This window comes from Haematobia irritans, chromosome 2 (genome assembly GCF_050003625.1).
Source record: "Haematobia irritans isolate KBUSLIRL chromosome 2, ASM5000362v1, whole genome shotgun sequence".
Taxonomy (NCBI): Eukaryota; Metazoa; Arthropoda; class Insecta; order Diptera; family Muscidae; genus Haematobia; species Haematobia irritans.
The window spans coordinates 49,659,960-49,923,825 of record NC_134398.1 but is presented as its reverse complement, the minus strand read 5'-3'; the positions used below and the strand labels follow the sequence as shown (position 1 = coordinate 49,923,825).

The window sequence follows — 263,866 nt, the reverse complement described above, 5'->3', positions numbered from 1 at the left end:
GATAGAGTTCTGGCTAATGTAGATTTTCTTATTAATATTCCCTATACGGAAAGACATATAAATGTTTAAACCTAAGGCAGACCATTATGGATATACTTTTTCGACATTTGTAATTAGAATAACTAATAAATAAATTATAAAGTAGATTAACTACTTGCATCATAGTAAATATTTGAAATTTTTTTCTACATTTTTATTTGTAAAATATATTCGTATATTGCAATATATTTTAAACAGTTTCGCTACAGAATTGTACGCTATGTTGTGGCTCTATGTAATAGGTTCGTAAATGGAAATGTTTCTCATTAAAAAAGTTATGAAATACAGTGACACACAAAAGTATTGGCACGCCAAACAATTTTGTTTAAAAACCACATGTTAAAAGTGATATGTAGCTTTTTTTAATTAAAAAATATTTTAATATGGATTGTAACTGGGTTAAGTATATAGATAATTTTTTATTTTAGAAGAGTTGTAAGGACTCTTCTGCACTGTTAAAAAAATATGTTTTTCATATGTTCCGATATAAACAAAATGTGTTTCGGGCACAATTTTAAAACACAATTTTAAAACACAATATTAAGATGATAGCCTTTGTAGCTAGTGCTTTAATGTTTATTATAGTTTTTAGAATTGTAATAAATAAATAAATAAATAAATAAAACACAATATATTTAAGTGCAAACATGTAATGTTCCTAAACTAACACTAAATGTTTGGGACATCTATGTTAATATGTTAGAATATATTATGTTTGGGGCATGAATGTTTCATAAAAATCATGTGTGTGAATGAAAACATATATAAATTTACAAATTTCGACTAAACATACATATGTTGTGATATTTTATTCAAAGCGACAGAGAGAGTATAGAGATGAAAACCGGTAGAGTTGACGAAAGATATCAACATAACACAGCGAAAGAATCAAAAGAGAACAATTTCTGTGAAACCGCTTGTATGTTGTTTCGGAAAACTGTTTTATGATAAGGCCAAAAATTTGATATACTTAAGTCTACACGGATGAAAAAGACTGTTTTTCATATGTTTGGCTATAAACATTATATGTTTGGAACACAAATTTTTAAACACAATATTTTTGAATGCAAGCATATAATGTTCATAAACTAGCATAACATGTTTGGGACATATATGTTAATATGTTAGAACATATTATGTCTGGGACATAAAATGTTTGTAAATATAATATGCTTGGATGCAAACATATATTAATTTAGAAATAGCCTATAAACATATATGTGTTTAGTAGCTTGGAGCGCTATTTAACAGGGAGCGATATTGAATTAAGTTGGTGGTTGTTGCTTGTTATTACAAAATTAACATTTCATTTTTCCTTGGGCAATTGATCAGCTACTTCTTTGATCCTTACAAACTGTGTGGTCCGCTGTTCGAATCCCCGTCCGGCAAAAGGTAAAATTAAAATAAAAAAAAATCACATCCGTGTGGGTACAATTTTTTTTCTTGGTTCGTTAAAAGAAATCAGGGTCTTCATAAAAATAACGAAAGGGGACTATACTCTTTTAAGAGTTGGGACAGTAAAATGAAATAAGGAGGAAATAGTGAAAAATTACACTGTAAAATGTATAAAAACAAAGGAGTTGACGGACACCTTCAAATATAAAAGCGGGCATTAAGTTCGAGTTTTGCAGTTAAAACAATTTAAAAAGTTTATTTTCTTTAAAATAAATTATTAAAGAAAAATAAATGGCATTTTAGAGCGATGGTGTTAAATGCTAGTAAAAAACTGTTCACGCCTAAATAAATTTATGTTTATATTATAAAATTATTTATGTATGTTTATACTCGACTCCACGTTCTTCTTTTGTTAGAGTTTTTGAATTCCTTCCAAATTTTAAAGTTTTGTACCAAAAACAGTTTTTTGTTACAAAGTTGTTGTTTTGGCAATAAAAAAAAATAATATTTTATCCAAAAATCAGTCAATTTCGTTTATATCAAGCCCTGTTACTGACTATAAATCTTTAATAAAGCACATTTCGAAGTTTCATTATAAAAACTTAATATAGTATAAATATAAATGTGTAAATTAAAAAAAAAAGTGTTCGGTCGGAGCAGGGATTGAACCCACGACCCTTTGCATGCAAGGCAGACATGCTAACCACTGCTCCACGTGGCAAACAAATGTATGTTTCTGTTAAATAATGTTATGTTTGCATGGGGTCGTGGGCGCTGCAAACTATGCTATATAAATGTAACTTATAACGATAATTATCTACTGGTGACTATAACAGCTACGTAGTCCAGTGGATAGTGTGTTGGCTTACAAACTGTATGGCCCTCGGTTCGATTCTCCGTGCAGGCGAAAGGTAAAAATTTATAAAAGTGAATAATTTCTTCAACATTATTTGTATTACAGAAAAAGGTCCCAAGAACTAAAATATTTCAAGGAAGTGAAAATTACGAGTATGTAAGGCAATGAGAACAATCGTCTTTGGGAAAAATTCTTCCAAGCATATAATATTTTCGGACTCAAAATGCTTCCAAACATATACTATGTTCACATAAAACAAACATATTAATGTTTCGGCAGTATGCAATAATATATGTGCTTCCTGTAAAATATGTTTGGAACATATGGTAAAGAAGCGATTTTTTTTAGGGTGTGGGAATCCCCAGATATTAAAGCATCGCTTGAGTGCAATTATTGCACAAAAAAATTTTTTTCTGGTTCAATCACGAAATTAATTGATCCAATTAATTTTTTAATTTAAACGTCTTCAATCACAGAAATGATAGTATCAATTAAAAAATTAATTGAAGGCCAATTAAAAAATTAATTGATCCAATTAAAAAATTAATTGATACTATTAATTTTTGTTTCAATTAAAAAATTTGTTGAATCAATTAAATTTTTAATTGAATATTTTTTAAAACTCAATTAAAATTTTAATTGGAAAAATTTTCGTGAAATTTTTTTCTGTGTATAGATAAATTTAGAATGAAGCCAATAAAATCAACTTCAAACTTTTAGACAAAGTGCATTTTACGAGAATTGTAAAAGAAGTAAAACACGATTGTTTTCATGGTTTGAATAAACATATGTTTTTACTTTGAATAAACATATATAAATTCTTTCAAGAAGGAAGTTTATACGAATAAAATCACATTGAAAATAATGTTTAGTAATGTTTTGCATTATTAAAGGAATGTTGTTGAGATACAAGTTATATCCTGCTGATGTCCCAGCGTCTCTCACCCAGTGTGTTTTACCTTGATTTCACTTTATTCTATTTGGAATGATTACTATTTTTATACCCTCCACCATAGGATGGGGGTATATTAACTTTGTCATTCCGTTTGTAACACATCGAAATTTTGCTCTTAAACCCCATAAAGTATATATATATTCTGGGTCGTGGTGAAATTCTGAGTCGATCTAAGCATGCCCGTCCGTCCATCTGTTTAAATCACACTAACTTCCGAATGAAACAAGCTATCGAGTTAAAACTTGGCACAAGTAGTTGTTATTGATGTAGGACGGATGATATTGCAAATGGGCCATCGGTCCACTTTTACGTATAGCCCCCATATAAACGGACCCTCAGATTTGGCTTGCGGAGCATCTAACAGACTCATATTTCATCCGATCCGGATGAAATTTGGTACAGGGTGTTGGTATATGGTCTCTAACAACCATGCAACAATTGGTCCACATCGGTCCATAACTATATACAGTCCCCATATACACCGATCCCCAGATTTGGCTTGCGGAACCTCAAATAGAAGCAAGTTTCATCCGATCCGGCTGAAATTTGGTACATGGTGTAAGTATATGGTATCTAATAACTACGCAAAAATTGGTCCACATCGGTCCATAATTATATATAGCCCCCATATAAACCGTTCCCCCGATTTGGCTTGCGGAGCCTCTAGGAGGAGCAAATTTCATCCGATCCGGCTGAAATTTGGTACGTGGTGTTAGTATATGGTCTCTAACAACCATGCAAAAATTGGTCCACATCGGTCCATAATTATATGTAGCCGGAGCTCTTGGAGGAGCAAAATTCATCCGATCCGGTTGAAATTTTGTACGTGGTGAAATTTGGTATAATGCGCTAGAGTATGGCCGCTAACAACCATGCCAAAATTGGTCCATATTATAGTTATATATAGCCGATCCCCAAAAATAATCTACCAAAATTTTATTTGTATAGAAATTTTTGTAAAATTTTTATTACTATAGAAAATTTCGTCAAAATTTTAAATCTATAGAAAATTTTGTCAAAATTTTATTACTATAGAAAATTTTGTCAAAATTTTATTACTATACAAAATTTTGTCAAGTTTAATTTCTTAGAAAATTTTGTCCAAATTTTTTTTCATTCGTTTTGTTATTGTTTGTTTTGTTCTTTAAGCATTGTTTTTGTTGTTTTTTTTTCAGATTAAGACCATACATTGACTAACTACAAGTGTAGCTTAACCAACAGAGGAAAAGACTGTTTGTCAAATTTATTTGGGCAAAGCCCTATAGACTGCAAGATGGTTGGACGCACGTTTCGGAATTACCACATTCCTCATCAGCATCCTTTTTTCTATAGAAAATTTTGTCAACATTTTATCAAAATTTGTGAAAATTTTATTTCTATAGAAAATTTTGTCAAACTGAATTGTATATGTATTTAATCGGCCTTTTTTTGAGAAGACGGTCGGAAAAAATTTTGAAGCAATACAACATTCCATATAGAATCACAAATTTAAGCGTAATGTCAATATTTTCTGTGCTGCTATTTTTTTTTTCTTCAAATAATTTATAAGACGCCATTAACTCTTCATAAAAGTATGAAAACAGTTTCGCCAATTTCTATTTCCATTCTCTATATCACTTTATTCCATATTGCATTTCGAAAAGTTTTCACCAATATACGGGTGTGTTTTTATATATTTGAGAAGTTTTTATGTTGGCCAAGAGCGATCGGAACTCAATTGTTTGCTCCAAACTTATCTTAAGTCAAAAGAAATCATTAGCTCATTATGTTAAAATCATAATGTTCACCGTGAATTGAAGAGTGTCCCAATGTTTACTTTTTATACACCCATAGAAAAATAGTTAGCCAACCCCGTATAGTACAATATCAATACCGAATGGTACAGGCGGTACGCAAAGCATGAAAGTACCATTCGGTATTATGAAAGTACCAATATGGTATTGAAAATAATACCTTAGCGGTACTATTATTTATACCATAAAGGTATTGATGTATAAACAGTGCGGTATTATCAAATAATACCTAAATGGTATTGGTTTAATAATATTTCGTTTAATAAAACACACGTAAAATGTCTTTGTTACGTACTTTATTTAATACATAACATACATACAAAAACCTAATCATTTCTCCATGCAATTTTTTTCTCCCAATTCAGCTCCATGTCGCAATTCAGGCACGGCATCCCTCAAGACATTTCTCCATGCAAAGTTTTTCTCCCAATTCAGCTCCATGTCGCAATTCAGGCACTGCGTCCCTCAAGTCGTCTTTTGTTGTATTTGGAAGGTTTTTGTATGTCTGTTGGGCATCTAATTAAAGGATGATCGAATTAGAAACATAAATAATGCTAACAAATATTATACTTCCTATACTTCGCTATGTTCACTGAATTCATTTAATTTTCGTCATCTTATCCCAAACTATTGTTATTTACAAGCCGCATGAAAAAAAAACTAAACTACCAAGACGACCAATTACAATTGGTCGCAACGTCTACATATCATGTGTTACGGCGTTGTGATAGTTAATACCACAATAATACCGGATATAAATGATTTGATATAAAGTGGTACCAAAATTAAGAGGTAACGTGAATCAATTTATTAATACCAAACGGTAATGGCCACATACCACCATTTTTCTGCCAGTGTACTTGTAAACATGGTAAAATAATTCCCAGGTAGTTACAGTGTTACAAAAAAATTCAAGTACATAGTAAACAAAAGATATTAAATATTTTCAATTTGTTTTGTTTATATTTTAATGTTAGTTACCAATAGTAACCTATGTCAAAGACAATAAACTCTAGGAAGATAGGAAATTGGCTACTGAGGAGATCAAACCATTTACCGTGTTAGTTTCATACTCGAACCAAACGCGAATACGACAAGTATTGACATAGCATTAAAATGCAAATAAAAATAAATTAAGTGCACGAAATAAATTTCCATAAAGGGGAAAATGTAATTTTTTTGTTGTAGCCTAAAATTTAACATTGTTTCATTAAGAAAATTAAGTTTTTCATTTAAAAAATAAAAACGAAAAATAAATAAAAAAATTACAAACATGTATGGAACTAACATGGTAAATGCAACATTTGGTATGACGCAAGCCAATTCCCTATCTTCCTCAAGTTTATTGTCTTTGACCTATGTAACCAATAGTTACCTATGCGATCAATAGTAATCATACTTTTTCGTCTGCAAATGTGATTTGTGATTTTTTAATTTATCTTTAATTTGTTTTCTTTCCTTTGTTCTTTTGATGAAACATCAAACATTGTAAAAGTACATAAAATTCTGTACATCCATACCCTTTTTGTAACGCAAATTGACTGATTTGTACGGTAATTCCCGTTTTTCAAAAAGAAATTCAATCACTAGATTGCGCAATTTAGTGCGATGACTGCACACGGCAAATAAACAAAATCATTGTGAGTTGTCAAAAGACGTCTATGTTCAAATCAACGAAACCTCGTTATTTTGCCAATCCGAACACTTCAGATTTGTAAAGAGATTTTAGTTCGATTTCATGCCTAGTCCGAACGTAGTATACACCCAGAGAAATGGTTGGTTGCAATTCGATCATTACAATAAGGAGATAATAACAGTAACTTATTTTTTGTTACAAGAACAATATTTTGATTATTTCCCCCATTATATATCCAACACAACTGTAAAACAGTAAAATCAAATATGAATTCCCATAACCATTTACTTAGTTACAATAACTAATGCAGATCAATTTAGTTTTATGTTTCACAAAATTGTGGAGCTAACCACCAACATAGTGAGACCTACAGCATGAGAATCCACAAATTGTTAGTATAACCAAAAGTTTAGTATACTAAAAGAATTTTAGTTCATGGGACGCACGAAAGGTAGTTGTTGCAACAAGTAAATAGTAATATCAACATTTACAATGTAGATGGTATGACGTTTCAAAATTTGCAAAATGGGGAACAATGTCACTAAATTTACTTATTTATAGTCCGCAATAAATTGAATAAAATTTTTCGCATTAACAAGTACACGCACAGAAAAACCATGTTTGGACATGGTTGCCGCATCCATGTAATGCTTATCTAGAGCATGTAATTGCGGCGAAAACTATGTATTTTGTCTTTGTAAAAATAGTTTTCGAGCGGAGAAAAATGTATGGTTGCAATAAGCATTTGAATGGTTATCAAATACCGCAAACATGTTCTATCATTTAAATGATAGAATTTGAGACTATTAAATGGTCGGGAAAAGCATGTACCTGACCATTCAATTTTTTTTTTTACTTTTTTACAGGGAAAAAAGTATTTTTATAAGTTAAGTATAGATATGTCTAGAACCATTACATGGCCATAAAAACCATTTACATTTTTTTCGTGACCATTTAATTTTTTAACTTTTTTGCAGCGAAAAGAATTTTATAAAATCATTGAGCAGGTACACACGATTTTCATTTTGCACGTCAGTCGTGTGTTGATTGGTTCTTGGAATGGACGGAGATACGGATTTACTGTGTTTTGTGTTAATTTATTTATTCATAAGTGGCACGTGGTTTTATGTGTAAACAAAAAAGGAAAATGTAATTGAAAAATATACCTGTTTTTTGTTCTGCATTTTGCTATATGGATCATTTATTTTTATTTGCAGTTACATGATGTCTGCGTTTGTACATTTGATGGGCACACGATGTAAATATGGAATGATTACTTATTGTTGAAATTGAAATAAAATAGTGTGTGTAAAAATATGTGATGTTTGACATTATAAATACAAACAAACAATGAATTAGTTTATAAATAAATAAAAACAAATAAATAAAGTTAATTTTGTGTTTTCTTTTCTCAAGTGGCGTCCTTTTTTCGACGATGAAAAAAGTTTTTTCATAAAGATCAAAACATTTTAGGTTGTGACCATGTTCTTTTAACTAGAAGAAATACATTTTGAATGAATACCATAACATTTTAAATCGTGACCATTGTCTTTTCATTCAAACAAAATTTTAGATAAGGACAATTATATTTTTCTTAGAACCATGTTCATTGATCCAACATGGTTGCAGGTTAAAATGTTACATGGTCGCCGCAAAAATAGTTCCTATCATATTATTTTGCTCTTCGAATATGATTGTGACAATCATATTTCTTCTCTGCGTGTATAAACTAGAATTTGTGTTAAGGTAAGTATCGTACCGATTTAGTAAAAACAGAACTTTATAAAAGTTTCCATAAAATTTCCAGGCTTCATAGACCAACAAACACAAGTACGTTTTATGGCAATCGAGCTTTTTTATTGTATTAAGCACATAAAATTATAGAACGAATCAACGGCGGTTCTAAGTCGATCTGTATTTTTACCTAGAGGTTTATGGAGGAAATTTCTGGTAAGTATATATTGAATTAGGTTTTGTAGTTTGACCACATAATAAAAACCTAATAACCATCTGCCATTGGTGTAGAAAAATAGACAAACATAATTTCATCCCTTTGTAAATTGATCTCACATATAGGTGAAAAGCCTTTGTTGTTAGCACCTAATCTTATTTTGTATTTATTTTCGTAATTTATTATGATTGTAAATCTTGTAATAAATAAATAAAATCTCAATATAATCTGCACTTTCCATTTAATATTTCAATTTGGTAAGTATATCTAACAATTGGTTAGGGTAATAATAAATAACAACGAGGGCGGTTGCAACAACAAACCAAATAATTAATATGAGATTGCGACAACCAATGCAAAGTTGGTCCAACATACTACCATGCAGTTAGAATTGCCAAATGTTAGTTGTGCTGACATATATCATTGATAGTTGATGGAACCACCCTCTTTCGATTGGCAAATAATTCGGTTGAGGCAACGAATTCGTTTTCTGGGTGTAAGTAATAGTAAAACACTTCCAACATTTTGTGGTAGATTTCCCATCATAGTTGATAGGAAATGGTATAGTGTTACTTAAGATAAAATCAAACTTTGAAATGATGGCTATTAACTTTAAACTTTGTTTTTTTAATATGACCCAGCAAAAACTCTCATTACCCGGTAATTTTGTAGGTAAGCCTATTTAGAAATTAATAACCACTTATTAATTGGCATCGCTTCGGATTACATTTACATACGCATGTCCTAGAAGGAAAGTACTTCTCCCCAGGCATACTTTCGGCCATAAAATAAGTAGTGCATTTATAGCATATAATCACCTAATATATAATGACTTATTCGTAGATACACCAAAGTTTGCAAAACAGACACTTATTGTATCAGCCAACCAAATCTCGAAAATATTGATTTCTATCGCCGATTACAATGGATCAAAATATGGCGAGTGATGCTGTAATAGGAGAACTACTTGAATAGAAACGAATATTGTATAAATAGACAAAAAATCTAATAAATAATCTAAATAAGATTATACGCAAATTAATTTCACACTTAAAATATAAATAAATGTAGGTTGTGTTTAAGGGAGTTGGATTCGTGAATTACGTTATAATATATCCAATAGCCAATTCACATAAGGTTCGAAATCTACTAAAAGTGGATTTTAAGTATCTTTTTTATAAGGCAAATAACATTTTAAATTTAGTTTAAGCTCATTTTGGAAGTGTAATTTGAATGAGGTATAAAAAAGCATTTATTTAAAACATAATATGATAATGTCATTAAACACAATTATTATGAAATATTTGTGATGAAAATTTCTTAACGGAAAATTTTCCAGAATTACCGTTACATTAAATATTCTTTTTGATTTTTTATGTATGTGCTCGATTATGTTAATAATCATACCTAATGGTACCATCATTTATTCTATTTTATTAATTCGTTAACTACAACTGCCTAAAAATTTGAAAATAACAATTCGAAAATTACCGAGAAGTATTTATTTTTGTCATTACAATTTAGTCATTATAACTCACGTAATGTAATGCAACGTGTAATGACAGCTTTACTCCTGGTAATGTCAATTGTAATGAGATGTGGTTACCTAGTTTTTGCTGGGGAAATAAGATTTGCGCTGTTTTGTCAAAAATCTTCAGAATTGTAATATGAACAACGCCATCTGCGGTGTGCAGACAAACTGCAGCGCTGTGAATGGACATGAGACGTAGATTCTTTTCTTTGGAAATCCCATCTCTGAATTATGTTATTGTGAATTATGTGATTAATACAAATGTCAAATAAGAGACGTTAAACATTTTATATTTGAACTGTTTGGTTATTAATTGATCTTATTTATTAATAATGTTAGAGCTCTATAATATTCGTATATGTGTCTGCTATGTTATCACTACATGTTTAATCAGTGTTTTTGTGTATTCGCAAATTTCCAACAACATACAAAATACGAGAAAAATCGAACGATTACGGGAGGATGTTGATGAAATCGCTGTAAGTTTAATTTGTTAGTATCAAAGTTTTTCCTACTTACATTCTTGTAAAGCATTTAGTTTTACGCACACCAGCCTCTGGAAGGGACTCTTATTATCATATTTCAGATATGGTCGATAACATGCTGAAGAAACGTTTAACTGGAATTTGGGAAGATTTATATTCTCTTAAAAAGATGCTTAAAGGTGGAAATCAGGCTCAAAATGAAAACACAGCGAAAATAGTCGATGAAAGGATAAATTATGCTTCTGCAGAATTAGGAGCAAAGATTTTGCAATTTAAAGCAGAACCACCATTCACAACGAATTTTTTCAAAACATGGATGGGAATGGGCTTCTCAACAAATCCTCCTATAAAAATGTTAAGATCTGGCATGGAGCCGGGAAATTGTTTTGCCTTTAAAAACGATAAAGCTGATGTAACAATTCAACTAGCCTATGGGGTATAATCATAACCATCAATAATCTATGATTTTCGGAGAAAATAATGTTATCGTTTTTTTATAGATATATGTAGATCAAATTGTACTGGCACATATCTCACGGAACCAAACACCCACTCTGGATACATCGTCTGCCCCAATGGATTTTAGAATTTATGTATGTATAAACCCAGAGAAAAATTTCACATTTCAAATTAATACCATTTGGTATATGTAATAAATCAACCTTATATGGTATGAGAATGATACCGCATGGTATTGTATTTAATTAAAATTGTACTTTTTCAATTAAAATTTTATTGAAAAATTTGTTTCCATATTCATATACAAAAAAAAAAATATATCACAAAAATAATTCCAATTAAAAATTTGATTGAGGTTCAAAATGTAATCAATTAAAAAATAAGTGATAAAATTAACTTTTTAATTAAATTAAAAAAAATAATTATATCAATTAAAATTTAAATTCAATTAAAAAATATTTCCAAATAAAAACACGTGTAATTAGAGATTCTGGTTAGTTTCTATATGCATACTAGAATCGTTAAATATTGGCTCAATTCCAAAGAAAAATAAAGAAAGATTTACAAGAAATTTACTTCATCTACAGGTAAAATAATTACGAATATATAAATCATTGAGATTTGTTGCAAAAATTAATTAAATCTTAATTGTACCAATTAAATAATTAATTGAAAGAGTCATTAATTTTTTAATCAAAAATATTTTTAAATTTATATTCAATTGGGGGATTGATTTTCGTGATTAAAACTATTTCAATTAAAAAAAATAAATGGATTAATTAATTTCGTAATTGAATTAGAAAATTTTGTTTGTGTACTTTCCGTTATTTTATTTAAGCCTTTCATGCTAGTTTTGAACATTTATTTCAGGGCATATATGGTGACTTCTATGAATTCTCTTTGGGAAAATACAGATTTCATAACAATCCCGATGAACTTAGCCAACGTTACACAGTTATAACAAATGATCGAATAGAATATTTACGATTTGAGTTTGAATCAAATCATGGACATCCGAATTACACCTGTATTTATAGGTAAGTTTATTATAAGGTTTCTTTAGTCCGTCTTTTTTGTCTTTATAATGATAAATCAATATATATTAAACATAATAATTTGCTTCACTTGTTAAAGAAAATTTCGTAGTTTAAAGAAATAAATTGTAGTTCGAAATTGCAAAACTGTTTTTAGCCCCATACCAAGTTCCAGATGGGCGCAATTGTTGTAATATTTAAGAATTTTAAGAAATTCTAAATTATTTTGTGGGAAATACGAAGTTATGTTATGCTTCATTTTTGCCTCCGACCATTTTTTGCTAGTCGACAGCTCCGCGGAATATGTCTACTCATTTCGACTCAAACTTAGCCGCTCAATCACTCAATATCAAGCTACTGCAACAATTGTACAATTTGGGGAGCCACCGTGGTGCAATGGTTAGCATGCCCGCCTTGCATACACAAGGTCGTGGGTTCGATTCCTGCTTCGACCGAACACCAAAAAGTTTTTCAGCGGTGGATTATTCCACCTCAGTAATGCTGGTGTATTTCTGAGGGTTTCAAAGCTTCTCTAAGTGGATTCACTGCAATGTGGATCGCCGTTCGGACTCGGTTATAAAAAGGAGGTCCCTTGTCATTGAGCTTAACATGGAATCGGGTAGCACTCAGTGATAAGAGAGAAGTTCACCAATGTGGTATCACAATGGGCTGAATAGTCAAAGTGAGCCTCATACATCGGGCTGCCGCCTACACTCAAAAGAAAAAAATTGAACTCTCTATTCTCTCTCTCACTAAAGTCAATTTAACTTTACTTTAGTTCATGGAATTATTATGTTTGGAGAAAGTTGCCTTTACTTTAATAATTTTTTGTTTACGTTAGTTAAATTAACAAAAACCGAAAAAAATGTACTCAAATGAAGCATAAAGATTAACTAAATTCGTGTATTCCACAAAATAGTTCAGAATTTCTTTAAATTTGTAAATTTTACCAAAAATGCGTCCATCATGAACTTCGTATGTCACTAAAGACATTCTTGCCGTTTTGAACTCCAATTCTTTGCTTTAAACTACAAAATTTTCTTTAATATGTTAAAAAAACTTAGTTATGTTTAATAAATGTTCTTGTATTTGTCGAAAAATATTTACTTATTTTTGTGATATCGCCGTGATGCCAGCGTTTGTAATACTGTTTAGTTAAAATTTTCTAAAAATATTCAACATTTTCTAAAATTAACCACAAGTTTTCTTCCTGGTGGATTCGCTGTTTTTTCAGTGTAACCTAACTTAACCTAACAATTGTACAATATTCTAGCTAAGAAGATTTTAATGGAATGTTAACTTCATTGTAAGATTGGTTGCAGACAATCATAAGCGTATGAAGTGAATTATTTATTATAAGTTAATGTTTGAAGTCTGATATTTATGAAATAAAACTTTGGTTGAACTTATGATTTAAGTTCTTAAATTTATGTTTAGTTTAATAACTAAAGCACCTTTATTGATTTGTTTAGTCAGAGTTTTAGTCGATTTAATTACAAAAATTGTAATTGATATTAAAACTATTCTTTTATAAATGAATAACGGTGCAAAAAAACCAGAATCGCCAAAAAAGTTATGAAACTGTTCTTTATGTGTCCGGAAGTGATGCAAAATTGGCGTAGAAGCGATGAATTTAAGATGGACATGTCATAGGACGGATGCCCACCATTTCAACAACCGTTGCACTGAATTTGCATCACTTCTTAAGGTGTGATCCGAATTCAGTATTTTGAATGTGAATTAAAAAATTCATATTGATATTTTCCCAAATAAATAATGGGAAATGGGAACGTTTGACCTAAAATATTTTCAAAACTTCGCAATTTTTCTAGAATGGAAGTAGATTTTTTTCGACATCATTTAAATAATTTTTGTCATTTTATTAATTCTTACTTTTTTATCCTATTTGAAACAAAAAATACCCATTAAGAATATAAAAAACGAGTTATAAAAATTGTGTTAAAATAATGAACTTCTTTGTGAGGACATTTTTGGAAGTGCTTTTAAAGTTATGCCTTTATAACAACTCCCAATTTTCTTGCTGGGAAAAAGTGTGGAACTACTTTTAGTTGCTTTATTATAAATTAGCTGTCTAGTTATGATAAAGTCTGATTTTTATTTAGTTTAGGCTATAGCCCCCCCCTAGGAAAATTGTCTAGCTACGCTAATGCAGACAATGAAGCCGCCGAGTCGTGCCGCCGACCATTTTTTGCCAGTCGACGCCTCCGCCGAATATGTCGACTCATCTCGACTCAAATTCAGCCGCCAATGGATCGGCTTCATTCTCTGATTGGTTGTCTCGTAACCAGAGAATGAAGCCGCCGCCGAATATGTCGACTCGTCTCGACTCAAATTTAGCCGCCAATTAATCAAAAATATGGGTTTAATTCAGAAAAATGTTTAATAATTGTCGTAATTTTTGCCAAAATGTTGAGCCTTTCACCCACAATCAATCTATTTTAAAGTGTTATAATAATTTTGCAAAAATTTACCTTAGAAAATCTGAATGAAATGTAAATTTAAGATTGGTTGTAAAACTTATCTCATTACCATTCGAATAACTTCAAATTGATTTTAGAATGGATAATTGTTCGCCGCCGAATAGTCAAATTTATATCGGCTCAGCCGCCGCCGCCGGAGACAAAAATTTAGTGTCAGCCTCCGCCGACAAAAATGAACTTCATTCTCTGCTCCCAGCCATTCGTATAACCTCAATTTGATTTTAATGAATAATTGTCCGTCGCCGAACAGACAAATGTATATGGGCATAGCCATCAATCTGCCGCCGCCGGAGGCAAAAATTTAGGTCAGCCGACGACGTTTATCATGTCCATAAGGTAAATTAGTCATAAAATTATTCGTGAGTCACGACATTTCGTGCGTGAGTACAAATTTTCATTTCGTGAGAGTGCGTGAGTCCTACCAAACAATATCTTGAGTGATGGTACGTGAGTAAGATTTTTCCGTCGTGAGTGTGCTTGAGTAAAATATTACTCACATTCACACCTCTAAGATGAACCGCCAGCCGTCACACAAACGATGTTCGCCATCCGCCAATCGATATGGTTGTGTTGACATCCGCCAGTCGCCATAGTTGTGTTGACAATCCTGAAATCAAAATCTATAGATTTATATTTATTGAACACATTAAATAAAAGCCTACAGAATTTAATTTCGTATTTTTTTATTTATTTACAGAATTGCTGTTTTTGGAAAATTATAAAGTATTTTGGGAGCAAACCCTTCCATGTAGTTCAATCATATATTTTATTTGTTGTACTATTTATTAAACAATATATAATGTATCTTTATTTTTCTTGATAAACTGTTTATAAACATTTTGTTTAGAATTGAGAGGATGGGTGAGAGAAGTAATCGAAATATGCTTTCTCTTCATACTTTCTTTTAATGAAATCTCTTTTCTCACTTATAAACACAATATGTCTGGTTATTACTAAATGCAGTGTTGCCAATTTGTTGCTTTTAGCACCAAATTTAGTGCTTTTTGATTTCTAAAAAGCACCAAATTGCCTTTTTGGTGCCTTTTCAAAAAAAGCACCAACTTGGTGCTTTCTGGCATTTTCATTTAGTGCTTTTTTATTTTGAACAGTATTAAGTTTAATTGATACAAAAATTTTGATTAGACTTTCAAGAGCCGAAAAAACTCAAATTTATTGCCAAATATAGAATTTGATTGTTATGAAGATGGTATTGATTATTTTTTAATTAATATTGTTATTTAGGGTATTCTGTAGGAAAGTCGAGCGATGAGTGTCGAATTTTTGAATTTGGTAAAGATGTCATTAAAAACGTTTGTATTAGATTCAGAAAAGCACGCACAACTGAAATAAGCAATAGACTCCTTCCATATATTAATATTTTGAAAGTTGAAAAACATCACTGATCAAAATGAATTGGACGAAAGCATTAAAACTGATTTTTTTTTTTTTTTTAGTAGAGCGTTTAATTTTCGATTTTGTGGTGGAAGGTGGTATGTTAGAATTTATAACATATTTTTGGTGCTTTTTGGCCTTGGGGAGTTGGCAACACTGACTAAATGCTTCTTCTATGCTTTTATCAACAATGCCGGACATGGTAGGGTGTTGTTGTTGTTGTTGGCTTGTCTGTCGCTATGCTCATCTTATCTGTTGTTTTATGCGCTGTGTTAAACGGAAGAGAAGGTCACAATGAAAAAGAGATAAAACGAAAATAGATACAATGTCAGTTGGCCTAATGTTCATATTCACTGTAATCAGATTTAAAAGATGCTTCCAGATAAATAAGCATTAAAAAAATCAAAAAATTAAAACATTGTTAATAAGATAAACACTATTTTTGTAATCGCAAGTCAATACAACATTTCTATAAAATTTTAAATTTTCCTCAAAAAAGATATGAATACACCTATAGCAAAAATCATGAGCAGCGTAGCGTGTAGTTTTCAAAATGATGCGTTCATTAAAGTTAATCAACACACATGTTGTGTCAAACAGAGAACAGACGATATCAATCTGATAACGATAAAATGATACCATGATCTGAAAACGTATTGGTAACGCTACCGTGACTCAAATCTTAATTGTCTGCTCCATTGCATCTCCGATGGAGTTGTCATAAGAACGTCTAACGAATACTTTAAGACTTTTCATGGCCACATATAAACGAAAGCCGTTCAAGAAAACGTGAACGCCCGTGGCCGAAATCGTGAACATTCAGTTTTGATTCTTCGTGAACGTTTCTGTTTCATTTTGATCGCATATACACCAACTCCGAGATTTGATTTCAGCAGTCTCTTGAAAGAGTAAATTTAATCCGATCCTGTTGAAATTTGCTACGTGATGTTAGTATATGCCCTCTAATAATCATGCAAAAATTGATCCATATCGGTCCACAACTATATATAGCCCCCTTATAAAGCGAACCGACCCGTTCAAATTCGTGGAACACCAAATTTCATCCGATAATGTTGAAATTATGTACATGATCAGTATATGCTTTCCGCTAATCATTAAAACAATGGTCCATATCGGTTCATAATTCTATATAACCCCATATAAACTGACTCTCAATATTTGTCTTTTGAAGTCTCATGGCGGAACCAATCGAACCGATTAAAATTGGTCCTCTAATTATCATGCGAAAATTAGAAATATTGCTTCATAATTATAGGGAACCACCGTGGTTCCACGGCGAGCATGCTAACCAATGCCACTAGAGATGGTCTGTATCAAACTATTTTAGGTTTACGACTGTCACAAAGTTGTAAACGTCACACGTCGTAAATGTAGAAAAAGAAACATAAGTCGCAAACTCAAAATACTTCAGTCGCGTGAACTAGGCAGAGAATTCGATGATATCTAAGATGATGATATGTGACTTATTAGAGCCACTTTTTGACTTATTAGAGCCAATTTCCATAGTAATTGCAAATTGTCAAAACTCCAGCTAGTCATTTGCTGATACAACAAAGGTTTGAATAGACATTACGGACCACGCAAACCCATAATAGTTTGAAGTTGTAAATAAGATATGTAAAACTATTTAAGTTTACAATAAATTGGTACAATATGTTATTTTGTGCATCGCTTTTATCGGAGAACTAAACTAATTTAAACAAGTATATGCAGCAAGTTCGGCCGGGCTGAATCTTAAATAACCACCACACCCAGAAAACAAATTCGTTGCCTCAACCAAATTATTTGCCAACCGAAAGCAGGAGGTTCCATCAACTATCAATGGTATCTGTCAGCACAACTAACCTTTGGCCATTGTACCTGCATGGTAGTATGTTGGACCAACTTTGCATTGGTTGTCGCAATCTCATATTAATTGTTTGGTTTGCAACCGTCCTCGATGTTATTTATTACCATAACCAAAATCCAATATTAAATGAAAGGGCAGATTATATTGAGATTTTATTAATTTATTACAAGATTTACAATCATAATAAACTAAGAAAATAATTACGAAAGGTGCTAACAACAAAGGCTTTTGATCTGTAGGTGAAATGGATTTACCAAGGGATGAAATAATGTTTGTCTATTTTTATAGGGGTATTTTTGTACACCAATGGCAGATGGTTATTATGTGGTCAGACTACAAAACCTAATTCAATAAAAAATACGAATTCTAGAAGCCCAAGAAGTAAAATCGGGAGATCAGTCTATTTGGGGCTATACCAAAACATGGACCGATACGGACCATTTTCGACACAATTCTTTATGGACCTAAGGTACCTCTCGATTTCTAATTTCAGGCAAATTGGATAAAAACTACGGATTCGAGAAGCCCAATAAGTAAAGTCGGGAGATCTGTCTATATGGGGGCTACACCAAACCATAGACCGATACACCCCATTTGCGACACACCTATTTGTGATCTTAAAATACCTCTAGATTTTAAACTTCAAGCAAATCGGATAGTTAATACAGTTTCTAGGAGCCCAAAAAGTAAAATCGGGTGGTCGGTCTATATGGGGTCTAACAAAGAAAGACACATTTTTTTGTCAAAATTCGTTTTTATTATTCATAGGGAGCCACCGTGGTGCAATGGTTAGCATGCCCGCCTTGCATACACAAGGTCGTGGGTTCGATTCCTGTTTCGACCGAACACCAAAAAGTCTTTCAGCGGTGAATTATCCCACCTCAGTAATGCTGGTGACATTTCTGAGGGTTTCAAAGCTTCTCTAAGTGGTTTCACTCTAATGTGGAACGCCGTTCGGACTCGGCTATAAAAAGGAGGTCCATTGTCATTGAGCTTAACATGGAATCGGGCGGCACTCAGTGATAAGAGAGAAGTTCACCAATGTGGTATCACAATGGACTGAATAGTCTAAGTGAGCCTGATACATCGGGCTGCCACCTAACCTACCTACCTACCCATTATTCAACATAGTTCCCTTCAAGAGCGATACAACGATTATAACGACCTTCCAATTTTTTGATACCATTTTGGTAGTACTCCTTCGGTTTTGCCTCAAAATAGGCCTCAGTTTCGGCGATCACCTCTTCATTGCAGCTAAATTTTTTCCCTGCGAGCATCCTTTTGAGGTCTGAGAACAAGAAAAAGTCGCTGGGGGCCAGATCTGGAGAATGCGGTGGGTGGGGAAGCAATTCGAAGCCCAATTCATGAATTTTTGCCATCGTTCTCAATGACTTGTGGCACGGTGCGTTGTCTTGGTGGAACAACACTTTTTTCTTCTTCATATGGGGCCGTTTTGCCGCGATTTCGACCTTCAAACGCTCCAATAACGCCATATAATAGTCACTGTTGATGGTTTTTCCCTTCTCAAGATAATCGATAAAAATTATTCCATGCGCATCCCAAAAAACAGAGGCCATTACTTTGCCAGCGGACTTTTGAGTCTTTCCACGCTTCGGAGACGGTTCACCGGTCGCTGTCCACTCAGCCGACTGTCGGTTGGACTCAGGAGTGTAGTGATGGAGCCATGTTTCATCCACTGTCACATATCGACGGAAAAACTCGGGTGTATTACGAGTTAACAGCTGCAAACAACGCTCAGAATCATCAACACGTTGTTGTTTTTGGTCAAATGTGAGCTCGCGCGGCACCCATTTTGCACAGAGCTTCGGCATATCCAAATATAGACGAATGATATGACCAACACGTTCCTTTGATATCTTTAAGGCCTCTGCTGTCTCGATCAACTTCATTTTACGGTCATTCAAAATCATTTTGTGGATGTCATCGGTAACCACCTCTTTCGGGCGTCCACTGCGTTCACCGTCCTCCGTGCTCATTTCACCACCTTTGAATTTTGCATACCAATCAATTATTGTTGATTTCCCTTGGGCAGAGTCCGGAAACTCATTATCAAGCCAAGTTTTTGCTTCCACCGTATTTTTCCCTTCAGAAAACAGTATTTTATCAAAACACGAAATTTCTTTGTTTTGATTCATAAAAGACGCTCTATCTCACAAACTAATTGACTTACAGATGTCAAATTTTGACACGAATCATTTGAAGGTTGGTACTATATAAAAATAATATGCATTTAATACTAGCGACGCCAACTATGTGTCAGACCGGGGATTTATCAGCCAACCTGTTATTTATACCCTGTTTAAACCCTAGATTTTTCGCACGAAAAAATAGGCAGGCACTTTATTTCGCATAAATAAGTTTACATCCCTGCATTTGAGACCCTATTTACGGAGATAGATGAAGATATTCGTTTTTCGCAGAAACGAACTCCTCATCAGTGCACATTCCTCATCAGCATCCTCCACTTGCAGCGAAACTATCAAATAGTTGCTAAATTTAACTGCAAAATGCTAACATGGTCACACTGCTCTTTGCCCAATTGTAGCTCTCTCTTACTTGTTCGAAGTAATTTCACACACACGATTGTACGATTGTGTGGACAACTGGGGTGAGTCAATGCAAACATCCACTCAAACTATGTATAGAACCCAGAAATTGTATGAGAATATTATTCGAGTGTAGAGTGAAGAGCGCGCAGTTACATTTTAACAGTGCTCATTGACGGTTGACAAGCACGGAAGCGTAGTCGAGTGTAAACGTAAAAGAAAAATTATAGTAAAACGGGGAATTTAGTTCTATGCTAACAAATTACAAAGTATACAATAAACAACGGCCCATATACATATTCATTCATTGTTGGGGGTGGAGTGTAAAATAATTATGCTAAGTAGAAAATTGTTGTTTTCTTAAAAAGACGTTGTTTATTCATCTCAATAGATATTTTGCAAAATATTTCGTTTTTGCATTCTGTCCATGGCCAAGGGGTAAATGTGTAGAGAAGAGAGTTTACAAAAACAAAACCACAGTGTATAATAAAGAAGAAAAAGTGAATGAAATATATAATGTCGTGAAACATAATTTGGTAGTGTAAATCACCATTTAACAGTTTAGTGGTAAAACCAAAAAGAAAGTGGATAAAAGGAAGTTGAGAAAAAGAAGAGGATTGAAACCAAAAAATAAAACAATAATAGTACCAAACAAACCCACAAACAACCTTTTCGTATGAGAATCTAACGAAACTTGTATCGTTGCAATTGTTCGTGTGTATAAGTATTTTTCGTTTTATTCGGTCGTTGAATTGTCTGTTGCCCGAGGGCTTGGCGTTGTTGTTTTTGTTTTCAGCAGCTGAGCAGCAAACTAATTTCGATTATATTGATTATATTCGAAAAAGTTTTAAATCCTTTTATTTTTTTCCAGCTAGTTATATTTCACTTCAGTGTGAGTGAGTTCTATCAAAATACTATCTAAGCCTGGTGTCATTTACACCTGGTGCATTTAAATCGAATCGAAGAAAAAAATAAATATTACATTATAACTGTTGATAATTGTTACATTCTAAGCCACTCTTTGGAATATCCCGATCCATCAAACATGGTTCAAAAATTTCAATCTCCCGTTAGGGTATATAAACACCCCTTTGAATTGGTAATGATGGTAAGTTTGATTATAAAATATTAATAAATTAAAAGAATTACACTTTATCTTTTGTATTATTATTACAATTTTTCTGTTAGTAAGCAAATACAGCTAAGTAAATTAAAACATTTTATCATACATATACACATTGAAAAAAAAAATATTTGGTTCAAAGGATAAAAAAAAATTAGTTGGATTCAAAGATTTCACTTTGGATTCCGGCTTTTTTACAACAAAGTCATCTGTAAAATTTGGAAAACTAAATTTTCAAATTACCACAGATATTTCAACAAATATCCTGTGTTCTTGCACTCAAAAAAAAAATGAAACCGACCAGAAAAGAAAAAAAGTTTTATTTTAGAAATTTTGAACTAAACCAAACCAATTTGAGTTGAGGAACAATGTTTAATTGGAAAAATCAAAATACAAGTCGAATACAATAAAACATGTTTATAACATAACAAGTATATACAGCACTAAGTTCGGCCGGGCCGAATCTTAAATACTCACCACCATGAACCAAATATTAGGGTTTCTTTGAAATTTCAGGAGGGCTTGAGGACTTGAGAACACTTTCCGAAGATAAATTTAAAGATTTCACCTATGAGGACTATATCAGATTCTGGATTCATAAGAACCATTTTTGTTTGAGGTTTAGAGGAATCATTAACATCTCTTGTAAGGGTGCAAGAAAATTATAAAATGATGTCTTGATTTGAAATCTTTAATCTGTAGAAGTAAAATCTGGAAATTTTACATCGAATTTCAAGCAATTTTCATGATCAGTGCGCCTTCTACACCCTCAAGAAGTGAAGTCGGTCTATATGTAGGCATTACCAAATGGACCGATAAAAGCTTAATCCGATACACGTTTTTGTGAGCCTACAACACCAGAATACTTACAATTTCAGGCAAATCAGATAAAAACTACTAAAATATGGACCGATACTCACCGTTTTCGGCACACATCTTTATGACCCGAAAATACCTCTAGATTTCAAATTTCAGGCAAATAGTATAAAAACTTCGGATTCTAGAAGCCCAAGAAGTAAAATCGGGAAATCGGTCTATATGGGCGCTATACCAAAATATGGACCGATACTCACCATTTTCAGCACACCTCTTTATGGTCCTAAAATACCTCTAGATTTCCAATTTCAGACAAATTGGATAAAAACTACGGTTTCTATAAGCCCAAGACCCCAAATCGGGAGGTCGTTTTATATGGAGACCATACCAAAACATGGACCGATACTCACAATTTTTGGCACACGTATTTGTGGTCCTACAATACCTCTAGATTTCCAGTTTCAGGTAAATTGAATAAAAACTACGGTTTCTAGAAGCCCAAGAAGTAAAATCGGGAGATCGGTCTATATGGGGGCTATACCAAAACATGGACCGATACCCACAATTTTTGGCACACGTATTTGTGGTCCTATAATACCTCTAGATTTCCAATTTCAGGTAAATTGAATAAAAACTACGGTTTCTATAAGCCCAATAAATAAAATCGGGAGATCGGTCTATATGGGGGCTATACCAAAACATGGACCGATACTCACCATTTTTGGCACACCTCTTTATGGTCATAAAATACCTCTAGATTTCAAATTTCAGGCAAATTGGATAAAAACTACGATTTCTATAAGCCCAAGACCCCAAATCGGAAGGTCGGTTTATATGGGGACTATATCAAAACCTGGACCGATATAGCCCATCTTCGAACTTGACCTGCCTGCAGACAAAAGAGGAGTTTGTGCAAAATTTCAGCTCGATTGCTTCATTATTGAAGACTGTAGCGTGATTACAACAGACAGACAGACAGACGGACAGACGGACATCGTTATATCGTCTTAGAATTTCTCCCTGATCAAGAATATATATACTTTATATAGTCGGAAATCGATATTTCGATGTGTTACAAACGGAATGACAAACTTATACCCCCGTCACCATTCTATGGTGGTGGGTATAAAAATAAATGAAAAAAGTAAACTTTTTTGTAATTGGCCTTTACAGAAAACTTTATGGTTTAAAGTTATATCCCAGCAAAAAATACTTCAGCAGTAAGAGTGTAATTGCGCTTCTTGGTATACAATAAAGTAGGCAGTGCATCCACACTGATTGAATAGGTTGCAATAACGTAAACGAGTAATCAAACTATGATCAAACTATGATCATTCGTTTACGTTATTGCAACCAATTCATGCAGTATAGATGCATGAAAGGTAGTGCTGTTTTCCTTCACCCCAACAATGCTATACTCAAGATGTTATATCACTTCTAAGCAATAAAGGGTGATACGGTCAAAATTTGGTCAATATAAACTTGACGTATTTCTTTCAATTTTGCTTTTAAAAAACCTGAACACCCCTCATTTGTGAGTGTAGAATGTTGCTCCTATTTTGATTTTGGAATTCACTCATCAGTTGTCAAAATGCCGTCCAAGCAAGAAGAGCAGCGTATCAACATTTTGCTCGCACATCGTGAAAATCCGAGCTACTCGCACGCAAAGCTGGCAAAATCGCTAAAAGTTGTCAAATCAACCGTTACAAATGTAATTAAAGTGTTTGGGTAACGTTTGTCGACAGCCAGGAAGTCTGGATCGGGGGGAAATCGAAAACCGGAAGCCGCTGGGACGACAAAGAGAGTTGCCGGTAGTTTCAAGCGAAACCCTAACCTCTCTCTCAGAGATGCCGTAGTGACTCCAAATCGCGATGATAAACAAAATACGACGGCCAAAGCGCGATCCCGGAGGGTGTACACGACGATGCTGACGAAGTTTGACTGCGTGGTAATGGACGACGAAACCTACGTCAAAGCCGACTACAAGCAGCTTCCGGGACAGGAGTTTTATACGTCAAAAGGAAGGGGAAAGGTAGCAGATATTTTCAAGCACATAAAACTGTCAAAGTTCGCAAAGAAATATCTGGCTTGGCAAGCCATCTGTACCTGTGGCTTGAAAAGCAGCATTTTCATAGCTTCCGGGACTGTCAACCAAGAAATTTACGTGAAAGAGTGTTTGAATAAACGTCTGCTGCCTTTCCTGAAGAAACGCGGTTGTTCCGTACTGTTTTGGCCGGATTTGGCATCTTGCCATTACGGTAAAAAGGCCATGGAGTGGTCCGCCGCCAACAACGTGCAGGTGGTTCCCAAGGACAAGAACCCTGCCAGAGCTCCGCCCAATTGAGAAATACTGGGCTATTGTCAAGCGGAACCTAAAGAAGACCAAAAAACTGCTAAGGACGAGCAGCAGTTCAAGGCAAATTGGCTTTCTGCGGCGAAGAAGGTGGGCAAGGTGGCTGTACAAAATCTGATGGCAGGTGTCAAGCGTGAGGCCCGGCAATTAGGATTTGGAAAAGCGAAAGCCTAACTGAATATTTTTCCCGAATTTTTTACTAATTGAACTTGAAAAAGAAATTTAATTTGATTTTTTAAATAAACGATTTCACCGATTTACACGCGTTTTCCCTTGACCAAATTTTGACCGTATCACCCTTTATTTCTATTAAAATGGACAATTATATCAGCGCTATGTAGAAGGTGCTCTAAATCGGGACATCGCCCACAAAAATCAGCGCTGATTCGGTTGTTTTGTAAGCAGTTGGTAGTGCCTCTCTCCCTTACAATCCTGCTGAAATAGTGCTCCATTTTTTGTGGTAAAATTTACAACTTTTAAGGAATTCTGAGCTATTATGTTGTAAATACGAATTTAGTAAATCTTTATGATTCATTTGTGTAAAATTTGTTGATCAATTTCTATACCCACCACCATAGAATGGTGATGAGAGTATAATAAGTTTGTCATTTCTTTACACAGAAAAAAATTTCCGTAGTTAAATTAACGCTAAATTTAACTTATTTTTTTTGGAAAAAAAATTATTTGCTAGTGGTTAAATTTTATTATTATTTTCGAAATTTTCTATAGCTTAATGAAATTTTACTTTTTTTAAGTATGTCTCAAAAATTTTATGAACTAAACGTGGGTATAAAGTTCAATGACCGTACACATAAGTTCAATATGAACTAAAGCAAACGAAGATATCCGTACGATTCCCAAAAATAGTTCATTCTTCCTATAAAACAGTTCACGGTGACCGTCTGTCTGTTGTAATTACGCTGCAATAATGGCGATATCGTCCTGAATTTTGGCACAGATTCGTTTTTTGTTTCCAGGAAGGTCATGCTCGAAGATGGGCTATATCGGTCCAGATTTTGATATAGTCCCATATAAATCGATTTCACGATTTGAGGTCTTGGGCTTATAGAAACTGTAGTTTTTTACCTAGTTTGCCTGAAATTGGAAACCTAGAGGTATTTTAGGACCATAAAAAGTTGTACCGACAATGTTATGCATCGGTCAATGTTTTGGTATAGCCCCCATATAGACTTATCTCCGGAATTCACTTCTTGGGCATCTAGAATCTATATTTTTTATCTAATTTGTCTTGAATTGGAAATACAGAGGTATTTTAGGGCCACAAAGATGTGAGCCGAATATGGTGTGTATCGGCCCATGTATTGGTATAGCTCCCATACCCTGCCAACATTTTTTGAATTTGACACCACTTCTGAGACTCCCCACCACGTCGAAAACAGTCGTATACGATATCGATATCGCGTCGCAAAAATGAAATGTAGAGGTATTTTAGGACCATAAAAAAGTGTGTCGAAAATGTTGAGTAGTGGCTCATTGTTTGGTATAGACCCTATAAGGACCTATTTACTTTTTGCTTCTAGAATCAATAGTTTTTATCAAATTTTCCTGAAATTAGAAATCGAGAGATATTTTAGGGCCACAAAAAGGTGAGCCGAATATGGTGTGTATCGGCCCATGTTTTGGTATAGCCCCCATATAGACCAATATCCCGACATCACATCTTGGGCTTCTGGAAACCATAGTTTTTATCCGATTCGCCTGAATCTGGATATCTAGAATTATTTAAGGACCACAAGGTGTGCTAAATATGGGGTTTATCGGTCCATGTTTTTGTTATAGTCCCCATATAGACCGATCTTCCGGTTTTACTTCATTGGTTTTCCTGAACTCCTCGTAGTTTGCCCATTAGCGTAGCTAGAAAATTTCCCTAGGGGGGGCTATAGCCCCCCTAGCTAAAAATTAATAGTTATAGGTTATATTATTGGTTTATTTGATAAAAATGAATAAAAAATTAGATTGCAATATAACTAGACAATTAATTTATAATAAAGCAACTAAAAGCAGTTCCAAACTTTTTCCCTACTTCCAAAAATGTGCTCAGAAAGAATTTAACAGTAAATGTTTTTAATTACATTTTTTATAACTTGTTTTTTCATATTTTTTTTTGCAGCATTGTTAAGATATTCGTTTATTAAAGAATAATTTTAATATCAATTACTATTTTTAATTACATCGACTAAAAATGAGGCTAAACAAAAAATCCGACTAAACAAAATAAAATTGTGAATGAAAGTCTTTAGCGGAACTTGGTGCGGTTGTATTTACATGTTTAATATTATAATACAATATATATTAATAATATATATTATAACAACAATGGAAAATCCTAAATCGGTTTTCAAATTCTGGGGGGGGGCTAAAATTTTTCTAAGCCCCCTCCCCAGAGGCCTTCCTACGCTTATGAGTTTGCTTGAAATTGTAAACATAAACCTGTATCGGATTTACTATATATCGGTCCATTTGAAAAGGCCTCCATATAGAACGATTTCACTTCTTGAAGGTAGAGCAGACGCACGATCACTTGAAATTGAAAGTAGAATTTCCTGATTTTACTTTTCCTAATCATTTAAATAATGACGATAAAAATCTCAATCATCATTTTCTTGCACAATTACACCAGATGTTTACGATTCCTCTAAAACTCAAGCAAAATTTGTTCTTATAAATCCTGAATCTGATCTATTCTTCAAAGGTAGAATCATTATATTTATCTTCGGGAAGCTTACTGGTTGAACTGACCTGCTTGGGAGAATAATTTCCCGATTTGACTTCTCGTAATCATTTGAATAATGCCGGTAAAAATCTAAAGAATCAAGCAAAATTGATTCTTATAAATCCAGAATCTGTTCTATTCTTCAAAGGTAGAATCTTTATATTTATCTTCGGGAAGCTTACTGAACTGATCTGCTTGGGAGAATATCTGTCATCAAACCCACTTGAAATTTTATATATTATCAAGTATCCAGCTACGACGAAGAGTTTTCAAAGGAAACTATTATATTTGATTCACTTAAGATTCGGCCCGGCTGAACTTACTGATGTATATATTTGTTTTTAGTTCAGTGAACTAACGTACATAAAAAATCATGAAAAGTTTCTCAAAGTATAATAGTTCCATAAACTAAAATTCATATAAAAACGAAACACTTTGTTTCAGCAACCCTTTAGGGTAGGTACTATGTTCGGTTTTCGAGTTGAAAACCACTTTATTTTCGCGATTACTTTTCCTTAAATAATCAAAATTATAAATGAAACCAAACTTATTCCTGTAAAGTCTTGCCGAAATCTAGTGGAACAAGAAACTAAGCATCAATTGAGTCAATTTGTCTGCTTTATATTGAACTGTTTTAATAAAGTAACCACGAAAATTTCAACGCGAAAAGCGAACATAGTACTTACCTTTATGTAGAAACAAGCCTTTCTGAAAAACGAATAGTTTTAGTTTATTATACTGTAGTTTTGAAGGTGGTGAATGGAAGTGTACTTTGGTACACCTCCCCTTGTTATTGCAAATAGTTCTTTAATGTCACCAAAAGGTTTTATTAACATTTACTTATTCGTATTGTGGTTGATATTGATTACATTGTAAGCGTTTTTTTTTCAATTTCAATATTTTCATGTCTACCAATTGCACAGTGTTGTGAATTGTAATGCAAACTATATGGATTGCCAATATAATGAACAATTTTTGTTAACGCCAAAGACAAATACCTTGGATAAAGTTTTGAAGTACAGATCCCCACACGCAAAAAAATAATTCTTTCCTCCCAAACGAAATTTTAGACAAACAAAGTTCGTTTCTCATTTGCTTTTCGTTGAAAGGAAGTGTATTTGGAAGAAAAGTATATTTTTTTTGTGATAAACGTTTATTCTTTTCCAGGATGTAAAAACAATTTCATAAAGACTAACTCAAAAAAATTTTTTTCTGGCTAATTGCATTTTCCCTCACATCTTTCCCACTTTCACGAAGTTTTTTAGTTCTTAGCACCTTTTTCTGTAACACAAACAATGTAGAAGAAATTATACGATTTTATAAATTTTAAATTTTTTTTTTACCTTTCGCCTGGACGGAGAATCGAACCGCGGACCATGCAATTTGTAAGCCAATACACTATCCACTGAGCCATGTAGCCGTTATTGTCATCATATAACTAAGTTATATATAACTAAGTTATATTTATATAGCATAGTATACTCTTTTTTTCACCAAAAAATTCGTTTGTTACAAAATTTTTATTTTTTCAGTAAAAAAAAGTTATTTTTGAACAAACAACACAGTCCATTTCGTTTATATCAAACACTGTTCTTTTCTAAATTTAGGTCTTTAATAAGACACATTTGAAAATTTTTTCGGAATCTTCCGATCATATCTGGAATATATGTAAAAAAAAAAACTTTGGTCAAAGCAGGGATCGAACCCACGACCCTTGGCATGCAAAGCAGACGTAGCAACTACTGCTCCACGGTGCCCAACTAAATGTATATTTCTGTTAAATAAAGTTTGTTTAATGGGTTCATGGGCGCCGCAAGCTATGCTATATAAATATAACATATATGGATAATTGTCTATTGATGACAATAACAGCTACATAGCTCAGAGGATAGTGTGTTAGCTTACAAATTGCATGGTCCACGGTTCGATACTCCGTCCAGGCGAAAGGTAAAATTTAAAAAAAATTATAAAATTGAATAATTTCTTCCACATTGTTTGTATTACAGAAAAAGGTGATAAAAACTAAAAAACCTCGTGGAAGTGAGAAAGATGTCAGAAAATGCAATTAGTCAGAAAATATTTTTTTGAGTTAGTCTTTTTGAAATTATTTTCACATGCTGGAAAAGAATAAACGTTTATCACAAAAAATATATACTTTTCTTCCAAATAAACTTCCTTACAGCGAAAGGCAAACGAGAAACGATCTTTATTTGTCTAAAATTTCGTTTGGGAGGAAAAAATTATTTTTTTGCGTGTAAACATTCAATATTTCAATTCACTTTAAGGATGATTTCTTTAAATCAAAAATATGTTTCTTTACTTTAAGGAACATTTGCATTAGTTCAAAAACATACGGCTTTAACGGAGGGACGCAAATTTTCTAAATTTAATAAAAACTTAATTTTAATTAATATTTAATTATTTTAAAGAAATTTGTTGTTAATATTTTGTAAATTGCGCATCTCAACATTTTAAATATTTTTTAAGTGTATGTTTACGTTAGCCCAAATTACCATAAACCTAACCTAAATCTTGTCACATTAAAAGCCACTATATCGATATAATTACTACACAGAAAAAAAAGTGTCTTGTAAATTTAAGGACCATTTTGACTTACACATAGTTCAACAAATTTACTGTAATATAGTTCATTTTTCGTAACCACAACGAAAATTAACTTAGCTAAAGCAAAACTTATAAAAATTCAGTAAATGTTTTTTAGTTCACTAACTACGAAATGGGAAGGATTTTTCCTTAAATAAATTTCCAACACAGTAGTTAATGCATCGTTGATTCTATTATAAAAATACATGGGCAATATAAAAATCTTACTACGAAATGTGGACAATTTACTAAGACAAAATTTTGTATGGAAAAAAATTTTTGTAGTAAAAATTAACTTAACGGCATTACCGATTCGTACGATGACTACCTACAGATTATTTCCCTTTTTATTATATGTTGGAGTGTTTTTACTCACATTGAAAATTTTAGTTAAAATAGAATAAAAATTAGTTAATATAATCCTTGACAGGTGTATATAATTTTTATAGATTCTTCATAGATTTGGTATATATTTTACCTTAAATTATAGATAGAATTCCTACTAATCAATAAACGTGCTACTGGAAAATGTGAGTGCATCATGCGAGGGAGTTTTTAGAGACATTTTGTGTATATCTCGTATGATTGTTTGTGTTTGTTATTGCGTCATTTATGCTGTTGTTGGTTGTTTTGATTCTAGAGACAATGGAATGTTCCTTGTGTGTTGTTGGTATCCTTTGTGGTGAGAGTTGTTTTTTTGCAATAGCAAGATAAGAAAGGGAACGTGTGAGTGTGTGGAGTTGTTTTTCTTTACGGCAGGTATGTATCCCTTATGACTATTTGTGTCTTTCAGTTTTATTGTTGCATTCAGTTATGTTGATGCATTTATGAAGTGCACACGTGGATTTAATTTTGCAAAATTGTACGTGCGGTATTGGTGTTTATTAATGAAAATACATTTATTTCGAAACATTTTAGAAACTGAGAAGTGAATGATGTGATGTTAGAGGAATCAAAAACGCTTTTTATTGATAAAAAACAAATAACAGATTAAGGAACTGTATATTTCTGTTAATATGTTAGTTTAAAATTAGTGCGGATTTTAAATTGATTTACATAAAAAATATACAACATGAGTGGTAATAGGATGATTTATATTTATTCTACATCTGGATCACAGGTTGAGAAGCAACCCTTTTTTTGAATCTATATTTTTTATGTTACAGCAATTCCTACAGGTGAGTACTAAGTTCGAGTTTAGCCGCTAAAATTAAAAATAAATCACTAAGCAAAGTATAAAATTATACGTCTTCGATACAAATTTAAATATAACTTGATGGAGAATAGCCCAAATCAAGTTTTTTTATAAAGATTATTTTTTATAATGGATTATTAAAGAAAACTTATCATGGAAATTGCAATTTTAGCCGCTAAACTCGAATTTAATATCCACCTTAAATACTAAATGCTATACTGACAAGTGGAAATTATGTCTAATTTTATAATATTTTTTATTTCAATTATATTCTGAGAATAATTTCAATAACGTCCCATTTGTCCATGGATATGATTCCAATAATGTACCTACTGGATGGATTTTTCAATGTGGTAAGTTTTTCTGTAAACGGTATTTTGTCCGTTTTTAATAAAACCAAAATTTCAATTTATTAAAAATTATTTTTTTCACTTGCAGGTAGACAGGTCTCGTAATGGTAATTTTTTGAATATTCTTACTGTTTAATACTAATTAAGCTGATATCCTTATTGGCTCTAGGAAATACTCTTGAAAATCGTAAGTTAAAGATCAATATGAACGATAGAATTAATTAATTAATAATATTTTTCTTATATTTTGTATAACTTCAGATGCCTCTAAGCCAAATCCGCCCAACAAAAGTTAGCCAAAATCGATGAAATTGGACAATTCAATTGAATATAGCAACTTATGCCACATATATCTTTCATATGGATAGAAAACATGGACATTTAAATTAATTAGTTTAGTCCTAATAACATAGAATATTAATCTTTTGAAGAAGCAATTACTAACTACCGACAAGTAAATGCGTCCAACGTACTAATAAAAATATTTCCTTTATTGTATATCATAAGCCATAGTTTTGTGTAATATAATAATAATTCTTTGAAATAAAATACTGGTGGTTATAGAAAATTGACTTGTTTTGTACGAAAAATTTCTTAGTTGTATACAGGCTTTTTGTACTTTTGATTCCTCAATTTCTCTACTTTTTTGAAAATTATACCGACAAACAGTTTATTTCAAACCAATTTCTTAATACAGGTTTCCCAAAAAATTGTTAATTTTTCCGGATAGCAGGAATATTTTGAATGAGTTTAACTATATTCTTCCCACAGCATAGTAATAATGAACTAAAATACGATGTAATACATAAACTAATTTATAAGAAAATCATGAACTTATCTAGATGAAAAAAATCTTTGGCGCCAAATCATGGTCATTCTTACTATGGGTTAGTTCATTTTTCATAAAAAATAGTAAACTTTTTTTTCGGTGTATCATAAGTGGTATGTGGGAAGTGCTGTGCCATGTATGCAACAATTTTCAACGGATATAAAAAAAGCGATAATAACATTTAATAAATGTTAAAAGCATCGGCTTAGATGTACAAATATATAGTGCTGCTGCATTTTTCATATCGAATGAGGAAGATACCAAAGACCATATGCCGCAGTTACTTATCACTTGTTTTTTCGGATTGCAAGTTCAAATAACATTCAGGAAATGGCCTACAATGTTAATTTATGATAAATTTATTATGTTTGTTAATCAAAATTGGCACATTTCCAATGATGATTTTTTCTTCGAAAATTGTAATAAACAATTAACATCATCATTAAGAAGATTGAAATATTAATTTATCGGGTATATGAATTCTAAAGCGGTCTTGTATGAGTTAATTTAACCAGAGCATTATACTCAAAACTGCTCAAATGTAATAAGGAACATAGTTTCATATTAGGTATATCACATAATCTTTAATTATTTGCTTTTTAAATCGGTTTTCTTAGTATTTTTTTGAACACAAAAGATCGATTAAAAAACAAAATTACCCCTTAAAATCTTTTACCTCTACCCAAAAACACTGTGCAATGTGCGCAACCGCCATTGCTATGACTTGGTCATACATTTTGAATGTCATTCCGCCTTAAATGCCATTCAAAACTGTAAACGCGGCATTAACAACAACAAAATATAATAAAACAACAACGAATTGACAACAACCTAGAGCATAGAAACAATATGGGGAGCAATTTGTGTGGCTCATAATAGCGGAAGAATTTTAAAATGTTGTCATATCAACCGCTTAAACAGACAATAACATCACTCACTACAAATAATTTTCGGTTTAACATTACGGAATTGTGTAATTGCAAAAGAATTAATTTTCAAGGCAAATGAGAGTGATTTCGTTAGAAATTGTGACAGTGGTCAGAGTGAATGTTGATATGTCGATTTCTCTCTCTCAATGCCAATGTCGATAAACAGCTGATTGCATATAAAAAATTTACTGATCAAAGGTTCAAGTATCTTACGATTCAGTACTCTAAAAAACCCTCTATTTCACTAAAGCCAACTTAACTTTATTTTAGTTCATGGAATTACTGTTTGGAGAATGTTTCCTTTACTCCAATAATTTTTGCGTATGTTAGTTAAATGAACTAAAAACGGAATTTTATTTTCCCAAAATTAACTAAAATTTTGTTTTTATTTTCAGTGTAGAAATATTTATATTTTTTATAATTTTTTTAAGAACGTCATTTTTAAATTAAATCAAATGAAATAAATTAAATGATTTATACACAAAAAGAAAAAAAATCTCATTGTAGAGAATAAATAAAATTGTATTACAGTAGTTTTCGCTTATAGTGCATATCATATATATGAGATTTTCACATACAGTTTCTTAGATCCAAAGATTTTGACCATCCTTTAATGGTATCGGTATTGATTGCGAATAAAATATGGTGCTTCTCCTGTTTATGGTTTCAAATCTATGATTCATAAAATTATAATTAGGATACAGATTTAATTTATCAAAATTTTAACTTGGTCATTTTTCTGTCGTTTTTCTTCTAGTTGGTCTTATTACTTACGTATGAGTATAGTCTATACGACCATGAAGAAATTTTTTTTAATGGTTTATACTTTTCTGGCGGAAAAGGTCCATTGTAAAATAAAACAATTTTGATTTTTTGAACCACTTAACGTATCACAGATCCAATTACACACGATTATTCGTCATCTTATTATTTTTCATTTAAGTACCAACAACGTTATAATCGGACATTTCTAACTCGAGATATATTGTGTTTAGTGAAAAAAGAGCAAAAATTTAAAAATAACGGGATATCTCAAAAATTGTTCCATAAAAAATTTTTAAACATTTTTTTTTCGAATTCAGCAGCTCAAAATACAAAAGTTGATTTTCATCAAGTGTACATTTTGAGTGTAAACTAGTGTAATTATTAATATAAAATCCAAATTATAACATATATGGCAAAGTAAAAACTGTTTAAAGTTTTTTGTTTGGAGTTAAGAACCAAAGATACAAAATCCTCAAAGTAAGTCTTAGCCTATATTTGAAGCGTTTTTATCTTAAATTGAAATCTTCTTTAAATTTAAAATGTTTTTTTTTAACTTTAAGGAATATTTTCCTTAGTTCAAAGACATGCGATTTCAATAAAAGGATGCAAATTTCCAAAATTTGTGTTCTAAATTTAATAAATGTTTTTTTGAAACAATGATTATAAAATTTCTTTTAATTAAAATTTCATTATTTTAAGAAAATTTAACCTTAGGTTACGTATGTGTGTGAAGATAAATTCGAATTTAAAATTGCGGCAGAGGCCTTAGCCGAGACACAAACCAGCACCTTCAATGCAATTTTAAATTCGAATTTAATTTTTTAAATTCGAATTTAATTTTACAAATATTTCATTTTTTTGAAAACGCTAAGAATTTTTAAATGGAATTTGATAGAATTCGTTAAAGTCGACCCTGAGTATCCTTAATTTGAACAAATTTCATCACGAAAATAACTTAGAAACCGGCAAAATTAAAATTTTGTTTAACAAAAAAGGGACCATTGTGCGAAAACCGTTCGGGGTTCCAAAACGAGACTACCACCATTGGATAGGGGTTAGTGCGTACTATTCAAATTCGAAATAATTTCATTAGAAAAGTATTTCAGAAAGCGGAAAATTGGAAATTATTTTCCGGGTGAATTTACATCAACGAGGCCACTGTGCGAAAACGGTTCGGGGTTCCAAAACGAAACTACCACCATTGAATAAGGGTTAGTGCGTACTATTCAAATTCGAAATAATTTCATTAGAAAAGTATTTCAGAAAGCGGAAAATTGGAAAATATTTTTCGGGTGAATTTACACAGGTGAGGCCACTGTGCGAAAACCGTTCGGGGTTCCAAAACGAGACTACCACCATTGGATAGGGGTTATTGCGTACTATTCAAATTCGAAATAATTTCATTAGAAAAGTATTTCAGAAAGCGGAAATTTGAAAAATATTTTCCGGGTCAATTTTCACAGGTGAGGCCACTGTGCGAAAACCGTTCGGGGTTCCAAAACGAGACTACCACCATTGGATAGGGGTTAGTGCGTACTATTCAAATTCGAAATAATTTCATTAGAAAAGTATTTCAGAAAGCGGAAATTTGAAAAATATTTTCCGGGTCAATTTTCACAGGTGAGGCCACTGTGCGAAAACCGTTCGGGGTTCCAAAACGAGACTACCACCATTGGATAGGGGTTAGTGCGTACTATTCAAATTCGAAATAATTTCATTAGAAAAGTATTTCAGAAAGCGGAAAATTGGAAAATATTTTTCGGGTGAATTTACACAGGTGAGGCCACTGTGCGAAAACCGTTCGGGGTTCCAAAACGAGACTACCACCATTGGATAGGGGTTAGTGCGTACTATTCAAATTCGAAATAATTTCATTAGAAAAGTATTTCAGAAAGCGGGAAATTGGAAATTATTTTCCGAGTCAATTTTCACAAATGAGGCCACTGTGCGAAAACCCTTCGGGGTTCCAAAACGAAACTACCACCATTGGATAGGTCTTAGTGCGCACTAGTCAAATTCGAAATAATTTCATTAGAAAAGTATTTCAGAAAGCGGGAAATTGGAAATTATTTTCCGAGTCAATTTTCACAAATGAGGCCACTGTGCGAAAACCCTTCGGGGTTCCAAAACGAGACTACCACCATTGGATAGGGGTTATTGCGTACTATTCAAATTCGAAATAATTTCATTAGAAAAGTATTTCAGAAAGCGGAAATTTGAAAAATATTTTCCGGGTCAATTTTCACAGGTGAGGCCACTGTGCGAAAACCGTTCGGGGTTCCAAAACGAGACTACCACCATTGGATAGGGGTTAGTGCGTACTATTCAAATTCGAAATAATTTCATTAGAAAAGTATTTCAGAAAGCGGAAAATTGGAAATTATTTTCCGGGTGAATTTACATCAACGAGGCCACTGTGCGAAAACGGTTCGGGGTTCCAAAACGAAACTACCACCATTGGATAAGGGTTAGTGCGTACTATTCAAATTCGAAATAATTTCATTAGAAAAGTATTTCAGAAAGCGGAAAATTGGAAAATATTTTTCGGGTGAATTTACACAGGTGAGGCCACTGTGCGAAAACCGTTCGGGGTTCCAAAACGAGACTACCACCATTGGATAGGGGTTAGTGCGTACTATTCAAATTCGAAATAATTTCATTAGAAAAGTATTTCAGAAAGCGGGAAATTGGAAATTATTTTCCGAGTCAATTTTCACAAATGAGGCCACTGTGCGAAAACCCTTCGGGGTTCCAAAACGAAACTACCACCATTGGATAGGTCTTAGTGCGTACTATTCAAATTCGAAATAATTTCATTAGAAAAGTATTTCAGAAAGCGGGAAATTGGAAATTATTTTCCGGGTGAATACAATAGTTTAAAGAAAAAAATTAATAACTTAATTCTTAAAATAAAAATAATTTACAAAATTTTTCTATGAATGAATGATTTATCTCTCCGATAAAATCGTTTCAATGTTGCAAATTTTAACGTCAATAGACAAAATTAAAAAAAATCGATTTGTCGCTTAGACTCCTCTTACACTTCCTCTTCTTTCAAATCCTGTTCTTGTATTTCATTTATTACCAAAAATTAATGGAAATGCATTGCATTGTTGCCGTTAAAATACGTTTTCTCTATGAGAAGTTATTATATCCGTTACCTAATACTTTTCACTCTAATGTCCGTATGCAAAGCAATTTATTGTCAGTTTTTCGAATGAATTTATATGACAAAAGTAGGCTGGAAAAAATTTTTTAGTTTTTTTTTTTGTATATGGGGGTACATTTTTATAAAATTACATACAAGGCCATAAGCAAAGGCTGTTTTATCAACCCAATCCATTCGACGATAAGCCTCAATAAGTAAAATTTAACAAACGGCTAATATTAAAAAAGTAAAAAATAATTATTGCTGTAAAAAACGTGTTTTTTAGTTTGGAAAACATTTTCAAAAAGTCTGAAGCCGACGATAAAAATCTTTTGGCTAACATGTGAAAATTCGACCCACTCTAACTTAGAAGATCCTTGACCGATTTCGCCAAAATTCTGAGTGTAAACAATTATTCATAGGATTAATCTCGGTTCATGTTTAATCCAGATCGGAAGACATCGGTGTTACAATTTGAGCCACTTGAAATGAAATGACCCAAAATTTGCAAAACTTCCTGGTTCTTTTGGTCAAGTACCGACCAGAAAACAATGGTGGAGTGCATACTATAGTTTAAAAGCTTGTAAGTAAGCGTACAACTAACGGAGCTTCTTGAAAATGGCTTGTCAAATAAATCATTTTCTTATACCATTTAAGTTGAGTAATAAGTTCGAGTTTAGCCACTAAAATCAAAATTAAATCAGTAAAACAAGTATAAAAGTATACATCTTTGACACATATTTCAATATATATTGATGGGGAATAGCTCAAAGCAATTCTTTATAAAGTTTATATTCTTTAAAATGGATATAGAAATGTAATCGTGAAAAATGGTGATTTTAGCGATTAAACTCGATCGTAATATCCACCTTTAATGAAAAATTCATAATTTGAATTTTTTCATATACTTACGACACTTTTAAACCGGGAAATGGCTTTTCTCCGATTACGCAAATTATCAGCAATTATTTTGCCATGAAATGTTTGTCGGCAGCTATTCATAGTTTGAAAAAATTTTCCGTATAATATATTTAATTTATAATTTGATAGAGTTTTAAGAGAAATGTTCTCTTTTTCTTTCAATTTTAGAAAATATAATTTTGTCACATAGGCGATAAATTTTGCACGTTCTTCCATTTTAATTGTGATTTATGTATGATTTTTGCGAACTCTAAGTATGATTTTTGTAAACTCTTATAAATGAGATATATGCCTTTAAGCGTCCTAACTGTGTTGTGTGCCATAATTAAGAACAAGCAAATAACGGTACTCTAAATAGAGATCGTTTTCTCCACTTAGTTTATATATTTGTCCCTTTCTCTCAATTCGCGTTTCGCGTTTGTTAGAGAAGTACAAATAGCTGTGAGTGATCATGTACCAATTATGGACAAGTACTCGGTACACAAATTACAAGTGGGTAAAAGCGTTCGCGCTTGAAACCCGGTACTAAGTTCGAGTTTCATATGTGAAAATCGAAATTAAATCTCCACAAAATGAATGAAAATAAAAGTTCATAAAACTCTTTAATACTCCGTGATTTGATGTTAGTTAGAAGCTCGAAAGCACTGCAAAGTCTGTGTTTCACAAGTGGAATCCAAAATTGGAAGTACAAAATAACAAAAATGACACAGAATTTCTTTAAAACTTCTAAAATTCCTCCATGGTCCCAATAATTCATTAAATTTTCTCTTCTGTAAAAGTAAAGAAATGTAATAGAAAAATTCTTGATTTTCAACTGGCCTCTATCTATTTCCAGAATGCAACTGCTAAATAATATGAAGTAGGAATTTGCAATGAGACGTAGTTTTCATCCGATAAGAAGCACGTATGTCGAAAAATGCATGCTAACCTTCTTAAGCCTTAAGCACCGAAGATACCCCAAATTTAAAATACGATTTGTAATTTCTAAATACTTATTAAATAAAATCGTGAGATAAGGGAGTAAAAAAAACTTTTTTTTTTGGCAAAATGAGTGATTTTTGTTGTGAAAAATAATAAGGACAGTTTTGATGTTTTTCATTTCATTTATTTCACACAGTAATATAAAAAGTCCAACGGGCCAACAAACTATATTACAAAGTTATCAATAGTTGATATAATAATAATAATAAAAGTACGATTTTTATAATAAATATATTATTATATATAACAGTATATATAGAAATAGCTTTTTTGTAAAAACCGATACTAGAAATTAAAAACCCTTTTCTGTTTGTAACTAAAAGCCTAAAATATAATCATAGCTTCACATTAATTCCTAAATAAGTTGCACTACTGCTCAATACTCAGCGCTACAAAATTACAATATATTCAAAATAGTATTAAAATATTAATTAAAAGCATGTATTCGTCCAGAAACGCTAGAAAAGTTCTCCGTAAATCTAAAACAATGGCGAAAATGCCAATGAGAGTCAAACCCGTGACAGAAAACGTGAAATTAAACTTACTATGAGGGGAAATATCAATAAAAAAGATCCACTTATAGTATCTAAATAAATAAGAAATGATCTATATAATGACGTTGATGCACCAACCCATTCAGGGGCCAAATGTTTGCAATGACCGATCGTCTTCAGATTGCAAAACTAATTTATCAAAGTTATCGTCTGTAAATTCAATGACGTCATATTTGTCATTATCTCCACCAGATGAGATACCACTGCTGCCACCCCCAAAAGCAGCTTGAACTTTTTTCTTAGCTTCAGCCAAAGCCGGCTCCGCAGTAGCTTTTGCCGTACTTGTCCATTGTAGTCTGTGGGCGAGTGTTTTTTTGCACCAAATATCTTGATTGTAGGGAAACCACGTACACCATATTGACTGCTGTGTTCATCAGCATCCACAATTTTTACTTTGTTGACACCCTTCAAAGCATTGTCCAATTGTTTGTATTCTGAGGCTAGAGACACACCACACAAGTTTGCATAGAATTCAATGGCCCAAATGGCATAATCTTGAACCACAAGCCGATCAAAATTGCAAGGAGTTAGCGTCACCGGACGAGTACATGCCCCAAACAGTGGGCATCGCTGGATACAGAAATTCCAAAAATATTGCACGCAGTTGAATATTTTTCACTCTCTATGTATTTCGATACCAATAAGAAACACAAAATCAAAACAAACATTTTTGTATTTGTTTATAGGTATGTGCATCGAGCGAGACAGTTATACAACATATCATATACACAATTATAGCTAGTGAATAAGATCGAGTGAATAAGATATATACATCATTCCAAATGTATTGTGTCAGTACTGCCAAGTTGTTGCATTTTAAGTTTTACAAGGAGTGCGCAAAACACTTCATACCCATTAAACAAGATATAATGAAATTTGACAAAATTGATATTTGTTTCAGATACCTGGAATCACAAAACTGTTATTTAATTGAATATTATTTCTAATGCGCCGTTCTTTTATCAGTATTTACGTACGGAATGTTAGATTGTGTGCTAACGTTAAGAATTGTCGGCGACCAGTAAAAAATCTATAATGTGTAATCGATCACGATGTGGCCATTATAATGTGACTAATATCTAGGATAATAAATAAATGATAGTGTGAACGGCGCTATTCTACGAATTAAAATTTGTTTGCACTAGTAACTACGTTGAATTTTTTCATCAAATCCTTACCAACTAATATTAATACGAATTTGAATAGTGCGCACTAAGACCTATCCAATGGTGGTAGTTTCGTTTTGGAACCCCGAAGGGTTTTCGCACAGTGGCCTCATTTGTGAAAATTGACTCGGAAAATAATTTCCAATTTCCCGCTTTCTGAAATACTTTTCTAATGAAATTATTTCGAATTTGAATAGTATGCACTAAGACCTATCCAATGGTGGTAGTTTCGTTTTGGAACCCCGAACCGTTTTCGCACAGTGGTCTCACCTGTGTAATTTCACCCGGAAAATAATTTCCAATTTTCCGCTTTCTGAAATACTTTTCTAATGAAATTATTTCGAATTTGAATAGTGCGCACTAAGACCTATCCAATGGTGGTAGTCTCGTTTTGGAACTCCGAACGGTTTTCGCACAGTGGCCTCACCTGTGTATATTCACCCGGAAAATAATTTCCAATTTCCCGCTTTCTGAAATACTTTTCTAATGAAATTATTTCGAATTTGAATAGTACGCACTAAGACCTATCCAATGGTGGTAGTTTCGTTTTGGAACCCCGAAGGGTTTTCGCACAGTGGCCTCATTTGTGAAAATTGACTCGGAAAATAATTTCCAATTTCCCGCTTTCTGAAATACTTTTCTAATGAAATTATTTCGAATTTGAATAGTACGCACTAAGACCTATCCAATGGTGGTAGTTTCGTTTTGGAACCCCGAACCGTTTTCGCACAGTGGTCTCACCTGTGTAATTTCACCCGGAAAATAATTTCCAATTTTCCGCTTTCTGAAATACTTTTCTAATGAAATTATTTCGAATTTGAATAGTACGCACTAACCCTTATCCAATGGTGGTAGTTTCGTTTTGGAACCCCGAACCGTTTTCGCACAGTGGCCTCGTTGATGTAAATTCACCCGGAAAATAATTTCCAATTTTCCGCTTTCTGAAATACTTTTCTAATGAAATTATATCGAATTTGAATAGTGCGCACTAAGACCTATTCAATGATGGTAGTTTCGTTTTGGAACCCCGAAGGGTTTTCGCACAGTGGCCTCACCTGTGTATATTCACCCGGAAAATATTTTCCAATTTCCCGCTTTCTGAAATACTTTTCTAATGAAATTATTTCGAATTTGAATAGTACGCACTAAGACCTATCCAATATTGGTAGTTTCGTTTTGGAACCCCGAAGGGTTTTCGCACAGTGGCCTCATTTGTGAAAATTGACTCGGAAAATAATTTCCAATTTCCCGCTTTCTGAAATACTTTTCTAATGAAATTATTTCGAATTTCAATAGTACGCACTAAGACCTATCCAATGGTGGTAGTTTCGTTTTGGAACCCCGAACCGTTTTCGCACAGTGGCCTCACCTGTGTATATTCACCCGGAAAATAATTTCCAATTTCCCGCTTTCTGAAATACTTTTCTAATGAAATTATTTCGAATTTCAATAGTACGCACTAAGACCTATCCAATGGTGGTAGTTTCGTTTTGGAACCCCGAACCGTTTTCGCACAGTGGCCTCACCTGTGTATATTCACCCGGAAAATAATTTCCAATTTCCCGCTTTCTGAAATACTTTTCTAATGAAATTATTTCGAATTTCAATAGTACGCACTAAGACCTATCCAATGGTGGTAGTTTCGTTTTGGAACCCCGAACCGTTTTCGCACAGTGGCCTCACCTGTGTATATTCACCCGGAAAATAATTTCCAATTTCCCGCTTTCTGAAATACTTTTCTAATGAAATTATTTCGAATTTGAATAGCATGTACTAAGACCTATCCAATGGTGGTAGTTTCGTTTTGGAACCCCGAAGGGTTTTCGCACAGTGGTCTCACCTGTGTAATTTCACCCGGAAAATAATTTCCAATTTTCCGCTTTCTGAAATACTTTTCTAACGAAATTATTTCGAATTTGAATAGTGCGCACTAAGACCTATCCAATGGTGGTAGTTTCGTTTTGGAACCCCGAACCGTTTTCGCACAGTGGCCTCACCTGTGTATATTCACCCGGAAAATATTTTCCAATTTTCCGCTTTCTGAAATACTTTTCTAATGAAATAATTTCGAATTTGAATAGTACGCACTAACCCCTATCCAATGGTGGTAGTTTCGTTTTGGAACCCCGAACGGTTTTCGCACAGTGGCCTCATTTGTGTAAATTCACCCGAAAAATAATTTCCAATTTCCCGCTTTCTGAAATACTTTTCTAATGAAATTATTTCGAATTTGAATAGTACGCACTAACCCTTATCCAATGGTGGTAGTTTCGTTTTGGAACCCCGAACCGTTTTCGCACAGTGGCCTCGTTGATGTAAATTCACCCGGAAAATAATTTCCAATTTTCCGCTTTCTGAAATACTTTTCTAATGAAATTATTTCGAATTTGAATAGTGCGCACTAAGACCTATTCAATGGTGGTAGTTTCGTTTTGGAACCCCGAAGGGTTTTCGCACAGTGGCCTCACCTGTGTATATTCACCCGGAAAATATTTTCCAATTTCCCGCTTTCTGAAATACTTTTCTAATGAAATTATTTCGAATTTGAATAGTACGCACTAAGACCTATCCAATATTGGTAGTTTCGTTTTGGAACCCCGAAGGGTTTTCGCACAGTGGCCTCATTTGTGAAAATTGACTCGGAAAATAATTTCCAATTTCCCGCTTTCTGAAATACTTTTCTAATGAAATTATTTCGAATTTCAATAGTACGCACTAAGACCTATCCAATGGTGGTAGTTTCGTTTTGGAACCCCGAACCGTTTTCGCACAGTGGCCTCACCTGTGTATATTCACCCGGAAAATAATTTCCAATTTCCCGCTTTCTGAAATACTTTTCTAATGAAATTATTTCGAATTTCAATAGTACGCACTAAGACCTATCCAATGGTGGTAGTTTCGTTTTGGAACCCCGAACCGTTTTCGCACAGTGGCCTCACCTGTGTATATTCACCCGGAAAATAATTTCCAATTTCCCGCTTTCTGAAATACTTTTCTAATGAAATTATTTCGAATTTGAATAGCATGTACTAAGACCTATCCAATGGTGGTAGTTTCGTTTTGGAACCCCGAAGGGTTTTCGCACAGTGGTCTCACCTGTGTAATTTCACCCGGAAAATAATTTCCAATTTTCCGCTTTCTGAAATACTTTTCTAACGAAATTATTTCGAATTTGAATAGTGCGCACTAAGACCTATCCAATGGTGGTAGTTTCGTTTTGGAACCCCGAACCGTTTTCGCACAGTGGCCTCACCTGTGTATATTCACCCGGAAAATATTTTCCAATTTCCCGCTTTCTGAAATACTTTTCTAATGAAATAATTTCGAATTTGAATAGTACGCACTAACCCCTATCCAATGGTGGTAGTTTCGTTTTGGAACCCCGAACGGTTTTCGCACAATGGTCCCTTTTTTGTTAAACAAAATTTTAATTTTGCCGGTTTCTAAGTTATTTTTGTGATGAAATTTGTTTGAATTAAAGATACATACAGCCTTCTTTAACGAATTCTATCAAATTCCATTAAAAAATTCTTAGCGTTTTCAAAAAAATGATATATTTGTAAAATTAAATTCGAATTTAAAAAATTAAATTCGAATTTAAAATTGCTCTGAAGGTGCTGGTTTGTGTCTCGGCTAAGGCCTCTGCCGCAATTTTAAATTCGAATTTATCTTCACACACATAGGTTACGTTAGGTTATAATAATAATTTTTCACTGAAATAATTTTTCACTGAAAGCTCTTTGTCCTTAGAGTTAGGCGATTCGGCTTTCTTAAATTATATTGCACTGAGTACACTGAAAAATAGTGAACTGTTTTATAGGAAGAATGAACTACCTCACACGAAAATTGAACTAAATTTTATCCACATTTTGAGATTTCCACAAAGCTTTGTTAAAACCAGGAAATTTTAATGCCCTGTTGTACTTTTTAACTGCAGTTTACGAAATTACATCATCTCATAGAAGAAAAAATTAACTAAAAACAAAGAAGAAAATCATTGGCCCCAAATCATGACAATTTATTTATTTAAGTCTATGGAAATACAACATTCCTTACAGACTACTTAGAACTAAAAAAATATTAAATCCAGAATATAAACAAATTTATCAAATATATCAATATCCTCATTGGAGATATTATTAAATTCAGCCAATGCACGACTCATTGGTTCATTGGAACCATAATTAGTCCTATGACGGGGTATATGAAACAACTCACCAGAAATAAGTTTATAAATGAATTTTAAAGACAAATAACAACGCCTATTAGCCAAAGTTTTCATATGAATTAATCGACATTTCGCCTCATAAGTGGGATACGGTACAGAAAAGTTAAGCGGGTAGAGTGCAAAATTAATAAATTTCCTCTGAATCCTTTCAAGTCTTTGGGAATGAATTCTATAATAAGGACTCCAAACAGAAACACCATATTCCAATTTAGACCTAACTAAAGCAGTATAAACTAAGTTAACCGAATAAGGATCCTTGAAATCTCTACAATTTCTCTTAATGAAGGCAAGCAATGAATATGCCCTTGGAACAATATAATCAATATGGCGGGTAAAAGTGAATTTCGAATCATGAATTACACCAAGATCCTTTATCTCCTCAACCCTATTTAAAACAAGTCCATTTAACGTATAGTTATAAAAGATAGGATTCCTGCACTTATAGTAAGAAATAACATTACATTTTTGAATGTTGATTTCTAGGAGATTCATATTGCACCAATCAGCTATATTTCTCAAATCCTCTTGAAGACGGAACAAATCTCTAACCAAAGATATGCGCAAAAATAGCTTGAGATCATCAGCATAAAGAAGAATACATGACTACTTTACATACGAACTTATATCATTAATGAATATAATAAATAGTAAGGGTCCCAGCACACTACCTTGTGGAATCCCAGAACTAGTAGTTTATACATATGTAGGACTTAAAGCCATCTACTGAGACATAGTATATACGGTTTCTCAGATAAGAGGCCATCCATTCTAAAAAATTGGAATGAAATCCAAATGAATACAATTTACTAATACGCAATGAAGTTGAAACTTTATCAAACGCCTTAGACATATCTAAATATGCAGCATCTACTTGAAATCCAGATTCAAAACTTGAAATGCAATTACTGTTGAACGATTACGAACAAACCCAAAAATACGAACAAATACCAAAAAATAAATTTTCTCGAAAACAATGTGCTCAAAAATCTTACTAATATTAGACAATTTTGATATCGGTCTATAATTACAAATGCCATCTTTCGCTCCCTTTTTAAAAATTGGATTAAGCGATGCTAACTTCCAATCATCTATGAAATAGCCTAACTGAAGAGATTTGTTAAACAACAATAATAAGCTAAAGCCCCAGAACAGTTCCTAATAAAAAAACCACAAAAACCATCAACATCCATTTTATAGGAAGATTTCAGTTTAGAGATCCCAAAGAGAATATCTTCAATACTTAGCACAAGATTCCCAAAATTCGCGATATAAGTAGGAAATTCATTGCGTCCATCATTACAGACATCAGGGATAAACTTTGATCTGAAAAAGTCCGCAAATAGGTCCACAGACTGCATAATAGAGTTAGAAACCCTGTCATGTAAATGCATACGCAACGGATATTCAGAACTCTTACGTTTAGAGTTAACGAACGACCAGAAGCATTTTGGATTATACTTAATATCACTTTCAATTTTCATAATATACTGCCTGTATAGAAATTTATTCAGAAAATTAAATTCTCTTCAGCAACGTTCATAATTTTGTCTATTAAAGGGTGATTTGTTAAGAGCTTGATAACTTTTTTAAAAAAAAAAACGCATAAAATTTGCAAAATCTCATCGGTTCTTTATTTGAAACGTTAGATTGGTCCATGACATTTACTTTTTGAAGATAATTTCATTTAAATGTTGACCGCGGCTGCGTCTTAGGTGGTCCATTCGGAAAGTCCAATTTTGGGCAACTTTTTCGAGCATTTCGGCCGGAATAGCCCGAATTTCTTCGGAAATGTTGTCTTCCAAAGCTGGAATAGTTGCTGGCTTATTTCTGTAGACTTTAGACTTGACGTAGCCCCACAAAAAATAGTCTAAAGGCGTCAAATCGCATGATCTTGGTGGCCAACTTACCGGTCCATTTCTTGAGATGAATTGTTCTCCGAAGTTTTCCCTCAAAATGGCCATAGAATCGCGAGCTGTGTGGCATGTAGCGCCATCTTGTTGAAACCACATGTCAACCAAGTTCAGTTCTTCCATTTTTGGCAACAAAAAGTTTGTTAGCATCGAACGATAGCGATCGCCATTCACCGTAACGTTGCGTCCAACAGCATCTTTGAAAAAATACGGTCCAATGATTCCACCAGCGTACAAACCACACCAAACAGTGCATTTTTCGGGATGCATGGGCAGTTCTTGAACGGCTTCTGGTTGCTCTTCACTCCAAATGCGGCAATTTTGCTTATTTACGTAGCCATTCAACCAGAAATGAGCCTCATCGCTGAACAAAATTTGTCGATAAAAAAGCGGATTTTCTGCCAACTTTTCTAGGGCCCATTCACTGAAAATTCGACGTTGTGGCTCGTTAGTAAGTCTATTCATGATGAAATGTCAAAGCATACTGAGCATCTTTCCCTTTGACACCATGTCTGAAATCCCACGTGATCTGTCAAATACTAATGCATGAAAATCCTAACCTCAAAAGAATCACCCTTTAAAAAGAGAGTTATTACATTTGAAAATCTTATACAATTTATTGCGTATATTTTTCAATTTCTTCAAACCTACTGTATACCATGGTAACTTATGCACATACGGCTTAACAGAAGGCTTATTATCAGTAATAATTTCCATTATTGTAGAGGTAAATTTATCGAAACATTCATCTAAATTACAATCCTGAAAAAGCAAAGGCAAATTTATAGCTCCAATAAGGCTATTAATACATTCAAAATTACATTTTTTTGAAATTAAGATTCTTATGGGAAGCTTTAATTCCAGAATATGTATAAAAACTTACATTAACTTCTAAAGGTACATGGTGCATGTCACTACTACATAAAGCGTTCAATGACTCATTGATTTCATATTTCAAATCACAACTAATAAAAATGAGAAGATTTTATTCAAGCGGTTAAAATACTTATTTATCTGAATTAGATTTAAGCCAAAAAAACTATCGATCACTTCTATTTCAAATAACTTACTTATATACTTATACTTGTATATACTTATTTAACTGAATTAGATTTAAGCCAAAAAAAAAACTATCGATCACTTCTATTTCAAATAACTTATTGACATTTTAACCATACAGTAGTTCATTCTTACTATTTTTGGGAATCCTACGAAAATCTTCCTTTACTTTAGTTCATATTGAACTTATGTGCACAGTTCAATGAACTTTATACTCACGTTTAGTTCATAAAATTTTTGAGACATACTTAAAAAAGTAAGATTTCATTAAGCTGTGAAAAATTTCGATAAAAATAATAAAATTTAGCTACAAGCAAATAAATTTTTTCGAATAAAAATATGTTAAATTTAGTGTTAGTTTAACTACGGAAATTTTTTTCTGTGTATAAATTATACTAAAACAATTAGAAACAAATTTTCAATATTATTGAAATGGTCCTTAAATTCGATCTTTTTTTCAGTGTATCTAATAGCAAAGCGAAAAAAATTTGCTTTCGTTTATGATGTACACAGTTTTTTTTTATCTTAATGGCATTATCATTTGAAAGCTTGTGTATCTATTTCCGAATATATTATGATCATCTGGTTTTTTGATAATGAAAAATCTTAACAAAATATTGTGCGGAGCTGTTATCTTTATTATCTCTTTTCATATTAATTATCCAATTAATTTTCTATCTCTGGCGAGTCATTTCATCAACTCCCTACTAATTTGTTATTAATTGCATTTCAGCAAATTTTAACCCAAATAACTGTTGTGATCCGATAACACTTTACTGAAAATGACAACATTAAGAAAGTTTTTCGAAAGAAATTACCAAACAGATGGTTTGTCCCAAGGGAATGCATCTCATATGTAGAGTTTTCCCCTCTCAACTGTTGGCTACCATTAGGTTAGGTGCATGTCGAAGACGATGAAGATGTTCTATGCTTTCAAAAAGTTAACCCCATAAGCCGTGAGACCGTGTAACCTACAAATTACGTGCCAAGCATATCCACATGTTGGTTATATCAAAAAGGGAGAACAACGAATATGACAAATGAGAAAGCTAAAAACATAAAAAAGACAAGACGAGAAAACTTAAAGAAATTCGTATTAAATTTTGTTTTAATTTCCCCAGATAGATTTGGGGGTAGATAAGAAGATTACAAAAAAAAAAAAAAAACGCCAAACTATTGAGCAAACAAGCGCCGCAAGCATAATAAATCAAAGTTTTGGTTTGTTTTGGAAGAAACCCAAAGAGGATGCGGTATAATCATGGAAAGTTTGAACTTTAAATAAGTACAATTTGAACTGTAAAAAATATTTAGAAACATATTATAAAAAGTTTTTTTCGTGTACACTTTTGAAAATATGTATGCAAGTTACAGTTGTCGAAATCTCCTTTTGCTTTTCTGAAACTTTGTACAAACTTTTTCAGTTACCATAATTATATCAAATACCAGCACAGCAAATAAACCGATCATTTATATCGGGAATATATATCATTACGGACCGATATACACCAATTTTTGCATAGTTGTGGGGCCATATAGTGACATCACGTACCAAATTTCAACAGGATCGGATGAATTTTGAACCTCCTGAAATCAAATCTGAAGATCGGTTTATATGGGGGCAATATATAATTGCGAATCGATATGACACAAATTCGCACCTCCAAGAGGTTCCGCAAGCTAAACCTGGTGATCGGTTTATATGAGGGCTATATACAGTAGAATTCGGTTAAGAGTATGCGGTATAATCATGGAAAGTTTGAAAGTACAATTTGAACTGTAAACAAGTATATACGGCCGTAAGTTCGGCCAGGCCGAAGCTTATGTACCCTCCATCATGGATTGCGTAGAAACTTCATCTAAACACTGCCATCCACAATCGAATTACTTAAGTTGCGGTAACGCTTGCCGATGGCAAGGTATCTTAAAAACTCCTAACACCATCTTCTAAATTGTATGTAAGTCCATACGTGGTATATATTAAATCAAAAAAGATCGATCCAATGCGTATATAATTCAGTTTGACAAAGTAGACATAAAATTTTGACAAAATTTTCTACAGAAATAAAATTTTAACAAAATTTTTTATAGAAATAAAATTTTCAGAAAATTTTCTATAGAAATAAAAATTTTGACAAAATTTTCTATAGAAAGAATATTTTGACAAAAATTTCTACAGAAATAAAATTTTAACAAAATTTTCTATAGAAATACATTTTTGTCAAAATTTTGTATAGAAATAAAATCTTGGTAGATTATTTTTGGCTCGAGTGGCAACCATGATTATGAACCGAATAAAATTTGAACAAAATTTTCTATAGAAATAAAATTTTGACAAAATTTTCTATAGAAATAAAATTTTGACAATGATGAAAATTTTATTATGAACCGAATAAAATTTTAACAAAATTTTCTCTAGAAATAAAATGTTGACAACATTTTCTCTAGAAGTAAAATGTTGACAAAATTTTCTATAGAAATAAAATTTTGACAAAATTTTCTATAGAAATAAAATTTTGGTAGATTATTTTTGGCTCCAGTGGCAACCATGATTATGAACCGATATGGACCAATTTTTGTGTGATTGGACCAATTTTGGTATGGTTGTTAGCGACCATATACTAACACTACGTGCCTAATTTGAACCGGATCGGATGAATTTTGCTCCTCCAAGAGGCTCCGGACGTCAAATCTGGAGAATGTTTTATATGGGGGCTATATATAATTATGGACCGATATGGACCAATTCTGGCACGGTTGTTAAAGATCATATACTAACACCATGTTCCAAATTACAACCGGATTGGATGAAATTTGCTTCTCTTGGAGACTTCGCAAGCCAAATATGTGGATCGGTTTATATGGGGGCTATATATAATTATGGACCGATGTGGACCAATTTTTGCATGGTTGTTAGAGACCATATACCAACATCATGTACCAAATTTCAGCCGGATCGGATGAAATTTGCTTCTCTTTGAGGCTCCGCAAGCCAAATCTGGGGATCGGTTTATATGGGGGCTATATATAATTATGGACCGATGTGGACCAATTTTTGCATGGTTGTTAGAGACCATATACCAACACCATATACCAAATTTCAGCCGGATCGGATGAAATATGCTTCTGTTAGAGGCTCCACAAGCCAAATCTGAGGGTCCCTTTATATGGGGGCTATACGTAAAAGTGAACCGATATGGCCCATTTTCAATACCGTCCGACCTACATCGATAACAACTAAAGGGTGATTCTTTTGAGGTTAGGATTTTCATGCATTAGTATTTGACAGATCACGTGGGATTTCAGACATGGTGTCAAAGAGAAAGATGCTCAGTATGCTTTGACATTTCATCATGAATAGACTTACGATCTGCCACAACGTCGAATTTTCAGTGAATGGGCCCTAGAAAAGTTGGCAGAAAATCCGCTTTTTTATCGACAAATTTTGTTCAGCGATGAGGCTCATTTCTGGTTGAATGGCTACGTAAATAAGCAAAATTGCCGCATTTGGAGTGAAGAGCAACCAGAAGCCGTTCAAGAACTGCCCATGCATCCCGAAAAATGCACTGTTTGGTGTGGTTTGTACGCTGGTGGAATCATTGGACCGTATTTTTTCAAAGATGCTGTTGGACGCAACGTTACGGTGAATGGCGATCGCTATCGTTCGATGCTAACAAACTTTTTGTTGCCAAAAATGGAAGAACTGAACTTGGTTGACATGTGGTTTCAACAAGATGGCGCTACATGCCACACAGCTCGCGATTCTATGGCCATTTTGAGGGAAAACTTCGGAGAACAATTCATCTCAAGAAATGGACCGGTAAGTTGGCCACCAAGATCATGCGATTTGACGCCTTTAGACTATTTTTTGTGAGGCTACGTCAAGTCTAAAGTCTACAGAAATAAGCCAGCAACTATTCCAGCTTTGGAAGACAACATTTCCGAAGAAATTCGGGCTATTCCGGCCGAAATGCTCGAAAAAGTTGCCCAAAATTGGACTTTCCGAATGGACCACCTAAGACGCAGCCGCGGTCAACATTTAAATGAAATTATCTTCAAAAAGTAAATGTCATGGACCAATCTAACGTTTCAAATAAAGAACCGATGAGATTTTGCAAATTTTATGCGTTTTTTTTTTAAAAAAAGTTATCAAGCTCTTAACAAATCACCCTTTACTTGTGCCAAGTTTCAAGTCGATAGCTTGTTTCGTTCGGAAGTTAGCGTGATTTCAACAGACGGACGGACGGACGGACATGCTTAGATCGACTCAGAATTTCACCACGACCCAGAATATATATACTTTATGGGGTCTTAGAGCAATATTTCGATGTGTTACAAACGGAATGACAAAGTTAGTATACCCCCATCCTATGATGGAGGGTATAAAAATATTTAGAAACGTATTATATTATTTTTTTTCGTGTACACTTCTGAAAATATGTATGCAAGTTACAGTTGTCGAAATCTCCTTTTGCTTTTCTGAAACTTTGTACAAACTTTTTCGGTTACCATAATTATATCAAATACCAGCACAGCAAATAAACCGATCATTTATATCGGGAATATATATCGTTACGGACCGATATGCATCAATTTTTGCATAGTTGTGGGGTCATATAGTGACATCACGTACCAAATTTCAACAGGATCGGATGAATTTTGAACCTCCCAGCAAAAATAAAAATAAAAAAGCACTTCCAGAAGATGCACTCCCAATGATGTTCTTTATTTTAACTACCAAGGAAGTTCTTTTAATTCAATTTTTTATAACTTGGTTTTTTCATACTTTTAATGGATAATTTTAACTTTTTTGGTTTCAAATAGGTTAAAAACAGAGTAAGAATTCATAAAATGGTACAAAATATTTGAATTTTGTCGAAAAAATGCTAAAACCAATCTGAAAAAATTGTGAATTTTCGAAAATATTTGAGGTAAAACGTTTCCGAGAAGCGTTAGAATCCATTAAAAATTATAAAAAATTATAAAAATTATTTATTTGACAAAATATCACAGAATTTTTTAATTGGCATTCAAAACATTGAATTCGGATCACACCTAAAGAAGTGATGCAAATTCAGTGCAACGGCTGTTGAAATGGAGGACTTCCGTCCTATGACAAGCCCATGTTAAATTCATCGCTTCTGCGTCAATTTTGCACCACTTCCGGATCCAAAAAGAACATTTTCATTACTTTTTTGGCGACGCTTTTTTTACTGGGCTCCTGAAATCAAATCTGGGGATCGGTTTATATGGGGGCAATATATTATTGTTAATCGATATGACCCTAATTCGCACCTCAAAGAGCTTCCGCAAGCTAAACCTGGGGATCGGTTTATATGAGGGCTATATATAATTAAGGACCAATTTTTACATGGTTGTTAGAAGCCATATATTTACCAAGTATACCGGTCGTCAAGTGACAAATGTCTCCATATGGAACATTTGTTGTGAACGAGCCCTTATTTTTTTGTTTGTTTGCTATGACATCAGTGAAAAACATTTAGTATACATCAAGTCATTGAAGAGACAACATCATATTTTTTCATCGTGTCGAATTTTGTACTAGAACGTGATGATTTGCGAAAAGCATTATTTTGTTGTTTCCATTTGAAGAAAAGTGTTGCAGCGTCGCATCGAATGCTTTTCGAGGCATATGGTGATCATGCTCTATCAGAAGCAACAAGCAAAATATGCATGACGCTTCAGAAATAATGATTTTTATGTGAGAAATGAAGAACGTGGATAACCACCAAAAAAGTTTGGAGATGACACTTTGAATCAAAAGCAAAGGCAGCAATGTTAAATGTTGGACAACAAACAATTTCTGACTATTGAAAATCTATCGGAAAGATCCAAAAGTGTGGAAAATGGGTGCCACATGAAATAGAAACGCTCATTTAATACCGGTATACCTGGTACTGACAATACGGACGGACGGACATCGCTCGATCAACTGAGGATTTCACCATGATCCGATATACTTTATGGAGTCTGAGACCAATATTTCGATGTGTTACAAACGGAACGACAAAATTTGAGAGATTTGAGATGAAATCAAAAATTTTGATCTACAAAGTGGTGAAGGGTATTATATGGTCAGCACCGCCCCACTTTAGACTTTCCTAACTTCTTCTTACAATAATAATAAAGGGTGATTCTTTTGAGGTTAGGATTTTCATGCATTAGTATTTGACAGATCACGTGGGATTTCAGACATGGTGTCAAAGAGAAAGATGCTCAGTATGCTTTGACATTTTATCATGAATAGACTTACTAACGAGCAACGCTTGCAAATCATTGAATTTTATTACCAAAATCAGTGGCAAAAAATCCGCTTTTTTATCGACAAATTTTGTTCAGCGATGAGGCTCATTTCTGGTTGAATGGCTACGTAAATAAGCAAAATTGCCGCATTTGGAGTGAAGAGCAACCAGAAGCCGTTCAAGAACTGCCCATGCATCCCGAAAAATGCACTGTTTGGTGTGGTTTGTACGCTGGTGGAATCATTGGACCGTATTTTTTCAAAGATGCTGTTGGACGCAACGTTACGGTGAATGGCGATCGCTATCGTTCGATGCTAACAAACTTTTTGTTGCCAAAAATGGAAGAACTGAACTTGGTTGACATGTGGTTTCAACAAGATGGCGCTACATGCCACACAGCTCGCGATTCTATGGCCATTTTGAGGGAAAACTTCGGAGAACAATTCATCTCAAGAAATGGACCGGTAAGTTGGCCACCAAGATCATGCGATTTGACGCCTTTAGACTATTTTTTGTGGGGCTACGTCAAGTCTAAAGTCTACAGAAATAAGCCAGCAACTATTCCAGCTTTGGAAGACAACATTTCCGAAGAAATTCGGGCTATTCCGGCCGAAATGCTCGAAAAAGTTGCCCAAAATTGGACTTTCCGAATGGACCACCTAAGACGCAGCCGCGGTCAACATTTAAATGAAATTATCTTCAAAAAGTAAATGTCATGGACCAATCTAACGTTTCAAATAAAGAACCGATGAGATTTTGCAAATTTTATGCGTTTTTTTTTTTAAAAAGTTATCAAGCTCTTAACAAATCACCCTTTATTTCCTACCAAAGTAACAAGAAGCTACGGTGTTTCACTAAACATTTTTATACCCTCCACCATAGGATGGGGGTATATTAACTTTGTCATTCCGTTTGTAACACATCGAAATATTGCTCTAAGACCCCATAAAGTATATATATTCTGGGTCGTGGTGAAATTCTGAGTCGATCTAAGCATGTCCGTCCGTCCGTCCGTCTGTGGAAATCACGCTAACTAACGAACGAAACTAGCTATCGACTTGAAACTTGGCACAAGTAGTTGTTATTGATGTAGGTCGGATGGTATTGAAAATGGGCCATATCGGCCCACGTTTACGTATAGCCCCCATATAAACCGATCCCCAAATTTGGCTTGCGGAGCCTTCCGGAGCAGCAAAATTCATCCGATCCGGTTGAAATTTGGTACGTGGTCTAAGTATACGGTCTCTAACAACAATGCAAAAATTGGTCCATATCGGTCCATAATTATATATAGCCCCCATATAAACCGATCCCCAGATTTGACCTCCGGAGCCTCTTGGAGGGGCAAACTTCTTCCTACCCGATTGAAATTTGGTACGTGGCGTTAGTATATGGTCTCTAACAACCATGCAAAAACTGGTCCATATCGGTCCATAATTATATATAGCTCCCATATAAACCGATCCCCAGATTTGACCTCCGGAGCCTCTTGGAGGGGCAAAATTCATCCGATCCGTTTGAAATTGGGTACCTGATGTTAGTATACGGTCTCTAACAAGCATGCAAAAATTGGTCCATATCGGTCCATAATTATATATAGCTCCCATATAAACCGATCCCCAGATTTGAACTCTGGAGCCTCTTGGATGAGCAAAATTCATCCGACCCAATTGAAATTTAGTACGTGGTGTTAGTATATGGTCTCTAACAACCATGCAAAAATTGGTCCATATCGGTCCATAATTATATATAGCTCCCATATAAACCGATCCCCAGATTTGACCTCCGGAGCCTCTTGGAGGAGCAAAAGTCATCCGATGTTCAACCGCATCGGTACATTTCGTTAGTATATGGCCTCTAACAGCCATGTAAAAATTGTCAAATTTTATTACTATAGAAAGTTTTGTCAAAATTTCATTTCTATAGAAAGTTTTGTAAAAAGTTTATTTCTATAGCAATGTTTGTCAACATTTTATTTCCATAGAAAATTTTGTCAAAATTTTATTTCTATAGAAAATTTTGTAAAAAATTTATTTCTGTAGAAAATTTTGTCAACATTTTATTTCTATAGAACATTTTGTCAACATTTTATTTCTATAGAAAATTTTGTCAACATTTTATTTCTATAGAAAATTTTGTCAAAATTGTATTGCTATAGAAAATTTTGTCAACATTTTACTTCCATAGAAAATTTTGTCAACATTTTATTTCTATAGAAAATTTTGTCAAGTTTTTATTTCTATAGAAAATTTTGTCAAAATTTTATTTCTATAGAAAATTTTGTCAAACTAGATTATATACGTATTTAATCGGCCTTTTTTTGTTTAATATATACCCCGTATGGGCTAACTTACAATTTAGAAGACAGTGTTAAAAAGTTTTACGATACCTTGCCATCGGCAAGTGTTATCGCAACCCAAGTAATTCGATTGTGGATGACATCCTTTAGTAGAAGTTCCTACGCAATCCATGGTGGAGGGTACATAAGATTCGGCCTGGCCGAACTTACGGCCGTATTTACTTGTTATATGTTTGCATGCTTATATTCGCCACCTTCTCCATAGTATTGCACAATCAAATTTTCTTATAGGAAATATATTTGTAATGTGATCGTCTGGTGTAAATATTAAAAGGTCTTTTATCAGATGCGTTGTTTTCATAAACTTTCTTATGTGCGTTTTTTTTTCTTATATGCGTTAACTACTGAAGTCACATTTCTTGTAAAGCAAACGAGGCCGCTTTCCCTATTTCGGCATTCAAAACCCACTAACGCTTTGCAGTTATTACTAACTTTTCCTTTTGAGTGTAGATTAGGTTTGATTATCCAACGTGGCGAAATGGTTAGCATGAAATGGTTTTGAGTTAATCAAAATATGCCAAGCCATGTGATGTCGTAAATGTCAAGAATTTTCAGCAAATGTGAAATTTCTTACTAGATCCCGGGGTTAGTGAAATTATACTCACCTCGTTTTACGTCAAATCTTTAGCAATTCTAATAAAAAGGTATCTAACCTAACTTAGGTTTGCTTATATGAAAATACATACGAATATAAATATTTTTCATCAGCGCCATCTATAGAGAACTGGATAAGTAATCGGAAAATAGGGCTCTATAATAACGGTGCGGTCGTGCTGGGCAAATATTTGACAGAAATCGAAAAAGAATTCGTTGCCACAGACAAACCACAGCAAACTTTTTAGCTCATATTGGAGGGAGCCACCTGGTGCAATGGTTAGCATGCCCGCCTTGCATACACAAGGTCGGGGGTTCGATTCCTGCTTCGATCGAACACCATAAAGTTTTTCAGCGGTGGATTATCCCACCTCAGTAATGGTGACATTTCTGAGGGTTTCAAAGCTTCTCTAATTCTTTTCACTGCAATGTGGAACGCCGTTCGGACTCGGCTATAAAAAGGAGTCCCTTGTCATTGAGCTTAACATGGAATCGGGCAGCACTCAGTGATAAGAGAAAAGTTCACCAATGTGGTATCACAATGGATTGAACAGTCTAAGTGAGCCTGATACATCGGGCTTCCACCTAACCTAACCCAGCTCATATTGGATGTACTACATCACGATAAGAGTATTTTCCAAAAAACGGGATACAGATATTTTTGAAAGTGCTCCTGGAAAAATGTTTGACACTCATTTTCGGCAAATATTTGCCTAGTGGGACCATACCCTTAGTCGAACAATAGGTTTCGAGTCCTCTATAAAATGGTATAAAGAGGTTCCAAATTGTGGAGGAAGGACCGTTGTCATGTCAACTTTTTTGTAATCTTTCGCTGCATATGCGGTTTCATTTTGGCATCAAAGAGCAGCCGTTTGAATTCCTCTAGCCTATGACAAGGCAAAACAAACTCACTTTATTATATTTATAAACTAATTGGCTAAAGTTTGATTTACGGCCCTATAATGAGTATGTAGATGACAACATTTCTTTGTGATCCAAACATGACACAGTGTTGTCTTTACACCTATAAAAATAAATATTAATTTTATACAAAAATAATTATCATATTCTCAGTTTGTAATGGCGTATTTTTGGAGGGGAGCAATGAATTGTCAATGTTGAATCATTAGATTAATGTCGATTTTACTAAAGTCTATACGATTACATGCTACTAGATAAGACCAGGGATATAACCCAAATGACATTTCGAGTCTATTCGTTACTTAGAGAAACTGAGAAACGAACGAAAGAACCAAATTAAATAGTTAATAAACGAAAAATCTACTTGTCGTGATCAAATTTCTAAAATACCAAAATTTTCTGGTTACGAAAAGCATCTGTCAATTCCAAAGATTATTGAGGGTTTTCGAATTTTCATTATACATTTCTGTTATTATTTTTTTCAAACAAGAAATTACTTAATTTAATTAATGTTTTACAGCCTGTTTCGGTATGTCGAGCTCTATAGATCGACTAAAGTGGGGACAAACAGCTGAATTTATAACCAAAAATCAGCTGTTTCTATCCATTTCAGTCGATCGATGGAGTTCGTTCGACATACAGTTAAATATGATCTCCTTATACCCTTCACCACTACTGTGGTACAGGGAATAATAAGTTTGTGCATTTGTATGTAACGCCAAGAAGGAGTAATCATAGACCAACATTTTAGTATACGGATCGGCTTAGAATTAAATTCTGAGTCGATTTAGCGATGTCCGTCTGTCTGTCTGTTGATGTATTTTTATGTGCAAAGTACAGCTCGCAGTTTTAGTCCGATTGTCCTAAAATTTGGTATAGGGTCCTGTTTCGGCTCAAAGACGATCCCTATTGATTTTGGAGAAAATCAGTTCAGATTTAGATATGGCTGCCATATATATTTTTCACCGATCTGGTCATAATTGGCGTGTATATCAACCTATCTTCATCAAATTCCGTACATCCGAATATTTTATGAGTCTCGAAAAACTTGCAAAATATCAGCCAAATCGGTTCAGATTTGGATATATCTCCCATATATAGCTTTCGCCCGATTTACACTCATATGACCACGGAGGCCAATTTTTAACTCCGATTTAGTTGAAATTTTGCACAGGGTGTAGAATTAGCATTGTAGCTATGCGTGCCAAATTTGGTTGACATCGGTTCAGATTTAGATATAGCTCCCATATATATGTTTTTCTGATTTCGACCAAAATGGTCAAAATACCAACATTTTCCTTGTTAAATCGCCACTGCTTAGTCGAAAAGTTGTAAAAATGACTCTAATTTTCCTAAACTTCTAATACATATATATCGAGCGATAAAAAAAAAATTGTGTTCCACCCTAGTGCATTAGCCAACTTAAATGTTGAGTCTATAGATTTTGTAAAAGTCTATCAAATTCTGTCCAAATCGAGTGATATTTAAATGTATGTATTTGGGACACACCTTTATATATAGCACCCAACACATTTGACGGATGTGATTTGGTATCGAAAATTTAGATCTACAAAGTGGTGCAGGGTATAATATAGTCGGCCCCGCCCGACTTTAGATTTTCCTTACTTGTTTTTTTTTTTTTCAATTAATTTTTGATTGACTCAATTAAACAATTAATCATTTCACCTCTCGATGAAATATTTGCTTGTAATTTTATAAAAGTAATGAAGATGTGGAAATTCGAAACAGAAGGGAAGATCTCCATTTTGGACAACATTTCTTTCCATAACACAAACATATAAAAAATCAACAATGATAATTAATAAATAAGTAATAATATGATTTCTTTGGTAACATATTGGTCTCTGACCTCATTTTCTGGGTCGTGGTCAAATTCTGAGTCGATCAAGCTATGTCCGTACGTCCGTCTGTTGAAATTCCGCTATTCGAACGAAACAAGCTTTCGATCTTTCTATAGCGGTGGATGCTGAATGCTTCACGAAGTACATCACCGCAATGTGAGACGCCAGAACTCGGCTATAAAAAGAGTTCACTTTTCAATGACAAGTTGTCATTGAGCTAAACATAGAAGTACTCATTACTAGGTTAGGTTAGATTGTAGAGGATGACATCAATTCTGTATTAATTGATGTCCACTTAGACCAGTATAGATTTCAGGCTCACTTCGACTATTCAGTCAATTGTGATACCACAGTGATAGACTTCTCTCTTATCATCTTATAGACCAGTATAGGCCCATTGTGATTCTTCGATGTGATCTTTCCATCTTCTTCCTCCCGATGCGGTCCGCCTTGTCCCAGAACTTCCACCTGTTCGTTTTCTTTAAAAGAAATCTCAGAACAACCAACCAGAGGCCCTGATGAATGCAAGTATATTATTTAAGCTGCACTCCCGCAGATTAGTGCCTGAAAGAAAAAGGAGCCCAGAGTCTTGTTTCTTCTAAAGGATCAAGCTGGACACTGGCACAGGAAGTGGTACGAGTCCTCCGTAACTTCCGGGTCCAGGCACCATCTACTGATATCATTGCCTTTAAGTCCTATTCTTACCATGTGTTTCCCAAGTGTGTTATGTCCTGTTATGATACCAATCAATGGTCGAAATTCTTCTCTGTTCACCGACATCAAAATTTCACAGTTCCTAAGTTTCTTTTCGTCCCATATCAACTAGGTTTGCTCGCAACCATCCGACGAGACCCAGTGTCTTCGCCATAGTTAATCATATTTGACCTCTATCCTGTAATGATGAGAAGATGGCGGAGGCAAAACGTCCGCTAGGACATTATTCGTTCCACGAGCGCCCTCCTTAGCCAGTACTTCCGCTTCCTCATTTCCTATTATCCCATAGTGCCCAGGTACCCTGCACAGAGTTATATTATGCTGTTCAGTGAGAACCTTGAGTTCTCTACGACAGCGGCTGAACACCTTAGACCTTATGTCAGCACTGCACAATGCTTATATAGCTGCCTGACTGTCGATGAAGAAGTTGATAGCGCTTCTGAATAACGGCCTCATAAACATCGACTCAGCAGCCTTTGTGATCGCAGAGATCTCAGCCTGAAAAATACTGCAATCATATCCAGCGTGTAAGACTCCCTTATCCCCAGTTCACTACAATAGATTCAGCTGCACGTTCCTTCCTCCATCTTTGATCCGTCCGTATACATGTTCAGGGTTCCGAAGGGTATCCTCCTGTCTTCCCACTTCTCTATACTTGGTATAATGTATGTCGGTTTGTGATGGTACACATGCTCCGTGGCCATATGGTCCGTCTTTCTATACTGTCCGGTCAGAATTTCAGAATTTCCTCTTCAGCGTGTTAAAGCTCTTAAGTCTCAGAAGTGTCAGTTATGCCGTCTTCCTTATGTGTAAATCGAGTGGGATAACTCTCATCAGGACCTCCAAAGCGGCAGTGGCTGTGGAGTCATAGCGCCTGTCATATAGATAAGTGCAGTCCTATTTATTCTCGACATATGATTTTGGTGTCTCACGATTGTCCACCAAACATGACAACCATAAGTGGCCACAGGTCTTACAACCGCGGTATAAAACCAGCCAAAAAGAGAAGGCCTTATTCCCCATCCCTGCCCGACCAATTTCTGACACAAGTATATTGTCGCATAGGCCCTCTTTATGCGATTCGCAGTATTCTCCATCCAGTTCAGTTTGGAATCCAAAAGAACTCTTAGGTACCTTGCTGATTTCGAGAGGGTCAACTTTGTGCCTTGGAAATCAGGAGACTTGTAACCTATAACCTTTCTCCTCCTGGTGAACAGTACCAACTCCGTCTTTCCAGGGTTCACCCCTAAGCCGCATCCTCGTGTCCACTCCGAAAGATTGCAAAGACCCGCTCAGCAAATCCGAAATAGAATACCATTATCACAATGTCATCCGCTTATGCCATTACCTTGATGACCTTACTGGTCAGCGCAATTCATACCTCGTTCACCACTCACTCATTACTAAGAGAGAAGTAAATCACGTGTAGTATCACTATGAACACCTAACTTACGATACCTAACCTGGTTCTGGTTTGTTAAGTCGATGTTTTATTGCATTCCATTTCAACCACTAGCTCCGTTCGAGTACCCACTAATTTTTTATAATTATCACAAATTTTTACTGGAGCCAAAAATCCAGCAAAAGAGAGCCACAGTGAGATCAAATTTGACATTTGAGAAATAGATAAGTTGCAAATTTTTGCTAGGACTTTTTTTCCAGTGAAATCTTGCAAGAGTTAGCCATAAACAAATAATACGTGCAATATACTTCACAGAGTCAATTAGAAGTGTAGTATAAAAAATAAATATTTTTGTTATTTTAATTGATTTAAATTCTTTTAATTGGCTGATGGTAAATTGGCACAGGATGGTAGGGTTTTCTTTTTCCATTCCCATGAAAGCGGGAATTATTTTCGAATTTCCCGGAATCCCATTCCCGGGAAAAAACCCCTACTGGATAGCGTTCTCGTACATTTCTGCTAATTTTAGGAAGGAGAAAAAATCCATTTTTACTTTATTTACGTTTTACTGGATTTTATGATACAATAAGTTCCTAAAATATCTCTTTATGTTAAAGGGAATGTTCCTTTATTGTCTAGAAAAAAAAAATTGGCACAACTTTAAAAGAACTTCCAAAAATGCCTGATGTCCTTTGTTTTATCTGCACAGGAAGTTCATTTGAGTAAATTTTTGTTTTATAATCCGCTTTTCCATATTTTTAATGGGAAGTTTATTTTTTTTTTTGTTTCCAATAAGTTAAAAACATATTAAGAAGGAATAAAATGGTACAAATTATTTATATTTAGCCGAAAAAAAAATGTTAAATCCTTTCTAGAAAAATTGCGAATTTTTGAAAATAGTTGATGACAAACGTTTCATGCATTAAAAATCATAAAAAATTTTAAAAATTATTTATTTGTCAAAATTTCACAAAAATTCTTAATTCACATCCAAAACACTGAATTCACCTCACACCTTAAGAAGTGATGCAAATTCAGTGCAACGGCTGTTAGAGCGGTGGACATCCTTCCTATGACAAGCCCATGTTAAATTCATTGCTTCTGCGTCAATTTGGCTCCACTTTCGGATCCAAAAAGAACATTTTCACTACTTTTTTGGCTACGTTTTTTTGGTGCGTGTTTTGTGTTGATTTATACAACATTTTTTGTAATAAAATTACATCACAAATGTATGCGACTTTTTTGTGCGACCTTTTTTTTTTTGAGTATGCGACTTTTTCAAAATTTCCAATGGTAACACTGGCCCCCATATAAGCCGGTCACCAGATATCGCTTGCAGATATTTTTTTCATTAAAAATCCCCAAAAAAATTAAAAATTATCGTAAATTGCCAAACCTTCTCAAAAGAACTTCCATGGAAGTGAAAAGGTCGAACGGCACAAATCCCAGGGGGATGAAATTATTTTTTTTATTATTTTTTACTTTTTTATTGATTTTCTATTTTATTTTTTTGTGAAATGTAATTATCCAAAACTTAAATTTTCACTTAAAATAGCTTAATTGCGTACTTTTTGTGGAAGTGGGAAAAAACCGATGGGGGATCCTGGGAAGTACTTTAAAAGAAATGTTTGTGAACTCGGTCCAGAAACACTGCATCGGTATTTATAATAAAATCTAAATTTTCACTCACATTTTTATTCGCATTTCTTATGACATATCATATCCCTTTATTACTATTTGCCTACCACGCCAATGGTACGTTCCCACTTTGTTTTCTTTTTTTTTAACATACCGCTAAATTGATATTGTCATGTGTTCACATGAACAATTGTGAGAGGGGGTTTTTATCTTCTTTGATTACATTTTGCCGCAGCTGTTGACTGGTTACACTTAATCAGGAAATTCTCTTTATTCAATTGAATTTAAAACATTTATTTAGAATTAGAATTTTCAATACAAACAAAGCACTTTGATCTCATAGATTTGTATGTGGTTACATAGGTCTATATAAAAAACGATATAGCACATTTGCAAATTCACAACGTATAATGTTAGTTGGTATTTTATAAATAAGGTACGAGAAAAAATATTTACGATATAATAAACAATATTATTTTTCATTTTGATATGGTTTTCGCTTTGAAATTGTTGTACGTTTTGGAATTATTTTTTGAAACCCCATTATCCTATAATTTTTTAAATTAAAATTGCATGATTAACGAAAAAGATACAATCAATCACAAAATTAATTACACATAAAAGTATACTTGATTTCGAATTTAATTGCTTCGTTGACACTTTTATGTGAAAAATTAATTGATTTTGATCGACATCTGGGTGTACATCAACTGTGGGCACCTGTATGTGATGCACTACCAGTAATAGTTTCATCATTGGTAGAACACTCCTTAAAATAAGCATGATAGAATTATTAAAGATCAAGGCACATTACAAAAGATCAATACATGATCAGCAAAATCATCAATTTTTCTTCACTTTTTTTTGCAGGGAAAAGAGTTAAAGAGTTGTTAAATTTTTTTTCTCTAGAAAATTTTGTCAAAATGTTAATTCTATGAACAATTTTGTGAAAATTTTATTTCTCTAGAAAATTTTGTCAAAATTTTATTTCTATAGGAAATTTTGTCAAAATATTATTTCTAAAGAAACTTTTTTCAAAATGTTAGTTTTATAGAAAATTTGGTAAACAATTTATTTGTATTGAAGAAAATTTGGTCAAAGTTTTATTTCTATTGAAAATTTTTGTCAAAATTTTATTTCTATAAAAAATTTTATAAAAATTTTATTTATATTAAAAACTTTGTAAGAATTTTATTTCTATTAAAAATTTTGTCAAAATTTTACTTCTATAGAAAATTTTGTCTAAATTTTATTTCTATAGAAATTTTTGTCTAAATTTTATTTCTATAGAAAATTTTGTCAAAAGTTTATTTCTCTAGAATATTTTGTCAGAAGTTTATTTCTCTAAAAAATTTTGTCAAAAGTTTATTTCTCTAAAAAATTTTGTCAAAATTTTATTTCTATAGAAATTTTAGTCAAAATTTTATTTCTATAGAAATTTTAGTCAAAATTTTATTTCTATAGAACATTTTGTCAAAATTTTATTTCTAAAGAAAATTTTGTCAAAATGTTAGTTATATAGAAAATTTGGTAAAAAATTTATTTCTAAAGAAAAATTTGTCAAAATTTTTTTTTCTATAGAAAATTTTGTCAAAATCTTATTTCTATAGAAAATTTTGTCAAAATGTTAGTTCTATACAAAATTTGGTAAAAAAAATTATTTCTATTGAAGAAAATTTGATCAAAATTTTATTTCTATTAAAAATGTGATCAAAATTTTATTTCTATTAAAAATTTTGTGAAAATTTTATTTCTATTAAAAATTTTGTCAAAATTCAATTTCTAAAGAAAATATTGTCAAAATTGTATTTCTATTAAAAATTTTGTCAAAAATTCATTTCTATAGAAAATTTTGTCAAAATTTTATACTATAGTAAATTTTGTCAAAAGTTTATTTCCCGAGAAAATTTTACTTCTATTGAAAATGTTGTCAAAATTTTATTTGTATAGAAAATTTTGCCAAAATTTTATTTCTATATAAAATTTTATCAAAATTTTATTTCTATAGAAAATTTTGTAAAAATTTTATTTCTATACAAAATTTTGTCAAAGCTGTTTTTCTATAGAAAATTTTGTCAAAACTGTTTTTCTATAGAGAATTTTGCCAAAATTTTATTTATTGTGTTTTCATTTCAGATTAAAACTATGTGTTGACTAAACTACAAGGTTAGATCTTATCCAAGTGTGTTTGTCAAATTTATTTGGGCAAATAATCACACGTTGACCTAACATTACATTTTTAGATGCGTTAATAGGACTTTACCTGTTGCTTAAAATGACCGAAATATTAGAATAGATCTCTTTTTGCCATTTTATGGTTTCATCTTCAATCATTTCGTTTGATTTCAGTTTGTTGTACTTATATGGAGTTTTTATTATTATGAGACCGAACAGCGTATGGCAGTAGCAAATAGCATACTGTGCCTCAATCATATGATTTTCATATGAGAATATAGAATCGTCATAATTGTTAATGAAGTTACTAATTGTTTTATATTAATATTTTCCTCCACGAGAAATAAAGATATAATAAAATTTATTGGTTAAAGATAAAAGCTTTACGGCCGTTTTCTTGTAGCTCCGTTAGGCTTTAACTGCCAGTTAACAGAAATTAAATTGCAAATATCTTCTCTCCGGTTAACTTTAACAGAAAAATTTTCAACAGTTAAGCTCCTAACTGGCATACGGAATATATACGCAAGATGACAGATATGTTCATAATGCGGTTCAAAAGTTCGTTAGCTAACGTAGCACTAACGGAGCTTCATGAAAATGGGGATTAGTGTTATTTATATGCCGCTAATTAATAAAAAACGTCAATATTGATAAATATTTGTACCACAAATTTATTAATTATAACATTTACATTGACAACCTTAGGGGCGAACTTCACACAATGCCGATTATTCTTACACACAAAGAAAGTTGTTAGTAGATACAGCAGAAGAATCTGCTAAAACAGAAAAAAAGTCTGCTGAAAAAGTGAAAGCCATCGCCATTATTCGTTGATTGCAAAAATTCATTTTTCTATAATGCTTCTCGAAAAAAAGTTTTACACCAAGTTTGGTCAAATATTTGTATACACTGGAAAAAGCATGCTACTTACACTGAAAAAATAGGTCGAAAAAATTGAATTTTCCAAATGTTAGGTTATGTGTAGTGGCAGCCGGATATTTCAGGCTCATTTACATTGACAACCTTAGGGGCCAACTTCGCACAATGCCGATTATTCTTACACACAAAGAAAGTTGTTAGTAGATACAGCAGAAGAATCTGCTAAAACAGAAAAAAAGTCTGCTGAAAAAGTGAAAGCCATCGCCATTATTCGTTGATTGCAAAAATTCACTTTTCTATAATGCTTCTCGAAAAAAAGTTTTACACTAAGTTTGGTCAAATATTTGTATACACTGGAAAAAGCATGCTACTTACACTGAAAAAATAGGTCGAAAAAATTGAATTTTCCAAATGTTAGGTTATGTGTAGTGGCAGCCGGATATTTCAGGCTCATTTACATTGACAACCTTAGGGGCCAACTTCGCACAATGCCGATTATTCTTACACACAAAGAAAGTTGTTAGTAGATACAGCAGAAGAATCTGCTAAAACAGAAAAAAGTCTGCTGAAAAAGTGAAAGCCATCGCCATTATTCGTTGATTGCAAAAATTCATTTTTCTATAATGCTTTTCGAAAAAAAGTTTTACACTAAGTTTGGTCAAATATTTGTATACACTGGAAAAAGCATGCTACTTACACTGAAAAAATAGGTCGAAAAAATTGAATTTTCCAAATGTTAGGTTATGTGTAGTGGCAGCCGGATATTTCAGGCTCATTTACATTGACAACCTTAGGGGCCAACTTCGCACAATGCCGATTATTCTTACACACAAAGAAAGTTGTTAGTAGATACAGCAGAAGAATCTGCTAAAACAGAAAAAAAAGTCTGCTGAAAAAGTGAAAGCCATCGCCATCATTCGTTGATGGCAAAAATTCATTTTTCTATAATGCTTCTCGAAAAAAAGTTTTACACTAAGTTTGGTCAAATATTTGTCTACACTAAAAAAATCATGCTGCTTGCACTGAAAAAATAGGTCGAAAAAATTGAATTTTCCAAATGTTAGGTTATGTGTAGTGGCAGCCGGATATTTCAGGCTCACTTAGACTATTCAGTTCATTGTGATGCGACAGTGGTGCACTTTCAAAGAATTCCAATAACACGATAAGTAGCCTAAATTTAAAATAATCGAAAGGTAGGTCGAAATTTTTGAAAAAGTGAAATATCGGCTTTTTCCCAAGTTTCAAAAAGTCGAAAATTCGAATTTTCCAAATATTAACCATAGAAAGCTTATCCTACTGAAAGTCACGGACGTATCAAAATTTGTCATCATGTGGACAAAATTTGTGGATTTTTGTTTTAAATTTCTGTACTTACACCGATTCTATATACAAATCTCTATTATTTAAACACGATTTTTGTTAAACTTTTATTTATTGTGTAACAGAAAAATAACAAAAAAAATAACATGAATACCATTTTTGTGAGGGAGAGCGAAAAACTAAAACACGCATACGTCTCTCAGACGTAAATAGATAATCTGTCTACACACCAAAAAATTTCACGAAAATTTTTCCAATTAAAATTTTAATTGAGTTTTAAAAAATATTCAATTAAAAATTTAATTGATTCAAAAATTTTTTTAATTGAAACAAAAATCAATCACAAAAATAATATTATCAATTAATTTTTTGATTGGATTAATTAACTTTTTAATTGACCTTCAATTAATTTTTTAATTGATACTATCATTTCTGTGATTGAAGACATTTCAATTAAAAGTTAATTGGATCAATTAATTTCGTGATTGAATCAGAAAAAAATTTTTTGTGTGTAGGGTTAAGAAAAATGTAAAGTTTAAAAAATCGACTATTTTATTTTGCTTCCAATCCAAAATTGTGTCTCCATTTTCTGAGGGTTTTCGAGGATTGGATAAAAATTCTGATTCTAGTAAAGTTTTTATGGGATCTGATTTTGAAAAACTTTCGCAACTGCACTCCTATATTCCACACGAAAAATATTTTCCTTCCATATATAACTTGATTGGTATTGAATAATCTATCGAATAATCAAAAGTGAAAATTCTATTAAAGCAATTTATTTAGGCATCTGAACATCGAATTCTATTGCTTATGAGACATACAAAAAGTTCAAGGTCAAGTGATTTTGTTTTTGCAAATAAATATATTGTATAGAAATTTAAATTTTTGGCAATAAAACGAGCATTCATACACTTAGTTTATTATAACAAAAAAAAAAGCAAAAAACAGCAACAAAGATCACACAACAGAAATAAAAATTGATATTTCTTCATGTATGTTAGATTTTTTTGTTTTGGTGAATGAATTCGCCACCACATACTTAGATTTAAGTGATATTTAATTTTTGTTCTCATTTTGGACGCAAAATTTTCAATTCAACACCTTAGATTTGTGACACAGTTGTCGTTGCTATGTTAGAGCAAAAATAAAAGAATATAAGCACATTGCAAACAATGAGCAACATGTTATTAACCCAATTTTTATTTGACACTGTGACAATTTTTTGAACCTTGACAATAACGAAAACGGAATCGTTTCAATATAATATGCGTTCCCTCCCTCCCTCTCTGGTCATGAGCTAGTTCAGTTCATACAGATAAATGATAACAAATTTAGCGTATTAAAGAAATTGTTTAATTTACATTAATAAAATCACAGAGAGAGAGGAGAAAAATGTGGGTTCATGATATATAATCAAGTGTAATAATATAATAGTAAGGCATAAATAATTTTAATATAGTTTTAATTGCATTTCGATTTGCTACGATGAGGGTCCCAAATCAGATTAAAATCTCCAAATATGTTATTTACTACTTGGAATTTATTTGTGAGAGTGACACTTTTTTGTATCGGTGCCAATTTTGTACCACAAATTTGTTGTGCAAATAAATACCATAAATTTTTCATTTTTATGCCACCTTTTTATCATGTTGCTCCATTTTACCTTTATTTCTATTTATGCTGTAATATAAAATGCCCATCCAATGCCCATACCCCCGTAAAAAAATTATATGTGCAACGTGTGAATTTATGTTCTAGTCTTATAAAGAACTTTTATTGAAAACATTTATTTCTTATTTTATTTACACTTTTGTGCTTATATGCAAAACAATTTATTGAGAGTTTATCGAATGAATTTATATGGTAAAAGTAGGCTTGAAGTTTTCTTTAGCTTTTTTGCATATGGGGGTTGTACGTTACTAAAATACATACAACTAAATCTTTACTTAACGTTTGCTTTGACAGGAAATACATACTTAAATTTTTAGTCATAGAAAATATTTATTTGTGAAAAATTATATTTTAGCATGTAAGGGAAAATAAATACGTATATGAAAATTCGTTTCAGCGCCACCTATATGTGAAAAAATGAGTTATATACGAATAAAATTTTTTTTTGCGATATAATCCTCCGTAGAAATTGGCATAAATTGGCCAAACGGGAAGAGATAGAAAAGCCAAATTTTAACCAAAGATAAACTGAAACGATAGCTTTCGATTGGAATGAAAACCTTTTGCCAGAAATCTTCCGAATCGGAGTAATGTTGCATATACGAAACAGAGAGAAAAGTGACCACTGTGGCCAAATGGAAAAAGATGGGGTTCCAGATGTATATGTGAAAGATAGATCTTTTAGTGCTCTATCCGATGGTAAAAACGGATACAGCTAAATGTGTTTGGGAGTCTCAATATATGGCTTGGAAAAAAGTGGACGCACTTCACCTCAAGAGAAAGTGACCACTGTGGCCAAATGGAAAAAGATGGGGTTCCAGATTTATATGTGAAAGATAGATCTTTTAGTGCTCTATCCGATGGTAAAAACGGATATTGCGAAATGTGTTTGGGAGTCTCAATATATGGCTTGGAAAAAAGTGGACGCACTGCTCCTGGAGAGAAAAGTGACCACTGTGGCCAAATGGAAAAAGATGGGGTTCCAGATTTATATGTGAAAGATAGATCTTTTAGTGCTCTATCCGATGGTAAAAACGGATATTGCGAAATGTGTTTGGGAGTCTCAATATATGGCTTGGAAAAAAGTGGACGCACTTCGCCTCAAGAGAAAAGTGACCACTGTGGCCAAATGGAAAAAGATGGGGTTCCAGATTTATATGTGAAAGATAGATCTTTTAGTGCTCTATCCGATGGTAAAAACGGATATTGCGAAATGTGTTTGGGAGTCTCAATATATGGCTTGGAAAAAAGTGGACGCACTTCGCCTCAAGAGAAAAGTGACCACTGTGGCCAAATGGAAAAAGATGGGGTTCCAGATTTATATGTGAAAGATAGATCTTATAGTGCTCTATCCGATGGTAAAAACGGATATTGCGAAATGTGTTTGGGAGTCTCAATATATGGCTTGGAAAAAAGTGGACGCACTGCTCCTGGAGAGAAAAGTGACCACTGTGGCCAAATGGAAAAAGATGGGGTTCCAGATTTATATGTGAAAGATAGATCTTTTAGTGCTCTATCCGATGGTAAAAACGGATACAGCTAAATGTGTTTGGGAGTCTCAATATATGGCTTGGAAAAAAGTGGACGCACTGCTCCTGGAGAGAAAAGTGACCACTGTGGCCAAATGGAAAAAGATGGGGTTCCAGATTTATATGTGAAAGATAGATCTCTTAGTGCTCTATCCGATGGTAAAAACGGATATTGCGAAATGTGTTTGGGAGTCTCAATATATGGCTTGGAAAAAAGTGGACGCACTGCTCCTGGAGAGAAAAGTGACCACTGTGGCCAAATGGAAAAAGATGGGGTTCCAGATTTATATGTGAAAGATAGATCTTTTAGTGCTCTATCCGATGGTAAAAACGGATACAGCTAAATGTGTTTGGGAGTCACAATATATGGCTTTGAATAACGGTTTATATGGGGGCTAATATATAATTATGATATGATACTGATATGGACTAATTTGTTCATGATGGTTGGGGACCACACACTAATTTCTCGTACTAAATTTTAACCGTATCTGAAATTTGGTGTTTCACAAGGCTGCGGAAATCAAATCTGGGCATCGGTTTATATAATGGCTATACCTAAATGTGGTCAGATATGGCCCATTTGCAATACCATCCGGCCTACATGAATAACAACTACTTACGCCAAGTTTCAAGTCGATAACTTGTTTTGTTCAGAAGTTAGTGTGATTTCACCATACGGAGATAGGTAGATCGACCGCACATTTCACGACGACCTAGAATATATAGACTTTATAGGGTCTGAAACCAATATTTCGATGTGTTAAAACCGGAATAACGAAGTAATGGCGAAAGGTATAAAAACACAAATTATTTGAATTACTTGATTTCTTCGGAACTTGTTAATTAATATTCTATTTGAATTAAAAATTTTACAGATTTTGGTCGAAATATTCTAGACCTCGCTTTACGTGGCAGATACGTTAAGTTTTAAGTTTTTAATTGAGGAAATTATTTGTTTTTTGTTCCAATTTTAATTTATTTATAATTAATTGTCGGTTAGATGAATTAATATTCTTATAATCTTACAAAAGTTTAAATTTTTCATAAATTTGCGATTTTAATTATAGTTTGATTTTTCTTTAGATTTGCGTCAAAATTTTATTAAAAAATATGTAGTACGCTGAAAAAAATATTTGCGATTTTAATTATAGTTTGACTTTCCTTTAGATTTACGTCAAAGTTTTAGTAAAAAATGTGTAGTACACTTAAAAAAAATATTTACGTGATATTAAAGGTTACGCAACCTAAATTTTCCATTTGGCCACAGTGGTCACTTTTCTCTCCAGGAGCAGTGCGTCCACTTTTTTCCAAGCCATATATTGAGACTCCCAAACACATTTCGCAATATCCGTTTTTACCATCGGATAGATCACTAAAAGATCTATCTTTCACATATAAATCTGGAACCCCATCTTTTTCCATTTGGCCACAGTGGTCACTTTTCTCTTGAGGTGAAGTGCGTCCACTTTTTTCCAAGCCATATATTGAGACTCCCAAACACATTTAGCTGTATCCGTTTTTACCATCGGATAGAGCACTAAAAGATCTATCTTTCACATATAAATCTGGAACCCCATCTTTTTCCATTTGGCCACAGTGGTCACTTTTCTCTCCAGGAGCAGTGCGTCCACTTTTTTCCAAGCCATATATTGAGACTCCCAAACACATTTCGCAATATCCGTTTTTACCATCGGATAGAGCACTAAAAGATCTATCTTTCACATATAAATCTGGAACCCCATCTTTTTCCATTTGGCCACAGTGGTCACTTTTCTCTCTGTTTCGTATATGCAACATTACTCCGATTCGGAAGATTTCTGGCAAAAGGTTTTAATTCCAATCGAAAGCTATCGTTTCAGTTTATCTTTGGTTAAAATTTGGCTTTTCTATCTCTTCCCGTTTGGCCAATTTGTGCCAATTTCTACGGAGGATTATATCGCAAAAAAAAAATTTATTCGTATATAACTCATTTTTTCACATATAGGTGGCGCTGAAACGAATTTTCATATACGGATTTATTTTCCCTTACATTATTTTAGCTATATGTCAAAATAAAATTAAGATAGTTTGATTAACTAATACAATATAGTATTGCCTTTGTTTATTAGAACATGCTGTAGTCGGTGAGGCATAGAACATACCAAAGTTGTCATATCGAATTTTTTCCCATTCTGCCGTAATATCAGACTACAGTTCTTTGGGTGTTGTATATTGCTTGGACTTCGCAAATACCTTAGCGGATAATATGCCCCAGAGATCTTGTATGCGATTTAGATCGGGACTTAGCGCTGGCCAGTTCAGTAAAGGTATATCACAAGACTTAAAAAAGTTTTTTGTGAGGCGTTCAACAAGGATGGGAGCATTATCTAGTTGGAAAGTCCAAACTTCACCATATGACTCATCTGCAAAATCTTTTAAATTGTTCTCCAATAAATCGACATATATCTCTGCGTTCACTTTAGTGGGGACAAGACATATTTTAGATTTTCCTCGTGCTACAAAAGCTACCCATACCATAAGAGCTCCACCCCCGTGGGAGCGTTTATAGCAAGTTTGACGGGGGTATTGAGAATCTTGCCAATATTTGTGATGACCATCAGGACCATCCAAATTGAATTTCTTTTCGTCGCTAAATATAACCGTTTCGAACTCTTCGTATCAAAACTTGTATTTTTCAGCAAAAAAATACGAGCATTTTTATAGTATTGTGTTAACCGCGGTTTTGGAATTTTATTTTCGTATTTTAGTCCTATATCGTGCTTGATAATTTGCTGAATTCGTTGTCTAGTCACATTCAGACACAATTCTACTTTTATTTCTCTGCAGCTCATATTGTCATTGGCGGCAAGTTGGCGAATATGTCTTTGATCAACGGTTGGAATGCGCCCATTGCGTTTAGCAGAACCATAGTTTGTGGGATTAAAAAAAAATTGCTAATTGTATTGCGGTGTCGATTTGTCGCCGATGCAATTTCTCCAATTTGTTTGCCAGCTAGGTCCATTCCGATAATTTTTCCGCGTTCTTCTTCTGAAAGTTCACTTCCTCGAGGCATTTTTCACTAAATATTAAAAATTTGCACTAAATTTCTTCTGAATACATAAAAAGAACATAAATGTCACTCACCCACAATCTATATTTATTATTCACAACGAAACTGTAATGAGCCTGTAATGAGCCTCTTCAGCGAAAAAAATGTAAATGATGTACAATGCACATATAACTATTTGCTATTGAACTTCTAACTTTCATTACCAATTTCATATAACGGTACATCGAATTGGTGTCTAGCAACAAAATCTCTAATGATAATCATAGCATAGAGGGTGATAAACATCGTTAAAAATAAAAATTTTAAGAAATGAAACAATTTTTGCCCATATATTTATTTGACAGAGGTAGTAGCAAAATTGTATCGATCATTTAATAAATTATCGAATTATTTTTCTATTTTTATGTTATCCTGATAACAATGCAGTCTGGTTCTTCGTCTAAATTAATTACTCTATATATTATTACAATTTCAATACGAGCTTATTGGACACGATTTTTCGTTGATTGTTTATGATCAGAAAATTAGAAAACTAGGCTTTTTAAAACTACACTCATTATCAAAAATTGGTTATTCCAATTTGAAAGAATACTTTTCCCCTTTTTCACAAAAAGTCGAGCAGTTAAAAACTCGATTATCAATTTTTATATCACTATCATCGTCTGACTTAAACTCGCGGTTTGTGGTCTTGGAAGCTATTCACCACTGTTACCATTCTTAGTATGACGTGTTTTATAAATAATAATAATTCTCAGTCCACACAAAACGATCTAGTGATTGTAAGAATAGTATAACATTGTAATCTATTTTAATTGAACTTGCTTAGTAATCGTGAATATCATATATACCCGTCTGGTTGTCATTGCTTTGATATGCTAATCATTGCTCAATAAAATTTTATGTCTATTTTGAAGACGTTGTTCGATTGGAAAATAATCCTTGAACCAACGTTGACTGATAATGAAGTGATTACATTACATCAACAGAATAGTTCATTCCACCCCAAAAAAATAGGCAAATGTAAAACTTAGATTATTATTATTACATTTATTTAAAATCATACTAATTTTAAAAAATATATAAATAGAGAGAGAGAGTTATTAGGTATTAACAACAAAGACCTGACCTGAAATTATAAACGATGACATGAATTCTATTCAATAAATGAAAAGAATTAAACCATAGGGATTGTAATAAAAATCATAAAGTCGATTTTTATACCCTCCACCATAGGATGGGGGTATATTAACTTTGTCATTCCGTTTGTAACATATCGAAATATTGCTCTAAGACCCCATAAAGTATATATATTATGAGTAGTGGTGAAATTCTGAGTCGATCTGAGCATGTCCGTCCGTCTGTTGAAATCACGCTAACTTCCGAACGAAACAAGCTATCGACTTGAAACTTGGCACAAGTAGTTGTTATTGATGTAGGTCGGATGGTATTGCAAATGGGCCATATCGGTCCACTTTTACGTTAAGCCCCCATATAAACGGACACCCAAATTTGGCTTGCCGATCCTCTAAGAGAAGTAAATTTCATCCGATCCGGCTGAAATTTTGTACATGGTGTAAGTATATGGTCTCTAACAATCATGCAAAAATTGGTCCACATCGGTCCATAATTATATATAGCCCCCATATAAACCGATCCCCCGATTTGGCTTGCGGAGCCTCTAAGAGAAGCAAATTTCATCCGATCCGGCTGAAATTTGGTATATGGTCTCTAACAATCATGCAAAAATTGGTCCACATCGGTCCATAATTATATATAGCCCCCATATAAACCGATCCCCCGATTTGGCTTGCGGAGCCTCTAAGAGAAGCAAATTTCACCCGATCCGGCTGAAATTTGGTACATGGTGTTAATATATGGTATCTAACAACTATGCAAAAATTGGTCCACATCGATCAATAATTATATATAGCCCCCATATAAACCGATCACCAGATTTGACCTCCGGAGCCTCTTGGAAGACCAAAATTCATCTGATTCAGTTGAAATTTGGTACGTGGTGTTAATATATGGCCTCAAACATCAATGCAAAAATTGGTCGAAATCGGTCCGTAATTATATATAGCCCCCATATATAGCGATCCCCAGATTTTACCTCCGGTACCTTTTGGAGAAGCAAGGCACCGGAGGTCTGGTTGAAATTTTGTACGTGGTGGTATTTAACAACCATGCCAAAAGTGGTCCATATCAGTCCATAATAATATATAGCCCCAATATAAACTGTTCCCGAGATTTGGTTTTGGAGACACTTGGAGGAGCAAATTTCATCCGAGTCAGTTGAAATTTGGTACATTGTGCTAGTATATGGCCGTTAACAACCATGCCTATCTAGGTCCATATCGGTCTATAGTTACATATAGCCCTCAGATAAATCGATCCCCAATCACACAAAAATTGGTCCATATCAAGTTCATAATTGTATATAGCCCCCACATAAGCGGCCCCATATTTCAATTCTGGCTCTCTACGTACCGTGCAAAAGTCCATATCGATCCGTAATTATTTGTACACTTACCTATACATACTAGAAGTGTGCACGTGAGTAATATTGTGCTCACGCTCACACACACTCACGCACGATATTTTTTGGTAGGACTCACGGTCACGCACGCTCACGAAAAGAAAATTTATACTCACGCACGAAAATCTTTTAAATGTCGTGACTCACGAAAAATATCGTGACTAACGAAAAATGTCGTGACTCACGAATAATTTGATGAGTGATTTACCTATAGAACCTGACCAAAAACATGAGTATTGTTAAAATCGAGTGTGTTATAAAACTCTTACCACCTAGGATGTCACTAAAATTATAAATGAATTCAACTCGTAAGCATTTTATGTTCGTTATTTTCGTGAGCGTGTTTTTCCGAAATTCGTTACTCACTCACACTCACGAAGATATTATTTTCGTGACTCTCGATCACGCACGACATTTTGTTGGTTAATCACGCTCACGCACACTCACTCCGTTGCCGTCAGCGTGACTCACGCGTGAGTCACGACAATTTCGTGTCACGTGCACACCTCTAATACATACCTTTTTTGTCTAATATATACCACGTGTGGACTAACTCACAATTTAGAAAACGATGTTAATAAGTTTTAAGATACCACAACCCAATTAATTCGATTGTTGATGACTGTCTTTCGTAGAAGTTTCTACGCAATCCATGGGGGAGGGTACATAAGATTCGGCCTGGCCGAACTTACGGCCGTATATACTTGTTCCTAATTAATTTTGTGATTGAAACCAAAAAAAAAAATATTATTTCCTTGCACTACTATTTATAAGGCATTCTTCGATGCACGTGAAAACAAGACCCATGCAACTCATTTTCACTAATTTTTTAATTTTTCATTCTTTTTTCGGTTTTAATCGGGTTTCGAATAAGGCTAAAGCCACTTAAAAAACGGAGTTTGAATACTCTAACTTCAAACCCATATCATTTCGTGCAAATGACTTGTCTAAATAACGCCAGTTTTTTTAAATGTCATCCGATGACTTTTATACCTGGAGATTTCTGTTTATATCAATATTTTGCTTTGGTTTGCGACAAAAATAAATTCTTTGCATTATACAAATACTTGAGATTATTGTTGACTTGTGTTAGATTCCAAATTCCAACAACATGCAATTCTGCTTGGCGACGTTGAACATGCAACAATCACATTAATTACAGTCTTAAGTGATTTTGTATTTTCATTCCATTGCACCAGGTGCTCCTCTTCACCCCTTACCCTAAATATGAAACCCTATTGATTTTTCTTCTATTTTCCCTGGTCATAGTTAGTTGGAAAAAAAAAACTTCATTCTGGTAGAACATGCGAATATGTTTATACATGTACATGGGAATTGGAAAGTATATTATATAGTACATTCCTGGACAGGATATGTATATATACGAGTATATATATAAACCACTAACCATGGCAGTAGATTTTCTTCTTTGGCTGATTGCCAAGAAATATAGCAACAATGAAGGTTCATAAGCCTGTGATTAATGCGAAACATTAAGTAGAAGGTCATTGTTGACCGCAGCTACCAAATTAAACATGTCCTTATTCATTGTTGTGATTTTTGTTTCTTGTTAATTTTCTGGAAAAAGAAAATTGACTTAATTGCGAATACATATTCAAGATTTTGTTGTAAGAAATAATGACATCAATTAAATCTGTGAGAAATCTTAAAAAAAAAAAAAAAGTTTTCCATGAATATATATTGTAATACAATTCGAAATTGTTTTCAGTATTTCCTTAATGCCTTTTTGGAACCATTTGCGTGTTTTTTTGTTAATTTATTTGAATATTTTTCTTTAAATTATATATGTATATTATATATATAATAAATACATATTGTTACATATTAAAACAAAATTCAATTTAAATTTATTATAATTTTATTTACTTTACTTTAATTGCATTCAGTTTAATTTAATATAGTTTGGTTTGATGCATTTTTATTTCAAATAATTATATAAATTATCACTTTAAATTAAATTTAAATAAATTTAACGTTTTATTTCATTATGATATGACCTGCTATGACTCCCACGTACCTTCTGACTGTCCTCGTACTCTCTTCCAGCAGTTCTCCAGACTTTTGCTTGTTTCGGTCACCCCATAGAATTTCTGTGGGTTTTCCATCGACTTTTTGTCTTACACGCAAAAAAATTATTCTTATCTCCCGAACGAAATTTTAGACAAACGAACTTCGTTCTCCATTTGATTTTCAGTGTAAAATTTTGTTAACAAAAAAACATGTTTGTGAAAAAAATTATAATGGATCTCGTTATAAAATCTCAAGAAGAGCGCCACCTATTTGTCAATTTTGAAATTTCTTTTGTCAAAATTTATTTCTATGTAAAATTTTGTTAAAATTTTATTTTTATAGAAAATTTTGTCAAACTTTTATTTCCATAGAAAATTTTGTCAAAATTTCATTTCTATATAAAATTTTGTCAAAATTTTATTTCTATAGAAAATTTTGTCAGAATTGTATTTCTATAGAAAATGGTGTCCGAATTTTATTTCTATAGAAAATTTTGTCAAAATTTTATTTCTATTGAAAATTTTGTCAAAATTTCATTTCTATAAAAAAATTTTGTCAAAATTTTATTTCTATAGACAATTTTGTCAACATTTTATCTTTATAGAAAATTTTGTCCATAAGCGTAGGAAGGCCTCTGGGGAGGGGGCTTAGACCCCCCCAGAAAAATTTTAGCCCCCCCCAGAATTTGAAACTCTATTTATGATTTTCCATTTTTCTATAATTGTCAATAGTTTTTTTAATTTTTATAAAAATTAAACAAGTAAATACAATCGCACAAAGTTCCGCTAAAGACTTTCATGAACAATCGAATTACTTGGGTTGTGGTAGCAGTTGCCGATGGCAATGTTTGAAGTCAGATATTTATGAAATAAAGCTGTGGTTGAACTTATGATTGATTTAGTTTAGTCAATTTAATTTAAAAAATAGTAATTGATATTAAAACTGTTCTTTCATAAATTAATGTCTTAATAATGCTGCGAAAAAGCGTCGCCAAAAAAGTAGTGAAAATGTTCTTTTTGGGTCTAGAAGTGGTGCAACATTGGCGGAGAAGCAGTGAATGTAATATGAGCTTGTCATAGGACAAATGTCCACCGTTTCAACAGCCGTTGCAATGGATTTGCATCACTTCTTAAGGTGAGATCCGAATTCAGTGTTTTGAATGTGAATTAAAAAATTTTGTGATATTTTCCCAAATAAATAATTTGTATATTTTTTATGATTTTTAATTCATTCTGACGCTTGTTTGAAACGTTTTTCCTCGAATAATTTCCAAAATTATCGATTTTTCTATAATGGATTTAGCAGTTTTGTGGCAAAATTTGAATAATTTGTACCAATTTATTTATTCTTACTCTTTTTTTTAAACTATTTGAAAAAAAAGAAACAAAAAATTACACATTAAAATGTGAAAAAAATGAAGTAAAAAACTTCCTGTGTAGTTAAAATAATTGAGGACATTTTTGGAAGTACTTTTAAAGTTGTGCCTTTAGAACAACTCACAATTTTTTTGCTGGGAAAAGTGTGGAACTACTTTTAGTTGCTTTATTATAAATTAATTGTCGAGTTATTTTGATGTCTAATTTTTTATTCAATTTTATGAAATAAAACATTAATTGAACCTATAAGTTCAGTCTATAAATTTTTAGCTAGGGGGGCTATAGCCCCCCCCCCCCCCCCTAGGAAAATTGTCTAGCTACGCTAATGATTTTGTCAAACTTTTATTTCCATAAAAAATTTTGTCAAAATTTTATTTCATTAGAAAATGTTGTCAAAATTTCTACAGAAAATTTTTTTAAAATTTTATTTCCATAGAAAATTCTGTTAAAATTTTATTTCAATAGCCAATTTGGTCAAAATTTTATTTTTATAGACAATGTTGTCAAAATTTTATTTTTATAGAAAATTTTGTCAAAATTTTATTTCTATAGAAAAATTTTGTTAAAATTTTATTTCTTTAGAAAATATTGTCAAAATTTTATTTCTATAGAAAATTTTTTCAAAATTTTATTTATAAAAAATTTATAAATAAATTGTATTTCTATAGAAAATGGTGTCCGAATTTTATTTCTTTAGAAAATTTTGTCAAAATTTTATTTCTCTAGAAAATTTTGTCAAAATTTTATTTCTATAGTAAATGTGTCAAAATTTTATTTCTATAGAAAATTTTGTCAAAATATTATTTCTATAGAAAATGTTGTCAAAATTTTATTTCTACTGAAAATTTTGTCAAAATTTTATTTCTCTAAAAAATTTTGTCAAAATTTTATTTCTATAGTAAATTTGTCAAAATTTTATTTCTATAGAAAATTTTGTCAAAATATTATTTCTATAGAAAATTTTTTCAAAATTTCATTTCTATAAAAAATGTTGTCAAAATTTTATTTCTATAGACAATTTTGTCAACATTTTATCTTTATAGAAAATTTTGTCAAACTTTTATTTCCATAGAAAATTTTGTTGTCAAAATTTCTACAGAAAATTTTTTTAAAATTTTATTTCCATAAAAAATTTTGTTAAAATTTTATTTCAATAGCCAAATTTTATTTCTTTAGAAAATTTTGTCACAATTATATTTTTATAGAAAATTTTGTCAAAATTTTATTTCTATAGAAAAATTTTGTTAAAATTTTATTTCTTTAGAAAATTTAGTCAAAATTTTATTTCTATAGAAAATTTTGTCAAAATTTTATTTCTATGGAAAATTTTATCAAAATTTTATTGCTATAGAAAATTTTGTCAAAATTTTATTTCTATAGAAAATGTGTGAAGTACCTCTTAGTTGAAGATCAAGATAGAATTATTTTCTATAGAAATAACATTTGGACAAAATGTTCTATAGAAATAAAATTTATAAATAAATTGTATTTCTATAGAAAATGGTGTCCGAATTTTATTTCTTTAGAAAATTTTGTCAAAATTTTATTTCTCTAGAAAATTTTGTCAAAATTTTATTTCTATAGTAAATTTGTCAAAATTTTATTTCTATAGAAAATTTTGTAAAAATATAATTTCTATAGAAAATTCTGTCAAAATTTTATTTCTATTGAAAATTTTGTCAAAATTTTATTTTCATAGAAAATTTTTTGCCAAAATTTTATTTCTATAGAATATTTTGTAAAAATGTTATTTCAATAGAAAATTTTGTCAAAATTTAATTTCTATAGACAATTTTGTCAACATTTTATCTTTATAGAAACTTTTGTCAAACTTTTATTTCCATAGAAAATTTTGTCAAAATTTTATTTCTATAGGAAATGTTGTCAAAATTTCTACAGAATTTTTTTTTTTAAATTTTATTTCCATAGAAAATTTTGTTAAAATTTTATTTCAATAGCCAATTTTGTCAAAATTTTATTTTTATAGACAATGTTGTTGAAATTTTATTTCTTTAGAAAATGTTGTCACAATTATATTTTTATAGAAAATTTTGTCAAAATTTTATTTCTTTAGAAAATTTTGTCACAATTTTATTTTTATAGAAAATTTTGTCAAAATTTTATTTCTATAGAAAAATTTTGTTAAAAGTTTATTTCTTTAGAAAATTTTGTCAAAATTTTATTTCTATAGAAAATTTTGTCAAAATTTTATTTCTATGGACAATTTTATCAAAATTTTATTTCTATAGAAAATTTTGTCAAAATTTTATTTCTATAGAAAATGTTTCACACATTTTCCTCTTAGTTGAAGATCAAGATAGAATTATTTTCTATAGAAATAACATTTGGACAAAATGTTCTATAGAAATAAAATTTTGACTTCTCGACAAAAAAATTTTGATACATAGTTCTATTATAATTTATTTTCACACACATTATAAATTTTTCCTATTGTCCAGACAGAGAATAGAATTCGGACTCTATGTTTCAAACAGATTCAAAGGAACGCCAAAGATATCATGTCGAGTCGATTAAGGAGATAAAAGCTAAAGCGAAGAAGGCGCCGATGGATATACCGGAATGGACTATTTGGCATGGTTTGAGGTTTAACAAAGCCTTGATATGCGTGTATTTTATAGGGAGCTGATTTAGTAGATAAATAAAGACTTTTAATTTTGTAAACAAAATTCAGTAGTAGTAGTATTCATTAAATTTGCGAACTTATCATCCAGAAAAAAGCCGTATTTTTATGGTTGAATGAGTTTAAGAAAAAATATCTTACAAGACATCTTACAATTCACTTACTCATGCAACTACCAAAAGAAAGAAATCAACAAAAATAATCGTACCGTATACTATGTTACACCCCATGAGGGATCTATCTTCCATATCCCTTGAGAATGTTATCTACAATTCTTCACTGTGCTTCATTTTTCACTATTTCATAGCATTTACATATTGAGTAGTCCCACAGGACACGGGTTTATTGTTAGTGTAATATTTTTCTAACTTCAACAAACCTTATTTCATGGAATAGTTATTTTATTGTTCAAATAAAAACTGAAAGTCTATTTTTACTGAAATAAGCCTTGAACTTTGTCTGAGCACACGATTCTATAAATGTACAAGTATTTGCACACTAACACAAGTGAAAGGCGACTATTTGCAAGGTTTTTTTTTAAAGATGGTTAAAAAGTTGCAAGATTTGTAATACATATTACACAGAAAAAAAATTGATTAAATAAAACAAGTATATACGGTAAAAAGTTCGGCCAGACCCATTCTTATGTTATATATCCCCACCATGGATTGTGTACCTACAAGTGAAATGATTAAATTATTTACTTACAAAAATCGTCCACTGCTACTGGAGAACACTTAGAAAGTTTATCATTAGGAGATTTTTTCACAAATTTGGAAGCCCATTTTGTACATATTTGCATACCTAAAATTTTTTTGAGGGTTTTTGAAAAAAAAATTTCGAATGATTTGGGAGTTTTGTTCTTAATATTTGGGGGAGAGATTCCAAAATCACCTGATAAAACTGACCGATATGGACTAATTTATGCATGGTACTTATGTTAGACTCCATATACTGAAATAGTAAACCAATGTTAACCGAATAGGATTGTCCCTGCATGAGGCTCACGAAGTTAAATCTGGGGATCGGATTTTATGGGGTCTATATATAATTATGGACCATGGGGGCTATACATAATTGTTGAACGATATGAAGCAAGGGTCTTATAACACATGTACTAACGTCACGTACCAAATTTCAGCCGTATCGGATGAAATTCGCCCCTTCGAAAGGCTTTGGAAATCAAATATGTACACGGACGAAAAAAGACTGTTTTTCATATGTTGGGTGTAAAAATCATATGTTTGGAACTCAAATTTTTTAACACAATATTTTTAAGTTCAAGCATACATTATTCATAAACTAGCATAACATGTTTGAGGCATATATGTTAATATGTTAGAACATATTATGTTTGGGACATAAAATGTTTGTAAATATAATATGCTTGGATGCAAACATATATTAATTTAGAAATAGCCTATAAACATATATGTGTTTAGAAAGAAATATATGTGTTTACTCTCTAATGCTTCAAGTAAAATAATGTAAGTAACCAATTGGTGCCTTAAAAATATATATACACAAAGAAAATGTAATTAAAATTGCGGATATTTTTTCGTGAATGGGGACGAAATTTCTGAGTTGGGGACTTGGGGATTTGTTGGGGAATTTCCATAAATTTGGGGATTTTTGTGGGTATTTTTTTCGAGAAATCGATTTAATCTTTTTTAACAAAATTTTATTTCTATAGAAAATTTTCTACAAATTTTATTTCTATAGAAAATTTTCTCAAAATAGAAAATTTTCTAAAAAATTTATTTCTATAGAAAATTTTGCCAAAAATTTATTTCTATAGAAAATTTTGTTAAATTTTTATTTCTATAGAAAATTGTGTCAAAATTTTATTTCCATAGAAAATTTTGTCAAAATTTTATTTCTATAGAAAATTTTGTCAAAATTTTATTTCCATAGAAAATTTTGTCAAAATTTTATTTCTATGTAGAACATTTTCTCAAAATTTTCTTTCTATATAGAAAATTTTGTCAGAAGTTTATTTCTATAGAAAATGTATGAAATACCTCTTTGCAAAACTACCAAAACATCAAAATCCAATCTACCAAACAATAAAAAATCTACAATTTCTGGTAGAATTCTTCCAACTTTGGCAAAGTGTTACCACCCAATTTTACTACTTGAATATTTAGAAGTAAATTTTCGTTCATAAATACAAGGTGACCGAACTCCCATTTTGATATCTCCAGCAGTCGGAAGACAAAACTGTCAAAATTGTATTGGGGATTTTTGTGAGGAATTTAAGTTTAAATTGGGTATTTTTGGGGACGAAAACATCATAACGTGGGGACAAGAGCCAGGAAAATACTGGCAACACTGCTCACATAGACTACAGAGAGTATTAAGAAAACAAGAGAATGAAATTGTCAAGCGAAACTGCGACAGTAGGTGGCAGTCATGAGAAAATGTATCTAAAGTCATGCAGTTTTTGTCGGCGCTTCTCTCAAATATCATACAGTTTGCGTCGGCGTCACCCAGTTCAGTTCTCTGCCGGCCTTATGAAACGTAAGAAAAATAGGATTTAGAACCTACTTTGAGTAACAAATGTTCTTTTATATAAATCTTTTCATTCTTTTAAATTTTTTGGCAGACAATTTGAAATTATAACCGCCGATTCCTTAATAAAGAATTTATCAAAACAGCCCTCCGACCGCAACGTCGGTTATACAAAAGCTGCAGGCATTGTGCGACATCTATAGGTTGACATTTGTTTTCTTAATACTCTCTGTAGATTATTCAGTCCATTGTGATACCAAAAATGGTGAACTTCTCTCTTATCAATGAATGCTGCCCGATTCTATGTTAAGCTCACTGACGAGGGTCCTCCTTCCTATAGCCGAATCCGAACGGCATCTCACATTATGATGAAACCACATATAGAGAAGTTTGATACACTCGGAAATGTCACCAGCCTTACTGAGAGACGATAAACGACCGGTGAAAACCTTTTTGGTGTACGGTCGAAACTGAACCCAACCCTTTGTATGCAAGGCAATGATTCAAGGTGTATGCTAAAATCACGTATCAAATTTTAACGGGAACGTATGAAATATGCCTCTCCAAGATTCTCTGGAAGACAAATCTTTGGGTCGGTTTAAACGGATCCTATACCTAAAAGGGGACCGATATGACCCAATCGTAATACCATCCCATATTCATCAATAACAACTACTTCTGCCAAGTTTCGTGTCGATAGATTCTTCGCTAGGATGTTAGCGTGATTTTAAAAGACTGACAGACATCGCTAGATCGTCTCAAAATTTTACCATGACCCAGAATATATACTTTATGGGGTCTTAGACCTATATTTCGATGTGTTACAAACGGAACAAAGTTAGTATAAAAACCCGGGTTTTTTGAAAGTCGGTTTTTAAAAAACCGACATAACCTGTTCAACCGGTTTTCTTAAAAACATGTAATTTTGAAAGGAAAATCTAATTTTAATGTTTTAAATTCATTCATTTAATTCATGAATTTATTAAAAATTGGACACAATTTGTTTTAATTCAAGCGTACGTTTTTTTCTAATTGAAAATTTTTTTTTATTTTAAACTTGCAATTTTATAATGAAAATCAAAAACCGAAATCCGGTTGTTGAGGCTTGAAAACACCGGTTCTACCAGTCCACCGAACCGAAAATTGGTGTAAAAAGATAAACCGGACCACCGGTTTTTATCCACTGGTTTTGATCGCTCTAATCATCAATTTCATTATATCTCACTTTCCCATCGTAACTGATATTACTTTCACATGAATTACGACAATAGACGAGATTTGACAATGTTGAATATTGAAACACATTTGCAATATTTTTTATCTGTGTCTTCAATGAACAAATGTGAGAATCTTTTTGGTTTGTAATGTCCTTGACTTTTCTTTCTTTGAAGTTTTGTCCTATAAATGCTGTGTATGTCTGTGAGTGAATGTGCAAAACAAATCTTAACTATCTGAGATACAAAACCAAGACATATGTATATATGTTAGTATCTAATATATCCATGTACTTTATTGTCTTTTCACAATTATTGTTGTTGCACAGAATAAGGATTAAATGTGTTCATTGTCATCTCAAGGACACATATAACGCTTCTCCATATGTACCCATTAAAATGTTACTAACTATCGTTGGTGACGGTAATGGTGAAATCGTTTGCGCTGTGGGAGTGCAAACATGAAAATCCCCAAAATAGCAAGTACACAACGCGCTTCTTTGCCCACGCAAATCAAGCATTACTTTCCTGTACATACATACATATTTACAAGTTTGTATATGACAAATTTTATTCACGAGTTCATTTTATAGGGCTATGTTTGCATATCGGTACACTGGTTCACAGTAACATTGAGACATTCTCTTTTCTGCCAGAGAAGCACATTTTTCTGGTAAATATATTAGTTTGTCAATAGTTTTCAAATTTCGCGTTACTTATCAGTATCATCACTAAGTTGAAAATTTACGTAGAGTATAACAACATTTTTGATTTAAATCGCTGTCACGCTTTCACAAAAATTTCAGAATCATGAGTATATTCAAATAATAATCGCTGAGATCCACTGTAACCTCATGTTTATGCCTCTAAGGGCCCATGAGACAGAAAGTGCCAAATTGAATCTTTACATAAAAAATCCCAATGAAAATACTTGAAAAAAAAATATCAAAGCAAGCCCCATTAATGAAATTTCGTTAAACTGACAATTTGGGCACAAATGGATAGAGCTTTTAAAGTAAAGATAATTTAAATTTTTTTAACATATTTTGTTTGATTTTATATGGGAAATAAATCCATATATGAATATTCGCCACCGATATGTGAAAAAAGTAGTTATATACTAATACAAAAAAATTGTGATAAAAAACCTACATGAATTTAAATCAATTGATCTATCTTTTACATATGAATCTGATTGCCCATCTTTTTCCACATTCCTCATATCTTTCTCACCTCCTCGTGGTTTATTAAGTTCTCAGCATTTTTTCTGTAATACAAGCAATGCAGAAACAAATATTAAATTTTATACATTTTTCACATTTTACCTTACGTTCAGACGGAGAATCGAACACAATTTGTAAGCAAACACAACCATAAATGCACAAGCAACGTCAATCAGTTATATTTATAGACCATACTGTTGGGAACACACAAGAATATTTAAAGGAACTTTATTAAAAAAAAAAAAAGTATATACGGCCGTAAGTTCGGCCAGGCCGAAGCTTATGTACCCTCCACCATGGATTGCGTAGAAACTTCTAAACACTGCCATCCACCATCGAATTGAACCGGATCGGATGAATTTTGCTCCTCCAAGAGGCTCCGGAGGTCAAATCTGGAGAATGGCTTATATGGGGGCTATATATAAATATGCACCGAAATGGCACGGTTGTTAGAGACAATATACTAACACCATGTTCCAAATTTCAACCGGATCGGATGAAATATGCTTCTCTTAGGGGCTCCGCAAGCCAAATCTGGGGATCGGTTTATATGGGGGATCTATATATTGTTGTGAACCGATGTGGACCAATTTTTGCATGAATGTTAGAGACCATATACTAACACCACGTTCCACATTTGAACCGGTTCGGATGAATTTTGCTCCTCCAAGAGGCTCCGGAGGTCAAATCTGGAGAACGGTTTATATGGGGGCTATATATAATTATAGACCGATATGGACCAATTTTTGCATGGTTGTTAGAGACACCAACACCATGTACCAAATTTCAGCCGGATCGGATGAAATTTGCTTCTCTTTGAGGCTCCGCAAGCCAAATCTGGGGATCGGTTTATATAGGGGCTATATATAATTATGGACCGATGTGGACCAATTTTTGCATGGTTGTTAGAGACCATATACCAACACCATGTACCAAATTTCAGCAAGATCGGACGAAATTTGATTCTCTTTGAGGCTCCGTAAGCCAAATCTGGGGATCGGTTTATATGGGGGCTATATATAATTATGGACCGATGTGGACCAATTTTTGCATGGTTATTAGAGACCATATACCAAATTTCAGCCGGACCTATATGGCCCATTTGCAATACCATCCGAACTACATCAATAACAACTACTTGTGCCAAGTTTCAAGTCGATAGCTTGTTTCGTTCGGAAGTTAGCGTGATTTCAACAGTTTATAAATACTTTAAAGTGAAAAATGTTTTTTAATTCCAAAAATTTTTCAACTTAAAGTGCTAAATCCTCCAAATAAGTCTTAGAATATAACAGGTTGGCTGATAAGTCCCCGGTCTGACACATAGATGGCGTAGCTAGTATTAAATGCATATTATTTTTATATAGTACCAACCCTCAAATGATTCGTGTCAAAATTTGACGTCTGTAAGTCAATTAGTTTGTGAGATAGAGCGTCTTTTGTGACGCAACTTTTATTATTGTGAAAAAAATGGAAAAAAGAATTTCGTGTTTTGATAAAAATACTGTTTTCTGAAGGGAAAAAATACGGTGGAAGCAAAAACTTGGCTTGATAATGAGTTTCCGGACTCCGCCCCATGGAAATCAACAATAATTGATTGGTATGCAAAATTCAAGCATGGTGAAATGAGCACGGAGGTCGGTGAACGCAGTGGACGCCCGAAAGAGGTGGTTACCGACGGAAACATCAAAAAAATCTACAAAATGATTTTGAATGATCGTAAAATGAAGTTGCTCGAGATAGCAGAGGCCATATCATTCATCAATATTTGGATATGCGGAAGCTCTGTGCAAAATGGGTGCCGCCCGAGCTCACATTTGACCAAAAACAACAACGTGTTGATGATTCTGAGCGCTGTTTGCAGCTGTTAGCTCGTAATACACCCGAGTTTTTCCGTCGATATGTGACAATGGATGAAACATGGCTCCATCACTACACTCCTGAGTCCAATCGACAGTCGGCTGAGTGGACAGCGATCGGTGAACTCAAAGTCCGCTGGCAAAGTAATGGCCTCTGTTTTTTGGGATGCGCATGGAATAATTTTTATCGATTATCTTGAGAAGGGAAAAACCATCAACAGTGACTATTATATGGCGTTATTAGAGCGTTTGAAGGTCGAAATCGCGGCAAAACGGCCCCATATGAAGAAGAAAAAAGTGTTGTTCCACCAAGACAACGCACCGTGCCACAAGTCATTAAGTACGATGGCAAAAATTCATGAATTGGGGTTCAAATTGCTTCCCCACACACCGTATTCTCCAGATCTGGCCCCAGCGACTTTTTCTTGTTCTCAGACCTCAAAAGGATGCTCGCAGGGAAACAATTTGGCTGCAATGAAGAGGTGATCGCCGAAACTGAGGCCTATTTTGAGGCAAAACCGAAGGAGTACTACCAAAATGGTATCAAAAAATTGGAATATCGTTATAATCGTTGTATCGCTCTTGAAGGGAACTAACATATGTTGAATAATAAAAACGAATTTTGACAAAAAAACAAGTGTTTTTCTTTGTTAGACCGGGGACTTATCAGCCAACCTGTTATATTAGACGCGTTTTATCTTAAATTTTTGTTTGTCAACAAATAAAGTGTAAATGAAATACATTTTGTGGCAATTGAACTCAATAAACGTTTTTTGTTAAGCAACTAAAGCATACTCTTAAGTGATAAACATGCACTCAGTTTTGCTCCCCACTGTATATATGGGAGCTATATCTAAATCTGAACTGATTTTGATGATTCTTTGTAGGTATAGTTAGTACTCTAGAAGATTAGATTTTGCCAACCTTGAGTCAGATCGGTTAATAAATAAGGGTTTTATGGAAAAATTCGGGAAAATCTGGTGATACATATATATGGGAGCTATATGGAAATCTGAACCGATTTAGATGAAAGTTTTTACGTTCGTTTAGTAAAGAAAAACAATCTGAGCCCATTTATCGCTATATTTAAATTTGATCCGATTTTCCAAATTGAACACGGACTTAAATTCGGCCGGGCCGAATCTTAAATACCCACCACCATGGATTTCAAAATACAAATGTTTTCTTAGAAAACTCTTCGTCAGGTTAGTTGAAAATCCATATATATAGAATTTTAGGTGGATTTGATGACAGATACTCTGCGAAGCAAACATATATTCCAGCATAGAAAGCGGGAGACTTAACACGTGGGAGCTATACAAAAACATGGATCGATCCGCAACATATTCGCTACAACTATTTACGGACCGAAAATTCCTCTAAATTTTGAATTTCCGGCAAATCGCAGGAAAATTTGGATGTCCACACACTTAAAATGTCAAATCTGGAGATCGGTCTATATGAGGTAAATACGAAAACATGAACCGATACACACCATATTCAGCGTACTTATGCGTAGATCCAAAATATCTCCAGATTTTCAATTTCAGGTAGTTTGGATAAAAATTGGGGTATCTAGAAGCCTAAGAAGTCAAATCGGGGGATCGGTATATATGGAGCCTATACCAAACGTGGACCGATACACATCATATTCGGCATACTTATTTGTGAACCCTAAATACCTCTCGACTTTGAATTTCAGGCAGATTGGATAAAAATTCCGATGTCTAAACGCCCAAGAAGTCAAATCGGGAGATCGATCTATATGGGGGCTATACCAAAGCATGGAACGGTAGACACCATTTTCGAAACGTATATTTGTGTTCCTAAAATACCTTTGTATTTCCAATTTCAGACAAATTGGATAAAAACTACGGTTTCTAGAAGCCCAAGAAGCAACATCGGTAGATCGGTCCATATGGGGACTATACCAAAATATGGACCGATACATACCATTTTCGACACACCTATTTGTGGTCCTTAAATACTTGTAGATTTCGAATTTCAGACAAATCGGATAAAAACTACGGTTTCTAGAAGCCTAAGAAGTAAAATCAGGATACCGGTCTAAATGGGGGCTATACCAAAACATGGACTGATAGACACGATTTTCGACAAACTTGTTTGCGATCCTAAAATACCTCTAAATTTCCAATTTCAGAAAAATTTGATAAAAACTACTGTTTCTAGAAGTCCAAGAAGTAAAATCGGGAGATCGGTCTATATTGGGGAGCCACCGTGGTGCAATGATTAGCATGCCCGCCTTGCATACACAAGGTCGTGGTTTCGATTCATGCTTCGACCGAACACCAAAAAGTTTTTCAGCGGTGGATTATCCCACCTCAGAAATGCGGGTGACATTTCTGAGTGTTTCAAAACTTCTCTAAGTGGTTTCACTGCAATGTGGAACGCCGTTCGGACTCGGCTATAAAAAGGAGGTCCCTTGTCATTGAGCTTAACTTGGAATCGGGCAGCTCTCAGTGATAAGAGAGAAGTTCACCAATGTAGTATCACAATGGACTGAATAGTCTAAAGGGTGATACGGTCAAAATTTGGTCAAGGGAAAACGCGTGTAAATCGGTGAAATCGTGTATTTAAAAAATCAAATTAAATTTCTTTTTCAAGTTCAATTAGTATCAAATTCAGGAAAAATATTCAGTTAGGCTTTCGCTTTTCCAAATCAAAATTGCCGGGCCTCACGCTTGACACCTGCCATCAGATTTTGTACAGCCACTTTGTCCACCTTCTTCGCCGCAGAAAGCCAGTTTGCCTTGAACTGCTGCTCGTTCTTAGCAGTTTTTTGGTCTTCTTTAGGTCCCGCTTGACAATAGCCCAGTATTTCTCAATTGGGCGGAGCTCTGGCGTGTTGGGAGGGTTCTTGTCCTTGGGAACCACCTGCACGTTGTTGGCGGCGTACCACTCCATGGCCTTTTTACCGTAATGGCAAGATGCCAAATCCGGCCAAAACAGTACGGAACAACCGTGTTTCTTCAGGAAAGGCAGCAGACGTTTATTCAAACACTCTTTCACGTAAATTTCTTGGTTGACAGTCCCGGAAGCTATGAAAATGCTGCTTTTCAAGCCACAGATGGCTTGCAAACCCAGATATTTCTTTGCGAACTTTGACAGTTTTATGTGCTTGAAAATATCTGCTACCTTTCCCCTTCCTTTTGCCGTATAAAACTCCTGTCCCGGAAGCTGCTTGTAGTCGGCTTTGACGTAGGTTTCGTCGTCCATTACCACGCAGTCAAACTTCGTCAGCATCGTCGTGTACAGCCTCCGGGATCGCGCTTTGGCCGTCGTATTTTGTTTATCATCGCGATTTGGAGTCACTACCTTCTTGTAAGTCGATAGTCCGGCTCGTTTTTTGGCTCGATGCACGGTTGTAGACGATACGCCCAGCTTATTTGCGGCATCTCGGAGAGAGAGGTTAGGGTTTCGCTTGAAACTACCGGCAACTCTCTTTGTCGTCTCAGCGGCTTCCGGTTTTCGATTTCCCCCCGATCCAGACTTCCTGGCTGTCGACAAACGTTCCCCAAACACTTTAATTACATTTGTAACGGTTGATTTGGCAACTTTTAGCGATTTTGCCAGCTTTGCGTGCGAGTAGCTCGGATTTTCGCGATGCGCGAACAAAATTTTGATACGCTGCTCTTCTTGCTTGGACGGCATTTTGACAACTGAAGAGTGAATTCCAAAATCAAAATAGGAGCAACATTCTACACACACACACCTTCACAATGAAGGGGTGTTCAGGTTTTTTAAATGCAAAATTGAAAGAAATACGTCAAGTTTATATTGACCAAATTTTGACCGTATCACCCTTTAAGTGAGCCTGATACATCGGGCTGCCACCTAACCTAACCTAACCTATGGGGGATATACCAAAACATGGACCGATCCACACCATTTTCGACACACTTGTTTGCGGTCCTAAAATACTTACCTCTAGATTTCCAATTTTAGGCAAATCGAATAAAAACTACGGTTTCTAGAAGCCCAAGACCCCAAATCGGGGGATCGGTTTATATGGGAGCTATATCAAAACCTGGACCGATATAGCCCATCTTCGAACTTGGCCTGCCTGCAGACAAAAGACGAATCTGTGCCAAATTTCAGGACCATAGCGCCATTATTGAAGACTGTAGCGTGATTACAACAGACAGACGGACATGCCTATATCGTCTTGGAATTTCTCCCTGATCATGAATATACTATATATATTATATGGTCGAGAATCGATATTTGGATTTGTTACAAACGGAATAACAAACTTATATCACCATTCTATGGTGGTGGGTATAAAAACGCCATGTACGAAATTTTATCAAAATCGGTTAATAATTGTGACGGAAATCCTACGAACAACAAATACATGGACAGACGGAACGACCAAGGGCTTGATCGACTCAGGAGGTGGTTCGGTAAAATATATATTGGCTCTAAAATTAATATTTTTTGGCAGATCAAAGTTATTATACACTATGACACTATGTGGTTTAGCGTATAAAAAAATCTGAGATCCAATGTAACCTCATGTTTATGCCTATAAGGACCCATGAGACAGAAAGTGGAAAATGTAAGCATAAAAATCCCAATGGAAATACTTGAAAAAAAAAATCAAAGCAAATCCAATTGATAAAATTTTGTTAGAGTGTTAATCTGGGCAAAAAATACAAAATTAATCCTCCATAGAAATTGGCATTAATTGGAAAAATTTCCATCAGTTTCATATATACTGGATTACTGCGATTTCGGCCCATTTTTAGGAAGCAATCAATAATTTTTTATGGTAAGCGTAGACGTCTTTTACAGGATGTTAAAAATTTATTTTTTTCTGGCTATTTGCATCTTCCTTCATATCATTCTCACTTCCAAAAAATTTGTTAAGTTCTCCGCCCTTTTTTCTATAATTCAAACAATGTGCAAACAAATATTCGACTTTATAAAATTTTCAAAATTTACCTTTCGTCCAGACGGATAATGGAACCGCGGATCATACGGTTTGTAAGCAAACACATTATCTACTATCCATCCCAGCAAAAACTCTCATTACCCGGTAATCTTGTAGGTAAGCCTATTTAAAAATTAATAACCACTTATTAATTGGCATCCCTTCGAATTACATTTACATACACATGTCCTAGAAGGAAAGTACTTCTCCCCAGGCATACTTTCGGCCATAAAATAAGTAGTGCATTTAAAGCATATAATCACCTAATATGTAATGACTTATTCGTAGATACACCAAAGCTTGCAAAATAGCCACTTATTGTCTCAGGCAACCAAATCTCGAAAATATTGATTTCTATCGCCGATTACAATGGATCAAAATATGGCGAGTGATGCTGTAATAGGAGAACTACTTGAATAGAAACGAATATTGTATAAATAAACAAAAAAATTAATAAATAATCTAAATAAGATGCAAATTAATTTCACACTTAAAATAGAAATAAATGTAGGTTGTTTAAGGGAGTTGGATTCGTGAATTACGTTATAATATATCCAATAGCCAATTCACATAAGGTTCAAAATCTACTAAAAGTGGATTTTAAGTCTCTTTTTTATAAGGCAAATGGCATTTGAAATTTAGTTTAAGCGCATTTTGGAAATGTAATGTAAATGAGGTATAAGAAAGCATTTATTTAAAACATAATATGATAATGTCATTAAACACAATTATTATGAAATTTTTGTGATAATGGAAAAATTTTCAGAATTATCGTTACATTACATATTCTTTTTGATTTTTTATGTAAGTGCTCGATTATGTGAATAATTATACCTAATGGTACCATCATTTATTCTATTTTATTAATTCGTTAACTACAACTGCATAAAATTTGAGAATAACAATTCGAAAATTACCGAAAAGTATTTATTTTCGTCATTACAAGTTAGTCATTATAACTCGCCGCAATGTAATGCAACGTGTAATGACAGCTTTACTCCTGGTAATGTCAATTGTAATGAGATGTGGTTACCTAATTTTTGCTGGGATGTAGCTCTTATTGTCATCAACATACAAGTATCGCTATAGCCATCAACGCACAAGCAACGCATTATGTCGAGCAGTTCTATTTATAGACCAGACTGTTGGTCACACACAAGCCAATTTAAATAAGCATATTGCAACAATAACCAAACAATTTTGGGGGATGAAAATTTGAACATTTCGAAGATTTCGAAGAAGAAGTTTAGAATATCCGATTTCCAAATGCTTTTTTCTTTACGTGTACCACCGTGTCATGCATCATGTCTACTTTTAAGTGTCTTCTTTATAATTTTAAACTGGCATTTAACTTTTCTTGAATAGCTATCTTGTAAATAAAATGTTTTAGTTTAAAGCATCAAAAAGAAAATGTCAATAAAATTTAGCCAATAAAAATTTTTATTACCGTAATAGAAAATCTTCATGAACATAATGAAAATGTTCATTTATAGTATGTAATCTTTCGTTATTAAATAGACAATTCATTATAATAACGTAAAATGTCATTGTCATTTTGAAGCTTTTTCTATCAGTGTACTATTTGTCGTTTTTCTTTAATAATTTATTTCATTATAATTTATTTTTTTTACTTATAACCATTGTGATTGAATTTAGAGGTGAAATAATAAATAATATAATAAAAGTGAACTTTTCCAAAGTTCTATTCAATATGGGTGCAAATGAATAAAACGTTTGCAACGTACGCTAACAGATAATGTTCAGCGATATTTGAAATCTAATATTAGAGGTATAATCAAAGCAAAAAAATATATCATAGTCAACGGAAGTTTTTTGAAAATGGCAACATCGCTTTCAAACAATAATTTATTATACGTCAGGATAACTCCTTGATTTATATCCTCGCTGACAGTATTTGTCGTCTATAAACCGTAATTTATATGTATTTTTATACACATACACATAATTTACGTCATTAAATTATAATAACGTAAATCTTTTGAACTGTATCCTGACACGTGTATAAATAAATGTACGTGAAATATTCTAACACAAAATATTCTTGGTCCATTCAATCAACTCCCACTGCTATATCAGCATCTGCATGGAATGTGTTGTTAGGCAGCTACCTAACACATCCTTTAGTATTAAAGTCAGTATTAAATCAGTTTGTTTTAATAGCTTCGATATTCTATTACCGAGGGCGATGTCATGAAGTTGTTCATTAGAATTTGTTGAATTTTCATGGAATACAAATTAAGGTGAGGTAATGTGGCACTACATAAAACTAAGTAGTAGAAATTTATTGTACTTTATCAAATAATGTCCACAGAAGTGTTTAGAAATCTATAAGCATTTAATCTTGTATTGAAAATTGGACAATCTTTGATTTTCCACTGAAAATTGGATAGATACTATTTTTTTAATTCATTCATTTATTACGATATTAATTGTCTATCTGTTGATGCATTTGTTATTTGCAAAATACAGGTCGCACTTATGAAACGATTTTGATGGAATGTGACACAGGATGGTTTTTTGGTACAAAGACGAACGTTATTGAAGTTTTGGCGATTTCGATTCTAAAAAACTGCAACATTTTCGAAATTTTTATAGCGATTTCAATTGCAATATGAAGTGCATCGTTTTCATAATTGCTTGCAAAATATAAATGACTGTGTTGTAGCTTTTGGAGTAAGAATCCATTTTGAATTAGCACCCTCTTTAGGATGACATTATAATTTTGCCATAAGGCAAATAAAGGAAGAAGTTGTGCAACCTTAGGGTTACACCTTTTCACCGAAACGAAATCGCCTTTAGAAAATATAAACGACTATGTTGTAGTTTTTGCACATAGGATTACGGTTGCCATTCCAAATTTGAAGAAAATTTTACAAAAAAAAAAACTATTAAATACAAAAAAATCCTATTTTCAGTTTTTTAATGTTTGTGCTTATTATGAAAAAAAAAACAAGTTTCTTCAAATGAAATAATGAAATGACTTTATAGAAGAAATTTAGTCGGAATTTTATTTTTATAGAAAATTTTGTAAAAATTTCATTTCCATAGAATTTTCTTTTTATAGAAAATTTTATTAAAATTTACTTTCTAGAGAAAATTTTATTTCTATAGAAAATTTTGTCAAAATTGTATTTCTATAAAAAAATTATGAAGTACCTCTTAGGTGGACAGGAATATTTTGCAAAATCTACCAAAACATCAAGAATTCTACCAATCTACTAAACAGTCAAGAAACTACCATCTTTGGTAGAATTCTGCCAACTGTGGCATCCGTGCTTAGGAAGCCTCACCACGTAACAAATTAGCAATAACTGTAGAGTAACACTATCGTTCCTGTGGAAAAACGTGATGCGGGAGAGGGTAGAAGTCGAAATTGCCCTTGGATACATGCAGAGAATGTTTGGACTCGAATCTTTGACATTTGCGTTCCTCCGTTAAAGTCGTATATCTTTGAAGTAAGGCAAATTTCCCTTACAGTAAAGAAACTCATGTTTGATGTAAAGAAATAATTTTTAAATTAGTTGAGATACTTAATCTTAGGATTGAAAACAAACAAGTATATACGGCCGTAAGTTCGGCCAAGTCGAAGCTTATATACCCTCCACCATGGATTGCGTAGAAACTTCTTCTAAACGCTGTCATCCATAATCGAATTACTTCGGTTGCGGTGACGCTTGCCGATGGCAAGGTATCTTACAACCTCCTAACACCGTGGACCGATTAAATACGTACATATATAATTCAGTTTGACAAACTGTTCTATAGAAATAAAATTTTAACAAAAATTTTTATAGAAATAAAATTTTTACAAAATTTTCTATAGAAATAAAATTTTGACAAAATTTTCTATAGAAATAAAATTTTGACAGAATTTTCTATAGAAATGAAATTTTAACAATAAATGAAGAAATGAAATTTTAACAATTTTCTATAGAAATGAAATTTTAACAATAAAAAAATAAAATTTTAACAAAATTTTCTATAGAAATAAAATTTTGACAAAATTTTGTATTGAAATAAAATTTTGGTAGATTTTTTTTGGGTCGAGTGGCAACCATGATTATGAACCGATGTGGACCAATTTTTGTGTGATTGGGGATCGACTATATATAGGTTAGGTTAGGTTAGGTGGCAGCCCGATGTATCAGGCTCACTTAGACTATTCAGTCCATTGTGATACCACAGTGGTGAACTTCTCTCTTATCACTGAGTGCTGCCCGATTCCATGTTAAGCTCAATGATAAGGGACCTCCTTTTTATAGCCGAGTCCGAACGGCGTTCCACATTGCAGTGAAACCACTTAGAGAAGCTTTGAAACCCTCAGAAATGTCACCAGCATTACTGAGGTGGGATAATCCACCGCTGAAAAACTTTTTGGTGTTCGGTCGAACCAGGAATCGAACCCACGACCTTGTGTATGCAAGGCGGGCATGCTAACCATTGCACCACGGTGGCTCCCTATATAACTATAGACCGATATGGACCAATTTTGGTATGGTTGTTAGCGGCCATATACTAACACCACGTTCCAAAGTTGAACCAGATCGGATGAATTTTGCTCCTCTAAGAGGCTCCGTAGGTCAAAACTGGGAATCGGTTCATATGGGGGTTATATATAATTATGAACCGATGTGGACCAATTTTTGCATGGATGTTAGAGACCATATACTAACACCACGTACCAAATTTCAACCGGATCAGATGCATTTTGCTGCTCCAAGAGGTTCCGGAGATCAAATCTGAGGATCGATTTATATGGGGGCTATATATAATTATTGACCGATATGGACCAATTCTGGCACGGTTGTTAGAGACCATATACTAACGCCATGTTCCAAATTTCGGCCGGATCGTATGAAATTTGCTTCTCTTTGAGGCTCCGCAAGCCAAATCTGGGGATCGGTTTATATGGGGGCTATATATAATTATGGACCGATGTGGACCAATTTTTGCGTGGTTGTTAGAGACCATATACCAACATCATGTACCAAATCATATCTGAGGGTCCGTTTATATGGGGGCTATACGTAAAAGTGGACTGATATGGCCCATTTGCAATACCATCCGACCTACATCAATAACAACTACTTGTGCCAAGTTTCAAGTCGATAGTTTGTTTCGTTCGGGGTCTTAGAGCAATATTTCGATGTGTTACAAACGGAATGACAAAGTTAATATACTATGGTGGAGGGTATAAAAAGCTTGAAATATAGGCAGATACTTGTTTTTAAGATTTTGCATCTTTGGTTTAAAGTTTTTTTTTGAAATTAAGAAAAAAATACTTTGCTTTTCAAAATGACATTTATGATATTTTTGTTGATAACATATATCACAAATAGAAATCGAAAATTCGATAAATGGGATCTGTACCATAATTTTTAATTTATATAATGTAGATTTAAAGTTAAAACCTTTTAATACAAGTAAGCTCTTGTTTGGAGTTTGCACTCAAAAAAATTTAACTTGGGTCCAAAGATTTTGGCCTTGCTTTGAGGATTTTGGTATCGATTCTGAGCCAAAAATGCGGCTTCTTTAAAATAAAGATTTTGTTTAGCGACCTGTCGGGCTTTAAATCTAGGATCAATAAAAAAATAGGATACAGATCTCATTTATTGATATTTCATTCTCTTTTCGAGGTATAAAGCATTCACGTAAAGGTATAAAGCCATTCAAGTACAAACAAATGCCCGTTTAAAAATCCAAATTATAACGGATACTTCAAAGAGAAAAATGTTTTCATAATTCCAAAAAAAAAAAAAAATTAAATGAATGATGTCAAATTGTCGAAATAAGCGTTTTTATCTTAAATCTAAAGATTCAATATTTCAGTTAATTTAAGGTCGATTTCTTTAAATCAAAAATTGTGTTCTTTACATTAATAAAAATTTGACTTAGTATCATGTAAATATGTTTTTCAGTGTGTGGTTACTAAAATGTTATGATCTTTAAGAAACTAATTTTTTCTCAAATATTATCAACGCCGTGAAAATATATTTTTCGTCGGCAAAAAAGGAAGCCATTTAAGAAAAATATAATTTCGAAAATTTATTTCCTAACTAATTCCTTGTTCATTTGCTTTTAAAGTTTTTACCACACTTATATAACGAAATAAGCAAAAAAAGGCTGTAGTAAACAAGTGCAACCATCTTTTTTCTGACAAATTCAATTGAATGTTAGGCAACAAATTGCAATAAAGCGATCCACTATAACTATATCTCGATATTTGGCGTAATCGTTCATTTTGCTTTGGTTGTAAACTTGTAATACATCTTTCAATTGTAAGAAAAATCCATAAAATTGTCATGGTAAACATGAACCATTCACCTACGTATTTATATTGTTTTTTGTTAGTACATTTCCTACTGTGCTTTTTCCCACAAATCCTAAACCACTTGACCTGACCTATGAATAATTCCCCACCAACTTGGGAAGAAAAAATTAGTTGAATGAACAAAAAATAGAAGGTGATATTAAAATAACACATTTTTCCAGAAGTTTGAGAAAAGTTCATCAGGTTACTGAATGCTAGAGTTCAGGAAACCTTTACATCTGTTTGTCTAAATTCCCAGACAGTTTACCCATCGACGTGGTTAATAGATTTTGCTTATTTAATTATTAAAAAAAAAAACATGATGGTAGGAATATTTGCTTCTTTTAATTAACATTTATTCATTTGTTGTAAGGTTTTTGTCCTTGTTTCCGATACAATTACTCAACCTATAAAAATTTTCTGTGGCCCTGACTATTGCTCCAGGCCATGACAAGGGCTTCTTCTTCGAGTGTTTCTTGGTATTAACATGTGGACAACCATCACACATGGTTTTTTAATGGCATTTTAATTTATATGAAGAATTATTCTTAAATAGATTAATCAGCGTTTTTCTAATGAGTAGGGTTGATTGAAACTAATGAAATACCATTTTTATTTCAAACAATTAAATCGAGAATAATTAATAAGTTGGTTGATTTTGAAACGTTTTCATTTAGTAAAAACGTTATTTATTACCGTATTCTATGAGGAACATAAGCTATTTACGCAGTATCTCCATCTTACTCTAATGTTTTTGGAGCAATCTGGTTGGTTCCACAAAAGTAAATAATAGAGATGGTTCAGTGGTTAAGACTAGAAGTGCCCATATGTAATAGGTACTTTTGGTTAAATGTGGTATCACAATGGACATGGACTGAATAGTTTAAGTGAGCCTGAAATTTAATCGGGCTGCCACTTTAACCGAACCTACTCTATCCGAAACAATATATCTTAACTCGTTAAAACTTTTTCCAGTTTCATTAAGAATAGTTCTTCTCCATGTGGTTTTTGGTCGTCCTCTGCTACGCGTACCCTGAGGATTCCAACTCAGTGTTTCATGGCATATATCGTCAAAAGGTTTAAGGAGTGTGTGACCGATCCATTTGTATTTTCTTCTTTATTTGAGTATTGATATCATCTTGCTGGACCAGTTGCAAAAGATCTTTATTTGAGATTGTCCTTGCCCACCAAATTTTTAAAATATTCCTCAAGCACCGATTGGTGAAAACTTGCAGTTTATTATTGATATTCTCGTTTACTAAACACGTCTCTGACCCATATAATAAAACTGACTTAGCACAGGCGTTATAAATCTGAAGTTTTGTCTTCGGAGAAATCGCACCAGAGTTCCAAATATTTGTTAAGTTGCAGTATGCGCTTTTGGCTTTTTGAATGCGCATATCCACATCATCAGTCGCTCCGCCACTTTGATTGATTTTGCTGCCCAAATAACAAATGTTGGTGACATTTTCAATAGGTCTCCCACTTAGATAAAAAGTAGTAGTAGGGTTAGATTTGATTTAACAAGCATACTCTTCGTTTTATCAGCATTTATGCGTAGGCCAAATTTTGCTGCGTGCTTAGATAATTCGTTGATTTTGCATTGCATGTTTTCTGTATTTGTTGCGAGTAATACGATGTCATCGGCATATTCTAGATCTTCAAGATTGTGGTGCAGTCTCCCTGGGATGCCTTTGTTTTGATTTGTTGAGTTTATTTAACAATATTTCGTCGCGTGTGGTTATACAAAGGATTGGGGGAAGCAGGCATCCTTTACTCCACTGATTTTTGAAGGGTTCGCTAATTTTGCCCTTATGAAAAACTCTCATTGATTAATCGGTGTATTGAGCCTTTATAGGGTTAATTATTTTTTCCGGCACGGTTTTGTTCGGGAGGGCTTCCCAGATCTTGTTTCTATTTACGGCATCGAACGCCTTTTCAAAATCGATAAATGTTAGATATAACGCTGAGTTGAACTCATTACACTGTTCTATTACTAATCGTAGACTATTTATCTGATCGTCACAAGACCGGTTAGATCTGAACCCGGCCTGTTCTTAGCGGAGGCATTTGTCTAATGGATCAAGGTTGCGTGAAAGTATAATCCTGTTAAAGATTTTACATATTGATGGTATTAAAGCTATGCCTCTCCAGTTGTGGCATAGTTTAAGGTCCCCCTTCTTGGCTATTTTTACTATCAGACTTTCTTTCCATTCTGAGGGGATCGATTCTGTACGCCATATCTTGTTTATCAGTGGACTAAGTATTTCTGCGAAATATTCTGGGTCGCAATTATAAAACTCTGCTGGTAGATTGTCGATGCCTGCTGCTCTACGGTTCTTCAATTGATTAAAGGTTGAATTACACACCATGCGTTAATCCGTGCATTGATTGAAGGGTTGATTGTTTCTATTTACGGCAGCCTATTCGAGCTATTGATTTCAAAGAGAAATTTCAAATCTTCAATCATCGGACGCATTAAACGCATGGTATGTAATTCAACCTTTATTGCTAGCTTTATTTCATTCTTCGTTGGTGTGTCCTGTGGCTATATTTTCAATAGATCGGATATTGGGAGGGTGTTGAATGGCGTTGTCGTCTAAACCACTATCAGGTTCCGTAGTGTAATTTAGAATACTTTCGAAATGTTCCTTCTATCTCATGAGTTGAGCATCTACGTCTGTAAGAATGACTCCGTTTTTGTCTTTTATTGGCATGTCACTGTATTGCCTTTTCCCCGAAAGTTTTCTGGTAAAGTCCCTACGGTTTGGTGCTGCCTCGGCTTCGTCAGCCATTGAGTTTATAAAACTGCGTTTATTATTTCTGGCTTGCTTCTTCACTCTTTTAATAAGTTCTTTTAATTTAATTTGCATATCAAATTGTTTTAAGGGATCTCTTTCAGACAGATATTTTATATTGATATTACGCCGCCACTCCACTAGACTCCAAAATTCTATTTATTTCTATTATTTATATTCTTTTCGGGATATGTTGACTATTTCGAATGCTGTCTCAGATAGTGCGTCTTTAATGTTCATCCATTCTGCATCTATATTGAAATTTGACGAATGAGTTTGAGAGTATTTGTTAGAAGAGTTAGATACAGCCATTGAGTTTATAAAACTGCGTTTATTATTTCTGGCTTGCTTCTTCACTCTTTTAATAAGTTCTTTTAATTTAATTTGCATATCAAATTGTTTTAAGGGATCTCTTTCAGACAGATATTTTATATTGATATTACGCCGCTACTCCACTAGACTCCAAAATTCTATTTATTTCTATTATTTATATTCTTTTCGGGATATGTTGACTATTTCGAATGCTGTCTCAGATAGTGCGTCTTTAATGTTCATCCATTCTGCATCTATATTGAAATTTGACGAATGAGTTTGAGAGTATTTGTTAGAAGAGTTAGATACAAAATTTCGTTTGGTGCCTTCAGATTGAAGTTTATTGGTAATGGCTTATAATACCGTCGTTTCGGTGCCGTGACCGGTAATTGGCATTTGTGTCTACGCAGCATGATTTTTAGTTCAGCTAATAGGAGAAAGAAAAAGGAAAATTAGAAAGGCTAATATGTTTCAAATTTGTCAAGTCATTGTGAACTTCTCTCTTATCACTGAGTGCTGCCCGATTCCATGTTAAGCTCAATGACAAGGGACCTCCTTTTTATAGCCGAGTCCGAACGGCGTTCCACATTGCAGTGAAACCACTTAGAGAAGCTTTGAAACCCTCAGGAATGTTACCAGCATTTCTGAGGTGGGATAATCCACCGCTGAAAAACTTTTTGGTGTTCGGTCGAAGCAGGAATCGAACCCACGACCTTGTGTATGCAAGGCGGGCATGCAACCCATTGCACCACGGTGGCTCCCAAGTCCTCACTGTACTAAACGCAGAGAAGAAACATTGTTGTCCGGATCATATTCGAAGGACAAAATATTATAATTGGCGAATATGCGTTATTTTCATCGCACCTATGAACATAGTACTAGCAAGTAAAAAAGTGGGGGGATTTCATAACAGGTTGGCTGATAAGTCCCCGGTCTGACAAAGAAAAACACATTTTTTTTGTCAAAATTCGTTTTTATTATTCAACATAGTTCCCTACAAGAGCGATACAACGATTATAACGACCTTCCAATTTTTTGATACCATTTTGGTAGTACTACTTCGGTTTTGCGTCAAAAAAACCTCAGTTTTGGCGATCACCTCTTCATTGCAGCCAAATTGTTTCCCTGCGAGCCAGATCTGGAGAATACGGTGGGTGGGGAAGCAATTCGAAGCCCAATTCATGATTTTTTGCCATCGTTCTCAATGACTTGTGGCACGGTGCGTTGTCTTGGTGGAACAACACTTTTTTCTTTTTCATATGGGGCCGTTTTGCCGCGATTTCGACCTTCAAACGCTCCAATAACGCCATGTAATAGTCACTGTTTATGGTTTTCCCCTTCTCAAGATAATCGATAAAAATTATTCCATGCGCATCCCAAAAAACAGAGGCCATTACTTTGCCAGCGGACTTTTGAGTCTTTCCACGCTTCGGAGACGGTTCGCCGGTCGCTGTCCACTCAGCCGACTGTCGATTGGACTCAGGAGTGTAGTGATGGAACCATGTTTCATCCATTGTCACATATCGACGGAAAAACTGGGGTGTATTACGAGTTAACAGCTGCAAACACCGCTCAGAATCATCAACGCGTTGTTGTTTTTGGTCAAATGTGAGCTCGCGCGGCACCCATTTTGCAGAGCTTCCGCATATCCAAATATTGATGGATGATATGACCAACACGTTCCTTTGATATCTTTAAGGCCTCTGCTATCTCGATCAACTTCATTTTACGGTCATTTAAAATCATTTTGTGGATTTTTTTGATGTTTTCGTCGGTAACCACCTCTTTCGGCAATCCACTGCGTTCACCGTCCTCCGTGCTCATTTCACCACGCTTGAATTTTGCATACCAATCAATTATTGTTGATTTCCCTGGGGCAGAGTCCGGAAACTCATTATCAAGCCAAGTTTTTGCTTCCACCGTATGTTTCCCCTTCAGAAAACAATATTTTATCAAAACGCGAAATTCCTGTTTTCCATTTTTTTTTTTCACAATTACAAAAGTTGCTTCACAGAAGACGCTCTATCTCACAAACTAATTGACTTACAGACGTAAAATTTTGACACGAATCATTTGAAGGTTGGTACTATATAAAAATAATATGCATTTAATACTAGCGACGCCATCTATGTGTCAGACCGGGGACTTATCAGCCAACCTGTTATAACTATGAACCGGTATGGACCAATGTTTGCGTGATTAGTACCAAAGTTTAACAGGATCATGGTTGCTAGAGATCATATACAAGCACTAAATTTCCCATTTGCAATACCATCCGACCTACATCAATAACAACTACTTATACTTTCAAGTCGATAGCTTGTTTCGTTCGGAAGTTAGCGTGATTTCAACAGACGATCGGACGGACGGACATCGCTAGATCGACTCAGAATTTCACCACGGGATATACTTTATGGGGCCTTAGACCAATATTTCGATGTGTTAAAAACGGAATGACAAGGTTAACCCCCATCCTACACGCTCACAAAAAATCGCTTCTGTAACATATACTCCCAAACATATTTTGCTTCAAGCATATACATTTTTGGGTATTGCCCAAACATTTATATGTTTGATCTCTTCCAATATATAATATGTTTGAAAGCATATTGGTCTAAACAATATATGTTTGGGTAGTCTAAGTTCCAAACATTTTGTATTTTTGCATCCAAATTCAATAATGTTGTCTTCCAAAAAACAATATGTTATTATGTGAACATATAATATGTTTGGAAGCATTTAGCACCCAAAAATATTATATGCTTAAAAAAAATTCTCCCAAACAATATTGTGCTCAAAATTTTATTTATTTATTTATATATTTACAATCATAATGAATTATGAAAATAAACAGGTAATATAGGTGCTAACAACATAGGTTTTCGACCTGAATGCTCAAAATTTTGTTTCTGCCCAATTGTATATTCCCCCACATCTTTCTCACTTCCACGAGATTTTTTAGTTCTTAGCACCTTTTTCTGTAATACAAACATTGTAGAAGAAATTATTCAATTGTATGATTTTTTTTTTTTATTTTAATTTTACCTTTTGCCGGACGGGGATTTGAACAGCGAACCACACAGTTTGTAAGGATCAAAGAAGTAGCTGATCAATTGCCCAAGGAAAAATAAAATGTTAATTTTGTAATAACAAGCAACAACCACCAACTTAATTCAATATCGCTCCCTGTTAAATAGCGCTCCAAGCTACTAAACACATATATGTTTATAGGCTATTTCTAAATTAATATATGTTTGCATCCAAGCATATTATATTTACAAACATTTTATGTCCCAAACATAATATGTTCTAACATATTAACATATATGTCCCAAACATGTTATGCTAGTTTATGAACATTATATGCTTGCACTCAAAAATATTGTGTTTAAAAATTTGTGTTCCAAACATATAATGTTTATAGCCAAACATATGAAAAACAGTCTTTTTCATCCGTGTATGGTGGAGATTATAAAAAATGTTATGGTCTGAAAGTGTTTAACATCAATCTAATATTCGACAGAAGACATACGAACATATTTCAAATTTTTATTGAATTCAAAATGAATACAAATGATTCTACAATCATATCAATTAATTTTGTAATTGGATCAGTTAATCAGTTTTTTAATTGAAATTGGTGATTGGTACTATAATTTCTGTGATTAAAGAAATTTCAATCAAAAACCAATTGAATTAATTAATTGATCTCGAGCCAACACAACAGATCCCACCTTCTTAACTTACTGAAGAGGGTCAAAGAGATTCGGCCTGGAAAACTCTCAAACTTGGACACTGCGAAAATCGCACATCTCTCAAAAGTGGACAATTTTTATGAATTTCTGTAAATCAAAAATGTGTCTTTACTTTAAGAAGATTTGCCTTGGTTCAAAGACATAAGACTTCAACGAAGGGACGCAAATTTCTAAAATTTGTGTCCTAAATTTAATAAAAAAAAAGTTTTTGAAGAAAAGATAATAAACATTATTTTAATTCAAATTTTATTATTCTAAAGATATTCGTACTTAATATTTTGTAAATTACACATCCTAAAATTTAGATTGCGTATTCTTTAATATCACGTAAATATTTTTTTCAGTGTACGCAATATATGATATTAAGATCTTATGACGTTGCAATAATTTATTACAATGTATTGTATACACTAAAAAATTCTTCTTCAAAATTCCATCGATGATTGTTAGTAATGACCTTAATTTGTTATCTTTCTATTTGTTGAAATAAACACGGGAATTACAAGCAGGATGAAAACAAAAATAAGAAAATACAATGAAAACATACCATTTGATTGATTTGTATATACAACAGCTTAGGGTGTTAACAATATCTATCGAAAATATTAGTCACATAATGTGTACAGTGAAACCTCTGAGAAGTGGATACTCACAGTTGCCTAAATTTGTATTCCATATTTGGAAGATATCCACTTATGAGAGGTTTCTTTTAATATGATAACATCGGAAATGTCAAACAGTTTTTTCTTTGAAGCATCCGTTATAATTTGGATTTTTAAACTGGCATTTGTTTGTACGTGAATATCTTTTTTAATCTACCGGGAAAGGACTAATCTATAAATGAGATAGATATGTATCCTAATTTTAATTTTATTGATCCCAGATAGGTCGCTATAAAATTTCTTTATTTTAATGAAGCCGTATATTTGGCTCGGACTCAATACCAAAAACTTACGGGAAGGTCAAAATCTTTGGATCAAAGTAAATTTTTGTTTAGTACTAAAAAATAAGCCTAATATTTCTTTGGACACAATGTCCTATTTTCTTTATTTCATTTATTTCACATAATTTTATTTTTATTTAAATTCTATCATGAACTCGTTTTCTTGCTTTATTTGCAGGCCTATGAGAAGCGCTTTCCAAAATGTCCCCAAATGCCCATTGTACTCGATTGCGAAATTGTCAGTGACGAAGTACTTGAGAATGGCGCCCAACGCAACACAAGTCGACGTTGCAAATTAGCCGTAGAAGCTCCATACATTTTTAAAAAATTGATTGGTGTGGAACATGTTTTTTTCATTCAACATAACTATCTAGATATGGCAAATCGTACACTCAATATCGAGGCGGTGAATGAGAGCTTTTCATCACGTATTGAAATTTTCGAAAGATGTCGCTACTATGCCCATCCGGATAATCCCGATTGGACATGTTTTGATCAAACAGCAACGCTGGATATAAAGAATTTCTTTGGCTTTGAACATTCCATGGAGAAAATGGGAATGAAACAATATACCCAGACCACATTGAAGGGCAAGGAAATTATAGAGTATTTCATTGATGAACTCAAGCAAGAGGGTATAACCGAAGTGCCTCGCTGGCAACCACCACCTGATGCCCCACTTTCACCGAAGGTAAGGGAAATCGAGGAAAATGGCAATGAAGTAAATGGTGGAAGTGAGAAAAGACCTTCATCACATGACATTTTATTGGATGGAGATTTTATAGCCAAACATTTGGGTCAATTGACTCCCATGCAGGAATCAAAACTACTGGAATTAAGAAAACTTTTAGATACCCAAGAAGATGTGGATAAAATACCCGATTATCTGACAATTTTACGTTTTCTGAGAGCACGCGATTGGCATGTCAATCAGGCGCTAACCATGCTCAAGGAATCATTGCAGTGGCGTAAGCAAGAGAGAATTGATGATTTGCTCAATGAATATACAATGCCTACAGTAGTATCAGATCATTTTCCTGGAGGCTGGCATCACCATGATAAAGATGGTCGTCCAATTTATATACTAAGGCTGGGTCATATGGACGTTAAAGGTTTGCTGAAGTCAATAGGAACAGATGGTTTCCTCAAATTGGTGAGTTACTATAGTTTCGACATCGATCGGTATTAAATATTCGCTTTGCTTCGCATTGCTGCTACACTGAAAAAAAAAATATTGAACTAATATGAGAAAGTATGAAAACTAAATTTTAGTTATTTAGAATTTAGTAAATTCTCCTTAATGTAAAAACATTTTGGTTTAAAAGAAATATAACCATATTCAAAACAATTTATTGACAGTTTATCGAAGGATTTTACGTGGTAAATATAGCCTTACAGATTTTTTAACTCCTTTGAATGTGGGGGTTAATCTTGAAATTAACTGAGATGTGAAATATCTTTCCGAAATCCTTAAGGGAAAGTATATTTGAATACAAGTTAATATTTTTTTGAGTGCATGATGCGATTATCATATCCACATCTAGTACGGTTATAGTCTATCCAAATATCGACCGATAAGGACCATTTTTTGTGGGCTACCGAAGAGTGCATAGCGACATCAATTTCTGGCGAATCGTTTGAAAAATAATGGTCAGAACGGTCAAGAAATCAAATCTGGGGATCGGTCTACATAGGACACTCAAGTAGTCAAATCAGGGAATCGGTCTATATAGAGTCTACCATACTGGGCCACCCCATAGTTACATATATACCTATAAAAAGGGTGCTTTTTTAGATTGGTATCTATTTTGGCAATATTGTTTTAAAACAGGCCTCTGTTACTCAACGACGTCGACAATTTTGCGGAAGGATTTATGTGTGAAGCCTTTCAAAATAAAGGTGGTACAGGAATTGAAGCCGAACGAACTACCGCTACGCAGAATTTTGGGAGAATGGGTTCTTGGAGAGTTGGCTGAAGATCATCTTTTTTTTTATCGAAAATTGTGTTAAGAGACGAAGCTCAGTTTTGGCTCAATGTATATGTAAATAAGCAGAATTGTAGATTTTGAAGTGAAAATCAGCCAGAAGCATTGCAAAAACTACCAATGCATACAGAAAATGTTACAGTTTGGTGCGGCTTATGGGCTAGTGGCACACGCAGAGAAGGTTTATGGTCACCTCAAACCTGTTTCAAGAGCAAAATGTTATTTTTGGATGGGGAACGAGGAACATGTTTGCCGCAAAAATTTTGCTTTCTCGCGAAAAAATAAAATGGTTGCAGAAATCCGATATATAATTTTCGAGAAAATAACATGGTTGCGACAAACATGCTACATATTCCCATCTAAATATATAATTTTGCTCTTGAAGCATATATGGTCATATTCTTTCTCTGGGTGCATCATTTTTTCAAGGGTGGTGCGAATCGTAACGAAACTGTGAATAATGAGCGCTACCGTAAGAGATGATATCCAACTCGCCCGAAATGCAAGTGTATTGACTTGGCCGAAATGCAAGTGTCTTGACGGTGCACGTGCGGTGCCTAGAGTTTTCTTTTTTCCGGACTTTTTGCATTCCCGGGAAAGCGGGAATTTTTTTTTCGGATTTCCCGGGATCCCGGTCAAAGGGAAACCTTCTTTGGTGTGGAATACATTTAGACATTTGAATAAATTAGAAATCGCCTAAAGCTACGGTTATAAGGCGCTCTCTGGACAACTAACAATATATATTATGTTGTTCTATAAAATCAGTCATAAATCATACTAAAATACGAAATATTTTATAATACAAAATATTTTGAGAATGGTTAAAGGCAGTCTCTTTCGGTATAGTTTTCGGAAGAACACTATTAAAATAGTGGGATTTTTTGTAACATTAAAAAACTGTTTGGAAATGAAAGAAATTTATTTCGATTTCAACATCGTTGCATATGTTCAGTCAATATTCCCAAAAGGGAAACACTACCATGTAATACGACATTCACATTACACTTCCAAAATCCACTTTAACTAGATTGCAATTGCCGTATGTCCTATAAATAAGGGCTTTAAAACCCAATTTTAATAGATTTCAAGCCTAATGTGTATAAGGTATATATTTGAAATTAATGTACCTATCTTAAAAAAGGTTGGAACTTTCTTATTTCATAAAAAACATCCTTGCAATAATTATGAAATTACGCAATTGCCAACGTGGGTTTACTCAGTCTACCAGTCCATCGGAATGTCGGGTTACAGAAATATGACAATCATAAATTAGGAAGTGCAAACTTCTTGTTAACACACTGAAAAAAATATTGTCGTGAGGTCAAAGATGTCATGTCTTTAAAATACGAATACAAATTTTGCTTAGCATAGAAGACGCATTTATCTAAAATGAAGTTATTTTCCTTGCCCAAAAGTCGATAAACTTTTCAATGAAGTCGTATTGTCCTTATAATTAAGTGATTTGACTTAAAAATGGGTATCTTAACATGAAAGAAAAAATTTATAGGCTAAGGTCAACTTGACTTTAATAATTCAGAAAAATTCTTTAAATTTAATGAAATTGTCTTTAAATTTGTTGTCTTTTTGCATCTTGACTACAAAGCAAAAAATCGTTCAAATATAGAACATGTTTTTCAAAACTTTATTTTAAAGAAGTTTTTTACTTCAAACATAGCATAATTTCTACTGGAAGTCGAGTCCTAATTTGGAAAATAAAGTTGCCGTTAACTCGTTTTTAAAGGACTTTGATAACATATGAAGAAAAAAGCTGAGAAAGCGAAAAATTAAAATTTGCTTCCTAGAAGCAAGTACACAAAACCTAAATTTAAAAGAGAATTGTGTCTTAAAAGTATCCTTACTTGTATTCTCCGCTTCTTTGGCTCGGAATCAATACCAATTTTTTTAAAGTAAAGACAAAATCTTTGGAACCGAGTATGCTTTTTTTTCAGTGCAATTGGAACCCGTTGGAATCTGGATTAGAACCCACGACTATGTATGTTCCACAAGGCAACTACTACGACTTGGTACCATAGTTATTCACATTCAGCGTTGCCAGAATTGTTTCACCAAAAACCGCTAGATTTGTCCAAAAAACTAGCCAAAAAAAGCTAAAAAATGTTAAAAAATAGCTAGAAAAAAAGCTAAATTTTTTGTATAAAAATTCACATTTTTGATTGAAATTTAACAAACTTAATGGTTTTATTTCACTTAAAATGCATATTATTTTAATTGTATTCATTTTATTTCCATTTCTGTGAGACTGTAAGAAAATCTATGTCATATTATTTAAAACCCATTCTAACTGTCTTGCAAGTTTATACTGAATAACTTTTATTCGAAAATTTCCCATACAAACCTATTGTCCAATTTTCGTAAATGTAAATCCATTCCATTAATAAATAGCAGATTTGTTTTGATCCTATCACTACGAATTTTTATTGCATTTTTTTGATGTTAAAAAAAATAATACCACATTCAAAACTTTATTTCCTTAATTATTTCTATGTTCGGTTCCAAAGATTTTGTACACTAATGATTTTGGTATTGTTTCAGAGTAAAATTTGAATTTATTCGTTTTTTTTCAGCTTTTTCTTCATGAGCTATCACAGTGCTTTAAAAACGTGCTAACGACAACTTAAATTTCCAAATTCAGACTCGACTTTAAGTAGAAATTATTCTGTGTATGTATACGTTTTTAAAATAAAATGTTGAAAAACCTCTTCTATTTTTGAACGCTATTTTGGTTTGTGGTCAAGATACAAAAACTCCACAAATTTAAAGACTACTTAATTAATTTTAAGAATTTCTTAGAATTGACCCTAGCCTTATTTCATGAAAAGATACCCATTTTTAAGTTGAATCACTTAACTAGAAGGACAAAACGACTTTATCGGCTTTTGGACAAGGAAAACTGTTTATATAAGAGAAATTCACAAATGCTATTATAACCAAAATTCGCGTTCGTATTTTAAAGACATGAAATCTTTGGCCTCATGACAATATTTTTTCAGTGTACAAAGCAATTCACATCTACTATTTTAATTTAGTAATATAATAATAACTTTAGAATACGTATTAAAATAACATAAAAAGGATAACGAGTCAAATGCTATTATTCCTAATAATTTACTGACAGTTTATATAAGGAATTTGTATGGTAATAGTAGATTTAAAGTTTACGATAACTTTTATGAATACGAGGAAATAACTTTACAACAAGGTGTATTTGCAGCAAAAATGCCCGCATAATGGCTGGAATAATTATTAAGGATTCAATTGAGCTTTGAAATATACGGAAAACCTTATTCTGGCAGCAAGACTTAGATAAAAACGAAGTTTTATCCATATTTCAATAGGAACATGTCGAAAATAAAAAAAGCCAAAAATAGCTAAAAGGGTCATGAAAAAAAGCCAGAAAAAAAGCTAAAAGCTAAATGCATTTTTTTCCCGCTAAACGTCTTCAAAAAAAGCCAAATCTAGCGGGAAAAAAGCTAAATTGGCAACGCTGTTCACATTACACTTACAAAAATCCACTTTAACTAGATTTCAACTGTCATTTGCCATATAAAAACCTCTATTATACATAAAATATTGTAAAGAAAATTTCCCGGGAATTCCCGCACTTCATTCCCGGGAAAACGAAAGCGAAAAAATAGCAATTCCCGGGAATTCCCGGGATCCCGTTCCCGGAAAAAACCCTAGCTGTGCCACATGCCACACCGTACGCATATCAATGGAGTTATTGGGAGGAGAGTTCGGTGAACATTTAATTTATTTATTTCGTATATCGAATTGAGGACCATTTTTAATAGTATATTCCGTTTACGATTCTTGCACTAATCCATCTACACTCAAAAAAAGTGAACCATCTATTTCACTAAAGCCAATTTAACGTTATTTTAGTTCATGGAATTATTACGTTTGGAGAAGGTTAGGTTAGGTTATGTGGCAGCCCGATGTATCAGGCTCACTTAGACTATTCAGTCCATTGTGATACCACAGTGGTGAACTTCTCTCTTATCACTGAGTGCTGCCCGATTCCATGTTAAGCTCAATGACAAGGGACCTCCTTTTTATAGCCGAGTCCGAACGGCGTTCCACATTCCAGTGAAACCACTTAGAGAAGCTTTGAAACCCTCAGAAATGTCACCAGCATTACTGAGGTGGGATAATCCACCGCTGAAAAATTTCTTGGTGTTCGGTCGTAGCAGGAATCGAACCCACGACCTTGTGTATGCAAGGCGGGCATGCTAACCATTGCACCACGGTGGCTCCCCACGTTTGGAGAAAGTTTCCTTTACTATAATCATTTTTTGGGTACGCTAATTAAATTAACTAAAAAACTGGTAAAAAGTATACACAAATGGTAGCATAAAGATTTACTAAATTCGTACTCCTCAAAAAATAGTGCAAATTTTTAAATTTTACTACAAATGCGCCCATCTTGAACTTCGTATGACACTAAAGACATTCTTGCAATTTTGAACTCTAAGTTTTTTCCTTCAAACTAAAACATTTTCTTTAACAAGCGAAAAAAAAAATAATTATATCTAATAAATTTTCTTGAATTTGTCAAAAAATATTATTTAAAAAGTAATTTATTGTTGCATATAGTGCTTTTATTAAAAAATAAAGTAAGCCAGAAAGAGCTATTACGATTTATCTGGTATTCGAGTATACACAGAAAAACTATCACGAAAATTTTTTCAATTAATTTAATTGAGTTTTAAAAAATATTCAATTAAAAACAAGTAAGAAAAGTCTAAAGTTGGGCGAGACCGACTCTATTATACCCTTCACCACTATGTATACCAACATTTTTGATACCATCTAACACCTTCAAATTTATTAGGAGCTATATAAAGGTTTATATTCCCATATACAAATATTTTAATTTGAACCGATTTGGACAACATTTTTTAAATTTTCATAAAATGTCTAGAATCAAAATTTAAATTGTTTAATGACCGGGACGGGCCACAATGTTAGTAAACAAATATTGGATATATTTAAATTGTAAAAATTTCGCAAATCGCATATAGGTCGATATATGCGAAGTTATGCGAGTTTTCGACTTAACAGTGACTTGCCATTACGGTAAAAAGGCCATGGAGGGGTACGCCGCCAACAACGTGCAGGTGGTTCCCAAGGACAAGAACCCTCCCAACACGCCAAAGCTCCGCCCAATTGAGAAATATTGGGCTATTGTCAAGCGGAACCTAAAGAAGACCAAAAAAACTGCTAAGGACGAGCAGCAGTTCAAGGCAAACTGGCTTTCTGCGGCGGAGAAGGTGGACAAGGTGGCTGTACAAAATCTGATGGCAGGTGTCAAGCGTGAGGCCCGGCAATTCGGATTTGGAAAAGCGAAAGCCTAACTGAATATTTTTCCTGAATTTTATACTAATTGAACTTGAAAAAGAAATTTAATTTGATATTTTAAATAAACGATTTCACCGATTTACACGCGTTTTCCCTTGACCAAATGTTGACCGTATCACCCTTTATGAATCCAAATCGGGCGAAAGGTATATGCCAAATTTGGTCAAATTCGGTTCAGATTTAGATATAACTCCCATATCTAAATCTGAACCGAATTTGACCAAATTTGGCATATGTATGTTAGTCCTACTCTCTGTGCAAAACTTCAAGTAAATCGGAGTGAAATTTTGACCTCTGGGGCCATATAAGTGCGTATATCGGACGAAATATATATAACATATGGCAGCTATATCACACCCTGCACCACAGTAGTGGTGAAGGGTATAATAAAAACATTTTGTTTTTTAATTGAAACAAAAGTCTATCACAAAAATTATTTGTATCAATTAATTTTTAATTGACTTTGGTGATTGATACTATCGCTTCTCTGATTGAAGACATTTCAATTAAAAATTAATTGGATCAATTAATTTCGTGATTGAAGTCAAAAAAATATATATTTTTTAATTTTAATAGTAGTTCCTTATTCATCAATGCGTACTTGCCGAATCAGCAACTTTTTGTTGCCGAAACTGAAAACCAAAGTTTGCTCAAATAATAATATTTTTTGCTGCTAATTACTACTAATTAATTACTATGTTTTATTTTATGTTTATAATTCAAATTCGTTCTCTTTTTTATAGGCTCTAAACATATGTGAAGAAGGTATAGAGAAAATCAAAGAGTCAGCGGAAAATTTGGGTAAACCCGTTTTAGATTGGTGTTTATTGGTGGATTTGGAAGGTCTATCTATGCGACACTTATGGCGTCCTGGTGTTAAAGCTTTACTAAATATAATAGAAAATGTGGAACGTAACTATCCCGAAACAATGGGAAGAGTTTTGGTAGTGAGAGCTCCCAGAGTTTTTCCAATTGCCTGGACTATAGTTTCAGCTTTTATAGGTAAGTAGAGTATCGAATTATGATTTGAAAATGAGTTTTGATCAAAAGCATTATTATTTCTTTTTAGATGAAAATACTCGTTCGAAGTTTTTATTCTATGGTGTTACAGATTGCGAGCAAATGAAAGAGAGTCTAGAACAATATATAGATACTGAGATTATACCAGATTTCTTGGGTGGGCCATGCAAGGTATATAGAGACTAAAATGTCAATTGAAAAACTTGATAACATATTTTTTTTTATAACATAAATTTTATTTTCACTAAAAACTTAATTTAACCAAAAAATTTTTAATATAATTTGTTTCTTTTGTTAAATATTCTTTAACCTACCATAAAGCCATCTCTGGTTCCATTGTTGTATGTGGATCAGATAACCCCTATATACTTTACGCATTGCTATTTAGCTAGTTGCGATTGTGTAAGAGCTAGCTATATTTTCATATCGTTTCCACTGAGTGTTTGTAGGATGTATCAATATATTATAAAGTCCTTGTTGAATGTCCTGGTAAATATTTAAAGCTAAATTGTTATCCCTTGTCAACATATTTTCGTCTAACTCTGGTGTCCAATTGAAATATTACAGTTATTATGTCCCGAAATATGTCCATGTTTTCTAAGGAAAATGTCCATCTATACCATATATAGGGAAATGCATATGTTTAGAACTAAAATAATACTTCTTCATTCACACACTTATATGTTACTTTACATGTCATAAGCTTAATAATATTGTCAATTTTTTTTAATTTTTGTCAATATATATAAAATAAGTCTAGTCAAATAAGATATAAGAAGTTTATTTAGAAAACCATAGCTATTTATCGCTATTGAATTATAGGCGTTTCATTTTCTTTCTTGCATTTCCATTCTGACTTTTAACCTAAGTATAGAAATAACCATTCACACAGTGATCAGATGTCATTAAGTTAAATTTGGTTAGGTATTAGATCTCATTGTTGTTACATACACAATTCCAACTAAGTGGTTGTGAACTTCTCATTTATCAATGAGTGCTACCCACGGTTGCCACTCGAGCCATAAATAATCAACCAAAATTTGAAGAAACTTTTCCCACAAATATTACCAAACAAAAATTTGTCAAAATTTTATTTGTATAGAAAATTTTGTCCAAATTTTATTTGTTTAGAAAATTTTGTCAAAATTTTATTTCTATAGAAAATTTTGTCAAAATTTTATTTCTATAGAAAATTTTGTCAAAATTTTATTTCTATAGAAAATTTTGTCAAAATTTTATTTCTATAGAAAATTTTGTCAAAATTTTATTTCTATAGAAAATTTTGTCAAAATTTTATTTCTATAGAAAATTTTGTCAAAATTTTATTTCTATAGAAAATTTTGTCAAAATTTTATTTCTATAGAAAATTTTGTCAAAATTTTATTTCTATAGAAAATTTTGTCAAAATTTTATTTCTATAGAAAATTTTGTCAAAATTTTATTTCTATAGAAAATTTTGTCAAAATTTTATTTCTATAGAAAATTTTGTCAAATTCTTATTTCTATACAAAATTTTGTCAAAATTTTATTTCTATAGAAAATTTTGTCAAAATTTTATTTCTATAACAAATGGTGTCAAAAAGTTATTTTTAAAGAAAAATTTGTCAAAATTTTATTTCTATAGAAAATTTAGTCAAAATCTCATTTCTATAGAAAAATTTGTCAACATTTTATTTCTATAGAAAATTTTGTCAAAATTTTATTTATATAGAAAATTTTGTCAAAATTTCAATTCTCTAGAAAATTTTGTCAAAATTTTATTTCTATAGAGAATTTTGTCAAAATTTATTTTTATAGAAGATTTTGTCAAAATTTTATTTCTATAGAAAATTTTGTCAACATTTTATTTCTATAGAAAAGTTTGTCAAAATTTTATTTCTATAGAAAATTTTGTCAACATTTTATTTCTATAGAAAATTTTGTCAAAATTTTATTTCTATAGAAAATTTTGTTAAAATTTTATTTCTATAGAACATTTTGCCAAAATTTTATTTATATAGAAAATGTTCTAAAAATGTTATTTATATAGAAAATATTCTCAAAATTTTATTCCTGTACACTCATAGAAAAAAGTCTGCTAAAAACAGCAGTCGATGTCTGCTGTTATATTTTTGTACTTCAGGGCCAAATGAACAACAATTTATAAAATGTTTAGGTTATAAATTTTTCCCCAAAGCATATTTAAGAACCAAAAGTAGTTTTTGGTATATTTTTGCACCGTAATATACTTACAAGCTCCTAAATACGATCAGCAAACATTTTGTTTGCTGTTATGCCTCAATTCGATAAATATTCAGATTTTTGGTCACATACTATAGATATTCATAAAATATTGTTTTAATTATGTTAGGATAGCTCCTAAGTTGACATTTTTATTTGTTTTAGCCAAAATAAAACATGTTTTAGAGTAATCGAGCTTCCAAAATAGCAGGAAATGTTTGATATTTCAGCAAACAGTGACTGCTGTCCCTTTTTCAGCAGACTTTCTGCTGTTTTAGCAGACTTTTCTGCTGTCCTAACAAATTTCTTTGAGTGTAGAACATTTTGTCAAAATTTTATTTCTGTAGAAAATTTTATTTCTATAGAAAATTTTTAAAAATTTTATTTCTATAGAAAATTTTTACAAATTTTATTTCTATAGAAAATTTTGTCAAATTTTTATTTCTATTGAAAATTTTGTCAAAATTTTATTTCTATAGAAAATTTTGTCAAAATTTTATTTCTATTGAAAATTTTGTCAAAATTTTATTTCTATAGAAAATTTTGTCAAAATTTCATTGCTATAGAAAATTTCGTCAAAATTTTATTTCTATAGAAAATTTTGTCAAAATTTTATTTCTCAAAATTTTATTTCTTAAGAAAATTTCGTCAAAATTTTATTTCTATAGGAAATTTTGTCAAAATTTTATTTCTATGGAAAATTTTGCCAAAATTTTATTTCTATAGAAAATATTCTCAAAATTTTATTTCTATAGGAAATTTTGTCAAAATTTTATTTCTATAGGAAATTTTGTCAAAATTTTATTTCTATAGGAAATTTTGTCAAAATTTTATTTCTATAGGAAATTTTGTCAAAATTTTATTTCTATAGGAAATTTTGTCAAAATTTTATTTCTATAGGAAATTTTGTCAAAATTTTATTTCTATAGGAAATTTTGTCAAAATTTTATTTCTATAGGAAATTTTGTCAAAATTTTATGTCTATAGGAAATTTGTCAAAATTTTATTTCTATAGAAAATTTTGTCAAAATTTTATTTCTATAGGAAATTTTGTCAAAATCTTATTTCTATAGAAAATTTTGTCAAAAGTTTATTTTTATAGAAAAATTTTTCAAACTTTTATTTCCATAGAAATAAAAGAAAAAGAACAAAAAGAAATAAAAGTTTGACAAAAGTTGAAAAGTTTGAAGGAGTTCATTTGATTGTCCCCAAATATGTTTTTAGTGATTTTACCGAGAGTTATAGTGCTGCAAAATCATCTTGTTCTACCATTCAAAATATTGTAGTCGTGTATCAAGTAATGCTCGGAACAAGTGCATCAAATGTTGGTCTTTGAAAAAAAATGTATAGCCAATTTCCACTTCACCTACTTTAATTGAATATTTAGCAAAGTGAAAGTTCCTGTACTCACTTGTCCTTTCCTGGGAATATAGAATTAAAAATGTAATTCAACATTTATTTTGTCTTTGAATTAACATACATGTACTTTGTCTAATAGTATTGCTTAAGTTACAGTATATAAAGCTCAAATTCAAGCTTAGCTGCACCTCATCTTATTAATTGAATTTTTTTTAACATATTGCCCAATTTGTGTATCCCATTTCCAAAACTAGACACTCATCCATGAAGGAAGCTTGGTGCCAAAAAATCTTTATAAAATGAGTTCTCTTGATGAAGATGACAATGTAGATAATCAAAAGAATGCTGTTAGTAACTCTTCTGGAGGCATGGGAGGAAGTTTGGCCCAACAGAATCACCAAAACCTATACAAAACCGTAGAATTACGTACTGGCTACTCTCATGAAGTAATAATACGAAATTCCGATCCCAAGAGTGTTTTAACATGGGATTTTGATGTTTTGCGTAGTGATTTGCATTTCAGTTTATTTAGAGTCACCAAAGATTTGCCAGAAAAACAGGGTTTGTACATGACATTTTAACTCAAATGCATTTTATGGAATGTCTTAATATTTTTACTTACAGATTTAGCTGTTTCATTTTTTGATATGAGTGATTTTACAGAAGGGGTCAACTATTTTAAAGAAGAGCCCACCCTCATTTGTCACAACAAGGAAAGTGTTCAGGTAAGTTGACCTGTTTTTGGGAACAAATCTCATAACTATAGCCAAGTGAAATTTTGCAAAATGGATTAAAGTGAATCCCAAAAATTGATTACACAGGGGAACAAAATTGAACTTTTTTGTGTTGATTTAGAATTTATAGCAAATTTTTAGTAATAATAATATTAAAAAAAAATCTCCCAAACAATATTCTCTTTTAGTCGTGCTTACATTGTTTTTCAATTTTCCAAGTAGTTTTTGAGATATCGTTCAAGTTTTGAAAAAAAATTTAAATTTTAACAAAGATTTTTTTATTTATTTATTTTATTTATTTATTTATTTATTTATTTCATAAAGAGTCAAGTCGCTAGACCATATATGACCCAAAAACTACACAATTCTTTGAATAATTGACTTAATTTATAACATTAATTAGAATAAACCAGTAAGGAAAGTCTAAAGTCGGGCGGGGGCCGACTATATTATACCCTGCACCACTTTGTAGATCTAAATTTTCGATACCATATCACATCCGTCAAATGTGTTGGGGCTATATATAAAGGTTTGTCCCAAATACATAAATTTAAATATCACTCGATCAGGAAGAATTTGATAGACTTCTACAAAATCTATAGACTCAAAATTTAAGTCGGCTAATGCACTAGGGTGGAACACAATGTTAGTAAAAAAATATGGGAAAAGTTTAAATCTGAAGCAATTTTAAGGAAACTTCGAAAAAGTTTATTTATGATTTATCGCTCGATATATATGTATTAGAAGTTTAGGAAAATTAGAGTCATTTTTACAACTTTTCGACTAAGCAGTGGCGATTTTACAAGGAAAATGTTGGTATTTTGACCATTTTTGTCGAAATCAGAAAAACATATATATGGGAGCTATATCTAAATTTGAACCGATTTCAACCAAATTTGGCACGCATAGCTACAATGCTAATTCTACTCCCTGTGCAAAATTTCAACTAAATCGGAGTTAAAAATTGGCCTCTGTGGTCATATGAGTGTAAATCGGGCGAAAGCTTTATATGGGAGATATATCCAAATCTGAACCGATTTCAAACAAATTTGGCACGCATAGTTACAACGCTAATTATACTCCCTATGCAAAATTTCAACTAAATTGGAGCAAAAAATTGGCCTCTGTGGGCAAATGAGTGTAAATCGGGCGAAAGCTATATATGGGAGCTATATCTAAATCTGAACCGATTTTGCTGATATTTTGCAAGTTTTTCTAGACTCATAAAATATTCGGATGTACGGAATTTGAGGAAGATCGGTTGATATACACGCCAATTATGACCAGATCGGTGAAAAATATATATGGCAGCTATATCTAAATCTGAACCGATTTTTTTTTTGTGTACTTTGCACACAAAAATACATCAACAGACAGACAGACAGACGGACATCGCTAAATCGACTCAGAATTTAATTCTAAGCCGATCCGTATACTAAAAGGTTGGTCTATGATTACTCCTTCTTGGCGTTACATACAAATGCACAAACTTATTATACCCTGTACCACAGTAGTGGTGAAGGGTATAAATATGGGAAAAGTTTAAATCTGAAGCAATTTTAAGGAAACTTCGAAAAAGTTTATTTATGATTTATCGCTCGATATATACAGTTTGTCAAGAAAGTGTTTTGACAATGGGATAAAAATTATGTTTTGTTCCAAAATTAAATATAATGAAATTGTAAAAAAATATTTTATTATGTATTTTGCAAAGTATACATACGTACACAGAATTAAAAATTTAATAAAATATTTAATATTTCAATTATTTTTAGAATTTGAAATATTTGGCAATGTCAAAAGACTTTCTTGACATACTGTATGTATTAGAAGTTTAGGAAAATTAGAGTCATTTTTACAACTTTTCGACTAAGCAGTGGCGATTTTACAAGGAAAATGTTGGTATTTTGACCATTTTTGTCGAAATCAGAAAAACATATATATGGGAGCTATATCTAAATTTGAACCGATTTCAACCAAATTTGGCACGCATAGCTACAATGCTAATTCTACTCCCTGTGCAAAATTTCAACTAAATCGGAGTTAAAAATTGGCCTCTGTGGTCATATGAGTGTAAATCGGGCGAAAGCTTTATATGGGAGATATATCCAAATCTGAACCGATTTCAAACAAATTTGGCACGCATAGTTACAACGCTAATTCTACTCCCTATGCAAAATTTCAACTAAATCGGAGCAAAAAATTGGTCTCTGTGGGCATGTATGTAACGCCTCTTGGCGTTACATACAAATGCACAAACTTATTATACCCTGTACCACAGTAGTGGTGAAGGGTATAAAAATATAATAAAAAGAATCACCGGCTACTCTATAGTCTCGATTAATTGATATTACAAACAAATTTACTAAAATAATAGAATATAAATAGAATTACAATGATATAAAAAAAGTAATAAAATAATGACAATAATAACCATTCAACATTACCTAGCTTATAGTCTAGAAATGAGAATATAGGATTAAATGATTATAAATTTGTGTAAATGAGCATTAAATAAATAATAGGAAAACTAATACTGGGAAATTACTTACAAAAATGTATAATACAGAAAAGAACTAAAGAGTTATAGAATTATATCTACTTCTTTAAAAATTCCTAAAAAATAAAAATGGGACAAAAATAACAGTTTTTGTCCAGAAACAGTTAGTTAAATGTATTTCGAATAAAATGAGCTTAAATTCATTACAATCAGTGCACAACTTTTGATTTTGTTCACGATTTACTGAAGTGATATAAATCGCGATTTCCATTAAAAAAATAACATTTTCTAATGTGTAAGTGTTTGTATGTAATAAGTTAGTTTTTTATGATTCTAAGAATTAAAAAAAAATTAAGTAATAAAAAACAGATTCATTTATTTTTATGGTTGCGGTAGCAAACTCATAGCGCGTATAAATTGTATTGTTCCTCGATGAAAATACTTACTTCCATTCTTTTCCGAAGACGATGAATTTGTTTATTGTTCAGATGTTCCGTTGGAACTTGAAAAAATTTAAAAACAATGTAAGCACGACTTAAAGAGAATATTGTTTGCGAGTTTCGGATTTTTTTTTAATTTAATAAATTTTTCAAAATTTTATTTCTATAAAAGTTGTTTTCAAAATTTTATTTCTATAGAAATTTTTTTTCAAAATTTTATTTTACAGAAAATTTTGTCAAAATTTTATTTCTATAGAAAATTTTGTCAAAATTGTATTTTCATAGAATTTTTCAAAATTTTAGATATATAGAAAATTTTTTCAACATTTTATTTCTATAGAAAATTTTGTCAAAATTGTATTTCTATAGAAAATTTTGTCAAAATTTTATTTCTGTAGAAAATTTTGTCAAAATTTTATTTCTATAGAAAATTTTGTCAAAATTTTATTTCTATAGAAAATTTTGTCAAAATTTTATTTCTATAGAAAATTTTGTCAAATTTTTTTTTTTCTATAGAAAATTTTGTCAACTTTTTATTGCTATAGAAAATTTTGTCAAAATTGTATATCTATAGAAAGTTTTGTCACAATTTTATTTATAGAAAATTTTGTCAAAATTTTATGTCTATTGGAATTTTTGTCAAAATTTTATGTCTATAGAAAATTTTGTCAAAATTTTATTTCTATAGAAAGTTTTGTCACAATTTTATTTATAGAAAATTTTGTCAAAATTTTAGTTTTTTAGAAAATTTTGTCAAAATTTTATTTCTTTAAAAAATTTTGTCAAAATTTTATTTCTATAGATTTTTTTTTTAATTTTATTTCTATAGAAATTTTTTTCAAAATTTTATTTCAATAGAAAATTTTGTCAAAATTTTATTTCTATAGAAAATTTTGTCACAATTTTATTTCTATAGAAAATTTACTCAAAATTTTATTTCTATAGAAAATTTTGTCACAATTTTACTTCTTTAGAAAATTTTGTCAAAATTTTATTTATAGAAAATTTTGTCAAAATTTTATTTCTGTAGAAAATTTTGTCAAAATTTTATTTCTATAGAAAATTTTGTCAAAATTTTATTTCTATAGAAAATTTTGTCAAAATTTTTTTCTATAGAAAAATTGGTCAAAATTTTATTTCCATAGAAAATTTTGTCAAAATTTTATTATTATAGAAAATTTTGTCAAACTTTCATTTCTTTAGAAAATTTTGTCAAAATTTTATTTCTATAGAAAATTTTGTCAAAATTTTATAGAAATAAAATTTTGACAAAATTTTGTCAAAATTTTATTTCTATAGAACATTTTGTCAAAATTTAATTCTATAAAAAATTTTGTCAAAATTTTATTTCTATAGAAATGTTTGTGAAAATTTTATTTCTATTGGAAATTTCGTCAAAATTTTATTCCTATAGAAAATTTTGTCAAAATTGTATTATTATAGAAAATTTTGTCAAATCTTCATTTCTTTAGAAAATTTTGTCAAATTTTTATTTCTATAGAAAATTTTGTCAAAATTTTATTTCTATGGATTTTTCCAAAATTAATTTAATTAGTTTGACTACACTCCCTCATCGATTTTAGAAGGGAAAATATACGGAAGTATATATCCATACATCTTTCCACAATTGACTGTGCTAGGTTTGCATGACGACGGTACCGGGTTCCATTACTACTGGCAAAAATAATTTACATGCGTAAGTCATTGAATTCATCACTTGTTCGAGTAAATATCTGCTGATACATTTACAACCGGTTGCACCTTCGTTATATAAATAAAATCAAGACTAAAAAGAGGGAAGATAAACCGTTTTACAGACTCAACAAAGAGCTATAAAAAAGCCAGCAGTGCCTCTAATGGAGAATAGTAGCGAAACTCAACCACCGCTCATTAACAAAACATCCGTTAATCTATATAAAAAAGAGGCTCCCACGGTAATAGGGTTCTTTGAAGCCGGAACGAGATCTTCAAAAACAACAACAAATGCCCGCTCGGACTAGAAGCATTTCCCCCTACACGATACAAACTTTCATACTACAAATTCAAGAGATTTATATAAAACGCATGTATTCTTACAATATATTCAAATTTAAATTCTTTTTGTTTTCCTTCCAGGGTTCCCATGTTATGAATCACAAAGATAACTATGTGATGCATTGGTTTAGTCCCTCTTGTGGTTCAGAAGGCCCAGCGCAACTCAACTACTTTTATGAAGTTTTAAGTTCAGCAAACTACAAAGGATCTATGACCAGTTTACAATCGGCATTCTCGTCAAATTCTGCTTCAAGTTCATGCCAAAGCCGATGATATGAGGCTGCCGGTACAAAGGATGGAGAAAATTTAATAAGAATGACAGAAAATCAAGAGCTCTTAATGGGTACATTAATGGAGAAGAGTCTTGATTAAGAGAAGCAAAAGCTTCGATTTGTATAGAAAGAAAAAATCCCACTGTATATGTACGTATATAAAATCAGACGACAACAAAATGTTTAGAAAGACCATAATCCAGGAAATAGTTATTACAAGCCACCTCTATGAATAATAGATAAATTTGTAGCATAATTTTAAATATGTTTTAAATGGTTTTATATACAAAAATGTATATAATTTTAATAATATAGAAATATGCCAATGTTATGTAGACCTACAATTATAATGAAAATGAAGCCATTGTTTATGAGATGTCGAGTGAAAAATTAAAAAAAAAAATAATAATAATATGCTTCTCCATAACAATGACCGCTTTTCACGAGTTAAATCCAACCTTATAATGTTAGACATTGAATTAAAAAGTGATATAATTATATTTTTTTTTATTATTTTTAATATTTTTGTGGAATGGAACTTTATTGTTCACCATAATAACGTTTCCATTCACTGTATATTCCATTTTTTAAACTTCGTCGCTCGTGGAAACCGTTAATCGTAGCCAATTTAAAACTAGAATATATGAAAGTATAAACATGAAACTCCATCTATCCACCACTCACAAACTCCATCCAAAGAAATTTCGTAGCAGTAGTAGCAAAATAAAATGGTTTTACCATAAATCTGCTAAAACGTTAAAGCATTCATTAAATTTTAAGAGAATTTCGGCTATTGGTGACTCGATAGCAAAATCGAAAACCGAACTATTGTTTCAGCGAAATTCGCGAAACAGTCACTAAATCTGCAAAAGCCTCTCTGGTTTCTAGAAAGCCGTTCTAGTATCTTGTGCATAAAATATTGAGGAAATATTAACCGTTTCCATTAAGCCGAAGTAAACTTATGCTACCAAAGGGCATTAGTTGCAAAAAAAAAAATAAATACATTTTAGCATAAGCTTGACCATAACCAAAAGAATACAAAAGGGTCCTTGTATCATTAACATTCTTCTAGGATGCACCCATGGCCGTCACAGAGTTATTTGGGTTTGTTATATATTCCCCTTTTTGCTACGTGGTATACTTCGATTCGTCTTCGTTTGAATGCACCCATGTCGTCCATGATAACTATCACATAATTATTTGGGTACCGCAAACCCATTGCAAGGTGCCTAGATTCGACTCGTCTTCGCTTAAGAACCAATACTTCTCAGAAAATAAATCGTATGAAGATAAAGTTCACCAGATCATCAAGTGTGGATTGCTCGGACACGCCTAGCTCGAATCCAAGGTAAATTCACGTTACGTTCTTCTTATCTGACCTCCGGTTTGCCATCCTCCGCCGTATCGCAGACTTCTGTTTTATTTACTTCTCAGAAAATAAATCGATTATTGTATTGCGTAATCAAACTAAGGTTAGGTTAGGTTAAAGTGGCAGCCCGATTTATTGTCAGGCTCACTTAGAATATTCAGTACATTGTGATACACTAAGAACCCAGTTCACGAGAGCATCAAACACAATCCTCTAGGAGACAATCGGACGCGTCCAGTTCCAATGTAAGGTTATTAACATATCGATCTCTGGCCTTCGTTTTGGCATCCTCCGACATATCATAGACTGACTCCTCTGCAGCTTCTACTGCATGCTGTTGTTCGTGCAATTTTTCATCAGCCGTTTAGGAATAGAATCTGCTCCCTCATCATTACAGTAAGATCTGTGTGAAGAAAGTTGTACACCAACAGAGCTATTCCACAAGCCTGTGCCAGTTAAAAATTATTGATGATGTTCGTGCAACGTGGTTAATTCCGCTTCGTAATAGCTATGCGTCTTTTTTTTCTGTATCGCGTCCCTTGTTCAAGTGATATTTTTAATCTGCCGGTTAGTTTCAGCGCTATGATATGAACAGTCCACAAAGGCTGCTCCTTCATCATTAGAATACGCCCTGTGTGTCGGCCGGACACATGCTTATTTGAATGCTTTCACTTTAAAGAACATCATACTGTGACAACATCGTCTAGAGCCATCACAACACTTTTTTTTATAGTTAGTCAGTAGGAAACTCCTGTGGAAGTTCCAAAATTTATTGTTAATTGCTAGGGAAAAGGAATTTCCGACGACCACATTAAAGTATAGCGAAAAACTTCCACAATTGCTTACATTGGTTAGGTTATGTATAGTGACATTGGTGAACATCTCTCTTATGACTGAGTGTTGCCCGATTCCATGTTAATCTCATTCACATGGAACCTTTTAGACGAGGAACTGATTCTGACACTCCTAATAACGAAGTTAAGGATTTAAGAATAGGTACCTATTGCGAATTTTGAGTATGGTGGGGCAAAGCCGCAATCCACTACAAGGCTAAGGAGTTTAATTCTAAAATCTGGCTATCTGGTTTTAATAGGCTGTTAAAATTAGCAAATTAATGTTTGAACAAATATGACAATTTCGTTTATAATAATTTTTAAACAAGAATGCTATTCAAAATATTTGAAAATCCTATATTGGATATAGTCAAAACACAACAACAACAAAAACATGGTTGTATTCTCAAAAACAAAATATATATCTACTGTAAAGAAAACAATAAACAGCTTACGCAACATTTTTTATAAAAAATAATTTTCAGTTTATATACAAAATACTTTTAAGGTCAATTATAAAAAAAAACATAAAAAACGTACAAATACGCAAATGCTTGTAAAGAAACAAATGCAAAATATAGCGCCCACAAAAATTTTACATATAAAAAATTAACGAATTTTTTCGCTTGCAATTTTATAATTATTTTACAAGCTTTTTATATAGATAATACAAATAGAAGTTTTAGCAATAAAAGAAGCTAATAAAAAATAGGTAATAGTAATTAAAATAGAATTAATAAAATTGCTGAAAATATTTGCTATAAATTCAGATGGGTATTGAGTTCAATTCTATCAAAAGAAAATCTCACAATATATAAAGAAAGATAGGAATGAATGTTATTTTTTTTTTTCTAATAATGTATGAATTTATATTCTCTTAGATCTATTACTGCCCACATAATGAGCTTAATATCTAACATAATAAATGCCAAATTTTTTCCAACCTTATTTGCTATGGAAAATTACGTGGTAAAATTTATTCCTTAATGCCGGTGTTACAATCGCATTATTACGCTAAAACAGTTTTTTTTCAAGATTACTTTTCATTATTAATTCAATTTAAAAAAAATCACTATTTTAATGTAGCTTTTGTTCATTCCCTCCAAACTCGAACTTAGTACCCATTTTTAATCTCAAAAATCTCAACATTTATAAAATCCTCTATGATATACATCTATTCTACCTATTTAAATTATAATACATAAATTAATTTTAGTATTTAAGTGCTACACTAAATTATATCTCAATTTATAGAGTAAAACTTCAAATCTTATTGACAAAGCATACATTTTAATATAAAATATATGATATAATATTACATTGTAGCAAAATTATGATTATGCAATTTCGAAGTAAGTGTTTCATGTTATTTAAGTGCATAAGAAAATAAATTATTACACAAAGTTTTATGGTCTTTTTTTATTGTAGTCATTACCGTAGACCTTGTAGTCATTAGCGTAGCTAGAAAATTTTCATTGGGGGGGGGGGAGGTGGGCTACAGCCCCCTAGCTAAAAATTAAAAAAAAAAACAATTAAAAATCAGATTCCAATATAACCACACTTTTTCCCTGCAAACAAGTTGCGAGTTGTTCTAAAGGCACAAAGCACTTCCAAAAATGTCCTCACAAAGAAGTTAATTATTTTAACTACACAGTAAAAGTTTTTAATTCAATTTTTTATTACTCGTTTCTCATATTTTTAATGGATAATTTTTTTGTTTTTTTTTTCAAATAGATTAAAAAAGAGTAAGAATTAATAAAATTGTACAAATTACTCGAATTTTGCCGCCAACAATGTTAAAGCCATTCTAAAAAAATCCATCAGATCAGGCTAGCGTTATTATTCATTAAAATTCGTAAAAAATTATAAAAATTATTTATTTGGGAAAATATCACAAAATTTTTTAATTCACATTCAAAACACTGAATTCGGATCACACATTAAGAAGTGATGCAAATTAAGTTATCGGCTGTTGGAATGGAGACATCCGCCCTATGACATGTCCATGTTAAATTCATCGCTTCTGCGCTACTTCCAGACCCAAAAAGATTTCACTACTTTTTTGGCGACGCTTTTTTTGCAGCATTATTAAGATATTCATTTATTAAAGAATAGTTTTAATATCAATTACTATTTTTTTAATTAAATCGACTAAAAGTCAGACTAAACAAAATAAAATTGTTCATTTGTATTTATTTGTTTAATATTATATAAAAACAATGGAAAATCGTAAATAGGTTTTCAAATTCTGGGGGGAGTTAAAATTTTTCTGGGGGGTCTAAGCCCCCTCCCCGGAGGCCTTCCTATGTTTATGCTCGTAGTCATATGCTCCTGACTTATATGATGCCGTAAGTATGGTAAGGTAAGTATTGAAGAAAGGGCGAGAAAAGCAACGGTAGCTTTGTACTCGTGCAAAAAGGCAATAGGAAAAAAGTGGGGACTAAAACCAAAAATTGGGCTATACACGGCAGTGGTTAGACCTATAATGCTATATGGTGTTGTAGTCTGGTGGCCGGCACTTCACCAGCCGACAAGTTTAAACAAAGTTCAGCGTATGGCGTGCTTGTGTATCTCAGGCGCATTCAGCAAGATAGGAACAAATTTCCTTAATGTCATGCTGCATCTATTGCCTTTAGACATTTTGGCCAAACAGTCAGCTGCAACAACGGCTGTGCTGTTTCGCGAGCTATCGCTGTGGTCGGAAAAAAGTTACGGTCACAGTTCGGTCCTCAAAATAATGCCAGATGTGCCTAACGTAGTGGATTACCCTTTGGCGAGTCCACTTTTCGACAAAAAGTTTGAGACTCTAATCACCAACAGTGAGGCGTGGTGCACACAGACCCCGGGGAATAAAGAATATATAGATTTCTACACTGATGGCTCCAAATTGGATGGACAATTGGGTTTCGGAGCATATTCTAATGATCTGGAACTTCGAATAGCGAAAAGATTACCTAGTCACTGTAGTGTTTTTCAGGCTGAAATATTAGCAATAAGAGATGTGGCGAATTGGCTGAGAAGTAATGTTCCAAAAAATGTGGGCATTAATATATACTCAGACAGTCAACCTGCAATAAAATCCTTGGACTCTGTGTTCCTCAACTCGAAAACGGCCATCGACTGCCGCAAATCTCTCAATGAGCTGGCTGAGCAGTACAATATTCACCTAATATGGGTTCCTGGCCATAGGAACATACCGGGGAACTGCGAAGCGGATGAGTTGGCAAGGCTAGGGACTAGCTTACATATTCCAGGGGAACTAGAATCTGTTGGTATGCCCCTGGCTACCTGTAAGCTCATGCTGCGTGAGAAGGCTGTTATGATGGCGAATTGGCGCGAAGTATAATGACTATTGTATGAGCTGTCATGATGCGGAGGAAAAGGAATCAATTAAACACCTCTTGTGTGAGTGTCCTGCATTTTGTGTAAAGCGCAAGCAACTTTTAGGAGCATATAGCTTCAGATTACTGGCGGATCTGGAAAACGTTAGCTTAAGCAGTCTGCTAATGTTTTTGAAACAATCTGGTTGGTTCAACAAAGAAAAATAATCAAGAAGGTTCAGCGGTTAAAACTAGAAGTAATAGGTACTTTTAGTTAATGGGGTATCACAATGGACTGAATAGTCTAAGTGAGCCTGAATCTTAATCGGGCTGTCACTTTAACCTTACCTAACCTAAGTATGGTAAGGCGAACACAAATTTAAATATATTTTTCTGAAGATATTCCCTTTTTCATTTAAGGTTCGAATTTAGGAGATCTACGAATTACGTAGGTATCTACAATTTCATACTGGAGAATTTATAGGCAATCATCGTTTCCGCATGTGAAAGCACTGTCCTTTTTATTACCCTCATTATATCGTCTACTTATGTTATTTAAAAATTTAAAATTTATGTTTTAATGCCTCAAACGCTTTTGTACTTTCTTCACTCCATACGAGCTCTTTCGAATTTGTTTTAGAAGCCTTGGTGCTCATTGCATGGGGTGGCGACGGGTATATTGCTATTATTGGTCTATATCTGTGATAATAGTTCACCATTTCAATGCATTTGTGCAATTTCGTCAAAGTCTTCGGTTTTTAGTATGATGTTATTTATAACTTTAACGTGTTCTTCTGAAGGGTTGATTCCTGCTGGATATATTTGGTACCCTAAAAACTCTAAACGATTAAAACGTCGTCAAAGTCTTCGGTTTTTCGTGTGATGTTATAACTTTAACGCGTTCTTCTACAGGTTTAATCCCTGCTGGAGATATTTGGTACACTTAAAACTCTAAACTTGAGACCCTGAATACACATTTTCGGTTTTTATGCTAGGACCGTATTTCTCTAAACTCTCAAACACAGTTCTTAAATTACTTATATTTTGACTTTAGCTTACGATTAAAACGACGCCGACATATGCGAAAGAGAAATCGATTCCGATGAGTACTTCGTTAATGAATCTTTGGAATGTTTGTGAACTGTTTCTCTGTCCAAAGGACATTCGTAAGAATTCGAATATAGCGAATGGTGTAGTAATTGCCGTTTTGGGATGTCTTCCTCGGCTATAGGAATTTGATGGTATGTATTGGTTATGTCGAGTTTCGAAAATATATGTTTTCCCCGGAATTCTATTGCGAGATCCTGTATGTGGGGTATTGGGTATATATCTGGTACTACAATGCAATTTAATCTGCGATAATCCCCATACGGTCTCCAGTCATTATGTTGTTTCTTGGGCACTAGATGAAGGGGGACGAAATAGACGATTTAGAGGGTCTGCAGATTCCTTTCTCTAGGAATTTAAATTGAGTTTTAGCTACGTCTAATTTGACAGGTTCTAGCCGTCGTGGTTTAGAAAATGGGGCATTTCCCTTCAGTTTTATGTTTCGCTATAGATAGATTCGGAATTTAAAAAAAAAAAAAAAATAGTACTATCCCTGCCAGCATTTCAAAGTTCCATTTCATCCTCATCGCTACCACAGACTCGTAAGTGACACTGCACCAATCGCCAACTATGATGGGGGAAGCGTATGAAAAAGTATGAAATGTACATGAACGTATTTTGCCATCACTATTGTTACAAGAGCCATTTTATATTTTGTGAAACACCAAGCGCAACTAGCTTCTTATAATTTATTTAAATAAAATCGATAATGAAATGCTGAAAACATAGTTATTTCGCTTAAAATTGTAAAAGGTATATTGGTGAACAATTTTTAAATTTCCAAATGGAATAAAGTGATTGTTTTTCAGATATTTTACAGACACGCTGCCTCCATCGAGAATAAAAACACTGGCTGATAGACGCTGCAACATGTAACTTGCCACTTGTAAATCAATATCATTTTATTATTAAGGTGGGTACTAAGTTCGAGTTTAGCCGCTAAAATCGCTAAAGTAAAGCGGCTAAACTCGAACTTAATACCCACCTTTAATGAAAAAATTATGTTAAATGTGTTGTGATAGTGGTATAAATGTTATATTTAAATAAATGTTTAATCACATTAATAAACATCTAAACAATCGTGTTTTACTTGACCACAATGACGCTTTTACAACTATCTTAAAATTCACTTTTTCTGATTGAAGGGGCTCTTATTGGCGTCGTTCTAAATTTATTAAAAAAGCTACCTAATAATTGCAATCATGCGATACTCTTTTGTAGTAACTTGGCGTGGTACAACTACTCAATAGTGACGGCGCTTTTCCGACGAGTTTTGGATGTCGTATACGACTGTTTTCGAAATGTTGGCAGGGATGGGATCGATAACACATTTACCGATTATTTAGTCATCTCCGACAATTCGAAACGATTGACCACTCTGTAAGATTCTTTACAAACGCAGACATTTCGTCCGTTAAAACTTATAGTCTGTTCCCTGCCAGCATTTCAAAGTTCCATTTCATCCTCATCGCTACCACAGACTCGTAAATGTCACCACAACCATCGCGAACTGTGATGGGGGAAGCATATCAAAAAGTACAAAATGTACATGAAAGTATTTTGCCATCACTACTGTTAAAAGAGCCATTTTATTTTTTGTGAAACGCCAAGCGCAACCAGCTTGTTATATTTTATTTAAATAAAAACGAAAATAAAGTTCTGAAAACATAGATATTACGCTTAAAATTGTGAAAGGTATATGGTGAACAATTTTCGACTTTCCAAATAGAATAAAGTGATCGTTTTTCAAATATTTTTCCAGGCACGCTGTATCCATCGAAAATAAACAAACTGGCTGATAGACGCTGCAATATGTAACTTGCTACTTAAAACTCAACATCATTCTTAAATTAAATTATGTTAAATTTGATGAGATAAACCGAAAAATTTTATATTTATAAGAAATTATAAATGTTTAATCAAATCAATAAACATCTACCCAATCGTGTTTTACTTGACCACAATGATTCTTCTACAATTATCTTAAAATGCACTTTTTCTGATAGTTTGCAGGGGTTCTTATTGGCGTCCTTCGAAATTGATCTAAATAGGCACCTAATAATTGCACTGATGAGAAACTTTTTCGTAGTAACTTGGCGTGGTACAACTTCTCAATAGTGACGGCGCTTTTCCGACGAGTTTTGATGTCGTATATGATTGTTTTCGATGTAGTGGGGATTCTCAGAAGCGCCCCCAAATTCAAAAAATGTTGGCAGGGTTATGCGCTTTACAGACTATCAGTTATTCCGGACGAAATGTCGGTGTTTGTAAAGAATCTTACAGTGTGTCGGTTCGATACGACTTTTCGGTGACTAAATAATCGGTAAATGTGTTATCGATCCCATAAACATGCAGCAGTATCGATTATGCCTTCGAACTTAACGTATAATGTGCACAATATATGGGATATGTTCGACACGAGCACTGTCGTCCAGAATAACTGATAGTCTGTAAAGCGCATAACAGACGGAATGCCTATGTTTGTAATGCGCTTTACAGACTATCAGTTATTCCGGACGGAATGTCGGTGTTTGTAAAGAATCTTACAGTGTGTCGGATCGATACGACTTGTTGGCGATGACTAAATAATCGGTAAATGTTATCGATCGCATAAACATGCAGCAGTATCGATTATGCCTTCGGACTTAACTGATAATGTGCACAATATATGGGATATGTTCGACGCGAGCACTGTTGTCCGGAATAACTGATAGTCTGTAAAGCGCATAAAGAAAAAATTATAGTCTGTAAGACGCATAATAATTGCACTCATGCGAAGTTTTTTTTATAGTAACAAGTTTTATTTGAAATGAAATACGGCTTTCCCACCAAGCAGTGTTGGGCTTTGAAATCGGCGTGCACTTATAAGGAGAAGAAAGGTTCCTTAGAAATGTAAAACTTTGAATTTGGTGATTTAATACTCTTGCATTTTGTTATTGCAGAAGAGATTCTACCTCGAAGTTGCAGTATTGCTATACATCCAATATTACCTTCCCTGTAGGAAGTCTGGGGTCATGTGTCTCTATGTCACCACTTTTGTCAACTATTATGGTGACATTGTCGATACCCTGCCAACATTTGTTGAATTTGGGGGCGCTTCTGAGAATCCCCACTACGTCGAAAACAGTCGTATAGGATATCCAAAACTCATCGGAAAAGCGCCGTCACTATTGAGAAGTTGTACCACGCCAAGTTACTACAAAAAAGTATCGCATGAGTGCAATTATTAGGTGCCCTTCTGGATACATTTAGAAAGACGCCAATAAGAGCCCCTTCAAACAATCAGAGAAAGTGCATTTTAAGATAGTTGTAAAAGAATCATTGTGGTCAAGTAAAACACGATTGTTTAGATGATTATTAATTTTATTAAACATTTATAAATTCTCATAAATATAACATTTATACGACTATCACATCACATTTAACATATTTTTATGCTTTAATAAAAGATTGAAGTTGAGTTTCAAGTTGCAAGTTACATGTTGTAGCGTCTATCAGCCAGTGCTTTTATTCCCAATGGAGGCAGGCAGCGTGTCTGGAAACTAAAAACTGAAAAACTATCACTTTATTCCATTTGGAAAGTCAAAAAATGTTAGCAATATACCTTTCACAATTTTAAGCGAAATAACTATGTTTTCAGCACTTCATTATCGTTTTTATTTAAATAAATTATAAGAAGCTAGTTGTGCTTGGTGTTTCACAAAATATAAAATGGCTCTTGTAACAATAGTGATGGCAAAATACTTTCATGCGATTAGTGATGGCAAAATACTATCACAGTTGGCGATTGTTGCAGTGTCACATACGAGTCTGTGGTAGCGATGAGGATGAAATGGAACTTTGAAATGCTGGCAGGGTAATTTGTTTACAGCTTGTCTACAAATATTTCTCTGGCTTTAATGTGTAGAGAAATTTATGACAAATGAGAGTCAATGCTTCTTCTTCCTTTTCATTGTTTCGCTTTTTTTGGTTGTGAAAACACGTGGCATCGCAATAATTGGACAATAGTTTAAAAAGAAAAGTGAGGTTTATAAGTGAATTAAAAAATGAATAAAATAAATTAAAACAGACTTGTGAAAAAGCAATTAAAATTGTACAAGGATAGAGCAAATGCTGAAGAGGAGTTAATTTCTAGAGAGAGCACTTTCAGTAATTTTGTGCTGCAAGAAGAAAATTGTGAAACTTTTGAAGATTTTGAGTTAGCTGATTTGCCTACTCCAACTCTGAATTTGAGGGAAAAACTGAAGCAGTGGTACATCGAAACATTGCCTTCCAGAAAGTGTTTGGAGAAGCTGCTCAGTATATTGCAGGAGGAAGGCCTAAGCGTTTAATTTATTTAATTAAATATATATAATTAATTTAATTTAATTAAATATACATACTAAATAAGATTTTAATTTCTAATTTTACGTCTTTTTATTTGGTAAAAAAGTGTTGACAAAATGGTGACAATGGACTACTGATTCTGTGGTTCCAATGTCTCCATATGGTTCCAAAAGTACCACCTAGTCAGTAGTTCTTGTGTGAGTTGTTTATTCTCAATGACAAGTACATGTTAAATGTCAATAGAATTTTACATTGTCTGGGGTATATTTGGTCAGTAGTACTGGCGACACAGTCAATAGTAAGTCAGTACTGTTTCACTATTGACATTTCCTACAGGGTTATTACACATTTGCCAGTCCCAAGTATAGGTGAGTATTAAGTTCGAGTTTAGCCGCTAAAAACGTCATTTTTTCACGATTACTTTTCTTAATCATCCATTTTAAGGAATACAAACTTTGTGAAAATTTGCTTTGGGATATTCCCCATCAAGTTATAATGAAATCTGCAACAAATATGTATAATTTCATGCATTTTTCTTACTGATTTAGTTTTCACTTTAGCTATTTTAGCGGCTAAACTCGAACTTAATACCCACCTTATTTCGAAAAACTTCCCGCAACAAAATATTTGCTAATTATTTTAAATACTGGCAACACTGCACACTTCTGTCTGCGTTGAAAACAATAACAAAAGAACCACGAATAGTTATAACAAAACAAATTAAAAAAGTATCGCACAGATACATTTGACACAATGGTCAGGGTTCAATGGTAACAAAAACAATATCAGTGAAGGAGCTAAGTACCATAAACTCGTTAGTCTGCGGGCCAACGTTGTGGAGAACGTTGTGAAAAATTACGGAGTGATTGATGATAAATCGGGCATAGAAAAATTGATAATAAGTGAATAAAGTTGTTTGACCAATATTATCAATAGATTAACGATAAGATTTTAAATAGCAAAAGTAATCGAAGATAATACAAAATCCATACCAACCAAAGTAGTTAGAATTATTGTTTAAAGTTCAAATTTGCAATAACAGTTATTGCGGAATCATCGACGTGGACGGTTGCTAAATACTAAAAAAAGTAGTCAATTGAATTTATCGCTTAAACATGGTCACTGTAACGGAAATTGATATGTAAGTTTTATGTTTTCCGAATTTAAGATATAAAAAAATCAAAATTGTGTACTAGCTTTCGCTCTCGGTTTTAAACTCTCCAAATTCTCTTGATCTCAATTGTAAATAGCAATGAATTGACACAGTTGTTATTCGTAGCATTGTTGTGCTTGTTTACTTCACATAGAAGCTTGGATTAATTCCTAAACGCTACGATTTATTTTATACAAGATATAAAAAAAATATTATTTGATCTTTAAATTTCTGTGTGTGTGCATTTATGTGAATATGTCAACTGCTAATTTTTTAATGTTATGGCTCGAAAAATCTTATTCCAGCGAGGGTTCACATGTAGCTGAACCCCAGCCGAAAAATATTTTGGAAGATAAATCCATATTTCCTGATTTCAAATCAGGCCCTCTGAAGGCCTATCGTGAGAAAAGTTCATTTTGCCACAAACGCATGAATGTATTGTTGGAAGGTGAAGATCATATACGTCTAAAGGTAAGTCTTCTAACACAAAAATCACTGAAACAAAGTTCAAAGGGCCCTTTGATAAACACTAGAAACCAATTTTCGCAATTCATCAACAATATCAATTCCCACTTCATCAAATTTAGACCAAAGTCCACACTTTCCAATTTTATTAATATATACAGTGCTGGGCAAAATTCTTGACACAGTGAAAATTTTCGAATAAAACAACACATGTTATGGAAAACGAAAACAAATGGGTTATAATTTTAAATCCAAACTAATTACTTGTTGGTACAAAAACGAAAGATTCTTTTTGAGAAATTAAGGAAAAAAGTAAGCAATTCCTATAGTCGATTCTTTTTATTTTGCTTCATGAAATCTATTCTGCTATCTTAATTATTTTTGCATACACACAAAAAAATATCAATTAATTTGATTGTCAATAAAATTAAAATAATGTTTAAATTTGAGCTAACAACATATATTGTAAATACAATTACGATTTTAGTCACTTTAGAAACTAATTTTGTTATATCAACAAACATTTTGTTATATCAACAAAAATTTAGTTGAACTTCAAAATTTTCTGTAACAACAATTTATTGTTAGCTCGAAAATTATAATATTATTTTGTGTGTACTTTAAAATAAAAAAACAAACATTTATACAAATAAAGTACACACTATTTTACTAAGTTCGAAATCCATATTTTCTTAAAATTGTAAACTTTTTAACTTTTTATACTCTCACCATAGGATGGGGGTATATTAACTTTGTCATTCCGTTTGTAACACATCAAAATATTGGTCTAAGGCCCCATAAAGTATATATATTCAGGGTCTTGATGAAATTCAAATGCAAATGGGCCATATCGAACCACGTTTACGTATAGACCCGATTCTCTGATTTTGCTCTTAGAGTAGAAAATTTCATCCGATCCGGTTGAAATTTAGTACGTGGTGTTACTAAATGGTGTCTAACATTCATGTAAAAATTGGTCAATATCGGTCCAAGTTTTAAGATACCTTGACATCGGCAAGTGTTACAACAACCCAAGCCGCCCTCGTTGCAGTCGGGTCTACGGCCGGGGGCGGACACAGAGTTTTCAACCCTGTCCAAGGACTGCAAACCCCCATTTGGAGTATACTTATTTCCCGAAAAACTCGAAAATACCAACTCCAAAGGGCTACAACAACAACAACAACCCAAGTAATTCCATTGTTGATTACAGCCTTTAGTAGAAGTTTCTACGCAATCCATGCATAAGATTCGGCCTTGCCGAACTTGCGCCCGTACATACTTAGCTTTTTTAATGACAAGAAATCGTTGGACTCACGGCAAATTTTGGCTGAACTCTAGTTTAGCTATACCTCTCAGATTTCTGCCAAAACTTTTTTCCTTTTTCCAGTTACTTCCGAGGAAGAATTATTTGGCCAGTGGATTCAAAAACTTCATAGATGGTAGAACTCTAAAAGTAGATAGCAACAATTTTTTTCCCTGGCAGCTGTAACCGGGTAACCGGTTATTCGGTTCTAAAGTCTAAGTTAATAATCGTATATAAAACCGGTTCTGGTGAACCGATTACTTAGAAATATACAGTATGTCAAGAAAGTGTTTTGACAATAGGAAAAAAAATTATGTTTTATTCCAAAATTAAATATAATTTAATTTTAAAAAATATTTTATTATGTATTTTGCAAAGTATACATATTTTATTTTTCTCAAAACGAATTAACAACTCGATTTTTACTTCAATTATTTCTGGAATTTGAAATATTTGGCAATGTCAAAAGACTTTCTTGACATACTGTACATCTCTATCAGGCTAATGATAATCCCTTTCAAATTGTGCATAAATAGATCTATTCAATATATCCGTTCTGTATATACAGATGAAAGCGTGTTTTTTGGATCCGGGTTTTTTACAAAACAGCCCAAAACTCAAAAACTGCTCGATATAAAAGTGCTAAATAACTGATTCCATTTTGTAGCAAACATTTGTTTCTATCCGTCATAGTTAAATTTAGGCGGATATCACCAAATTAACCGGTTTATATTCATATTCGGTTTACAAAGAAAATTTAAAAAAAAAATTGCATTTTTTTCAAAAAATATGACTGCGGTCCGTACTTTAAGATTAATTTTGATTTTTCGTACGATTTTTGTCTCCTCTTTAGAATTAGGTGTTCATGTTCGATCAGTGTGTTCAAGTCTTGATTAACATAATTTTTCTCTCTTTTGTTTACTCCAAATTGTAAACCGACTGTGTATTCTCCATTAATTTCCCGATTTGCACCAAAATAAATCGGGCTTATATACAATTTAGCACAAGTTGTTCGATTGGCCCAATCTACTTTAGCATAAGTTGTCAATTGGGCAAACTTTTGGTCAGGGAATAGATTTTTTTTTCAATTTGGAACACGTAACCCTTGGCTCGGAGTTTTGCCAGAGGTCCCGTAAGCCCACTAAAGCTAGTATTTTCTGGCATCTCATTATCTTTTTAAGATTATTAAATCTAATAAAAAAATCAAATATATTTACCAAAAATATAAAAGGAAAATACCAATGTTTTTTTTTGGGTATGCCAATAATTATGTCCTTACCAAAACCGATTCATTTGTAGCTTCTCTTTTTCATAATTTTGTTCGACACTGTATTTCGGACAAACATTCATTATAATATAGCGTCGAAAAGAGCGGACTGTGGTGTACATAGTGTTCGCGCCAATTAGATTTGTTTTGCATTTATGTTTTGTATGATGAATAATTTATAGCGCCCTTTATCATTATAATGCTACAATTATGTTAACTAGTAGTTTGCTGCTTCTTAAATAAATCGTTGTAGCTAATTATCGATGGCAAACTGACCGTAGCTACAACAGGGTGACAACTAAATAAGGGAAATTAATTTTTACTTGATGAGTAAATACATCATAGCGATTGTCGGTAGGCGATAATTTTTTGCGAGTAGGTGTGCAAATACAACCATAGCGATAGTCGAACACTTGTTTATGTGTATTTCTTATGGGAAGCCCAGAATCCGTGACGAACCGCGACGGTTAGCGGCGTGCCGCCAAATTAAAATCTATTCTAATTCCTTGGCTGGAAATGGTATAGTGTTGTCATTAATTACATAAGGGAACAAAATTAATTTTTTTGTATTGATTAGAAAGTTATAGCAAATTTTTACTAATTTGAGGTCGCTGAATCCAAATACGAACTATGTAAGGGAAAATAAATCCGTATATGAAAATTCGTTTCAGCGCCACCTATATGTGAAAAATGAGTTATATACGAATAATATCGATATAATCCTCCGTAGAAATTGGCACAAATTGGCCAAAACGTTTCAAATATAGGCTAAGACTTATTTTAAGTACGTGAGTACTTAAAATAACGTGAGTACTTTTATTAATAAACCGCGAAAAGAAAATGAAAATTTGATAAATGAGATTTCTTTATTTTAAAGAAACCGCATCTTTGGCTCGGAATCAACACCAAAATACTTAAGGGAAGGTCAAAATCTTTGGATCCAAGTAATCTTTTTTTGAGTGTATGTATGTTTATTTCCGAGAAAAATTTTGTTTATTGAATTAAAGTGTTAAAAAACATTCACTCATTTTGTTTACAATATTTTTGAATTTTATTAAAAAGTTAATTTTTTAAATGATTGCGTTTTCAATTTAAAATATTTTAGTGATATTTTTGTGAATGGAACCCCATCTTTTCTATTTTTCTCTATGAGCAGTGCGTCCACTTTTTTCCAAGCCATATATTGAGACTCCCAAACACATTTAGCTGTATCCGTTTTTACCATCGGATAGAGCACTAAAATATCTATCTTTCACATATAAATCTGGAACCCCATCTTTTTCCATTTGGCCACAGTGGTCACTTTTCTCTCCAGGAGCAGTGCGTCCACTTTTTTCCAAGCCATATATTGAGACTCCCAAACACATTTCGCAATATCCGTTTTTACCATCGGATAGAGCACTAAAAGATCTATCTTTCACATATAAATCTGGGACCCCATCTTTTTCCATTTGGCCACAGTGGTCACTTTTCTCTCCAGGAGCAGTGCGTCCACTTTTTTCCAAGCCATATATTGAGACTCCCAAACACATTTCGCAATATCCGTTTTTACCATCGGATAGAGCACTAAAAGATCTATCTTTCACATATAAATCTGGAACCCCATCTTTTTCCATTTGGCCACAGTGGTCACTTTTCTCTCTGTTTCGTATATGCAACATTACTCCGATTCGAAAGATTTCTGGCAAAAGGTTTTCACTCCAATCGAAAGCTATCGTTTCAGTTTATCTTTGGTTAAAATTTGGCTTTTCTATCTCTTCCCGTTTGGCCAATTTGTGCCAATTTCTACGGAGGATTATATCGCAAAAAAAATATTCGTATATAACTCATTTTTTCACATATAGGTGGCGCTGAAATGAATTTTCATATACGGATTTATTTTCCCTTACATATACGAACTTGGGTTTTTTCTATCAGCTCGAGATATAACGTTATGTTCAAAATTAAGGCACTTCCGCTACATATATTGGAATAACTTGAAAACGGTACACCATATTAAAATAAAAAAATCCGAAACTTCCAAATAATCTCTTTAAACCGTGCTTACAATGTTTTTCAATTTTCCAAGTAGTTTTAGAGATATCGTTCAAGTTTTGAAAAAAAAAATCTAAAAAATAAATATGGAACAAAAATCAAAGTTTTGGTCTAGAAACACTTAAATAAATATATTTCGAATAAAATGAGCTTTATTTCATTACCATCGGTGCACAACTTATGATTGTATTCACGATTTACTGAATTGATATATATCGCGATTTCCATACAAAAATAACATTTTCTAATGTGTAAGTGTTTGTCGTCGCGAAAAAATGTTTCGGCTACCGCCCATCGCTATGGTCATATTTACGCCCTAAGGGCCTGTTCGAAACCGAAACTTTTCACTAGCATTGGTAAAAATTTGACGTAAATCGAGGTGAGTATAATTTCACTAGCCTAGGAGGGCTAGTATGAAATTTGACATTCGTTGGTTATATCAAAACGAACATAAATTAGTTTTATGAGTAATGAGTACTCCAAAGAAGAAATTGTTTTTCACCATAGTAAATTGATATATCACCATAGTAAAAACACTTGTTTACGTGTATTTCTTATGGGAAGCCCAAAATCCGCAACGGAATACCATGACGGCTGGCGGAAAATGGGATCGCATAACAAATTTTTGAACTTACCACTGGGCATTTGTTTTTTTGGTTGTCCACGTGGAAATTATTTTATCTTCAACAATATCACAACAAATAAAAATGCATTACCTATTTTTATTCAACCTCAAAGTTGAATATTAGAAAATCAAGTTATATTGGCATTCATTCCTTAAAATAATGCAGTATAGTAACTTTGAATAATTTAGATTACCCCTGTGAAACACGAACTTTTTGCCGGCCTTACTGCCTGTTCGTGGAAGACGAACGAAACGTCGAAAATCACTCGTTGATATCTCGAGAACTAGAGTCTGTCGAATCACAATTGTTTGGAAAATCATAAATCATTAGTTCATGGCGATTTTGTAGCAAATATATCTAAGGTTATTTTAGATTCATTCTAGACGAACCATTGGTCTCGGGACGATTTGAATTTGGTGTTCACGAGTGAAATACGAACTTAATACTGGCTTTTAGTCTTAAACCTCATACACATTATAGCTCATCCACATTAGGCTCGAAATCTACTAAAAGTAAATTTGAAATCCCTTTTTTATAAGGCAAATGACAGTTGATATCTAGTTAACGTAGATTTTCGAAGTGTAATGTGAATGCGGTATTACACTTTCAAAATCCACTTTAACTAGATTTCAACTGTCATTTGCCTTATAAAAAAAGGATTTCAAATCCACTTTTAGTAGATTTCGAGCCTAATGTGAATGAGCTATTAGGTTAGTTTAGGTTGTAGAGGTTGACATCAATTTGGTGTTGAATTGATGTCCACTTAGACCAATATAGGTCCATTGTGATTCCTGGATGTAATCTTTCCATCTACTTTTTTCCGATGTAGTCCCCTTTGAAATAGTCTCAGAATTTCCACTTGTCCGTCTTCTTTAAAAGAAATCTTAGAACAACCAACCAGAGGCCCAGATGAAGGTAAGTACGTTCCTTAAGCTGCACTCCAGCAGATCAGTGAGAGCCTGAAAGTAAAGGAGCCCAGTATATTGTTTCTTCTAAAGGATATTGCTGGACACCATCTATTTATTCTTACCATTTTTTTAGTTTTAAGGGTTGAATATGGGTCTCCATATTTACATTTTCTCTCAGCTGATAATTCTGAGTTATTCAAAACTTCTCTAAACCCGAATCGTTAGAAAACAGAAGCCCCTTGTCATAAACTCAACAAAACTTGTACTGTATATGTTAAGAGGGAATATCTGAGAAAATGGCTAAATAGTCTCAGTGAGCCTAAAATAACGGACTGTCACTAAATCTAACTTATTTTAGATACGTGGTGAAATTCTGAGCCGAACTAGCTATGTCCGTCCGTCTGTCCATCTCTTCCGGCTGTCTCTCCGTCTGTGGAAATCACGCTAACTTCCGAACGAAACAAGCTATCGACTTGAAACTTGGCACAAGTAGTTGTTATTGATGTAGTATAGCCCCCATATAAACCGATCCCCAGATTTAGTTTTGGAGCCTCTTGGAGGAGCAAATTTCATCCGAGTTAGTTGAAATTTGGTACATTGTGCGAGTATATGGCCGTTAACAACCATGCCTAACTAGATCCATATCGGTCTATAGTAATATATAGCCCTCAGATAAATCGATCCCCAATCACACAAAAATTGGTCCATATCAAGTTCAAAATTTTATATAGCCCCCATATAAGCGACCCCCATATTTAAATTCTGGCTCTCTACTTACCGCGCAAAAGTTCATATCGGATTGTAAATATTTGTAGACTCCCCTATATATACCGGCCAAGAATTGAATTATATACGTATTTAACCCTTTCACTACCGAAATAAACCTAATGTTTAAAACTTTAATTTTTCTTCTGTTTCTACTTGTACTAACGGCATGTAGAACAAAAATTGTAATTTTGAGAACCTACCTCAATTACTTCAAGAGCTATATGAGCTTGTTCTGAAAACTTGATTCTTGAATTGTGACCAACTGGCCTTGCGAAAATAAGCGCTATTTGGCCTATAATATCTTTCAAAGTGTGAGAAAAAATACAAAAAAGAACCCGAAGTAGTATCAGCTATAGTTTTTGTATGAATGTCCATTTACTAGAAACATATAATAGAAAAATTGTCTCAAATTTTCGTATTGTTCGTTTATTGTAAAATCACTTTATAAAAATGTATTTTAGTACTCACCAATATGGAAAATATTTATAGCTTATTTAGGTTAAAGCCTCTACTTTAAAATAACATCGAGAAATAAATAGAAACTAAGTGGGAAAATAGAATTTGTTGACTTTTTCGAATGTCCTTCTAAGTGGACATCGGTTGTGAAAGGGTTAATCTGTTTTTTTGGCCTAATATTTACCACGTATGGACTAACCCTTGCTATCGGCAAGTATTGCCACAACCCAAGTAATTCGATTGTTGATAACAGTCTTTAGTAGAAGTTTCTACGCGTACATAAGATTCGGCCTGACCAAACTTACAGCCGTATATACTTGTTCACATTGCATTCCAATGTTCACTCGACAGGAAATTGTTTGGAGTGTATTGCTTACGTGCTACAAGTACTTAGTTATCTATAATTATTTTAATACTATTTTCTTCTTGTTGTTTATTTAATCGCTGTTATTCTGTAATCTGATAGCGTATAGGCTAAATTTGATTTATTATACTGATTATTATGTTTAGAAAGTGGTGTATTAACTTGTTCATATATTTCAGCATCGCATCTGGAAGTTTATGGAACGACATGCCGATTTCCAGCGTGAGCCCGAAACCCCTTCCCTGGAACGCCAACGTCAATTGGCAAATAAGCGTCAGCATATTTTGTATCACCAGAATTTTTATGGCCTCGCTGAATACATTTCAAATCCACGTTTATCCTTGGCTGCTGCTCAAGCCATGTTCAGTTATGAATTTAGTTTTTCGGTAAAATACTCCCTCTCCAATGGCATGTTCCCTAGTACGCTATTAACTTTGGGTACAGAACGCTTGAGTCAATACGCTGGAAAAATTCAAAATGGTGAAATTGTTGGAGCTTTTGCATTGACGGAAATATCTCATGGCACGAATGCTCGTGGCATGCGTACCAGGGCAACATATGACAATAAAACCAAAGAGTTCATTATACATACACCCGATTTTGAAGCTGCCAAATGTTGGGTGGGTAATTTGGGCAAAACTTGCACACATGCGATTGTCTACGCTCAACTGTATGTTCCCGATGATACGTATGTGGGTTTAAGTGCCTTCTTGGTTCCCATACGTGATGATAGAACATTGTTGGCCTTCCCTGGTGTTACAGTTGGTGATTTAGGAGAGAAAGTGGGTCTGAATGGCATCGATAATGGGTAAGTTGGAAAATTTAAAGTTTCATGTCGAAACTTTTTGTCGACGCTGAGAGTTCAAAAGCAAACGTTACAAAATTGCATTAAGCGTATATATATGCTACGAAGCAAGAGGATGAAATTGTTTGAAAATTTTCAGGAATTACAGGATTTTAATACCACATATTATTTTGAATCATCCCTCAAACTCAAATTCTGTGTTTCTAAGTTGCTTCTCCCACCACCAAGGGAGCCACCGTGGTGCAATGGTTAGCATGCCCGCCTTGCATATACAAGGTCGTGGGTTAGATTCCTGGTTCGACCGAACACCAAAAAGTTTTTCAGCGGTGGATTATCCCACCTCAGTAATGCTGGTGACATTTCTGAGGGTTTCAAAGCTTCTCTAAGTGGTTTCACTGCAATGTGGAACGCCGTTCGTACTCGGCTATAAAAAGGAAGTCCCTTGTCATTGAGCTTAACATGGAATCGGGCAGCACTCAGTGATAAGAGAGAAGTTCTCCAATGTGGTACCACAATGGACTGAATAGTCTAAGTGAGCCTGATACATCGGGCTGCCACTATGCCTAACCTAACCTAACCTTCTCCCACCACCAAATGCCGCCTTGAAATGGTTTTAGTTGAAAGATACCAACAGTTAAATATCCTTAGATTTTTGGTGTGATATTCGATAGTCTTTTCCTTTTTAGCTACCTTTCGAAATTAGTCGCAATGAATAGTATAGAGGGAAAAGTCTTCGGACACTACCCAGTCAGAAAAAAACCATCGGAAAAGCGTTGTAAAAGTGTTGTGAACGGTTGATACACGGTGGGAAAAAGCGTTGTTACAACCCCAAAATGATAACATCATTCCACGGTGTATCGATTGTATTTAACAACGTTTTCAAAGCGTCATGAAAACAATATTTTATACGCTTTTCCGATGGTTTAACGAACGCTTTGACAACCCCAAAATGATAACATCGTTATACGGTGTATCGATGGTTTTTACAATCATTAAAAATCACTGAAAAACAAAATTTCATACGTCTTTCCAATTGTTTCTAGAAGATTTTGTCAAAATTTTATTTCTATAGAAAATATTGTCAAAATGTTATTTCTGCCCGCCTTGCATACACAGGGCCTTGGGTTCCAAACCAGATTCGACCAAACACCAAAATGTTTTTTTTTTCAGCGTTGGATAATCCCAACTCGGTAATGCTGGTGACATTTCCGAGTGTTTCAAAACTTCTCTAAGTGGTTTCACTGCAATGTGTAACGCCGTTCGGACTCGGCTATAAAAAGGAGGTCCCTTGTCGTTGAGCCTAACATAGAATTGAGCAGCACTCAGTGATAAGAGAGAAGTTCCCCACTGTGGTAACACAATGAACTGAATAGTCTAAGTGAGCCTGATACATCGGGCTGCCACCTAAGATAACCTAACCTAGAATTAGATTGAATCGATTTTGCAATGTCCGTCTCCCTGTCTCACACTGGTGTATTTGGAACACGGTTGCCACAATTGGTAGAATTCCAGCAAAAATGGTAAATTTTTGACTGCTTGATAGACTTGTAGGATGTTCAATGTTTTGGTAGATTTTGCAAAATATTCCTCTCCAACTAAGAGGTAATTTATAAATAGAAATAAAATTTTCACAAAATTTTCCATAGAAATAAAATGTTGACAAAATTGTCTATAGAAATAAAATCTTGACAAAATTTTCTATAGAAATAAAATTTGGACAAAATTTTCTATAGAGATAGGATTTTGACAAAATTTTTGTGAAAAAAAGTAATTATGTCTAACAAAATTTCTTCAATTAGTCGATAAATAAGTACTTATATTTGGGTTTTGGCGTGATGTCAGCGTTTAGTTTAGTTAAAACTTTCTACAATTGCCTCATTTGTAAAATTAACCAAAATTGTTGTTCCTAGTTGTTTCACTGTTAATGTACATATTCACTTTATATGATAAAGGAACATTATCCTATTATAAATCAATTCATATCAACAATAATACATCCATTACTCATTAAAAACCATTGGACATTGATGGAACATGCATTTTCAACGACAATTTTATGGAAAATTTACTATGTAAAAACCGTCAATTAATTTGTTTAGCAAGCGTTGTTTCAACGTTGGCTTCCATCGCTGTTACAACGCTCAATATTTATAACCATCGTAAATTTCTGACTGGGTATATTCACATATTGGACAAAAAAGGTAAATGTGGATCTCGAAATCCACATTTGTGACGTTCGATTGCCTTTTACTGTTTGGAAAAAAAAGCGGAAATGGCTGCCAATTGATATTACTGACGTCAGTAATACGCAATGGAGACCTGCAGGCGGTCCAAAACCTTGTCACATGTAGCTTACGCCATTGTGATGGATACTATGTGCTGCGTAAAGATCATAAAGGAAATGGAGGCCTAGCTTCCATATTTCCGTGCAGTATAGACCTATCTCTCTCATGGCAGATACTAGTGACCCCTAAACATAATGTATAGGGGTAGTAGTAGTCTGGTCCTGTTTAGATTTCGATATACAATGTGTATATACCGCGGGTAGCTGTTCTGTGCACCTGGTTATGGTATATTGAGTGGTATTGTGCGAGTAGAACCCATGAACTCAGATAAAAATACGTGTCCTCGAAATTCTCTCCATTGCCAGACCCTTCGATTTCATAACCTCTACGCCGGACGTTTATCAACCAAAAGCAAGATGACTGGGAGCGGTTCAGAGAACGTCGCATCTGTGGGCTTCCGACTCCTCCCAAGTTGCCTAGAGTGTGTTCGGTGTCGGGCCCAATTTCCCTGTAGAAGCGGCGGGACATGCAGACGAACGTGATGAGCGCTATCGTAATAACCCTGCTGATACTAAAATCAGGGAACTGAATTTAGAGATTAGTAAGATAGTCGACGAGCAGGAGCGGAACACATGGGTAGATCCGTAGAAACAATATAACCTAGACACAGTCACATGTAGATGTTTAATCGATAGCAGATGTCATAAACATGGCACTCAAGATTATAGTTTACAATCATGGCTTCTAGGCCACATGTTGATGACATCTGCGATCGGTTAAACATCTTCCATTCCATTGATAGAAATTCGAAATAAATAAATAAATAAATATCACTGAGGATATACGCCTCCAAATCCACAGACAATCTATTCACTATATGACAGCAGAATTCCTATAGAGTAGATATGTTACCAAACCTGGAGTATTTCTCAGTACACCATAAAACGGAGACATTAAATTCTCTTCTTATAAGGCGACGAAAGCTCAACATCTCATTTCACCATAACCTATTAAACTTATAACACAACTCGTTTTTCTTTCTCTTTTAGTTTTGTCATGTTCAATAACTACCGTATCCCCAAGGATAATTTATTATCTAAAACTGGTGATATTGACGAACAGGGTAACTATAGCAGTCCCATCAAGGATAGCCGGAAGCGTTTGGGTGCATCTTTAGGTGCTCTATCTGCTGGTCGTGTCAACATTTGCAATTTAGCCAATGTGGCATTGGGCAAAGCCATAACAATCGCTACCAGATACTCAGCGGCTCGTAAACAATTTGGACCGGATGAAACTTCTGAAGAATGGGCTGTTATTGAATATCAATCACAGGTAAGTTTATCATATACGAGAGAATGTTTGGAAGATTGGATCTACCAAAGTTCGGAATTCGTGAATGGGTTTGTCAAAATTCTAAATCCGCGCTTTCGTTTTTTTATTTCCAGCAATATCGCCTCTTTCCTCATTTGGCCACAGCTTATGCTATACATGTCTTTAGTATGTGGTTGGGTATAGAAAATGTTGAGATGACTACCCGCTCGTTTATGGGTGAAGATACCTCATCAGTTGGTATGGAAATTCATGCTGTGAGTTCGGCAGGTAAACCCACTTGTACATGGGCGGCCCGTGATGGTATCCAGGAGTGTAGAGAGGCATGCGGCGGACATGGTTATTTAAAGTCAACTGGTCTGGGCGATTTGCGAAATGATAACGATGCTAATTGCACTTATGAGGGAGAGAACAATACTTTAATCCAACAAGCCTCCAATTGGTTAGTTGGTCTAAAACGGGGAAAGGCCAATTTTGAAGAAGTGTCTCCTTTAAAAACAGTTGCTTTCCTAAAAGATATGGACCAAATATTGAAACAAAAAGCTGAAGAGAAGAACGCCAAGGAAGTTGCTTGTCCACATAGTAAGTCAAAATGGAATTAGATTCAATTTTTTAGCGACTTCACCATAGGATGGGCGTATACTAAATCTAGTTAGTTAGTTAGTTAATCTTTTTAAACTCTGAAAAAAAATTAAATTCAACTTTTCCAATGTCGAAAAATAAATTTTGACATATTACTAGGCATGAACCAGGGGCATGCAAGTTAACCCGGTGAAGGTTAAATTTCAAGTCCTTGGGTCTTGTAATGTCTAAGGAGTAACCTTAGACCAGAAACTGAATTGGAGAAGTCACATGAAAGAGAGGACTGAAAAAGCCTACAGATGTTCGGCACTGTACAGAAGAGCGGTAGGCTATAATGGGGGTATAAATGGTACGCGTCGATAGTCCGGTAGGCATCAATGGAAATGAAGTGCATCAAAGAAATTTTCCAACGGGTCTTGACATAACTGGGGCATGAAGACTACGTCAATCGCAGCTCTGGTACTAGACTTTAGACCTAAGGGCTTCAGATCAAAATCGTAGCCGCCATGACTACAATACTGAAACACGAAACATAACGAACCATCAAAGGATAATAGGTTAGGCGTGTGTGAAATGGCAGATAGTACAACAATCCATCATCCGTATACCTAAGTTGGTTATGGCTGCCGAGTGTGGCATTCTGACGCCATTAAGATGGTTCTGCGAGAGTGGGACCCCAGAACAGATAACAGAGGGAAATAACTGTTACACCGATGGATCGAAGATGGGTGAGAGAATGGGACTGGGAGTATATGTGGAGGACCCAGACACCGAGATCCTATTCCTATCCTAAAAGCGGAATATGTTAAATGGCTCGGAAATAACAAGATCTCACAAAATGTGAACATTTTCACAGAGGACAATGTAGGCAATAGCGAATTAATGATTTACGAATACTCGGAATACGGCAGAATACGCACCATATGGATGCCAGGACTTGCCGGTATAAGAAGAAACGTAAAGGCAAATAAACTGGCGATGAACAGAGCTAGGACACATAGGGAAGTGGGCATAGTTGGATGAATGGGCACGGGAGACACATACAGCAAAGTGGACCAATGCAACGATCGAAAGGACAGCGAAAATACTATTGGGTGACTCCGATAAGAAAGAGGCTGGAGGTGTAATAAATGGACGACGGTCAGGAGGACCGTGGATAATAATAATGAACTGGCACCATGAATTGAGAGAACATCTGTGTCGGTTAGAAACAGCAAAGGATGCTGCATGTAGGGCATATTTTGAGGACGATGATGCATTGGAACACTACCTTTGTCACTGCCCTATCTTCACTAGGCAAAGAGTTAACCATATTGGTGAAGAGGTGATTCGGAACATGGCCCAGCTGGGAAACAGGGACTGAAAACAAATTATGGGAAATCGTTAAAGGCTGTGTCTCTTCGTGGAACAAGGTTGCGATGGAAAGAAAAGTTAGAACGCACTACAAGCTAAATATTGGTTTAGTTGTATATCAGCCGACATGACACAGGGTAACCTAAATCCTCTTATGAATTTAATGAACCTTAAAATATCGTTATTATCTTGAGGTGGAACAGTATACAAGATCCATGGTGAAGGCTATAAGAGATACAGCCCGGCGGAACTTTGGATTTGGTTTTCTTAATACTAATTAATTTTCTTTCAGGTCTCTTGAAGGCTCTAAATTGGTTGGTAGCCTATCAATTGGATGTTACAGTCAAACGCGTGGAAGATCTAAAACGCCAAGGTTTGGATGGCTTTGAGACACGCAACAATATGCAAGTTTTCAATGCTCAAACTTTGTCCATTGTCTATGCACAGCGAACAATTTACGCAGTCTTTTACAATTTTGTAATGAATTTACCACAAAGTAACGAGAAAAATGCTTTGCTGAAATTATTGTCAATGTACGGTTGTCATATGGTGACCAAAAATGCTGCAATTTTCTATCAGGGAGGATATTTCCGTCAAAATTCCCAATTGGAATTGTATCAACAAGCAATTTTGGATTTGTTACCCATATTAAAGAATGAAGCAATTAGCTTGGTTGATGCTATTGCCCCACCAGATTTCATTTTGAATTCTCCTCTGGGTATGAGTGATGGCAATGTAAGTTTTTCCTAGCGAGGACGTTTTTTGGTTTGTGTCATGTTTTTTAATGATTTTTTCATAGGTCTATTTGCATTTACAACGTGCTGTTATGTCTGCTCCTGGTGTCTTTGAAAGACCCGATTGGTGGCGTGAAGTTACCTATAAAGACTACATTCCAAAGGCCAGAATGTAATGATGCTGTGACATATATAGAAATAGTTTTTGTTTTTTGTATTGAGATTAAAACAAATTTGCCAAAATATGTGATTTTCTTTCAAAGGTGTTATTGTGCATTGTATTTATGCTTTCATGTAATTTTTTGTATATTTTATTCTCTTTATAGATCAATAAATAAATTAACTAACATTTTTTTTTACATTTGTACATACAAACAAATTGTAATCTTGTGCAATTCATATTGTTTATCGTCAGGGACCTTAATCGAAAGGTGTCATTATTATCTATTAGAAACTAAAAAAATAGATTATTCAGAAAGTGTCTAATAAATCTAAAAATAAAATAAAGATATAACTTTGTTATGGTATCTTAAATTAGGCTGGTATATAGATTTTTGGTTTTTGTTTTGCTTTGCACGCTATTTACACATTTGTGGTTTGTTAAAGAGAAATTTAATCACAGTAAGTTTTATAAAACGTCTTAATATCATGTGGAAAATAAAGAGAACTATAAATCGCTGCTAGGAAATTTCTCCAGAGCCGGAATCGAAGAAATCACCTTCTACAGCATTGATGTTTTTATTGTTTGACCTATTGCTGGATGGACTTGTGGTGGCTGGTGAGTTGTCATTCGATGTCCCTGAGGCACTTGGCGTTAGGAGTTTATCGATATTAGCCAGAGTATTTTCGGTTTGTTCCAACATTGGTATTTGTTGGGGCAAATCACTGGTAGCCCATAGATATAAGTCGAGTGTTTTTTCCGTACAATCGGCTATGAATCGTACGAATGGTCTTATGTCACCTTCATTGGCAATTTGGAGATATTGATAGTATTTATGTCTGAAAAACAAGAAAAAAAAAACATTTATTTTACAATTAGCTTTATACACTAAAAGAAATTTTGTTACTAAGCATAAAAACCAAATTTACCAATGTGGTATCAAAATGGACTGAATATTTTAAGTGAGCCTGAAATAAAGTGTTGCCACTATACCTACCCTAAGTGCAAGAACAAAATCTTCTAAAAAGAGCTAAAAAGCAAATGAGTACATCTTTCCTGCTATTATTAAAAAAATTTTCCCACTTAATAAACATGAAATTAGATTAGGAATAGAGTGATAAAAAACAGATTGCTTGAAAATCGGGGGAACTCTGTTTAAAAAAGGGACTATTTTCCAAAACCGAACGTTTTTTGTTTTTGTTAAATTATAAAGGTTGAGTTAAATACCATGCGTTAATGCGTCCGTTGATTGAAGAGTTGAATTTTCTCTTTGAAAGAGTGCTTCAAACTGAAAAATATCAACCCTTCCATTAACGCCCGGATTATGTAACTCAACCCTAACAAATTTTGGTGTAATTTTTTTCTGTTTTGGCAGACTTTTTTGTTGTGTTTACTAACCAATTTCTTTCGGTGTACATATGACATTATATTGGCAATTTTACATTGAAATTATAAATACGAAAAGCTGAACACCACATTTACCGGTCCACGAAAACAGGATAAAAGATGATAGAACCCTATACCTGTTTTGATCAGAGGTAATAAAAAAATGGCTTCCTGAGATGGGGATTGCGATCGAAATTAGAAAATAGTCACTTTCAATTTTCAAAATTTGGGAAATCAATTTTTGTGAAACGAGGACTTTCGACTTTGAACACTCAGAAATGTCACCAGAATTACTAAGAAGGAATAATCCACCGTTGAAAATTGTTGGGTGTTTTGTCGAAACTGGGATTGAAACCATGACCTTCCGTATACAAGACGGGCACTTCAATCATTGCACCAAGAAATTTTGAAAAGTTGATTTTCATCATTCAGACTTTTTAAAATTTTGAAAAAGTAGATTTTCGACTTTTCGGAGTTTTCAAGTAAACTTTCAATTTTCGGGTGCATTTTAAGCATAAAGAGAGAGAGAGAGAGGGAACATTACCTTCTCATTTCAATGCAAAAACAAACTTAAAAAAATCAAAATTCGATTTTGAGGTAGACTTCTACTTTTCGGTAATTTTGCCATGAAATCGACTGGTTGTAAGTTAGATTGGTTGAAAGTTAGACTGGTTGAAAGTTAGATTTTTATACTCCTGTAGCGATGCTAGGTTCGAACAACTCCGAAAGTGACCCGTGGTAGTGTGTACGATTTGTATATACGGGTTACATTGAATGATTGTGTTTCTGTTTTAAAATCTTGCCAAATTTTTCTATAGAAATAAAATTTTGACAAAATTTTCTATAAAAATAAAATTTTGACAAAATTTTCTATAGAAATAAAATTTTGACAAAATTATCTATAGAAATAACATTTCGACAAAATTTTCTATAAAAATTAAATTTTTGATAACATTTTCTATAGAAATAAAAGTTTGACAAAATTTTCTATAGAAATAAAATTTTGACAAAATTTTCTATAGAAATAAAATTTTGACAAAATTTTCTATAGAAATAAAATTTTGACAAGATTTTCTATAGAAATAAACTTTTGAAAACATTTTCTATAGAAATAAAATTTTGAAAAAATTTTCTATAGAAATAAAATTTTGAAAAAATTTTCTACAGAAAATAAATTGATAAAATCGTCTATAGAAATCAAATTTTGACAAAATTTTCTATAGAAATAAAATTGTGACAAAATTTTCTATAGAAATAAAATTTTGAGAAAATTTTCTATAGAAATAAAATTGTGACCAAATTTTCTATAGAAATAAAATTTTGACAAAATTTTCTATAGAAATAACATTTTGACAAAATTTTCTATAGAAATAAAATTGTGACAAAATTTTCTATAGAAATAAAATTGTGACAAAATTGTCTATAGAAATAAAATTTTGATAAAATTTTCTATAGAAAAAAAATTGATAAAATTGTCTATAGACAAAATTTTCTATAGAAATAAAATTTTGACAAAATTATCTATAGAAATAAAATTTTGACAAAATTTTCTATAGAAATAAAATCTTGACAAAATTTTCTATAGAAATAAAATTTTGACAAAATTTTCTATAGAAATAAAATTTTGACAAAATTATTCTGTAGAAATAAAATGTTGACAAAGTCTCTATAAATACAATTTTGAGAAAATTTTCTATAGAAATAAAATTTTGACAAAACTTTCTATAGAAATAAAATTTTGACAAAATTTTCTATAGAAATAAAATTTTGACAAAACTTTCTATAGAAATAAAATTTTGACCAATTTTCTATAGAAATAAAATTTTGACAAAATTTTCTATAGAAATAAAATTTTGACAAATTTTTTTTAGAAATAAAATTTTGACAAAATTTTGATAGAAATAAAATTTTGACAAAATTTTCTATAGAAATAAAATTTTGACAAAATTTTCTATAGAAATAAAATGTTGACAAAATTTTCCATAGAAACAAAATTTTGACAAAATTTTCCATAGAGATAAAATTTTGACAAATTTTTCGATAGAAATAAAATTTGGATAAAATAAGTTGTTTGGATTTTTTTTTGTAAAATGTTCTCAAAATTTTGGTAGATTATTTTTGGCTCGAATGGCAATCGTGCATCCAATCCAATCTTAAGTGAAGACCAGTACTTTAGATTGGATGGGATGCACGATTGCCACTCGAGCCAAAAATAATCTACCAAAATTTAGAGAACATTTTACAAAAAAAAATCCAAACAACTTATTTTATCCAAATTTTATTTCTATCGAAAAATTTGTCAAAATTTTATTTCTATGGAAAATTTTGTCAAAATTTTGTTTCTATGGAAAATTTTGTCAACATTTTATTTCTATAGAAAATTTTGTCAAAATTTTATTTCTATCAAAATTTTTTCAAAATTTTATTTCTAAAAAAATTGCTTAAGAATGTTGAGTTATGTCATCGCTACTATTATTATTTTCCCTTGCCAAACCTCAAAGCACCCAAGATTGACTAAACTACCCACATCTTCCCTATTAATTCTTAAAGAAAAATTACCTTTGTTGTTTTGGTATAATTACTGGTGGATAGCCAGCCCTCATCAGTAATGTATTCATTAAAAGTCTAGAAGTTCTGCCATTGCCATCAATGAATGGATGAATGTGCACCAGTTTGTAATGTGCCAACGCGGCATGTCTATAGAACGGAAGGAATTAAATCAAATCACAAGAACACCAAAAGCATTATTAAGTAGAACTTACTTAATAGGATGCAATGACAAAACTTGATCGGAATTTAACCAATTCTCAAAATGTCTCATAAGTATGGAGAGGTCTCCTGGACCGGGAGGTATGTGACCACCAACATAAACCTGAGTTCGACGAAATTCTCCACCTTCGATTGGATCAACATGACCAAGAACTCTACGATGAATTTCCATAATATCCTTGAGAGTTATTTCCATTCTAAATATGCAACAAAGAACAATATAAAACTTTGGCACATTCCAGGCATATAAAATGTTTTACTTACTTGTTAACTAAACTAGCATTGATATATTTCATAGCTAAATCCAATCCTAAAATTTCATTATGTTCATCAATAGATTTTCCATCGACAGCCATGCGTGTCTCTAGAATGGATCTAGTTTGTGCCAATGTCATTGTATTTCCTTCAATGCCCACCGAATGATAGATATGTTGGAAATAAGCCTCTTTCTTAGCCCTTCTTAGAGCTGCGTTCGATTCGTGTATGCCGGAAAGGGCATCTCGCTTATGATCTAATTCCAATAAACGCCTGTCATCTATCGACTGTACAATAGCAGCAGTACGTTGTCGATTAGTCAATGCTTCGGAGCAACTGGGATTGATTATTAACGCCTAGAAAGAAACAAACGTCAAAGTACATATTCACGGAAACCTTGATATTAGGCAAGGTCAAAGCGCTTAGCTTCACCAGTGCACACTGGATTTAGCTTTATATGGTATTACCAATTTGTAGTGGAATTTATACCAGATCGATGGCTTACCTGATAATAATACTGATCTGCCAGAACTATATCTCTTTTCTCCAAATATTCGCCATACCTTAATAGTACTTCAGGATGCTTGGGCGCAAGAGCATGAGCATGTTCAAAAAGTCTCTGAGCTTTATCTTCCTTACCTGCCTCGAGCATGGTTTGACCTAATTTTAATGTTGCCAATGCTTCTTTAATATTGGCATCATCGTCTGGTATACTGGCCACTGCAGCGCCATCCTGAAATTCTTTGATGGCCTGTTGATCTTGCAGTGGCTTATCATCTTTAGAATAAATTGCAAAATCATCTCTGACTTGTAAATAGTGAGCAGTTGGAAGATGTTGTAATTGTCGTTGATTTATCTGCGTCCAAGGCGAATGATAGTATAAACAAGCAGCCAATACACCTGAGAGGAAGACCAGTAAATGGTGATATGTTAGATGTAAAACTAAGGAATTTCTTGGTCCTGTTGCCGTAGCTGCTGCTGCTGCCACCACAAAATCATTAACTTCTAAGGAGAATCTTGGTTGCGAGTCAAGACAAGGATTTGATGAGTGGCTATCTTTCCTCATGGAATGCCTTCTCTGTTTTGCCATGTTGGCCTTTTTACAACCGTCGATGTTTCGTGTAAATTCTTCAAAATCCTATATATGGCTTTCCTTTCTGAATGCTCTGTAAAAACTTTTTAAAATTTCCATAATTTATCTGAATAATAAGAATATTTCCCCACTATTTTCACAGAATATTTAAAAATATTACTACTCCCGAATTTTAAAAATTTATGACGTGTATTCTTTGTTTTTAGCGAGATATTGTGAAGCAAACAGCTGTTTTTTGTTATTAGTTGTTTGTTGTTGTTATCCAGAGATGGCAGTGTGATTAACATATCTGACATCTTCAGGGTTGCCATTACAACGGGACGTAACTGCATGAAGAAATTACAATCGACCTAACCGTCGGCGTTCACAATGACATCTACAGTTAGTAATGGATATAAGCACATTTCATATAAAGGTAGGTACTATGTTCGGTTTCCGAAGCGAAATCCCATACAAAACCAAAAATGCGAAGAACTACCGAAATATTTTTTCATTTATGGTACTTTGTTTTTTTTTCGAGTTGAAAAACTGACATAAAGTGCATAGTCCCTAATTAGGTCGGCTTTAAATCCTTCCATATGTTGAGATTAGTTAGTTTCAAAACATGGCGCCATTTGTAATGTGAATTAAGAAATAATTGATTTATTCAAATGATTTGTGTTAAATTAGAATACAAAAGTGGTTCGCGTTGTTATTTAAAAATGCAATTCGATTGACGAAATAAAAATAACGGAGTGCTATATGTATATAACATATATAACAGCATCTGGTTCTGTAGCCGTTTCTGCCACAGTAGCATCTGCCCTCACATCCCTGACTACATCAGCTACAGTGAACAACTCCAACATAGCACCCACAACACCTGCCACGACCACAGTGGCTGTGACCGCAAATATTGTGTTGCAACAACCAAATACAACGGCCGCCCAAGTAGTGAGTGGTCCCATTGGGGTGGCAGCAAATACTCCAACATTAGCCACTATTACTAATTCTTCAAATGCAATATCGACTGTTGCTGCCGTTAGTAATACAAATGCAATACTAATGCAATGGTGGTTTCACAATCATCCACAATAGTATCACCAGCAGCTGGATCGAATGTTGTTGTTCCCACCATTACAATGGCTTTAGCAGGAGCTACCGTGGGACTTAAGTCTGGTCCAGATATTACAATGACATTGAACCGTATAAATACGGCAGAGAATGAAGTTGATGTGGAGGAATGTTTACCAGGTGATGTTGTTAAATTGGATTTTGCTGGCGAAGAAGTGGCTGGGTGAAATTTTACCCCTAAGGAATGTCTTCTAAGAGTTTCCAATCGGCGACCGATGCCCGTTGGAAACTCCGCCTATTACAACAGTACCATCATCGCTTCAGCCATCAGCAACAATAGCATTCCATCAGCGTCATATTGTAGAGATACAACCAGGCCATCATCATCCCCTGCTAATTTAGAATTGACTAATGTTATGCAACATAATGTTTGCACAGAACACGAAGAAGTAGAAGAAGTTAATTGTCATAATACTGCAGATGTAATCGATGAAGATTTCTTTTTTAAAATATGCTTAAAAACGATTTCGTCTTATCTCTGTAAACCCAGTGCTTCTACATTCAACACCCATTTTTTACAAAGAAATGAATTGTATTTTTTTTTTATTATTTTACCGCTCCTCGTAATTGCTCCCTTTTCTATTTGTTAAGCGAGCTCGTTTTTTGTGTGTAAGAGGCGTAAATGAATGAGAACTGAACAAAAGAAATGTTAATGCAATTTTAATTTTTAATGGAAACAACATGAGAAATGATAATTAAAAATTTTTAAATATAACAATATTAATGAAAGAAAGCTGATAATCCAGAAAAGAAAACATTGTGTTCTAGGGTCTTTAATTAGTGTATAAATGTACAAATTAATAAAAAATCATAATAAAATTATAATCGAACTTGTCTTATTTTTATATACCGGGGTATAGGTAATTGGGTGGTCTTATACGTTTTATACTTTTTAATATAAAATTAGTAAATTTTTCTGAACAAAGTTATATCCAAAATAAATGTTTATAGCAAATAATTAAATAATTTTTATTTTTCTTGTATTCATCATTTGTCCAAAATGATTGCGATATACTGGAATGAAACGATAGCGGCATTCTTGCATTTTATCAATTCAAAACACTGGTTGAATTTCATAACGTGACTGAAATAGTTATTGGAACTTATACATTGGGAGAGTATTACCTCCTTCAGTAAACCAGCCAATTGCTTCTCAATGTATTAATTTCAGTCAACGAAGAGTCTGGTATAGAACACTAACATCCCTTTGTGACGAAATATAAGTCGGGAACAGTGACTTTGGCTTAGGAACTACCCTTGAACTTGAGTTATGGGCTTAAGTTGGTTGTTCCCCCCGATGTAACAACATTGGCAAATGAAATGGCGTTATTATCCTTTGTGGGAACTGTGGTGGTGACCACTGGAGTTGAAATTGCTAGTGAGGCGGCAACAGCATGTGCATAAGTACACTCTTGTCCACTGTTAATGCAATGCGATTATGTAGATATTGTGGACACCAACGAATTAAGTTTGTTGCTGAACGAATTACCCTGCCAACATTTTTTGAATTTGGGGGCGCTTCTGAGAATCCCCACTACGTCGAAAACAGTCGTATACGATATCCAAAACTCCTCGGAAAAGCGCCGTCACTATTGAGAAGTTGTACCACGCCAAGTTACTACAAAAAAGTATCGCATGAGTGCAATTATTAGGAGCCCTTATGGATACATTTAGAAGGACGCCAATAAGAGCCCCTTCAAACAATCAGACCAAGTGCATTTTAAGATAGTTGTAAAAGAATCATTGTGGTCAAGTAAAACACGATTGTTTAGATGTTTATTAATTTTATGAAACATTTATAAATTCTCATAAATATAACATTTATACGACTACCACATCACATTTAACACATTTTTATGCATTAATAAGAGATTGATGTTGAGTTACAAGTTGTAAGTTAAATGTTGTAGCGTCTATCAGCCAATACTTTTATTCCCAATGGAGGCAGCGTGTCTGGAAAAATATTTGAAAAACTATCACTTTATTCCATTTGGAAAGTCAAAAATTGTTCACCATATACCTTTCACAATTTTAAGCGTAATATCTATGTTTTCAGAACTTTATTTTCGTTTTTATTTAAATAAAATATAACAAGCTGGTTGCGCTTGGCGTTTCACAAAAAATAAAATGGCTCTTCTAACAGTAGTGATGGCAAAATACTTTCATGTACATTTTGTACTTTTTGATATGCTTCCCCCATCACAGTTCGCGATGGTTGTGGTGACATTTACGAGTCTGTGGTAGCGATGAGGATGAAATGGAACTTTGAAATGCTGGCAGGGTATGAACCCATTGCTGCGGATGATGTAAAAGATTGCATAACACCGGAATTATATGTTTTTTTGATGTGCGTTACAAATTGACGGTATCCATTTGGAAAAGCTGAAGAAGACAATGTACCACATGTTGTAAAAGCTGTTGCAGAATGTGGTAAGACACCAGGAGTAGAGCGGCTGGAGCTTTATTCTTAACAATTATTAGTGTCCAGTGCTGTATGAGATTTTTTTGCAAAACAATCCAAAAACTGGTAGAAAAACACTTTTCAAAACAATTATCATGAATGCGTGTATGTAAACAATCAGCTGCTGCGTATGTATAAGTAAAAATAGTATGACATTTGGCGATGTTGTCAATTAAATTGCGGAGAAATAAACGCGGAATAGCTCCAAAATAGCTGTTTTCTTCGTTCGAAATGTATTGTCAACACTCGCATTTTTCAACGCGAAAGAATGGTTAAGTGAATTTTTTTTCGTGCCAACAAACATAGTACCCACCTTATGCGCTTTACAGACTATCAGTTATTCCGGACGGAATGTCGGGGTTTGTAAAGAATCTTACAGTGTGTCGGATCGATACGACTTGTCGGCGATGACTAAATAATCGGTAAATGTGTTATCGATCCCATAAACATGCAGCAGTATCGATTATTCCTTCGGACTTAACTTATAATGTGCACAATTTATGGGATATGTTCGACACGAGCACTGTCGTCCGGAATAACGGATAATCTGTAAAGCGCATTAAGAAAAGATGCATATAAGAAAATTTATTTATGTATTTGTTGTTTTTGGTATGAAAAATTTTTTGTGCACAGAAAAAAACCAAAATAGGGTTAAAAAGTTGAATGAAGTTGAAAATCAACTAATACATTTAACTTTTTAAGAAATTGAATGAACACTTTTTATTAACATATTAATTATGCCAATAACATTTTAATTAAATAGAAAAAATATTTCCATTTAAAAATATAATTGCAAATGTTGATCGGAAATATTAATAAAGAAAAAATAATTTAGTTTTTTATTTCAAGACTTCCCTGCCAGCATTTCAAAGTTCCATTTCATCCTCATCGCTACCACAGACTCGTAAATGTCACCACAACCATCGCGAACTGTGATGGGGGAAGCATATCAAAAAGTACAAAATGTACATGAAAGTATTTTGCCATCACTACTGTTAGAAGAGCCATTTTATTTTTTGTGAAACGCCAAGCGCAACCAGCTTGTTATATTTTATTTAAATAAAAACGAAAATAAAGTTCTGAAAACATAGATATTACGCTTAAAATTGTGAAAGGAATATGGTGAACAATTTTCGACTTTCCAAATAGAATAAAGTGATCGTTTTTCAAATATTTTTCCAGGGACGCTGTCTCCATCGAAAATAAACAAACTGGCTGATAGACGCTGCAATATGTAACTTGCTACTTAAAACTCAACATCATTCTTTTATTAATGCAAAAAATTATGTTAAATGTGATGAGATAAACCGAAAAATGTTTTATTTATAAGAAATTATAAATGTTTAATCAAATCAATAAACATCTACACAATCGTGTTTTACTTGACCACAATGATTCTTCGACAATTACCTTAAAATGCACTTTTTCTGATAGTTTGCAGGGGTTCTTATTGTCGTCCTTCGAAATTGATCTAAATAGGCACCTAATAATTGCACTGATGAGAAACTTTTTCGTAGTAACTTGGCGTGGTACAACTTCTCAATAGTGACGGCGCTTTTTCGACGAGTTTTTGATGTCGTATATGATTGTTTTCGACGTAGTGGGGATTCTCAGAAGCGCCCCCAAATTCAAAAAATGTTGGCAGGGTTAAGGTGGAATTACAAACCATGCGGTCATGCGTGCGTCCGTTACATGCTACTGTCAAAAGAAAGCTAAAATGTGGATACTACTATGTTTGAGTTACACGATAAAAGTAACGAATGCATATGTAATCAGCAAATTAATTGGTGTTCCGACGCATGATGTGTAACTCAATTGAAGAATCGTATTCGTCAACGCATTCGAATACAACGTACGCACGCATGGCCGCATGGTATGTAATTTCACCTTTACAAGCATAATAAATTATGAAAATAAATATAACAAAATTAGATGCTAACAGGAAAGTCGTTTGACCAAGAAAAAAGTATATGTTGCGTTCAATCACGAAATTGATCCAATTAATTTTTAATTGAAAGTTCTTCAACCACAGAAGTGATAGTATCAATCAACAGCGTCAATTGAAAATTTGTTGAACCAATTAAATTTTTAATTCAATATATTTTTTAATTCAATTACAATTTTAATTTAATCTGTGTAGTTTATACACAGAAAAAAAAAAAACAAGTAAGGAAAGTCTAAAGTCGGGCGGGGCCGACTATATTATACCCTGCACCACTTTGTTGATCTAAATTTTCGATACCATATCACATCCGTCAAATGTGTTGGGTGCTATATATAAATGTTTGTCCCATATACATACATTTAAATATCACTCGATTTGGACAGAATTTGATAGACTTTTACAAAATCTATAGACACAAAATTTAAGCTGGCTAATGCACTAGGGTGGAACACAATTTTAGTAAAAAAATATGGGAAACATTTAAATCTGAAGCAATTTTAAGGAAACTTCGCAAAAGTTTATTTATGATTTATCGCTCGATATATATGTATTAGAAGTTTAGGAAAATTAGAGTCATTTTTACAACTTTTCGACTAAGCAGTGGCGATTTAAGAAGGAAAATGTTGGTATTTTGACCATTTTTGTCGAAATCAGAAAAACATATATATGGGAGCTATATCTAAATCTGAACCGATTTCAATCAAATTTGGCACACATGACTATATTACGAATTGTACTCCTAGTGCAAAATTTCAACCAAATTGGGCCAAAACTCTGGCTTCTGGGGCCATATAAGCTCATATCGGGCGAAAAATATTTATGGAAGCTATATCTAAATCTGAACCGATTTCAATCAAATTTTGCACACTTGACTATACGACTAAGTGTTATGTTTGTACAAAATTTCAAGCAAATCGGTATAAAACTCTGGCTGCTGGGTCCATATTAGTGCATATCGGGCGAAAGATATATATGGGAGCTATATCTATATCTGAACCGATTTCTTCCAAAATCAATAGGGTTCTATTCTGACCCAAATTAGGATCATGTGCCAAATTTGAAGGCGATTGGACTTAAATTGCGACCTAGACTTTGATCACAAAAATGTGTTCACAGACAGACGGACGGACGGACAGACGGACATGGTTATATCGACTCAGGGACTCACCCTGAGCATTATTGCCAAAGACACCATGTGTCTATCTCGTCTCCTTCTGGGTGTTACAAACATATGCACTAACTTATAATACCCTGTTCCACAGTGTGGCGCAGGGTATAATCAACAACAAATATGTCCAATTAAAACATTGATTAAAGTCAATTAAGAAAAAAATTGAATTTTTAATGAAAATTTTATCCCAATTAACATTTTGAAGAAATCAAAAAATATTTCAAATACAAAATCGTAAGAAAGTACACGGTTGAAAAAGACTGTTTTTCATATGTTTGGCTATAAACATTATATGTTTGGAACACAAATTATTAAACACAATATTTTTGAGTGCAAGCATATAATGTTCATAAACTAGCATAACATGTTTGGGACATATATGTTAATATGTTAGAACATATTATGTTTGGGACATAAAATGTTTGTAAATATAATATGCTTGAATGCAAACATATATTAATTTAGAAATAGCCTATAAACATATATGTGTTTAGTAGCTTGGAGCGCTATTTAACAGGGAGCGATATTGAATTAAGTTGGTGGTTGTTGCTTGTTATTACAAAATTAAAATATTATTTTTCCTTGGGCAATTGATCAGCTACTTCTTTGATCCTTACAAACTGTGTGGTCCGCTGTTCGAATCCCCGTCCGGCAAAAGGTAAAATTAAAATAAAAAAAATCATAAAATTGAATAATTTCTTCTACAATGTTTGTATTACAGAAAAAGGTGCTAAGAACTAAAAAATCTCATGGAAGTGAGAAAGATGTCGGGGAATATACAATTGGGCAGAAACAAAATTTTGAGCATTCAGGTCGAAAACCTATGTTGTTAGCACCTATATTACCTGTTTATTGTCATAATTCATTATGATTGTAAATATATAAATAAATAAGTAAAATTTTGAGCACAATATTGTTTGGGAGAGTTTTTTTTTAAGCATATAATATTTTTGCTTCTAAACATATTATATGGTCACATAATAACATATTGTTTTTTGGAAGACAACATTATTGAATTTGGATGCAAAAATATAAAATGTTTGGAACTTAGACTACCCAAACATATATTGTTTAGACCAATATGCTTTCAAACATATTATATATTGGTAGAGATCAAACATATAAATGTTTGGGCAATACCCAAAAATATATATGCTTGAAGCAAAATATGTTTGGGAGTATATGTTACAGAAGCGATTTTTTGTGAGCGTGTAAGAAGAGAATATTCATACGAAAGTTTAAAATCTTATAAAATTAAAAAAACATTTCCTGCTATTTTTGAAGCTCGATTACACTAAAACATGTTTGATTTTGGCAAAAACAAATAAAAATGTCAACTTAGGAGCTATCCTAACATAATTAAAACAATATTTTATGAATATCTATAGTATTTGACAAAAAATCTGACTATTTATCGAATTGAGGCATAACAGCAAACAAAATGTTTGCTGATCGTATTTAGGAGCTTGTACGTATATTACAGTGCAAAAATATACCAAAATCTACTTTTGATTGTTAAATATGCTTTGGGGAAAAATTTATAACCTAAAAATTTTATAAATTGTTGTTCATTTGGCCCTGAAGTACAAAAATATAACAGCAGACATCGACTGCTGTTTTTAGCAGACGTTTTTCTATGAGTGTAAGATAAAAAACTATAAATTTATAAATAATAATAAATGATTGCCTCAATTAAAAAGTTAATTGAGTTTTGTGATCAAAATCAATTCGATTTTTAATTGAATCAGTTAAAAAAAAATAATTAAAATCTAAATAATTCTAATTTTCGTGATTGAAATCCGATTAAAAAATAATTAGACCAATAAACTTCGTGAATGAATCAGAAAAAATATTTTTTTCTGTGTATATGAAACCCGTTTATAAGAAAAAACTATATACGGCTGCGTCGAATTTTATGTTCCCTCCACCAAGGATTGCCTACAAATTTCTATCATAACATATTCTAGCATCCACAATTTAATTATTTGGATTGTGGTAACGGTTCCCGATGGCAAGGTATCTTAAATCTTCTTAACATTGTATTCTAAATTGTATGTCAGTCCATATGTTAGATAAAAAAGGCATAATAAATACCTACCCAGCAAAAACTATTGGAAGTTGTTCCAAAAACATTTCTTTTAAAGCGCATCCCGGAATCCCCCATCAATTTTTTCCACTTCCGATGCAGTCCTTTTGGACAAGTCCCCAACCATTTCTTTTAAAGCGCATCCCGGGAACTCCTATAGATTTTTTTCCATCTCCGATGCAGTCCTTTTGACAAGTCTTAGAAAGTACGGAATTAGGACTTTTTAAGTTAAAATTCAAGTTTTGGACAAATAAATTTCGGAAAAAAGAATATAAAATCAATAAAAAACAATAATAAAAAATATAAAAAAATTATCCCCGCTAGGATTTGAACCTGTGCCTTTGACGTTTTCACATCCATGGAAGTTTTTTTGAGAAGGAATTGCAAATTATGATAATTTTTAATTTTTTGCTGATTTTTAATGGAAAAATATATTTATACAAAAATATATGCCGAAAAAAAAAAATAAATACGATGTATAGCACAACAAAAAAAACTTAGAAAAATATTTAATAAAAAAATTGCCGCTGGTGGGATTTGGACCGGCGTTTTTTATTTTTTTATTCATAATATTAAAGGACATCTCAGGAAGTAGTTACAATGTCATGCCGTGGTGTCATATTGGGTTCATAAAATAAACATTTGAATAAACGTTTTGATGCATCGTGTTCTATTGCGTTTGTGGCTGAGTGTGTTAAAGCGTTCTGTTATGGAGGTTCAACCCCTGGTGGAAGCGAAAAAGTTTTTCAATTTGTAAAAATAAGATAATAAGAAAATAAAAATGTAAAAAAAAATATTGATAAAAATAAAAAGTGAAATTAGAAAAAATTGATTTTTAAATTTCTTCATCCAAATGAACTTCCAAGGCACAACTTCTAAAGCAATGCAAAGGATCCAAAAATGGAGTACTTCCGTCCTATTACAAGCCCATGTAAAATTCATTGGAGATGATCTAAGTTTGCACTACTTCCGGATCACAAATTGAGGATCCAAACTATTGTTTTGGGAGCTCTTTTTTTGCTGGGTATGTATACCTCTTTAGTACTGGATCGTTTTATATAGAGGAGTCCATACACGCCAAAAAATAATTCTTTCCTCCCAAACGAAATTTTAGACAAACAAAGTTCGTTTCTCATTTGCTTTTCGCTGTAAGGAAGTGTATTTGGAAGAAAAGTATATACTTTTTGTGATAAACGTTTATTCTTTTCCAGGATGTAAAACCAATTTCATAAAGACTAACTCAAAAAAAAAAAACGTTGTTTTCTTGCTAATTGCATTTTCCCTCACATATTTCTCACATCCACGAGGTCTTTTAGTTCTTAACACCTTTTCCTGTAATACCAACAATGTAGAAGAAATTATACGATTTTATAAATTTTTAAAATTTTTTTTACCTTTCGCCTGGACGGAGAATCGAACCGCGGACCATGCACTTTGTAAGCCAACACACTAACCACTGAGCTATGTACCTGTTATGGTCATCAATAGATAATTATCCATATAAGTTATATTTATATAGCATAGCTTGCGGCGCCCACGAATCGAATAAACAAAGTTTATTTAACAGAAACAAACATTTAGTTTGGCACCGTGGGGCAGTGGCTGGTACGTCCGACTTGTATGTCAAGGGTCATGGGTTCGATCCTTGCTTCGACCAAAGTTTTTTTTACATATATTCCAGATATGTTCGGAAGATTCCGAAAAAAAATTTCAACATTACATTGTACTAGATTAAATTTTGAACTGTAAAATGTGTCTTATTAAAGACATAAAGTCAGAAAAGAACAGTGTTTGATATAAACGAAATGGACTGTGTTGTTGTTTCAAAAATAACTTTTTTTATTGAAAAAAAAATTGTAACAAACGAATTTTTTTTTTGGTGATAAGAGTTTCAAATTTTCGAAGAAATTCAAAAAACTCTAACAAAAGAAAAACGTTTTCGGTACACGTTTTTCAAACGTTTTTATACCCTCCACCATAGGATGGGGGGTATATTAACTTTGTCATTCCGTTTGTAACACATCGAAATATTGCTCTAAGACCCCATAAAGTATATATATTCTGGGTCGTGGTGAAATTCTGAGTCGATCTGAGCATGTCCGTCCGTCCGTCCGTCTGTTGAAATCACGCTAACTTCCGAACGAAACAAGCTATCGACTTGAAACTTGGCACAAGTAGTTGTTATTGATGTAGGTCGGATGGTATTGCAAATGGGCTATATCGGTCCACTTTTACGTATAGCCCCCATATAAACGGACACCCAAATTTGGCTTGCGAGGCCTCTAAGAGAAGCAAATTTCATCCGATCCGGCTGAAATTTGGTACATGGTGTTAGTATACGGTCTCTAACAACCATGCAAAAATTGGTCCACATCGGTCCATAATTATATATAGCCCCCATATAAACCGATCCCCCGATTTGGCTTGCGAGGCCTCTAAGAGAAGCAAATTTCATCCAATCCGGCTGAAATTTGGTATATGGTGTTAGTATATGATCTCTAACAACCATGCAAAAATTGGTCCCCATCGGTCCATAATTATATATAGCCCCATATAAACGGACCCCCAAATTTGGCTTGCGAAGCCTCTAAGAGAAGCAAATTTCATCCGATCCGGCTGAAATTTGGTACATGGTGTTAGTATATGGTCTCTAACAACCATGCAAAAATTGGTCCACATCGGTCCATAATTATATATAGCCCCAATATAAACGGACCCCCAAATTTGGCTTGCGAGGCCTCTAAGAGAAGCTAGTTTCATCCGATCCGGCTGAAATTTGGTACATGGTGTTAGTATATGGTCTCTAACAACCATGCAAAAATTGGTCCACATCGGTCCATAATTATATATAGCCCCCATATAAACCGATCACCAGATTTGCCCTCCGGAGCCTCTTGGAAGACCAAAATTCATCTGATTCAGTTGAAATTTGGTAAGTGGTGTTAATATATGGCCTCAAACTCCCATGCAAAAATTGGTCCACATCGGTGCATAATTATATATAGCCCCCATATAAACCGATCCCCAGATTTGACCTCCGGAGCCCCTTGGAAGAGCAAAATTCATCCGATTCGGTTGAAATTTGGTACGTGATGTTAGTATATGGTATCCAACAACCATGCAGGAATTAGTTCATATCAGCCCATAATTATATATAGCACCCATATAAACCGATCCCCAGATTTGACCTCCGGTGCCTTTTGGAAAAGCAAAATTCATCCGATCTGATTGAAATCTTGTACGTGGTGGTAGTATATGATATTTAACAACCATGCCAAAAGTTGTCCATATCAGTCCATAATCATATATAGCCCCCATCAGGGTTGGCCTGTCGCAAACTGTGACTTTTGCGACATACGTTTACGACGGTATAATACGTATGTCGCAAAAGTCGTAAACCTAGTGTAGAAAACCTAATTTGGAATTAAAAAAATTGTGAATCGTTTTTAATTTAATTTAGTTAGGCTCCCCGATAAAAGGTATGCAAAAAATGCTATATATTGTATTTATTTATTATACTAGATTTACATCTCTCATTCACAACTTCAATGTATTCTTGGTTTTCGTGGTCCATAATGTCCATCCAAGCTTTAGCTGCATCAACGAATGACTAGCTACAATTTTGAAAATTTGTAATTAATATGGAAGTTGGCTATAATAAGCCAAAAAGTGATTTTTATAAAATTCTCTCTAAACAGCAATTCACTTATGCAAGACTTAAGTAGTTTTCCTTCCTTCCAGTTTTTGCAGTAATTTGTGAAAGGTTAACTATGAACGAGTACCGACCGTCGAGTAGTTTATAGTAATTTTGGCTTCGAGTTTCCAATTGAAATAACTATATTCTCAAGTTTTTCAAACTCGTTAATAATTTTATGAACATTCCTGAGAATTGAAACTTCTTCGCATATATCATCATCTTGGATATCATTCGCTGCCTATCTGAAGGGTCCGAAGTATTTGGAGTTTGCGCCATTTGCTACTTTTTCTACATTTACGACATGTATGTGACGTTTACGATGTTTACAACTTTGCGACAGTCGCAAACCTTAAAAAGTTTGATACAGACCATCTCTGGCCCCCATATAAACCGATCCCGAGATTTGGTTTTGGAGCCTCTTGGAGGAGCAAATTTCATCCGAGTCAGTTGAAATTTGGTACATTGTGCTAGTATTTATATGACCGTTAACAACCCTGCCTAACTAGGTCCATATCTATATAGTTATATGTAGTCCTCAGATAAATCGATCCCCAATAGCACAACAATTGGTCCATCAATATCATCAATATAAGCGACCCCCATATTTCAATTCTGGCTCCCTACGTACCGTGCAATAGCCCATATCGATTCGTAATTATTTGTAGACTTATCTACACATAGTTTTTATTTTGTCTAATGTATACCACGTATGGATTAACTCACAATTTAGAAAACGATTTAGGATACCACAACCCAAGTAATTCGATTGTGGATGACAGTCTTTCGTAGAAGTTTCTACGCAATCCATGGTGGAGGGTACATAAGATTCGGCCTGGCCGAACTTACGGCTGTTTATACTTGTTTTTCTTTGAGTGTGGTTGTTAGAGGGCATATACTAACATTACGGAACAAATTTCAACCGGATCGGAGGAGATTTGCTCTTCCAGGAGTTTCCGTAAGCCAAATCTGGGGATCAGTTTGTATGGGGGCTATATATAATTATGGACCTATATTTACCAATTTTTGCATGGTTGTTAGAGGGCATATACTAACATTACGGAACAAATTTCAACCGGATCGGAGGAGATTTGCTCTTCCAGGAGTCTGAAAATTTGGGGGTCAGTTTATGTGAACCGATTTGGCCCATTTTCAATGGGAATTCACTTATGCCAAGTTTCAAGTCGATAGCTTGTTTCGTTCGGAAGTTAGCGTGAATTCCACAGACGGACGAACGGACATCGCTAGATCGACTCTGAATTTCACCACAACCCACACGCAGAGAAGAAACATGATTGTAACAATCATATTCGAAGAGCAAAATAATAGCTATTTTTGCGGCGACCATGTAACATTTTCACTTGCAACCATGTTGGCTCAGTGAACATGGTTCTAAGAAAAATAAAATTGTTCTCATCTAAAATGTTATTATATTGATAAAAAGAATTTTTTTCCATTAAAAGACAATGATCACGATGGTATTCGTCAAAAATGTTTTTATTCCAGTTAAAAGAACATGGTCACAACCTAAAATGTTTTGATCTTTATAAAAAAACTTTTTTCGTCGTCGACAAAAGGACGCCACTTGAGAAAAGAAAGCACAAAATTTACTTTATTTATTTGTTTTTATTTATTTATAAACTAATTAATTGTTTGTTTGTATTTATAATTTCGTCAAGCAAACATCACATATTTTTACACACACTAGGGAGCCACCGTGGTGCAATGGTTAGCATGCCCGCCTTGCATACACAAGGTCGTGGGTTCGATTCCTGCTACGACCGAACACCAAAAAGTTTTTCAGCGGTGGATTATCCCACCTCAGTAATGCTAGTGACATTACTGAGGGTTTCAAAGCTTCTCTAAGTGGTTTCACTGGAATGTGGAATGCCGTTCGGACTCGGCTATAAAAAGGAGGTCCCTTGTCATTGAGCTTAACATGGAATCGGGCAGCACTCAGTGATAAGAGAGAAGTTCACCACTGTGGTATCACAATGGACTGAATAGTCTAAGTGAGCCTGATACATCGGGCTGCCACATAACCTAACCTACACACACTATTTTCGTTCACTTTCAACAATAAGTAACAGATGGACTGATAAGTCTCCGGTCTAACAAAGAAAAACACATTTTTTTTGTCAAAATTCGTTTTTATTATTCAACATAATTCCCTTCAAGAGCGATACAACGATTATAACGACCTTCCAATTATTTGATACCATTTTGGTAGTACTCCTTCGGTTTTGCCTCAAAATAGGCCTCAGTTTCAGCGATCACGTCTTCATTGCAGCCAAATTTTTTCCCTGCGAGCATCCTTCTGAGGTCTGAGAACAAGAAAAAGTCGCTGGGGCCAGATCTAGAGAATACGGTGGGTGGGGAAGCAATTCGAAGCCCAATTCATGAATTTTTTCCATCGTTCTCAATGACTTGTGGCACGGTGCGTTGTCTTGGTGGAACAACACTTTTTTCTTCTTCATATGGGGCCGTTTTGCCGCGATGTCGACCTTCAAACGCTCCAATAACGCCATATAATAGTCACTGTTGATAGTTTTTCCCTTCTCAAGATAATCGATAAAAATTATTCCATGCACATCCTAAAAAACAGAGGCCATTACTTTGCCAGCGGACTTTTGAGTTCCACGCTTCGGAGACGGTTCACCGGTCGCTGTTCACTCAGCCGACTGTCGATTGGACTCAGGAGTGTAGTGATGGAGCCATGTTTCATCCATTGTCACATATCGACGGAAAAATTTGGGTGTATTACGAGTTAACAGCTGCAAACACCGCTCAGAATCATCAACATGTTGTTGTTTTTGGTCAAATGTGAGCTCGCGCGGCACCCATTTTGCACAGAGCTTCCGCATATCCAAATATTGTTGAATGATATTACCTACACGTTCCTTTGATATCTTTAAGGCCTTTGCTATCTCGATCAACTTCATTTTACGGTCATTCAAAATCATTTTGTGGATTTTTTTGATGTTTTCGTCTGTAACCACCTCTTCGGGCGTCCACTGCGTTCACCGTCCTCCGTGCTCATTTCACCACGCTTGAATTTTGCATACCAATCAATTATTGTTTATTTCCCTGGGGCAGAGTCCGGAAACTCATTATCAAGCCAAGTTTTTGCTTCCACCGTATTTTTTCCCTACAGAAAACAGTATTTTATCAAACCACGAAATTCCTTTTTTTCCATTTTTTCACAATAACAAAAGTTGCTTCACAAAAGACGCTCTAGGTTAGGTGGCAGCCCGATGTATCAGGCTCACTTAGACTATTCAGTCCATTGTGATACCACATTGGTGAACTTCTCTCTTATCACTGAGTGCTGCCCGATTCCATGTTAAGCTCAATGACAAAGGACCTCCTTTTTATAGCCGAGTCCGAACGGCGTTCCACATTGCAGTGAAACCACTTAGAGAAGCTTTGAAACCCTCAGAAATGTCACCAGCATTACTGGGATAATCCACCGCTGAAAAACTTTTTGGTGTTCGGTGGCTCCCGTGGTGCGACGCTCTATCTCACAAACGAATTGACTTACAGACGTCAAATTTTGACACGAATCATTTGAAGGTTGGTACTATATAAAAATAATATATATGCGTTTAATACTAGCGACGCCATCTATGTCTCAGACCGGGGACTTATCAGCCAACCTGTTAATCATTCCATATTTACTTCGTGCCCATCAAATGTACCAACGCAGACATCATGTAACTGCAAATAAAAATAAATTATACCATATATCAAAATGCAGACCAAAAACAGGTACATTTTTTGTCAATTACACTTTTCTTTTTTGTGTTCAGATAAAACCACGTGCCACTTCTGAATAAATAAATTAACACAAAACACAGTAATTCTGTATTCTCCGTCCATTCCAAGAAACAATCAACACACGACTGACGCGCAAAATGAAAATTGTGCGTACTTGCTCAATGTTTTTATAAAATTCTTTTCGCTGCAAAAAAATTAAATGGTCACGAAAACAATGTACATGGTCTTTATAGTCATGTAATGGTTCTAGACATGTCTATACGTAACCTATAAAAATACCTTTTTCTCTGCAAAAAAGTAAAAAAATTGAATGGTCAGGAACATGATTTTCCCGACCATGCAATGGTCTCAAATTCTATCATTTAAATAATATAACATGTTTGCGGCATTTGAGAACCATTTAAATGCGTATTGCCAACATATAATTTTCTCCGCTCGAAAATTTTTTTTAGAAAGACAAAATAAAGGGTGATACGGTCAAAATTTAGTCAAAGGAAAACGCGTGTAAATCGGTGAAATCGTTTATTTAAAAAATCAAATAAAATTTCTTTTTCAAGTACAATTAGTATAAAATTCAGGAAAAATATTCAGTTAGGCTTTCGCTTTTCCAAATCCGAATTTGCCGGGCCTCACGCTTGACACCTGCCATCAGATTTGGTACAGCCACCTTGTCCACCTTCTTCGCCACAGAAAGCCAGTTTGCCTTGAACTGCTGCTCATCCTTAGCAGTTTTTTTGGTCTTCTTTAGGTTCCGCTTGACAATAGCCCAGTATTTCTCAATTGGGCGGAGCTTTGGCGTGTTGGGAGGGTTCTTGTCCTTCGGAACCACCTGCACATTGTTGGCGGCGTACCACTCCATGGCCTTTTTACCGTAATGGCAAGATGCCAAATCCGGCCAAAACAGTGCGGAAAAACCGTGTTTCTTCAGGAAAGGCAGCAGACGTTTATTCAAACACTCTTTCACGTAAATTTCTTGGTTGACAGTCCCGGAAGCTATTAAAATGCTGCTTTTCAAGTCACAGGTACAGATGGCTTGCCAAACCAGATATTTCTTTGCGAACTTTGACAGTTTTATGTGCTTGAAAATATCTGCTACCTTTCCCCTTCCTTTTGCCGTATAAAACTCCTGTCCCGGAAGCTGCTTGTAGTCGGCTTTGACGTAGGTTTCGTCGTCCATTACCACGCAGTCAAACTTCGTCAGCATCGTCGTGTACAGCCTCCGGGATCGCGCTTTGGCCGTCGTATTTTGTTTATCATCGCGATTTGGAGTCACTACCTTCTTGTAAGTCCATAGCCCTGCTCGTTTTTTGGCTCGATGCAAGGTTGTTGACGATACACCCAGCTTATTTGGGGCATCTCGGAGAGAAAGGTTAGGGTTTCGCTTGAAACTACCGGCAACTCTCTTTGTCATCTCAGTGGCTTCCGGTTTTCGATTTCCCCCGATCCAGACTTCCTGGCTGTCGACAAACGTTCCCCAAACACTTTAATTACATTTGTAACGGTTGATTTGGCAACTTTTAGCGATTTTGCCAGCTTTGCGTGCGAGTAGCTCGGATTTTCGCGATGCGCGAGCAAAATTTTGATACGCTGCTCTTCTTGCTTGGACGGCATTTTGACAACTGAAAAGTGAATTCCAAAATCAAAATAGGAGAAACATTCTACACACACACACCTTCAAAATGAGGGATGTTCAGGTTTTTTAAATGCAAGTTTATATTGACCAAATTTTGGCCGTATCACCCTTTACATGGTTTTCGCGACAATTACCTACTCTAGATAAGCATTAAATGGATGCGGCAACCATGTCCAAACATGTTTTTTCTGTGCGTGTAATCTGTTAATAAAGAGGAGGCTATAAATAATTATGAACACAAAATGTAAACAATTCTAATTGTCCAGTTTTACTATCACGTACGCAAGTTATCGATAATAACGTGTTCTAAATAAGAGAAAGGGGTACTTTATGGTCCCCACTAAGGAATACGTTTGCCTAAAATTTTGAAATTTTTTAAATTTAAAAATAAACATTAGTAAGCGGATTTAAAATTATAACAATAATACTCCATTATGCAGTTAACATAAATTCATTTTCACAACAATTATCACTTGTAGAATATCAACTTTTCAAAAAACTCCTATTCAATAATTTAATAGCATACAATCCCCCATTAATTTCTGAGAACTTTATTATATATTCGGGATTTTCTGTTCGCATTGAATTGGTAAATATCATAATACTATATGACAATAAATTAAAAAAAAAAAAAATAAATATCAATACAATCACAAGATTTATGACTGGTGTGTTTAAGACAAATATCAAAACTTCGTAACCGCAAGCAAAATTTCAAATAACTCTGGTCAAATTCTGAATCACTATCTGGTTCTAGACAGTTGGAAAAAATTATAATTTCATAAAAATTTAAATATGAGTGGCATTAAACGATATCAATTAGCTGCTTTTTATTTTAGCAAAATAAAAACAAAAACATATAAATGGTGCTAATATGACCTCTAAACTGGTTTGAAGTGGGGACACCCCTAATGGGTTTATATCTGAAATGACGCAACAGTTTATACGTTCTATTCGTGACGTAGATATAAACAAATGCCAGTTGGCCAAAACTTCTTGGCAAGTTAAATCTTTCAAAATTATTCATAAGGTAATAACACCAGGGAACTCGTAAACAATTGGTTTTGGCTGAGTTCACGAATACAACAATAGGAAATAAGCATGTGATTTTATTACAAAATATTAACAAAAAAAAAAAAATTAGTTAAAATTTTAATTGAACTAAAAAAATATTCAAATATTCAAAACATTTGAACTAAATCTGACTGAAATTACACTTATAACTAAGCTATTTTTCCGAGGAATAAGTTTTTTCCCAAGTTCACATTTTTTCCCACACATTTGTCTAATTGTTAATTTCGTAAAAAAATTATTCTCTGCCTCCTATGGACACATGGGGTATTGGAATTTTGCCAACCGGCGCTTTAAATTCAATTCAATGATGATGTCGTTGTCGAGTTTCTTACTACGTCACTTCCACCAACTAATGAGTCTGGTCGAACCTCTCTCATCATATGGTGATCTAAGGTGAGTGGATGCAGTGTTGATATGAATATGAATTGGATCCGTGTTAAAAATCATTTCTTTATATTTAGAATCATTACGTTTGGCCTCTTTGTCATTTTGCGTTTATTATTCTATTTTGTGGAATATTGCAATCACCATTACACAATTTTTACGTTGAATTATTTGAATTGGGTTTTACAAAATATCAAATCAATATATTTGCTATATTATTCAATAAATATTTTTAATTAACGATATGCTTTAGAATGTAAGTGTAGGCTTCATACGATACTGTTGTAGTTTAGTAACCGATCTGCCTCACATTATATACACACTGAAAAAAATATTTACGTGATATTAAAGATTGCGCAACCTAAGTTTTAGGGTAAGGAATTTACAAAATATTAAAGGCAAATTTCTTAAAAATAATGAAATTTTAATTAAAATAAAGGTTACAACCATTGCTTCAAAAATTTATTTTATTAAATTTAGGACACAAATTTTGGAAATTCGCGAATTCGTAGGACTTTGAACTAAGGGAAATTTTCCATAAAGTAAAGAAACACATTTTTATACCCTCCACCATAGGATTGGGGGGTATATTAACTTTGTCATTCCGTTTGTAACACATCGAAATATTGCTCTAAGACCCCATAAAGTATATATATTCTGGGTCGTGGTGAAATTCTGAGTCGATCTAAGCATGTCCGTCCGTCCGTCTGTTGAAATCACGCTAACTTCCGAACGAAACAAGCTATCGACTTGAAATTTGGCACAAGTAGTTGTTATTGATGTAGGTCGTATAGCCCCCATACACTGAAAGGAAAAAGTACATCATGAGGATGAATCTTGACATCACGGTGACGAATTTTTCGTCAAAAATGAGCTAACGTAACATTTCATCCCATTGACGATTTTATCGTCATAGCGATGAATTGAATTCATCCCTGTGATGAACTTATGTACATCCCATATACAACTATGTTACGTCCAGATGAATGCATTTCATCTATGTGATGATATTTTTCGTATCTGCGATTATTCTCTTTCATCCATGCGATGATGCAATTCTTCAAAAGTACGATTCTCGTTCGTCATCGCTACAAACGCCATCGTCATAGCGATGAACTCTTTCCCTAAATTTGACGTAATCCATTCATCAATATGATGTAATAGATTCATCAATTTGATGTTATCGATTCATCAATACGATGTAATCATCAAATTGATAAATTGATTATTAGAAATATTTTCTACGACACTTTTAATAAAGAACCATATAGTTTTTTATTTTATTTTAATTAAATTTAAATTTTATGAATGCATTTCATCTATGTGATGATATTTTTCGTATCTGCGATTATTCTCTTTCATCCATGCGATGATGCAATTCTTCAAAAGTACGATTCTCGTTCGTCATCGCTACAAACGCCATCGTCATAGCGATGAACTCTTTCCCTAAATTTGACGTAATCCATTCATCAATATGATGTAATAGATTCATCAATTTGATGTTATCGATTCATCAATACGATGTAATCATCAAATTGATAAATTGATTATTAGAAATATTTTCTACGACACTTTTAATAAAGAACCATATAGTTTTTTATTTTATTTTAATTAAATTTAAATTTTATTTATTTGAAATATCTACAACTAACGAAGTAAAAACGTATACAAAATTTTTCATACACATCTACTAAAGCTGTTGATTTTGATAAATTGACCATCTTGACACACAAACATTCTGTTAACTTAATTAGTGTTTATATTACCAAAGATGAACAGTTTTATGGGTTCATCCTGTGGAGTAAAAAAATTATAAAGAAGAATTTAAAAATGGAAATTTTAAATTATTGTAAAATATATTCGATCTTCTTAGAACAAAATTTAACTCACCCTTTTTGTGCCCAACTGTTCCTTTTCGTTTTGAATGGTTTGCTCATCCAATTCATCTTTATTCTTTAATTTCTTTATCCGTATTCGGTTTTCATAGAACGAAAAATGTTGCGGCATTTATCTGTAAATTTCGAAATACTTCCATAAACATATAACATATAAATGTTAAAAAAATAAATTGACCAAAAAATAAAAAAATCGTCATTTTGGTTAAATTTTTTCCATATAAAGAAGACTTCATGTTTTTTTTTTATTTTTACTCACATTTTTGTTTTTCTTTTCACTTTCACATCTTTAAGCATTAGCCCTTTATTTCCGGCACGCGCGACCACCTTTACACTTTGGACTACACTAGGGATGCCAGATTTTGAAGAGGCAAAAAGAGCACATTCAGCTTATAAAAAGAGCACATACGAAAAGAATAGAGCACACTTTTTCAAATAAAAGAAAAACATTTATTTCCAATTTATTGAAATATAATTCATTTAAACATAGCAAAAAGGTTCATACCATAAACATAAAATAACCCACTTTCAACTCAAGCTAATTTTCTTACAATACTTTTTAAGTCATTTTTTGGTGTTTTTGTGAAAAACGTTATTGAAGAACTTTGTTTACATTTAGAACAGAGTACAAAGTGAAGAAGCAACATCTTCTACGACTCTGATATATAAAGTAACTATTTAATTAGAAAATAACACTATTTAATTAGAAAATAACGGCTAGGAAAATCTATTAGTGCGACATTTACTGAAAATACAGTTACTTTTACCATTTATTGAATCGCGCTTGATTAATATTTGTTGTGATGCAATAAAAAGGAGCACTTTTGCGTGCTCTTTTGGCCTGTCTTGTTTTAAGAGCACATTTTGTAAAAAAGAGCACATGTGCTCTTTAAAAGAGCACGTCTGGCATCCCTAGACTACACTCAACAACTGAGAGGAACCATTTGAAATGTTCTTACCGCACAGAAAAAAAAAAAACAATATTTCTACCACACAACTACGTATGGATGTGTTATTGCATTAGTATTTGAATACATGTAAACGGAGTAGATGAAACTTTTCGTATATTTGATTACTATTTTCGTCAATTTGACGACTTTTATTGTTCTCATACACGCTCACAAAAAATCGCTTCTGTAACATATACTCCCAAACATATTTTGCTTCAAGCATATACATTTTTGGGTATTGCCCAAACATTTATATGTTTGATCTCTTCCAATATATAATATGTTTGAAAGCATATTAGTCTAAACAATATATGTTTGGGTACTCTAAGTTCCAAACATTTTGTATTTTTGCATCCAAATTCAATAATGTTGTCTTCCAAAAAACAATATGTTATTATGTGAACATATAATATGTTTGGAAGCATTTTGCACCCAAAAATATTATATGCTTAAAAAAAATTCTCCCAAACAATATTGTGCTCAAAATTTTATTTATTTATTTATATATTTACAATCATAACGAATTATGAAAATAAACAGGTAATATAGGTGCTAACAACATAGGTTTTCGACCTGAATGCTCCAAATTTTGTTTCTGCCCAATTATATATTCCCCCACATCTTTCTCAATTCCACGAGATTTTTTAGTTCTTAGCACCTTTTTCTGTAATACAAACATTGTAGAAGAAATTATTCAATTGTATGATTTTTTTTATTTTAATTTTACCTTTTGCCGGACGGGGATTCGAACAGCGGACCACACAGTTTGTAAGGATCAAAGAAGTAGCTGATCAATTGCCAAAGGAAAAATAAAATGTTAATTTTGTAATAACAAGCAACAACCACCAACTTAATTCAATATCGCTCCCTGTTAAATAGCGCTCCAAGCTACTAAACACATATATGTTTATAGGCTATTTCTAAATTAATATATGTTTGCATCCAAGCATATTATATTTACAAACATTTTATGTCCCATACATAATATGTTCTAACATATTAACATATATGTCCCAAACATGTTATGCTAGTTTATGAACATTATATGCTTGCACTCAAAAATATTGTGTTTAAAAATTTGTGTTCCAAACATATAATGTTTATAGCCAAACATATGAAAAACAGCCTTGTACACCGTATATCGTTTTATGTTTTAGTTAGCATTGAGATTTTTTGATACACATTTCAGAGAAAAGTGTGTTTCATCAAATTGAAGATTCTTTCATCGCATTGACGAAAACCAGCATCCTTGATACATCATGAAAATAAAACACTTAAAACGTTTGTCCAACTTTTATTAATGTGTGTAATTCATATATTGGGACTTCATATAAACGAAATTAATTTAAATCAAATGTTAATTTTGGTTAACTTTCGCTGAATCGGGAAGAATTGGCTTGCGGAGCCTCTAAGAGAAGCAAATTTCATCCGATCCGGCTGAAATTTGGTACATGATGTTAGCATATGATCTCTAACAATCACGCAAAAATTGGTCCACATCGGTCCATAATAATATATAGCCCCCATATAAACCGATCCCCAGATTTAGTTTGCTGAGCCACAAAGAGAAGCAAATTTCATCCGATCCGGCTGCAATTTGGTACGTGGCGTAAGTATGGTATCTAACAACAATGCAAAAATTGGTCCACATCGGTACATAATTATATATAGCCCCCATATAAACCGATGCCCAGATTTGGCTTGCGGAGCCTCTAAGAGATGCGAATTTCATCCGATCCGGCTGAAAATTGGTACATGGTGTTAGTATATGGTCTCTAACAACAGTGCAAAAATTGGTCCACATCAGCCCATAATTATATATAGCCCCCATATAAACCGATCCCCAGATTTGGCTTTCGGAGCCTCTAAGAGATGCGAATTTCATCCGATCCGGCTGAAAATTGGTACATGGTGTTAGTATATGGTCTCTAACAACAGTGCAAAAATTGGTATATATCGGTCAATAATTATATATAGCCCCATATAAACTGATCCCCAGATTTGACCTCCTTAGCCTCCTGGAGGAGCTAAATTCATCCGATCCGGTTGAAATTTGGTGTTAGTATATGGTATCTAACAACCATGCCAGAATTGTCCATATCGGTCCATAATTATATATAGCGCCCATATAAACCGATCCCCAGATTTGACTTCCGGAGCCTCTTGAAGGAGCAAATTTCATCATCATGTTGAAATTTGGTACATTTCGCTAGTGTATGGCCGATAACAACCATGCCAAAATTGGTCCGTATCGATCTATATTATAACAGGTTGGCTGATAAGTCCCCGGTCTGACACATAGATGGCGTCGCTAGTATTAAATGCATATTATTTTTATATAGTACCAACCTTCAAATGATTCGTGTCAAAATTTGACGTCTGTAAGTCAATTAGTTTGTGAGATAGAGCGTCTTTTGTGAAGCAACTTTTGTTATTGTGAAAAAAATGGAAAAAAAGGAATTTCGTGTTTTGATAAAATACTGTTTTCTGAAGGGAAAAAATACGGTGGAAGCAAAAACTTGGCTTGATAATGAGTTTCCGAACTCTGCCCCAGGGAAATCAACAATAATTGATTGGTATGCAAAATTCAAGCGTGGTGAAATGAGCACGGAGGACGGTGAACGCAGTGGACGTACGAAAGAGGTGGTTACCGACGAAAACCAAAAAAAAATACACAAAATGATTTTCAATGACTGTGCAAAATGGGTGCCGCGCGAGCTCACATTTGACCAAAAACAACTACGTGTTGATGATTCTGAGCGGTGTTTGCAGCTGTTAACTCGTAATACACCCGAGTTTTTCCATCGATATGTGACAATGGATGAAACATGGCTCCATAACTACACTCCCGAGTCCAATCGACAGTCGGCTGAGTGGACAGTGACCGGTGAACCATCTCCGAAGCGTGGAAAGACTCAAAAGTCAGCTAGCAAAGTAATGGCCTCTGTTTTTTGGGATGCGCATGGAATAATTTTTATCGATTATCTTGAGAAGGGAAAAACCATCAACAGTGACTATTATATGGCGTAATTTGAGCGTTTGAAGGTCGAAATCGCGGCAAAACGGCCCCATATGAAGAAGAAAAAAGTGTTGTTCCACCAAGACAACGCGTCGTGCCACAAGTCATTGAGAACGATGGCAAAAATTCATGAATTGTGCTTCGAATTGCTTCCCCACCCACCGTATTCTCCAGATCTGGCCCCCAGCGACTTTTTCTTGTTCTCGGACCTCAAAAGGATGCTCACAGGGAAAAAATTTGGCTGCAATGAAGAGGTGATCGCGGAAACTGAGGCCTATTTTGAGGCAAAACCGAAGGAGTACTACCAAAATGGTATCAAAAAATTGGAAGGTCGTTATAATCGTTGTATCGCTCTTGAAGGGAACTATGTTGAATAACAAAAACGAATTTTGACAAAAAAAATGTGTTTTTCTTTGTTAGACCGGGGACTTATCAGCCAACCTGTTATATAGCCCCCAAATAAACCGATCCCCAATCACAGAAAAATCACGATTGCCACTCGAGCCAAAAATGATCTACCAAAATTTTGTCAAAATTTTATTGCCATTGAAAATTTTGTCAAAATTTTATATTCCTATAGAAAATTTGGTCAAAATTTTATTTCTATAGAAGATTTTGTCAACATTTTATTTCTTTAGGAAATTTTGTCAAAAATTTATTTCTATAGAAAATTTTATCAACATTTTATTTCTATAGGAAATTTTGTCAGAACTTTATTTCTGTTGAAAATTTTGTCAAAATATTATTTCTATAGAAATTTATGAAGCACCTCTTAGTTGGAGAGGAATATTTTCCAAAATCTTGCAAAAAACAAGAATTTTACCAATCTACCAAACAGTAAAAAATCTGCCTTTTTTGGTAGACTCGTGTTCATACACGCAAAAAAATAATTCTTTCCTCCCAAACGAAATTTTAGACAAACAAAGTTCGTTTCTCATTTGCTTTTCGCTGTAAGCAAGTGTATTTGGAAGAAAAGTATATACTTTTTGTGATAAACGTTTATTCTTTTCCAGGATGTAAAAACAATTTCATAAAGACTAGCTCAAAAAAAACATTATTTTCTTGCTAATTGCATTGTCCCTCACATCTTTCTCACATCCACGAGGATTTTTAGTTCTTAACACCTTTTCCTGTAATACCAACAATGTAGAAGAAATTATACGATTTTATAAATTTTTAAAATTTTTTTACCTTTCGCCTGGACGGAGAATCGAACCGCGGACCATGCACATTGTAAGCCAACACACTAACCACTGAGCTATGTACCTGTTATGGTCATCAATAGATAAATATCCATATAAGTTATATTTATATAGCATAGCTTGCGGCGCCCACGAACCGAATAAACAAAGTTTATTTAACAGAAACAAACATTTAGTTTGGCACCGTGGAGCAGTAGTAGCTACGTCCGACTCTCATGCCAAGGGTCGTGGGTTCGATCCCTGCTTCGGCCAAAGTTTTTTTTTTTTGCTTTTGTTTTTTTTTTACATATATTCCAGATATATTCGGAAGATTCCGAAAAAATGTTCAACATTACATTGTACTATATTAAATTTTGAACTGTAAAATGTGTTTTATTAAAGACCTAAAATCAGAAAAGAACAGTGTTTGATATAAACGAAATGGACTGTGTTGTTATTTCAAAAATAACTTTTTTTATTGAAAAAATAAAAATTTTGTAACAAACGAATTTTTTTGGTGATAAAAGTTTAAAATTTTCGAAGCAATTCAAAAAACTCTAACAAAAGAAAAACGTTTTCGGTACACGTTTTCCAAACGTTTTTTTTCTTTGCGTGTATCGGTTCGTAATTATTTCTTTCCTATATATACCGGCCAAGAACTGAATATATACGAATTTAATCGAACTTTCTTTTGTCTAATATAAATCCCGCATGGTCAAACTTACAATTTAGAAGATGATGTTAATAACTCACGTAATTCAATTGTGGATGACCGTTTTTAGTAGAAGTTTCTATGCAATCCATGGTGGAGGGTACATAAGATTCGGCCTGGACGAATTTACGGCCTATATACTTGTTTTTCATTTCTTTAGAAACTTCAAGCTTTTATCGCAAAAAAAACTTTAAAAATATTTTGTAGATAAAAACTTTTTATTCCAAAATCACACACTCAGAAAAAAGTGAAAGAAATTTTAGGCTTATTTTAGGAAAATTTAACTAGAATATTTTACTAATTGCAACGTGACAGAAATAAGTTTATAATTTTTGACAAATTGAAGAAAATTTATTAAAAATAATAAATTTATTTCTGTTGTACAAGAAAATTTCATATTTCATATACACAACAAGTATATACGGCCGTAAGTTCGGCCAGGCCGAAGCTTATGTACCCTCCATCATGGGTTGCGTAGAAACTTCATCTAAACACTGCCATCCACAATCGAATTACTTAAGTTGCGGTAACGCTTGCCGATGGCAAGGTATCTTAAAAACTCCTAACACCATCTTCTAAATTGTATGTAAGTCCATACGTTTTATATATTAAATCAAAAAAGATCGATCCAATGAGTATATAATTCAGTTTGACAAAGTAGACATAAAATTTTGAAAAATTTTCTACAGAAATAAAATTTTAACAAAATTTTTTATAGAAATAAAATTTTCAGAAAATTTTCTATAGAAATAAAAATTTTGACAAAATTTTCTATAGAAAGAATATTTTGACAAAAATTTCTACAGAAATAAAATTTTAACAAAATTTTCTATAGAAATAAATTTTTGTCAAAATTTTCTATAGAAATAAAATCTTGGTAGATTATTTTTGGCTCGAGTGGCAACCATGATTATGAACTGAATAAAATTTGAACAAAATTTTCTATAGAAATAAAATTTTGACAAAATTTTCTATAGAAATAAAATGTTGACAAAATTTTCTATAGAAATAAAATTTTGACAAAATTTTCTATAGAAATAAAATTTTGGTAGATTATTTTTGGCTCCAGTGGCAACCATGATTATGAACCGATATGGACCAATTTTTGTGTGATTGGACCAATTTTGGTATGGTTGTTAGCGACCATATACTAACACTACGTGCCTAATTTGAACCGGATCGGATGAATTTTGCTCCTCCAAGAGGCTCCGGACGTCAAATCTGGAGAATGTTTTATATGGGGGCTATATATAATTATGGACCGATATGGACCAATTCTGGCACGGTTGTTAAAGATCATATACTAACACCATGTTCCAAATTACAACCGGATTGGATGAAATTTGCTTCTCTTCGAGACTTCGCAAGCCAAATATGTGGATCGGTTTATATGGGGGCTATATATAATTATTGACCGATGTGGACCAATTTTTGCATGGTTGTTAGAGACCATATACCAACACCATGTACCAAATTTCAGCCGGATCGGATGAAATTTGCTTCTCTTTGAGGCTCCGCAAGCCAAATCTGGGGATCGGTTTATATGGGGGCTATATATAATTATGGACCGATGTGGACCAATTTTTGCATGATTGTTAGAGACCATATACCAACACCATGTACCAAATTTCAGCCGGATCGGATGAAATATGCTTCTCTGAGAGGCTCCACAAGTCAAATCTGGGGATCGGTTTATATGGGGGCTATATATAATTAAGGACCGATATGGATAAATTTTTACATGGTTGTTAGAGACCATATACCAATATCATGTACCAAATTTCAGCCGGATCGGATGAAATTTTCTTCTCTTTGAGGCTCCGCAAGCCAAATCTGGGGATCGGTTTATATGGGAGCTATATATAATTATGGACCGATGTGAACCAATTTTTGCATGGTTGTTAGAGACCAACACCATGTACCAAATTTCAGCCGAATCGGATGAAATTTGCTTCTCTTTTAGGCTCCGCAAGCCAAATCTGAAGATCGGTTTATATGGGGGCTATATAAAATTATGGACCGATGTGGACCAATTTTTGCATGGTTGTTAGAGACCATATACCAACACCATGTACCAAATTTCAGCCGGATCGGATGAAATATGCTTCTGTTAGAGGCTCCACAAGCCAAATCTGAGGGTCCCTTTATATGGGGGCTATACGTAAAAGTGGACCGATATGGCCCATTTTCAATACCATCCGACCTACATCGATAACAACTACTTGTGCCAAGTTTAAAGTCGATAGCTTGTTTCGTTCGGAAGTTAGCGTGGTTTCAACAGACGGACGGACGGACGGACGGACATGCTTAGATCGACTCAGAATTTCACCACGACCCAGAATATATATACTTTATGGGGTCTTAGAGCAATATTTCGATGTGTTACAAACGGAATGACAAAGTTAATATAACCCCATCCTATGATGGAGGGTATAAAAAAAGTAAACTACATTATGGGAAAAATTAACTATATCGTGCAAAAATTGCACTAAATTGTATTCCAAATTTTGAGATTCAATAAATTAACGATTAACCATTTACGAAATGCATCTTTCTCGAAAAGAAAAAATTAACTAAAACTAAAGATCATTCCCATTTTAACCACACTGTTGTTTATTCTTACTATTTTTGAGAAGTGTACGAAAAACGTCTTCTGTTTTAGTTAGAATTGAACTAATTTGTATGTCATTGGAATTTTACTGTCATTTAGTTCATAACATTTTTTAGACATACTTGGAATAAAGAAAAAATCGTTGGGGTGAGAAAAATTTCTTACAAACTTTTAAAAATAAACTAAAACAAAATAAAATTTTTGCTATAAATATTAGTGCATTTAAGCATAAGTTTTACAACAGATTTTTTTTCTGTGTATCTTTAGCGACATATAAAGATGAAGACAGCAACAAATATGACACACATTTCATTTAATATAGTAATAGTAATGCCATAAATCCTAAAACGGTGCATCAAACGTTTGCTACTAAAGTTTTTTGTTTTCTTTAAATGAAGTTTCCTTAAGTGCGCTTATGTGTGCCCACTGGTATATAATGTGAAATGCTTGGGTGTACTTGTTACTTGTGTATTGATGGCATTAGCGATGGTTGTGTGTTGATGAGTATAAGAGCTACATTACTCAATGTATAGAAAACAAATGGTCTTGGTTCGATTCTCTGTCTGAAAAAAGGTAAAATTAAAAAAAAAACAAGTATATACGGCCGTAAGTTCGGCCAGGCCGAAGCTTATGTACCCTCCATCATGGATTGCGTAGAAACTTCATCTAAACACTGCCATCCACAATCGAATTACTTAAGTTGCGGTAACGCTTGCCGATGGCAAGGTATCTTAAAAACTCCCAACACCATCTTCTAAATTGTATGTAAGTCCATACGTGGTATATATTAAATCAAAAAAGATCGATCCAATGCGTATATAATTCAGTTTGACAAAGTAGACATAAAATTTTGACAAAATTTTCTACAGAAATAAAATTTTAACAAAATTTTTTATAGAAATAAAATTTTGACAAAATTTTCTATAGAAAGAATATTTTGACAAAAATTTCTACAGAAATAAAATTTTAACAAAATTTTCTATAGAAATAAATTTTTGTCAAAATTTTCTATAGAAATAAAATCTTGGTAGATTATTTTTGGCTCGAGTGGCAACCATGATTATGAACCGAATAAAATATGAACAAAATTTTCCATAGAAATAAAATTTTGACAATGATGAACATTTTATTATGAACCGAATAAAATTTTAACAAAATTTTCTCTAGAAATAAAATGTTGACAAAATTTTCTATAGAAATAAAATGTTGACAAAATTTTCTATAGAAATAAAATTTTGACAAAATTTTCTATAGAAATAAAATTTTGGTAGATTATTTTTGGCTCCAGTGGCAACCATGATTATGAACCGATATGGACCAATTTTTGTGTGATTGGACCAATTTTGGTATGGTTGTTAGCGACCATATACTAACACTACGTGCCTAATTTGAACCAGATCGGATGAATTTTGCTCCTCCAAGAGGGTCCGGACGTCAAATCTGGAGAATGTTTTATATGGGGGCTATATATAATTATGGACCGATATGGACCAATTCTGGCACGGTTGTTAAAGATCATATACTAACACCATGTTCCAAATTACAACCGGATTGGATGAAATTTGCTTCTCTTGGGGACTTCGCAAGCCAAATATGTGGATCGGTTTATATGGGGGCTATATATAATTATGGACCGATGTGGACCAATTTTTGCATGGTTGTTAGAGACCATATACCAACACCATGTACCAAATTTCAGCCGGATCGGATGAAATTTGCTTATCTTTGAGGCTCCGCAAGCCAAATCTGGGGATCGGTTTATATGGGGGCTATATATAATTATGGACCGATGTGGACCAATTTTTGCATGATTGTTAGAGACCATATACCAACACCATGTACCAAATTTCAGCCGGATCGGATGAAATATGTTTCTCTGAGAGGCTCCACAAGTCAAATCTGGGGATCGGTTTATATGGGGGCTATATATAATTAAGGACCGATATGGACCAATTTTTGCATGGTTGTTAGAGACCATATACCAACATCATGTACCAAATTTCAGCCGGATCGGATGAAATTTTCTTCTCTTTGAGGCTCCGCAAGCCAAATCTTGGGATCGGTTTATATGGGAGCTATATATAATTATGGACCGATGTGAACCAATTTTTGCACGGTTGTTAGAGACCATATACCAACACCATGTACCAAATTTCAGCCGAATCGGATGAAATTTGCTTCTCTTTTAGGCTCCGCAAGCCAAATCTGAAGATCGGTTTATATGGGGGCTATATAAAATTATGGACCGATGTGGACCAATTTGTGCATGGTTGTTAGAGACCATATACCAACACCATATACCAAATTTCAGCCGGATCGGATTAAATATGCTTCTGTTAGAGGCTCCACAAGCCAAATCTGAGGGCCCCTTTATATGGGGGCTATACGTAAAAGTGGACCGATATGGCCCATTTTCAATACCATCCGACCTACATCGATAACAACTACTTGTGCCAAGTTTCACGTCGATAGCTTGTTTCGTTCGGAAGTTAGCGTGATTTCAACAGACGGACGGACGGACGGACGGACATGCTTAGATCGACTCAGAATTTCACCACGACCCAGAATATATATACTTTATGGGGTCTTAGAGCAATATTTCGATGTGTTACAAACGGAATGACAAAGTTAATATACCCCCATCCTATGATGGAGGGTATAACAAGTGAGTGAAGTAGAAAGTCGGGCGGGGCCGACTATATCATACCCTAAACCACCCTTACTGAATTAGTAAACATAAGCATTTGTGGGGTATCATTGGTATAGGTTTTGGAGAACATAAAGGTGGGTACATGTTTATGGGTGTCTTGTCACCCATAATATTGAATCCATTATTAAAAAAGAGGAAATCGGTCAATTAGTTGTGGGTAATAAATCCAAATTTCTGCAAATAGGGCAATAGATTTATGTAAGATCTACATATAAGTCTAAATACGATCAGCTAGTACATCAAAATTTGAATAACATAGGTTAATAAATAAGAGTATTATGGCCAAATATGACAAAATCGAGCGATGCATATATATGGGACCTATATCTAAATCTAAACCAATTTCTATAATATTTTGCAGGTATGATTGATACCACAGAAGGTCACTTTGTGTAAAATTTGAGTACGATCAGTTAATAAATGAGGCCCCTAAAATAAGGTTATCAGGGGCAAATTCAAAATCGGGCGATACATATATATGGGAGCTATATCTAAATTTGAACCGATTTCGATGAAATTTCGCATATACAGTTAGAGCTACAGAAGATTACATTTAGCCAACTTTGAGTACGATCGGTTTATAAATAAGGGTTTTACGGCCAAATTTGACCAAATCGAGCGATACATATATATGGGAGCTATATCTAAATCTGAACCGATTTCGATTATTTTGTTGCACATATTGTCAGTACCATAAAAGATTAGAGTAAGCCAAGTTTGAGTAAGATCGCTTAATAAATAAGGTTTTTATGGCCAAATTTGGGAAAATCGGGCGATACATATATATGGGAGCTATATCTAAATCTGAACCGATTTCGATGAAATTTTGCAGACTTAAAGGGTGATGAAAAAGTTTACTATGTGCAAAATTTGATGACGATCGGTTTGTAAAAAAGCGCAACGTGACTCCATTTGTCGAAATCGGGCGATACATATATATGGGAGCTATATCTAAATTTGATCCGATTTCTTCCAAATTCAATAGTGTTCCAAATTTCATCCAAATCGGTTAATAATTGCGACCGGAATCCTCTGAACAACAAATACATGGACGGACGGACGGACACCAAGCGCTGGATCGACTCAGGAGGTGATTCTAATGGCGATTTCGATTGGGAAAAAAGGTGCAACATTCTCGAAATTGATTGCCAAATATAAAGGACACTGTCATAGATTTTGGATCCTGTATCCCACACAATATTATGAATTAACAATAACTTTGGAATGATACTATTATTTGAGCGAAAATACAATGAGGGAAAAAGTAGTGTAACCAGCGCAACATGTTTTTTTGCGAAACGAAAACGCCCTAAGTCGATCGGTATATATTTTATGGGGTCTAAAATCAATATTTCTGGTAGGCACATTTTTGGCCGACCAAACTTATTATACCCGGACCACTATGTGGTTTAGGGTATAAAAATAATAATTATATTCTACACTGTCACTGAAAAAATATTTAATATTATTATGTTAAGGACAAATTTCTTCAATACTAAAAAAATTGATTTAAAGAAATAATGTTTAATTAACTGTGATAATGAATAGCTGGTTTATATGCAATAGATTGGTTTACTTAATTACATTAGTTATATCTCTCAAACAAAATGTTATACAAATATTTCGTTTGAGAGGAAGGAAATTTTATTTTTCGTGTAGGACCAATAATTCTGGTTAGTATATTTTTATGGTCGAGCGCTACCCTCGTATATTTTTAGAAAATATTTAGGTAAAGACTAAAGTAATAAAAAAAAGTTCAAAAGATCTAGCTCAATTATTAATGTATGGTGTAGTATGGATCGATTAATAAAACATTTGTATTCACACAACATGATTTGTTCCAAGTTCTCAGGGTGTGAATTTCATAAAATATTTGAATTCAACTGAGCATCCAATCATTTAATATGCATTCGCTTTCAATGCAATGTCTATGGCATATCCATGACTTCAAGATGTTTAATGATTATATCAATGATAGGGGATTATTTTATTACACAGAAAAACCAATGGACGTCACGGTGGTACAATGGTTAGCTTCCCCGCCTTACCTATAATGGGTCATGGGTTCACTCCCAGTTTTGATACTATGTTCGGTTTTAGTAGCGAAAATATTTTTTTCTTTGCAGTAATGTTTTTCTTTGTAATTAGAAATATAAATACAGATATTCATAACCCCGTTAAATCTTGTCACAATCTGGATGAAAATGGTAGTACGGGGCACTTGATCAAAATTGTGTACCTTGAAAATAAATATTTTAAGACGTATCTGCGAAATTTAAAATTATCGGTGCGGAAATAGCTTCAAATAGAAAATTTATCCGACTTCTCTTTTTTGACACAGAGTCTATTTTTGGTTTCAGTGTATTTTAAGTGATAGCCTTAAACTTAATCTAATAGTTGAATCTATTTGATTCATAATAGAAATTTAAAGATTGATGCCAAATGAAATGCATGTCACTTTATTCTTTGAAAGCTTCCTTGAAGAGCTTAAGATACAAGTAATAAATATTCATAAAATATTTAATTTAATTTAATATTCATCAAAGATTTTATCGATAAAATAATTTGAATCTGGTAATATAGCCTTTCAGAACAATTGTAATACAACTTTAATAAATAACATATTAACTTAATACTCAAGATATTAGAATTTGTGATTATGGGCAAAGTTGGTTGGAATGGCCCAGCAAATCTGTGATCCCAATCCCCAATCTGTGATCCGGAAGTAGTGCACACTTGGATCATCTCCAACGAATTTTACATGGGCTTGTCATAGGAGACAAGTACTCCGTTTTTAGGCCCTTTGCATTGCTTTAGAAGTTGAACAATTTAAAAAATTAGAAACAAAAAATTTTTAAGAATGCCTTAGTACGTTAATTTTTCAAAAAAAAATATTTTTTATGTTAACCACTTAGAATGACATTCGAAAAAGACACCAAAATCTATTTTGCAACTTAGTTTCGATTTATTTCTCGGTGTTATTTTAAAGTAGAGGCTTTAAACTAAATAAGCTACAAATATTTTCCGTATTGGTGAGCACCAAAATACATTTTTATAAACTTTTTAAACAATAAACGAAAAATACGAAAATTTGAAACAATTTTTCTACTGTATATTTCTAGTAAATGGAAATTTATACAAAAACTATAGCTGATACTTTTACGGGTTCTTTTTTGTATTTTTTCTCACACTGTGAAATATATTATAGGCCAAATAGCGCTTATTTTCGTAAGGCCATTTGGTCACAAATCAAGAATCAAGTTTTCAGAACAAGCTCATATAGCTCTTGAAGTAGTTGAGGTAAGTTCTCAAAATGACATTTTTTGTTCTACATGCTGTTAGCACAAGTAAAAACAGAAGAAAAATTAAAGTTTTTAATATTAGGTTTATTTCGGTAGTGAAAGGGTTAAACATCGTTTTTATTCTATTTTTGCGTATATTTTTTCCATTAAAAATCAACAAAAAATTAAAAATTATCGTAATTTGCAAAACCTTCTCAAAAGAACTTCCTTGGAGGTGAAAAAGTCAAATGGCACAGGTTCAAATCCCAGCGGGCATGTAGTTATACCCTTCACCACTACTGTGGTACAGGGTATAATAAGTTTGTGCATTTGTATGTAACGCCAAGAAGGAAAAGTCTGAGACCCATCGTTTAGTATACCGATCGTCTTAGAATTAAATTCTGAGTCGATTTAGCGATGTCCGTCTGTCTGTCTGTCTGTCTGTCCGTCTGTCTGTCTGTCTGTTGATGTATTTTTGTGTGCAAAGTACAGCTCGCAGTTTTAGTCCGATTGTCCTAAAATTTGGTATAGGGTCCTGCTTCGGCTCAAAGACGATCCCTATTGATTTTGGAAAAAATCGGTTCAGATTTAGATATAGCTGCCATATATATTTTTCACCGATCTGGTCATAATTGGCGTGTATATCAACCGATCTTCCTCAAATTCCGTACATCCGAATATTTTATGAGTCTCGAAAAACTTGCAAAATATCAGCCCAATCGATTTAGATTTAGATATAGCTCCCATATATAGCTTTCACCCGATTTACACTCATTTGCCCACAGAGGCCAATTTTTTGCTCCGATTTAGTTGAAATTTTGCACAGGGAGTAGAATTAGCATTGTAGCTACACTGGTAGAAAAAGTTTCGTTATATTAACGAAATGTGTCATTAAAAGTGAGCCAATGAAACAAATTCGTTAATACAACGAAATTTTTCGTTATTATAACGAATTTTCTGTTAATTAACGTAACGTTTCGTACTATTAACGAATATTTTCGTTGTATTAATGAAAATGTTTCATTATATCAATGAAAAATTTTCGTTGGCTCAATTTTAATGAAATTTTCTTTGTGTGTATGCGTGTCAAATTTGGTTGAAATCGGTTCAGATTTAGATATAGCTCCCATATATAGCTTTCACCCGATTTACACTCATATGACCACAGAGGCCAATTTTTTGCTCCGATTTAGTTGAAATTTTGCACAGAGAGTAGAATTAGCATTGTAGCTATGCGTGCCAAATTTGGTTGAAATCGGTTCAGATTTAGATATAGCTCCCATATATAGCTTTCGCCCGATTTACACTCATATGACCACAGAGGCCAATTTTTTGCTCCGATTTAGTTGAAATTTTGCACAGGGAGTAGAATTAGCATTGTAGCTATGCATGCCAAATTTGGTTGAAATCGGTTCAGATTTAGATATAGCTCCCATATATAGCTTTCGCCCGATTTACACTCATATGACCATAGAGGCCAATTTTTAACTCCGATTTAGTTGAAATTTTGCACAAGGGGTTGAATTAGCATTGTTGCTATGCGTGCCAAATTTGGTTGAAATCGGTTCAGATTTAGATATAGCTCCCATATATATGTTTTTCTGATTTCGACAAAAATGGTCAAAATACCAACATTTTCCATGTAAAATCGCCACTGTTTAGTCGAAAAGTTGTAAAAATTACTCTATTTTTCCTTAACTTCTAATGCATATATATCGAGCGATAAATCATAAATAAACTTTTGCGAAGTTTTCTTAAAATTGCTCCAGATTTAAATGTTTCCCATATTTTTTTACTAACATTGTGTTCCACCCTAGTGCATTAGCCGACTTAAATTTTGAGTCTACAGATTTTGTAGAAGTCTATCAAATTCTGTCCAGATCGAGTGATATTTAAATGTATGTATTTGGGACAAACCTTTATATATAGCCCCAACACATTTGACGGATGTGATATGGTATCGAAAATTTAGATCTACAAAGTGGTGCAGGGTATAATATAGTGGTGCAGGGTATAATATAGTCGGGAAATTATTTGTAGAATAATTTCCAATATTTTTGCTGAATAATTATTAATATCAGCGAAATTAAAAAAAATCGCTGCGGAAACCGCAAATAGTGTCAGCTTTAAATAGACAATTAATCCGTCTTCACAAAGAATCGATTTTTGGTTTCAGTGTATTTTAAGTGGTAGTCTTAAACTTTATCTAATAGTTGAATCTATTTGATGCCAAATGAAATGCATGTCACTTTATTCTTTGAAAGCTTCCTTAAAGAGCTTAAGATACAAGTAATAAATATTCATAAAAGATTTAATTTAATTTAATATTCATCAAAGATTTTATCGATAAAATAATTTGAATCTGCTAATATCGCCTTTCAGAACAATTGTAATACAACTTTAATAAATATTAACTTAATACTCAAGATATTACAAATTGTGATAATGGACAAAGTTGGTTGGAATGGCCCAGCAAAAAAAAGAGCTTCCAAAAAATTAGTTTGGATCCCCAATCTGTGATTCGGAAGTAGTGCACAAAATGAATTTTACATGGGCTTGTCATAGGAGGGAAGTACTCCGTTTTATGATCCTTTGCATTGCTTTAGAAGTTGAAGAATTAAAAAAAAAACAAGTACACGGACGAAAAAGACTGTTTTTGGAACTCAAATTTTTTAACACAATATTTTTAAGTGCAAGCATATAATGTTCATAAACTAGCACAACATGTTTGGGACATATATGTTAGTATGTTAGAACATGTTAAGTTTGGGACATAAAATGTTTGTAAATATAATATGCTTAGATGCAAACATATATCAATTTGGAAATAGTCTATAAACATATATGTGTTTAGGAAGAGAGACCTAGAGAGTATGCTGCAAGTAAAATAATGGAAGTAACCAATTGGCGCCTTAAAAATATATCCACACAAAGAAAATTTCATTAAAATTTTTTACTTCCAGTGTATGCCCTAAGGTGAAACATAATATGTTTGAACAATACAAACAATATTTTGTTTGGACCAATCCTGAAAATATATATGCTTGAAGCAAAATGTGTTTGGGGTATATGTTACAGAAACGATTTTTTTGAGGGTGTATATACGGCCGTAAGTTCGGCCAGGCCGAATCTTATGTACCCTCCACCATGGGTTGCGTAGAAACTTCTGTGAAAGACTGTCATCCACAATCGAATTACTTGGGTTGCGGTAACACTTGCCGATGGCAAGATATCTTAAAACTTCTTAATACCGTCTTCTAAATTATAAGTTAGTCCGTACGGGGTATATATAAAACAAAGAAAGGCCGATTAAATACGTATATAATTCAGTTTGACAAAATTTCTATAGATATAAAATTTTGACAAAATTTTCTATAGTAATAAAATTTAGACAAAATTTTCTAGAAAAAAATGTTGGTAGATTATTTTTGGCGATATGGACCAATTTTTGTGTGATTGGCGATCGGCTATATATAACTATGGACCGATATGGACCAATTTTTGCATGGCTGTTAACGGCCATATACTAGCGCAATGTACCAAATTTCAACCGAATGGGATGAATTTTGCTCCTCCAAGAGGTTCCGGAGGTCAAATCTGGGGATCGATTTATATGAGGGCTATATACAATTATGGACCGATATGGACCAATTTTTGCATGGTTGTTAAAGACCATATACTAACACCACGTACCAAATTTCAATGGAAGTGAAAAAGTCAACAGACACATCCCAGCAAAAGAAGCGTAGCCAAAAAGTAGAGCAGATGTTCTTTTTGCATCCGGAAGAGGTGCGAAGAAGCGATTATTTTTATTGCCTTTTTACTTTTTTGTTGATTTTATTTTCTTTTTTGCAACATTTAATTGTCCAAAATTGAAATTTTGACTTTAAACCGCCAAATAGGGTATTTTCTAAGACTGGTCCAAAAGAACTTCATCGGAAGGAGAAATAAATTGTGGGGGATATCGAGATCCTCTTTAAAATAAATGTTTCTGGAACAATTTTCAATTTGTATACCCTGCGCCACATTGTGGAACAGGGTATTATAAGTTAGTGCATATGTTTGCAACACACAGAAGGAGACGAGATAGACACATGGTGTATTTGGCAAAAACGCTCAGGGAGGGCTCCTGAGTCGATATAGCCATGTCCGACTGTCAGTGAACACATTTTTGTGATCAAATTCTAGGTCGCAGTTTTAGTCCAATCGACTTCAAATTTGGCACAAGTATGTGTTTTGGCTCAGAATAGAATCCTATTGATTTTGGAAGAAATCGGTTCAGATTTAGATATAGCTCCCATATATATATTTCGCCTGATATGGACTTATATGGCACCAGAAGCAAGAGTTTTACCCTAATTTGCTAAATTTGCACAAGAGGAACAATTAGTACTATAATAGACAAGTGTGCCAAATTTTATTGAAATCGGTTCAGATTTAGATATAGCTCCCATATATGTCTTTCGCCCGATATGGACTAATATGGACCCGGAAGCCAGAGTTTTACCCCAATTTAGTTGAAATTTTGCGCTAGGAGTACAATTTGTAGTGTAGTCAAGTGTGCCAAATTTTATTGAAATCGGTTCAGATTTAGATATAGCTCCCATATATAGCTTTCGACCGATTTACACTCAAGTGACCACAGAGGCCAATTTTTTACTCCGATTTAGTTGAAATTTTGCACAGGGAGTAGAATTAGCCTTCTAGCTATGCGTGCCAAATTTGGTTGAAATCGGTTCAGATTCAGATATAGCTCCCATATAACATATATGTTTTTCTGATATCGACAAAAATGGTCAAAATACCAACATTTTCCTTCTATAATCGCCACAGTTTAGTCGAAAAGTTGTAAAAATGACTCTAATATGTATATATCGAGCGGTAAATCATAAATAAACTTTTGCGAAGTTTCCTTAAAATTGCTTCTGATTTAAATGTTTCCCATATTTTTATACCCACCACCATAGAATGGTGACGGGGGTATGATAAGTTTGTCATTACGTTTGTAACACATCGAAATATCGATTTCCGACTATATAATGTATATATATTCTTGATCAGGGAGAAATTCTAAGACGATATAACGATGTCCGTCTGTCTGTCTGTTGTAATCACGCTACAGTCTTCAATAATGAAGCAATCGTGCTGAAATTTTGCACAAACTCGTCTTTGTCTGCAGGCAGGTCAAGTTCGAAGATGGGCTATATCGGTCCAAACCGACCTCCCGATTTGGGGTCTTGGGCTTATAGAAACCGTAGTTTTTATCCAATTTGTCTGAAATTGGAAATCTAGAGGTATTTTCGGGTCATAAAGAGGTGTGCCGAAAACGGTGAGTATCGGTCCATGTTTTAGTATAGCCCCCATAAGAACGATCTCCCGATTTAACTCCTTGGGTTTCTAGAAACCATAGTTTTTATCTGATTTGCCTGAAATTGTAAATATTCTAGTATTTTAGGCTCACAAAAACGTGTATCGGATAAAGTTTTTATCGGTCCATATAGACCGACTTCACTTCTTGAGTATGTAGAAGGCGCACTGATCATGAAAATTGCTTGAAACTCAATGTAAAATTTCCAGATTTTACTTCTACAGATTTAAGATTTCAAATCAAGACGTTATTTTATAATTTTCTTGCACACTTACAAGAGATGTTAATGATTCCTCTAAAACTCAAACAAAAATGGTTCTTATAAGTCCAGAATCTGATATAGTCCTCATAGGTGAAGTCTTTAAATTTATCTTCGGGAAGTGTCCTCAAGTCCTCAAGCCCTCCTGAAATTTCAAAGGAAACCCTAATATTTGGTTCATGGTGGTGGGTATTTAAGATTCGGCCCGGCCGAACTTAGTGCTGTATATACTTGTTTTTTACTAACATTGCGTTTCACCCTAGTGCATTAGCCGACTTAAATTTTGAGTCTATAGAATTTGTAGAAGTCTATCAAATTCTGTCCAGATCGAGAGATATTGAAATGTATGTATTTGGGACAAACCTTTTTATATATAGCATCCAACACAATTGACGGATGTGGTATGGTATCGAAAATTTACAACAAAGTGGTGCAGGGTATAATATAGTCGGCCCCACCCGACTTTAGACTTTCCTTCCTTGTTGTTTTGTGTTGCACTCTAGTGCATTAGCCGACTTAAATTTTGAGTCTATAGATTTTGTATATAGCACCCAACACATTTGACGGATGTGATATGGTATCGAAAATTTAGTGGTGCAGTGTATAATATAGTCGGCTCGCCCGACTTTAGACTTTCCTTACTTGTTTTTGCTGGGGTTGTGTATTATTTTTCCCCAATCATATATATTTCGTGACATATACATATATCCTGATTTTTTTGTCAACCCTATAATAAAAGCTCCTGTTTTTAGATTTACACATTGTGATACCATAGATGGCAAATTTCCCTTGTCAATCAATGACTTCTGATTCTATATACCATCTGGTTTACATACATATATGACCCTTATTTCGACCCGAAAATTTTCGTGTCTTAAATTTTAATGTCTTTCCATATTTTTTTAAGATTTTCTATAAAAGAATTTGATTGGAAGGCGAAGGGTCCGTTTTTATAGAAAACAAAAATATTTATGAATAAGACACAAAAATATGAGATTATTCGAAACTATAATCGTAGGGACAAATATTAATTGCAATTTAAATGATATCCATAGTTTTTTAATTTATAATCATCACAAATTATCTGCCACGCTTACGACTATAAAACTATATGGTCAAAACATTATTTATTATAATGTAGATTTTTTGAACAATTTTCTAGGTCGAGGGGCCATATTTATTTCTTGGTTAGTCAAAAGGAAAATTCATGCGCCTATCCATTAGAAATTCCAAATTTAATTTATCAACGACCACTCTGTCATGTTCTATATATTTTTAGAATTTTGTCGCGTGTTGTGAGTAATTCTGAAATATTTTGGAATTTTGTTTTCTTTTTTTTTGTAGAAATTTTACATCTATGTGGGTATTATTTTTAAACATTTTCCATAAGATGAAGAAAACTGTCTAATGTTTATGTATATAGACAGATGTAAATTTTGTACCCATACCTTAATTCTATCGTTGACTAAATCAACAAAAATAAATTCAAATTGTATTATTATAGAAAGAGTATTCGCACTTAGGGAAATGGATAAACTTCAAGACCGGTACAGGACTAGCCTCTGGTGTGATTGGACTCAGTTCTTAAAGTTCTCTCTGTTCTGGTTAAAAAGTATGGAACAGGACGTCACTGTAACCTGGGGTTATTATTGGCGTGGAAAATGTGCACTTCAGAACATGACTTGAACTCATTTCAAAGGAGCAGTCTTGGGACAGTTTAGTAGGATCACTCCTATAGTCTCCAAGAACCAGTTTTGGGCATGATTTTGAGAACCTGTTTCATTTTAAGCATCCGAATCGCACCAGAAAGAAACAACTTATGGAATATGTTGAACAATACAAATAATTATATATCAGTAAATGTATAGATCCAATAATATTTTAATATGAAGAGAGTATAGAATTTAATAACCCAGCAAAAAAAAAATTGAAAGTTCTTCCAAATAGCGCAACTTTAAAAGCACTCCCAAAGTACGTACTCCCAAAGATGTCCGTCTGTCTTTTGTAATCACACTATAGTCTTCAATAATGGCGCTGCAATTTAGCACAGATGCATGTGCCAGCAGGCCAAGTTCAAAGATGGGCTATATTGGTCCAGGTTTTGATATAGCTCCCACATAAAGGGATTCCCCGATATGCGGTCTTGAGCTTCTAGAAACCGTAGTTTTTATCCGATTTGTCAGAAATTGGAAATCTAGAGGTATTTTAGGACCACAAATAGGTGTGCCAAAAATGGTGTGTACACGCAAAGAAAAAAAAAAACGTTTGGAAAACGTGTACCGAAAACGTTTTTCTTTTGTTAGAGTTTTTTTGAATTGCTTCGAAAATTTTAAACTTTTATCACCAAAAAAATTCGTTTGTTACAAAATTTTTATTTTTTCAATAAAAAAAATTATTTTTGAAACAACAACACAGTCCATTTCGTTTATATCAAACACTGTTCTTTTGTGACTTTAGGTCTTTAATAAGACACATTTTACAGTTCAAAATTTAATATAGTACAATGTAATGTTCAACATTTTTTCGGAATCTTCCGAACATATCTGGAATATATGTAAAAAAAACAAAAAAACAAAAAAAAAAAAACTTTGGTCGAAGCAGGGATCGAACCCACGACCCTTGGCATGCAAGTCAGACGTAGCAACCACTGCTCCACGGTGCCAAACTAACTGTTTGTTTCTGTTAAATAAACTTTGTTTATTCGGCTCGTGGGCGCCGCAAGCTATGCTATATAAATATAACTTATATGGATTATTATCTATTGATGACCATAACAGTACATATCTCAGTGGTTAGTGTGTTGGCTTACAAAGTGCATGGTCCGCGGTTCGATTCTCCGTCCAGGCGAAGGGTAAAAAAAAATTTAAAAATTTATAAAATCGTATAATTTCTTCTACATTGTTGGTATTACAGGAAAAGGTGTTAAGAACTAAAAAACCTCATGGATGTGAGAAAGATGTGAGGGAAAATGCAATTAGCAAGAAAACTTTTTTTTTTGAGTTAGTCTTTATGAAATTGTTTTACATCCTGGAAAAGAATAAACGTTTATCACAAAAAGTATATACTTTTCTTCCAAATACACTTCCTTACAGCGAAAAGCAAATGAGAAACGAATTTTGTTTGTCTAAAATTTCGTTTGGGAGGAAAGAATTATTTTTTGCGTGTATCGATCCATGTTTTGGTATAGCTCCCATATAGACCGATCTCCCGATTTTACTTCTTGGGCTTCTAGACATCGCAATTTTTATCCGATTTGTCTGAAATTGGAAATCTGAAGTCTTTGCATAAGTACGCCGAATATGGTGTGTATCGGTTCATGTTTTGGTACTTACCTCATATAGACCGATATCCAGATTTGATCTCTTTACTGTGTAGACATCCCAATTTTTATACGATTTGCCCGGAATTCAAAATCAAGAGGTATTTTGGATCCACACATAAATAAGCCGAATATAGAGACCGATCTCGTCGTGGGTTCGATTCCTGCTTCGACCCAACACCAAAAAGTTTTTCAGCGGCGGATTATCCCACCTCAGTAATGCTGGTGACATTTCTGAGGGTTTCAAAGCTTCTCTAAGTGGTTTCACTGCAATGTGAAACGCCGTTCGGACTCGGCTATAAAAAGGAGGTCCCTTGTCATTGAACTTAACATGGAATCGGGCAGCACTCAGTGATAAGAGAGAAGTTCACCAATGTTGTATCACAATGGACTGACTAGTCTAAGTGAGCCTGATACATCGGGTTGCCACCTAACCTAATCTAGCATTTTTTCGGCAGAATTTTAATAATTTGTACCATTTTATTAATCGGTTTTTAACCTATTTGAAAAAAAAATTAATTTCCCATTAAAAATATGAAAAAAACGAGTTTAAAAAATTTGTCTCAAATGAACTTCCTGTGCAGTTGAAATAAAGAACATCTTTGAAAGGGCATTTTTGGGAGGAGATTATTAGTACAACAAGAAAGTAATGCTCTAAGATACATACAATCGATTTCTAATCAATGCTTTCTGTGAGTGTAGATAGGGAGCTACCACAAGGTTTGACAATGTAAACATATTGTCTTGCACCAATTATGTACCCAGCAAAACAAAAAACGGAACTTCTTCCTAAGTTATTACTTGTAATTTTCATCCAAATATTCTCTTTTAGAGATGATCTTAATTCTCACTTCACATTAAGTTCTTTTGAGGTGATATATAAAAATCCTTTGTTTTAAACAATTTTCGCACACAGTCAGGACAAATAAAATAATGGAAATTTCCAAAAAATATTTTAAAAAATCACCGTTTCTATTTCTCGGTAGACGTGGAATTTGCTATATAATATTTGTGAAAAATCCGAAATTAACGTACGGAAGCTTCAAAACAATTACTTCACTCCGATGACAAGTCATTGTAAAATTCATTGCTTTTGAGTCAATTTTGCACCTCATTACCAAATAGTCTTTGAGGTAACTTAGATTAAAATTAGTAAGCAATTACATTTAAATGGAAAACTAGTGTATATTTTTCAAGAGAATATTCTTCTTCTTTGCAGCATTATGGACGAGATATGAGTAAACAACATAGTTTGTGGGAAATAAGAAACAAATGCACACACAAAGAAAAAATAAGTAAAGATTTCTTAATTCAAGCCGTAGCGGTGTCAGAAGTATAGCTAGTACGGTTTTTCTAACACCAAGCTAGGATTTCTCAATTTAAGTATAGAATTTTTGAGTACGGATGGATTGTATTTAGTATTTTTTAAGAAACAGAATACTGATTTCAAGCTACGTACTGCACTTAATTCAATGTTTGAGCTATCTTGAATTAAGAAATATAATACTCGTATTAATATCGATATTTGTTTAATTCAATCATTTATCGTACTTCATTTAGTAATACTCAGCACTTGATTCAAGCTTGAAGAAATTATATTTTAAGTTTTATAAACTTAATTCAATCATAAAAATGACTTATATTAAGAGTGTATATGTCTGATATAAGCCCAAAATCGTCATACTTTAAGTCTGATTTACGCTTGTATTTTATCCCTACCCAAACCCCATAAATAAAACGCATTCAAAGAATGTTTAATTTGTATCATATTTTTATTTATAACAAAACTTTTAAATTATATACATAATTAATTTTAGTTATTATTTATAGTTATTAAATAAAAATATAAAAAAAAAAATGTATATTAAATAAAAACTAAGTTTACCAAAAAACTATTTTATTTTAATATGTAACATATATACCTTTACGGATTCCTCAAAGTCCACACAATTTAATTGAAAAGCAAATGGGAACTCATTAATTGTAATTTTTTATCATTCGAAACATTGCGTTAGTTCGTCGTCGGACATTGATATTTCCGTTTATATTGAACAATTACCTTTCCAAAAGCATTTTTACCCAATATGTCCTCCAAGCTCTGAAATATGAAACTATGTTAATATTAAAAATAAGATATTTTTTATTTTAACCTTATTTAACCTTATTTATTTAAAAATTTCTTGCTTCTTCAGGACATCATTCGTATTGTCCGGGACTGCCATTTCGAATCTCATCATTGTGTACCTAATAATTACAGCTACAAAAATATAAAAAAAATCTATTTATGCGGCTTTTTTATTGTTAAGTTATAAATCAAATAGGAGTGAAACAGGAAAGAAAATAACAGGAAAGAAAATAATATTTTTTTCGATCAAGCCGAAATTACTATATATAAATATAGCTATACTTCTGACACCGCTACGGCTTCAATTAAGAAATCTTTACTTATTTTTTTCTTTGTGTGTAATATTTCTTAGTATACCTACACACAAAGAAAAAAATAAGTAAAGATTTCTTAATTCAAGTCGTAGCGGTGTCAGAAGTACAATAAGCATACACATCTTAAAATATGCATACACCCTCAAAAAAAATCGCCTCTCTAACATATGTTCCAAACATATTTTGCAGGAAGCACATATATTATTGGATACTGCCGAAACATTAATATGTTTGTTTTATGTGAACATATTCTATTTTTGGAAGCATTTTGAGCCAAAAATATTATATGCTTGGAAGAATTTTCCCCAAAGAAGATTGTGCTCCCTAACACAATTTTCACTTCCACGAAATTTTTTAGTTCTTGGCACCTTTTTCTGTAATACAAATAATGTTGAAGAAATTATTCAATTTTATAATTTTTTTAAATTTTACCTTTCGCCTGGACGGAGAATCGAACCGAGGACCATACAGTTTGTAAGCCAACACACTACCACTGAGCTACGTAGCTGTTATAGTCACCAGAAGACAATTATCGTAATAAGTTACATTTATATAGCATAGTTTGAAGCGCCCACGAGCCCATGCAAACATAACATTATTTAACAGAAACATACATGTGTTGGCAACGTGGAGCAGTGGTTAGCATGTCTGCCGTACATGCAAAGGGTCGTGGGTTCAATCCCTGCTCCGACCAAACACCAATTGTTTTTTTTTTTAATTTACACATTTATATTTATACTATATTAAATTTTTATAATGAAACTTCGAAATGTGGGTTATTAAAGATTTACAGTCAGAAACAGTACTTGATATAAACGAAATTGACTGAGCTTTTGGATAAAATATTATTTTTTTATTGCAAAAATAACAATTTTGTAATAAAAAACTGGTTTTGGTATAAAAGTTTGATATTTTGGAAGGAATTCAAAAACTCTAACAAAGGAAGAACGTGGGGTCGAGTATAAACATACATAAATAATTTTATAATATACACAAATTAAATAATATTTAGACTTAAATTAAATAATATTTAGACTTAAGCGTATAAAATTTTTGGCCTTATCATAAAGCAGCTTCCGAAACAACATATAAGCGGTTTCACAGAAATTGCTCTCTTTCGATTCTCTCGCTGTGTTAATTTGATATCTTTCGTCAACCCTCCCGGTTTTTATCTCTATTTCTTTCTCTATACTCTCTCTCTCTCTCTCTGTCGCTCTCTGAATAAAATATCACAACATATATATGTTTACTCGAAATTTGAAAATTTATATATGTTTACATTCACACATATAATTTTTATGAAACATGCATGCCCCAAACATAATATATTCTAACATATTAACATATGTGTTCCAAACATTTAGTGTTAGTTTGAGAACATTACATGTTTGTACTTAAATATATTGTGTTTAAAAATTGTGCCCGAAACACATTTTGTTTATATCGAAACATATGAAAAACATATTTTTCTAACAGTGTATGCACATACATACATCCAAACTTAAAACAAAAAGAAGCTTGCGTGTGAGAAATTGTGTATACACAATTTTTATGTATGTGCATAAACATTTAAGTTGGTATGCATTTATGTAAAATATGTGTTGGTAGAAATGTCTTTAGAAACAAAAATAAGTGACATTTACTAATATGTAGACTATTGTTAGGAAGCTTACACAAATAAGAAAACACATCTCCTTCACACAAACTTTTTTCGTTTCTAAAACCATTTGTACGAAAACATATTTCACGTAAATACATACTAAACCTTTATCATAACCCATATTTGTATATTTACACATATATTTCACTTAATATCACTTGCACTCAAATTCACATTTCACTTTATACGTACCTTTTAATTTAAAACAAAAATGGAATTCCTTGCTGTACTTTATTTGAAATAATGCCGATCGCACTCACCTTCGCGCTGCCACTACCAAATTAAAACAAAAAGCAAAGCAAACTTCTAAATGGCTGAGCAAAACAAAACAGAACATATACGTGTTAGGGGATGAAAACTTTGTTGCCGTTTGACAATTTTCTCATTGAATGATGGGTATAGATTAAATTATGAGATTGTGTATATTAGTTGATTTTGCACTTTCACGTCTAAAACACGTAGGGAATTTTCTAAAGTAACAGGCGTTTTACTACTTAAAGTATTTTATGTGTCGAATTATAATTCTGTAATATAAACTTATTTTTTCTTTTAAGTCATCACTGTGAATTTTTGTTGTATAAGTCGTCACTGGGATCTTGTTTTTTTTTTTTTTTTTTTTTTTTTTTTTTTTTTTTTTTTGCAGAAAACATAAAAACAACTAATATCAGCCATTATGTTTTCATTTAAGATTTTTTTTTTTAATTTCCAGCCAAATAGTTGTATGGAATATATTTAAACACTTATTTCACTTATGTTTATGTTACGTAAATATACATTTGAAATTTACGCGTACTTAATTGATTGGGATCTTTTTACTTTTACATAATTTCAACAAGCGGCAACCCTGAAATAGTATTCTGTGAGCGTACAAATGAGAGTAAACTTTATATTTTTTCTCACTTTAAATTCTCTATTTTTCGGAACTAAATACAAGATTATTTGCACTTAAGTGAGCACTAATTTCTCATTCTTAGCTTCCCTGAGCTTGATTTCGTTAAATGATCTCTTCTCAACTTGATTAAAGTAAAATATAGTACAGACATACTTAAAATTTTAAGTACAAATCTGGGCTAAAGTCAAGAATTTAAAACTCAATTTAGTTTAGTATTATTTTATTGTGTGCATGTATTCATGAAAATCTGATTTAAGGTAATCGAATACGCCCGTTGATGGTAAGTCATTATTCCCATGCACACGGTATTGCTGGCACAAATGCTCTTGTAAGCAGTTTTTTACGTCAACTACTTACCAAGTTTTTCTGGGTAGTTAATGGCTTTTCGCGTTCAAAACTTATCGCATAGACCAGCCAGGCGGATGGACATGTATCATCCTCATAATTACCTGAGTTTGTTTTAGTATATTTTGTAATAATAGAGTTTCCCAAATGTGTACAATAGTGAGAATGTTTATTCATTTGTGGTCACATAAATTTTTTGTCATTAATCTTTTGATGCATATGCCGTTCGAAGACGGCATAAACAATCTAACTAAAATGATTAAACAAAATAAGCCAAAAATATTGGTTTTGATGGTTTTTCGAATTTATATGATATAGGCGGCCATTAGCATCAGCAAAGACAAGAGTGACATCATGGGTTATCAGAATAAAAAGAAGAAACAAAAAAACTGAACGTAAAAGTGGAATAGGTGTCAAGGACAGGGTGTTCTCATTAAACTGGACTTGAAAGCGTCACAGTCACTGGGACTCATGTTCGGAATATGGCAAAATAAGATTGATTTTAATTTTAATCTGCAAAATGTTGTTTTCATTTAAATGCATTTTGCGTTCGGAAGAGAAACATTTTGATTAATTCAAGAACAAAATTATTTTCTAATTGAATTGAAACTACAAGCAGAGTAGGAATATGATGACCTCAACTATATTTCAAGAGCGTAATATTATTTTTGTACAGGGAACATGGAACATTTTGGTCGCAAAAATATTGTTTTCTCTTCAAACATAAACATACCTATCGAAATCAGATACACAATTTCCGAGAAAATAACATGATTGCGACAAACATGTTACATGTTTTCCGTCCATCTAATATGTTATGAACTTGATGAAAAGAATTTTGTTTGAAAAAAAACATATACATGATTTCCCCAATCATGTAATGGTGTAAAATTCTATCATTTAAATAATATAATATGTTTGTGAAAAAAACATTATTTGTCGAATAAAATGTCCATTGCCACTATATTTTTTTCTTGGGCCGAAAAATATTTTCACAAAGAAACAATAAATATATTTTGCGATAATTAAATACTAAAAATAAGCATTACCTGGCTGCAGTAAAAATCTCCAAATGTATATATTTTTGTGGGTGAAGATTATTTCAGTTCATTGCCTATAATATTTTTTCCGGTGGGAATATAATAGTTTTGTCATTAACATGCATACAAACATAATATTTTCCTCTTTGAATGTTGTCACCACAAATATGTCTTTTCTCTAGGTGTATAAAACCAATATAACATATATTGATTCAGAATATTCAGAAAGGGGGATTTTTTCTTTCTCCCTTTTGTTGAAGAAGTCCGTTAATCAAAAAAATTATTAACATATCAATATATGCCTCTAGCTTTTTTAGATTAATAAAAATCTTAGTATGAATTTTGCAGCTTCATTTTACTTTACCAAAGGCCTTGGGGCTACATATGAAGTGACAAATAAGTCTTATAATATGGTCTGGTACTTGGAGAAAGAATTTAATACAAAACCGGTTCTTATGTAAATAACAACACATAACTATTGTTGGATTTTAATTAAGATTAGAGTCATCTATTTTATTTGAAAAGAAATGTGTTCAAAAAGAATGTAATATTTCTTGAATACACTGGAACAAATGTGACAGCGTAATATTTTAAATACTGAAACTAATGATATTTTTTAATAATTTTTCTGACTTATGTTATATTTCTTTATCATATCCTTTGCTTTTCAGAAAATCATTGTATTAAAGCAGATTTCAATTATATTGGAGAGTTTTTAGTGATTTATTGAGCAGGCATTGCAGAAATACATCATAAAAGAATTTATAAACATTCGTTCAATTAGAAAAAGCTTTGTAATATCAACAATTTTTTTCTTTTAAATTGAGCCAATGATTTCATTTCATAAATACGACAAAAAGTTTGTTTCGTGATCGCGAAATATTTTATAATATTAATGAAAATTTTCATTATCTCAGTGAATTTGTTTTCATTATTCCAATGAAACAATTTCAACACAGAAAAAACTGAAGCAAAATAAAAATCAATTATTGGCATAATTGACTGAAAAAATTATATCAAATACGATTTTTATTAAGCCAAATACGAAAATAATTGGTTGAATGAAAAACTGGCACAGTACAAATGTATTTAGATTGATTACTATCTCATTTGAATGTCATGTCAAAATCCAATTACGTTTCTACTCAATACAAATACCCCATCATTTGAAAATAATTTCACAACGAAATTACAATTTGGGTAAATGGATTTACAATTTTCGTCATAAGCTGAAAATCAAATACAAAAATAATTGAATTCACAATTTTTGTATTTGATTCAAATATTCACTTTTTTCTGCGAATGGCTGCATTTTAATGAAAGTTTCTTGCTATAGTGTGAGGCATTTACACTGAAAAAACAGTAACCAAATCAGGAAGAAACACTTTGGTTAATTTTAGAAAACTTAGATTATTTTTGGAAAATTTTAACTAAACAGTATTACAAACGCCGACATCACGCCGATATTAAAAAACTAAATAATTTTTTTTTCGACAAATTCAAGAAAATTAATTTTTTTCACTAGTTAAAGAAAATTTTGAAGTTTGAAAAAAAAAAGGAAAATTGGAGTTCAAAATTGCAAGAATGTCTTTAGTATCATACGAAGTTCAAGAAGTAAAATTTATAAATTTAAAGAAATAATGAATTATTTTATGAAAAGTACCAAGTTAGTAAAACGTTATGCTAACCTACCCTACCCGTCTTTTAATTTATTTATTTACGCAAAAAAATATTAGAGTAAAGGAAATTTTCTCCAAACATAATAATTCCATGAACTAAAATAAAGTTAAATTGGCTTCAGTGAAATAGAGGCTTCACTTTTTTGAGTGTACAATTGTGTAGTAGATTCTCATAAAGAGCTGTTATTGAAATTCCAGTCAGACCGCGTACAATGTTCTACTAAAACAGTAATCCAAAAACGAATTACAGTTGCAGATGGCAAGGTATAGTTTTACTTATTGACATTATATTATAAACTATAAGTTATTATAGTTTATATTAAATATAAATACCTATATAAACCTCTTAAGTTCTCGATAGCCCAGCAAAAAGTTGTTCTAAAGACACAACTTTAAAAGCACTTCCAAAAGTGGTCTCCCAAAGAAGTTCTTTATTTTAACTACACAGAAAATTCTTTTAAAAATTTTTAATTTAATTTGTTATAACTCACTTTTCATACCCTCCACCATATGTTAAGATGGGGGTATATTAACTTTGCCATTCCGTTTGTAACACATCGAAATATTGCTCTAAGATCCCATAAAGTATATATATTCTGGGTCGTGGTGAAATTCTGAGTCGATCTGAGCATGTCCGTCCGTCCGTCTGTTCGTCTGTTGAAATCACGCTAACTTCCGAACAAGCTATCGACCTGAAACTTGGCACAAGAAGTTGTTATTGATGTAGGTCGGATGGTATTGCAAATGAGCCATATCGGTCCACTTTTACGTATAGCCCCCATATAAACGGATCCCCAAATTTGGCTTGCGATTGCTCTAAGAGAAGCAAATTTGATCCGATCCGGCTGAAATTTGGTACATGGTGTTAATATATGGTCTCTAACAACCATGCAAAAATTGGTCCACGTCGGTCCATAAGTACATATAGCCCCCATATAAACCGATCTCCCGATTTGGCTTGCGGAGCCTCTAAGAGAAGCAAATTTGATCCGATCCGGCTGAAATTTGGTACATGGTGTTAGTATATGGTCTCTAACAACCATGCAAAAATTGCTCCACATCGGTCCACAATTATATATAGCCCCCATTTGGCTTGCGTAGCCTCTAGGAGGAGCAAATTTCATCCGATCCGGCTGAAATTTGGTATATGGTGTAAATATATGGTCTCTAATGACCATATGTCGGTCATAATTATATATAGCAACCATATAAAACGATCCCCAGATTTGACCTCCTGTGCCTTTGGGAGAAGCAAAATTCATCCGATCTGGTTGAAATTTGGTACGTGGTGGTAGTATATGATATTTAACAACCATGCCAAAAGTGGTCCATATCAGTCCATAATCATATGTAGCACCCATATAAACCGATCCCGAGATTTGGTTTTGGAGCCTCTTGGAGGAGCAATTTTCATCCGAGTCAGTTGAAATTTGGTACATTGTGCTAGTATATGACCGTTAACAACCATACCTAACTAGGTCCATATCGGTCTATAGTTATATATAGCCCTCAGATAAATCGATCCCCAATACACAAAAATTGGTCCATATCAAGTTCATAATTGTATATAGCCCCCCTATAAGCGACACCCATATTTCAATTTCCATGTCGATTCGTGCTTATTTGTAGACTTACCTATACATAACTTTTTTGTCTAATATATACCACGTATGGACTAACTCACAATTTAGAAAACGATGTTAAGAAGTTTTAAGATACCACAACCCAAGTAATTCGATTGTGGATGACAGTCTTTCGTAGAAGTTTCTACGCAATCCATGGTGGAGGGTACATAAGATTCGGCCTGGCCGAACTTACGGCCGTATATACTTGTTTCTTATTCGTAATGGATAATTTTAACCTTTTTTTTTGTTTCAAATGGGTTAAAAACAGAATAAGAATTAATAAAATGGTATAAATTATTCAAATTTTGTCGAAAAAATGCCAATTCAATTTTAGAAATATTGCAAATTTTTGAAAATATTTGCACAGAAAAAAATCCGTAGTTAAACTAACTCAATTTTATTGAAAAAAAAAATATTTTTATTAATTTTTTTTCGAAATTTTCCACAGCTTAATAAAATCTTACTTTTTTTAAGTATGTCTCAACCATTTTATGAACTAAACTTGGGTATAAAGCTCAATGGCCGTACACATAAGTTCAATATACAGTAATCCCTCGATTTACGTCGTGATTGGTTCCGGAATTTGTCGACGTTAATCGAAACGACATAAACCAATTTAAAAATTGCTCATAATGTATGTATGTGCGTGTACATAATAAAAAAATTAAAAAATAAAGGTAATTCACATAAAAAAATAAATAAAAACAAATATATATACAAATAAATAAAAACAACTTCTACTGAAGAATCGAATAACTTGGGTTGCGGTAACACTTGCCGATGGCAAGGTATCTTAAAACTTCCCAACACCGTCTTCTAAATTGTAAGGTAGTCCATACGTGGTATATATTAACCTAAAAATTGCCGAAAACGTATACAATTAAGTTTTACAAAATTTTCTATAGAAATAAAATTTTGACATTTTCTATAGAAGTAAAATTTTGACAAAACTTTCTATAGAAATAAAATTTTGACAAAATTTTCCATAGAAATAAAATTTTGACAAAATTTTTTATAGAAATAAAATTTTGACAAAATTTTCTATAGAAATAAAATTTTGATAAAATTTTCTACAGAAATAAACTTTTGACATTTTCTATAGAACAAAAATTTTGACAAAATTTTCTATAGAAATAAAATTTTGGTAGATTATTTTTGGCTCGAGTGGCAACCATGATTATGAACCGATATGGACCAATTTTTGTGTGATTGGGGATCGGCTATATATAACTATAGACCGATATGGACCAATTTTGGTATGATTATTAGCGGCCATATACTAACACCACGTTCCAAATTTCAACCGGATCGGATGTATTTTGCTTCTCCAAGAGGTTCAGGAGATCAAATCTGGGGAACGGTTTATATGGGGTCTATATATAAGTATGGACCGATATGGACCAATTTTGGCATGGTTGTTAGATACCATATAATAACACCACGTACCAAATTTCAACTGGATCGCATGAATTTTGCTCCTTCAAAAGGCTCCGGAGGACAAATCTGGGGATCGGTTTATATGGGGGCTATATATAATTATGGACCGATGTGGACCAATTTTTGCCAAATTTCAGTCGGATCGGATGAAATTTGCTTCCCTTAGAGGCTCCGCAAGCTAAATCTGGGGATCGGTTTATATGGGGGCTATATATAATTTTGAACCGATGTGGACCAATTTTTGCAGGTTTGTTAAAGGGGGCTATAGCCCCCCCTAGCTAAAAATTTATAGACTGAACTTATAGGTTCAATTATTGTTTTATTTCATAAAAAAGAATACAAAAATAGACATCAAAATAATATATAATAAAGCAACTAAAAGTAGTTCCACACTTTTTCCCAGCAAAAAAATTGGGATTTGTTTTTAAGGCACAACTTTAAAAGCACTTCCAAAAATGTCCTCACAAAGAAGTTAATTATATTAACTACACAGGAAGTTTTTTACTTCAGTTTTTTCATATTTTAATTCGTAGTTTTTGTTTTCTTTTTTTCAAATAGTTAAAAAAAGAGTAAGAATAAATAAAATGGTAAAAATTATTCAAATTTTGCCACAAAAATGCTAAATCCATTATAGAAAAATCGATAATTTTTGAAAATATTCAAACAAGCGTTAGAATGCATTAAAAATCATAAAAAATATAAAAATTATTATAAATTAATGTTTCTTGAAGCTCAAAAGGTCGACCAAAAATCAAATAAAAAACGAATAAATAAAAATTATTTATTTGGGAAAATATCACACAATTTTTTAATTCACATTCAAAACCCTGAATTCGGATCACACCGTAAGAAGTGATGTAAATTTATTGCAACGGCTGTTGAAACGGTGGACATTCGTTCTATGACGAGTTCCTATTATATTCATCGCTTCTCCGCCAATTTTGCACAACTTCCGGACCCAAAAGGAACATTTTCACTTCTTTTTTGGTGACTCTTTTTTGCAGCATTATTAAGATATTAATTTATGAAAGAATAGTTTTAATACCAATTACTATTTTTTAATTAAGATGACTAAACCAGACTAAACAATATAATAAAGGAGCTTTACAGCCTGTTTCTGTATGTCGAATGAGCTCTGTGGATCGACTAAAATGGAAACAAACAGCAGAATTTATAACCAAAAAAAAAGCTGTTTCTATGCATTTCAGTCGATCGATTGAACTCGTTCGACATATAGAAACAGGCTGTTAGTTATTCAACTAAACCATAAGTTCAATCACAGCTCTATTTCATAAATATCAGACTTCAAACATTGCCATCGGCAACTGCTACCACTACCCAAGTAATTCGATTGTGCTTGAAGTCTTTAGCGGAACTTTGTGCGGTTGTATATACTTGTTTAATTTTTATAAAAATGTAGAATCGTAAATAGGTTTTCAAATTCTGGGGGGGGCTAAATTTTTTCTGGGGGGTCTAAGACCCCACCCCAGAGGCCTTCCTACGCTTATGATGGGGGCTATATATAATTATGGGCCGATATGAACCAATTTTTGCATGTTTGTTAAAGACCATATGCTAGCACCATGTACCAAATTTCAGCCGGATCGGATAAAATTTGCTTCTCTTAGAGGCTCCGCAAGCCAAATCTGGGGTTCGGTTTATATGGGGGCTATATATAATTATGGACCGATTTGGACTAATTTTTGCATGGTTGTGAGAGACCATATACAAACACCATGTACCAAATTTCAACCGGATCGGAAGAATTTTGCTCCTCCAAGAGGCTACGCAAGCCAAATCTGAGGGTCGGTTTATATGGGGGCTATACGTAAAAGTGGACCGATATGGCCCATTTGCAATACCATCCGACCTACATCAATAACAACTACTTGTGCTAAGTTTCAAGTCGATAGCTTGTTTCGTTCGGAAGTTAGCGTGATTTCAACAGACGGACGGACGAACGGACATGCTTAGATCGACTCAGAATTTCACCACGACCCAGAATATATATACTTTATGGGGTCTTAGAGCAATATTTCGATGTGTTACAAACGGAATGATGAATTTAATATACCCCCCATTCTATGGTGGAGGGTATAAAAATATATACATAAACAAAAAAATAATAATTCATTATTCAAAAATATCAGGGCTTAAAAATTAAGTTCATAAACAAATAAAAAAGCGTTATGTTGTACACTCAAAAAAAAGTGAACTCTCTATTTTACTAAAGCCAATTTAACTTTATTTTAGTTCATGGAATTATTATGTTTGAAGAATGTTTCCTTTACTCTAATAATTGGATGGAACAAAAAATTTGACGACGTAACTCGAAACAACGTAAACCGAGGCGACGTAAATCGAGGGATTGCTGTAAACTAAAGCAAAATAAAATATTCGTATGATTCCCAAAAATAATATTACCTTCTTTAATTTTAGTTAATTTTTCTTCTATTTCGTGAATTGCATTTAAAAAATACACCAGGGAATTAAATGTTCCTGCTATTAAGAATGCTTTGTGGAAATCTCAAAATGTGGATTACAATTTAGGTAAATTTTCGTACGACGTAGTTCATTCTTGCTATAAAAACAGTTTACTTTTTTCGGTGTGAAGCCAAACGTGTTAGAAACCTTAAGATTGCATTAAAAGTCATACAAAATTATAAAAATAATTTATTTGGCAACCCAGCAAAAAAAGCGTCGCCAAAAAAGTAGTGAAAAGGTTCTTTTTGGATCCGGAAGTGGTGAAAAATTGGCGCAGAAGCGATGATTTTAACATGGGCTTGTCATAGGACGGATGTCCACCATTTCAACAGCCGTTGCAGTGAATTTGCATCACTTCTTAAGGTATGATGCGAATCCAGTGATATGGATGTGAATAAAGAAATTTTGTGATATTTTGACGAATAAATATTTTTATGATTTTTAATGTATTATAACGCTTGTCTGGAACGTTTGACATGAAATATTTTCAAAAATTCGCAATTTTTCTAGGAAGAATTCAGAATTTTTTCGTCAAAATTTAAATAATTTTCACTATTTTATTAATTTTTAACCCATTTGAAACAACAAAACTTCAAATTTCCCATTAAAAATATGAAAAAGCGAGTTATAAAAAATTTACTCAAATGAACTTCCTGTGCAGTTAAAATAAAGAACATCTTTGGGAGGACAATTTTGGAAGTGCTTTTAAAGTTGTGCCTTAAGAAGAACTTCCAAATTTTTTTGCTGGGAAATATTACAAAGTTTTGTAATTCACATCCAAAACACTGAATTCGGATCACAACTTAAGAAGTGATGCAAATTCAGTGTAACGGCTGTTGAAATGGTGGACATCCGTCCTATGACAAGTCCATGTTAAACTCATCACTTCAGCGCCAATTTTGCACCATTTCTGGATCCAAAAATAATATTTTCAAAACTTTTTTTTGCGCCGCTTTTCTTGCTGGGAAGCTTATATAGAGGAGTATATAAATTATTATGAACCAATTTTTTACATGGTAAATACACTGAATGAAGAGATATCTTTTCTGTGGATAAAATTTGTTTCTCCATGAAATTTGCTCTTTCAAGAGGCTCCGAAAGGTAAATCTGCACTGAAAAAAAAGCATACTCGGTTCCAAAGATTTTGTCTTTACTTTAAAAAATTTGGTATTGATTCCGAGCCAAAGAAGCGGATAATACAAGTAAGGATACTTTTAAGACACAATTCTCTTTTAAAATCGGGTTTTGTGTACTTGCTTCTAGGAAGCAAATTTAAATTTTTCGCTTTTTCACCTTTTTTTCTTCATATGCTATCAAAGTCCTTTAAAAACAAGTTAACGACGACTTTATTTTCCAAATTAGGACTCGACTTCTAGTAGAAATTATGCTGTGTTTCAAGTAAAAAAACGTCTTTAAAATAAAGTGTTGAAAACATGTCCTATATTTGAACAATTTTTTGCTTTGTAGTCAAGAAGCAAAAAGAAAACAAATTTAAAGACAATTTCATTAAATTTAAAGATTTTTTCTAAATTATTAAAGTCAAGTTGACCTTAGCCCAAACATTTTTTCTTTCATGTTATGATATCCATTTTTAAATCAAATCACTTAATTATAAGGACAATACGACTTCATTGAAAAGTTTATCGACCTTTGGTCAAGGAAAAAAACGTTATACTAGAGAAATGCGTCTGCTATGCTAAGCAAAATTTGCATTCGTATTTTAAAGACATGAAATCTTTGACCTCACGACAATATTTTTTTCAGTGTGGGAATCGGGTTATATGGGGGTTATATGTACCTAAAAGTGGTCGGATATGATCTATTTACAATACCATCCGACCTACATCAATAACAATAACTTGTACAAGTCAATAACTTGTTTCGTTCGGAAGTTTGCCTATTTTAAATAGACGGACGGACATCGCTAGGTCGACCAATATTTCGATGTGTTACAAACGGAATGGCAAAATTAGTACAGCCCCCATCCTATGGTGGAGGGTATAAAAATACCAAAGTGTCCATCAAAATAACATAGAGCCACTTTCGTGTAGCGTTTGATGGCTTGTTTGGTGGTTTGAAGGGCATAATTCGTGCCAAAGGTAGCCAATTTGAACAAATCTAAATTGATTCTAAAATTTAATGTTATTTCCGACATTGTTATTTGTAATAATATTCATTATGAATTCATTACAATTTTTATCAAGTGCCGAAATGATTCATTGATAGGATTTTCATTAAACTCTAGATGAGTAATAAAACACCCACTATATTGGACTTCAATGTTGGTTTGCATAAATTAAAACATTAGTGTAAAATTAAAATCTATTTTTGCAATGTAATGGACTTCCCACACATTCCCACATGGATATAATTAACTTTTATTATGACAGCTTTATAAAAAACAAATACAGCTCATTTCTTGCAAATAATGTACAAGTCTAATTGGCTCCAGATTGCTGAATGTTATATGAATTTATCGTCTATTATAAATGTTCTCATATTTTATAGTTTAAATTACCACAATAACTTAATCAGTTTTAAGTTCAAAATCATCTTTTAACTGGTTATGATAGGTATTGTGTTGAATTTAAAATTAAACTACTTTCAGTATGACTAGTGGTTGCAATTAAACCTTCAACTACCGCAGTACTCATCAATCTACTTTGGATTGGAGGCAGTTTATAAAACAGGTGATAGTGTTATACAAAGTAGTAAAAGTTGCATATTTTATAGAATTGTTCCAAGCATTCAAAAAGGGTAATGTTTGATTTAAGCCGATTTATAAGGCAAAAACACTAGCAGCCTTAGCTTTATTTTTATTTTTTATTATAATTTGCAGTTGGCGGTGTTGAATATCTAGTGTAACATTGTTTGAATATAAAAATCCATCCATCGAAACGGATCTAACACATATTTGAGAAGTACTGATACAGAATTAATGAAATTTCAAAAAGAATCACAATGATGACACTGGCCTGCAGCACTAGGGACTATCAAACCTATTGAATGTCCCCGTTTTACACTACACCAGGTTTTTTGTTTAAAAATTAACATGGGATTAGCAAGAATATACTCAAGCAAGAATATTCAGACTTAAGCTCGGCCTCAGATATCAGATGAGCGATTTAGAAATTATAGCTACTTGAAGTTGGTTGCAATACAAATCAGCCACCCTGTATATTTTTATTCATAGTACAAATCTAGCCCTGTCTATTTGTTCGTTTGTTAAAATTACGCTAAATATGGCATGAATAGAGATATCCGCTTCAAATAGAACTTGCAATCGGCAGGGCCAACCTTGCCGCCATATGTACTCATATTTGTTTGAATCTTATTAATAATTGATTTTGTAAATTAGTGTCGTCGTCATTGAAATTTAGCAAGTATTTATATATATCATTTAAAAATTATTTGTTTATTTTGAAAGTTCTTGGAATAGATAAGTACTTGTTAGAATCGAATTATGTCATAAATTCGACTATATTGAATGGGTTTTGTGAATGCTCAACTGGATTTGATAATAATTTGTTACTGAGGATTTGTGATCACTATCGCTATGAGATTGCTTGAATGGTGAGGATTAAAGGGTGATACGGTCAAAATTTGGTCAATATAAACTTTACGTATTTCTTTCAATTTTGCATTTAAAAAACCTGAACACCCCTCATTTTGAAGGTGTGTGTGTATAGAATGTTGCTCCTATTTTGATTTTGGAATTCACTCTTCAGTTGTCAAAATGTCGTCCAAGCAAGAAGAGCAGCGTATCAAAATTTTGCTCACGCATCGCGAAAATCCGAGCTACTCGCACGCAAAGCTGGTAAAATCGCTAAAAGTTGCCAAATCAACCGTTACAAATGTAATTTAAGTGTTTGGGGAACGTTTGTCGACAGCCAGGAAGTCTGGATCGGGGGGAAATCGAAAACCGGAAGCCGCTGAGACGACAAAGAGAGTTGCCGGTAGTTTCAAGCGAGACCCTAACCTCTCTCTCCGAGATGCCGCAAATAAGCTGGGTGTATCGTCTACAACCGTGCATCGAGCCAAAAAACGAGCCGGACTATCGACTTAAAAGAAGGTAGTGACTCCAAATCGCGATGATAAACAAAATACGACGGCGAAAGCGCGATCCCGGAGGCTGTACACGACGATGCTGACGAAGTTTGACTGCGTGGTAATGGACGACGAAACCTACATCAAAGCCGACTACAAGAAGCTTCCGGGACAGGAGTTTTATACGGCAAAAGGAAGGGGAAAGGTAGCAGATATTTTCAAGCACAAAAAACTGTCAAAGTTCGCAAAGAAATATCTGGTTTGGCAAGCCATCTGTACCTGTGGCTTGAAAAGCAGCATTTTCATAGCTTCCGGGACTGTCAATCAAGAAATTTACGTGAAAGAGTGTTTGAATAAACGTCTGCTGCCTTTCCTGAAGAAACACGGTTGTTCCGTACTGTTTTGGCCGGATTTGGCATCTTGGCATTACGGTAAAAAGGCCATGGAGTGGTATGCCGCCAACAACGTGCAGGTGGTTCCCAAGAACAAGAACCCTCCCAACACGCCAGAGCTCCGCCCAATTGAGAAATACTGGGCTATTGTCAAGCGGAACCTAAAGAAGACCAAAAAACTGCTAAGGACGAGCAGCAGTTCAAGGCAAACTGGCTTTCTGCGGCGAAGAAGGTGGACAAGGTGGCTGTACAAAATCTGAAGGCAGGTGTCAAGCGTGAGGCCCGGCAATTCGGATTTGGAAAAGCGAAAGCCTAACTGAATATTTTTCCTGAATTTTATACTAATTGAACTTGAAAAAGAAATTTAATTTGATTTTTTAAATAAACGATTTCACCGATTTACACGCGTTTTCCCTTGACCAAATTTTGACCGTATCACCCTTTATCCTGATACTTGAGGCTTACTTTGTCATCCAGTCTATTGTTATACCACAGGACATGAAAACAAAGAAAAAAAAAACGAATAAAATTTAATTAAACGAAAGTCTTATGGAATAAAATTTGCATATACATACACCCTCAAAAAATCGCTGCTGTAATAACAGATTGGCTGATAAGTCGCCGGTTTAACAAAAAAAAAAACACATTTTTTGTAAAAATTCGTTTTTATTATTCAACATAGTTCCCTTCAAGAGCGATACAACGATTATAACGACCTCAGGCCTCAGTTTCAGCGATCACCTCTTCATTGCAGCCAAATTTTTCCCCTGCGAGCATCCTTTTGAGGTCTGAGAACAAGAAAAAGTCGCTGGGGGGCCAGATCTGGAGAATACGGTGGGTGGGGAAGCAATTCGAAGCCCAATTCATGAATTTTTGCCATCGTGGTCAATGATTTGTGGCACGGTGAGTTGTCTTGGTGGAACAACACTTTTTTCTTCCTCATATGGAGCCGTTTTGCCGCGATTTCGACCTTCAAACGCTCCAATAACGCCATATAATAGTCACTGTTGATGGTTTTTCCCTTCTCAAGATAATCGATAAAAATTATTCCATGAGCATCCCAAAAAACTGAGGCCATTACTTTACCAGCGGACTTTTGAGTCTTTCCACGCTTCGGAGACAGTTCATCGGTCGCTGTCCACTCAGCCGACTGTCGATTGGACTCAGGAGTGTAGTGATGGAGCCATGTTTCATACATTGTCACATATCGACGGAAAAACTCGGGTGTATTAGGAGTTAACAGCTGCAAACACCGCTCAGAATCATCAACACGTTGTTGTTTTTGGTCAAATGTGAGCTAGCGCGGCACCCATTTTGCACAGAGCTTCCGCATATCCAAATATTGATGAATGATATGACCAACACGTTCCTTTGATATCTTTAAGGCCTCTGCTATTTCGATCAACTTCATTTTACGGTCATTCATAATCATTTTGTGGATTTTTTTGATGTTTTCGTCGGTAACCACCTCTTTCGGCAATCAACTGCGTTCACCGTCCTCCGTGCTCATTTCACCACGCTTGAATTTTGCATACCAATCAATTATTGTTGATTTCCCTGGGACAGAGTCCGGAAACTCATTATCAAGCCAAGTTTTTGCTTCCACCGTATTTTTCCCTTCAGAAAACAGTATTTTATCAAAACACGAAATTCCTTTTTTTCCATTTTTTTCACAAAACAAAAGTTGCTTCACAAAAGACGCTCTATCTCACAAAGTAATTGACTTACAGACGTCCAATTTTGACACGAATCATTTGAAGGTTGGTACTATATAAAAATAATATGCATTTAATACTAGCGACGCCATCTATGTGTCAGACCGGGGACTTATCAGCCGACCTGTTATATACCCCAAACACATTTTGCTTCAAGCATATATATTTTCAGAATTGGTCCAAACAAAATATTGTTTGTATTGATCAATCATATTATGTTTCACCTTAGGGCATACACTGGTAGTAAGAAATTTTAATGAAATTTTCTTTGTGTGGATATATTTTTAAGGCGCCAATTGGTTACTTCTATTAGTTTACTTGCAGCATACTCTCTAGGTCTCTCTTTCTAAACACATATATGCTTAGAGGCTATTTCCAAATTAATATATGTTTTGCATCTAAGCATATTATATTTACAAACATTTTATGTCACAAACATGTTCTAACATATTAATATATCGATGTCCACATTCCAAAGTGCGCTATGTCTAAAAATTAATTTTACAGGAAACAAGAAACAAGTTTTGTTTTTTGAAATTTCTCAAAGCCCGTATAAGATAGAAATTCCCTTATTTTCGGTCTTAAAATCATATTTTTTATAATTTTTTTTAGTATGTATGAACAAAGCTTTTTGCCCTTTTTGGATTGGACATTTTTTAAAACTTTAGACACAGGCTAAGTACAATATTAACAACTTTTGATAGAAATCTCCAATAAATTCGAACTTTTGACAGGATGCAATTCACATCAATTCGAATAAAAAGCAGCGAACTCCACACTGAAAAAACAGTAAACCACCAAGAAGAAAACTTTCGGGTAATTTTAGAAAATTTTAAATATTTGTAGTAAATTTTAACTAAACAGTATTACAAACGTTAGCATCACGCCGATGTCATAAAAATAAGTAAATATTTTTCGACAAATACAAGAAAATTTATTAGACATAACTAAGTTTTTTCACTTGTTAAAGAAAATTTTGTAGTTTGAAGAAAAAACTTGGAGTTCAAAATTGCAAGAATGTCTTTAGTGACATACGAAGTTCATGATGGACGCATTTGTGGTAAAATTTACAAATTTAAAGAAATTCTGAACTATTTTGTGGAACACACAAATTTAGTTAATATTTTTTCCTCAGGTTTAGTTAATTTAACTAACGTACACAAAAAATTATTAGAGTAAAGAAAACTTTCTCCAAACATAATATTTCTATGAACTAAAATAAAGTTAAATTGGCTTTAGTGAAATAGAGAGTTCACTTTTTTTGAGTGCACCAAAGCTGCTAAGTCGACTTTGCGTACTCTGGAATGAGGGCATATGTCACAAACATATTATGCTAGTTTATGAACATTATATGCTTGCACTTAAAAATATTGTGTTAAATAATTTGGGTTCCAAACATATAATTTTTACACCGTGTAGTATGTGTGGATGTACTGAAAAAAGCATGGTATTTATTGCAAACCAAAAAAGCGGAGAATCGAATTAAGGATATTTTTAGAACACAATTCTCTTTTAAATTTGAGTTTCATATACTTGATACTAGGAAATAAATTCGAATTTATTTGTTGTTTCTGAGTTTTCCTTCATGTGCTATCAAATACCTTTCAAAGTGTGTTAATAATAACTTGAATTTCCAATTCTAGATTCGACTTCAAGTATATATTTCAAGTAAAAAAGTCTTTAAAATAAAGTCTTGAAAGCACGGTTGCCACGCGTTTCAAAAACAATCTACCAAAATTTGAAGAAAATTTTACCAAAAATCTACTAAATTTAAAAAAAAAAAAATATTTTGAAATGTTTCATAAATTTTTGGGGTCAGTATAAAAAAAAACTGTTTTTTTCTTCGAAAGCAATTCTTTATTTTTTATTTTAGCCATTTATTTCAATAAACTGAAAAAACAGTGAACCCACCAGGAAGAAAACTTGTGGTTAATGCTAGAAAATTTTGAATATTTTTAGAAAATTTTAATTAAATAATATTACAAACGCTGGCATCACGGCGATATCACAAAAATAAGTAAATCTTCTTCGACAAATTCAAGAAAATTTATTAGACATAATTAAGTTTTTTCACATGTTAAAGGAAAAGTTCAAAATTGCAAGAATGTCTTTAGAGACTTACGAAGTTCATGATGAACGCATTTGTAGTAAAATTTACAAATTTAAAGAAATAATGAACTATGTTGTGAGAAATACGAATTTAGTAAATCTTTATGTTTAGTTTATGTATAATGTTTTCCCGTTTTTTAGTTAATTTAACTAACGTAAGCAAACAATTATTAGAGTAAAGGAAACATAATAATTCCATGAACTTAAAAAAAATTAAATTGGCTTTAGTGAAATAGAGAGTTCAACTTTTTTTGGTGTATGTACAATTTTATATATTATGATCCTGTTAGCGACAATTTGTTGGGTGTATAAATATCCCGTGAATTGTGTGTCGAATTTTAAATGTTTTAATGAAATTAGATTGCACCAAGTTGGGAAAGGTACTACTTCTGTAATAAGGGACAACTTACAATGGGATTTGATAGTATGGCCGAATTTTAAAAATTACAATTTTTGAAGATATTTCATTTTAAGAAAATTTTGTCAAAATTTTATTTCCAACTTCTTATCGTAGTTGGAAAGGTATATTTTGCAGTATCTACCAAAACTTCAGAGATTCTACCAATCTTTAAAACAGTAAAAAATCTACAATTTATGGTAGAATTCTACCAACTGCGGCAACCGTAACATAGTTGAAAGACGTCTCCTATTTTAGAACTCTTTTTTTTCAAAAAGTACAACAAATTTAAAGACAGTTTCATTAATTTTGAACAATTTCTCACAATTATTAAAGACAAGTTGACCTTAGTCAAAGAAAATTTTATTTCATTTTAAGATACCCACTTTTAAGTCGACTTCACTTAATTATAAGGACAAACCAACTTTATTGAAAAGTTTATCGTCTTTTGAACAAGAAACAAGTATGTACGGCCGTAAGTTCGGCCAGGCCGAAGCTTAAGTACCCTCCACCATGGATTGCGTAGAAACTTCTACTGAAGACTGTCATCCACAATCGATTTACTTGGGTTGCGGTAACTTTAGCCGATCTTAAAACTTCCTACTACCGTAATATATACCACGTAGTCCAAACGTGGTATATATTAAACTTAAAATGGCCGATTAAATACGTATATAATTAAGTTTGACAAAATTTTCTATAGAAATAAAATTTTGACAAAATTTTCTATAGAAGTAAAATTTCGACAAAATTTTCTATAGAAATACGATTTTAACAAAATTTTCTATAGACATAAAATTTTGACAAAATTTTCTATAGAAATAAAATTTTGACAAAATTTTCTATAGAAATAAAATTTTGACAACATTCTCTATAGAATAAAAATTTTGACAACATTTTCTACAATTTTTTTGCCAAAATTGCCAATATGGACCAATTTTTGTGTGATTGGGGATCCGCTATATATAACTATAGACCGATATGGACCAATTTTGGCATGGTTATTAGCGGCCATATATTAACACCACGTTGCAAAATTAAACCGGATCGGATGAATTTTGCTCGTCCAAGTGGCTCCGGAGTTCAAATCTGGAGATCGGTTTATATAGGGGCTATATATAATTATGGACTGATATGGACCAATTTTTGAATGGTTCTTAGAAACTATATACTAATATCATGTACCAAATTTCAGTCGGACCGGATGAAATTTGCTTCTCTTAGAGGATCCGCAAACCAAATCTGGGGATCGGTTTATATGGGGGCTATATATAATTATGGACCGATATGGACCAATTTTTGAATGGTTGTTAGAGACCATATACTAACACCACGTACCAAATTTCAACAGGATCGGATGAATTTTGCTCCTCTAAGAGGCTCCGGAGTTCAAATCTGGGGATCGGTTTATATGGGGGCTATATATAATTATAGACCGATATGAACCAATTTTTGCATGGTTGTTAGAGACCATATATTAACACCATGTACCAAATTTCAGCCGGATCGGATGAAATTTCCTTCTCTTAGAGGAATCGCAAGCCAAATTTGGGGGTCCGTTTATATGGGGGCTATACGTAAAAGTGGACTGATATGGACCAATTTTTGCACGGTTGTTAGAGCCCATATACTAACACCATGTACCAAATTTCAGCCAGATTGGATGAAATTTACTTCTCTTATAGCAATCACAAGCCAAATTTGGGGGTCCGTTTGTATGGGGGCTATACGTAAAAGTGGACCGATATGGCCCATTTGCAATACCATCCGACCTACATCAATAACAACTACTTGTGCCAAGTTTCAAGTCGATAGCTTGTTTCGTTCGGAAGTTAGCGTGATTTCAACAGACGGACGGACGGACATGCTCAGATCGACTCAGAATTTCACCACGACCCAGAATATATATACTTTATGGGGTCTTAGAGCAATATTTCGATGTGTTACAAACGGAATGACAAAGTTAATATACCCCCATCCTATGGTGGAGGGTATAAAAACTATATCAGAGAAATTCAAATTTCAGAACTAAGTTAAATTTTCAAGGGTTGCTTTTCATATTTCGATATTGGGCAATCCTAGTGTTAAAATCTGCCAACTGACAGTTCTATCGTAAACTATGACATTTGTGAGGTTATAAGTACACTGAAAAAAAATATTGTCGTGAGGCCAAAGATTTCATGTCCTTAAAATACGAATGCAAATTGAGCTTTGCATTAGAAGACGCATTTCTTTAATATAAAGTTTGTTTCCTTGTCCAGAAGTCGATAAACTTTTAAATGAAATCGTATTGTCCTTATAATTAAGTGATTTGACTTAAAAATGGGTATCATAACATAAATGAAAAATTTTTTGAAGTAAGGTCAACTTGACTTTAATAATTCAGAAAAAATCTTTAAAATTAATGAAATTGTCTTTTAATTTATTGGCTTTTTGCATATTGAGTACAAAGCAAAAAAACGTTCAAAAATAGGACATGTTTTCCAACACTTTAATTTAAAGACGCTTTTTACTTTTAACATAGCATAATTCCTACTGAAAGTCGAGTCTGAATTTGGATAATAAAGTTGTCGTTAACGCGTTTTTAAAGAATTTTGGTAGCATGTGACCTATCATAAGATTGAGACAACTTTAGGCATAATCAATATTTCATCAACATTTGACCGTTAAAAAAATTGTTCGCGTTAGATCCCACACAATTTATAAATCGTTCAAAAAAGACTCGTGTAGATTGATCGAGAGAAATGCTCAAAAACTACGAACGCGGTGCATCGAAACATGTCTATGACATCGTGACAGGTGATGAATCGTGAATTTACTCGTATGAGCCCGAAAGTAAACAGCAGTCGCTTGTATGGGTGTTTCAAGATAATCCAAATCCAACAAATTTTATAGCCTTTTTTCGGAAAAATTGATGAACAACTACCACAACACCACTAGAACAACGCAGATGAGCCTATTGTGAGTGGTACACAAACATATCACGTTTGGGGGGAACTTTTGGGGAGAAAATATCTTACATGTTATAAAGTCGAAAAAAAACTCAACTATATTTGGAAAATTTTTGCCACAAATTTGGAAAAAATGCGAGAAGTCAACCCAAGTTCCTAAATTGTAAATTTTTAATCCTAATTTTTTTTGGGGGATTTGAAAACAGTCTAAATCAGTTGAGGAATATTTCTTAATATTTGGGTGAAAGTTCGAAAATCACCTAGCACCAAATGACTTCGTTTTTGTCCCGTACGTAAAAAATAACATTAGAGGTCAATATTTTTCGATACCTGAAGAAGCGGTTGATGCGTTCAGAATGTTTTGGAGATACCTCAATGAGAGTGGCAATAGAGCACTGTTAGAAAAATATATTTTTCATATGTTCCGATATAAACAATTTTTAAACACAATATATTTAAGTGCAAAAATGTAAAGTTTCTAAACTAGCATTAAATGTTTGGGACAAATATCTTAATATGTTAGAATATATTATGTTTAAGACAAGAATGTTTCATAAAAATATAAATTTACAAATTTCAAGTAAACATATATATGTTGTGATATTTTATTCAGAGAGCGACAGAGAGAGAGAGTATATAGAAAGAACCCGGAAGGGTTGACGAAAGATATCAACATAACACAGCGAGAGCATCAAAAGAGAGCAATTTTTTGAAACTGATTGTATGTTGTTTCGGAAAACTTGACTATGCCCTTGGCATGTTAATAAGGCTTCGCCAAAAATTAGATATGCTTAAGCCTACTATTATGTAATTTGAACATTAAATTGCGTATTCGGAGTAAAGAGAATAGACATTCGGAACCAGGAGATTAGATATTAACAAAAAAAAACAGCATGTGTTTTTGCCTTCAGAGCAGCAATTTAAGTATGTGTGGACATGTGTTTTGTTTATCATTTTGGCATTATGGGTTCGTCGAAAGAAATCGGAACGTACGCCAATTACAAAGGGATCTTCAGAAAAAAAAAATAAGTTTAGTTCCTCTTTATTAATAAGTAGTCCAAGATGAGTTGACGTACATTTTGAAAAATAAAAACGGGCATTAAGTTCGAGTTTTGCAGTTAAAATTATTCTTCATTTTAGCGGCAAAACTCGATCCCAAGCAACAATTGAAAAAGTTTATTTGCTTTAAAATGAATATTAAAGAAAAGAAAACTTGAAAACATGGCCATTTTAGAGCGATAATGTCAACTTAATTCCGACCCTAAAGGTAAAAATTAAATTAAGTACAAAAATATTCATATTTATTTGTATTTCTACATACACCCTCACAAAAAATCGCTTCTGTAACATATACTCCCAAACATATTTCGCTTCAAGCATATACATTTTTGGGTATTGCCCAAACATTTATATGTTTGATCTCTTCCAATATATAATATGTTTGAAAGCATATAGGTCTAAACAATATATGTTTGGGTAGTCTAAGTTCCAAACATTTTGTATTTATGCATCCAAATTCAATAATGTTGTCTTCCAAAAAACAATATGTTATTATGTGAACATATAATATGTTTGGAAGCATACTGCACCCAAAAATATTATATGCTTAAAAAAATTCTCCCAAACAATATTGTGCTCAAAAATTTATTTATTTATTTATATATTTACAATCATAATGAATTATGAAAATAAACAGGTAATATAGGTGCTAACAACATAGGTTTTCGACCTGAATGCTCAAAATTTTGTTTCTGCCCAATTGTATATTCCCCGACATCTTTCTCACTTCCACGAGATTTTTTAGTTCTTAGCACCTTTTTCTGTAATACAAACATTGTAGAAGAAATTATTCAATTTTATGATTTTTTTTTTATTTTAATTTTACCTTTTGCCGGACGGGGATTCGAACAGCGGACCACACAGTTTGTAATGATCAAAGAAGTAGCGGATCAATTGCCCAAGGAAAAAAAAATGTTAATTTTGTAATAACAAGCAACAACCACCAACTTAATTCAATATCGCTCCCTGTTAAATAGCGCTCCAAGCTACTAAGCACATATATGTTTATAGGCTATTTCTAAATTAATATATGTTTGCATCCAAGCATATTATATTTACAAACATTTTATGTCCCAAACATAATATGTTCTAACATATTAACATATATGTCCCAAACATGTTATGCTAGTTTATGAACATTATATGCTTGCACTCAAAAATATTGTGTTTAAAAATTTGTGTTCCAAACATATAATGTTTATAGCCAAACATATGAAAAACAGTCTTTTTCATCCGTGTACGAGAAATTTTAAATGCATTTAAAATGGTGTTAAATGCTAGTAAAAATAGTTCAAGCCTAAATAAATTTATGTGTATATTGTAAAATTGTGTATGTTTATACTCGACTTCACGTTCTTCTATTGGTAGAGTTTTTGAATTTCTTCGAAAATTTCAGACTTTTATACCAAAACCATTTTTTTGTTACAAACTTGTTATTTCTTCAATTAAAAAATAATATTTTATCCAAAAGCTCAGTACATTTCGTTTATATCAAGCACTGTTCTATGAGTATAAATGTGTAAATTAAAAAAAAATGGTGTTCGATCGTAGCAGGGGTTGAACCCAGGACCCTTTGCATGCAAGGCGGACAAGCTAACCACTGCTCCACGTGGCCAACAAATATATGTGTCTGTTGAATAATGTTTTGTTTGCATCGGCTCTTGGGCGCTGCAAACTATGCTATACAAATGTAACTTATAACGATATTTGTCTATTGGTGACTATAACAGCTACGTAGCCCAGTGGTAGTGTGTTGGCGAAAGGCAAAATTTAAAAAATTATAAAATTGAATAATTTCTTCAAAATTATTTGTATTACAGAAAAAGGTGCCAAGAACTAAAAAGTTTCGAGGAAGTGAAAATTATGTGAGGGAATGACCACAATCTTCTTCCAAGCATATAATATTTGTGGGCTCAAAATGCTTCCAAACATATAATATGTTCTCATAAAACAAACATAATAATGTTTCGGCAATATCCAATAATATATGTGCTTCCTGCAAAATATGTTTGGAACATATGTTAGAGAAGCGATTTTTTTGAGGGTGCTATTATCGATGAATATTTGTTTTTATTCTCTAGTCCCGAAATATATAAGGTAACCCTCAACTTCCGAAATTTTCGATGACTTGTTTGTGTCTTTTAAAATTGCGACATAAATGTCTATAAGTTGTTTTGAATATTCGAATTATAATTTATATTTAAACGAATAAAAATATTGATCGTTTTCATGTTGAGAGTCGTGACTTGGTTACTTCGATTATTGTTTTTTGTAAATTATGGTCGCTATTCACACATTAATCCTCCATAGGAAAGATGTTAGCAAATTTGTTATTTTTGAAGGAACACTTAATAAATATCCATTAAATTTAATGTCAAATAAACAATATGCGAAATGATTTATTGTTTATTATTTATCAATTGTCACTATGTCATTGTGAAAAGAATCAAATTTTGAATGACAAAATTCAAATGAAACATGAAATGATAACAAATTTGATAATGTTATTGACTTCAAATTTCAATTTAATGCAATAACAAGATTCAATTTAAAGGAGATTTCATTTCTGTGAAAATGTGTTGTCTACGAATTGGATTTAGATTTACCATATTTATTTCACATTGATAACAATACAATATTTTATAGATTTAGTAACAAATTGAAATTGATACAACAAAGCATATAAATCGTACAATTATTATTTTTACATTTAATTGTTGAGTAATGGGTAATGGGTAAATTATAAAATTACACAAAAACAATAAGTGTCTATAATTAAAAAAATATTTATTAAAGAAAAGAACGAAAACATACTAAACATGACGAAATTGAACCAAAATTTTACAAACCCTTGATATATATTCCCGCATTCACAGAAAGATTCCAATCATCAAATATGTTTAATAAGGACAAATTTCAAATTGCACAAAGGACAATAATGTAAATAAATTCTTCAGTAAGACAAAATCCAAAATCAAGAAAGATGATATGTCGAACGTAGTATATAGGATAAAATGCGATGGGAAAGAAACTGATACTTGCCCAAAAGTATATATTGGTACAACAAAAACCAAATTAAAAACTACACGGATGAAAAAGACTGTTTTTCATATGTTTGGCTATAAACATTATATGTTTGGAACACAAATTTTTAAACACAATATTTTTGAGTGCAAGCATATAATGTTCGTAAACTAGCATAACATGTTTGGGACATATATGTTAATATGTTAGAACATATTATGTTTGGGACATAAAATGTTTGTAAATATAATATGCTTGGATGCAAACATATATTAATTTAGAAATAGCCTATAAACATATATGTGTTTAGTAGCTTGGAGCGCTATTTAACAGGGAGCGATATTGAATTAAGTTGGTGGTTGTTGCTTGTTATTACAAAATTAACATTTTATTTTTCCTTGGGCAATTGATCAGCTACTTCTTTGATCCTTACAAACTGTGTGGTCCGCTGTTCGAATCCCCGTCCGGCAAAAGGTAAAATTAAAATAAAAAAAATCATACAATTGAATAATTTCTTCTACAATGTTTGTATTACAGAAAAAGGTGCTAAGAACTAAAAAATCTCGTGGAAGTGAGAAAGATGTCGGGGAATATACAATTGGGCAGAAACAAAATTTTGAGCATTCAGGTCGAAAACCCATGTTGTTAGCACCTATATTACCTGTTTATTTTCATAATTCATTATGATTGTAAATATATAAATAAATAAATAAAATTTTGAGCACAATATTGTTTGGGAGAATTTTTTTTAAGCATATAATATTTTTGGGTGCAAAATGCTTCCAAACATATTATATGTTCACATAAAAACATATTGTTTTTTGGAAGGCAAAATTATTGAATTTGGATGCAAAAATACAAAATGTTTGGAACTTAGACTACCCAAACATATATTGTTTAGACCAATATGCTTTCAAACATATTATATTGGAAGAGATCAAACATATAAATGTTTGGGCAATACCCAAAAATATATATATGCTTGAAGCTAAATATGTTTGGGAGTATATGTTACAGAAGCGATTTTTTGTGAGCGTGTAGAATCTCAGGGCATAAATCTAATCAGAAAGCCACCGACAAGCCCTTGGAACAAAAGACGGCACTTGCAGCACATTGCACTCTAACAGGACATAAGCCATATCTTAACGACGTAGATATTTTGACGCAAGAAACCAACTATAAGAGGAGATTTACACTGGAGATGTTACATATTATAATGTACCTACAGAAAGACGGATGAATTTTAAGACTGATACAGACTATTGTGCACATATTTATAGAAATATTGTACAAAAATATAGAAAATAAAATTAGCCTTTAGTTGTAAATTTACTCGTTTGCGAATAAGTTCACTGTTCTTTTCTTCTAAAAGTAATTATCAATATTTAAGTGATTAAGTGATTTCACTTAAAAATGGGTATCATGAAAGAAAAAATTTTTGGACTAAGGTCAACTTGACTTTAATAATTCAGAAAACTTCTTTAAATTTAATGAAATTGTCTTTAAATTTGTTGTCTTTTTGCATCTTGACTACAAATATAGGACATGTTTTTCAACACTTTATTTTAAAAAGGTTTTTTATTTGCATAATTTCTACTGGAAGTCGAGTCTTAAGTTGGAAAATAAAGTTGTCGTTAATTCGTTTTTAAAGGACTTTGATAGCATATGAAGAAACAAAGCTGAAAAAGCGAAAAATAAAAATTTACTTCCTACACTCAAAAAAATGTTTACTTGGATCCAAAAATTTTGACCTTCCATTAAGGATTTTGGTACTGACTCCGAGCCAAAGATGCGACTTCTTTAAAATAAAGAATTTTTTTTAGCGACCTATCTGGCTTTAAATCTAGGACCAATAAAATTAAAATTAGATCTCATTTCTCAAATTTTCATTCTCTTTTCGCATTTTATTAATAAAGGAACTCACGTACCAACAAATGCCGGTTTAAAAACCCAAATTATAATGGAGACTTCAAAGTAAAAAATGTTTTCTTAATTCCAAAAAAAAAAAACTTTGAACTAAAGACGCTAAAACCTCAAAATAAGTCTTAGCCTATATTTGAAGCGTTTTTATCTCAAATCTAAAGTTTCAATATCTCAGTTAATTTAAGGACAATTTCTTTAAATCAAAAATGTGTTGCTTTACTTTAAGGAAAATAAGCCTTAGTTCAAAGTCATGCGACTTTAACGGAGGGACGAAAATTTACAAAATTTGTGTCTTAAATTTAATGAAAAATTTTTTTGAAGCAAAGATTATAAAGTTTATTTTAATTAAAATTTCATTATTGTAAAGAAATTTGTCCTTAACATTTTGTAAATTTCGCATCCTAAAATTTAGGTTGCGTAATCTTTTACATCACGTAAATATTTTGTTCAGTACAAGTACACAAAACCCAAATTTAAAAGAGAATTGTGTCTTAAAAATATCCTTAGTTGTATTCTCCGCTTGTTTGGCTCGGTATCAATACCAAAGTGGGTCTCAGGCTGGTCCTACTTGGGCTTACATACAAATGCAAAAGTTATTAAAATTAAATTAAAAAAAGTGATACCACACACAAAAAATTTTTTTCTGATTCAATCACGAAATTAATTGATCCAATTAATTTTTTAATTGAAATGTCTTGAATCACGAAAATGATAGTATCAATCACAGTTTTAATTGGGCATAGAAAAAAATCTTGATTAAAAAATTAATTGAATTCATTACCAAATTTCAATTTATTTTTTAATTAATTCAATTAAAAATTTAATTGATGTTGATGCAAAACTCAATTAATTTATTAATTAAAAAAAGGTAACTATTTTCAATTACCTTTTGAATTGGCTTAGAATTTTTATTTGGATTAACAATTGATTGTTTGAAAAAAAAAAAAAAAATTTAATTAAAAATGTAAAAAAATGTTTATCACTTTTTTAACTGACTTAGTCTTCCGAATTTGATTAAAAGTTTATTGTATCAATTAACTTTTTAATTAAAAATTTTAAAATTTTCAATCATTGACTTAATTAACTTAATGTTTCTATCTTGATTAAAAAGTTAATTGTACCAATTAATTTATTAATTGAAAAAAATTTCAACTTCAATTAACTTTTTAATTGGAAATATTTTTTTCTGTGCACACTAATAAGAATTTATGTGGTATCATTGGTATAAGCTTAATAAATAAGGCTATTATGGTAAAAAAATAGGGTTATTATGGAAATTTTTCAAAATTGGGCGATACATCCGTATGTAAGCAATATCTATATCTGAACCGATTCGGATTCTATTTTGGAGGATTGGTAAATATTATAGAAGATTACCTTATGCGAAATTTTTTAGGGGAAATTTTTCAAAATCGGCCGATACATGTAAGAGGTTGGCTGATAAGTCCCCGGTCTGACACGTAGATGGCGTCGCTAGTATTAAATGCATATTATTTTTATATAGTACCAACCTTCAAATGATTCGTATCAAAATTTGACGTCAGTAAGTCAATTAGTTTGTGAGATAGAGCGTCTTTTGTGAAGCAACTTTTGTTTTGTTAAAAAAAAAAAACGGAAAAAAGGAATTTCGTGTTTTGATAAAATACTGTTTTCTGAAGGGGAAAAATACGGTGGAAGCAAAAACTTGGCTTGATAATGAGTTTCAGGGAAATCAAAAATAATTGATTGGTATGCAAAATTCAAGCGTGGTGAAATGAGCACCGAGGACGGTGAACGCAGTGGACGCCCGAAAGAGGTGGTTACCGACGAAAACATCAAAAAATCCACAAAATTATTTGAATGACCGTAAAATGAAGTTGATCGAGATAGCGGAGGCCTTAAAGATATCAAAGGAACATGTTGGTCATATCATTCATCAATATTTGGATATGCGGAAGCTCTGTGCAAACTGGGTGCCGCGCGAGCTCACATTTGACCAAAAACAACAACGTGTTGATGATTCTGATCGGTGTTTGCAGCTGTTAACTCCTAATACACCCGAGTTTTTCCGTCGATATGTGACAATGGATGAAACATGGCTCCATCACTACACTCCTGAGTCCAATCGAGAGTCGGCTGAGTGGACAGCGACCGGTGAACCGTCTTCGAAGCGTGGAAAGACTCAAAAGTCCGCTGGCAAAGTAATGGCCACTGTGTTTTGGGATACGCATGGAATAATTTTTATCGATTATCTTGAGAAGGGAAAAACCATCAACAGTGACTATTATATGGCGTTATTGGAGCGTTTGAAGGCCGAAATCGCGGCAAAACTGCCCCATATGAAGAAGAACAAGTATATACGGCCGCAAGTTCGGCCAGGCCGAATCTTATGTACCCACCACCATGGATTGCGTAGAAACGTCTACGAAAGACTATCATCCACAATCGAATTACTTGGGTTGTGGTATCTTAAAACTTCTTAACATCGTTGTCTAAATTGTGATGTAGTCCATACATGGTATATATTAGACAAAAAAGTTATGTATAGTTAAGTCTACAAATAATTACGAATCGATATGGACTTTTTGTACGTAGAGAGCTAGAATTGAAATATGGGGGTCACTTATATGGGGGCTATATACAATTACGAACTTGATATGGACCAATTTTTGTGTGATTGGGGATCGATTTATCTGAGGGCCATATATAACTATAGACCGATATGGACCTAGTTAGGCATGGTTGTTAACGACCATATACTAGCACAATGTACCAAATTTCAACTCACTCGGATGAAATTTGCTCCTCCAAGAGGTTCCAAAACCAAATCTCGGGATCGGTTTATATGGGGCTATGTACGATTATGGACTACTATGGACCACTTTTGGCATGGTTGTTAAATATCATATACTACCACCACGTACCAAATTTCAAGCAGATCGGATGAATTTTGCTTCTCCAAAAGGCACCGGAGGTCAAATCTGGGAATCGGTTTATATGGGAGCTATATATAATTATGGACTGATAGGAACCAATTCCTGCATGGTTGTTCGATACCATATACTAACATCACGTACCAAATTCCAACCGAATGGGAAGAATTTTGCTCTTCCAAGGGGCTCTGGAGGTCAAATCTGGGGATCGGTTTATATGGCGCCTATATATAATTATAGACCGATATCAACCAATTTGTGCATGGGAGTTTGAGGCCATATATTAACACCACGTACCAAATTTCAACTTGATCAGATGAATTTTGGTCTTCCAAGAGGTTCCGGAGGTCAAATCTGGTGATCGGTTTATATGGGGGCTATATATAATTATGAACCGATGTGGACCAATTTTTGCATGGTTGTTAGAGACCATATACTAACATCACGTATCAAATTTCAGCCGGATCGGATGAAATTTGCTTCTCTTAGAGGCCTCGCAAGCCAAATCGGGGGATCGGTTTATATGGGGGCTATATATAATTATGGACCGATGTGGACCAATTTTTGCATGGTTGTTAGAGACCACATACTTACAGCATGTACCAAATTTCAGCCGGATCGGATGAAATTTGCTTCTCATAGAGGCCTCGCAAGCCAAATCGGGGGATCGGTTTATATGGGGGCTATATATAATTATGGACCGATGTGGACCAATTTTTGCATGGTTGTTAGAGACCATATACTGATACCATGTACCAAATTTCAGCCGGATCGGATGAAATTTGTTTTTTTTTGGGGCCTCGCAAGCCAAATCGGGGGATCGGTTTTTTTGCATGGTTGTTAGAGATCATATACTTTTACCATGTACCAAATTTCAGCCGGATCGGATGAAATTTGCTTTTCTTAGGGGCCTCGCAAGCCAAATCGGGGGATCGGTTTATACTAACACAATGTACCAAATTTCAGCCGGATCGGATGAAATTTGCTTCTCTTAGAGGCCTCACAAGCCAAATTTTGGGGTCCATTTATATGGGGGCTATACGTAAAAGTGGACCGATATGGCCCATTTGCAATACCATCCGACCTACATCAATAACAACTACTTGTGCCAAATTTCAAGTCGATAGCTTGTTTCGTTCGGAAGTTAGCGTGATTTCAACAGACGGACGGACATGCTCAGATCGACTCAGAATTTCACCACGACCCAGAATATATATACTTTATGGGGTCTTAGAGCAATATTTCGATGTGTTACAAACGGAATGACAAAGTTAATATACCCCCCATGGTGGTGGGTATAAAACAGTGTTGTTCCACCAAGACAACGCACCGTGCCACAAGTCATTGAGAACGATGGCAAAAATTCATGAAATGGGCTTCGTATTACTTCCCCACCCACCGTATTCTCCAGATCTGGCCCCCAGCGACTTTTTCTTGTTCTCAGACCTCAAAAGGACGCTCGCAGGGAAAAATTTGGCAGCAATGAAGAGGTGATCGCCGAAACTGAGGCCTATTTTGAGGCAAAACCGAAGGAGTACTACCAAAATGGTATCAAAAAATCGTTGTATCGCTCTTGAAGGGAACTATGTTGAATAATAAAAACGAATTTTGACAAAAAATGTGTTTTTCTTTGATAGACCGGGGACTTATCAGCCAACCTGTTATATATGCGAGCTATATCTAAATTTGATAAGATTTCTTAATTCAATAGCGTTCGTCCTTGTGCCCAAAAAACACCCGACACCAAATTTCATCAAAATCGGTTAATAATTGCGACCGGAATCATGCGAACAACAAATATATGGACAGACGGATGGAGGGACACCAAGCGCAAGATCGACTCAGGAGGTGATTCTGAGTCGATCCATATATATTTTATGGGGTTTAAAATCAATATTTCTGGTAGGCACATTTTTTGGCAGATAAAACTTATTATACCCTAACCACTATGTGGTTTAGGGTATAATTAAGGGTTTGTAGTTACATTCAAAAACAAGTTTACTTTAATTCAAAGATTTTGACCTTTTTTAAGAATTTTGGTATTGATTCCGAGCGAGAAACCGCATGCTTCTTTAGAATAAAGACATTTGTTAGCAACCTATACTACTTTAAATCTCGGATCAATAAATTTAAGATTGAGATACAGATCTCATTTACCGAATTTTCATTCTTGTTTTTGCGGGATATTAATAAAGCTATTCATGTACAAACAAATGTCGGTTTAAAACCCCAAATTATAATGGAGACTTCAAAGTAAAAAATGTTTTCTTAATTCCAAAAAAAAAAACTTTTAACCAAGGATGCTAAATCCTCAATATAAATATTATCCAATATTTGAATTATTATTTTAAAGAAAATTGTTTTTAACATTTCGTAAATTGTGCATCCTAAAATTTAGTATGCGTAATCTTTAATATCAGTAAATATTTTTTCAGTGTAGAATCATTCATTTGGGCGTAAATAGCCTGCATTTTTATCAGGCAAACATAAAAATAACAAATATCATGTAGCTATCATATTTTAGCATCATTTTGGTTGGAGAATATCGAAAAATAGCAAAACCCCTCAATTTCGAAATAATTCAGTATTATTTAATATTCCCATAATGGCAAAAAACTCCAAGAATGATTCAAAATAATCTTTGGTAGATATACGGAATATACCATAACTTTATGTTTTGCATATTTAGTCATATTCTTGTTTACGTATATGTTTTTTTCTGATAATTATTTAATCATAATGATTAAGAATTTTGAACACCTATTAACCCTCTTCTGAGAACATAATAAGCTCCGGCTTCAAGCGGGAATTTTGATATTTCCCAAAAATTCTATATTTTCAAGAATTTGAATTCTCCAAGTTTTGGTATTAAAACTGATTGGTTGCCGGTTGTTGTTTTTTTTTTTCTTAATCGTAAGAAGCTTTCGGAGTAAACGTTTAATACTTAGCGGTTATGGCTCACCAACACACATATACATATACTCGTACATTGTTAAGAAGAGCAAAACAATAGCAATTGGCTGGTTGGCTACATGTGCAATCATCATTGATCAATATCAAGATCTCTCATAGCATCTCATTATGATATCTCTCGTCTGATGTTGATGTGTGTGCATTTGCCTTCGGCCCCATTTGTCTATCGTTTTTGCCGTTAAACATTTTTCATTTATATTAGGATTGATCTCATCTATGCGTTAGTCAGTTGAGCTTTTGCTCTCGTCGTGTACGCATAGAATTTCGGTAGCGATACGGTTAAGGAAAAAATAAAAAGACGCCACTTTGGGGGTGTTCTATTGAATAAAGTGAAGTGTATACGATTTAAAAAAAATATCCTGCAGTTTCTAATTGTGTGAAACTGTTCTAGGATTGTAAAGAATATTTTGCGGGTCTAAAAAGAGAAGTTCAAAAAACATTGTTCATTAGGATTTATTGAAATACGAAGTGAGTGTAAATAGAAAAATTATTAATGGAAAAAATTTAAAGTAAACTATTACAAATTATCAACTTTTTCATGTGTTATCAATTTATATTTTTTCTGATAGTGAATTTATAACGAAGACAAATATATTCATTGATTGGTGATTACAAATATTAAATAGTAAATGGTTTACGTCAAATTATGGAAATTCGATTGAGAGATTAGAATAAAATACAAAAAAAAAAAAAAAAACTTTGGAATATTGAAAGGATTTTCAAAAAAAAAAAAATTAATAATATTGAAATTAGAAAACGACAGATCAAAAACAAATTTATAGAAAAAAGTACTTTGGAATATTGGAAGATGTTTAAAAAAAAGTCAAATTATTCAAATTGGATTTCAAAATAAATATTAAAAATATACTATGGACACATCGAAAGGATTTTCTGAAGAAGGTGTTGGGAGAAAGAAAAGAACTCTTGCCTTTGCATCTGTGACAGTATGTGTTAGAGGAATTAAAAATTCTTTATATTAAATTAAATTAGAGAGAAAACCTTTTTGGAGGTAGTGTTTGTTAGAACCAAACGAAAATTAATTTTTACCAAACGAAATTTTGTTTTTTCGTTTATTTTTTTAGTTTATTTTTTTAACAATATAAACTATAATTGATTGCAACAATTTCTTCCAATGTGTTTCATGTATCCAATGCATTCAGTAGCCCATTAACATTAGGCTCGAAATTTACTAAAAGTGGATTTGAAATTTGAGGTTTCAGAAAAATTTACTATAATTATAAAAATGTTTAACTTTTTCACCCAAAAAAAAAAAAATTCTTTCCTAAGGAACGAAATTTTAGACAAATGAAGTTTTCTTTTCATGTGAAAAAAAATTAAAGCAAATAAAAAACTTTAGCGAGAATTCTAGCATTACAAGTCAAAACTTCGCATTTATTTGCTCTTAAAGAAAAATGCTTTAGATTAAAGGGAAAGTTTTTTTTCTTGGCATTTGATGTTTGGTGAAAATAAACACTTTTTCTCGGGTTGTATTAATTATTTCATTTTAGCTTTAAGTTTTGTATTTTTAATAATAATGAATTCAACTCATAACTCCACGCAGAGAAGGAATATGATCAAAATGCTATTTTTGGATGGGTGAACTGGGACATTTTTGTCTCAAATATATTGTTTTATCGCCAAGCCTAAAATGGTTGTCGAAATCATATACATGATCCCTGACATTTTGCGGCAAACATGTTACATGCTCGCCGTCCAAAAATAAAATTTTGCTCTAGGAGGTGATCATACTCCTTCTCTGGGTGTCTTGGACTTGTGAAGACGATTTTTCCGCGGGACGGAATTTTTATTTCGACACATACGTTGTTTAGATTTCCAGTTGTCCACAATTTGCATTTTTCGCTTAATACGACCATAGGAACTTAATCATTTTTTTTGGAACATAAAAAAAAGTATATACGGCCGTTAGCTCGAATCTTATGTAATTTGCTCTTCCAAGAAGCTCCGGAGTTCAAATCTGGGGATCGGTTTATATGGGGTCTATATATAATTATGGACCGATATTGACCAAGTTGTGCATGGTTGTTATAGACCATATACTTACACCATGTATCAAATTTCAGTCGGATCGGATGAAATTTGCTTCTCTTAGAGGCTCCGCAAGCCAAATCTGGGGATCGGTTTATATGGGGGCTTTATATAATTATGAACCGATTTGGACCAATTTTTGCATGGTTGGGAGAGACCGTAGATTAACACCATGTACCAAATTTCAGCGGGATCGGATGAAATATGCTTCTCTTTGAGGCTCCGTAAGCCAAATCTGGGGGTCCGTTTATATGGGGACTATACGTAAGAGTGAACCGATGTGGCCCATTTGCAATACCATCTGACCTACATCAATAACAACAACTTGTGCCAAGTTTTAAGTCGATAGCTTGTTTCGTTCGGAAGTTAGCGTGATATCAACAGACGGATGGACGGACATGCTCAGATCGACTCAGAATTTCACCACAACCCAGAATATATATACTTTATGGGGTCTTAGAGCAATATTTCGATGTGTTACAAACGGAATGACAAAGTTAATATACCCACCATCCTATGGTTGAGGGTATAAAAATATTCTTCATGTTCAAATTTAGAGTTTGGGGTCCGCCGTATTGTGGGAGGTGAGCCGTTGTGTTATCATGGGGAAATATTTTTTTTATAATCTCCACTATAGGATGAGGAGTATTATAACTTTGTATTTCCGTGTTTAATGTATCGATATAAAATATATATCCTGGTTGTCTTGCTATTCTGAGTCAATCTAACGATGATCACACGTTCGTCTAAAATCACGCTAACAACCGAACGGAACAAGTTACCGGTTTCAAATTTGGCACAAGAAGTAGTTTTTACTAATGTAGGTCAGATGGCATTGTAAATGGGCAATATCGAAGGTCTCCTTACGCCATAGGTTAGGTTAGGTTATGTGGCAGCCCAATGTATCAGGCTCACTTAGTGGTGAACTTCTGCCCATTTCCATGTTGAGCTCAATGACAAGGGATCTCCTTTTTATAGCCGAGTCCGAACGGCGTTCCACATTCCAGTGAAACCACTTAGAGAAGCTTTGAAATCCTCAGAAATGTCACCAGCATTACTGAGGTGGGATAATCCACCGCTGAAAAACATTTTGGTGTTCGGTCGTAGCAGGAATCGAACACACGACCTTGTGTATGCAAGGCGGGCATGCTAACCATTGCACCACGGTGGTTCCCTCCTTAAGCCATACTTTTCATTCGATTTGGTTGAAACATGTCGGTAGTGGCCCTCTAAATATCTTGGAAAAAACTGGTCTACATCGGTCCATATTATATACAGGCCCCATATAAATCGATCTCCTATAGGAGAAAATTTTATCAGATCCGTTTGAAATCTGGTGCGTGATGACAGTAGAGGTGTATTTATATGTTAACCTCATATAAACTGATCCTCAGATTTGACTTCTTAGCATTAGCGTAGCTAGACAATTTTCCTAGGGGGGGGGGCTATAGCCCCCCTAACTAAAAATTTATAGACTGAACTTATAGGTTCAATTATTGTTTTATTGACATCAAAATAATATATAATAAAGCAACTAAAAGTAGTTCCACACTTTTCCCAGCAAAAAAATTGGGATTTGTTTTAAAGGCACAAATGTCCTCACAAAGAAGTTAATTATATTAACTACACAGGAAGTTTTTTACTTCAGTTTTTTTCATATTTTAATGCGTAATTTTTGTTTTCTTTTTTCAAATAGTTTAAAAAAAGAGTAAGAATAAATAAAATGGTAAAAATTATTCAAATTTTGCCACAAAAATGGTAAATCCATTATAGAAAATTTTTGAAAATATTGAAACAAGCGTTAGAGTGCATTAAAAATCATAAAAAAAATATAAAAATTATTATAAATTAATGTTTCTTGATGCTCGAGGTCTTTATAAATATTTATAGAATTCTAACAAAAATTCGACCAAAAATCAAATAAAAAACGAATAAATAAAAATTATTTATTTGGGAAAATATCACACAATTTTTTAATTCACATTCAAAACTCTGTGATGCAAATTTATTGCAACGGCTGTTGAAACGGTGGACATTCGTTCTATGACGAGTTCCTATTACATTCATCGCTTCTCCGCCATTTTTTCACCACTTCCGGACCCAAAAAGAACATTTTCACTTCTTTTTTGGCGATGCTTTTTTGCAGCATTACTAAGATATAAATTTATGAAAGAATAGTAATAATACCAATTACCATTTTTTGAGTAGGATGACTAAACCAGACTAAACTATATAATAAAGGAGCTTTACAGCCTATTTCTGTATGTCGAATGAGCTCTGTGGATCGACTAAAATGGAAACAAACACCTGAATTTATAACCAAAAAACAGCTGTTTCTATGCATTTCAGTCGATCGATTGAACTCGTTCGACATACAGAAACAGGCTGTTAGTTATTCAACTAAACCATAAGTTCAATCACAGCTCTATTTCATAAATATAAGACTTCAAACATTGCCATCGGCAACTTCTACCACAACCCAAGTAATTCGATTGTGCATGAAAGTCTTTAGCGGAACTTTGTGCGGTTGTATATACTTGTTTAATTTTTATAAAAATGTAAAATCGTAAATAGGTTTTCAAATTCTGGGGGGGAGGCTAAATTTTTTCTGGGGGGGTCTAAGCCCCCTCCCCAGAGGCCTTCCTACGCTTATGCTTCTTAGGCTTCATGGAGTAGAAAACTTCATTCAATCTGATTGAAAATCCCTATTATGAGGATTTTTTTTTGACTTTAACTATTTTTGGTTATTCTTACGACATGAAATAAAAATGAGAAGAAAAAGTTTTACAAAAAAATACGCAATTTTACCAAATTCGAATTTCTCACAAAATATTTCATAATATTTTAAATATAGTAACTTTTATCTAAATTGGGTTCGTCTGGAACACAATTTTTTTTTCTAGAAAATACGGGTGTTCCATAATTTTTCTTTAACTTGTCTAACTCATTTATATCATGACAACTCAACCCAGACTTTGTTTTTCTGGTTCAATCACTAATTTAATTATTGTAATTAATTGTTTAAATGAAAATGCTTTAATCACAAAAATGATAGTATCAATTAAATTAGAAATAAGAAATATATTTAAATAAATTTTAATTGTTTTCTTCGGCATATTCAAATAGTTTTTTAAATGATTCAATTACAAAATTAATTGATTTTGATCACAAAACTAAATTATTTATTTATAATTATTTCACCTTTTGATGATATAATTGTCTTGTAATTTTATAAGAATTCATATGATTTAGCACTTTCTTATATATTTATCGATTCTAATTATAGTTGGATTTTTCTTCATTTAATGAGTCAATACATAGTATGTAATTATAAAAAAAATAGTATTTTGAAAAAAAATGTTTAATTATATTTTTACATTTTGTATTTCAAACAAACCATCACATGTACTATAGTAGTATGTAGTATTTTTTCATCCTATTGCTATTGTTTGCTGTACTGATACTTCACAATAACATTTTCTAATAATTCACAATAACTTTCTATTGTGACTCAATTTAGCAAAAATTCAGTATAGCGATACTAATGAGATTTGTACTGGTGTGTGGAGTCCCTTTAAATATTTCCTATCGAATAGATAAATATCTATATCTATCTTCGGGAGCAAATGTCCAACTATGTGAAAATGTCCTCAGGAAGTGATGTAGGTGGCTAAGAAATATTTACAAAATGATAGTTTTGTTTTTCAAAAAATAAAAATTTATGATCGGCCATACCAAGTGACGGACTCGGAACCTTTCGTTTTCAGCACAGAGGCTCCTGCTCTGTGCTACTCTAGATCGCCTGCTATATATTATAATTTGATGAATAGATTTAAAATTGCCAACAAGTCATGACGTGTGAACGCTCTCATTCTATTACTATGTCACAATTTAGTAGTTTAAGGCCAACAATTCTATACATGTGTTTTGATTACTTCTTCTAATCTATTCTCTACGAATATGTCGCCATGTGTAGTATATTTGCGTTTTTCTGAGGATTCAGTTTAATAACGCTCACTTTTTTGTATGTATATTGATAAGCTTTTAATTATTAATTTCGATTTTTTTTCTATTTAGAAATACAATTCAAAGAATATTAAAGACAAATACATTAATGAAATTGATTTGAATTTTATATAGAATTTTTTTTTTATAGAAAAAAAGAAACATTATCAGCATATTCACAGAAAAAAATCGCATTATTGAGTTCAAAAGGTGTTTGTGAATTTTGAAGAAATCATACAATAAAAATATGGCCGTGATAGAATCTGGAAAAGACAAAAATGTCATGAGATCAGATGAGACATCTTGAAAAATAATTGGGGTGATATCCGGTGGAGCGAAACATTAGACACTAAAAATTTGTCGTTATGCATGAATCGAAGGTGCTATATTTAATTAAAAATAATGAAAATTGAAAACAGAATTATCCAAGCATTTAGCTGGGAAGTTAAGCGATAAATTAAAATTATTTCACAGAAATTTAAATGTAAAATTAGCTACGTTTCTGTAGCAAACTCTTTACTGAGAGTTTGGAAAATAGCTGTTGCTGTACTTTTCATCTTAGCACTAATCATCTAAATTTTCTATTCTGTTGATTTTAGGCCATAAAATTACACTCGCAAAAATAAGTTTACTAGATCCAAAGATCTTGACCTTAATGATTTTGGTATTGATTCCGAGTCTGAAATTATAAACACAGAGGTATTCTAGGTCCACAAATACACTGACAAAAATATGTACGTTATATTAGAGATTACGCAACCTCAATTTTAGGATGCGCAATTTACACACTCTTAAGGACAAATTTCTTTAAAATAATGAAATTTTAATTAAAAGAAAGTTTATAATATTTGCTTCAACATCTTTTTTCATTAAATTTAGGACACATATTATGAAAACGTGCGTCCCTTCGTTAAAATTACATGTCTTTAAACTAAGGCAAATTTTCCTTAAAGTAAAGAAACATATTTTTGATTTAAAGAAATCGTCCTTAAATTAACTGACATATTGAATCTTTAGATTTAAGATAGAAACGCTTCAAATATAGGCTAATACTTATTTTGAGGATTTAGCATCTTTGGTTTAAAGTTTTTCTGGGATTAAGAAAATATTTTTTATTTCGAAGTATCCGTCATAATTTGGATTTTAAAACTGGCATTTGTTTGTACGTGAATAGCTTTATTAATATACCGGAAAAATAGAATGAAAATTCGATAAATGAGATCTGTATCCTAATATTAATTTTATAGATCCTAGATTTAAAGCCAGATAGGTCGCAAAAAAAATTCCTTATTTTAAAGAACCCGCATCTTTGGCTCGGAATCAATACCACCAAAATCCTTAAACGAAGGTCAAAATTTGTGGATCGAAGTAAACTTTTTTTGAGTGTCGGTGTGCATCAGTCCATATTTTGGTATAGCCCATATGATCTGATCTATTTATTCGATTTGACAGAAATTGGAAATCTCCAGGCATTTAAATACTTAAAAGATAGGCCAAACTTGCTTAAAATCGGTCCAGGCTTTGGTATAGTTCCCATATAGACCGATCTCCCCGTATGGCTTCTTGCGCATCCAGACATTAAATTTTTTTCCGATTCGGGTGAAATTGGAAATCTAAAGGCATTTTCGTAAATGTGACGAATATGGTGTGTATCGGTCCCTATTCTGGCATAGGCGTTATATAGCCAGAACTAAAGGGTGATACGGTCAAAATTTGGTCAAGGGAAAACGCGTGTAAATCGGTGAAATCGTTTATTTAAAAAATCAAATTAAATTTCTTTTTCAAGTTCAATTAGTATAAAATTCAGGAAAAATATTCATTTAGGCATTCGCTTTTCCAAATCTGAATTGACGGGCCTCACGCTTGACACCTGCAATCCGAATTTGGACATCCACCTTGTCCACCTTCTTCGCCGCAGAAAGCCAGTTGGCCTTGAACTGCTGCTCGTCCTTAGCAGTTTTTTTGTCTTCTTTAGGTTCCACTTGACAATAGCCCAGTATTTCTCAATTGGGCGGAGCTCTGGCGTATTGGGAGGGTTCTTGTCCTTGGGAACCACTCCATGGCCTTTTTACCGTAATGGCAAGATGCCAAATCCGGCCAAAACAGTGCGGAACAACCGTGTTTCTTCAGGAAAGGCAGCAGACGTTTATTCAAACATTCTTTCACGTAAATTTCTTGGTTGACAGTCCCGGAAGCTATGAAAATGCTTTTTTCAAGCCACATGTACAGATGGCTCGCCAAACCAGATATTTCTTTACGTACTTTGACAGTTTTATGTGCTTGAAAATATCTGCTACCTTTCCCCTTCCTTTTGCCGTATAAAACTCCTGTCCCGGAAGCTGCTTGTAGTCGGCTTTGACGTAGGTTTCGTCGTCCATTACCACGCAGTCAAACTTCGTCAGCATCGTCGTGTACAGCCTCCGGGATCGCGCTTTCGCCGTCGTATTTTGTTTATCATCGCGATTTGGAGTCACTACCTTCTTGTAAGTCGATAGTCCGGCTCGTTTTTTTGGCTCGATGTACGGTTGTAGACGATACACCCAGCTTATTTGCGGAATCTCGGAGCGAGAGGTTAGGGTTTCGCTTGAAACTACCGGCAACTCTCTTTGTCGTCTCAGCGGCTTCCGGTTTTCGATTTCCCCCCGATCCAGACTTCCTGACTGTCGATAAAACGTTCCCCAAACACTTTAATTACATATGTAACGGTTGATTTGGCAACTTTTAGCGATTTTGCCAGCTTTGCGTGCGAGTAGCTCGGATTTTCGCGATGCGCGAGCAAAATTTTGATACGCTGCTCTTCTTGCTTGGACGGCATTTTGACAACTGAAGAGTGAATTCCAAAATCAAAATAGGAGCAACATTCTACACACACACACCTTCAAAATGAGGGGTGTTCAGGTTTTTTAAATGCAAAATTGAAAGAAATACGTCAAGTTTATATTGACCAAATTTTGACCGTATCACCCTTTAGGGCTGTTTTCTTTTAGCACTGGATGCAACATTTGTATGGACTATCTAAAACATCGTTGCACTGGTGTTCTATCCAGAAAATCTCATCAATGCAAGTTGGTTCGTGTCGCCAGATTGCATTTTGATAAAGTGACGCTTTTTAGATTCACAATAGCAAGTTGTTGTGACTAATTTATCGAATAACATGAAATTAAAAGTGGTACAGTGTCATTAATAATCGCAGCAGTATATATTTATTATTTACTTTTAAAATGTGAGATTTCACTTGTTTTCTGTGATTGTTTTTAAACAGCTTAGACTATATTTGAAGCATTTTTATGTTTTATGTTAATTTAAGGACGATTTCTTTAAAAATATGTTTCTTTACTCTAAAGTAGGTATACGACTTTATCGGAGCGATGCAAGTTTCCGAAATTTTCCTTAAATTAATGAAAAATATTTTCGTTTTAAAGAAATAATAATTAATTAGTCTTCAGATTAAAGATAAGAAACAATCTTCAAACATATGTTAAAACTTATTTTGAGAAATTTTCATCTTTGGTTTCAAGTTTTTTTTTAACTAAGTATTTGTTATAATTTGGATTTTTTAACTGACATTTATTTATAAATAAATAACTTTGAGAATGAAAATTCAATAAATTAGACTTGTATCCTAATGTTAATGTAATTGAACCTAGATTTATCCCCTAATTATTTTTAAGTGTACTGGTGTACATAAACTGTCTTAGGTTACATTTGTTGGCATTTGCAGTTCGTCCCGTCTTTTGTGTATTGTATTTTACATCCGCAAAATATAGTAATTGCTCTTCACGAGTTATTCATTTTGTTTCGAAAATATTCTGTCTGGATTTTGCAAACGTCGGACTCTACCTGACATAAACATAACATTATAGATTTGCATATAAGATCATAGCAATGCTATTGATTGATGTACGATGACACAATTTTTCTCCAATTCAATAAAGCGAATCATCTTTCCATATGAAAGAAATTCATCTAAAAGATTGATGCATTACATTAGAAGGCAAGCTGAAAGCTAGCTCCTAACGCCCGCTATAGAAAATCACAAAACAAATTTTTATTTTTATTGACTTTTGGGGGGCATAAACTGTGTTCTGATGACTGACACTTTCCATGAGATCGTTTTTTTTGTTGATGTCTCAAAACAAAAATAACATCCAAAAGAAGAAAAAATAGAATCACAGAATGAAACTATAAAATTCAAATGAATTAAAACAACAAATTCAGCCAACCCACCATCACCACCACCAGTGTCAAATCATCGAATGACACATTCACGTTGAGTGTAACGATGATGACAGCATCCTATCCATGCCATGTCGGACTGCATTGCATTTTACAAAAGATACAGGAGGGATAGAAGTGAATTGTGAACATTTTCAGTGAATTAGTCTAGTCACACTAAGAAACCACACTACAGAGGTGTTCGAGTCTATTCATCGTAAGTGTTATTAGATGGCCGATAGATATTGATGGGGATATGGGGTATCATGGGATTTAACATCAGAAAGTTTTGGAATTGTAAGTTGGGAATTGTCGTGGAATACGAGTGAAAATGTTTGTAAATTGATAGCGTGGAATTCATCCAACACATCAGTTGGATGAACCTATCCTTTTAGTGGGGGAAGACTTTGTTACCAACAACATTTAAATGGCTAAATTTCAATGGTTGGACTAATTGTTCCCTAATGGATTTTTAATACAACAACGCCTTCATGGCAATGCATGGGTGGAAGGCACATTCGAATACACAAAAAGACTTCATGGGTAAAAGAAACATTTCCTATTTTGGGAGGACATCGTATAGTCTGACGTATAGAGAGAGAATGGTAATAGCTCACGTCTGCTAAAATCGTCAGCAACAGTCCGGAAACAGAAATCCAAATATTCATTATCTGCCATTTTTGTCGACGGAGTCTGATACTTAAATCGTGTCATGTATTTTAATTGAATTATATTTTATTCGCGATGAAGCCCCATAGAAAATAATCCGCTGCGGGACACTCCGCTTCTTTTCCTGATCCAGATCATAGGTAAACAATACGCAGGGCACGCTATCGGTCGCTGCTTCTTGGAAGCCATGGACAGCAGCCAGATAGCGAGCTGTTTTGACTCTACTACGAATAACCCTTTTGGCCAACCTTGCGTGCGTCCTTCCTGGCTCTGCTGACGCCTTAAGACAAACTGCTACGGATGATATTCATAGCACAATAATTTCTCAGATGATAGTAATAACATCAGCGATCTAGAGCATGGCTAAGCAATGCGCAGCTCTAAGCTACCGGTCCCTGCTTTACAGAAGTCATTGGTAGCAGCATTCCAGAGAATGTCTAAACAGTGCGCAGTGTCAAGCTATTGGTCGCAGCTTCACGGAAGCCGTTTTTAGCAGACAATTAGCAAGATACCCTTTATTAAGTTACATGCTCCTCCCATTGAATAACCATTTTGCAAAGATTGTCAAACTTGCTTCAGTCCTCACATCACCTAAGACTCTGCTAACGGGTCCTTTCGTTACATAGGGCTCTGGTAATGACTAAACAATGCGCTGTACCAAGCCACCGGTCGCTGCTTGTCAGAAGCCGTTTTTAGTAGACAATTAGCGAGGTGACCTCCGCTAAGTAACATGCTTCTCCCATCGAATAACACCTTTACAAAGATGGCCAATCTTGCCAACCCATCACCTAAGGCTCTGCTAACGCTAAGACAGACTGCTATGGACGATACACATAATCTCAGATGATCGTAATGCCAACATGCCATCTGCACACGTCGCCATGTCCCATGGTCATTTGTATGCAAAGTGGACATGACAATCAACGCAACACCGTGGTCCTTAGAAAATAACTCATTTCGAATGAAGTAATCGAATTGCTCGCAGAATCCGCTTCCGATTATTCCGATTCATTAGTCTTTTTAGTTTTATGATGTAATAGTCTCTTAGTATGTTTTTCCATTTTCAAAGGAAATTGGTCCTTCGAGGCGAAAATATTCTCTTCCCAATATTAGATTGCTATACATTTAAATTTATTTTTATCATATTTATTTTAATTTTCAATTTAATTTTTACTTTCAGATATCCAGAGTAACAACTCTTCGCATTAGAGCTATCTTTAGATACACAACCACTCATTCGAAAAATGAGAGGCCTTAGCCTTTTGCTGGTGCTAGTGGCTTTGGTACAATGGAGTACCGCTTACACTTATGGTAGAACTGGTTCGTATGGTGGAGCTGGTTCTTATGGTTCTGGATCATATGCTCAATACGGTTCTAGTGGTTATGGATCGGGTACATATGGCTCAAGCTCGTATGGCAGCGGTTCATATGGTTCATCCGGATCATATGGTGGCGGCAGTGCCGCCTATACATCTAGTCAAGCTTCCTCTGCATCATCTGCAGCAACATCTACTTCTTATTCGGGATGTTGCAATCTAAATTCCTGGGCTCAACAATATCTCACGGAAATTAGGGAGTTTGCCGGTCGTTTAAGGCAGGAATATAGTAGTATGTCTACAGGTACCGGTCATGGCTACAGTACCACCTATACACCTTGGTCGGGTAAGTTGGAGAAAATTACTGAGTAAGATTTGTTTTTAAACTCTTTTCCGTTTATGTTTCTTTCCCTAGAACGTATTATCAGTTTAACTGGTAAAACTTCAGGAGAATTGGATGCCATTTGCCGTTTGCAAAGTGAAGAATTGGTTAATGATATGCGTAGCGGAGCCCTTAACTACCAATTGGTCTCACAACCCAATTTCTTTGATTGGAAATCCTCAGAAATTCTTTACCGTTACTATGTTGTAGATAACGGACAACAACAAACCTTGGATTTGGGAGGTGGTTTCCCCGTGGTTGGTGATCTAAGTAATTTTGATGATGTCAAAACTTATAACTTCCCCACTGAGGTTAAGGTGATTGATGGCAAAACATATGTTGTCCATAAGAATGTGACTGAGGCCCATAAGACTACTGGTACCGGAACTTTTGAAAATCCCTATGTAACTGTGGTCAAGAGAAATCGTACCATCATTACCTCAAATGCAACTCCAATTGGTGGCTATGCTACCACCAATATGGGTTACACGAATACTGGATATAATACTGGTTCCAGCTATGTACCAACTGGTTCAAGTTATGTTCCTGGTGGAAGCACTACTACTGTGACACGTAAGCAGACTGTTTACGATTGGGCCAATAGAAATATGGAACCCACAGTTGTAGGCTATCGTCCTGCTGTTAATGTTGAATACAATTGGGCTGACAATTCCCATGCCTCTACTAGCCGTGGTCCCGTTCATATTCCTGTTGAAACGAGCTTCGGTTCTGATGTGGAAAATTTCAATGTTGGAACATATCAACCAGGATCCTATAGACCGGGTTCTACAGTAACTGTTCAACGTGTCAATAAGACAATCTTTAAAGATGGTTCAGGGACTCATATCTCCGGTTCCGAGAGCCACAAAAAATGGGTAGATGGAAAATTGGTATATGATACAGAACGTCCTTTCGGTGAGTGGTCGGTGCCTCGTGATGAAGATTGGAAACGTGAGGAACGTGAACGCTTCTTTTGGTTCTTGACCTCTGGCAATACCACACCACAAAGTTTGGAAATCTGGCAACGCCAACAAGAAGATCGTCTTTTGGCTTTGGCTCAACGTTATCACACCACCATTGAGGAGATCTATGAATTCCATCGCACAGAGTTGAAGCGTTATCAAAACCTCTTGGCCCAATATAGTGGTCAAACCAATGATGCCACAGCCTGGAAACGTATGGAACGTGGCCGTCTCGATTGGTTGATACATCAAAACAGTGTTACCCGTGAGGAATTAGAACGTTGGCAGAGAGAAAATATGGAAAAATTGGCCCAATTAGCCCGCCAATATCGCATTAGTGTGGAGGAGTTGAAGAATTGGCAAATTGAGGAATTGGACCGCCTGTACGTTTACTTCAACGATCAAAATCATTCCATGATTAATATCCCTAGTGATAATTTGATTCGCAATACCGAACAGGCTCGTTTGGAAGAATTGATTCGCCAACACAATGCCACCATTGATCAATTGCATAACTCCATCAAAATGGACCAAGAGAAGTTGAAGGATATTTCCAAGATATATAAGGGAAATGTCCAAGAAATGGAGAAATGGCTTAAGGAAGAGTTGGCCCGATTGGGTGGCATTATTACCGAAACTCGTGATGAAGTGACTCGCATTACTGATTGGCAAAAATCCGAACGTAGCCGTTTGGAAAATCTGGTGAAAATGCATCAGGGTTCTGTGGGCGATATCGATGGTCAAATGGCCAAAGATCGTGTGTACCTTCAAAATTTAGCCAACAAATACCATGTAAGCATTGAGGAATTGGAAAAATGGCAAAAGCAAGAATTGGAACGTTTGCAAAAGGAAAGCCAGATTCAGATTGAGCAAGGCATCAAGGAGTGGCAATTGCGTGAAAGAGAAAATCTCAAGAAACTTATTGTACGTAATGATCTTACCATTGAGGAATTCCAAACGCAAATCATCAATGACCGTCAACGTTTGGAGAATTTGGCCCGTACCTATCATGTTCAGGTCAATGAAATTGAGGCTTGGTTAAAAAAGGAAATGGGTGAATTGAAGAATGAGGGATTCCTTACCGAAATCAAGAAGGAACTGGAAGAATGGCAACGTAAGGAAAGAGAGCGTCTAATGATGATTGTCCGAGAAAGTGGAGCTACGGTACAAGAATTGGAGTTGAAGATTAAAACGGATCAAAGTCATTTAAATCAACTGGCTGCTAAATACAATTTGGAGGTGAGTTCAACAATAGGGGGTCGTTTAAATCAGTCCATTATACCCAAAACCTTCCTCAAAGCTCCCATTTAGTAATACCTTCTTTATGTCTTTTCACATGGCATCTTTCATTTCGTTTGCAGGTTCAAGAAGTTCAGGAATGGCTTAAATCCGAATTGATGCGTTTGCAATCCCAAGGTCTGATTAAGGTGGAAGATCTCCAGGAATGGCAAAAGGCCGAACGTGATCAAATATTCAAGTTGGTGGAAAACAATCGTCTCACCATTGAGGAGTTTGAGCAGAAACTATTGAATGATCGACGTAAATTGGCCGATTTGGCTCGCACCTATAATGTCCAGATTTCCGAAATTGAGCAATGGATCAAGAAGGAGGGTGAACGTTTACAAAGTATGGGACTGATACAAATCCAGGAACAATTGAACAATTGGCAAACCATTGAACGTGATCGTATCATGCAACTGATTCAACAAAACAACTATTCCATCAAGGAATTGGAGGAACGTATCAAAAAAGATCAAACCCATTTGTATGCCACTGCCAACCAACATCAAGTACGTGTAGAAGAGATTGAGGAATGGATTAAGAAAGAAATCAAACGCTTGCAAGATGAAGGTTTATTGGAAATCGAGAAACTCAAGTCCTGGCAAATGGAATGGAGAGGCAATCTTACCAATATGGTAAAGGAACGCGATTTCACTGTTGAACAATTCCATACCTGGCTTATGCAAGATCGCAAGCGTTTGGAAGCCTTGGCCATGCAACACAATATCCAAATTGAAGAGATCGAACAATGGGTCAAGAATGAGGAACAACGTTTCATCAGCATGGGTCTGCTTAAGCCCAATGAGAAGTTAACGAATTGGCAAGAGGTAGAGAGACGTTATCTGGAACGTATTACCCAAGAGCAATATCACTCGACTGAACAATTGGAGCAAAGACTTAGACAAGATCGTGAACTTTTGGAAAAATTGGCCAAAGACTATCAAATCCAAGTGGTTGAAATTGAGTCCTGGATGAAGAAGGAATTGGCTCGTCTTCGTGATGAGGGTCGATTGCAAATTGATAATTTCACTGCCTGGCAAATTGCTGAGAAGGAACGCTTGGAACGTTTGCTGCAACAGAACAAAGATTGGTCAGTGGAAGAGTTGGAAGCTGTGTTGAAGCAAGATCGTGAACATATGCAAAATACTGCCTTCCAATACCATGTGTCCGTAGAAGAAATCGAAAAATGGATTCAAAGTGAAGTGAACCGTTTGCAACAGCAGGGAAAATTGAACATTGAGAAAATGACCCAATGGCAAAAGGATCAATATCAGCGCATTATGAATTTGTTGCAACAACAATCCAGCATTACAGTGGAAGAGTTTGAGACTAAAATCCAAAAAGATCGTCTCTTCCTTATGAACTTGGCTAAACAATACAATGTGAATGTGAACGAAGTTGAAGCCTACATCAAGAAGGTCATCTCAGATCTTCAGGAAAAGGGTAAATTTGAATTGGAACAACTCAAGGGATGGCAATTGGCCGAACGTGATTATATCAAAAATTTGATTATCCAATACAAGAACTCATTGAGCACAGAGGAATATGAGAATAAATTGCGTAATGATCGTGAACATTTGAAACAATTGTCCGATTACTATCAGGTCAGTGTAAGAGAGATCGAAGAATGGATGATTCGTGAATTGCAGAGATTGCGCAAAGACTCAGCTGATCAAATTTCCAAGTTATCCGCTTGGCAATTAACCGAATTGGAGCGTCTGAAGCAATTGATCAAGGAAAATAATCGTCTCAACTATGTTCAATTCGAAGTGGAACTCAAGAAACAAAATGATCATATTCGCCAATTGTCTCAACAATATTCAGTGAGTGTTGAAGAAGTGGAGCAATGGTTACGTGAACAACTATTGAACTTGAAGACAACCGGAGAGATCCAAGTTGAAAGTCTAACCAAATGGCAAGAAGATGAACAAAAGAAATTGATAGCTCTATGTCTGCAACAACAACGCGAGTTGTCTATTGAAGAATTTGAAAGACAATTGGCCAAAGATCGTGCCCGTATTGAAAAACTAGCCATGGACTATAACCTAAGTGTAGAACAAATCGAAAAATGGATGCGTGATGAATTAAAGCGTTTGAAGGATTCAGGCCTTGTACAGGTCGAACAGTTAAGCTATTGGCAAAAGATTGAACGTGAGCGCTTACAAGATTGGTTGAAACAACAAAATAATATTGCCACTGCCGAAGAATTGGAAGCCTTCATTCGTCGGGATAAAGAACGTTTGGAACGTATTGCCCAAGACTATCATGTTACAGTGGAGCAAATCGAGAGCTGGGTTGAGCAGGAAGGAGCTCGCCTGCAAATTTTAGGTAAGGTTGCGGGGCCTGGTAATTATACTTACATTTATCATAAGACCTGGAATAACACCTATCCCGTGGAAATCTGGGATCAATACAATACCAAGGAGGTATGGCAAGAACAGACCAAAGCCCATCTTTTGGCTCTGGCCCAACATAATCCCATGAGTTGGCAAGAATTCGAAGTCTATTTGCGTGATCAAAGACCCAGTTTTGAGCAATATGCCCGTCAGTACCATATCACCGTGGAGGAAATTGAAAACTGGTTAAGATTCGTGGCTCAAGATCTAAACAAACAGGGATATATCCATGGCAAGGTTACCGTGGAGGAATGGGAGACTGTCGAATACAATTATTTGCAACAACTCTTGAATGATCGCATGCGCAAACAACAACAATGGTCCTTTGAAGAGCTCGAACGACAATTGATAAACGATCGTGTCCGTTTGGAACGTATGGCCCAACAATATCACACCACCGTTGAGGAAATAATCAACTGGTATAGATTGGAATTGCAAAAATTGCTGAATCAAAGAAAAATTGTCTCGGAAAACCTAACCGATTGGCAGAGAGAACAGAAGAATCGCATTTACCATTTGATTCTTCAGAAACCTCATCAGAGTTATGAACAATGGGAAATGGAATTGTTGCGTGATAAGAATACCATGAACCACATTTGTGATCAATATCATGTTACCATAGAAGAAGTAGAGATTTGGATACGCAAAGAATTGCACCGCTTGATTGACTTGGGCTTGATCACCGCAGGAGGTGGTAGCGGTCATGGAACCTACATGAAAAACTGGCAAGATGAGGAACGTAGACGCTTAAGGGCAATTGCCAGTGAGATTTCCATAACCGAAGAAGAGTTCTTAGAATTCATTTCGTCGGATGATGCCTTCCAACAGCAATTGGTGCGTTTATATGGATGCACTCTAGAGGAATTGGTACCTTTCCAAAATGTCCAGATTAGTATTATGAACCGTGAGGGTTTGTTGGACCGCACTCAACTCTTGAAGGTTGAATCTTGGGAGAAGAGTGAAAGAGATCGCCTGTATTCGTTGATCAAAGACAAGAGCTATACTCTGGACAATCTTAAGAATTGGCAAAGACAAGAACATCTATTCGCCGAATTGGCCAGTCGTTATGGCATTACCGCTCAAACCCTTAAGGATTGGCAACTTAAGGAATTTGAACGTCTCCAAAATTTGGCCCATCACTATCAAATGAATTTGAATCAATTGCAAGATTTCCGTGAAAAGGAATTACGTTATATAACCTATGTTATGCACAAGAAAATGGCCAGTGCTGAAGAACAAAACCGTTGGATGAGAATTGAAGCTAGTAGAGTTTTGACATTGCAACGTAAATCGCAATTGTCAGGAGAACAATTGAAACAATGGCGTCGTACCCTCTATCTATTGGCTCAGGCCCGTTTGCCTTTCCAATATGGAGGTTCAGGAGGTCACATTGAAGGAGAAATACCCACCAAACCTGCAGGCTATAAGCCTTTAATAAGCAAGGATCGTGGGGATCAACCACCAAATGTTTACGATGAAAATGTGGATCCCGATGAGCCTGGAGTAGCAGGCAAAGATCCCTTATATCCTCCTCCACCAGCCATGTTGGTAGAATCTACCACCGCGACCTATCCTGGCAGTTATGGTGGAGCTATGGTTGGTGGATCATCGACACGTTATACCAAGAAGGAATATGAATATACTAGACCAGCAGGTGGTAGTTACTCTAGCCACTATGGTTCATCCTATGGAGGAGCCATGCAATCAGATGCTGCCACTTCCGATGACTTTGGACAACAACAGCAAGAAGAGTTAGATGATTTTGGTCAACAACATGTTGAGGTTGAGGATCTAACTGGCACATTTGTTCCCCAACAACATGGCCAAGGCTATCCCCACCATCCACGTCCCGCTCCCCTGCCTCAAAGTGAGAAACAAATGATGGCCGAACCCACAGCGGTAAGATGGCATTAGGTTTGATGTTTTTGGGGCCGATGAAAAATAATTTTTCTCTTCATTTCTTTATCTTTTTTTTCAGCAAATGGAAATCCAAGCTGAGACTGAAAAACCTGGCTTCTTTGCCAATATCAAACAGAAGATTTTCGGTTAAGGTTAATGTAGTCGCTAATTCATCTTGCTTTTTTTCTCTTTCTTACCTTAATGTTTTATGTAATGTAAAGACTCATTTTAATTTCTTTCGTTATCCCCCCAAAGTTCAATACAATGAAATCGAATAAATGCCATTTTGTTTTCTGTTTGTTTTAATTTCTATTAAATTTTAAGTACGAACTAAATACATATTTTTTATTTGTTAGATTTTTATTTAATTTTACGAAAACTAAACTATATAAATATAATGCTAACAATTTAGCCCTAGTCAGTAAGTGATGAATCTTTTGTAAAGAAGAAATAGAAAAAAAAAATATATTAATAAACAATAAACTGAGAATAATAAATTTATATTGGCTTGTATTTATTTTTATAAAAATCGAGGAGCTCTTCATCTCCGCGTATAATTTCCAATTTTTGGTCTACCTTGCGATTTTAGGATCTCTCAGTGTATTTGGAGCATCTACATCTAGGGGGAAGAAGGATTTATATCTATTGGATGCTTCCAGGTTTGTTGGGTTAGCTGTCACACTCTGTCATTAATCTTCTATAGCTGAATTCAGAACTGAAAGGTCGATATTAAATACATCGAGATGCCAAATTCTAGCTGAGGAAGTACGGATCTGGTATCTGTAGCTTGTCGTCTCATGATCGCTTATAAGTAGGAGGTGGTTTTCCACCTAGGACAATACTGTATTGATAGAAAGAGAAGATACCCTTCCAAAGGAGGCATAATTTGGATAGTCAATCTTGATCAAGTGCTGTAGGTCGTTCAGAATCTTCTATAGCCGAACTCAGAATTGAGATGTTGCCGGTCAAACACCTCGAGATGCCAAGTCGTAGCTCTTTAGGTAGTTATAATCCATCATTGCTAATAAGTAGGGGATGGTTTTCCACCTAGAACTGTACTGATAGAGAGATAGAGTACCCACCAGCTGTTATCTATAACTTTATGGTCCGACTAAGTAAATAGCTTCCCGTTAGCTTTAGCGACGTTTATAAGTCTCTTTTTTCGGGTATGATGACGTTTGATATCTGAAAAGTTTCGACGGACAACCATTATGCGGGTGGGGTAGCCTTCATTTACATAGAACGTGTGAAACGAAATCGAATAACGATGTCTTTAGATTTAAATACTTCCAATTTTTTACTAACATTGTGTTCCACCACAGGGCATTGGGCTACTTAAAATATAAATCAATAGATTTTGTAGAAATCTAACAAAAATACATCCGAATTTGTCAATTCCTGCAAACAAACACATTTCTTTACCACAGTTACAAATACCTTACTGGACCTGGTCCTCCACTATGATCAACTTAGTGGTTCAGGTTTCTCAAAACACGATATTTCTTCTCTCTATATTCAATAACATCACAAAATATACCTATACATACCGTGACTTTAAGAGAATCAATATCTCAGCTTTGAAATGTGATTTATCAAACAAACGTTGGACCCCATTATATTTCCTCTCAACATCTGAAAAAAAAAAACTAAATACCTTACAGATGAAATAACAAATGTATACAACCAACATGTTCCATTAGTAAAAAAGACTATAATACCCAAATTAAGACCTTGGTTCAAGGAAGACACTAAACTGGTAATTGAGAAAATAGACAAACGATATAAGATCCCATCTCTCTACAAGTCTTATCAAATTCCTAGAAACAAGGTTGTGGCAAAAGTAACAAGTATAAACGGCCGTAAGTTCGGCCATGCCGAATCTTATGTACCCTCCACCATGGATTGCATAGAAACTTGTACTAAAGATTGTCATCCACAATCGAATTACTTGGGTTGCAGTAACACTTGCCGATGTCAAGGTATCTTAAAACTTCTTAACCCTTTCACTACTGATGTCCACTTAGAAGGACATTCGAAAAAGACACCAAATTATATTTTCCCACTTAGTTTCGATTTATTTCTCGATGCTATTTTAAAGCAGAGGCTTTCATCTAAATTAGCTATTTATATTGTCCATATTGGTGAGGTCTAAAATACATTTTTATAAACTTTTTTAACAATAAACGAAAAATACGAAAATTTGGTACAATTTTTGTAGTGTATGTTTCTAGTATATGGACATTTATACAACAACTATAGCTGATATTTTTACGGGTTCTTTTTTGTATTTTTTCTCACACTTTGAAAGATATTATAGGCCAAAAAGGCCATATTTTCATAAGGCCATTTGGTCACAATTCAAGAATCAAATTTTCAGCACAAGCTCATATAGCTCTTGAAGTAATTGAGGTAGGTTTTCAAAATGACAATTTTCGTTCTACATGCTGTTAGTACAAGTAAAAAAAGAAGAAAAATAAAAGTTTTTATCATTAGGTTTATTTCGGTAGTGAAAGGGTTAACACCGTCTTTTGAATTGCAAGTTAGTTCATAAGGGGTATATATCAAACAAAAATGGCCAGTTAATATATATAATTCAGTTTGACAAAATTTTCTATAGAAATTTTGACAAAATTTTCTATAGAAATAAAATTTTGACAAAATTTTCTATAGAAATAAAATCTTGATAAAATTTTCTGTAGTAATAAAATGTTGACAAAATTTTCTATAGAAATAAAATTTTGGTAGACTATTTTTGGGGATCGGCTATATATAACTATAGACCGATATGGACCAATTTTGGCATGGTTGTTAACGGCCATATATTAGCACAATGTACCAAATTTCACCACGTACCAAATTTTAACCAGATCCGATGAATATTTGTCTTCCAAGAGCACCGGAGGTCAAATCTGGGGATCGGTTTAAATGCACCCAAAAAAAGGTGAACCCACCGTGGAATAAAATGTA

The 263,866-nt window shown here is 33.4% G+C and overlaps 5 protein-coding genes and 2 long non-coding RNA genes across 16 annotated transcripts; 4 read left to right on the top strand and 3 right to left on the bottom strand.

Moving 5' to 3' along the window:
- The first annotated feature begins 10,446 nt into the window (after positions 1–10,446).
- spag4 (sperm-associated antigen 4) lies at positions 10,447–15,459 on the top strand. The gene is made up of 5 exons (XM_075298061.1): positions 10,447–10,635; positions 10,688–11,077; positions 11,142–11,234; positions 11,971–12,137; positions 15,333–15,459. The coding sequence occupies exons 1-5, from the start codon at positions 10,489–10,491 to the stop codon at positions 15,355–15,357; spliced, it is 822 nt and encodes a 273-aa protein (XP_075154176.1). The 5' UTR covers positions 10,447–10,488; the 3' UTR covers positions 15,358–15,459.
- Positions 15,460–20,604: 5,145 nt separating this feature from the next.
- Positions 20,605–129,552, top strand: retm (real-time). 8 transcript variants are annotated; one of them, XM_075294014.1, is made up of 9 exons: positions 20,605–20,676; positions 21,336–21,572; positions 109,168–110,142; positions 117,097–117,355; positions 117,423–117,544; positions 117,695–117,775; positions 121,207–121,513; positions 121,577–121,677; positions 126,742–129,552. In XM_075294014.1, exons 2-9 carry the CDS (start codon positions 21,510–21,512, stop codon positions 126,931–126,933), a joined length of 2,100 nt encoding a protein of 699 aa, XP_075150129.1. In that variant the 5' UTR covers positions 20,605–20,676; positions 21,336–21,509; the 3' UTR covers positions 126,934–129,552. The 8 variants fall into 8 exon arrangements, with proteins under 8 accessions (XP_075150129.1, XP_075150125.1, XP_075150132.1 ...); XM_075294010.1 differs by having other exon boundaries at positions 20,622–20,733; XM_075294013.1 differs by having other exon boundaries at positions 20,629–20,787.
- On the bottom strand, positions 104,349–142,358 carry LOC142224245 (uncharacterized). 2 transcript variants are annotated; one of them, XR_012719091.1, is made up of 3 exons: positions 142,088–142,358; positions 137,166–137,521; positions 136,904–137,103 (listed from the first exon to the last, which is right to left on the bottom strand). It is a non-coding gene; the product is annotated as an uncharacterized LOC142224245 (long non-coding RNA). The 2 variants fall into 2 exon arrangements; XR_012719090.1 differs by lacking the exons at positions 136,904–137,103; positions 137,166–137,521 and adding an exon at positions 104,349–104,718.
- On the top strand, positions 138,651–154,698 carry Acox3 (Acyl-CoA oxidase 3). Of its 2 annotated transcripts, XM_075294008.1 has the most exons (7): positions 138,651–139,028; positions 139,346–139,511; positions 147,411–148,039; positions 151,371–151,653; positions 151,767–152,232; positions 153,878–154,320; positions 154,385–154,698. In XM_075294008.1, exons 1-7 carry the CDS (start codon positions 139,003–139,005, stop codon positions 154,493–154,495), a joined length of 2,124 nt encoding a protein of 707 aa, XP_075150123.1. In that variant the 5' UTR covers positions 138,651–139,002; the 3' UTR covers positions 154,496–154,698. The 2 variants fall into 2 exon arrangements, with proteins under 2 accessions (XP_075150123.1, XP_075150124.1); XM_075294009.1 differs by lacking the exons at positions 138,651–139,028; positions 139,346–139,511 and adding an exon at positions 147,232–147,253.
- Fic (FIC domain protein adenylyltransferase) lies at positions 154,565–160,207 on the bottom strand. Its single transcript, XM_075294018.1, has 5 exons — positions 159,395–160,207; positions 158,899–159,245; positions 158,628–158,831; positions 158,425–158,562; positions 154,565–155,318 (listed from the first exon to the last, which is right to left on the bottom strand). Exons 1-5 carry the CDS (start codon positions 159,977–159,979, stop codon positions 155,000–155,002), a joined length of 1,593 nt encoding a protein of 530 aa, XP_075150133.1. The 5' UTR covers positions 159,980–160,207; the 3' UTR covers positions 154,565–154,999.
- A 2,631-nt stretch (positions 160,208–162,838) lies between these two features.
- On the bottom strand, positions 162,839–163,814 carry LOC142224233 (uncharacterized). Its single transcript, XR_012719083.1, has 2 exons — positions 163,116–163,814; positions 162,839–163,048 (listed from the first exon to the last, which is right to left on the bottom strand). It is a non-coding gene; the product is annotated as an uncharacterized LOC142224233 (long non-coding RNA).
- A 78,149-nt stretch (positions 163,815–241,963) lies between these two features.
- On the top strand, positions 241,964–261,400 carry Tig (Tiggrin). The gene is made up of 5 exons (XM_075294003.1): positions 241,964–242,196; positions 253,844–254,325; positions 254,395–256,562; positions 256,685–260,899; positions 260,979–261,400. Exons 2-5 carry the CDS (start codon positions 253,908–253,910, stop codon positions 261,048–261,050), a joined length of 6,873 nt encoding a protein of 2,290 aa, XP_075150118.1. The 5' UTR covers positions 241,964–242,196; positions 253,844–253,907; the 3' UTR covers positions 261,051–261,400.
- The last annotated feature ends 2,466 nt before the right edge of the window (positions 261,401–263,866 follow it).

Excerpts from the sequence above, each read along its gene's own strand:
- retm (XM_075294014.1), top strand. The coding sequence starts at position 21,510 with ATGGTTCAAAAATTTCAATCTCCCGTTAGGGTATATAAACACCCCTTT. Across the intron at positions 117,776-121,206 it reads ATTTAGCTAGTTGCGATTGT|ACACTCATCCATGAAGGAAG; the intron begins GTAAGAGCTAGC and ends TTCCAAAACTAG. Across the intron at positions 121,678-126,741 it reads ACAACAAGGAAAGTGTTCAG|GGTTCCCATGTTATGAATCA; the intron begins GTAAGTTGACCT and ends TTTTCCTTCCAG.
- Tig (XM_075294003.1), top strand. The coding sequence starts at position 253,908 with ATGAGAGGCCTTAGCCTTTTGCTGGTGCTAGTGGCTTTGGTACAATGG. Across the intron at positions 254,326-254,394 it reads CACCTATACACCTTGGTCGG|AACGTATTATCAGTTTAACT; the intron begins GTAAGTTGGAGA and ends TTCTTTCCCTAG. Across the intron at positions 256,563-256,684 it reads CTGCTAAATACAATTTGGAG|GTTCAAGAAGTTCAGGAATG; the intron begins GTGAGTTCAACA and ends TTTCGTTTGCAG.
- Acox3 (XM_075294008.1), top strand. The coding sequence starts at position 139,003 with ATGGTCACTGTAACGGAAATTGATAT. Across the intron at positions 139,512-147,410 it reads AAGATCATATACGTCTAAAG|CATCGCATCTGGAAGTTTAT; the intron begins GTAAGTCTTCTA and ends CATATATTTCAG. Across the intron at positions 154,321-154,384 it reads TGGGTATGAGTGATGGCAAT|GTCTATTTGCATTTACAACG; the intron begins GTAAGTTTTTCC and ends ATTTTTTCATAG.
- spag4 (XM_075298061.1), top strand. The coding sequence starts at position 10,489 with ATGTTAGAGCTCTATAATATTCGTATATGTGTCTGCTATGTTATCACT. Across the intron at positions 10,636-10,687 it reads AGGATGTTGATGAAATCGCT|CATTTAGTTTTACGCACACC; the intron begins GTAAGTTTAATT and ends ATTCTTGTAAAG. Across the intron at positions 11,078-11,141 it reads CAATTCAACTAGCCTATGGG|ATATATGTAGATCAAATTGT; the intron begins GTATAATCATAA and ends GTTTTTTTATAG.
- Fic (XM_075294018.1), bottom strand. The coding sequence starts at position 159,979 with ATGGCAAAACAGAGAAGGCATTCCATGAGGAAAGATAGCCACTCATCA. Across the intron at positions 159,246-159,394 it reads CAGATCAGTATTATTATCAG|GCGTTAATAATCAATCCCAG; the intron begins GTAAGCCATCGA and ends GTTTCTTTCTAG. Across the intron at positions 158,563-158,627 it reads TTGTCATTGCATCCTATTAA|ACATGCCGCGTTGGCACATT; the intron begins GTAAGTTCTACT and ends TCCGTTCTATAG.